Source organism: Trachemys scripta, chromosome 23, assembly GCF_013100865.1.
Source record: "Trachemys scripta elegans isolate TJP31775 chromosome 23, CAS_Tse_1.0, whole genome shotgun sequence".
Taxonomy (NCBI): Eukaryota; Metazoa; Chordata; order Testudines; family Emydidae; genus Trachemys; species Trachemys scripta.
In genome coordinates this window covers 7,648,168-7,886,332 of record NC_048320.1, presented here as the reverse complement: position 1 = coordinate 7,886,332, position 238,165 = coordinate 7,648,168, and the positions used below count along the sequence as shown (strand labels likewise).

Genomic DNA, 238,165 nt, shown 5'->3' with positions numbered 1-238,165 from the left:
CTTCAGCTGCCCTCCTGCAGCCCATGCACCTACTTGGGTTAGATTCTTTAGCTAACCTCTATGAATTGTGGGTCATCTGCACTTGCTAGATCATTAAATGCTGGGCCTAGGACACCTCTCTGTTATAGGGTTGTCAGGTGCCTGCCTTCAAGGACAGTTAGGTTCCCAACAGCTGTGGGTGTAGCTTCAAAAAACTGGTTGTTGTTGAGCTCTTAGAATTCACATTTTCTGAACCACCAAGGCCAAAAACACTTCATTTAAAAAAAATACAATAAACAAAGACTAAGATTCTCACATGACTCCAAGAGTCGGGGCTTCAAGAACCACCTCAAGGGTTCGCAACCTTACAGTTAATTTTTTGCCAGGATCAAAATAGACCATTTATTCCTAATGTGGTTTCAGTCTTAGGCAATGGCACTCCTTTATCACTCCCCTCCTGACTGTGTTTCCTTAACAACTTCAGGCGAAAGACTCTGAAATGCTTTTGAAAATCCAAATAAATTATGCCAGCCTGTTCCCTTTTATCCGCTACTTTGTTGAGATGCTCAAAGAATTCTAGCAGAGGCAGGATTTTCCTTTACACAAGCCAGGTAGCTGCTGGTTCCCTTCACCTCTAGAGCAGATTATCAATATCTCTGCAGTGTTAAGGATGCAAATTTTTTCACAGCCCTGAGCTCTGAAGCCAGATCAATCTAAATTTTAAGTGTAGAACAGGCCTAATACAAACAAATAATTTAGTATTTCTGCAATGTCCCTACCCTCTCAGGCACTGTTGACCCCTATAGTTAACCAGCAGACCTAAGACTTCCTGCTTCTGCTATACTGAAACAATTTCTTGCTCTTTGACGAGTAATTAGCCAAAGGAAAGAAAAATCCTTAGCCCTCCTGAGTTATGTATATTATGCTCCTATTGGCTTCAGAAGGGTTTTCATAAATGTCAAGGCAAGAAAGGACCATTATGGTCATCGAGCCTCTCCTCCTGCATACCACAAGCCATTTAATTTCACCCAATAATTCTGGGATCAAGCTCCATAAACTGTAACTGAGCTAGAGCATCTTTTAAAAAGACATGTATTCTTGATCTAAAGACTGCAGGTGGGTAGAATCCCCTCAACCCTCATTGTTAGACATTTAATCCTCGTTTCCAGTTTGCATTATTCTAACTTCCACCTCCAGCCATTGGATTCTTTTTTATGCCTTTTCAAGATTAAAAGAGGTTCAAATAGCTTCTTCCTGGGTACTTAACCAAGTTACCCCTAAAGCCCCCTTTTTGGTAAATTAAAAAAGATTGAGCTCCTTCAAAATTCTCGTTGCAAAGTGTGTTTTCTACACCTCAGGTCATCCGTGTAGCTCTTCGGAATCCTCTCCAGTATTTACAACATGCTGGTTGAAGTGTGGACTGTTGTATTAATTTTGATGGAAAAATGGACCCAGAGAGTCAAAGAAGTTACCGTTCACTGTCTGCCACTAAAGTTGAGTACAGAGACCTCACACTGCTTAGACTTATGGCAATCACCACCGCTAAACATTTTTATAGCCTTTTATTAAAGATACAGAAAAAGGGGGAAAAAAACAGTTAAAGCATTTCAAATGCAAAGTATCAAGTAAACCTTTCATTTTAAACAATATCTGTTATTCCCTTTAGCTGTAGGGAGTTTTTATAAGGAAACACCTCTGCCGGTCTTTTAGCTGGTATGAAAGATGACTGATATTTTTGGGAAAGAGAGAAAAAGTTAGTTGAGATGAACTGAAGCTGCTGTTATTTTTTTTTTAAAGTCCAAATCCCCTTCCTTTGAGGCAAACACACGCACAAGGGAACAGAAAAGAACAGCAAAGGTAAGAAATGCAGCTTCTGTCGCTGGTGCTGACTTTTCCAGCAACATGGTCTTAGCAGTGACAGGGCTAATAGGGTGAGCAGGAGGGGTAACCTCCACCTGGCAGCCTTTAGGTACATGTTTGGTGCCTTTTCAAGCATATTATGAAATTGACAAAGAGAGGTGTCTGACACGAATTTCACACAGGGCTGGAGAGCAAGCCCATCCCCACACTCACTGGGCAGTGGTGGCTCCTGTCCCGTGTGGGCCCAGCTCCCGACTCCAAGTGTTGTGACCTGGCAGATGGGGTCACGTGGCGCTGCGCTCCCATGAGTCACATCGCACCACCACTGACTCCAATTTGGCATGGCTGCTTCTCCATCATGAGAAGAAATAAGGTGAAAAGGAAAAACACCACAAGGGAGGGAGGGCAAGAACCCAGTCTCACAACCCAGATGTTATTTAGGATTTAAGCAAAGCCTGTGGAGGCAGTGATGTCATTGGTTCCTTTCCCTGGCCTGGTCTAGTCAGGACATCTTTCAGCATTAGCACAACAAATGCCCAACAGTGCCATGGTGGATTCCAGGTTTCCCAGAAGATGGTGGCCGCGGCAGCCATGACAATGAAGCTTGCTCCTTCTGTCAAGGCTGTATCCCCACTTTGAACTTTAGGGTACAAATGTAGGGGCCTGCATGAAAACTTTTAAGCTTAACTACCAGCTTAGCTCTGGTTCCGCTGCCACCATTTCAATGGATTCCCTTCCTGGGAAGCCTTGAAAAACCTTCACCAATTCCCTGGTGAATACAGATCCAAACCCCTTGGATTTTAAAACAAGGAGAAATTAACCATTCCCCCTCCTTCCTCCCACCAACTCCTGGTGAATACTGTTCCACCCCCCCTGGGATCTTAAAACAAGGAAAAATCAATCAGGTTCTTAAAAAGAAGGCTTTTAATTAAAGACAAAAGTAAAAATCATCTCTGTAAAATCAGTATGGAAATTAACCTTACAGGGTAATCAAACTTAAAGAGCTCAGAGGACTCCCCTCTAGTCTTAGGTTCAAAGTACAGCAAACAAAGATAAACACTCTAGTAAAAGGTACATTTACAAGTTGAGAAAAACAAAGGAAAACTAACACACCTTGCCTGGCTATTTACTTACAAGTTTGAAATAGGAGAGACTTGTTTAGAAAGATGTGGAGAACCTGGATTGATGTCTGGTCCCTCTCAGTCCCGAGAACGAACACACTCCCAAACAAAGAACACAAACAAAAGCCTCCCCCCCCCAAGATTTGAAAGTATCTTGTCCCCTTATTGGTCCTTTAGGTCAGATGCCAGCCAGGTTACCTGAGCTTCTTAACCCTTTACAGGGAAAAGGATTTTGGAGTCTCTGGCCAGGAGGGATTTTATAGTACTGTACACAGGACAGCTGTTACCCTTCCCTTTATAGTTATGACACCTTCCAGTCCACATGTCCTCAGACATTTTGATCTCTTCTCCCACAGCTGAACTCTCTCTTCTAAGGACCCCAAAAGGCAGTGATGAGCAGAATAGCCCATCCCCTCATTATTTTGTTCACCAATTAGGTCTAGTTTCCAACACACCAACTTTGGCCCATTAATTTCCAGTTCCGTTCTCCTCTTGTTTTCCAGACGTGGTCTCAGCATAGTCCTTCAGCTGCACCTGTGGATCCTTTTCTTGTTTGGACTAATCCAATCTGTTCCCCTTTTGTACCTTTGTCTACATTTTGAGTTATCTCCTTAGCTATTCACATTTGGTTCTGAAGGTCACAAGTTCAAGTCCTGCTGAAGGCCAAGATTGATGCTAAAAATGAAATGACTCGGTATCTGGTGCAAATATTTAAGTTTAGGGGGGGAGGAATAGCTCAGTGGTTTGAGCATTGGCCTGCTAAACCCAGGGTTGTGGGCTCAATCCTTGAGGGGGCCATTTAGAGATCTGGAGCAAAAATCTGTCTGGGGATTGGTCCTGCTTTGAGCAGGGAGTTGGACTAGATGACCTCCTGAGGTCCCTTCCAACCCTGATATTCTATGATTTCATATAACAGTCAGAACTGGATTTTTGTTACCTTGGATAGCTCAAGAGTACAGGGCTCTGCCCAACAAGACACCAGAACTGGACACATTATTCCAGTAGCGGCCTCACTGACACTGCATAGAGAAGCAACATCTCCCTACTTTTACTCAATATTACCCTGTGTCATGACCTGCCCTGTTCCTGGCACCAACACTGGTGTCTCTGGGTTGCTAGTACAGCCTTTTTATCCCCCCCAAAGCTTCCTCTTGGGAACATTCTCCTGTGGATATTGTGCAACTCTAGCTGCTTTTCCTAATTCTATTTCGAGGGCCCTACCTCTCTTCAAAATCCCACTGATTGTCACTGCCTCCAAATTCTGGGTTTGAAAACACACTCTATATTTAGCTAGATTAAATCTAGCAAACCTAACAGTAGCTCTTCTCCCGCTTACTCCCAGAGGGGAAGCCTAATCTGACTGGAGTGCAGCAGCCCTTCTCTTCCTGATCATGGTCTAGCTCCCCAGCCCGCTCTGTGATCTTGTTCCCTCTCCCCTCTGGAACAATCTGATGCGCCTCCAAATTCAACCCCCAAAAGATCCAACCGGACAGGCTGAGTGGAGTGTCCATCCAGGAATCTAAGCCTCTTTGTCCCTGTGCATCCAGCAACAGATGTCCTTTTTTGTCTTCGTCCCACAACGTATCTCAGCATATAATTTCAAGTTAACATAGTTCCTTCTCCACACCATTTATACCTCCAAGGATCAAGTTAGCTCTCTTTGCCACAGCATGAAGATGAGAACTCACATTCAGGCGGTTATCCACCATGGCCCCCAATCTTTGTGTCACCTGCAAACTTTACTGGCACCAATTTGGTACTTTCTTCCAGATTATTGATAAAAATATTGGGCTCAGAACCAAGCCACACAAGAACACTGACATACCTCTACTCTCTGGTTCCCCATCAACAGTTCTGTTTAGAGACCTGTCAGTTAGCCTGTTCGTCATTTACTATCTATCATCGATTTTGTATGTTTTATTTCTTTAAATTATGCAGTTACACAGTACTAAATCAAGAAGGAAGTGTTATCCCCAATTCACAGATTAGGGAATCAAGCACAGAGAGAATAAGGGACTTGTCAAAGGTCCCACAGGAAGTCTGTGGCAGGCAACCTGGGTTCAATTCCCTGGTCCTGCGTCCCAGCCCAGTGTCTTAATCATCATCCCTGCGTTTTGGCTGGATTTCCATTTTCTGAAGGATACCTGTTTGACTCAAATACCTCTTGAGCCTTGCAATTACACATACTGTTTCTTTTCTTTCCTTCCTGCTTCCTTGTTTCAGGACATGCATCCTTCCTGTGGCTCTTAGTTGCCTCCATGCTGACTCCTTTATTGAGCTAAAAACGTCCTCAGTTACCCTCTCAACAGCCCCATATTCACACAAATTGAACAGGAGACGCGACGAGATAGAATCCGGTGGAAGCCCACCTGAGCCCTTGCAGCAAATATTTACTCACCTGATAGTGTCCTGCTGGGATTTCCCAAAGAAAGGAGTGAAGTTACTTAAGAGAGACGATCTACTCATAGGTTCTGGAAGTGCCATCATCTCATGGTCAACGTCAGCAAAAGCACTTGAGAGATCCAAGTATCAGCATGGATACCTGATACAGAGCACGATTCAAGTCACTTCTCTGCATTTCTTCTGCTACTCTTCATTTATCTTGCCTACCTGGACTGTCAGCTCTTCAGGGAAGGGGCTGTCTTACTATGTGTACGTACAGCACCTAGCACAATGGAGCCCTGATCTTAGCTGGGGCCTTACAGGTACAACTGTACTACAGATAATAATTGTCCAGCCTCTCTCCAGGATGAGATCAGCTACCAGAGTTGTCTGTGCCATCCCTAGGCCTAAACGGAAAGTGAAGGAGACCTAGATAAAATGGGTATAAAACTGATTGAAAACTGGCAGCAGGACCATGCAGGAATGATGGATAGCTAAGAATCCAATTGCAGGACAGTGTCTAGTGTGGCAGGATGGGTGTAGCCTGGCCTCATTCCTACCTAAAGGCACCAGACATTCCTCTGAAGCAAAAGAGAATCACCCCCACACCCACCCACCCTTAGAGACACACTCGGGGCTGCCTCCTTCCCCAGGGAGCCATTAGGACACCTGCCCTATTCTCTGCTGATTCCATAAGGGGCCAAGCTCTGCTCTGACAGCACCTATCAGTAATGATGTTGACCAATATCAAAAATACCGGACCTGCTCAATGGGTGAAAGAGGGATCATCTGCGAACATGATTAGCAGTTCTCTATCAGCCCAGCAGAGGGGGCTCTTAGCCAGTTTATTTAAAGAATTAGGAGCTGTACCCTCCTCTTTAGGAAGGATCAAGTAGGCAAAAGGGATGGCATTGTCAAAAATGGCCTTACCTGTTTCAGAGACACTGACAACTCAGAAGCAAATGATCTAGAATATTTATGGATCACCCCGATAGATATAGATGGGGTACTAGTTGGTATCTGCTATAGATGACCAAATCACATTACAGAACACTTGTGTAGGTGTAGAATATAATAACTGAACATTGGAGACTTCAGTCTGGATGCCATACGGTGGAGGTCTCATGCTGCCAGTAGGAAAACCTCCAACACAGAATTCTGGCTCAGGCCTCATCTTGACAGATAGACAAACTGATCTTTGAACTGAAAATTAGTGATTGCTTAAACACAAGTGATCATGACTTGATTGCATGTATTAGATGTGAAGAGAACTGAGGCCCCAACCAGTAATAAATATATGTGTATATATACATATATATACACACATACATACATACACACACACACACACACACACTCTTGGGGCTTTAAAAGGGCCAGTTTCACAAAGCTGAAAATAATTAGTTAAATCAGCTGGGAGGAAAAATTGAAACAAAAAATATGAATGATAATTGGAAACTGTTTAAGGATATTTTAGTAGATGCCCAAAACCCACATTCCCACAGTTGAGAAAGTCAGCTACTTTGGTTAAAAACAGCCTGACAGAGGGGAAGTGAAAGCAGCAATATAAAACTCAATATATAACAAATGGAAAAAAAGGGGAAGTTGATAGCTTCTCATTTATATTTATTAGTAGAAATTGTCTTTTTGCTTCCTTTATCAATTTTCTACAAGGAGACATCTCTATCCAGCAGAGTTAAGGATGATAAGGAGGTGGTTGTTACTAGTAATGCAGAAAAGGCAGAAATGTTCAATAAATATTTGTTTTGTATTTGGGAAAAAGCCAGATGATATACACCTCTACCTCGATATAACACTGTCCTCGGGAGCCATCTTACCGTGTTATAGGTGAAACCGCATTATAGCAAACTTGCTTTGATCCACCGGAGTGCACAGCCTGCCCCCCAGAGCACTGCTTTACCGCGTTATATCCGAATTTGTGTTATATCGGGTTGCATTATATCAAGGTAGAGGTGTATTTCACATCATATGATTAAATGGTTTCCATTCCAATAGTGACGAAGGATGTTGTTAAACAGAAGCTGCCAAGCTCCACACAGAAGACACTGGGGAAAAGGAGGAGGGCACACAACTTTTAGCCCAGTGGTTAGGTACTTAGCTGGGATGTAGAAGGCCCCTGGTTCAAGTCCCCCTCTGCCTGCTGAAAAGAAGGGATTGAACGTGGATTTGCCACTTCTCAGATGAGTGCCTTAACCACTGGACTATGGGATACTCTGATATGGGGCTCCCTCAGTCTCTCCTATTAAAGCTATTCTACCTTGGCTAAACAAATAGTCATCAGCACAGGGGGGCCAGATCCTGTATCTTGTACCTCCTAGGTGAGTGCCCTACCTCCCAGTCTATAGAGTCCTTCTCACTGTCTCTGGCCCAATAACCAATCATTTATCCACAGCTTAAATGGTCAAGATTCAGGGCACCCCACATCCCATAGCCCAGAAATTAGGGCACTTATGGCAGATCCACGTTCAAATCCCTTCTCCTCAGGCAAAGGGGGGGATTTCAACTGGGGGTTTTCCACATTCCAGAGCCAGTGGGCTACAAGGCTGAGGAGTGTCCTCTTTTCTTCCCTTGCAAGAACTGCCTTAGACAGCTGACTCCACCCGAGGGTTCACAGCCAAGAATCCAATGTAGAGAGAGCACCAAACTCTGGGATTGGACTTCAGACACACTCCTCTCTTCAGCATCTCCCATTGGCTAGCTTAAGCCAGCATCCTGGGTGGGGAGCTGCCTTTGAGAATCGCATTCTCATGTGCTACTCTCTCCTCATTCATTGGATAGGGAGCCTGAGCACCTAAACACAGGTTTTGTGAAACTCCTAGAATATCACTAGGATTAAGAGTTAGGCACAATGACTAAGTCCCTTTGTGAACCTAGCCTAACGCGACCAGCCAGCTCTCCACAGTTGGGATTCAGTGTGCTAGCCAACACCCCTTCTCCGTCATGTTCCAACAGGCTATTGGCCTACATAAGGGGAAGGAAGGCGAGTCACATTCAAAGTTTCCAATCAACAGATCAATTTGAATGAGAAAAGGATGATATTTCACCTGGATGGATTTCTATAGCATCGCTCACTTGAGTACATGTGTGCCAAGTAGTGAATTCTGCCCATGGTAAGCAAAGGCAGCAGTGGGAGTTGTGTGCGGATACCAAGTGTGGAAATAGGCCCATAACGAGTGCTCACTGAAATGCAATGTTGGGGCTCACAGGGAACGGGAAAGGTGATCGAGATGACAAATACTTCTCTCACCGGGTGTCTGGATGCACAAGCCAGTCCTCTAAGAACAGCCATTTGTCCAGACTGCTGGATTTCACATACCCCAGAACATGAAGCTATACAAAGCAAGTCAGGAGGAGTTAAAAATGTCAGACAAGTGTATTTATCCTAAGCGGGAAGTGGCTTACTTGCTACACCCTGGTATACCGACCAATTGTTGGCAGGGTACTCCACCAGAGATAGCAGCAGGGAGAAGTCAGTGGAGACAGCAATAACTAAGTGGATGACAATTGGGAAAGGTTTCCGTGGAGAACAGTGAAGTTTAGATCCTGGAAGCAGCCCCATGGGGATCTAAAAAACTTTTCTAGGGTAAAACACATTTCAGACTGATATGACAAATAAAAGCAAAAGGCCAATGTCACTATTTTCCACTAAACCTTGATTACTGGAACAAGAAGTCTGCGTTTTGCTACGAGTATGCTAAGTGTCTTCAGAGGTAATTCCTTTCTTCAGGGCCATAAAGTTTAGTAAGCATTTCCTTTGAAACCAAAATTCTAAGAATGAGAGGCAGACAGATCCAGAAACAAGATTATTTTCATGGACAATAGATTGCATTTGCTGCAATTCCATAAGCTATCACATTCATTTGTATATGAGAGCTAACTGTTTAATGTCAGTACATACCTATTTTACTTAGCTCTTATGAAGTAAAGTGGCATTTCCAATTCAGGCATCAACTGACCTCTCCATCAGGATTACAGAAAACAAATGGTTCCATCTGAGAAGGCAGGGTGCCTCTTCAGAAGCCAATAAAACTGGAGGGACTGAGTAGTTAATGAACAGTGCTTTCCACAATTAAGATTGTAGGATGATTTTGTCCTAAATTTACAACTGATTAAAACTTCAGGGATCATGTCATCATTTGAACTAAAAATAATCCAACTGCCACCCTTTATTTTGATCACTAGAGACAGATTCAATGCACAATAATAATTTGCCAGTAAGTGCCATTTAATGGAGACCAGAATTGTGAATGAAAAGAGAATCCAAAGAACCGGGGTAATAAGTGTTCGTGTTTTGGGGTTTTTTTAAGTTTATTTTAAAAATAATTACCTGAAAAGCACTGAAATGATCAGTTAAGGTAACCTAGATAAAGGTTTAAGTGCTTTTCAAATGTAGTTCTATGAACTGATCTGTTTGTATGTAGTTTTTGTAACGTGTTACTAGCAAACTTAACTTTGAGTTGGTAAAGTTCTGTCTGGGACTAGACACATGAGAACAAAGATGATCATTGAATTTTATTAGCCTAGGAAGTCCGTGGAAAATATAAACCAATAACCCCTTTGTCTGCACATCAGTGAACCTGCAACAAGGCACAAAACAAAATCAACATGTTTTAAGCAGTTTTCCTGCTCACCTGCAATCAGTTTTAACTCACCACACAGCAAACTGCATTCAATCTATAAATGTTCAATTTTTATTACAAAGTATGAAAGGCAGAAAATACTGTACCTAATACACAGGAGGCTGAAACTTAAAAAGGTTAAAAAATTGAATAAAACTACATAGGAAGCAGGAAATAGCATAAAAGGATGCAACAGTCCACTTTCAAGCGGTTTCATAAAAGACTGACTTAATTTACAGAGTTTCAATAATATGGTTCCAGGGTTCAGGTGTTAAAATCCACTGTAACAAAACCTTTTATATGGTTTCTCCATAAAAATAATTAAAAAAGGAATACCAGGACACTGCAGTTACTTGTGGCAACAACATGTCTGAATCTGCCCGATAATGGGATGCTAGGATTCCTCTAGTAAAGCATAGTAGCAAAGTTGCAAATCTCAAGCAATATGAAAGAGGGAGGAAAAAAGTGTGCAAACACCTTAGGCTACGCATGACAGCAGTAAAATCGCTATTGCTTTAACATATTTTAGTGAGAACAAGAAATCTGGGATTTCATATGTATGTTTGTACAATCATGCTACAAAGATCACACCTTCAGGAAGTTATCACAATGGGACTTTAAAGGGGAACAGCAGAAGGGAATACACATAACAAAATGAACATCTATTTAATTACTAGTAGTAAAAAAAAAAAAAGCTTCATCTCGACAGATTTATTCATTACATTGTACACTGCTGGCAACCCAAGTAAAAAAAGTTCCTTTTAAATAGCAGATACCACAAATTCATATTCACCAGGTTGTCGAAATAACATTGCTTCACAGCAGTACTATTTACTGCCAGAGTCCTTCCCCCTTTGTTTAGCAAGTTGTGTGCGCCTTCATTTGGATTTGCCTGACCAATTACTCTCTCTCGCATAGAAGGAAACTTGCATATTTTACAAACAGGAAAATGGACATTCTAAGACGCTGTGTATGAATGAGAGATGGAACCAGGGCCTGTCGTTTGTTGTGGCTGCAGAACCTTGCAAAAATAAAAATAAAAATAAAAAAAAACCTCAGCATTGTCCTTTATTAGCTTATCTGAAAAGGAAGCCAAGCAGGTCATTTTCCTCACCAGCAAGGAAATTCTAGATTGATGGTATCTATGCGCCAGAAGAGGCAGTTGGAGATACTGGGCAGACTAAAGGCTGTCCAGAAGTCTAGCGCAATAGTGTGCAACTTCCTCTTAGAACTGCTCTTGCCTCTATGCTCTGTCTCCAATTGCCAGACAAGCACCCCGGTAAGCTGGTGTCTAGTCACACGTTTGTTACTATTTCAGTGCTGGTGAAAGGTGCTGGATCAAAAACCTTAGAGAGTGAGACCCTCTGGCTACAGCACGGGCAGTGCAAGTCTCTTCACTCCCCCTACCTTTGCCAATGTACCTCACCTATGACTTAGAGCGACCTTTCCTAGGGAAATTTGGTTGCCAAGCAAACATGGAAAAGTGCTGTTTAAGTGCCACCTAGCATTAAATCCATAGGCTTCCCTGCAGACATTAATAAGGGGGCCCATCTAGAGCCAAATGTACTCCTGCCCATTAGGAACCAGATCTGGAAACAACCTCATTTCATACAGACCACGGATCAGAACAATGCCTGGACTGGGATTTGAACCAGTGGCCTTGGAGTGAAAAGCAACTGAAGTCATTCAGAGATACCTTAACTGTCCACTGACTGGATAATGCTTCCCTTGGGTTTGAAGTGGCAGAACCATTTTGTGTGGCAGTAGTGGGATGACTAACTCTTTCAATACTTTGAGGGAGGTATAAACAATTGTACAGCCCTACTGTGCACGGAGCTGCACCTTGTGATTTATCCGTTTCTGCCTGTGCTGCGTATACGGAAAGGGTTAAGATAGTCAGTACCAAGGAATTTTGATAGTCAAAGATCTTTGAATTCTGCATCTTAAGTCACAGAAAGCTGCATCAATTTTCCTGACATTATGGAACTGACAAAGACTGCAGAATTCACCTACATCCCAAGATAACTATCTACCCAAACCACCTATCATTACTGCCATATGTTTGAAAGGGCACCTAATTCCAGGGTCTCCCAAACACAACTAGGCAATAATAAAAGTACCCAAAAGAAGCAAAACAAAGTTGTGTTTGGGCAAGAGGCAAAGTCAAGTGCTTGAGAGATCCCTACGGGATCATGCCGTCATCGGCATATAAAGCCTCACAGTTTGTAGTGTTAACAGCATTTTCAAGTGCTCGCATTTTTGGTGTTGCTTTTCAGGTGGTTCTGGCGTGAAAAAGGTCCCCATGTGCTGCCAACCAGAGCCAGTTTGGAACTGCAACAGTCAGGAAACTCTCACGCTGTATTTAAGATTTTATTAATCAGACACAGGGTTCAGAGTCAAACGCCAGCCTTAAAGGACTGAGGTAGGAAGGTTATTCCATTCCTAACCCTAACAAAAATACACCTGCTAAAGTTCCATCTAGAGCGCGTAAACCGGCGTGCTCAGCTTCCAGAACTTATATTTTAAAACAAAAGTCCAAAAAAATGTAGGTATATGCCAATACATTAGCACAGACATACATTTCTCCAATCGAATCCCAATTAAGAAACGATCTACAGATCACACGGCTGTGGATTTATCATCTCATCAATGAATCTATTCTGGTTGCTGACCTTTGTTATCCAGTGTTCAAAAAAAGTAATTAGAAGCAATGCAGATGTGTGATCACAACTATATTTTGAAGGGATCATGAATTTTGATTCTGATGGGAAGCAAGGCCTTGCTTCCCGTAAGTACCCAGGGGGCCTTAAAGTAAGGAACAATCTGCAGTATCAACTTCTTCTCTTTCTGTACTTTGAGACCACTGAATTTCTTACTCAAGAGATTGTCAAGGCAACCTTGACTATTAAATCCTAGCACATAGCAGGGCAAGTTTAGTTGCAGCAACCTACCACAGACTGATTTAATTCAGTGCTATACAGATTTAACATACAAATGCACTGGCTCATCCTCCAGCTAGCTTTGAGAGTCTCACCTCATCTTTGGGCTGGGAGCCAAAACATATTAGCTGCCCATGGGATAGTTGGTATCCCGGGCAACTGGGTTTTTAAAATGCAGCCCAATGGCTGGAATTAGTTAGCCAGAGAAAAGATACAAAACTACTGAAGTTGGAGGAGAAATGGCACTTCAGTCCCGTTACGAAATTCACTTCTGTGCCAAGCTCACTGATGCTTCGGGAAAGGTCTAAGGCCGTGGTTCTCAACCCATTTACCATTGGGGGCCACACATGCAGTTCTCTCTGTGTTATGTGCTCTGCACCCACACAATATATATACACACTACCTGTATGGCTCTGAGGATGTCACATGGGCCTCAGCTGTGTGCTGATTGGGCCACAAGCGGTCCACAGGTTATGAACCACTGGTCTAAGGTCTCCCTCTCTATTCTCCCACCCCGACACAAAATGTAAAGGCAGTTTCTCTGTATAGTCTCGCAATCATTTAAGAAGCCACCAACAAAATGAGTCACTGAACCAGTTATTTCCACTAACTCTGGAAGAAATAATGCTTATGGAGATTGGCAAGAGGTAAATGTAAGGGGGGTTGAGGTATTTAAATTCATCAGCACAAAGGAACGTGCAAGGTTTCCACGTCTAATTGGACTATTCAGCGGGTGGAATCTGCTGCTAAGTAGTTTTTTGGTCATTAACCCTCAGCCTCAAATACCTCTCGGGGAAGGGGGTTAATTTGCCATGCAAACAAATGAGCTGATGGACAGTTCAACTCCTCCCTCATTGCCCCTTTTGTGAGAGCAGGAAGGCGGGGGCACTGAAGCCTCATTTCCTTACCTAGATGGACATGCCATTTGGATTACTGAACTCCTTATCTAGAAAGGTTTGGGGTAATTTTCAGTAATGCTCATTAAGCTACCAAATGACTTCTGAAAACAAATCATGTCTGTGCCCTCAATGTCCCCTGGCTTCCACCTATGGAATGACAGCATGACATGACCCAAAGCAAGTAAAGAAGCCAAAAGCAGTCCAGCTGGCCAAGCGAGCAGGTGCTTCCATTGCAAGGACCTTTGGATCAGAAGCCTAATCGCTATAGACAAAGCCACAAACGTTCTGCAAGAAATCTTAGGGAGGAAGGCCCCCAAGCGGAGGTCTCCTCCGTACACATAACAGAACCACTTCTGCTGGTAACGGAAGCTATGAAGTTGTGTGTACTCATTTAGTCTCATGTTCACATGCTCTTAATGCTCAATTCTCATTGGTCTAAAACTCTGTTCTTAGTCAAGGTGGGATTATATTTTTGGAAAGTTTGAGGAAAATCCCTTTGGCTGTTTCAGCTGGATGTTTATTCCCTTTCCTTAATGCAAAAAAAGAGTTCTCTCTCACTATATCAACTAAAACGTCTCCAAGTGACTTGTCCTCCATGACCACCGCTCAGCTGGGTGGGAGGAAGAGTGTGGTTTAAAAGGTGTTTAGATATCACAGTAATGGGCATAGTACAAGATGTGAGAGAAATAAAGCATCTGACTTGCTGTACCCAAACAAAAAGTGAGAACTGTGTTTTTCTCCGACAATCTACAGAGAAGAGTCAATACCATTCTGCCTAATACAGCTTGTAGTGGGCAGAGAAGCCACATAGCTCAGTGTCTGGCCTGACCATAAACAGTTTGCAGGAAACTAAGTTTCTCATTGAAACATGAACCTGTCAAGATCAGACTGGAGAAAATGGTGGACAAGAAAGAAACCGTTATTAAGATCATGGGATCCACCTTTTTTGATACATTCTTTGTAGTTCTGCAAAAAGCGTTCAGCTTAAAGAACATTACGTTGCTATCATTTTTTCCTTCTGAAGACCGCAGCTAGAAACAGATGTTCAGCTACACTGTTAACTCAGCCTTGCGGAAATCTGTCTGCAGCCAAGCAGCAGCAACGCAACCTTTACCCACACAATTTACATCAACAGAATAAAACTTCAAAGCCTAACTGGGACTATTTAAATACTAACATTATGAAAGTAGTCCTCCCCCCATCTCCCCCAAAACCCTACTTCCCCAAAACATGAAATGCAAAACTTATTGCAATGTTATATAAACACATTTAGTTTGCACAGTCAGGAAGCAAAAGGTTTACGCTTCTCTCACTGGCATTAGCTTGTTTACGTTGTGCCTAGTACTTGTATTTAGATACACATGCAAGAATTTTTCATGTACTATTGTTACAAGTATATCTAAATGAAAGCAGCCTACACCATATAAATGAATGTTGCTATGAGAAACGCAACTTTCATTTTCTAACATGCTTGCATATTTAAGTTTAACTTTAAAGGCGCAGCTCTACTTTGAAGAGTGCCCAAGTTTAATGGGTGATTCCACACTTGTGGATCAATGATTTCTGGAGCAAATTCGCTTGGCAGACCAGAGATGCATGTGTAAGCTATCTGGCAACCATGCCAGAATCGGAACATGCAACCATGCTAGGAATCTGAACACCAGACAGTTCTTTATGGCTCACCCATCAATAAAAATTCTGCAATTGGAACTTAATGAATTTTATTGACAATGTGTGAGACTGAACAGAATGTGCCTCATTCTCCCAGAGACGCGTTTGCTCTGCACTGTTAACGGGAGTAAATATCTGTCACGAATGAGAGGTGATCAGATGAATAAGATGCTTTCGCATACTCTGTTTTCTATTTTTTAAAAAGTCACCCGTAGGATAATTTTTGCTTGTTGTTACCAGAAACATCTAAGATTCTAATTGAAAAAGCAGACATCTCTATTTTTCAATTTTAATCTGCACTTGACAGCAGGCTGAACATTTAGTTTCATTGACTCATTCCGGTCTTCCCTGTTTGTCTGGGTCTCAGAACAAGAGGGACAGAGCATTTAAAATAAAAACCTGTGGTTGCAAGAGAGTTGGCCAGGGACTTGGGAGAGAAGGTGTATGTAACTGAAGCTACTTCAAATTGGAAACCTAATATTCTTAGAAAAAAAATTAAATTTTGCCTTTTTATGTATAATGCTACCTTTGGTTTTCACTCAATATCAAGATTGTCTCTCAAAGTAATGAGTCAGGGTCAGCTGATCTGGATCTTGACCTCATCAGCTCAGTCTATTGTTACAGAACAAGGTGATGGTTAGACCTCACCAGTGGGGTGTTCAGTGTGTCACCTTCTCATTTGAAGGGTATTGCAGTTAGCTGATCAAAACAAGAAAACGACATCATTCGAACTACCCGCCATGTTAAGACAATGAAAGAATTTTGCTATCCCTCCGCATAAAGCATCATGGTGACAGAGGGTCGGCCTCGCTCTCCTTCACCTTTCCACTTCAGAAAGGGAACTTGGATGAAACTAGAAGGCTCCCCGCACAGCATACCTATCCTGCTCCTCTTACAAGAGTTGCAGTACCTAAGAATGACAACTAGAGCCAAAACAAGGTCTCCATTTGAGACACACATTGGGCAACTTCTTTTAATTTAGACCCAACCCTGTATGTTACTTTAGGAAACTTTCCTTTACAGGGGCATGACTTGCCTTTGGACAGCAGACCAGCTGTTCTAACTGCTTCTATCACAGTCATCCAACAAGATCTGACAGTACAATGCTAATGCTTCTCTCCTTGCTCTTAGGAACAAAAGCTAGCTCTTCACTCGTTCACTTTCTAGAACTCCCAGGAAGACGAGCCAAATGCAAAAAGAAACTCCAAGGGATAGGTTAGATACAGAATTTTGCTTATAATTACAGTTGCCAATCAAGTAAGCTAGAAGGTGTGAAACCATTTTATTTTGGTTCAGATAGGAAGCTTTCTAGAGGAACCATTTGACTGGAAGTGTCTATCCAAAATGCATTACAAGTCACATTTTTTACTAAATGTTTTCAAAAATAGCTCTAGTCATGCCAGTATCTTCTCTGTGAATCTTGTCACCATTCAGTTAAGTAATACAGCAGTGGGAGACTCAATAATTCAGTGATGATCTGACAGCCCACCACAGTAACAACTGCCTCTAGCATCAGTTCAAATGAAAGACCTGTGCGACAAGTAATGGTACTTCACCACACCAAGCGATTCTCACCAAATGGTCAGGGGCACATAGCCAAGGCAACAGCAACAGTTTTACTGCTAGGAAGCCTACAATGATGCTCATGACCCATCATCATCATCATCATCAACAGATCCTGCTTGGGGCTTATGGAAGTGGATCACATGTCAAAAATAAGAACTGGGGTGAAGAGCCTACTTAATAGAAACTAGTCCAATATATAAAAACGTTCAAACGGTTTAGGGACAGTAACAGGAATGATTAAAAATTCCTGCAAAGGCGGTGGTTAATATTAATGTCTTTTCTTTCCACCTAGTTTTGCACTTACATCTATCAAACTAATTGGATGTGCTGCCTCTGCTGGCTGACAAACACATGGACGTATGCAGCAACTTAAAACAGTCATTTAAAGCCTGTAATGCTCATTAACACAGTCAACAAACAGATATACAGAACTTTTTAATTGAGAAAAATATTAAAATCAAAACCCAGAAGGTCCAAGAGGCTGGGTGCGTCCCTTCGTTTTCTGAGTCTTGTAGGGACAGCCGACACCTGCCATTAACTCCTGCAACAGTTTCTTGGAACAGTAGATGCAAAGCAACAAAAGATACTGGCCACTTGAAACATGTTTGTTCTTACTTTAGAGGGGAGGGGAAGTTATAAAGCCCTGCCTCAGTTTGCCACAGACCAATAGTGTTACACTCTCAAGATCTCCAGACAGTTGTTGTAGCAGATAGCTATCCAGTCCGGTTGAGTCGATGCCCACTGTACATTGTTGATTTCCCCTTCTGCTGTGTAGGCCAAGATTGGGTCCTCAATGGCACGAGGCATTTGCTGGATATCCCAGATGAGAGCCTGATGATCATCCGCTACAAACCGGTAAGAAAGAATTCGAATCAATCATCTCGGAAATAGGTAGAGGCATATTTACATGGCTAGTTGGAGGGATATTGTATTTTAGCTTGCCTTTAAGACTGAGTGAGAAGTCCAAATGAAACAAACAAACAAAAAAAAAAGTAAAGTTGGGCAATTCCCCCAAATATGGAGGAAACGAAGATCACATAAAATGAAAACTCCACTCCACCATAACCCCGCTCGAATAGCTCTTTAGATCACTACACATCTTTGATACACTCTCAAGGGAAATGGTGGCAGCACCATCGATAGGCACATTTAAGAACCAGCACTTGGAGAAAGCACTGAATATACACTGGCAGGAACAATCTTGCATTGGCCAAGGGGATGGACTAGATGGAACCTAAGAGACCTTTCCTGTCTTTAACTTGCATGGTTTTAAGCTTTGTGTCCAAGGAGATCTGCCCAATTTTCTTAGAAAATTCATACAGTTTTCTGACCACAGACATGGGTGCACAGCTCCCAGTGACTTACATGAGAGCCCACACACTTAGCCAAAACCAAAAGCATGGTCTAATGGATGTTAAGAAGCCATATACTGAATCTCTCTACTGTGTGTGCAAATATATTACACCTTCAGCAAAAAAAAAAAAAAAAGGGCCCTCCACAAAATATTCAGCCAATAGCAACACTAAATGCATCACAAACTAAAAATGCAGAATTTGAGCACTGTTAGCAACTATAGTTTTATTACACGGAGAGAAAACAGCCCTTTGAATAAAGTGGTTAGCTGTTAGGGAATGCACCTAAAGCTAATGAATGACTCCAACATTCATGACGTAAGAAAGGTGTTGCCTCTTTCACAGTTCAGACATTGGGACACAGTCCCTCATTTTCAAGGCGAGACAGCCCAATATTCAAACTGCTTAAGAGGCAGCAGCTTCTCAGTTTCCCTGGAGAATTCTGGGAAATGGTGGAGGTAATAAAATGAGCACCTATGACAGCTGGATAGATCTACGGCCCTAGTCTTATTTTTTTTTGCTCAAAGAGCTGGAGAGATTAGAGGTAGTGGAAATTATTGCAGGAGTCCCAGGATAGAGGTTCATACATTCAGAAAGCTCCTGGGGGACAAGACCAAAGAGGGAGGAGCTGAGAAGGAGAACAGATCTCTCCCCATGCTCACCTGCCGTACAGATATGACAGGAAGAGTGAGGCGCCCAGGCAATGCCATTCACACATGCTCTGTGGTTGTTTAACCTGGCAACAGGTGTGCAGGGAACTCTGACGTCTAGAATCACCACCTTCAGAAGCAAAAGTAAAAATGTTTATTCATTTGTTTCCTGCAGAAAAAAACACCAAAAGAAAATGAGACACTTTGGCAGAATGTTATAAATACAGCACTGTCTCTAAAGACACACATGACTGACCAAAAGCTGTTTTGAAAGCAGCTAGAGAATCACTGTACACCTTGTGTAATATGTAACACAGGCAGAGTGAATTATGAAGTTACAATTCCATGGAGGAGTACTGGTGATGTCGAACTAAAGAAAAATCTACAGTGCCTTTTGGCGTCACTGAAGCAAGATGGAACTTAAGAGTATCAGCTCAGAGGCATAAGGACCAGTCTCAAAATCAGCTACAGGTTAAAGGAGCCTTTCAACTCCTCAAGTTTGTAGCATCCCAACACCTACAGCTGCAAATAAGTATACAGCCCTATGAAATCAAGTCGGCTTTTATAAAGAAGTGTTAATAGTGAAATTCAGCAAGTATGAGAACTTCAATACATTTGGAAAATGAACAATGCAGTGAACAACTCCATAGAATAACTCATTCCAATACTTTTCTCAGAAGCTGGGCTTCTTGCAATCCGTATCTACAGCCCTGTCCCAGATACCCAATATTAAGCACATATGTAGTCCTCTTCTCCTCCAACATGCTTTACAAACATTGACTAATCAGTAAGCCCATCTAAAAAGTCCAACAGCCTATAGGGCAAATGCTCAGTGCCTCACCTCCATACCATCCATGGCCATTGTTGCAAGATAGTTGGGATCCTGCTTGTTCCAGCAGAGACGCAGCAACGGATGGTGTTGTGGATCCTCATAGATAATGGTGCTGTGCTCCAGATGACGAAGGTCAAACATCCGCACTGAGCCATCTGCGCCAACTGACGCAAACATGTCTCTCCCGCCACCCGCGCGGCTAAATGCAATGTCATACACCTGCTCAGTGATAGGGGAGATAAGAACATGGCATTATTTTAACATTCATTTTGGCTCCCATTTCTCCATTTTCAAGGAACGTGCCCTATTAATTCCTCCTCCTCCTCCCACCAGTTAGTGTTTGCAAACACAAGAACAGCACACAGGCATGTCAAAGTAATGACAGCACTGCTCTCTAGGCAGTTTGAGATGGGAGCATGCTAGGAGTGTTAACCACACAGCTGTGCCAGCTTCTTCATTATCTACATCTGGGCCTTTTCCTCTCCAATAAAAATATCACCATTACATAGCTGGACTGCATGTGCTACATATACTTACAGAGAAAAATACAAAAGTCTTAAGATCCATTGTGGCACCAGTTTATTACCAGATATGTTCTCTGTCTGAGGAATGCACTAAGAGGGCTTTTCCATCTAAATAGTGTGTCATCACTAACTATTTACTATGTCAGGCATTTGATTTTACTAGGGAATTGCAATGAGTTATAGCAAATACCACAGGTATCTTGGTGTAGAACAGGGATCTCAAACTCAAATCACCACGAGGGCCACATGAGGACTAGTACATTGGCCCGAGGGCCGCATCACTGACACCTTTTCATATAAAGGTACAAAAGCCCCCCGCACCCATTCCATCCCCTCCATTGGGCCCCACCCCTGCCTCGCCAAAACTACTAAAGACTCTAGTAATGCTCCCTGAAGTAAAGGGGCAGAAAGTCTCAGGGAAATGAAGAACCCTTTCCTTTCTCCCCCACCCCCATCAAAATGCTCACAGAGGCTTCCTTCGAAAGGCATAGGCAGCAAAGAACCCTGCTCCACTCCCTCATAAATGCAGCCAGAGAGCAAAAAAAATTTGTTTAAAAAACAGGCAGTTAGAATAAGTCTTAGAAAAATGCTTATACTATACAGGCCTGATCCTACAAACCCGTAATTGCATGAGAAAGTCTGATATGATGTCCCAAGTATAAAAGGAACAAAGAAGGAAAGTCTAGAGGGTTCTGTCACTACAGGGTGATTTGGGTGCCTTAACTGTATGTTTCCATGTTTTGCTATCTTTAGGTTTCTTTTAACTTTAAACTTTAAAAAAAAATTAAAAATGAAGAAAACATTAAAAAGTTTTGCCACCCTTAAATTACGAATATGGCTCTCAACTTTAAACTGGAGTTAAGTTTTGTCTGGCAACATTTTATCAATTTAATACAAACTAGAACAAAACAGCAAGCATATTCCGCAGGTCACCGTCTAACATGAGTAAAAGCGAGTATGTAGAATTTTCAGGCTACAAGCAACTGAATTTTAGACAGATATGTAATGTAGAATCCAAAGTCTTTTTTCTAAATCCTCAGATTTTCCTGGAGAAAAATGGGAGTTAGGTTCATTCGATAGACCTTTAACAGGTTTAATGCAGACAACTGTATGAACGAGAAAAAAGAAGAGTAATATCATCACCTCTTTGTCATGTGCAATAAGCTGGGTCTTGACATGGCCCGATACCAGATTTACTCTTCCCAATACCTGCCCAGTCTCCAGACCCCAGATAGTACAGGTGGTGTCAATACTAGAGGTACCTGAAACAAAAAAAGTGTCTGTTAATGGTGGTACTAACATAGAGCTGCAGAAATGTCATCTTATCACTTACGGGATTAGTCTCAGATGTGCTTTGAGATCTCTGGGTGAAGAGAACTCTGCGTGAGCCAAGTATTATGGTTAAAATGTTTGACATGCCTGAATTAAACTATGGATCGCAGGCTGGATCTGGCCTGCACAACATGTGTGTGGCCCACATGACTCAGGTTGTGCAGAAATTTTGTAGTTAATTCTCTAGCCCTCACAGCTGTAGAGAAAGCCTTACAAAGATGAACCAAGCATAAAGCGAGATCATGTCTGCCTGAGTGTACAGACAGCCTAAGATAAAGACTCAGTGGGGTGAACTCCCCTGCCCGATACAAAACTGACTGGAACAGCAGCTCTAAAGTCCAACAAGGGTGGTAGTGAAGCCCTTCGGGGTGGGACTTGCTGCAAAAGAGGAAACAGTGGAATAAATGTTACTACTGAAAGGAAGTATTGCCCCCTTGATCTCTGTTCAAACTTCCCCCTGATGCTAGTGGAGGTCCTGACTATGAATCAAGGGGCGTATACACCATCCTGTATTCATACCCCATCCCACAGATTATAATTAAACAATGAATTTAGCTCTCTGCTCCAAATGAGAGTGACACCTGGTTTTACTCCCGTTGTTGCAGAGGCATTTCACTGTAACCAACATGGTGCAGTGGCACCAGTGGGGCAACGTTCTGTCCAACATCATCTGGCACAGTTCAGCCATTTGATTGTAGCTGAAGAGTCTGTGTATAAATTTAACACTAACAAAAGGTGCCAATCTGACAGCCTTGAAGACTGAAACCCTCTATTCAACATATAGGCTGAGCACAAGCGACAGCCAGGGAACACTCCCAAACCATGTGCACAACCCTGAACTGGAGATGCCTCCTGGGGGGTGGGGGGAGGAGAGAGAGAGTGTTCAGTCTCCACCATAGGCTGCTCTTTTGTGACATTTAAGCAAGCAGGTTTTTTGCGATGTAGAAACAGGGCCACTGAACACCCATGAGCTGGTAGTAAGTTCTAGTCACTACTCACCTGGGCTAGATTCAAAATGGTCCATTTTATATTGAGTATTTAATGGGTCAGCAGTCTTACCTAGAAGATAAGGATCCACTTCATTCCAATCAAACGACGTTAACGGGGCACAAAAATCAGAGTTCTTATTATTGTTCAGCAAGCACTCCAGTCGGGTCTCAGTTTCACCCACCTTCAGGAAGAAGTTAAAGACACAATGACTGCCTTATTGAATGGCCTGGATGCAAAATCCAAGAGGTGCCCCATAGAGCATAGGCCTTCAGAACTTCAAGTCTTAACTGTGTTTGACATTGGTTTCTTCCATAAATATCTATCTATTGTGAAGAGCTTTCAGAGTGTTTGAAGTAAAACTGAGAAAGGTACATATGCTCTCCCCTAACAAGTAACTATTGAGACTTGCCATCACATTTAATAAGCTACTTTCATAATTCTGACATTGCTAGAATACTCAAGATACCTCGCAGCCATTGTATTGTTATTCAGAGAGGGTTCTACGTTACTTTGAGACTGTAGGTAAAAGAACAAATTATCCACTATGTTGGCTTCCCCTCCGGCAATACTGGTGAGCATAATGCTAGAGATAATGTGCCTCAAAAGAAATGGGACTGGGAGAGAAGGGGATCAAAATGCAATGCAGTTAATGGCACATACGTGGTGCTTTTCAAGAGGCTATTTACTTACTCTCCACACACGCAGGTAATCACCGCTGGTTGCCAACAGGTCTGGATATACTCCCTTGGTGTCAGGAATCCACATGAGCTTTGTAGTAGGATATGGGTGATCAAAGGTGTTCCTGCAAATGAACTCTGAGCTCTCCTCATCTAAACCAACAAGCTGGACCTGTAAGAAAACGTCTATCAATTAAAAACTCACTTTTCTGCTTGGCAAAATAACCATGTATATAACAGTATTAAGACAATGTGTATAAGTGCTGCATTTTAAATGCTATATTAGCAATTAAGAGTCTATTAATGATATGCCAAAATAAATGCCAATGTTCATCTTGACAAGCTGCAAGATACCTTCCTCTCTTCCACCTTCTCAAATTTTAAGGAATACAGTCTATGGTAGGACACGAAAGATCTACTGCTAAATACAAGTCATTGATCTACCACTACCATTATATTTTGCACTTCTCTAGTACTTGCCAACCAAGTAACTCCTCTAAAAGCATTTTGAGATAACAAAACCAAACCACTCAGCTCCTTCTGAGGTACAAAAGTATTAACTAATTTCATTTTATAGAAGGAGAAATTGGGGCACTGAGAGATGAAGTGAGTTGCAAAGTCATAACCAGACCACAGATCTGTCCCCCAAAGATTAATGCTATTTCTTCTCTTCCACCTATGCTGCTTTCAGATTGACAAAAAAATTTATATATTTAAAAAAGGAAACATGCCCAGTCTTCCTACATATAAACCTCAGAGTGCTTCCTGGTTTCAGTAGATGCATATGCATTACAGAAGCCTCTTTTCTAAGAATATGGGTTTAGCAAGGTAAGTGAATGAAAGTGACATGCTAGGGTGCCATATTTATTCTCTTTACATGACTTTAAATCAGTTTCCAATTCATAAGATTCACCCCAGGTCTCCAACAGCAAAGTGCTTAAAAATCATAGCAGATGGTACAACACAAGTGACGCAGTCAGAGTGACAGTATTACAAATAGTCTAAGACCTGGAAAAAGAAATCAAACTTAAATTTTTCTGCTCCTTTATATCAAAGATTTTTAGCAGGGTGGTCTGTGAAATTTAGTATTGACAAGCACAAATTAAGGCACAAAGTGGGGAATAATTTGAACTTCTCAAACACTTCACTGCATTCTAAATTGGACTATGTCTACACTGCGCACCTTGCAGCCGCGCTGTTGTAAGGTGCACTGTGTAGCCATTCTATCACCGGGAAAGCTCTCTCCTGGCGACAAAATAAAACCACCTCCAAGGAGGGGCAGTACTTTGTCACCAGAAGGTGGCTCCTACTGACGAAGTGCTGTCCACACCGGCGCTTTTTGTTGTTAGAACTTTTGTCGTTCGGGGGGCAGGGGTGTTTCACACAAAAGCGACAAAAGCTTTAACAACGGAAGTGCCAGGGTAGACAAAGCCTTAGATTTAACACGGGGGGGAAAAATCCTGGGTATTTTTGTGGCCTGCTCAATGAAAGTCTCTGCCTCGTCCTCCATGGGCTAAAGGTGAATGCTACAGCTAATCAGGGCCCTGCTGGCTTAGATCAAAGGAGCTGCCTGGCCTTAGCTATTCAGTTCCTGGCTGGGACCAGAGGGGGCAAGGAAGGGTGCTGCTCTCTGGAAAAAGGAACTTGGGGGTATATCCAGAGTTTGTTTTCTGGCTGCACTTTGCACAGCTCAGTTTGCAAAGAGAGAATCCAAGAACCTTAACCCTGAGATTAGGGTGAACCTAAAGGGGCCAGATAGCAAGAGGCCCAAGGAAGAGATAGCAATTAATTGAAACAAGCCATATATGGGTGTTTATAGGGTCCATCAGCTGGAACCTGGAGTAGTGAGTGGGCCCAAGTTCCCCTACTGGCCACAGGTAAAGTGGTATAAACCCCAAGAAGTGATGGAGCTTATTTGGGAACCTGACCAAAGGGCCGAATTTAAAGGCCGCAGAGCCCTCTGAGGGCAAACAGACTGTTTATTGGACTCTAATACCGTAAAAGAGGTTTGTGGTGGGGCATCTGCCCCACACTAGCCCATAAAGGGTTAACAGAACCCTAGGGAGGCTGTGCAGGAGACAGCCAATTGGAGTGGAGCAGCCCCTCAATACCAGGCAGGCTCATATAAGAAGAGCAGCAGGGCAGAGCAGGTCAGTCACTCCCTGGAGCTTGGAGGACTGGCTGCCTTACAGGCAGAGGGCAGATAGCACCTTGGACAGAGCAGTGCTGGGCAGGATCAGGGGAGCGAGTGTGAGTGACTACTGGCGTGCTGAGACCCTGAGACAAGGGTGGAGAAGATGCTGGGGCTGCGGGAAAGTGGCCCAGGGAAGTAGACAGGGGTGGGAGGGGACGCAGCACGTGGCTGCCATCCACAGGGTCCCTGAGCCGAGACCCGGAGTAGTGGGTGGGCCTGAGTCCTCCTCTTACACCAGTAACCACTGAGGAAGTGCCTGGACTGCCATTCCCCTGGAAGGGGGGAGAACTGAGTGTGACACAGCCAGAGGGCTGTGTCCTGAAGAGGACGCTGCGGTCCTTGTGGTGACATGGGTCCAGGAGCTGAGGTGACAGTGGGTGAGACACCACCAGAAGACGGTGCACTGCATAGCTGATCCCCGGGACATCCAGCAGGAGGCGCTGCAGTGGTGAGTCGCACCCCGTTGCAGGGTTCATTTGGACTTTGTGGCTTGGCTGGAGTGCCAAGCCACAGAAGACCCACCAAGGTCAGTCAGCAACCTGCTGAAGGCATCAGGGGCGAGAGGACTGCAACACCATACTCAGCCCCAAACAGGCACTCAAACAGGAGCATGCCCCTTCAGTTCCTCTCAGTTCTTTCCCACTTTCTTCCAGCTCTCAGGTGGAGAGAAGGCTTATTACAATAACTTTTCTAAGCAATAGTTTATTCCTGAGGGCATTCTGCACCAAACACGTAAAAATTCTGCACCAAAAATAAAAATTCTGCACACAATATTTTAAAATTCTGCAAATTTTATTTGTCAAATAAATGTGGAGGCTCCAGCATGGCATGGGGGAGCACAGGCCACTGGCTGCACAGAGGTGGGAGATCACTCTACAGCTTCCCCAGGGACATGGACTCAGCATCCAACCCTGACGCAGCACAAGGACCAGGCCTGCCCCTCTGCATTAGGTGCACCAGGTGTGGGCAGGCAGGCTCAGCCCAGCAAGGGTGGAGGGGCTTAGTGGGGGGGCGGGGGAGGAGCCAGGTGTGTGTGTGTGTGTGTGGGGGGGGGTGTTTCTGCATGGGACCATCTAGGTTTGGGCGGCTCAGCGGGGGATCTGGGTGCAGGGGAGATCTGGATGCAAAGGGGCTTGCTAGGGGGTTCTGGATGCAACGGTAATGGAACGCTGCAGGGGGTTCCAGGTGAAGGTACGGTAGGATGCTGGGGGACTGGCAATCCAGGTGCAGCTGGTTGGGGTACAGTGGGGTGGAGATCCGGGTGTGGGTGGCTCATTGGGGTGGTCCAGGGTGAATGGGGCTTGTCAGGGGGTGGGTGGGTGGATGAAGCTCTGCAGGAGGGTCCTGGGTATGAGGGGTCTGGATGGATGACAGATGGGAGAGCAGCTCCCCGTACGGTGCAGCTCCCCTGCAGCTGAGGAGCGATGGGTGCAGGAGGTGGGGGGACAGAGGGGAGTTTGCAGAGCTTCCTGCAGCTGGGGGAGAAATCTGCGGGTTGGTCTGACCTACCCCTGGATGCCGTGCAGACGAAGAGGAAGGCCCGTCCTCCCCAGCCCAGCCGGGACTAGTGCTGAGCCCAGCACAGGGTAGGAGCCACCAGCCAGGTCTTCCCCATTCCCACCCCCTACCCTACAGTGATTTACCTCTCTGCCAGCTGCCATGGGCACCCAAAACATACTGCTGGGGAAGGTCGCATGACTGCTCTTATGGCTTCCCTTTGCTTCCCCATCAGTCATTTTTCTGGCACCTAATGCCATCAGCAAAGAAATCTACGGGGGACATAAATTCTGCACATGCGCAGTGGCGCAGAATTCCCCCAGGAGTAATAGTTGTATATTTGCCATGGCAGCCTATGTTGTCAAACACAGTTACTGAACACAAAAAGCTTTCTTAATGCAACATTAAGCTTGCACTGCTAAAAATCAAGTAATCAAGAAATAAGAGCTTAGATTCTTACAGCACTGCTAGCTTGGCCACACTGCGCCTACGCGCTATAACGACACTGACAGACTCTAAATACGTTCTATGGGTGCAATACCCGAGATCACTTATTCACTGATGCTTCAAAAACTCCCACATCCCAATCTGGGTCTATGCTGGTTATGTCCTATGTATGTATCTTGTGAACCTTGTACTTGTAACCTCTCATAACTTAAGCCTGACCCCAGATGTACAGTACCTTCCTTCTTAAATTGTATAAATTTGATTTTAAAGAATAGCTATAAAATTTTTATGTGAAATATATTTAATAAAGTTTCACATGCTCTGGACAAGTCAATATTCCTGTTCATTTCTGAAGCTGATTTTAGATTAGAAACTGATTTAACATTAAAATTTTCCTCCTTCTTTACTTTTTCTCCATCCCTGGAGTCTAAATGTCCCCCNTCGGGGAGGAGTACAGAAGTCGAATTAAAGAGACCTCTATGTCGAACTAAATAGCATCGCAGTGTGGACGGGTGCAGGGTTAATTCGATGTAATGGCGCTAACTTCGACATAAACGCCTAGTGTAGACCAGGCCTAAATGTCCCCCCTCTAAGCTGGTTTAAGACCTTCAAGTCAGTTAAGTGCTTGAACTACTTATATCAGTGAGCACTTTAGATGCAATGCATGGATATACAGTGCAAAGTTTTCTATTGCATACAAGCAAAAAAGCCAACTTCTATTTGTAAATTAATATCCACTTTCTTTCAAACTTGATTATGGACAGTTCTCAATGAGTACTATTTACCTGCCAAAGGTAACTATTCAGCTATTTGAGTTGTGTGTAAAAAAGTGTCTTTTTTTAAAAAGACTTTTGTTTTTCCACTGTTTAATTAAGAAACTGTAAGGATTTTACAGCTCCCGCATCTTAACCCTCCTGACCCCCAGACACCACACACTGAAAAACTTCTGCCTCAAAATATGAATTTTCCAAAGAAAGTTATGAGTAAAGGAAGGTAAGATTGCAAGACAACTTGTCCCTAACTGAATGAATCATTGCCAAATTAATTCAACGGGATTTACGCAGCCATATGACAAAGTTATTTCTAGCTTAGAACTAATCTGCAACAGACAAACATTGTTACAATAAAAAGAGCATCTTGCTACTCCGGAAGGCAGACTCCTATCAGAGTATTCAGACCTTCCCTCCTTTGAACCCTCCCAGGTCTCTCACCTGATTAGTTATACCAAGGTCTTGTTTGCCAGACACATGATGGTCTCAACAGAACAGAAAGATTACAAACACCTTGGGAAAGGAGGTTGTATGTTACCCTGAAATGTTCGTAACTCTGAACAAACCGTTACGGTTGTTTTCAAAAGTTTACAACTGAACAATGACGTAATACAGGTTAGAAACTTTACTATGAAAAAAAATGCTGCTTTCCTTTTTTTAGTAGTTTACATTTAACACCGTACTGTGCTTTTTTTGGGGTCTGCTGCTGCTGCCTGATTGTGTACATCTGGTTCCAAATGACGCATGCGGTGAACTGCTAAGTTCGTAACTGTGGTGATCGTAACTCCGAGGTTCATGCTGCAGGGAGAGTATGAATTGATGCGGACAATCTGGCTAGGTTACTGACCAGTATCTCAGCTTTAGTTTTTAGTTTAGATTGCAAAGAAGATTGTGATAAGAAAACTTGGCAGATCTATTGCTTCAAATCAGCATTTCCTAGATGTGAAAACTGAGCCTCCCCTTCAAGAAAATGAAAACAATCCATCCCTCTTTAACCCTGCCAAGTGTTGGTAAAGGCTTAGCCTCAGATGACTGGAGACAGATTGTGCCATTTTCACAGCAGTACTTCCTTTCTTGTAGGCAGTGTTTGTCTAGTGGCTAGATCACTAGACTAACTCAGGAGACTGGAGTTCTATTCCTGGCTCAGCCACCTTGGGCAAGCCACTTCACCTATGCCTCAGTTTTCCTATCTGTAAAATGGGGATGATTATATTAACTGCTTTGAGATCTACTGATGAAAAGTGCTCTAAAATCTAGGTATTATATGCTTTGAGTAATGAAAGTTTACAGTGGTGACATCTGAGTTTGTACCCACTGAAACAAATGGGGCAATTCATAATCTGATTATTGTATCAAACCCCCTGCAAACTCAGATGGCTAGGACTACAGTTAACCTTGAAAGTGTGACTGAAATGTCTCTTTACAACTTTGACAGCTAAAAATCTTGCTTTAAAAAAAAGAGTGAAAGCTGAAACCGTGGAGAAAAATTAAGAGTCCTATCTATATCCCTGGCTAATCATTCATGCCTCTCACTTGTAAACAGTGCCTTAAACGAATCCAGAAACGTATTGGGTGCAGAATGTGGCAGTCTACCGGTGTGGAGGACCACCACTGAGTAACACCAAGTGACAGCTCACACCACTGCTTCCTATTGAGTTCCAGTCTGAACCTACAAAGACCTAAATGATTTGGGATGTTGCAATCAGCTAAGCTCCCTGGGTCCAAAATAACTCATGTCTGTTGGCCTTCACGGCATGCTGCAAGAAGTGCACTTATTCCTATGGACTGCTACAGATGGTGGGGCCTGAACTGCCTCAGGCAGGGAGATGATAAATTAGGTTTTATAGGGGGTTATATTATGTTGTCTGTCAAGGTTGGGGGGTAAACTGCTGTTGTATTATTCATTTTGTATCTTGCATCAGGAATGCCCTTTTAGAAGAAATCCAATCCAATACAAATCAGATAAGAATCTGTCCTGCTTTCATCCACTGTAAGCAGTTCTGCTGTAGTGAATATGAGGAGCATTGAATCTTTTAAAAAGCACCAGGCTTATTTTTCTTGTAAATAAGGAAGAGAGGACTATTGGCATGCTTTCAGCAAATCTACCTTCCTAAATAGTAACAAAATGGATGATATTCATTACAACGTTGACTTGTAATGCATTAGAAACACAGGGGAAGCAGAGAAGTCAATGTTCCCCAAAGCAAGGGGAATAAAATTAAGAAAAAGATTGTTTTGCAGCTTAAGAAGCTTTAAAATTTACGAATATGAAAAGTCACGTTAGTTTTAATTTTTCCTTTAAATGCTGCTGACTGTACCTCAATTTTTTGTAGGTCATTAGGCTCCCTTATGTGATTGGCAAGTAAATTTGCCAGCGGAGATAAGGCACATGTAGTGTGACAGTTTTCAGACCTGCCCTATAAAGCTATCCTCCTCCTGTCCCTGAAACTAATCAGTTATCAAACCAAGAGTGGTCATGTACTTTACAGTCCCAAATTACAAAGCTCCATTTAACTGAAACTTAAATAAGTTCTTTCATGATCCCTGAGGTTATATCATACCCATGAATAGATATGGACTAGATCTGAAAGAGCCACTTTCCAACTAGCATGGCCCCCATAGAGTTAGCTTGCATCTGCACCCCTGGAGGACAAACTTCCCTCCATTTTCCTAAATGTTTCCTTGCAACATTCAGCAAACTGGATTATATCATTATCACAAGAGTCTCAGTGGGGTAACCACCACCACATCCCAGTGCTCGGAGGTTTTGTTTGCAATCAAGAGTGAAGAGGTGTCGGAGACCATGCAGAGCAAAGACACAAAGTACTGGAGACACTACCATTACTCTAAGGCCTTGGCTACACTTACCCGCTAGTTCGACGGCTGGAAATCGAACTTCTGGGTTCGACTTATCGCGTCTAGTCTGGACGCGATAAGTCGAACCCGGAAGTGCTCGCCGTCGACTGCGGTACTCCAGCTCGCCGAGAGGAGTACCGCGGAGTCGACGGGGGAGCCTGCCTGCCGCGTGTGGACCAAGGTAAGTTCGAACTAATTCGAACTAAGGTACTTCGAACTTCAGCTACGTTATTCACGTAGCTGAAGTTGCGTACCTTAGTTCGAATTAGGGGGGTAGTGTAGACCTGGCCTAAGAAATAGCTCTACCAATACTCTAAGCAACAGCTACAGTTTTATTTAATGAAGACTGCAATCTCCCTGCCAACATTAGGTATCTTTTTACATGGGTAACTACTGATATTTGTTAGCACCATGAAACTGAAAACCTATACATGATGTCAACAAGTCTGGCAGCGTTTGATCAAGATCCCTTTTGAGGAACAGCCAAATGTGAAGTTTGAAGGTCTTGTTTCAATTTTTAAAAGACTGAAGAAAATATGTACCTTCATTTATTTCTACAGCAATATCAGGCAAACAGATTTTCAACCCACCCATCATGCCCTCTATTTTCAATTCTACAATGCAAGTCTCCCACTCTTCAGTACTCAGAGGGAATGGAAAACAATGGGACAGATGCAGGGCAGTAGTAGCCCAATTGGGAATATCCCCAGGACACAGGTAAGGCTACCACATGTTAGAGCCGCTTTAGAAATGGCCCAGTCTTAGGGAAGTGCAAAGATGGCAAAGACACCTTCTTATCCCCCAACCCCCTTCACATAAGCTGCACATTCGGTTACCTGTCAAGAGTCACAGCACAGAACCTTGCCCATGTGCTTTTAATCAATCCTACCACTTCTAGTCCAATCCCCATTTGAGTTTATTTTAGGTCCTTTGCAAACGCAGTGCTAGAGCATCGTATTTACAATAGATTGTTACCTGACATCATGCATATAGCTACAGAGTGCAGCTGCCTTTTTTAATCAAATGCTTTGGATTTAATTATGAGACCATTGTTCTTTTAGCCTCTCAGATTTTGGTCAGTTTGATGGTATTGACAGGGTAGTGTCAGATCACGGACAGAGTATCAGAAGATAAGCGTATTGAGACAGTTCTGGTACAGCAGAAGCCATTGAAAACTCACCCTTTGCCAACCACAAATACAAAATTACCATAGAAACATACTAAAGTACTGGGTTAACACTGGTATCTCAGATACCAAACCATGAAAAATTGTTGACAAATGCTCACAATGGCTGTCATTGCATTTTTCAGGGAGTGTTTCCCCTTTGTCCTATAAAGGTTTAACTTTCAGATGTTTTGGAATTAGCCACTGTAAGGGGCTTCCAAAAATGTTCGTGTTTTCCCTCCCACCTCCCAAAGAACTCAAACCAGATAACTGGATTTAATTAGCATTTTAAAAAAAAAAAAAGTCTTTGGGTTGAAACCAAGCTGGAAAGTTTCAGGTCAAGAGACTTTTTGGAGGAAGCTGCAATTGTCATTACATTCATTCATTATCTGCCACTATGACAAAGACCAAATCTCTCTCTCGACCCAAAAATGAGCATTAACCCAACACAACTTGGTTTATTTTCCTCCCTACTACCACCCCACACTCTTAGAAGAGAAACCTGCATTTCTCTCTGCAAGTTTACCGCCTGCTATTACAACATCTAATATTATTGTAACTGAAACACACTTTTTTCAGTCCATTCAACAGCCCTCTGTATAGTCAGTTTCCTCCTGTTTGTATGGGTCTTTCACACAGAAATGGGAGATTTAAAGGGGAAAATGCAATTGTAAAATGACAAAAGTTGGCATGGGAATGTAAGGGAGAGAATAGTGTCATAAGATATTTTAAACTAATTTTTTAACGAATGAATGGTTTTCAAGTTGACAGTCTCAGTGCCATTTGTGCTCCCATGGCCCCAACATAACTCACCAACTGTGAGTGTGACACACATACAGCCTGCTGGTTAAAACAACTACACATCACACTTAGTGCTCTGGTCATCTACAGTGCTATCCACGTGGGCAACAATTTAGCCATTGTAGAGGATGCCTCCCCAGCCCCCAAATTGCCCCCACCTTGTTATATTTCTCCACAAAGTTGTAAGCCATCCCACTCCCCTACACCAACTCTGTTGTACTCTTCCCTGCTTGGAGGCTTCCCATTATACAGATCCACAAAAGGACTATGCATCCTGACCCCCAGCCTGGCTTATCTAAGAGGGATATTCATATAAAACAGCTGAAGTTATAGCACTTATGAGCTTGCTGCCTAGTAATAAAATACATTGCCTGTAAGAGGGATTACATGGGCTGCTCCTGGAATATGATGCTCTTATTTAAATCTGGAAAGAGCATACAGAAGCCATAGAACACCTTGTGAGAACAGAGAGGAGATTCCTCTCCTAGAGGGCCATCGGAGAAAGAGCTTGCATGGGGGAAAACTTCCTGTGTCCTACAAAACCTTTCCCACAACAATGAAGCCTTCAGAAGCAAGGTCCTGCATTTTTAACATGAAGCCATCAGTATTCCATACCACTGAAAACTGACCCCAGCCCAAACTTTCTAGTGCTGGGAAAAGAAGAGGGATTGCCACCGAATATCCTAGGAAACGCCGCACAAAACACTCTGTGAGGAGACTGTAATGGCCAGCCAGGGGCAGAGCGAGCTCTACCCTTAACTCTGCCCCCCATGCCCCACGATCCCACCGCCCTACCCTTAACTCTGTCCCCACGATCCCACCGCCCTATCCTTAACTCTGCCCTCCCCCCCAGCCCCGCGATCCCACCGCCCTATCCTTAACTCTGCCCTCCCCCTAGCCCCGCGATCCCACCGCCCTATCCTTAACTCTGCCCTTTGTCCTCCCTCCCCCGGCCCCGCGATCCCACCCCCCTACCCTTAACTCTGCCCCACCCGGCCCCGCGATCCCACCCCCTACCCTTAACTCTGCCCCACCCGGCCCCGCGATCCCACCACCTACCCTTAACTCTGCCCCCGGGGCCCCGCGATCGCACTAGCCTTCTGCGCCCCCCACGCACCTTGTTGTTGTACTCCTCCACGAAGCTGCCGAGCGCCAGGCGGAAGCGCTTGTCGGGCCGGACGCTCCAGTTCATGGCGTACACGGTCCAGGGCGCCTCGTACTTGTAGATCTCCTTCCGCTTCCCGTGCAGCGACATGGCGGGGCCGGGGGGCGCGGGCAGGGGCCACGGGCAGCCGGCGAGGGGCCGAGGGCCCGGGTGAGGCGCGCGCGGGGCGGGGGGGGGTCTCGGTCCGAGCGAGGCCTGAGAGACGCCGAGCGGGGCCTACGGAAGCCGGGCGCAGACGGGCCGAGCGGGGGACGCGGGTGGAGGGCGCCGCCGGCTCCTGGCCCCGAGTCCCGGCTCCCAAACCCGGAGACACTGCGAGCCGCGGCGGAGGCCGTTTGGGATTCGGCCCCTCACACAACAGGAGCGGAAACCACGCGGGCTGCCCCGCCCGCTGCGCGTCCATTGGCTGAGTCGACCGCCATTCAGGGCATCCCGTACAGCCGTTGGGTGGGAAACCTGCCAGTCAGAAGCGTTCCGGTCTCTTATTGGCCACGGTACCGCTCATTCTAAGCAGGCGCGCGCCGCGTTAGTAGAATCATCTGCCACTCCGCTCGTTCCCGCCCCAGAAGGATGGGATGCTCTTTCTCAACATCTCATTGGCTGCGATGGGTCGCAGTGGCTTCGCCCCTTCATGAGGCGGGACCGTCTAGCTCCCTGTCCTTCTATTGGCTGGACAAAAGTGTCAGTCAGGGGTGAGCTGTTGGGCAGCAGGCGGGGCTTGGGGCCCAGCAGGGGTTAACAGAGCAATTTGAGCCTTCGCTTTAGACATATCCTGCAGTGAGAGAGGTTCGAATCCCAGCTCCGGCAACTAGCGGGGCTGTAAACACCCTGGGCCAGATCAGGCTCCTCTAAGGAGCTCAGCTCCCATTTAAGCAGTAATATAAGGGCAAGATTTTCAGCTGTGCCAAGCAGCCCATATGCTGAGCAATTTTGAAAACCATGCCCCAGGTCAACCCTTGTAGGTTTATTCAAAGGGCGGGTGAGGCAGCAGGTCGCTGCTGGGCTGTGGGAGGAAAGAGTCCATGCTGCTTAGACTCAATGAGTGTATCCCAACATGGATGGAAACATATTTCCTTATGCTAGGGACATTTTTCAAAACCTTTGCCCCATTGCTGACAACTCTCCTAAGGCATGGGAGGAGAAGCAGAGAAAAGTCTAATTTGTATGGGGCCAGATTCTCAAAAGATTGCCGCACCTGTTTAGCCAGGTACCAATGTCAGTGGCCAGATTTTTGCATAGGAAATAACCTCAGTGTCCTTGGCCAACATTTCTCATTCTCCCACTGTTGTGGTGTGGAAGGTAGCTACTGCCCTCTGCATCACAAAGGCCAAGAGAGAGGTCTGAATAGTTGTCATAGGCCAGCTGGCTAGGGGACGATATAACATCAGTAGTGAGATTTGTTGCAATCTTTGTTAGCCAAAAAGGAGTGATTTGGATGAGAGAGGGAGAATGGCACTGCTGATATGCAGTGGCGGCAAACAGAAGCCCCTTTCAAAGTTCTTCTGAAAAGTGGCTAAAATGGCCCCTCATGTTCTGATCAAGCCCGTTCACTCTTGTTACATCCAAGAGAAGGTTGGATATTAGGAAACACTATTTCACTAGGAGGGTGGTGAAGCACTGGAATGCTTTACCTAAGGAGGTGGTGGAATCTCCTTCCTTGGAGGTTTTTAAGGCCCAGCTTAACAAAGCCCTGGCTGGGATGATTTAGTTGGGAATTGGTCCTGCTTTGAGCAGGGGGTTGGACTAGATGACCTCCTGAGGTCCCTTCCAACCCTAATCTTCTATGATTCTAAGGGACTCGGGCTTCCGCAGCTACCTTCATTCAAGTGCCAGGTTAACCGTTATTCTCATGACTTTTCTAAATAATAGGATTGGGAGTTGGCACACCTGCGCTCTGCTCCCACCTTTGCTACCAGATCCCTGTGTGACCCTGGGAAAGTCACTTCCCCATTCTGTGCCTCAGTTTCCCATCTGTAAAATGGGGATAATCTAGCATGGAATAAGATAGTGGTGTCCTGTCTGTCATGTAGAGCTTCTGGGCAGGGAACATCTTTGTTTCTTGTCTGTACGGTGCTAAGAACAAAGCAGCCATGAGTCTTGACTTGGGTTCCTAGGTGCATAATAATAATCATTAATAATTAAAGAATTTGCCATTCACATAAGGCTTTTCCTGTTATAAGTGCTTTACAAGCTGCTCATTACTGTAGTTCTCACAACTGCCCATGAGGTGGGGGTAGCACCATTTTCCTCATCTTGCAGATAAGGAAACCGAGGCACAGATCGAGGTAAGTGACTGGGAAGATCTTGCAGCAGGCCTGTGACAGAGTTGGCATTCCTGATTCCACCTACGTGACTTCCCTGTGGGTTTCTGGGGCGGCACACAGAGGAAGGATTTGGGCATGTCGCTTGACAAGAGGCTGGAGCCATTTACAGGCACTATGAATTCACAGGAGTGGGGCTCTGGGACCCATAGGCTGTATCTAGTAGCCTGCATTCCATAACCCTCCATGGAGTAGGTGCCTCTGGTGCAGTTCTGTCCTGAGCAGCACAGCTCTTCCTCAGGCTTTGGTCACTTTTCCTGGCCTGGGACTAAAATTCACTTCAGTTCTGTGAGATCTACCACGGACAGGTGCTGAACGGACAAAGCAGGAATTTCTGTGGGTACGTCAGGGTCATTGAAATACAAGCATCCCGTTGTAGGCATTTCTCATCCCTTCAAAGAAACACTGAGGAACAGAGGAATTGTCAAGTCCATCTTGTCCAGCGTCCTGTCCCTGACAGTGCCCCGAACCCGCTGCTTCAGAGGAAGGTGCAAGGAACTCTAAAGTGGCTTATGATGGGAGAACCTGCCCATAGGGGCAGTTTCTTCCTAAACTCATCGGTGGTTGGTTAGCTCGCTGTCTGTGGGGAGGACTGGTAGCACGTTACCGCTGCTGTGTGGATGAAAGACCCGGCCATGTGCCAGCCCCCAGAGATCCTAGGGGAGCTCAGTTGCCTTTTGCCTCTCCAGGCAGAGGCAGGAGCCTTGTGGGAGAAAAAATGCCTGCGGATGGAATGTCCCTGCTGCTGCAGAAAGATGAAACCGACGTTGTCCTGAAATAGAACTAGCTGTGTGGTTGGAGAGAGAGAGAGAGAGAGTGTGTGTGTGTGCGCGCGCACCCAGCCCAGTGTTGGCAGGTTGAAGGGTACGTTCACACTGCAAAGGAAGCTGGGATTGCAGCGTGGGCAGGCGTCCTGCCACTGGTTTTCATGAGGGTGGCAGTGGTGGCGGGGAAGTGGCAGTGTGGGCCCCTGTTTAGGCTAGTCACCCCAGCACAAGCCTGCCCCACTCAGGTTGCTGCCCTGTGCCAGGATCCATGCCACAGCATCTTCACTGCTCTCTTCAAACACGCCTAGCCTATAGATCCCCCCTGCCCTGCCGTGGCCCAGCTCAGAACCCTCCCCTGTACACACACCTCGACCACAGAACCTCCCAGGTACACTCCCCCGCAGCACATACCCCCTGCCCAGCCCCTTCTCCCCACAGTGCTTTATGGCGTTGAGATGGCGCCATCCCCTTCACAGCTCAAGCCCATCTCAAGCAGCAGCAGTGCGAGCTTCCCAGTCGGAAGGGCTCTCCCCCTTCCTCCCCCGAACGGCTGTGGAGAAACCAGACTGCGGGCAGGGGATGCTGCCACAAACTCCCCTTCCCTTTTGCACGGCTGCATCTGCCTTCTCCTGCTACGGGAGAGCCCTGGGCCCCTGCTGAATCCTGCGGTGCAGTTTCCATAGCGACGTTGCTCAGGTATAGCAAGGACATCAGTCATTGGGGTGCTGGCTGTGAGGGCACAGGCCAGACGCCTCCTGGCTGCAGCTTAGCGAATTCTCTTCTCTGAGCCCCACCATGCTCTTTAATGCAAGAGCTGCCTTGGCTCCAGCTAAGCAGTTCACTGGCACACTCTCTCCGCCCTGAGTGACTAGGGTGGCTATGAATGAATAGGCAGCATGGAGTCAGTGTTGAACCAATGCCCCAGCATGGGGCTGCTGGAGGAGCTGCAGAACCCAAAGTGTTGCTATGGGTAAGAGGAGGGCGGATCGGCTCGTGTTTCTGGCCAAATTCCCATCTCAGCAGCTGTCTCTTCACTGCCCTGCACCTGGTCTGGTCATTGATGCCTGCACAAACAGGTGCGTGCATACTGCAGGATCAGACTGGTACCACGTGACACCCAGGCAGCACACATGTGGATGCCGACAAATGGCACAAGGAAGGGAGAATCAGAGCATGTTTTCGCACCACATTCCTCCCCATTCTATCTGACCCGCCATGGTGCCAATTCCAGTAATATCCTGCCCAGCTGCAGTTCAACCTGCCATTTCAGTCGGAGATGAGGTTTTTCACTTCCTGTCCTAAACTCTTGAGGAGTATTAAACAGCTGCCATGTTCCACCCAAGTGGTGGCTGCATTTCATTGGTGGGTGAAATAATTCTGGTGCATATATGCAGTGTGTAAAGTGCGTGGGATGAAAGGGGGTATATCTCGTTGCCCAGTTCCATAGGGTAGCTCATGGACTGTACCATGTTACTGTACACACATTTTCTCCTACTTACTGATACCCATGGCTGGCTCATCCACAGGGATTGAACCGGGGAACCTTTCGATCTAGAAGCATTAGTCTCTCTTGCGTGAGCTAAAGGAGAAAACGTCTTGGTACGAAGGCCATAGCAAATTCACTCTCCTCTGTATGTTATCCAGCCTCTATGGAGTGACAAAGCCCCAACTACCTGTGCTGAGATGTGTCACCGCGTCACCGCTTCACACACACACACACACACACACACACACACACACATTAGGAATAGCATTGGGCTGGTGTTCAGCACATTTTGCTGTGCATTACGAGTGCAGCTATTACAAGCATTTGCTTTGGAAATGTCCTGCCGTTAGCCCCCATTACTGAAAGAAATGAAAACCATCTTTCACTACGAATCCTTTGTGCCTGTGGGTTGTTTCGGCCTCTCTGGAAATGGCCATTGTGCATCTTAAAGTCTCCCTGCCGCATCTGCTTCCAACGCAGGTGTTTTTCAGCCGCGGCAATTTAATAGGACGCTTAGTTTTTACAACCCTTTAAACGCTGCAGCCTCTGGAGCCGTGAGCTCCGAGGTCTTGAAGAGGCAACAGTGTTCAGGCAGCTGCACTTCTAATCAGAGGCCGCAGGGTCCTAGACGAAAGCATCCAACTCATTGCTTTCCCCTGAGCTGTCCTTCCTGAGGGGGTCGCCTGGGTAGCCCATCCTTGGAATGGCTGTTGAGACCATCAGTGTTAAGGTCAGCCAGGTAAACGGCCCACATGAGGAGATTCATCCAAAAGTGCAAAGAAGACCAATTAAAGGCATGGAGCATCGAAGCTGGGCATTTTCAAAGGGAGGTGTTGGGTGCTTAATCCCCTTAGGCCCTCTGGGAGTCCAAGCTATAAAGCCGGCTCTGAATACAGAGCCAACATCTCCTGAGCCCACTGCTACACAGAGGTGGAGAAAGCCTGCCCCGTGCATGCGTAAGGGAAGCGCTGTGCCCTGGTGTCTCACACCTTTCCGAGGGTTCACAGCACCGCTTCCATGTGGCTGCTCCCCAGTGGCGGCAGGGTGGGAAGACTGAGGCACAAGGCAGGGGAAAGCAGGGGGTCCCCACATCAGAACTTAGTTAGGTGAGTGCCCCCAAAGCTCGTTTTCTCTCTGGACAAAGGGGAGAACAAGCAGATCAGGTGCCTCTGTCATGGTCAGAGGTGGCTGTTCAAATCTCCACCCTCTCAGATTTCTGCTCGGCTGCGAGCGCGTGTTGGATTATTTCGGGGGCAGGCCAGGCTGTCCTTACAGAACGGCCTTTGCAAAGAGCTGGGCCGGACAAAGTGCTGAGATCCAGCCGTGTTCTCATTTCTGCCGAAGGGGAATTCCACAGACGAAGGCCCCGTCTGGGCTCTGCGAGAGCTGCGCTCTGAGCACCACTGGAGTCCCCGACAAGGGCAGCTGACAGGAAGCGTCCTGGAGATCTTGGTAGATTAGGAGCAGGGCTCTGTATTGGACAGGGTCAGGGTAGCGCTCAGAGCTTCACAGCCATGGGCTCGCTCCAGCCACTCTCCTGGCCCCTCGACAAAACACAGCCTTGAGCCACGTTAGGTGCCAAAAAACATTTATTAGCAAAGTGGACACTAAGAAACGCTCACAGTCTTGCTATTCTCACAGGGAGCTCAACATGGTGTGAGCCGGCGGCCGAGACTACCTCTACAGCATCTAACCGAGTGGAAGGCAGCATTGCTAGGCGGGTTTTCTCCTGCAGGGGAGCAACAGGGTCCCTCGGTGTGTGTGTGTAGGGGAGCATCTATGAAACCATTATCAAAGGAGACAATCTCCGGGCGAGAGCTGAAAACAACGCGTCTGGGGGTTGGTTTTGCTTTTCTGCTTTCCGGAATTGTGCTTATGGGTTTTGTGCTTTCCACTCACGCCGGGTCACAGTTGAGTTTGTCTGGGACGCTACGGGGGCTTTGCAAGAGTCGGATGCGGGCTGGAGGAAAGCGTCTCACGCCTGGCTGAAGCTTACGGTCAGCCTTGCTCTACGGGCTGCTGGCCAGGGACCTGTGCTGAAGCGTGCTAGAGGGGAAACCACCACCCTCGTTTCTTAATGACAGCCAGGTAGGACAGGGATTACTCCTCTCCTCTGCCCATCCTCTGGACCTTACACCTCCAGCTCCTTCATTCTCCCACTATCTGATGCCATTTATCCCTCTTTCCCTCTCCTCCTCCAGACAACATCGTCTCCAGGATGAACAGCCCCAGTATGGTGGTGCACAAAGGTCCCGTGGTGCTAGGCGCGGTATGAACACAGATGTCGCGGTGGTCCCCGCCCCATAGACCTGCCAGCAAGGTGGCCTCCCAGCCGTGCATTCACTCTCCTCCTGCAGTTGTGGCCCATTTTGGTGGCACCAACACAGGGAGGAAGCCTTGGCGAGGAAGAGGAGGCTGGTGCCATCTGGCTCCTCCAGCCCGTTGGCTTCTTGGTGGCCATCAAAAAGAGCCGCGTTGGGTGCACTCTATAATGTGCAATTTGAATCTACTCTACATAAGCCTTTGGAGAACAATGATCTCTGAACTCTCTCCACTCCCCTCCACCGGGGCAGAAGACAGCTACAAAGTGTACCCCTGAGCCAATAACATTGTCCTCCCCGTCTTGCCCCCACAGTCAAAACTGAAATCAGCGAAACCAGTTCTCAGTTGCGGTTCCTCTTGGCTTGGTTTGGCGCATGTGCGTCTCTAACTGCCGGGAAGCACCGGGTCGGAGAGATGTCTCTGAATGTCTAGGTGCTCGGAAGAGGCTTCAAGATGCTCGGGGAGAGAAGGGAAACGAGAGCCACGGAAGAGTCCCCGTGTGTTTATTGCCCTCTGGTGGGGCTCTGGGTTGGGGAAGGTCTGGGAATGGAGTTCTGGCTGGGAGTAGATGGTTTTCTCTGAGGCTGCCAACAGGTGTACCCCGCTTGACAAGGAGTCCCTGGATTTCATCTGGAACTTTTCTATCTCTGTGTAGCTTGGGCTCTGGTGGAGAATGGGAAGAAAAGGAGAAATGAGGGTGCGTTGTTATGAGATTAAAGTTCAGCAACTAGGGTCTTCTGGCCAAGAGGCCATAGCGTCCCCTACAGAGAGAGAAGTCCATTGAGCAGGTGGTGCCAGCCCATACAGTGGGGCGGCTTCTTGCCTTTTCATGGGGACACCTTGGAGAAGAGAAGCCCCCGCACCATCATTGGGAAACCCCTTACAGCTCACGCACACTCCCATTGGTCAAATCCTGCTGCTCTAGTGACGGTGCAACCCCCAGTGCTGGAGCCACATCTCAACAGATTCAGAGGCCTGGTCTACACCAGAAAATTAAGTTGGCTTGAGCAGTGTAGTTAAGCCGACCTGAGTCCCTGTGCAGCTGATTCATGCCAGAAAGGGGACTCTACTCTCTTTTCTTCCAGCACCCCAAAAGAACGGCTTTGGGGTGCTGGGTGTTCTCATTCCAGGCTTCTGCTGGGCTTCATCCCCTCTCCAGCCCCAAGGGCTTAGGCCAGAGGGGATGACCTGGGGGATGATGGGTTTTGAAACGGCCCTGGGTTAGTTGGAGAGGGAGAGGAGAAACAGGAGCAGGGGGACCTCGCCTAGAGAGAAGCAGTGGGTGAGGTGGCAACATCTCCCCAGTCTCTCCATCCCCCACATTGGTGAGAGGAAGCTGCCTCCCTCATGGCCAGATGCTTCCCCACACTGTGAGGAGAAATGGGAGGGGAGCAGCCCCTATTCTGGACCCTCAGCCCAGCCCTCTCTGCATCTGGAAGGCCGGGGCAGCCTTGGAGAGCCAAGTCGCCTTCCTTCACCCCAGGGTCACGTGCGCAATGACATGCCAGGGGACCCCCTTGGTCTGTTCCTCTGGAGGAGGAAGCTGCTCTCCGCTGTGAGGAGACGGAAACATCTCCCCTGGAGCCCCCTCAGCCTCGGTTTGGGCTCCGCACTTGTACTGGTCTTTGCTGTGAAGCGGGATGAGGTCGGGAAGTACTGGGACTAGATCTGCTGGGCTGCCTGAGGCGGAAGGACACCGCTCCCAGCCAAAGCGCTCAGTCTCAGTGTTTAGCCAGCACAGGAGTCTGTGAGTTACCTCCCCGGGAGGAGTCAGGTCCTTCTCCTGCAGCGGCGTGCACGGTGGAGCAGGCTCCATGCCCCTCGGGCCCATGCTGTACATGGCCAGGCTGTGGGAGGACGGCGAGATGGGGCTGTAAGCGGGCGGCACTTGGGACAGCTGGCGCTGCAGGAGCTGGAGGATTATATTAATATCCGAAGACATCCTGGACTCCAGCCTGTGGGACAGATCAACCAGCGTTAGCACGGTGCATCCCAGGGCCACCCTCTTTCATCTGGGGCTTTGCCTGGGCAGTGGCTTTGTTTGGGCTGCACGGAGCAGGCAAAGTGTCTGGAACCCCAGTGTGGCCAAGCCAGTGCGGCCCACTGAGGGTGGCATGGGAACCAGCAAATCCAGGGAGTGGCCAGAGCACGGGGAGTGGGGTTCGTCAACGCGCCTTTTGATTTTCCAAGGTTGCGGCAGATCCTCCCAGCTCAGGCTGGCGAGGGCAGGGTCAGACAGCCGGCTCCATCAACGGACAGAAGATGCTGCAGTCACCACCCACCAGAGCCAGCCCAGGAGAAAAGGCTTATCCCAAACAGCCTGGCCAAGGCGTTTTCCAGCCCTTCCCTTCTAAGGCAGGAGCTTCGTTTGCATCTTCTTGTCGTGTAGATGGGTCACAAGGACACTCAGTGTTAGGATGGCCAGTGCTAACCGAGAGTCTTGGAAGAGAGACAGACTCAGATCTTAAACCAATCGCTATTGGGATCACGCTGGACTGGCTATAGCAGGTTTTCTTCCACATTCCCCTGAAGCGTCTGCAGCTGGCCACTGTCAGAGCCAGGCCGCTGGGTTAGATGGAACCCTGAGCTGATTGGATCCAGTCTGGCGATTCCCACGGTCTGTGGATTTACACTATTATTTACATTACAGTAGCAATTAGAGGCAACTAGAGCGGCGACCAGGCCCCATTCTGCTAGGCGTTGTGCAGTCACAGAGTCAGAGACCGTCCCTGCCCCCAAAAGCTACAGTCTAAACAGACATTACAAAAGGTGGGAGGGGAAACAGAGGCACGAGGGAGGTCAAGAAACTGCCTCAAGGAAGAGAACCCACGTCTCCTGATCCTAATCCACTGGGCCATGCTGTCTCTTCAACAGCCAGGCCCAAACCAAGAAGCCAAACTCCCAGGAGTGCTGGGGAAGGCTGGCTGCAGAATTGACTCTGGACTTCGGGGCTGTCCCTGTCTCCACGTGGGTCTGGCAGGGTGGAGTTCTGGGACCCCTCTCTGGAGAAGAATGACTGAGAATATTCCTGCGTTTACATCACAACCCAAAGGGACCATTTTTTTGAGAGAAGTAAAAGACAGGCTAGGGCCCTTTCTCCGATCTCAGCAGAGCCTGCTGCTGTCACTACATGGCCACCAGGGGGTGCATCATACCTAGTCGGCAGAGCACATGGGAGTTTTTATTAAGTCAGTGAAAAAACGGCTGAGTGACGCAGAGCAAATACTTCTTGGGCCTAAAGTGAGACACCGAAATCTTCACTTAGGCACCTAGATAAAAGTGGCCTGATTCCTAGAGGCACTGAGCGCACACAACTGCCACTGCACTGAATGAGGGCTGCAGGCAGCCGCTGAAAATCACATCTTTATCGAGTTGCTTCCACATGGGTGTAACTTTCGGTCGCCAGCGGTGGAAATTCCAGCTGCACTATTGAAGTGGCAGATTCACCAATCTGAGCTCCTTTCCCTTCTCATTCAAATGCTGGTCCCTTCCTTACTATTTACACGGCAACTGTCACGGCTTCGTGAACAATTCACCTGCCTAGGATGGTCGAGCAGGAGGAAGGCGGCCGCTCTTCATATAAGCGAACAGCGGCAAATGTAAATGCAAAGCCTTCACTTCCTGTCCCCATGACTGAATTCTGGGGGAGCCACTGTAACTAAAGCCAGTCTGGGCCCTGCTGAGGAAATACGTTAGCAGCTGCTTCCAGATGTCACCACTAATCACAGTAGGGCAGGATGCTCCATGAACATGCAATACCGAAAGTAGCCAGCAGGGAGAGCCCACGTCACATCACAGAGCTTTGTTAAACAGCCCTGTTCGATGTGGGTCTTTTAAGGGCGGGGCGGCAGATGCCATTCACGGGGTTGGCCCAGAAGGGGCAGCACCCTGAGCCACTCAAGCGCTGCAGGAACCCAGGCTCTGGCCTCGGAGGTGTTGCACTCACCTGCTGAGCTGAGCCTGCAGGAGCTCCAGTCGGGATTCGATCTGACCCTGCCCGTAGTCCAAGCGCAGAGGGTTGGCCCGGGAGTTGTGGACCAAGGACGCGTGCGGCAGGGGCTCTGGGTGGAGATTTGGCTGTCTGTCCTCCCAGAAGGCGAACATGTTTGGAACGTCCCCGGGGGTGGCTGCAAAGAGGAGAGTTCACAGCTGCTGTTGGAGCAGACCCGAGATAACCCCACCCACCCCTGCACCAGGAATTCCCGGTCAGAAAATCCCGACCCTGCAGTCCCAAACAAGCTCTCCCTGTAGCCCCAATGGTAGTTTGCCCACCTCTGGCCTAGGCTGAGGTTTGTATTGTGATACCATCACTGTCTGGATTCCCCAAAGAGCCAGATCCTAGGCAGGGCATGTTGCTCCTCCCAAGGGTCTGGACTTGCCTCCATCTCCCGAAGACGGGACACTCTCCCTTCTCCCTCCCACAGCGCCCCGCAGTGGTCACACTCGAACCCTGGACACTGGTCAGCCCTTGAGGGGCCCAATTGGATCTCAGCCCATCTCCCCTCGCTGATAGCCAGCGCTGGGCCCCCCGGCTCCCGGCAGCGCCCCAAGACACAATCACCGCTACCCGCGTAGGACTGGCTGTCGTCCGCCGCCTGCTTGCTGACATCGGTGCCACTGGCGCTGGGGGTGACCAGGCTGAGCACGGCTGGGGCAAAGTCGTCCTTGTCGGAGTCAGGAGAGGGCTCGGCCTCGGTGGGGCTGAGGGGCTTGGCCTCCTCATCGCTGGTCTGCGAGCAAGGCGTGGTGCTGCTGCACAGGTCATCCCACTGGTCCTTGCTGAGGGGGCCCTGCAGGTTGGTGAGCTCCGAGTAGGTGTGGTACGGCTCGGCATCCGAGATGCCCGTGTCCAGCCCGTCCGGGTCTGTGGGGCAGGGGGTGCAGACAGGTTAGTACAGACACCCCAGGGCAGCCCCTTCAGACCCCATCCCCACCGTGATGCCAAGGGGCTTCAGGAGCCCACGAGAGAACCATGGGGAGCTTTGCCCAGCATCACGGGCATGAGGGGGAGGAAAGGGCTGGCGGGCATCTGCCTTGTGCGGGCTGGATGGTGCCCAGCACTGCTTAATAGACGGTGAACAGGAGAGGCCGGCTGGTGCTCACGGAGGGGGCCAGGCCAACCAATACCATGTCTCAGGGTGGGCACGATGTGATCCAGTCAGTGCCCTACTTTGCCTCTTGGGCAGTGGCCTGGGCCCTGCTGTGCCAGCAGCAGATAAGCTGGTAAAAGGCCCGCCCCCCAGGCACTGGTCAGCCGAGGCTCTCAAACCCCCACCCTCCCACCAGTGCCCAGGGTGGAGAGCGGGCTGCCCCAGGGCGCTCAGCTGTCAGGACACTGCCCTGGCAGGGCGCAGGCCAGCTACCTCCCCTCCCCACAGCCCTTCACAAGCGCCAGGCACCCAGACCCACCCTGCGCCATGGCACACAGAGCCGCCCCAGGCCCTGGCAGGGGAGTTGGGGCGGGGGGAGACCGTCGCTCTCTGAGTCAGGGGCCCAGATTGGCTTGAACCAGCTCTGGCGTAGCTGAGGCCAGTCCCTCCTGTAGTGCTGGTACCACAGTGACAGGGGGCATTGGGGAGACGGGGGACGGGAGAAAAGCAGCTGGAGGGAGAAGGCGCTGGGGGGCAGAGACGGCTGTTCACACCCTCCCCGTCCTGCCCAGCAGCTGCCACCGATCCGAGGAGACCGAGCCTGGCCGGCTACGACTCACCGGTCTTGGGGGGCCGGCAGAGGGAATGCTTGCGCCGGCGCACGCGGCGGTAGGAGCAGTCGTAGTCCTCGCTGAGCGGCGAGCGGGGGATGCTGTCTGCCTGAGAGGGAAGAGGGCGCCGAATGCGAGAGGGGACTGTTAGCGCTACGGAAAGAAACCCTGGGGCGCCTCTCCGCAAGCCATGCTCCCGGTCCCCTCTCCCCAAGCCCGCCGGCAGGAGATACTGAACCGGACCCTCCTGAGGTGTGATGAGAGACCCCCGAGGCTCGGTGCCCTGTGGGGCATGGTACAGTGTGAAGGAGGGCGGATGGGGGGTGCCCCATTAGTGGAGTTAGGGGGTGTCTCTCACACACTCATCAGCCAGTGTCTCTGGAAAAAACAAACAAACGGTGGCAGCCAATCAGATCGCCGAGCAGGATTTAACGATAATGTTTACAGGGAAAAAATGACTCCAGAGCCTTCAGCCAATCACAGCCTTGATTGTTCATAAAAGCGGGGACTTCTCTGAATAAGCTTATTTGTGATTGGCTGAAGGCTTTGGAAACCCTCTTTTTTCCCTTAGCAATCTGACCCACCGTCTGATACCTGAAGTCAATCGGACTTAAGCATGTGGTTAAAAGTTCAGCATACTCTTCTGGATTGGTGCCAAAGTCATGACGTTTACATAGTGATGTCATCACATGACATCATCAGTATGCAATGACATCATCATGACAATGCCATCTCTATGGGACAGTGCCTTTAGTCCCAGTGTTGTAAATGTGACCCAAATCACATCACGTTAAGACCAGAGAAGCACGTCATGACAAGACCATCACCGCACACTGCAGTAATGTGACGTGCTTCATCATGACAATGAAATCATGCCCTCACTCAAACCATTGTGTCATATCAGTGTTACATTGTGACACAATGACATGGTGTCATGTTGAAACAATGCCCTCACGTTGTGAGAACAGCATCATGTCAAAACACGGGACAACAGCACCATGTCACGAGGCAACATGTCACAGCAAAACATCGTCATGTGACACAACACGACACCACCATGTTGACATGTGGCCACATTGCACCAAGCCATCATGACACCACACTGTCATGGCATAACACTGTCTTGTCACAACAAAACGGCACTGTTTCATGACTCTGCATGACCCCATGCTGGGCACTGTCACGTCTCCCATACTCACTCCCATCACAACCTAACGTCAACATGTCTTGCTGGCATAGTATTGCAACATGATGACCTTACATCAGCCTGAAATAACCTTTGAGATATTTTAATAGTGCTGTGGTCCTGCAAAACTGGGGGGAAGGGGGTTTAGCTGCAGGACTCATGGATCCACATTTCCAGAAGAGCTCAGGGCCAGATTTCCAAGCTCTCAGCACCTACAATCACGGCTCCTAACATGCCCCCATGGGCTGGGCTCTTGTGAAAATTTAGGGCCAAAATCATGATGTTCACAATCCCCGGGGGGGTGCTGAGCTCTTCTGAAAACCTGGCTCTTATTGACTCGAAAGCAATTAAAAGCTCAGACAAGGCTTTGAAAACGTAGCCCTTGGTGCCTAGCAAACATGCGAATGACCTGAGCTAGGAGCACAGAGCGCTTGTCAGTCTATGCTCCCCAGCACCGTTCCCTCCGGCGTCCCTCGGCCCCATTCCTCCCCAGCGATTTGGATGGGGACAATTTGCAGCAGCTGCCTCTGTTCTCCTAACTCTCCACACCTACGCCTGAGACTCACATCTCTCAGGTTGAAGGTTATCTCTAAGTTGCTCCAGAAGTTGTCGGAAAAGGCCGGGTACATATCCAAGACCTCCAGGAGGTCCTCCCGCTGGATCTTATGCAAGTCGCAGTAGGTCAGTGCCCGGACATCTGCGTTGGATTTCCCAGGCCGGGCATAGAGGCTGATGGGCTCCCCAAAGATGTCGTTCTTCCCTGTGCAATGGAGAGAGGCTCATGAGGGCATGGGTGGTGGAGTTGTCCCCAGCGGCTCTAAGGCTTAGAGAGATTGCTCTGCTGAAGTCCTGATTCACTCAGCAGTCTACGTCTGTGTCCTCCTCTCCTCCAGCTCCCCACCTTCCTCTGTGTCCTCTCCCCTGACCCACCCACTAGACTCCTGCTCGCCGCTTTGCCCCTTCTGCCACGCCTCCCTTCTCCAGATCCACCCCACCCCAAGGCCTCCTCTGCCAATCCCTTTGCTACTTGCGCTGTGGCAGATCTTTGTAAGCTCTGTAGGGCAGGGGCCTTGTCCCTTTAGCTGCTCTGTAACATGCCATGCGTGGGCCTCTCGAGGGCTCTAACACTGAATTAAAAGACTGTCCCCCGTTAGGCCAGGAGTGCTGAAATTCACCAGCCCTCGCTGAGGTCACAACATGTGAACCTCACAAAACTGTGAGAGTCAAGTCAGCTTTATAGCGTAGTCAGCACTCCCTTCCACAGCTGCTGAGTCCAGGCCAGGACGCTGGGTAGACCCTCTGTGGAGACATGGGGCCACATGGGCTGGGAGCTAGAGAGAACCCAAAGGGTCTGTCTGTGTCCGGCAGCCTCAATAAAAATCCCCTTGGAATTCGTGACAGGTGAGTCTTGGCTTTCCCCTGCCCACAGGGACACGACAGGATGAAACATCGGCAGATGTAAGTGCTCCTCCCAACTCTCAGAACCTCTTGGGTTTGGAGGGCTGGGAGAACAGGCCTCCTCTTTCATGATCTCCGATGCTTCTTGCTTTAGGCTGTGACAGAGATGTCACAAGATCAGCCGTCTTGCGTGGGATTACAGTGATTCTGGCCCTTGCCTGCAGGGGGCAGCATTCTGGGAAAGAACAGGGTAGGGGGGTGGAGGAGTTGGGACCCGCCAGTTTCTTCCCAAACCTAGAAACAGGCAGAGTCCAGGGGTCTGAGCTGGGTTTGCTTCGACTCTGATTTGATCTGAGCTGGTTCCTCCACTCCTAGTCACAGCCAGGGGTGGATTGAGACCAAACCGGGCACGGATCCACCCGGCTGCTGGCATCTTCCAAACACACCCTCCCAGCCTCCTGCCCCCTCCCAGCCCTGGTGGATGCTTCTTCCCAGCCCCACTACAGCAGAGAGAGGATCTGTGAGGCAGCACTGGATGCTAGTGGAAGCCTAGAGTTGGGGAATGGGAACCAGCTCCCTCCTCTCCGTCCGCAGGCTGGGTGATCTTTTGGGGGGGAGGGGGGTCTCACACCACCAGCTGAGACTCATGGCCCGAAGCAGGGAGTTATCAGGGGAGTGGGACGGTTCTCTGCTTTCTTCTGGCAGAGCCCCTTCTCTCTCCCCCACCTCCCACCCCCACATCGCGCGCCGGAAGGAAGGACTCTTCCACCTAGGATGGCCACCACAATGTCCTCCCGGAGAATCTCGATGGAGCCGCGGGAGATGAAGTAGAGGGTGGTCAGGACATCCCCGTAATGCACCAGGGTGTCTCCGGGAGGCGCGTGAGTCGTCTTGAACTTCATGGCCAGGGCTCGGAGGCAGCCCTTGCTGGCCCCCCGGAAGGCCTTGCAGTTCTGGAGCAGGGTGCGATTCAGGTGGAGGCAGATGTCAGCCTGCAGGCATTCGGGGAAGCCTTTCAGCACCTGCATGGGGAGGAGGGGGCAGCCGGTCACACAGCAGTCCCATAGGATGAACCCCACCTCCCCCGTCCCCGGCCGTCCTATAGGCAAGCACAGACTGGGCTTCCCGTGTCGCAGTTAGATTGAGAAAGGGATCCAAGCCATAGCCTCCGCGCTGGACGCAGCCAACAACTACGGGCTCTGTCTGTAATAGGACAATCCAACCCATCCGCTCGCGGCACAATCCCCAAGCACAGGGGAAGGGGGGACGGACTTCAGCTCTCTCCAGCTCTCTTGGACGCAGGCTCCAATGGGATGTGCTGAGAGGTGGGGGGCTGGGAGTCTGTTCCCAGCTGTGGAAGGGGGTGGGAACCAGAGGGGTGGAGTGTGTGTGTGTGCGGAGGAGGGCGCTGAATGGCCTGTGGCAGCCCCAGGATAATAATAAATAATAATAATAAAATAATTAATGGAAATATCCCATCTCCTAGAACTGGAAGGGACCCTGAAAGGTCATCGAGTCCAGCCCCCTGCCTTCACTAGCAGGACCAAATACTGATTTTGCCCCAGATCCCCAAGTGGTCCCCTCAAGGATTGAACTCACAACCCTGGGTTTAGCAGGCCAATGCGCAAACCACTGAACTATCCCTCCCCCCTAAAGGAGAAGCCCCCCCTCCTCTTCAGTCCCTATGCTGGGCCCTGCACTGCGAATCCAGCCCTCTAGGAGCAAGTCAGCATGGTGCCTTCAGTAGAACCAGCACAAAGGGAACTGGCCTGGTTTTAGGTGAGGTCACTTTATAATAATCTAGTGACTCATCCGCTGGTGCCTTCCTGATTTTAGAAGCTGTCTCCTCACTGACCCCCCAAAAACAAATGAAAACACTTGGGAAATTCCAAACCCCAAAAACTGTTGTTTAAAAAAAAATAATTAAAAGTGATGGTTGCTTGCAGTTACCCCTTCCTTCTTTTACAGAACCCACGCCCTGAAAAGCAAGGAAATGAATAGCGAGGGCATCCGAGATATCACCAACCACATGACAGCCCCCTTCTTATCGCGTATAACTAATCACCAACTGAAGAGGAGTCAACACTGTGATGCAGATGCGAAAAAGACTAATATCGTTCTGGGCTGTAGTAACAGGAGGGTCGTATGTAAGACACGGGAGGTCATTGTCCCGGTCTACTCGGCACTGGGGAGGCCTCAGCTGGAGCACTGCGTCCAGTTCTGGGCACCGCACGTTAGGAAAGATGTGGACAAACTGGAGAGAGTCCAGAGGAGAGCAACAAAAATGATCAAAGGTTTAGAAAACCTGACCTGTGAGGAAAGGGTAAAAAACAGGGCATGTTCAGTCTGGAAAAAAGAAGACTGAGGGGGACCCGATAACAGTCTGTGAACACGTTAAGGGTTGTTAGAAAGAGGACGGGGCTCAATTGTTCCCCTTGTCCACAGAAGGTAGGACAAGAAGTGATGGGCTTGATCTGCTGCCAGGGAGATTTAGGTTAGACATTAGGGAAAGCTTTCGAACTGGGAGGTAAGCTCTGGACTAGGCTTCCACCGGAGGTTTGGGAATCCCCATCTCCGGAGGTCTGTTGGACAAACCTCTCTCAGGGCTGGTCTAGGTTTACTTGGTCCTGCCTCAGGGCAGGGGACTGGACTTGATGACTTCTCGAGATCTCTCCCAGCCACAGGCACTGACTCCGTGGGTGCTTCAGGGCTCAAGCACCCATGGGAAAAAAAAAAGTGGGTGCTCAACACCCACCAGCCACAGTTGTTTGGCGGCGTTGACAATCAGCTGTTGGGGAGGTGCCACGATCAGCTGTTTGGTGGCTGTGGGAGGTGCGTGGGGGAGGGCAGAGAGCAACAAGCGGGGGGCAGGCGCCTTGGGGGAGGGGTTAGAGCAAGGGTAGGGCCTTGGGGGAGGGGTGGAGTGGGGGTGGGGCTCGGGCAGAGCAGGGGTGGAGCAAACCCAGGGAAAAATAAAAGCCATTTTAAATTCTCCTTTGCCAGGATGCCAGCCAAAAAAACTTGACAATGATGAGGCAGCTGGTGTGGTGAGACCAGTGCCAGTCATGCCAACCAGTATGGCCTCACGATTTCCCTTGTGCTCCTGTCTGGCTGCATCCACCAGTGGTCTCTTGTCCCGTGCTTCGATTGGAAGCTTTGGGGGGAGGGAACCATCTTTTTGTTCTGCGTTTCTACAGCCCATAGGGCCACGGGGTTGTGGTTCATGACGGGGGCTGCGCGCGGCTGCTGCAGTACGAAGCAGTAATAAAATATAGGTGCACATTAGCGATGAGATTCATCACCCCAAAAGCCAGCCCCCAGATCTATACCGAATGATGCCATCTGCTGGTGAGGAGACACGCTATCCTAATTAAACTCTGTACTCTTCTTCTCACGCTGTCAAATGACGAGGGGTTTGCCATTATGGTCAACTGCCAATTGATCAGTAGAGCAGATAATATTTCCCATTTAATGGTATTTCTTACAAATAAATATAGAGGAACTGGACTCGGGATAACAAAGAGCAGTAACACAAAAACTCCTCCAGCAATTGCTGGGTCAGTTAGACCCACATTTATGGAACTGTGCGGCTGTGTCTACGCCGCCCGCGGCAGCAACCTAGGGAGAGGTGGGCTTCACAGCCCATGTCCAGCCCACGCCACAACTTCAGAGCGCTGCTGTAGCGTAAGCCTTGCTAACCCGTCTCTCTGCCGTGGGCTGCTGCTGGCCATGTAGCCGCGGTAGGGCCGGCTCCAGGCACCAGCTCAGCAAGCAGGGGAAGGGGCGGCCCGTTGGGCTCTTCGGCAGCAATTCGGCGGCGGGTCCCTCGGTCCCTCTCGGAGGGAAGGACCTGCCCCCGAAGTGCTGCCAAAGAAGAAAGCGGCGCGGTGGAGCTGCCGCCAAAGTGCCGCCCATCGCGATCACGGCTTTTTTTTTTTTCCCGCCCCGCCGCTTGGGGCGGCAAAAACCCTGGAGCCGGCCCTGAGCCATGGCCTGTAAGAGCCACGGGGTTTTGTGTTATGTGGGTGGTGGGAGAGTTAGCACGGCCTTAGCTTGTCTTGACTCTGCCCTTGAATGAGTGGGTTGTGTATGTCAGGTGGAAGCTGAGTACGTTGCTGTCCCTTAGCAGGCGCTGAAGCGCTTCCCAGGCCCAGTGTAGGGGTTGGGCTCCCTTGGGGTTAGGGGTTGGAGCGGGGACTGGGTTAGGGGTTGGAGGCGGGGCTGGGAGAAAACAGCTCCTTCCCTCCCATGGCTCCAGCTAATCCTAGCAATTGTGGGACTCCGCCCATTTCTTCTCAGCCAGTGGGCGTGGTGCGACCTAGGGCGCTCCCCTTAGTACCTGTCCTGAGGGTCCCCTGGTCTTGGGCTAATGACTGAACACCAGGCTAGGAGTCAGGAACTCCTGGGTTCTGTTCTTGGCTTTGACACTAACCTCATTGTGTAGCCTTGGGCTGGTCACCCGCCCCTGGCTCTGTGCCTTAGTTTCCCCCTGTTTAAAATGGGGGTAGGGATACTGACCTATCTCACAGAGCAGCAGGGTGAGTAATTAGTTAATATTTGTATAGCACCTTGAAAATATAAAGCACTCAGGATTACGATGAGAAACAGACCCCAGCCACAAAGTTTGAGGTGCTTGGACTTGTGGTTTGGTTTGGCTCATTATAATGCAAATGGACCAGAAGCAAATTTTGAATCAGGATCTGAATTCTTCCAAAGCTTGGGGGGGAGGGGTGTCCATACCTAGCATTCTGGCTTGGGCCCATCCCTAATTATTAGTATTAATGTCTAATCTAAACTATTTTCTTCAGTAATATCATGTGGCTGTGAGTTCCTCAGGTTAATTACACATTTTGTTGCTTGGCTTCCATTTCACCTTGACCTGGTGCTTGTCAAGCACATGGAGCAGGGTGAAAATCTGCAAGCTGACCCGATGATGTCCCCAGCGAGGGGAATACATTCCTCGCCCGAGAGGCGAGATGGACTCTTTTTTATAATTGACTGTCCTCTCTTCTCCTCAGGTTCACAGCACCCCGTTCTGGATGGCTAGTGTCTAAGGAGGAGGGCTTCTCCCGATGGCGAAGGCTCAAAGGGGTCTGAGCGAAGGCCTTTCTCTCATAATGCTGCTCTCCCATTGATCCCCTTCGCTCCCTCATCGCGGCCTTTCCAGATGCTAATTAAACTGGACTGAAGTTTATTTAAATGCCGTCCTTTCCCTGTCACCCACAGCACAACCTGCTTTGCTTAGCAACCAGCGGCGCAGAGAGGAAGTTGGATCGATACGCGCTCCAGAGCCTTTCCCCAGTACCCAACGGAAACTGACGCTGGACCATAGCAGTGGGCTTTCAGTTCAGCTTCAAACCACCGGCAGCTCAGCCCGCAGCCAGGGAAAGCCTAGGAGAGCACACCCTCGCCTCCTCCCTTCTCCTGACCTCCCCAGCCACCAAGCTAAGTAGTGGGTATCTAGCTAGCTAAGTAATGGGTCTGCGTGGAGACAGACGGACCCACTGTTCATTCACACGGCTCCAATCACGCACCCATGTGATACTGACGCGATCTCATCTTGTCCGGCTTTCTTCCAGCCCGAACTAAAAGCACTGAGAGTGGGACAGGAGGCAGTGGAGATCGGTTCAGGATTCTGCAGGGTGCCCACCACGGAGCTAGGAGCCTTCCCAAAGCAAGCAGCACCATAAATTGCCTTCCTATTTCCCTCAGGGTTATTGGCAGCGGCTCTGCAGGACCCGGGACCCAGATCCCTGCCTGGCAGCGGCTCAGCCCCGTGGGGGTGGCGGTTCCCCTCTCATCAGCCAGGCACTCACCGCGTTCATGTCGATACCGTTGGTGTAGGACCAGGCGTGCTGGAAGTACTCCTCCAGGCGCTGGCGCAGGGGGTTGGGGATCTGGTGGAAGCGGATGAACTCCTTCACCCTCAGCATCTGGGTGTGGTAGCGGGCCGTGCCCGAGTACAGGCGCTGGATGATGGCAGAGACGTTGCCGAAGATGCTGGCGTACATCAGAGCTGCAAGGAGAGGGCTGGGGTCAGGATCCCGCAGAAGGGATCCACCTTTGGTGAAGCGAGGGTTGGAACTGCTCCTGGACACGCCCCACGGACAGCAGCTCCAACCCCCTCCTGGCTGCCTTCTCACCAAGACACCTGATCCCCTCCCGCGGCCCCCATGTGTCACGGCTGCTTCCCTTGCTGATCCAGGGGGATGTGAGCTGCTCCAGGTTCCCAGCCACGGGGGGTCATGGATGGCTAGGGGGACTCATGCTGGGGATTGGGGGCATGTCTGGCAGCGGGATGAGGGGCTATAGGGCCAAAGCACACTGGGGATTGGAGTTGTCTCTTGGGTCAAGCTGGGGGGGGGGGATCAATCCATGCAAAAGTCCCTTACCCTGTTTCTTAGCTGCCAGAAACCCTCTCTCTCTCTGGTCTAGTGCCCCCTGCCTAACCCCTCCAAATGCTTAGTACAAGCAGTCTCTGGTTGTCATGGATCTGGGAGCTGGCCAGTTTCCTACACTTGACTCTCAGGAGCCTCCCCAAGCCAAGCTGGGTTCTCAGTGCAGAGAATACCTCTACAGGCAGCTGTCTGCACCCAGGTGCTGGGCCGGACAAGCACTCCCCACCCTTCTCAATATGAGCTAACCCACTCCTCTCCCCAGAGCAGCCCCTGTGGCCTCTGGCCACCACTGCATCCCAGGAGGGCGCGTGGGAACAGGCAGGAGTGGGGAGGTCCCTCAGGTGAGGGTCATGTGGCCCAGGAGGGCGAGTGGGCAGCAGATGAGAAGTCCCCCAACTGAGGGTCATGTGGCCCAGGAGGGTGAGTGGGCAGCAGATGAGAGGTCCCCCAGCTGAGGGTCATGTGGCCCAGGAAGGTGAGTGGGCAGCAGATGGGAGGTCCCCCAGCTGAGGGTCATGTGGCCCAGGAGGGCGAGTGGGGACCAGACTGGAAGGCCCGGCCAGGTACTCACAGCCAATCAGCATGACACAGATGGAGAAGATCTTCTCAGAGTTGGTGTTGGGGGAGACGTTGCCGAAGCCCACGCTGGTGAGGCTGCTGAAGGTGAAGTAGAGCGCCGTGACGTACTTGTCCTTGATGGAGGGGCCAGACGAGAGGTCGCTGTCATTGTAGCGCTTGCCGATCTGGTCGCCCAGGTTGTCCAGCCAGCCAATCTTGTGCTCCATGTAGGGCCGCTCCACGTTGCCGATGGCGTACCAGATACAGGCCAGCCAGTGGGCGATGAGGGCGAAGGTGCACATGAGAAGGAAGAGCACGGCCGCCCCGTACTCGGAGTAGCGGTCCAGCTTGCGGGCCACACGCACCAGGCGTAGCAGCCGGGCTGTCTTCAGCAGCCCGATCAGCGTGGTGGTCTGCAGATGGGACAAGTGGGGAAAGGAAATCAGCCAGCAACCAAATGGAATCCTCAGTGGAGGTGACAATTAGAACTGGGGACGAGGAGCCAGGACGCCTGGGTTCCATTCATGCCGCTGGGATACAGTGTGGTCTAGTGGTTAGAACAGAGGACTGGGAGTCAGGATTCCTGGGTCCTCGTCCCAGCTCGGGACAGGAAGGACCATTTAGTGGTTTAGGAAAGAATCCAAGACTCTTTGGTTGTAGTCCTGGCTCTGAGAAGGGAGGTCTCTATTAGTGAGAGCAGACGACTGGGCGTCAGGACTCCTGGGTCCTTTCCCAGCCTTGCCACTCGTTTGGCCAAGTCCCTCATCTCTCTGTGCTCAGTTCAAAGGGGATAATACCCCTGAGGGAGGGAAGCATAATTAATGAGTGTTGGTAACTCGCTTTTGAGATCCTTGGGGCTAAGGATGGGCGAAATATCAGGACCTGGTGTTCCCGATTGAAAAGAACAATCCCCAGCTGTGAACTGAAACGCCAATCAATGCCCGCTGAGCGGCTCCCTGGCTGATGGGGCAGGCGACAGCCAGAGTAACAGGGCTCCTGGCCACAAAGGCCACCGTAACGAACAAGCTACAAAACTCCAATCGGAATCACAGAGGCACAACCACGCGGTCCGCACCATCCCCAGCACCTTTCACGTGGGGAAATGGAGGCAGGGGGGCAGAGACTTGGCTGAGGCGACACCAGGATTCAGGGGCCGAGCCAGGGGACAATGCCAGCCCATGGAGAGGCTTAGGGAACCCCCCAAATACCTGAGACTGGAGACTGACTTATCAGCCCCCACCAGCAGTAAGCCATCCTGTCCTTCAGGAGCGGCTATTTCTGGCACTATCTCTGGCTGCTGTATAACCTAGAGCAGCGTTTCTCAAACTGGGGTCCATGAACACCTGGGGGTCTGTGAGAGTACTCCAGGGGGCCCGCCAGCCCCACTGATCAACTCCTCCCCCTCCCTCCCAGTGCTGCCTGCACGCCAGGGAACAGCTGTTCCCTGGCGTGCAGGTGGCACTGGGAGGGAGGGGGAGGATTTGAGGGAGGGAGGGGGAGGAATTAATCAGTGGGGCCGACGGACCCCCTGGAATACCCTCAGCTCCCCGGCGTGCAGGTGGCACTGGGGGGAGGAGTTGAGGGAGGGAGAGGAGTTAATCAGTGGGGCCGACAGACCCCCTGGAGTACCCTCAGCTCCCCGGTGTGCAGGAGGCACTGGGGAGAGCGGGGGGAGTGGGGGACGGGGTGGAAAGAGGTGGGGAAGAGGAGGGGTGGGAAGAAGTGGGGCAGGGGTGGGGCCTTGGGGGAAGGCGTGGTGTGGGGGCAGGGCCTGGCGATGAGTGGGAGGCTTGGAGGTCCTCCAAATTTTTTAAATCAAAATGGGGGTCCTCAGGTTGCTAAAGTTTGAGAACCGCTGACCTAGAGCAAGTCACTTCCCCTCCTGCCCATTGTCAGTTTCGACCGGGACAGGGACTGTCTCTTGCTATGTGTCCGTCCAGCGCTGAGGCCTGATCTCTGTTAGTGCCTCTGGGTGCTACCCAAACACGAGTTAACAACAGTGAAATCGTCCCCAGGCGTTCCCTAAAACATCTTTCTAGGCTTAGAACGGCCACAGCAGACCCAGCTAGTCCAGCGGCCTCCTCGATATCTGGGGCAGATCACTGGTCTAACCCAGCATCCTGCCGTACTAAATCACAATCCCTGGTCTATCTACCCCAGTCTCCTTCCTCCTCCAGGGGGCAGGGGCCACTCCTCAATGGGGAAGCCCCCACAGTCGAACCACGCTGTGTGGACAGTGGCTTGTTCCTGGGGGCTCAGTCAGAAGCACTAGGCAGCACCCCCTGGCTATTCTGAAGTGCAGCTATATTGTCGTTGGGTTATTCACCAACAGCAATGTCAGCTCACAGCTGTAGGTGTATACCAGGAAAAAGATGTTTCTCTGCTGCCCTTTTATCAATCTTCCCCCTCTCTCTTTATCTCTTCCCCCCTCTATCCCATCTCTTCCTATATACAGCCTTTTCTCCCTGTCTGTCCATGGAGGACAGCCCGCTCAGAGTAAGACGGCTCCTGCAGTGTCTCTGTGCCAGTCCTCTAAGGCGGGACTCAGACTATCTGCTATTTTAACATTGCAAATAAACCCAAAACAAAGTAACCCCTTGGCCACAACAATTCCTGGACCCAGCTCCTCTCCTATCCCAGCTTCACCTAACATTCCCCAGGAGATGGTGCAGACAAGCCTTCTTAACTTGCCTGCTGGCTCCTGATTGGTTTTTGTCTCTTCCCAGCCCTTCTAGGCCCTTGGAGGACTAAGTCTTGTTGGTACCTTCTCTTGAGTGGGTTTCTCCTATGTAGGAGCTTGTCATGGTGCCTCCAGCAGCGGGTAGAGCAGGCCAGATAGAATTATAAAATATCAGGGTTGGAAGGGACCTCTGGAGGTCATCTAGTTCAACTCCCTGCTCAATCCCCAGACAGATTTTTGCCCCAGAACCCTCAGTGGCTCCCTCAAGGATTGAACTTCAACCCTAGGTTTAGCAGGCCAATGCTCAAACCACTATCCATCTATCCACCCACCCCTCTATCCATGTCTCTCCCTCCTCCATCTGTAATTCCATCGTCAATATGGTGTTTGGGCACCAGACACCCCAGGCAGACTGGTCTCTACTCTACCCTCTAAGGGCTCAGCCCAGGTCTCTGGGTTCTGCGTTGTACCACTGCTCACCTCATCAGAGCCGGAGCGGAAGATGAGCAGGTCAAAGGGGATGGCAGCCACCATGTCGATAAGGAACCAGCCCTTGAAGTAATGGATGGCGATCTTGCCAGGGTGACTCACCACCTCGTCGTTGATGTTGACATAGGTGGTGCGGAAGTTGATGATGATGTCCACAATGAACATGATGTCCACAATGAGGTCGATGATGTTGAGTGGGTTGCAGGAGTAGCCGCAGTTCCAGCGCTTCTCCTCCTGCTCCTCGTTGAGCAGGAAGGCGGCCGAGTAGGGCGTGAAGACGGCCGTGTAGATGACCAGCAGCAGGATCAGCCAGTCCCACACCGCCTTGAAGGGGCTGTAGTGCAGGATGGTCCATCGGTGGATCCGCGGCGCCTGCAGCTTGTACTCCGGGAGGACATCCGCGCCCAGCGACAGGACCTGCCAGGGAGATGGGCATGGGAGGGGCACAGGGGATGCAAGAACCAGGGGGAAGGTGGGCTTAGAAGGTCCTGGAGCCCAACTTTGCCTGATGGCACCAAGTGTCCTCAACATCTCTTTGTTCTGCCCTTCCCCAATCAACCCTCCCAACTGCTCTGCCCTCCCCCAGGCACCCACAGGTGTTCTTCCAATGTCACCCCCCCAAAATAAGGTGAGCTCGCTCTCTCTCCTGCCTCCAGCGTGCTGTTGCTTGTAAGAGGCCTAGGATCATTGGTCACCATTCAACAGCGGGGCAGGGGTGGGCAAGATGGGACATTACGAAACAGACTGTCACTCCATTTATCCAAGAGCTCCTGGTCCCCATTTCAAGGCAGGCAGCAATGACTGGGTAGAGGCCAGCTGGGGGCCTAAAGAGAAGCTATAAATCTGGCCTGAATTTCAGAGCAACTGCAGTAAGCACTTAATGGAATTCAGGTCAGTGATTCTCCTTTAGTTGAGTTATCGGCACCAAGTTTCTAATCTGCCAGGGGGTGCTCACCCTGACTCCACCCTGGCCCCGCCCCGCTGCACCCCTTCCACCAAGCCCCCACCCCTGCCCCGCCTCTTCCCGCCCCTGCTCCATCCCCACCCCGCCTCTTCCCGCTCCACCTCTTCCTGCCCCCGCTCCATCCCCACCCCCGCCCCGCCTCTTCCCGCTCCACCTCTTCCTGCCCCCGCTCCATCCCCACCCCGCCTCTTCCCGCTCCACCTCTTCCCGCCCCTGCTCCGTCCCGCCTCTTCCCGCTCCACCTCTTCCCGCCCCCACTCCGTCCCTGCCCCGCCTCTTCCCGCCCCTGCTCCGTCCCCGCCCCACCTCTTCCCACCCCATTTCACCCCCCTCTCCTGAGCGCCTCCTGCACACTGCTGAACAGCTGATTGCGGTGGGCGGGAGGAGCTGGGAGGGAGGGAGAAAGGGGGGAAGCTGATCCATGGTGTCAAAATGACCACGGCAAGACACTGTGTGACAAGATGGGTGTGATGAGGTAGTGGCAGCAGTAAGGTCCGAGCATGGGGCTGGGGAGGGAAGGAACCATCAAGGAAGGGCCAAGGGGACATATAGCGAAGTATCATGCACTGGAGCCCTGCCTTGCTCCAGAGCCCAGGAGAAAACTTCCTCTCCCTTGCTGTAGTTTCATTGAGTTTCCGGCCAGACGGGACCATTAGCTCATCTCGTCTAACTCTGGCCACTGCATGTCACCCTATGGTGAGCTTACTGGCTGCAGCCCCTCTCAGGTCCATCTGACCAGGACACAGTGGGGAGATGCCAGGGGAGGTCTCGGATTCCTCAGTGGCCTGACAGAGGAGGGAGTTCATCTCCACGAAATGGAGGGATCATTCGGGGTCTTTCCAAATCCAAGGGGAGCCGGAACCCATCTGGTTGGCACCTGCTGCCCGGAGGGCAGGGGAGGGATGTTCAGCCCTCAGGGTCCCAAACACTACGTGAACCAGCAGCTCTAGACTTCCTGGACCCCGAAGGGAGAGGCCAGACGCCTGCTCTGCTCCAGTATCTTCTGCACCGCACCCCAGCAGGATGGAGGAGGGAGCCACCGAAAAGTACCGCGGAGAAAAGCCAGCCCAGCGGGGTGGCCCTTGCTCACAGGCAGAGCCAGGCAGCAGCGCTGCACAGCGAGAGCCCTGGCCCGGCCTCCCATGAATAACACGGGGTGTCCATTTGCCTACACCCGTGGCTGAGCCAGGAGGTTGCCCACCATCCAGGGTTGAGCGTAAGGCCCCGGCCTGGTTGGTGCCGGCTCTTTGCTGGCTCATTGGCTGGAAAGTAAAGGTCCCATAGCCCAGCGAGAGGAGTCTGAGAGGACCTTCCTTTCCTCCCCCCCCCACTAGGCTCCCCCTGCCATTGCTGTGTTTGGGATTCGCTGCCCTCTGAGCCACCAACCCATAATGCTTAGACACCATGATGACGGCCGCTATGGAAACTCCCACGATAGACCATCAGGGCCCAATTTTCCTCCCACTGACACCAGGTTTACACCACTGGTGTCCACGGAGTTACTCCCGATTTGTGCCAGTGAGCGACGAGGACAAGGCCCTTAATCCTGCCAGCGCTTTGGGCCTGATGCTCCATTGCCAAGAGGGGTAACGCGCTCCCAGGGCAGGATGGGCGTGTTTCACACTCGCTTGGCACTGGGGTCACTGGTGACGTGACGGCAGCAGGCGGCCTGGTCCTAGGGGCGTGGCAGGAACCGAGCAACCCCAGCTGTGCCTTTGCCTCTTGAGCCTCCTACTCCCCCCCACCCCCCGCGTACTTCTGGGGGTGAGCTTTACCGGAGCATCCACTGGGTTCACTGGGTTTCCTTTTACCTGGCTGGTGTCCCTCCAGATACTGTCCACAGTCCCCTCCGTGTGCTCTCCCCTCATCGGCCCCAGCATTAACAAACCCAGCTGTCTAGGGCGAGTCCAGATCAGCGCCGCCCCATTCAGATTGACCCCCCCAACCACCATATGTGTGTGTCAGCCCCACCCTGCTACCCAGTAGCCAGCCCTGCAAACCAGAGCCTCTCCACTGACCAATGGTCCTGCCCTGCATCCGCCTCCTCCAGCCAATGCCTCTCGACTGCCAGCCCCTTGCCCGCTGCCCCACTGTTAGGGTAATTCCTGCCTGTCCACGTCCCGTCCTGAAACTTAACAGCTGCTGGACCATGGCGTGGTTTGGGTTTCCTGCACCCAGGCCCGGCTCCCCCCACAGGCAGCAAGATGGTGTCTCTCACACACACGGGTACATGCATGCCCAGACCCACATGCACACACGCCGGCAAAGGGCATTCAGGAGCCTGCCGCAGATTAATCAAAATCAATCAATGGCCAGGCCCCGGGTGGGGAGGAAGCCACCAATCAAGAGCCGGGAAGGCCAAAGACGTGGCTGGCAAGGGAGGGAGAGGGAGTGGAAAAAGTGACCGAAATCCAATCGTTCCGAAGGGGGATGTGCTGCGCTGGCGGGGTCAGGGAACCGACCGCCTCGTCCCGACAGGAGCAAATCGGGGCAAGGGGAGGGGAACTGGGACCCCCCCCCCCCGAGCAATGCAAAGGATGCAGGGGGCAGGATCAAGCTGCCTTTAAGCCTGGCAGCAATGCCAGGGCATGATCCGAAGTCCTTTGGAGCCAACAAGAAGCACTCCCATGGATTGTACAAGGCTTCGGATCAGAGCCCGAGTAACAATCACAGCAGAGCAGGAAGCCCGTATGATACATCCCAATGGGGGCCTGATCCTGATGGATTCCTCATGGCAGAAGGAGTCAGGTGGTCTCAGCCCCTCGGCGGGTCTAACCTTTGGGGGGTGGCTAACACAGCTCCCGTGCCCTGCTCTGAGAGCTGCGTATACCAGAGTGCCAAGTTCCGCGTTATCTTTCTCGGACGGCTTCTGGCACACGCCACCTGCCCGAGCTCCGGCCTTTTGGTTTCAAGGCTGAAACGAACCGTTTCAACATGAATCGTCGGAGCCGGGGAAGGAGCAAGGGAGGTTGGCTTGTGGAATTAAAAAAGCTTCTCGCTCAGCTGACCCTGCCCAAAGTGGAGGGATTTGGGGACCCTTCGAACTGAGAACAAAACGTGAGAGAGAAAAAACATCTCCCGGAATTACAGCCCAGAGCCAAGCCCCAAGTTCCAGCTAGTCTGTGTATCCATCCAGCCTCTCCAGCGATCCTACCCAGCCAATGCATCCATCTAGGGAAGGAATCCGGATCATCTACCACCTCCAGTCATCGTAGCCGAGGCACCCGTTCACCCTTGCCATTGCTCTATGGGATTTCTAAGGCATCTGCTGCCTTCATATCCAAGAACCACTGGGTGTGACTCATAAATCTGGAGTAACTTCTCTGACTTTAGCGGGCTCACTCCAGATTCACTCTGGAGTAACCAAGAGCAGGATTTAGTCAGTGTCTCCTGGTTGCCGGCGGGGGGAGGGAGGGTTGTTTGCTTTTAGTAGCTGTGAGACCCAAACTCCCAGAACCCACAGAACGTCGGGGGGCAGAACAGGAGGGGAGAAGGAGCACGTCTTTCCCCTTCGTCCCCTCAATCCTGCCTCACTGCATCAACCCAAACCCAGCAGGTCTCTGACTAGCCCGATGCCCCCAGGGCAGGAGGGGATGCTGAGGCTGCAGTAAGGGGGCCCAGGCAGGGTCATGAGCTCAAGGCTGGTTCCCAGGCAGAGATTTGTACGTTCATCGCAGACGTGTGCGGCCGACCCCTCTGTGGCTTTAAAAGTCCAGGGCACAAAGGAGGCTGGGCCGCTCCACGCCAGCTCCCCACCCTCCCACCCCCGGCTGGAGTTTCTGCCTCCCCAGAGAGCAGGGCTGGCTAGGTCAAGTGGGAGTTGTTTCCTGGGGAAAGGACGGCTTCCCCCGCCCCCCTTCCCCGCAAAGAAAAGAGCCAATGTGTCCTGGCTCCCCTCTGGGGTTTAATTCACTCGAGGGACAAACGCCCCCTGGAGCCGCTCTCCCCATGGCAATAGCAGCCTCCCCCTATCTCAGCCTTGCCCGTCCCCCCCATCCCGTCCCCCCATCTCACTGCTTACCGGCTTCAGCTTCAGTTTCAGACTCATGGTGTGCTGGAAGTAAGGCTGTGTGTGAGCAGGGAGCGAGGCACAGGCGGGGAGAGGATCCGTGTTCCCCAGCACAGACCTCTGGTGCTTACATCACTGCCCTGGGCAGAGCTGTGACCACACGCGACCCAGCCTCCGCCCCACCCCGGCCCCACTACCAGTGTCTGCTGCCTGCCAGACAGTGCGGCTTCAACCTGCTAGACAGGGCACTTACCACCCTGCCTGGCGCCTCTGCGCGGGAACTCAGACCCTCCCCTGCACACACGGCGGCTGCCTGGGGCTCGGGGTCAACGCTGCCCTGGTCTCCCTCCGGCCCCTTCGGGGCAGACTCCTGTCTGCCGCGCTCAGTGCGCTGAAAGGGAGCGGGGGGAACTGACATGCTGCGGTGCCACTCAGAGCCCCCACAGTTTAGCTGATGGTCCTCAGGCCTGGCTGGCAGCCCCCCTTGCCCTCCACTAGCCCAGGATTGGGGAGCAGACAGTGTGGATCCCAACACCTGACGATGCACCTCAGCCCTGACCAAGCTCCCCACACCAAGCTCTGCCTCTGAACCCTGGTCCTGACACGCCTGCTATCCCAGCTCTGGGCTCCCCACACCCAGCTCTGCCTCTGAACCCCAGTCCAGACCCACAGCCCCCTGCTATCCCAGACCTGGGTTCCCCACACCCAGCTCTGCCAGTGCCTCTCAATCCCGACCCACAGCCCCCTGCTACCCCGGCCCTGAGCTCCCCACACAGCTCTGCCAGTGCCTCTCAATCCCGATCCACAGCCCCCTGATATCCCAGCCCTGAGCTCCCCACACCCAGCTCTGCAAGTGCCCTATAATCCCAACCCACAGCCCCCTGCTACCCCGGCCCTGGGCTCCCCACACCCAGCTCTGCCAGTGCCCCTCAATCCCGACCCGCAGCCCCCTGCTACCCCGGCCCTGGGCTCCCCACACCCAGCTCTGCCAGTGCCCCTCAATCCCGACCCGCAGTCCCCTGCTATTCCAGCCCTGAGCTCCCCACACCCAGCTCTGCCAGTGCCCCTCAATCCCGACCCACAGCCCCCTGCTATTCCAGCCCTGAGCTCCGCACACCCAGCTCTGCCAGCGCCCCTCAATCCCGACCCACAGCCCCCTGCTACCCCAACCCTGGGCTCCCCACACCCAGCTCTGCCAGTGCCCCATAATCCGGACCCACAGCCCCCTGCTACCCCAACCCTGGGCTCCCCAACACAGCTCTGCCAGTGCCCCATAATCCTGACCCACAGCCCCCTGCTATTCCAGCTCTGGGCTCCCCACACCCAGCTCTGCCGCTGCACCTCAGCCCTGACTCGGTGGTGGCTTGGTGATGGGGATCAGTGTCTGCTGAAAGCTGGTATGAGGGTGCCCAGAATTCCTGTTTCCCTGTTCAGTGAGCCAGTCTTTGGACTCAGGTCTCCCGTGGTGAAGGCCAGACCAGGGCACCGAAAACCAGCAGGGCACCTTGTGCGAGGAAGAGGCATTTGGGGCACACAACATGCCCCAGGGGACTGACGATGCTGTAATGCTCTCGGCCTGCACACGAGCTGGTGCTGGCCAGACCTCGGCGGAGCTGGGGCCCCAGTCTGAGCTCTGTCACTTTGCACCCACAAGGCCCACAAGCCACCACAGCTCACAAGAACGGCCAGACTGGGTCAGACCAGAGGTCCATCTAGCTCTGGATCCGGTCTTCCGACAGTGGCCGGTGCCAGATGCTTCAGCTCATGGTCCTAAAGCGTGGCCCCTGGATACCCGGCTCTCCTGAAACTGGGCTCTGCGGGATGGGGGCTTTTGTTACCCCAGGTGTCCATATAGCACCCAGCATCCTGACTGGGGCCTCCACTATACACAGAGCTTGATAAGGACCAGCTCCTCCAATGCCTAGAACTCCTCCTCCCTGCCTGCCTTGGCCAGGGGACTTTGTGGCTTCATCTCAGCCAATGTCTCCCAGGAGGAACCTCCTTCAGCACAACTCCCGCATCCACTCCGTCTTCTGAGCTCCCATTACCACCTCTGCCACATCATCCCGCCACTCCCCTGCCTTCAGCCTCTCGCCTGGACTCCTGCAGCTCCCTTCCCTGAGGCCACCCATTGCCACCCTGCCAGTCTCCTGCTGCTGCCAGGCTGGGCCCGGGGGCTCTGGTTTGGTTGGGAGCAATCAGGGGGATCAGTTGTGTAAGGACCCCAGTACTGGCGTCAGTACAGATGAATGGCTCCTACTGTCCCAGGCCACAGGAGCGACCGCGGGATGAGGCCAACGTTCTCCGTGCACTTGTAGTCGAATCAAGCAGTGACCCCAGACGGGGCGAGGCCGCGGCTGTCAATCATACGCTCTGCAGGAGTCAGCCTCTGGTTCTCCCAGTTGCTGAGTCGTTACTTACACGAAGCACTAATGGGATTTCACCACCCGCTTTGCCTTGCCCGTGAATTATTTATCGTCACGGGGACTCGGCCAGGGGCATCTCTCCTGGACCTGAGCGGATGCTCGGACCCCCGGCTGGCCCACGGGAGGCCCACGGGGCCCGATTCCCTCTTGCCTTGCCCTCGGTGTCGTCACTTGCAGCAGTGCCACGCGGGGGGACGTTGCCACCGTTGTGGTTTAGCAGCACTTTGTGCTCCCTTTGCACGGGGAGTGGGGGACAAAGCAATGCGCAGGGATGTTCTCAGCACACTTGCTTGTGAGCAGCTGCTGCGAGCGTTTGTGGGTCTGGGCCCGGGTCTAAGGGACACCCTGGGGCTTGATCCAATGGCAGATCCAGCCAGCAGCAGGTGTTAGAGCAGGGCTTGTCCGAGCAGGGTCCAGCGGCTCTGAGGGCTCCCGCGGGACCCCACCCGCATCTTCCAAAGGAGCTGCCACCAAAACAACTACCCCGGAGCCCAGCCCAGGCTGGGGGAGGGGGTTAGCCCTGGACGGCTCAGCTCTGCTCCCTTTGTATCGCTCTGAGCTCATTTTCCTGACGGACCTCTGCCTTCCCTCCCCCACCCACTTTCCTTCTCCTGGCTTGTCAATCTCTCCCCCACCCCCTGGAACCCACCCCCAGCTATTTCTCGCCCCTCCAGCCCCTAGCAGGCAGGATCCGGGCACCCCGACTCCCTGATGACTGAGTCACTCCTCGCGCTGACCCAGCCAGGGCTGCAGGAGCTGGGCTGACATTTCAGCACCTGCAAGCCCAAGGGGTGTGAAGAGCTGCTCCAGAGAAAACAGGAGCTGGTAACCAGGCCTCCTGCAGCCTCTCACCTGGGCCAGGGGCCCGCAGTGCCAGGCTGGACATGGGGAGTGACCGCCCCTGGTCTACCTGGGCCTGACCCCCGTGAAATGGGACGGAGAAAGGGCTGCACCTCAGTGGGCACAAGGCCCCCCCAAGCTCTGCTGAACCTCCTCACTGCTGACCTGCTGCTCCCCTGGGCTCCCCCCGCCAGCTCTGCCCATGTCCCTCTACCCTCCTCTGCCACTTCCCATTATTCCAGCCCCAGGAAACCACCATGAACCTTGCCCCCGTGCCTAATTCGATGACAGCTCCTTGATGTGAATACCCGACCCGAGAGGACTCAGGCAGAGGGGGGGAGGCTCATCTCACCTGGGATCCAGGCTTGCACTAGAACCCGGGGGGGGGCGGGGGGAAGAGGGGTTTAGCCCCATGGATGATGGGTGTGTGTCGCTGGCGCTAGCCTGAGTGCGCACAGCCAAACCAGGGCCCGAGTACGGCCTAGTGCAGGGCTGGGCAAACTTTTTGGCCTGAGGGCCACATCGGGTTTTGTAAATTGTATGGAGGGCCGGTTAGGGGAGGGGGTCGTGGCCTGGCCCCCATCTCCTGTCTGCCTCCCCCGGGACTCCTGCCCCGTCCAACCCACCTGTTCCCTGACAGCCCCTCTGGGAACCCTGCCCCATCCACACCCCCCCGCCGCTCCCTGTCCCTTGACTGGCCCCGGACGCCCGCCGCCCCATCCAACCCCTCCTCTCATTCCTGATGGCCCCCCCAGGACCCCTGCCCCTGTTCCCCTCCAACCCCTATCCACACACCCCGCCCCCTGACCACCACCCCTGAACTCCCCTGCCCTCTATCCAACCCCCCCTGCTCCCTGCCCCCTTACCGCGCTGCCTGGAGCACCGGTGGCTGGTGGTGCTACAGCGGTGCCAGCCGGGTGAAGCCGGGCCACGCTGCCGCCGCTGCCACCACCACACAGCACAGAGCACGGGATCAGGCCGGGCTCTGCAGCTGCGCTGCCCCAGGAGCTCACAGCCCCACCGCCCAGAGCATTGTGCTGGCGGCGGAGTGAGTGAGCTGAGGCTGTGGGGGAGGCGGGACAGCAGGGGAGGGGCCGGGGGCGAGCCTCGCAGGCCAGGAGCTCAGGGGCAGGATGGTCCCGTGGGCCGGACATGGCCCACGGGCTGTAGTTTGCCCCGCAGGCCGTAGTTTGCCCACCTCTGGCCTAGTGGTTAGAACGGGGGGCTGGAAGTCAGGACTCCGGCGTTCTGTTCTCCCTTCTGGAGGAAAGTGGGATTTCGAGGTTGCAGCAGGGGCTGGGGGACAGGATTCCTGGGTCCCTTGCCCAGCTCTGGGGGAAACGGCGTCTAGTGGTTGAATACAGTGTGCAGGGGGGTCGAGATCCAGCAGAGACCACCCAGAACCCAGCCGGCATGGAGATTTAAAGGGAGAGGGGAACGGATATTTCCCAGAACACTTGCTGTGGATCCACGCCAGGGCCGGTGGGGAGCACACAGGCTCGATGCTGGCCCTCCCGCCCGCAGCAGGGACCTGTCAGCTTCAATCCCGTCACCTCCCAGCCACCTAATGACCCAGTATTGACAGGCTGGTGTGGCCGAGCCAGCGTCAGCCCCGTCGCCTAGCAGCGGGTCCCTGTGCATCGCGGCTGGCTGCCTCTGCCAGGCACGCTGGGCCCTCCGGCCCTGGGGCACATGGCATCCAAAGTCAATGTGCGCCTTGGGGTGGAGGCTTTTAGGGGGAAGCAGGAGAGGGGAGAAGTGTGCCCCTTGAGCCATTCCTAGGGGCTTGGCGGGGGAAGTGGGTGCTGGAGGAGGCTCCTCTCCCAAGTGCCAGCATTTGCCAGCTAGTTTAAGGGCACATTACCAACCCCTCTGGGGCCTAGTGGATTGAACACCAGGCTGGGAATCAGGATGCTGGTTGGTTTTTTTTCACCCAACTCTGGGAGGGGAGTGGGGTCTAGTGGTTACAACATGGGACTAGAAGGAAGGACTCCTGGGCTCCGTTCCTGCTTCTGGGAGTGGGAATGGGATTGAATGGTTAAAGCAGGAGTCTGCAAGTCTGGATTCCTTTCCCAGCTCGGGGAGAGAATGTTATCTAGTGGTTAAAGCAGGCGACCTGGGGGCCTTGACTGCTGGTGTCCTTTTCTAGGTCTGGGAGGCAGGTTGACATAGTAGATGGAGCATTGGGCCATGGAGCCGAGATTCCTGGATGTTATTCCTGGCTCTGCCCAAGATGTCCTGCATTACTTTTGGACAAGTCACTTGTGCGCCCTGTGCCTCAGTTTCCCCATCTGTAAAAGGGAGACAAAGAGACTGATCCCTTGGGAGCACCTTCCAGACACTTAAGAAGAGACAAGCCCTAACGCAAGGAGCTCACAGGAGCCTTGCAAGATCCTTGGATAAAATGTGCTCTCTATGTGCAAAGGATAAACAGTAATGCTGCTATATGGTTATTAATAAAAATAATAATAATTACTCCCACACTACCCCCTGGGTAATATCTGCTTTCACTCCTACCGTCCCGTCTGCACTCCACATCAGAGCTATTCTTAACGACTTTTAATTCATTCAGTTAAACTCAAACAACATCCTGTGTGATTCTTTAAAACCCTTGTCTTTTATTTGCTTATGAGGTGGAACGCAGCCTGGCAGCCAGTCCTGCACTCCCTGCCCCCCCAGCTCTCTGTCTCTCTTAGGGTGGGTCCCAAATCCTGGGGATTGACAGCCCTTGTATAATTTGCACCCCAGTTAATGACTCTGCGATGGTTATTCCCCAGTGTCTAATCCCTTCTTGGCACCTACTGAGCTATTAGCCTCAATCACATCCTGCAGCAGAGAGTTCCACAGGTGACCCAAAGACCTTCCAGAATAAAAAATTGGGGGCAAAATCCTAACTTGCTTTGCACAGGTGAGCTGGGGGGGGTGGGGAAAGGGTGCAGGGAGCCCCTCTGCATGAGTAGAGCACAAGTGGGAGCTACAGCAACATTCAGGGGCTCTGGCTGACGCCCAGGAGTTCCACACATCCAGAGACGCGGCTTCCTTTGTGTGTTCTGCCATGAGGTGGCACTGTGCCTGGGCTCATCCCTCCCAAGCCATCCAGGAACATAAGAACAGCCACACTGGGTCAGACTAAAGGTCCATCTAGCCCCGTATCCTGTCTTCTGACAATGGCCAATGCCAGGTACCGCAGAGAGAATGAACAGAACAGGTACCATCAAGTGATCCATCCCCTGTCGCCCATTCCCAGCTTCTGGCAAACAGAGGCTAGGGACACCATTCCTGCTCATCCTGGCTAATAGCCACTGATGGACCTATCCTCCATGAATGTATCTAGTTCTTTTTTGAACCCTGTTATAGTCTTGGCCTTCACAATATCCTCTGGCAAAGAGTTCCACAGGTTGACTGTGCTGTGTGAGGAAATACTTTTGTTTGTTTTAAACCTGCTGCCTATTAATTTCATTTGATGCCCCCTGGTTTTTGTGTTACGAGGAGTAAATAACACTTCCTTATTTACTTTCTCCACACCAGTCATGATTTTATAAACCTCAATCATATCCCCCCTTCGTTGTCTCTTTTCCAAGCTGAAAAGTCCCAGTCTTACTAATCTTTCCTCATATGGCAGCCACTCCATACCCCTAATAATTTTTGACAGGTTTCAGAGTAGCAGCCGTGTTAGTTCTAATAATTTTTGTTGCTCTTTTCTGAACCTTTTCCAATTCCAATATAACTTTTTTTTGAGATGGGGTGACCACAGCTGCAAGCAGTATTCAAGATGTGGGCGTATCATGAATTTATATAGAGGCCATATGATGTTTTCAGTCTTATTATCTATCCCTTTCCTAACGATTCCCAACATTCTGTTTGCTTTTTTGATTGCCGTTGCACATTGAGTGGATGTTTTCAGAGAACTATCCACAATGACTCCAAGATTCTTTCTTGAGTGGTAACAGTTAATTTAGACCCCATCATTTAATATGTATAGTTGGGATTATGCTTTCCAATGTGCATTACTTTGCATTTATCAACATTAAATTTCATCTGTCATTTTGTTGCCCAGTCACCTAGTTTTGAGAGGTCCTTTTGTAGCTCTTCGCAGTCTGCTTGGACTTAACTATCTTGAGTAGTTTTGTATCATCTGCACATTTTGCCACCTCCCTGTTTACCCCTTTTTCCAGCTCATTGATGACTATGTTGAACAGGACTGGGCCCAGTACAGACCCCTGGGGGACACCACCGTTTACCTCTCTCCATTCGGCTCTTTCACTAGTGCCTCTCTGCGGGTCTCACTCCCTGAGCTCAATGGGCCATTCATTGCTGAGCCATTCACGTCTGCGGGTGGAAGCGGGAATACCTGCGGTTGGGCGTGTAAGGCCACGGACACCAGGGATGTGGAGTCTCAGTCTATGCACTAGAGGAACCGGGCTCTCTGCTCTCTGACAGACCTACCCGTAGGCGGGAAGGAGGTGGCCGGGTGGTTCCCAGTTAATGTAACCCCCCCATGTCCCCTTCCCTTCCAAGGAGCCTGGAAAATGGAAATACCATCACCGTGCGCAGCCTCCCATATGGTGAAGGGACACTGCCACCTGGTGGCTGCTGGAGGAACTATCAGTAGCTCTGCTCGCTGGTGTCACCTCCACCAATTCCTACACTCAAAGCACAGAAAGGAGACCTCCGCAGCGCGCGCGCGCGCACACACACACACACACACACACACACACACACACACACACACAGCCCAGCCATGCGGTTGGCTGGGGGGGGAGGGAATCTCTTGAAGAGTGGGGGGCCAGGAAAAGCCATGCCAACGGCAGGTACATCCAAGGCTGCCCGGGGGAGTGGGGGGGAAGGGGGCAAGAGAGGCAATTTCCCCCAGGCCCCGCAGGGGCCCCCACGAGAATATAGTATTGCAACTTTTCTTTATGGAAGGGGCTCCCAAAATTGCTTTGCCCCAGGCCCCCTGAATCCTCTGGGCAGCCCGGGGTACATCCTCTTCCCCCCGCAGCTCGGCAGAAAAACATGCCAGGCCTGTGGCCTATTCAAGAGTAAGAAAAAAGAAAGTCAATCTGACTTATTTCAGGGGTGCATGACTGAAGGTGCAGATTTCACACACACACACACACACACACACACACACACACACACACACACACACACACACACACACCATGCGGCTCTCCCTGCCCGCTCCCACTGCTGCAGAGACACAAACAAGAGTTTTCACCCAGGAAAAACGACACTCTTGTCGTGGAGGGTTGCTGCCAAGATGAACAGCTTGTTGGCGCCAGGAAAGAACGACGGTGTCGTGCCAGCCAACAGCCAGGGAGAGCCTCGCAGCTGGCACCAATCCGCGAAGGTTTCCACGGAGCACCGCCACTTTATGCCAGCTGAGACCCACTCCCTTCGCCAAAGCTCCACTGATCACCAGCGGAGGGCCGGGCCCACAGGCCGGGGCTGAGCTGTTCTGTCCCTGGCCTGAGCCCAAACACCTCCCAGCAAGCAACCGAGCAGATGAGAGAGAGAGGGAGGAGATGGTGATTATTATGGGCTAGATCGTAACTGTGCCATCTGCCCCATTGTATCCTTGCTCCCCCCTTGCTCTGGGGGAGGAGGAATTACTTCAACCCTTTGCTCAAGCCGCTCCCGTCTTAAATATGCCCACCAGCTACTCTGGCTAATAAATAAGGGGGTGGAACCAAGGGCCAGGGCTCCACCTAGTCCCCACCCCTCTCTGCCATACGGCCCCACCCCTCAGAGGCTTGTAGTGGAGGGTGAAAGGCAAGTAGTAGCCACAATTCGAGCAGAGGAGTAAGGGAGAATGGACCTCCCGGTCATTCTCCTGCATGGCTGAGGAGGGCAATGACAATGCAGCCCTACTGACTGTACCCCCAAACAGTGACAGCAACCCCACAGCGCGACCTCCCCCGCATTGTGGGGTTTGCCCTAGAGCGGCCCCCCCTGGGTTGGACAGACAGACAGCGTCATGGCCAGCATCCAGCAGACGCTGGTTTTCTGGGGTTAAAAACATGTCAGAACGTGTCTGGAGCCCATCTTGGCCACGATCTCTTGTTCTCTGCCATGAGTGAGGGAAGCCCTCTGGAGAGCCACGCGCATGCACTGAGCCCACATGGGCGCTGGGAACAGCTTTCAGTGGGGCAGCCATGGGGGAGCCCAGGTGCAAAGAGAAAAAGCATGGACAGAAAGAGTGAAACACTGCCAGGTGGGTGTGTACGTCCCCAGCCCCGGCCGTGCCGGAGAGGAGACATGGAACTGAATACCAAGCACACAGGGACCCTTCCCTGTCCCCGCTCAGCCACTCCATGAAATGCATGAATCTCCCTCTGCCCTGCGGCTGTTCCACAAACGATCACAAATGTCCCCACTATGGTATGGACGATGGGGAACGGCCTCACTCGGCCCCCAGGATCCCGACTTCTCCCCACGGGACACGTAGTCTGGCCAGGGAGGCCAGCCCACAAGGGAGAATGGGGACCTGAGCCACACCTCCCAGGAGGCAGTGTGGCCCTTGTAGGGAAATGCCCTTTAACGTTGACTTGACCCCAACGTGACATTTGGCCATTTCCAACTCAACACTTTTCGGAACTTTTCGTTCCGTGAAAAATCTCAAGACTTCAACAGTTTGACCCACAAAAGAAAAAAAAAAAGTTGTCAAAATATTGCAATTTCTTGTGGGACAGAAATTCCAATTTTCGCTCAGCTCCACGAACTAATGTGATCTGCCCCTCCCCTCCAAATCTGCTCCACAAATTAGTACGCACGCCCCCCACCCTGCCCCATGCCTACTCCATGAATTAGCATGATCATTCCCTCTACCTCCCAGGAGTGCCCCTGGCCTGGGGAGAACTCCCCCACACCTCCCGTACCTGTGTGACTTTCTCGGTGACGTTCTGCGTACGCTCCGTCACCTTGTGGGGCGCGATGATCTCGATCTCAGTGGTGGAGCCCGAGCGGTGCTTCTCCAGGTTGAACTCCACAAAGTTGAGGGTGAACTGCGGAATCTGGCTGATGGTGCGGTACCTCGTGAGGTCTGAGTCCGAGGTGGAGTTCTGGGGGTTGGGCTTGACTTGGGAGGCCTCTGGAACAAACCCAGGAAGGAGAGAAACACTCAGGAGGGCGTCAAAAACAACGATTAACCATCAGCGTCCTAGTCTCTGTGGACAAGGGAGCCCAGGATAAGCCGTCTGAGAGAACCTCTCTGGAGGCACAACGCTATTGTGACGGGCCCATTTTGCATTGGTTCCCAAACACAAAGGCCAAAATTCTCCAAAGCCACTCGTGATCTTGGGTGCCCAACTTAAGGTGCCTGAAAGGGGCTTGGTTTTCAGAAAGAGCTGGAGCACCCACCCCCTAAAAACCAAGCCCCTCTCAGGCGTCTCAAGCTTGGTGCTGAAAAACGGCAGCACCTAAATCCCTAGTCACTGCCGAAGCATAGGCCAATTGGCCTTGATTCTGATAGCCACCATTGGTGGTGGCCGACGCGGCGGTGGCAGGAGATGAATGTAAACAGAATCCAGAAAACTGTCAGAGCCCTAAAATTATAGACAGGGCCCATCAGGCAAGACTCTTGAGTCTGTTTTGCCTCAGCTCCTCCTGCCCTCCGAGCTGGGTGGGCTGTTCGTCCTGGCTCCTCAAACTAACATCTGCTGGAGGGACGGGGAGTGGAGTGCTGCTTTGGTAGGGCAAAGAGAGCCCAGCTGGAGTCCTACGATCTGCCTCCAAAGCCGTACTGCATCCCATCCAATCCATTCTTATGGGCCAGGGCAGGATGGTTCCCTATGGGGGATTTTCTAGCGTTCTTCTGGTCTAGTTTAATGTTCCAGGCATTAAGGCTTCTTCTACCCTTTCCCTGGGACATGATTCTCCAGCCCAGTGGATCTCACCAGCAGGACATTCTCCCTAAAACACCCTCAATTTTTCCAATATAAACAGCTTACATGTCAACCTTCCTTCATTCCACCCCCTGTTCTCCCCAGCTAATCTCATTCCCCAGCTCCTTGGGGTTTACAACCTTTCAATAGCTGTGGACTCTCATGTTCCCCTGCCTGACGGCGGCTTAGCCAAGCGGCACATATTCAGCTCATTACAGTTTTCCTCCTCAATCAATCCCTCCAGCCTGCTGACTGTTTTAGTTTCTTTTCTCTGGTCCCCAACCTACTGGACAGTATCTTTCTTATGAGAACGAGGAGCCCAGAAATGCATTTGTCCCAGAGTCTTACAGAAGAGGACTACTTCCTTCCCTGCCTCAATGCATGATATCTCTGCTGCCGCCCCAAAGTGCACTGGCCTTCTTTGAGACATTGCAAACTCCGGTCTATTTTATTGTCCACTCTCACCTCAAGGGACCAGAGGGCCAAAAGAACAAAACAAGGGTGGGACTGCCCTACCCTTAGTCCCTATCAAGTCAATGGTAAAGCTCCCACTGATGTCAATGGGAACAGGGCAAGGCCAATGCTGACGGCTTAGGAAAATCCCACCTTTAGTGGGGAAATTTTCACACATGCTCAGCACATGTTCTTCTGAAAGTCTAGATGCAGGGGTCACGCTGGGGGCTGTGGAGCAAATCTGGCCCTCATTTAGGGGCCTAAATGGAAACTGAGCTCTTCAGAAACTCCAGCTCCAATTGTGGGTGCTGAGCACTTGAAAATGTGTCTGAGCTATTGAAAACGTAGGCCCGAGGCCTTTCTCAGCTTTACTGCTCCCCAGCTCTCCATCTCCCATCGCGGGACTGTCTGATGAATGATTTCCGCCCCAGTGTATTCACTTTGCTTTTTTTTTTTTCTGAATTCAGTCTCTTTCACCCACCTTTCTAGGTCTCTCCGGATTATTTCTCTGTCCTCTCTGCATGTCTGCAGTAGAGCCCGTTGGACGTTTTTCAGTTAAACGTCTTTTTTTTCTTAAGTCAGAAAATGCCGATTTGCCAAACCCAAAACTCACGGCAGAAATGTGCCAGCTTCAATGCCAGTTTGGTGCAGGATGGCATTTCTGGTGCGATAGAGAGAGACCCATAGCAGTGGTCAGGGCACACGCCTGGCAGGTGGGGGATCCAGTATCAAGGTCCTGCTCCGAATCAGCTGCCAAGTGAGTGCCCAAACCACTGAGCTATTGGTTCTGCCGGCCTGACTCTCTCATGTTTGGTTCCAATGCAGAACAAAATAAATTTCAAAACTTCGACATTTTTCATGAACTCTGCCACGCCTCCCGATTCAGTATCCTCTGCAAAGGTCAATGACATGCCGTGACCATGGGGCTGGGGTTTCCGGATTAAATACTTGGTCTCTCATCCTTAGAACATGTATTATAGCTACTGTATTCACTCATCTAAACTCACCCTTCCACCAGTGAGACCGGAGTCAGGAGAGAGCCTGGAGGGGCTTGGACATGGCGGATTTACAGCGCAGACCAGTTCACCCAGAGACTTTCATACACAGACCCAGATCAAAGGCACACCGGTGCCTAACTCCCCTTGGTTTCAAGGATTTCAACTCCCATTGGTGTCAGTGGGAGTTCGGCACCTACATTCATTTCAGGAACTGGGCCGTAGAGACACTGCTGGATCTACAGGCCAAGACACATCCAGAGATCCCCGCACTTGGAAACATACTGGAGTCAGTTTATGCTCCGGGAGACACACTCCTTATCGCTGCATCTTTAAGGCAACGTAGGGTGAAAAATTCCCCAGGGACCCTCAGAGCGGAGGGCCCATCTGCTGGAAGAGCTCTGCACCACCTCCCCATTGGTAGCGACACACCTGCTTGTGCTTTTCCCCTACCTGAGTTCGCCCTCCTCTCCCTGAATTTTCTCTGGAACTCAGACCTGGTGACCTCAAAGTTGTCCAAGGAGGAGACCCTGCGGAGGTTGCCCTCGGGGCGAGGCCGAACCAAGCCCCAAGCAGCGTCAGACCCCGGTGGGCCCAAGAAGGGAGGCTCTCGTTTCGGGGATGAGTGATGCACGGTGGGGACGGCCTCCAGGCTCGACCTCCTCTCCTTTTCCAGGAGGGACTCGGTCTCTGACTGGACACAGTTCTCCTTGGGAGGAGTCTTCAAGTCCCTCAGAATCAGGGAGTCGCCCCTGGGCTTGAAGACAGCCAGGAGAAAGCGTTTGGTTAGGAGGAGTCCTGGAATGCTGAGGCAGGAGGGGAGGAGGGTCAGGAAAGAGGAAAGACAGAGGGCCGGGTAGTGCTGCCGTGTCGTGGGTTAAACTCCCACTGATACCAGAACTGAGCACACCTTGTTACATGGCTAATGGAATCCCACCAGCCTCAAAAGCCTGCGAGCCCCGACTCCATGTCCGACTGCGGGGCCCCACCAACAACGTCCTGTTCCGTTAAGCCTGGCTGAGCATGGGGTAGCTTGCAAGGTATTGCTGAGCCACTAGCAGAGAGTAAACGGGCCGGAGCAGTAGGAAAAGAGGAAACCCCAGAAGTGGATTTACCTGGCACGAGGTGGCTTCTATTCACAGTGTTTCTAGGACCTAAGGCATGAGAGTGAAAAGCTGAACATGCCCTTTCCTCTCCCCACGGCCTGCTGAGGGAGTTTAAAGAACCAATGTACTAAGTCCTTCACTTGCGGTTGACAGATGCCGCCTAATCCACACCAGAGAGCAAGATCACTGGGGAAACTGCCAGACGTGCAGATTCAGTTATTCACAGGTTTTCCTCTCCCACCCTCTCCTCGGTGCCTGCTAAACTCAGGGTTTTGGAGCGTGAGACGAGGTCTCCTGACTTAAGAGACTTGTATAATGACAAGCCTGAAAAAACAACCAACCCCTAGCCCGGAACGTACGCTGCATGAAATCTCGGCGCCTCAGCAGTGTCACGTTTCTGCCTCTGGGCCCAACAGAGACCAGGCCCCAACGATTTAAGGAGTTTCCCCGCTGTCAGCCAGGGTAAAAAGCCCAAATTGCACATTTCAGGCTCTCGCAGGGTTTGGCGACCAGAAATACGGTGCTGTCCGTGCCTCTTCTGAGGGAAACCAACCCAACCCCACCTCACCCCAAACACCCTGCCAAAGTACTGGCACTAGCTCAACTCTGCTTTGTCCGCCGAGATTCTGCACAGCCCCCGCCAGGCCATTCTCCAGGCTGCTGGCCTCCATCACCTCTTTTGGTCCTCAAAAACCTTCGCAGCTCCATCAGAAGCGGAGTGCTTTTATTCTGCGGCTCACAGCCTTTTCTGGCTAAGCAAAATGGATCACGGAGATCGGAATTTTATTACCTCCAACTCTGTTGCTGATGGCCCCTTTGCTCTCGCTAGGCAGCTATCACTCAGGGAAGACTCCACTCAAGGCAATAGAAAGTCAGCTTGTCCCAAAGGCACTTAGCAACACTCCAGATGTCTTCTATGTGGACATACTTAGAGCCTTTGACAGCCCAACAGGTGCCTTCTACCTATATGTCCCTAGAGCTTTTGACAGGCTAGCAGGTACATTCTACCTGTATGTACCTACAACCTTTGACAGCCCAACAGGTGCCTTTTACCCAAAACGTACCTACAATGTCAGGCCATACAGCAGCTGTATTCTCTCTTGACATACCAAGTACACTTGACAGCACACCAAGCACATTGTACCTGGACATACGTAAAACATTTGGCAGCACAGCAGATGCCCTCTACCTGGCTGTACTTAATGCTTGGCAGCATTGTATCTGGACACACCTAGAACATTCGAAAGCACAACAAGTGCCTTGTGCCTGGATGTGCCTAGAACCTTTGGTAGCACAGCAGGTGCCTTCTCCCTAGACGTACCTAGAACATTTGGCCGCACAGCATGTGTTTGCTACTTGTCCATACCTGGAACATTTGCAGTAGCCAAGAGGATAATGAGAACAGCAACCTCTTAAAAAGTTCTAATACTAACAGGTCAAGAATCTTTTCCCTGCCCCATTAAGTTGATGCAGTCATGACTGTTGCTGTCCCTAATGCATAGGGACAATGTAATCTTTGCTTGTACTATAGTGGGGAAGAGCTGGACAAGATGACTCGTTAGAATGTATTTGAAACCCAGGGCTTATGATAATGCATGGGGTGACATAAGAATTGGCAAGGCAATTTTAAGAAATGTGTAATTTCAAGGAATATTTGCACCAAAATTTTGGAGTTTTGCCCACTGATTTCTACCAGATCCACGCAGCTCCCAGTGCCACCATCTCAACCCCCCGCTATGTCCTTTCTTAAGAGCCATGCATTTGTGCAATGTTTCCAGGCTCTCTTCCTACCCAAATGGTTCTAGAATCTGTTAACACTTCGACAAAGAAAGTCCTAACGAGCTCACCCCTAACCCTAATCCAAACCCCTGGGGGTTCCAAAAGGCATTTCTCACCGCTGCACTAAACTGTGCTGTCACCCGAGAGCAGTGGTAGGAAGGCCTGTGTGTGAATGCACATATGTAGTTGTATGTATATATGTACCACTTCTTCCTCCTGGTTGGAAACAGAGCAGTTCAGCTGTGCACCACAGCCTACGTACTGCCAGCAGCTAATGGGATTCTCCTTCACTTCTAGGGGTAAGGGCTGGAGCTCTTAACGCAGGAGGTTCTAGGGTCTGTCCCCACTGAAGTTCCGAGCAACAAAGGCAACAACCACAAAGTCCCTACCTAGCCACAGCTTTGGCTCAGGGTTTAACCATTAAGAGAAAGACACTAAATTCAGACACCACAGCCGCTACTGAAGGGGGCAGGGAAGGGAGAGCCAAGGAAGCGCGCTGGGTCCTGTCCTAATGTATCAGCTTATATTGTACAAAGTCTACGGTTACCTTTCCATAGTCAATGGCTACTCCATCAAACTCACTGGTGGGCAGAGATTTCCGCTGGATTTTGAGTCGCCGCAGGGACGGGAGACTAAACTTCAACCTCTTACCTTGACCTTGTTAAAAAGAAAAAAAACACAAACAAAACACAAGAGACACAAATGTAACCTAGCTGCAGGTGAAGCCAGGTGCCCTGGGCAAAGCGGGTAGGGGGGGGAAATGGGGGGACAGGGACACAGCCGAGCTGTGCCCAGCCACGGGGAGGCACCCATGTGGGTGGCCTGATCGGACGGCTGCCGATGGCTGCGATGAACATTCAACGGTTCTGGATTCCGCTGTCAGTTCTAGAGTCTGGCTAGCAGGGGCAGAATCGACGGGCAGCGAGGCTGGGCCGTCCCAGAGCCCGCCAATGGTAACATTAGGTCACTACCAGTCCAGGACTGCCTGGGATGGGTGTCCTAGAGAGGAACGGTTCTGTATCCCAGCCCCCTGTCTGCCTGGACTCAGCCGTCACCCAGTCCAGTGCTTAATTTGTGCCAGGGTTTAGCTCCGGCACCTCTGGTGGCAGTTCATAGCCCCGGCACCTGCCACATCAGTTATGAAAGTAAATCATTGCTTGAGCCTCGACGCCTCTTTCGTTACAAACTAAGCACGGACACAGTCCCTGCACTATGCCACAGAGACCAACTCCTGGACATTCGCAATGACCAGCTGGGATCCCACAGTGAAATCCAAGTTTCCTAGCGCCGTGCAAGGCCACGCGGAGAATTTCACTGGTGACAGGACCCGGAGCTCTGAGCACTGGCTCCATCCCACCTCTGTGTCCAGTTTATAAGCCCAAATGCCTCTCCTTAGCGGGGTGGACACATTAGGTCATCCTTTCTCCTGGTGCAGTCAGATGTCATTAGCTCATGGGACCTTCTCCCAACCCCTGCCCGTGAGAGGAGAATCCTGGTGTGGATTCTCTCCCCCAGGGAAACGCTAGCACTTGCCCCGATTTATTTGTCCCACCCAAGCTGGGAAATATACAGCTGAGATTTCCAAAGCCATCTAAGGGATTCGGACAGAATGGGAGCACAGCGTCTAAATCTCCTAGGTGGGCTTTGGAAATCAGCCTCTAAACCTACCACGCACCAAAACGATGCGAGAAGAACATCCGTCGGGTTGCGAAGCCAAGCGCTCCAAAGCTGGGGATTGCTAGAGTTAAGGTTGCCTGTGCCCACACCTGCGCTCCCCGCTATGAATGCCCCGGCAACGAGGAGGAGGAAGCTGCTGGATCTGAGTGCAGAGGGGATACAAGCCATATCTGGGAAAGGGGCAGGGGGAGTAGATTGGGGAAGGGGTGTGGGAAGGCGGGAGGACTGGCAGTGGGGAGAGGGAAACTGGGACTAGGATTTGGGATGGGTGTAAACTGGGATTGGCTGGGCGAAGAGATTGGGGAAAGGACCTGGCGGGGACACTGAGATTGGAGGAGCTCAGGGAGGGCAACTGGGAGCCAGTAGGGCTGGGGGGATGTGCATAGGGGGTGGAGAGGGTGACTAGAGACCAGCGGGGAAAGACAGAAATAGCTCAGACGAGGAGCTGGGAGAGGGAAAATGGGACTGGCTCAGCAAGGAGACTGGGAAGCAGGAGGGGAAGAAGGGGACTGGGAATCTGGAGCAGGACACTGGGCCTGGCTAGATAAGAAGAATGGGGCTGGGATAAAGATCCCAGGGTGGGGGAAGAGACTAGACTGGGATAGGTTGGGAGGTGGGGAGGGGCAGAAGGGATCAAGCTTGCATAGAAGAGGCAGAAGGCTGAAGCCACTAGAGCCCACTCCCCTCCAGAGGCTGGAACGGAATCCAAGATTTCCGAGTCACACCATTGCTCTGCTGTCAGCAAATAAACTGTGATACCCACTGGCAAAGTGTCCCATCCTCCTCTAGTGCTGGCCCACACAACCTACTATTGCTATCAGTTACTCCCTAAACTCATATGACAGAAATCCGTGCAGTGAATCTAGAGGTTCCAACCCTGCTGATGAGCCATGTCGGTGCCATTATGTCGTCACAGGATGGAATTTGTTTTTTTCAGTTTGCTCTTTTAAAAACCTGGGAAATTACCCACAAAAAATATGTTAATAGAGCTTTATTATGGTTGCAAAGCCCTCAAAAGTTAAGAAATGCCAGAGTTAAGGTTGTCCGTGTAACCTTAATTCAGCCCCATTGTGCATATGCATTATGATACAGCCTCTAATTACATGATCACACACTATTTCTTCCAGTGGACCCCTGCCTCATTCAACGCACAGTATGGCCCTGCTCAGGGGATGAATCAGGGTTGTGTAATAAAGAAGGCAGTTGGCTGTAGGACCTTTGCCTCATTTGTTGCTGAAGTTGGAAGGTGGGGTGGATAGGATAGGGGATTGCAGGCACAGAAAGGATGGCTTCCTGGTTAATAAGGCAATTGAATGGTGTTCTGGAGACCTGGAGTCTACCTCTGCCCAGGTCACAAAGTTCCTGTATGATGCTAAGCAAGTTATGTAAACCAAACTTTTCACAGGTGGTCACTAAAGGCATGTTCTTCATTTCCTGGCTATCTGATTTGAGACTCTGGATTTGCCAAAGTGCTGAACACTCCCAGCTGCAAGTGAAGGCAACGGGAGCTGTGCTTTGACCATATAAAGGTGCTATATAATGTTAAGTACTCTGAAAAATCCGGTCCCACATACCTCAATGTGAGCACCCAAAATCAGTGGCAGTTTTGACTTCAATATCTCAGTTTCTCAGTTCCTGTCTGTAAAATGGAGCTAATACTGCTTCTCTGCACAGGGGTGTTGTGAAAATACATTGACTAATGTTTGTGAAGCACTCAGGCCTAGACTTAAATGGGAGTTAGATGCCCAAATAGCTTGTAGGATCTGGGCCTCACAGTATTGTGTTAAGCGCCATAGAAAAGCCAAAGAGGAAATGAATAGGTCTGTTTTGAAAGCCGGCTTTGAACAGTGTGCAGTACATAAGGCCCAGAGCCACACACCGAACAGGGAGAAAAGAAAACATTGAATAGCTGCTCCCTAGAGGAGCATCATCCATCTGAATGAGACAGGGGTCCTGTGGAAAAAATAACGCGTGAGCATGTCATTAAAGACTGTAACATAATGCATACACACCGGGGGGGGCCGAATTAAGGTTGTAAAAACAGCCTTAACTCTGGCATTTCCTAACTTTTGAGTGCTTGACTTTGCCACCTCAATCATTCTTTTATCATAGTTTGTGTGTGTAATACAATACATAATGTGCATAATGTCTATATATATATACACACACACACACACACACACGCCATACAGATGTAATAGAGTATTTTAAATAAGTAATAGATCAATATATACAGCAGAACCTCAGAGTTACAAACCCCTCAGGAATGGAGGTTGTTCATAACGCTGAAATGTTCATAACTCTGAACAAAACGTTCTGCTTGTTCTTTCAAAAGTTTACAACTGAACATTGACTTAGTACAGCTTTGAAATTTTACTATGCAGAAGAAAAATGCTGCTTTCCACTTATTTTGTTAGTAGTTTATGGTTAACACAGTATTGTACTGCATATATATATATTTTTTTATCTCTGCTGCTGCCAGATTGTGTACTTCCGGTTCCAAATGACGTGTGTGGTTGACCGGTCTGTTTGTAACTGTGGTGTTGTAACTCTAAGGTTCTACTGTATTATTTAAAATACTGTACAATTAATTGCTATATTTACAATATACTTACTATCTATGTTTTAACATAAGTATTAAATGTACTATTAATAATTTTGTATATTTATACACAAAACTATGTATACACATATATAAATCTACATTACTTCATATATAAACTAGTAATATATTCTACACGTGTAGAATTGTTATATAAATCTAAACAATTATTAATTATTCACCTAGACATGACAGATTACCATTTATACATATATCAACATATGTATGGATAGTTTTTGTGTATAATTATGAACGATTATTATTAGTACATTTAAAACTTGCATTAAAGCACAGATAGTAAGTGTATTATAAAAATTTCCAGTGTAGTGGAATTGCACGTCATTTAAAACCTATGGTTGGTCACTATATTTTAAATAAGTCATACTCACACATGCAAATACATATGTACAAGTATGGATATATTTCATACCCACACTCACTGTATATTAAATATATTTTTTTTAAATAGTGGCTCAAAATCGGCCTGTTATCATTGCATCTAAAATCAGTATATTTCATACTTTTAAAGTATATCATGTTTTTAATATATACACACCTCTACCCCGATAGAACGCGACCCGATATAACACGAATGTGGATATAACGCGGTAAAGCAGCGCTCCGGGGGGGCGGGGCTGCATACTCCGGTGGATCAAAGTAAGTTTGATATAACATGGTTTACCTATAACGCAGTAAGATTTTTTGGCTCCCTAGGACAGCATTATATTGGGGTAGAGGTGTACACACACACACACACACACCCCTCCTAATGCATCCATATATACATGTATAATACTTTTATTAAGATCGGTGTAAGCTTATTTAGCTGTATGGATAGATACAGAGTATTATATAACATAGCACACTATAGCAATTGAAATGTATTACCATACCGTGTTTAGAAAACAGCATTTGATTTTTAAAAGGTTATGCCGCCTTTGGAGATACTACGCACCTATCTCACCTTTAGGTGCCTAAATTCCTTTGAAAATCTGACCCTTCATCTCTCCTTGCCTCACTTTCCCATCTGTACAATGGGAGTTATAATTCTGCCCCTGCTAATACTTATTACGTTCTAGCTATGCTACTCAATTTCCCCACGTAGCCAATCAGTAAGGTCTCCAGGGCAGCAGCTGTTTCTTACTAGGTATTTGTGCTGTGCCTACACAGTGGGTGGAGGTTCTACGCGGAAGAGTGCTACAAACAATATAATCAATACTAATAGAGGTCTGTGTCTCTATAATAGAGAGTTCCGGCGAACATCTCTGAAATACCACGACACGTGGCATCGAGCCTCGTTTCAACACAGGGACAGCTCGAAGCTTTGGGAAACCCAATCCGACACAGGAAGAAAACACTACAATCCCTGTATTGTTTGTGCACTACATCCAGGGTGGACTATGTATTGTGACAACCTACAAAACTCGTGACTTCACCGCTCCTAATAAGTCAAGCTGAGACGTGTCGATACGGTCATGGGACAATGGGAAAGAATCTTGGAAAAAGAATCGCTTTCTTCCAACACTGAACAAGGAACTTTACTGGAATCAGGAAACTGCTCTCGCAACTTCACTGGAGAGCTTCTGTCAAGACCGGTGGCTCTGAACCTTTTCAGATTACTGTACCTCTTTCAGAATCTGATTTGTCTTGTGTACCCCCAAGTTTCACCTCACTTAAAAACTACTTGCTTCTAAAAATCAGACATAAAAATACAAGTGTCACAGTGCACTGCTACTGAAAAATGGCTGACTTTCTCATTGTTACCATATAATTATAAAATAAATCAACTGGAATATAAATATTGTCCTTACATTTCAGTGTATAGTCTATAGAGCAGTATAAACAAGTCATGGTCTGGATGAAATTGTAGTTTGCACTGACTTCACTAGTGCTTTTTATGTAGCCTGTTGCAAAGCTAAGCAAATATTTATCTGAGTTAATGTACCCCCTGAAAGACCTCTGCGTACCTCCAGGGGTACACATACCGTTGGTTGAGAATCACGGGTCTAGAAGCTTTCTTTAAATGGGGAGCTGGAAGCAGGCAAGAGGGGGTAGAGAAACGGGGCACATATCCTTCCCGAAAACACTGCACAGCAATCCGGAATATCGAGGTGACACTGGGCTGGATTCTCCACTGTCCTGCCTGGGGTCTTGCCATTTGCACCAGTGACAAGTGCGTGTAAATGCTTCCACCCTGGCATGGTAGCGTTGTACACCCATTTTGCACTTGGGTAAATAACTACCCAAGGCGCAGGGCCGTGGAGAAGCAGGCCCTCTAAGGGCAGCACCCAGCCTTTCCCAGTATGCCATGATCTAAATCCCCTTCCTGATGGGACTCCAATGTCCCCCATGGAGTGGCTCCCGCTCGCATCAGCTGGAATCCTGGCCCGTTGTCGCTGGCTCACGCTGCGACCAGCAGAGAGGAACCACGGACATCGCGGGTACTCCCCTGGCTTCTGGGTAGCTGCTGCAACTTTGCACACAGGCACAGCTCTCACATGCCAAAGGCCAAGAGCCAAACTAGTCTCCTAACAACAGCAAGCACCGCATATTTACGTATGCATGTGCCTTGCTCCAGCTGGCCAGATCTACCCTGCCTGCCCCATAAACATCTGCAGTGCTGTGGGCACAAGCTTCCACTTGCCCGTTGTTTTTTAAACTCCACATTGCTACAGTGACCTTGAGTCTGAGGCACTCACTGTAGGCAAGGGCTCACAGCACCCACTCACTGCAATGCAGCCACCTCTGGGGTGGAACACAGCTCACAGCAACCTCGGCCAACCTCTTAAGGCAGGAAATGGAGAAGAATCCCATCCCCCAGAGAGGCTAGGGGAGGGACTGCAATTACCCAGGCTGGAATCTTTGAGGGATGCCAGACTCACGTGGAAAGCACCATAGGATCTTGAACAACCGTGACAGGCCAGGTGTATTTCTCGGCTGGAAAACAGCCCCTTGGTGGCTCCTAACCCCCTGCTGGAAGCGTTCGTTCAGCACTGGCTCAGAGGGCCGGTACGTATAAAGCAGCCCCATGGCACTCCCAGGGTGTCTCCCATCCTAGCACTGAATGTGTTTAGTTGGTGAGACAGGCGTGATCGCTGTGCAGAGCGGCAGGGCTGCACTAGAACGAGACAGACCGTTTATGCGAGGGAAGGGGGAGATACATGCAAAACGTGCTGGGCTGTCAGTTTCTTAGGAAACTAACATGCTCTGAAAACCGATCCCTGATCTTGGCTTTCCAAAGGGCAGCTGTGGCAACATGAGCTCTGGAGTACAGGGGACGATGGCTGTGCCGGGGAGAGCAGCGTTAGAGTGTCTAGCCAGGAGCCAGCCGAACGGAGTTTGTGACGTGTCCCTGGGGTCTCATGCTGTGGGTCCAAGACTACATTACACTGTCCCCTCTGAATTACAAGATCTGCGCATACGATCTCCACCTGCCGGGGTAGCCCCGTATTACATTGTATTGGACAAAAAATGTTTCTAGCTCGCACCTTCTGAGGATGGGTTTTAGAGACTCACTTAAGCCAATCCTATTGAGATGAAAACAAATCCAGAACCCCGCTCACCACCTGCTGCCACACGGATTCACACTGATTCCACGTACATGTGAGCATATGCAACAATCCAGCAAACCCGCCTGCAGAACTGGCTGGATGTTTAATACACACGGCAAGAGCACACGACACAATGAAATACCTCCAGTCCAAACGTATTTAAAGGGCAGCATCCCGCCTCCTGATCCCAGGGGAACTTGACCGGATCTGCTGGATTTTACATATATATTCTCTCCAAGGGGTGACGGAATTCACAGAGATGGACAATCCACCAGATTGGAAACATTTTAGACTAGAGAGAAGATGGAAACTACTTTGGAGAGCCAGTGGGCTGCTGTGTAATCTCTGGCAAATCACTTCATCTCTCCAGGCCCTTACTGACCTTCCCACTCTTTGGGACAAGTGTGGGCTGTTATTCTGTGTCTGTACGGTGCCAAGCCCCAGGGGGCCCTCCTCCCGCTCCCCAGAGTTGAGAGAAGGACAAACACCCCCGCAATGTGAAATGCACAGCGGTGCTGTCCCTGCTCTTGCTTCCAGACTCCCAACCCCAGCATGGAAGCAACGGGAATGCAGTGACCCGTGAGATGACATCGGACCTCACACATCAGCGCCAAGGGAAACAGGGCAAGGAAGGGACATTATCCACGGTCGCTCCAGCCAAGCCAGGGGTGAGCTGGGGAAACAGGACCCAGCTTCCAAAAATCTTCCTTGCCCCCTAACGCTGAGGTCTCAGATCAGCCTGCTGCTCTGAGTTCCCCGAACACCCCTAGAGCTCAGTGACAGAACAGACTGACAGCGGCCACTGCCTGACACGTCCAACCCCCTTTCCCCAGCTCCCCATCAGGCACCTGGCTGGCTGGGCCACGCTGCAGCACGAGGGGAAGGGATTCCTTCCTGAGCCCTCAGGAGATCAGCTGATAGTCTGAAGCATGAGAGCCGCTTCCCCCCCCTCCGATAGCATCAAGACTAGTGTCATTACAGGTCATTGACAGTAGTGTCTGTCTCCTGAGGCTGGCATGCCGGGGTGCATCTCTCCAAACCAGACAACATTAAACCCAAGAGAGCGTTAGGATGATGGCCTTGCCAGTTGGGGGGGGCGGGGGGAGAGCACGGACTCAGCTTTCACTCGAAATCCTGACCTCGGTGGGACCTCCCTCCAAGCTCCCAAGCCCCATGTATGAACACGAGCCGGCAGCAGGGGCGGGGCTGCAAAGGGACCCGACAGGGCCGGCAGCAGATGTGCCAATTAGTGGAAGAGCAACAGCGATCCCAGTCATGAGGCTGTCTCCAGGCAGCGTGCCGGAAGGAAAGGGCTGGGCCGGGCCCTGAGCACCAGGCAATCCATGGAGGGCAAGAGGACAGGGGGATAGATACTGTACTTTAATGGCGGTACCTCGCTAGAAGCCGAGTATGTACAGAGTGTGTATATAGGGTCTGTACAGAGGCAGAGGACGGAGGGGAGTATAGATAGGAAAATACAGCTATAAGCAATGTACGGGCAAGTTATACAGAAAGCTAGCTCGAGAGGAGGCGCGGCTGTATGTGAGGCAGTTACAGATGTGCTGCTGGATGGGAGGGACAGGGGTACCTGCTAGCAGTACAGGCTCAGTTTGGTTAGGTGGGAGGGGTGGGGGCGGATGAGCTATTGGGGAGGGGAGGGTTGGGTGACAGGCAAGGCGGGGATCAGGTACTGTGTGGGGAGGTCCAGTCCCCTCTGAGGGGAGTTGGGGCATTAGGACACATCTAGGCGAGGTGTAACCATGTGTGCGCGGGGCGGATGCGGATGCAAAGGGACAGGGAGGTCCGAGGGCAGGGCTTCCCCCGGAAGATTGGTTCTGCCTCAGGATCCCCAGGACTCAGTTTCCTCTCGGCCAGGGAGATTAGGCTCCATCTGCCTCCCTTTGCAGAGCTGCTTCCTTGTCTCGCTGTATCACTGCTGGGGAGTCGCTCTCCACGGCTCCAGAGTCTTCAAGATCGTCCTTTGGCAACACGCCGCCTCCCAGAGCCAATCGGCAACGAGGCCACCGCTTGGTCAGGAGCTCAGGCCACCAGCCCCACAGCTCAGGCACCTCTGAGTTCCAGAGAAAATTCCAGGATCGGCTTCACCAAGCGGAACCTACACAATCCCCCCCGCCCTCCCTCCTCGTCCCCGCCTGGGGACCCCGGCTCTTGCTCACCTTGGCGCCAGCCCTGGGACAGTCGCTGGTGGAGACTCCGGCTGGCGCTCTTGGCGATGAGCTCGGCCAGGTCCTCAAAGTTCAGGATGAACATGATGACGGCTGCTTCCTCGTTCTTCACCGGGACCACGTCCACCAGGCACCGGAGGCACGACGCTGCCGTGGGAAAGGGAGCAGGGGTCAGATCGTAGCAGGGGGAGGAGGACCTAGAGCATCTACCACCACTGCAACCCACCCCCCACTGAGTACAGCTCATGCCCTAAAACCTGGGAGGAGAGATCACCAGGGCAGGGTCCCCTCTGGGTACTAACAGGGTCGCCCCATGCTACCACTGGGCATTCCCATTCGACAGCTAAGTCCAGCAAGCTGAGCTCTGACAAATTCCCAGAGCCCCCGGCAGACAGCGCGCTCTCAGCCTGTAACAAGCCAGACCCACCTCCCCGCAGGTTGCTGCAGGTGTCAGCTTGATGCTGCCCCACGGCCAGAAGGGGCAGCAGATTTTCTGGGGGTGCAGCGGGAAGCTCTGTGGCAGAGCAGTGGCTGGGTCAGATAAACGGCAAGACAGGAGGGTGGGGGCTGCTGGAGGCATTTGCCAGTGCAGCAGCCCTGCGTGTGATGGCCGCCACCTTGGCCGACAGTGGGGCAGATACCAGGGACCTCCGGAGCCACGACGCATGGCTCCCTGGCCAGCGCTCTAAGAGTTAGAGGCCCATATCACGTCAGGCTATCGATAAAGAGTTAAAGGATGGGAAATTAATCCATACCAATCAGCATGGATTCATGGAGGGGAGGGATAGCTCAGTGGTTTGAGCGTTGGCCTGCTTAAACCCAGGGTTGTGAGTTCAATCCTTGAGTGGGCCATTTAGGGATCTGGGGCAAAAAATCTGTCAGGGACAGTACTTGGTCCTGCTAGTGAAGGCAGGGGACTGGACTCGATGACCTTTCAAGGTCCCTTCCAGCTCTATGGGATAGTTATATCGCCATATATGACAACTGGGCCTAGCCAGACAAATTTGGCATTGTACAATGAGATTACAAGCTGGTTTGATAAAAGTAATTGCACTGATGTAATACACTTAGACTTCTGGCAGGAGTTTGAGTTAGTCCTGCCTGACATTTGGCTTCAAAAGTTAGCACTATACAAAATCAAAATGGTGTGCATTAAATAGATGCAAAACTGGCTAACTGATGGATCTTGAAATGTAATTGTTCATGGGGAATCATTATCAAATAGGAGCGTGTCTAGTAGGATCCCACAGGGATCAGTTCTCAGCTTGTAGAACTGATGAATTAAATTGTTTTTAATTGTTCACTTTATTAATGTAACTTCATAAGTAAAGTTTTATGAATGAAACAATATTCATTCATAAAACCGGTTACCCCAATAACTGGCTAATTAACAATTAAGATGCTTGTTAAGAGCCATAGCTGTTCAATCAGCTGCCTTTGTAAGTTTCACTATCAATCCAATTCCTGCTTAAATCACTGAGACTTGCACTGTTTCAGTATTCTGTCAAGTATCAGAGGGGTAGCCGTGTTAGTCTGAATCTGTAAAAAGCAACACAGAGGGTCCCGTGGCACCTTTAAGACTAACAGAAGTATTGGGAGCATAAGCTTTCGTGGGTAAGAACCTCACTTGCATCTGAAGAAGTGAGGTTCTTACCCACGAAAGCGTATGCTCCCAATACTTCTGTTAGTCTCAAAGGTGCCACAGGACCCTCTGTTGCTTGTTTCAGTATTGTAACTTCTGTTCACCATTTACCTATAATAAATATAGGCAAATGGTGAAGTGTTTTGCCTACAGTGTAACTTCTGTTCACTGTTTGCCATCCATTATACTTGTCTATATTGTAACTTCTGTTCACTGTCCCCATTTTACAACGCTTACTCCATTTTGTAAGGGCTTGCTGCAACCTTCATTTTTGCAAACCCTGCTGTAATCTTATTAGTTTAGTTTAGATGTGTGAATGAGGTATGTATGGATGATGGAATCAACCTCCAGCCCCAGCCTGTCCTGATTAAATAGAGTTCAAACACCAAGGGCTGAAGATGCAGACAAGAGCCCTAACAAAGTAAGAAGAATCCACCCTAAAAAGAAAAGGTACAATAGAAGGAAGATCAAAGCCCGGTCCCAGGCTGAAAGTCATGTCTGCAATTGACAGGTGATCAATCACCAAACCCGGAGGCAGCGTGACACAGCAAGACCTATAGACTCTGGATTCAAACTAAAGCCTACAGAAAGGATGGGTGAGATGGAAAACTTTGGAGGAGGGTAACATTCTGCTGCCAACATGGAAGGGCATCGGTGCATGCCCAACAGAGACCCAGCTCGTCCTTGTGCCCGGCTTTCCTGGCCAGTTAGCTGCCACAAGCTACGAACCCAAGCTGCAAACTCAAGCCACAGACTGAAGCAGGACTGGTAACTATGCAGCAGCTGCAGAACATCTGATAGATGTGTGTGTAAATGTGTGTGGGTGTGGGTGTGGGTATTAGGTATAATGTGTGTGTATAAAGATTAAGATATTAGTTATTGGTCATAAATCAAATTGTTATCATAATAAATGTGGCATCTTTATCTCGTCCCCTTTAATAAGATCCTGCTAGTTTTTATTGGTATAACAAGCTCCGGGCTATTTTTATCAGTGATCTGGGAGGAAAAAAGTGTTTTCTAAGGAGCTCAAAGTGCTGAGTGCACACTGGGAACTGAGCTCTTGAATATCTAGCTCCAACTGTTGGTACTGAGGACTTGGGACTCTGGCCCTGAGTTTTTTGAAAAATGTGGGCCTACGTGGCGTGTCTTAGCCAGTGCCGATTTGTCGTATACGGGTTTTTTCCAGGACAGTTATTTATGTTCATTAGTTTTTAATTGGCACTTAAAGCATTGGTAATTAAAAATTCAGAACAAAATCTGAAGCTTATCTGTGCTCATTTAGCCTCCTGAGACTTGCGGTTCATAATCAATAAATAGCTAATTGCCATGCAGTAACGGTGGCAACTCTAAGGATCGGTTTAAATTAAACAGCGTAATTAAAAACAACCCGTTTCTAAGCCTTGCGCATCATGTATCTACTTGTTCACTCCTCTCCCAGGGCTCAGGTGTGAGCTGCCTCACACACCTGTGCAGGGCAGCAACGGGGGGCGGGGGGAGAAATATCCTGGCCAATCTGGGCTACCCACATCCCCAGTCTGGGGTGTGCCGATGGGGGAGGAGTGGGCACAGCCTGGCTCCACCCCCTCTAACACAGTGGCCATGCAGTTGAACAGAGCAGAAGAGGAAAGAAGATGTGCCAGGCATAGGGCTGGCTGGCGCAGACTTCTTCCTGCCTGGAGCAAGCGGGGACCAAACGGTGGCTCTTGAGGGTCAGTTGGGTCCCCGGTCCGTTGCTGGGGCAGTGCAGTGACAGTGTCCCCCCTACTGACGAACATCAGAACAGAAGCAGGGATAGATTAGAACTTCTGCAGAAAAGGACCTAGGGGTTACAGTGGACGAGAAGCTGGATATGAGTCAACAGTGTGCCCTTGTTGCCAAGAGGGCTAACGACATTTTGGGCTGTATAAATAGGGACATTGCTAGCAGATCGAGGGAAGTGATCATTCCCCTCTATTTGGCATTGGTGAGGCCTCATCTGGAGTACGGTGTCCAGTTTTGGGCCCAACACTACAAGAAGGATGTGGAAAAATTGGAGAGAGTCCAGCGGAGGACAACAAAAATGATTAGGGGTCTGGAGCACATGACTTATGAGGAGAGACTGAAGGAACCGGGATTGTTTAGTCTGCAGAAGAGAAGAGTGAGGGGGGATTTGATAGCTGCTTTCAACTACCTGAAAGGGGGTTCCAAAGAGGATGGATCTAGACTGTTCTCAGCAGTACCAGATGACAGAACAAGGAGTAATGGTCTCAAGTGGCAGTGAGGGAGGTTTAGGTTGGATATTAGGAAAAACTATTTCACTAGGAGGGTGGTGAAGCACTGGAATGGGTTACCTAGGGCGGTGGTCTCCAAAGTGGGGTGCACAAGAGGATCGTTGGAGGTGTGCGGCAGGAGGAGCGCTTTTTTCCCCCCCTGCTTCATCTGAGCGGCTTTTTTTTGTTGTTGTTGCGCTTCGGCAAAAATGGTAGAGCCGGCGCAGCAGGGGGTACGTGCTCAATTTTTTTTTTTTTACTGATAGGGGTGCGATTGGAGACCACTGACCTAGGGAGGTGGTGGAATCTCCTTCCTTAGAGATTTTTAGGGTCAGGCTTGACAAAGCCCTGGCTGGGATGATTTAGTTGGGATTGGTCTTGCTTTGAGCAGGGGGTTGGACTAGATGACCTCCTGAGGTCCCTTCCATTCTATGATATTCTATGAACTCGGATCCTCCTGAAGCCCAGGTCCTTGCCTGCTGTCCAGTTGTCAGCCCATGAGCTGTTCAGACTCCATCCGGGAGCGGGTCTCTCTCTCTCTCACACACACGCCAGTTCATTACACTGCCACATTACAAACGGCGGCACAGAACCGATTCACTTACTGTCTCAAGAGACTCTGTGTCAGAGCCTGGCTTGAGCCACTAGATAAGACTAATAACTGTTCTCCTGCATCTGAGTTTAATGAGCATTTAAACACTTTTATCCTGAAGGGTCACAAATATTTGAATCTGTAACTCAGCAGGCAGCTTTTCAAACACAGGCTAATAAAGATCTGTGTGGTGCACCTGGCTCCCTCTTTGTCTAACCAAGCGGGGGCTGCCTTGTCAGCATTTAATAAGCCAGTGGCTCCGGGGAGAGAAGTTTCCTTCGGTGAGGCAAGATGTATGGCTTTAATAACAATGGCATTTGACGAGCTGTATTCATCTGGCACGGAGATTGGATAACTACATCTTGGGAGAGCAGAACGCAGACAAATGGAATGCTGGAGTCAAACATCATCCGTGTAACGAGGTGACCCAGATCTGTATGATTTCAGCATACCATCCTTCGCGGTCTGCTATTTAGCCAACCGTCCCTGATCACAGATGGAAGCAGGGCCTGGAGTCGGGTCAGGTCATTAACTCCACTACTAAGCAGCCGGCAGCCTCACAAAAATGCACTGGAAAGGATTTTGGTATCACAGCATGAAGATGCAAGTATGTCATGCCGTGATATAGAGAGACAGCCAGAGAAATAATGAGCGAGGACAGCCATACACGCTGAGTATCATGTTCAGTACCATTCTAGTTACTTCCTACTTTCCCATTAAAATACATACTAATCCCATGCTAAGGCCCCATGAAGTGGCATGGTCATTGCTTGCCAATCCCTTAGATGCTAAACACCCTCGTAATAACATGCCAAGACGTCATAAAGCTGCGTTGTATAGACCTGCTAACCATCATTGCAATAACATGCCCACTTCCTGGATCCCAACAGGACACCATGAAACTACGCTTTGATTCCATGCCAGGGCATCATGAATGCCCACTGCAGTTCCATGCTAGGCCACTATGAAATGGCACCGCAAGGACACAGTTCTCCTGCCGATCATACCCGATGCACTTAAAGCAACTACAAGACTAATTGCAATTGACCTAGACTAGAGTCTACAATTAAAATCTTATGGCAGCCCTTTCCTAGAGCAGTATGCAATCATCCCTGGTACTGGGTGACCTTTGAAAGGTTTCATGTTTAGTAGGTTTCATCTGGCAATGGGCAAGAACGGGCTCTCTCGGAAGATTCCCAGCCTGGAAGGAAATGTTGGGAGATGGAGCTCAGTTCTTCTTCACTTCCTGGGTGTCCTATCGCAGCGGTGTTAAACAACTGCCCTGCCCTAGAAGCAGCTGCATTTCTACTTGTGCGCTGGAGGTGCGCAAAACCATAAAATGCCTTGGGATCCTCTGGGTCGAAAGCTGCTGTGTTAGCGTACGCTATTATTATCCTAAGAGGGGGATGCACCAACACAATGCAGCACCGCACTGGCATTGCCAATCCTCATGTGCCTGGACACATTTGGGCAACAGGAAACCCCAGTGGCACACTAGCCCCGAGGGGACGGCTTTCCTCCTTGGATTGCTTGGGGGTTTTAAGCTCTTGCACTTGCTAGTGGAGTCTGAGAAAAACTGCAGCAATCGCTCCTTGTGCTCGAGATAGGACCGTGGAGGTGGGCAAGTGAGAGAGAGAGAGAGAATATACTCCTGTTCTTCAAACCCTCGCCTAGGCAGGGCTCTGCAGAAAGCAGCCCAACCTCTCTCAGTGGCAATTCGTTTCTGTTTTGTACAGCACTGATTCCTTATCTCCCTCATTCTGCTCGGTGATTAACAGGCGAGCAGTTCACAAGCAAGGGGGATTAGCACATCAACAAGCACCATGTTGCGCTGATGGTCCTATCGGGAGCTTCATTCCCTGGCATCGCCAGCATCCCCCTAGCCCTTTCTCTCAGCCATGGGGGGAAAGGGGAGGGAACAATCTCCTTGCTGCACGCAATTTTAAAGAGCTCAGGCTTCTGTAATCAGGAGCAGATGGCCGGCATCTCAGAACTTTAAAATCTGCCCTGACGTCAGTTACGCACACACACAAAAGAACGGGAAAGCAATGGTCACAGTAAATCCCTTTAAAGGGCCAGACAGCGGGGATTATTTTTTCAATCGATATCGGATAAATCCATTTAGAGAGTGAGGTGGGCGGGGAGACAGGGCTGGTATTGTCAAGAGAAAAATCCACTTCGAGGGACGGGCTGGTCACGTAAGAATCAGAGCTGATGAAATAGTCAATAAAAAATCCCAAACCGGCGACTCCACCCTAATTTGCAAATATTCGTATGAGTTAAAAAGCAGCGCTGGGCGCGCTGGGCTGTCAAATCACACTCAAAAGTTAAGTTGACCCGGCTACAATGTTCCGGGGTGTGAAAAATCTACACCCCTAAACAACATAGTTAAGCCAACCTAACCCCCGGTGTAGACAGTGCCAGGGGTTCTCCTGTCAGCCAAGGTAATCCACTTCCCTGAGCGGCGGTACCCACATCAACGGAGGAATTCTCCTGTCTCTCTAGCGCTGTCTACAGTCGGTATAGCTATGCCTGGCTGTTTCACACCCTTGAGAGATAGACAAGCCCTTAGTTACCACCTCTTGGGGAAGTGGATTAAATACAAGGATGGGAGAACCTCCCCTTCCATCGCTGTAGCGTGTCTACACTGAAGCACTACAGTGCTGAAGTGGTTTAAGTGCAGACAGAGCCAGAATCCAGGAGTACAGCCGCCAGGTATGCATGATAATGTCTGTGAAATCCCAAAGATTTGCCTGACTGCAGACGCATGGGAAGATTCCAACCCAGAAGGGACCCTATTCATTAGCCACTTTAGTTCTTTTAAAAAATTTTCTAGCCATCCAATGAGAACCAAAGCCACCTGACAGAGCCGCTAATCACGTGCCATGAAAAACAAACCAACAGTGTTCACTAGTGCCCCATACGTGAAAATGACCAGCCCGTGGTGAATGCTAATGAATAACGAACACTGACCAAGAGAACTGGGATCAGGTATCACTCATAATGAAGGTTATTCCTCCCAAAAACGTCAACCAGCGGTGACAACAACACTTTGCAATCAAACAGCATCTTTCGCCCGGAGGGGCTCGACGCACTTTACAAAGTGAGGGAAATATTAGTATCCCCATTTTATATCAAGAGAGAGTGAGACAGGGTCCGTGGTCACAAGAGAATTAGGGGCAGAGTCAGGCACAGATCCCAGGAGACCTGATTCCATCCCCTCCCTCCACTCTGATCACTAGACCGTGCTCTCCCCAAGCTGGGAACAGAACCCAGGAGTCCTGACGCCCGGTCCCCTGTGCATCGTTTTGTAGGTGGTGGTGTAATTTAGGCCACACTATGCTACCTCCTGTAAATGATGCACTGGGATCCAGCTGCATCCCATGGCACCAGAGACCTCACACCAGGCTGCTGCCTGATTAGGTGAGGACGAGAGGCAGGCGGGGGAACTCCTCTGCTCTATGGCGCTGGAGCAATGTCCCCTGCGCCAGCCCCCTCTGAGTCTGTTGCCTGGGTTGCAGCACCTTTGCAGAGGGTGTCAGACTGAGCTGAGCCAAGAGGGAGGGTGGGTGTCATTTCAGACCGAGGTGGACCAGCTGTTTGCTGGGTGTCCAGTGGGGAGTCGGATGCTGCCCCTGGAAGCGACTCGGGGATCTCAGGAGAAGAGAGAAGAACAGACTAGTGAGTGGAAAGCAGCTTTCAGGGGGAACAACTGCTAAGCAGGGACAGATGCAGGGTCCCTCCGTTTCGCCTCCTCTCTTTTTCTCCCCTCCCGCCCCATAACAAGCCATTTAGAGTAGGGCGGAGCTTTCCAAAGGCACCTAGACCTGCACCTTCATTAATCCAAGGCCCAGATCCTCAAGAGTATTTTGGCACCTATCTCCCCGTGCCAGATTTTCTTAGGTAGCTTTGAAAGTCCCAGCTTGGACACTAACCCTGGTGGCCTTTGCTCCTCCAGTATTTGCCTTGGTGAAGCAGGCCAGAGTCTGGGCCCCAACCCTTGTGAGCTGGACTAGGGTGACCAGATGTCCCGATTTTATAGGGACAGTCCCGATTTTTGGATCTTTTTCTTATATAGGCTCCTATTGCCCCCCACCCCCGTCCCGATTTTTCACATTTGCTCTCTGGTCACCTTAGGCTGGACAGACCAGACTGCAGGGGACTGTGCTTTCCGCAAACACTCCAGTCTCCGTCCCCACCCGTGACGCTCAGCTGATCCGACCCCCCTTGCCCAGGGACACCCGGCTCTCCGCTGAATTGCCTGGTTGTCCCCATCCCCACCGCCTCTGGCTCTGGGCGCTCACTGGTTAAGAGCCAGACGCTACAACTGCACACGGCAGGCGCTGGCTGCTCCTCGCAGGTTCTCTCTGCCAGACGAGCTGGTACTGCACCATCTGGGCCCCAGGCTGGCAGGGACTTCCTGAGAAAGTCTCTCTTGGCTCCCAGCAGCGAGGGGGAAGGGAAATGGCAGAGGAGACGAGACAGTGGGGGAGGCAGCGTCCAGCCCTTGGAGCCAGGACTCGCCTTCTCCTCCCAGCCCAGAGGGCTGGTTGGGTGGGGATGCTGCAAGCCACCTTCATGCTGCCCAGATTCTGCCTGTGCTGGGGGCCAGGGTAAGTTAGGTCAGACTCCCCCCAGCTACCTCCAGGCTGCTGCGCCAGCTGGAATTCCTGGGGAGCCAAGTGCCACCCCCCCCTTTTGACACAACCTGCCCCGGCTCTCCTCCGATGCCAGGGCCCGCGCGGACAGCAGCACAGAGCCGCTTACGCCAGCGCAACCGTTTCCACGCTGGGGAAGTCCTCCCCCAGGCCGCTGTAGCCCACTGTATGTAGCTGGTGCAGCCTACGAGATCCAGGGGAGAATTCTGAATCCATCCAGTCCCCCGTCTTCGGTGCCTGTCCCGATCCCAATCCTCCCGCCTGGGTGGAGATCGCCGTGCACAGGTTGGACCAGGCCTCCAGGCTAGACTAGCCGCTGTATTGTTACCCTGCTGCATGTCTAGAGGGGCTCCAGAGGAGGATGGTCACTGTAATTAACCCCTTGCTCACTCAGGGGGCTTCCCCCATCACAGTGAGTTTGAGGGCGCATGTGGACCAGTCCCAGGAAGCAAGTCTCCTGGTTTCTGGGCTAGACGCAGCCGCCTGGGCAGTGCATGATTTCAACCCCCCCTGGTGCCCCAGCCCAGATCAAAGATTAGAGGCCTGGGGACAGGATGTGTTGCGCTGGGTCAGAGAGTAGCTGCAGTATCCCCCTGGTTACAGGCCTCAGCTTGTCCTTGCAAAATGCAGTAGTGTGACCAGACAGCAAATGTGAAAAATCTGGACAGGGGTGTGTGTGTGTGTGTGTGGGGGGGGTGGTAATAGGAGCCTATATAAGAAAAAGATGCAAAAATTGGGACATCTGGTCACCCTAAACTGCAGAGCCCCTTAGAGTCAAAGCCAGCCCTGCTGTAAAGCAACGGGAGTTGCATCTGCTCACATCAAGCCTGAATTTGGCATAACGGCTCAGATCTGGGCATTGGGCTAAAATTCATCCCAGCCGTACCACCACTGACTTCAGAAGCCTTTGGCCCAGTGTCCCCTTTCCCGGGCAAGGCACAGAGGTTTCCCGGGATTCTCTCAATCTCACAGGCAGGCCGCTGGAGAGGAACCATCTGTGTGAGCAGAGCTACTGCTTGGCCCCTGAATATTCTGGTAGACACAGAGTAATTCCTCCCGGCAGGGCCGTCCGCAGCTAGCGAGAACGACCGAGCAGGACCCTCCCCTCCCAGGGTCCCAGCTTCACTTCGGCTGAGAAACAGCTGCCTCGGTCAGACCCCGACTCAGGCCTCCCCCATCAGCCTCTGTTCCAGAGCCAGGAATATAGCGCTCTCTGCAGGGGAGGGGGGGATGGCAGGGCTGCTGGGCTCTCCTCTCAGCACTCACAGTAGGGCCTGGTTTGGCACCCAGGGGTCAGATTTTGCAAAGCACTTAATATTGCACACACACCCTCCCCCGGTCCTGAGTTCTGGGGAAAAGCCAGTCACTTGGGGGCTGGCACATGGGTGCTGGAGCACTTGGAAAGTTGGCCTTAGGGCCCCAGCAGGGCTGAGTGCACCAAGCTCCTTGATGTCAATGAGACACTGACCACTGAAAACCAGGCTCTTAATCTCAGCCTGTGCCTCACTTTCCCTGTCTGTAAAACAGATGATTCTTCCTCTCCCCCCGCCCCCGCCACATGACACGTGAGCCTCATGGATATTTGTAAAGAGCTTGGAGACCCGTGGATCAGAGGTGCAGGCAAACCGCAGATCGGGCAGGGGGAGGGCTTTACGGTGCTGCAGGAAGCCAAGGGACCTGTAACAGAATAATCAATACAGGCTTTCAAAAGGTCACACTCACTTCTGGGCTCATTTTAATGAGTCGATTCCTTTGCTGGAGCGCCCTGTTTGCTGCATGCTCTTTTCTCAGCATTACCAGGGTTGGGATCAGGGGCTTTTGTGCCAAACACCTATCAACGAACTCCCCCTCCCTCCCCCCAAAGAAATCCCCCCATCCTAAGCAGCGTTTTGACCCTCAAAAAGGGAGAAGGGGCCGGAGATTCCACGAGACGCATTAGGGACTCTGTGTTCTTGCTAGTGATTGGATGTGGAAGGTGCTCTGAGACCACGGTGATGGACGGCAGGAGAAAACCCGAAGACGGCCAGCCATTTTTCACGCCCCCAAAACGTCGCCACTGTGGCCAACCTCACAAAAATGCAAGCTGTCCACAGACCCCGAGGCACGTCTTTGCCTCGCCCCCGCTGCCAGGAAGGTGCCGGCATGATTGGGGTGGTTCTGAATTTCCCAGCTGGCAGGGGACCGGTGCAGCTGCCCAGCGCGTGGCCAGCCTTTTGCTGCTCCTTATGCCCGGCCTCAATGGGGTGGAGGGGAAAGGCAAACGGGAGTTTTCAAAAAGCTTTGCCTGAAACATCGTGAGCCGGCTTTGAGCCCGACTGAGGCTCCAAGTCCCGCAGCGCAATAAGATACTAATGGGCTTTGGCAGAGAACTGCGGACGGAAGCTTGGACGTGCCCAGTTCCTCTCTGCCTGCGGTGGAGTCACAGCAGGGAGGGACCTGGCCCAGGCCAGAGCCCGTGCTGCTATCCCCAAGCACGAGCAGACTGGGAAACGCACCGCACCCGCATGGGTGGATGTGCTTGTTCCACCCCCTGCCATCCAAGGGTCTGAAGCAGCACCCTGCTGAAAGCAGCTGCCCCAGCCTGAGCGGGGCACACCTGCTCAGGCACCACTGGGTGTGCCGGAGGGGTCACGCAGGGAACCTGGCAACGTATAAACGGTCCCGGCTCTCCCTCACACGCGTCTCTATCCCAAATCAGCAGCAAACGTAGTGGAAGCTCGCCCAGCCATTACCCGCCCTCGATGGGCTTGAGGGGAGATGGTAAGAGTCCCCGGCTCCCAGAATGCACAGTGCCGGAACGGGCTGCCTTGTGCTTCTGCTGGCCTTTCCAGCATCAGTGATGGTGGGGACAATTAGACTTTGCCCCCTCAGCCGGATCCATTTTGGGGCCCAGTGAGCCAGACACCCACGTCTGCCCTCACTTCCCATCCCCAGCCAGCTCCAAACTGAAACCCCCTCCAGCCCCTCCTTCTCTGCTGAGTTCCTTTCCCGGGCCAGGAGGTCACCTGACCGGTTTGTTCTCCCACACCTTTAGCATCCCCTTGCGGGGTGATATGGGGGAGAAAGAGAAGGGCCTGGGCCATTAGTTGCCAGGAGACAGAGTGTCGGCTAGAAACTGAGGCACCCACACAGTATTCAGAGGAAACATTAAGAACAGTCCCACTTCATCACACCAGGCCAACTCCACCCGGCTACAGTTCGATCCATTAATAACTAGCTGGCCGCTTGCTGCTTTCCTCAGCGTGGCTGTGCTGCCTTGGTGGTAGCAGCTGGGGTGGGAGCTCTCCTCCCATCGAGTCGCACCCCAGGATTTAGGCCTAGGGAGTAGTTCTAGGGAGGTGTGGCATTGTCAGAGGAGAGGCTAACTAAGGCCAGCTCCTTTCGCTCTGCCCCTGGGGCCTTCTTTCCCCAAGGGGTGCTCGGGCTGAGAGAATACTCAGACCAGCTGATATGTAAATCAGCCTCGCTCATCATCCTGAGAATCCGCCCCCTGGGCTTGTCAGCTGAGCTGGTAGAACCATTTTTAAGTTGTGGCCAGCCGGGCAAAGCTGCAGTTGGGACGCTGCTGGCTGAGATCAGCTCAGGATGGAGGTGTGCAGCACTGTCTAACCCACTGGTGAGTGGGTGCTCCAGGCCCCCAGGCCCGCTCTGCAGAGGATCAGAATCTGTTACGGCCCCAGCAGGGGCCCCAAGTCACGCCCTGCTGTGTCCGCCAAGATAGCAGCTGTCACAATAGCAGCCCCTGTATTGCAGCAAGTAAGGGCCTACGTGGAGACCCTGGGAGCACCGCTCCTAAGCTAGCACGGGTGGCGGCTGGCCAGCGGCATGGGGAGCAGGCGCTGAGCTGCTGTGGGAATACGCTGAATGGAAAAATCCACTGTCACGTCTACAGAATGTCAATGACTCTATATCTGGGCCTGGATCGGCGTGACTCTAGATAGCGCGGCATAATCCGTGCAAGAGGGGGGTGCCCGCAGGTGATTGATGGTGGTACAGGCAGATGTCCCGTAGATTAATCTGTGTGTTTAAGAATTCAGTTCTTGGAGACTTAATGGAGCAGGGCGCAGAGAGAGCGGAGGCGCAGAGAGATTTCCAGTCAGGGGAGAAGAACAGGAGTACTTGTGGCACCTTAGAGACTAACAAGTACTCCTGTTCTTCTTTTTGCGGATACAGACTAACACGGCTGCTACTCTGAAACCAGTCAGGGGAGAGTTAACTCTGAGCAGGGGCTGGGGGCGGTGGGAGAGAGACAGGCAAGGATAGAGAAGGAATGAGGAGGGCGGGAAGCAGGGTGCAGGGGAATGAAACAAAGGGGTAATGGAGGAGAGAAGGGGGGGAATGAATCAGGACGCAAGGAGAGGGAAAGCACAGCACTGGCTTTTGAAGAGGAGGAAGGAGCGGTGGAAAAAAAAAAAGGGGCAACACCCCCCATGTTTACCAGTTTATTCAAATCTGATCCAAAAGGTGCTACCAGAGGGGTCCGTGAGCCCAGGGACCTGGGTATTCAGGCAGCCACAGACTCTGACACCTCCTGCTTCCCCCGGGCTTGAAATAACCCAAGAGAAGACGCCCCTGAGGTATTTGACATCTGCCCTGCCAGGTGGAGCCCGGCTCTTGTTTTCTCTGAGCTAACACTCCCATCCCTGTCTCCCCAAGGCCCAGCCAGGGATGCTGCCGCAGAGGAGACCACAGGGTTCTGCTCCTTTCCTGGGGAGAGGTTTTCCTATAACTAACATCCCTCTCTGGAAAGTGAGCGGATACCAAGCTAGGGGTTATGGGGACAGAGGCCTTTGGCTTTGAGATCACTGGCTTAAATCCAGTCCCGGCTGGGATGAACCAAGCATCTTCCCTATGCGCTGGCTCTTCCAGGAGGTGGGTCCAAGTCCACTTCCTAGGTTACAAACCACCGTGCATGAACGGCAGCATTGGTAGCAGGCTCAGTGGAGTGGCCAAGGACTGACCGGGGCCTGAATTTTCTTTTCAGCCTTAGCCTGGCTTCCCTTCCTCGCCAGGTTGGTGGAGCAGCATGTGTGAGAAAATCTTGCACAGCACTGCCTCTTCTCTACCTGTTCTGGGGCCAGAGGGCTACAGGAGCTACTGGTTGGTGTGGGATGGAAATAACAAGGAAGTGGTGGTCCCTTCCCCCTTGGAAGGAGAGAGGCCTGTGGAGAGCTATGGCATGAGGCCAGACTCCTCGCTCCACCACCCAACTCTTGGAATAAGTTGCTCAGCCCTTATTTTAACTTTTATCCTCCACCAAGTCTGACTGTTTCCCTGCTAGGCCTGCCCACCTCCTGCTGGGCTCCGTCTGCTCGATGTAATGTCTCATTAGCACTTCAGAGCAATCTACCAGCTGCAGTTAGCATCCCCTTCACCTCTGGTGCTCTGGGGAGCCTGTGTTTGGGGGCTGTGGGTGACAAAAGACTGACTAATGAAGGGAACCATCAGCAAGTTCAGTCTTCTTTATCTGCCAACCAGCGCGCTCCTTTCACTTACCCCTTTATTGTCTGTCTATCCAGCTATAGCTCTTCTCTATCCACCCAATCTCTGTCAAGCCAATCTACTCGGTCTAAGCATTTATGAGCTGCCTCTACCTGGTCCTCATTTAGGTGCCTACCTGGGATCAGAGCTCCCTTGAAAATCTGGTCCCAAGCAGTGCCATAACAAGGGCGAGGCGTGTGAGGCACTTGCCTTGGGCTCGCAAAGCAGAGGGGTGCAACTCTACCGCGATTGGCGGCAGCTCTACCACCGCCGCTTCTTCGGCAGCGGGTCCCTGGCAGAGGGAAGGACCTGCCGCCAAATTGCCGCCGCCGCTTCATTCATTCTTCAGCGGTGATAATTCAGCACCGAGAGGGAAAATGGATAAGAACCAGAAGCAAACTAGGGAAACATGAGTAGCAGCGAGAGGTGCAATGTTTCTGTTCCACAGGGTTAAAGCAGTTGATATTTCCCTTAAGCTTAGCCCCATGATTTAGAAACCAAGCTGCAAACATGCCATTCTCAGGAGAGCCCCAAGTGCTTCCTGATTCAGGTCACGTTAGAAACACCACAGTGCTTCAGTTCTGCCATTTCCCGTCCCAATGGAAAGCAGGATGTAGAAGGGCAGTGGGAAGATGGAACACACATGGATAATTAGATCCATGCCAGCCTGACATCAATCCCAGGCAAGATAATGAAGCAGCTGATACAAGATTCAATTAAAAATAAGGATTAATGTAATTAATGCAAATCAACATGGATTTATGGAAAATAGATCCTGTCTAACTTGATTTTTTTTTTAAATGAGATTACATGTTTGGTTGACTCAATATACTTAGTCTTCTCTAAGGTGTTTGATTCAGTACCACACCACATCTTGATTAAAACACGACAATGATCTAAAATTAACACGGCACACATTAAATGGAATAAAAACTGGGTAAGTGATAGGTCTCAAAAAAAATATCAGAGGGGTAGCCATGTTAGTCTGGATCTGTAAAAAGCAACAGAGAGTCCTGGGGCACCTTTAAGACTAACAGATGTATTAGAGCATAAGTGAATACCCACTTTGTCAGATGCATGCGTCTGACGAAGTAGGTATTCACCCACAAAAGCTTATGCTCTAATACATCTGTTAGTCTTAAAGGTGCCACAGGACGGACAGACTCCGTCGCGCTCGGGGTGTGTGTGTGTGTGTATAAACCTGTATATGGAGAATCCTCCAGCAGGTATGTTTCCAGTGGGGTCCTGCAGGGATTGGTACTTGGCCCTATGCTATTAACATTTGTATCAACGACCTGGAAGAAAAAACAAACAATCACCAATACAGTTTGCAGATAACAATTGGGGGAGTGGTAAATAGGGAAGAGGACAGCTCATTCATTCAGAGCTATTGGGATTGCTTGGTAAACGGGGCACAAGCAAAAAATATGCATTTTAATATGGCTAAATGTAAATGCATACATCTAGGAGCAAAGAATGTAGGCCCTACTTTTACGATGCAGCACTCTATCCTGGGAAGCAGGGGCTCTGAAAGATTTGCGGGTCCGGGTGGATAATCACAGCTGAACATGAGCTCCCAGTGCGACACAGCGGCCAAGAGCTAATGCAATCCTGGGATGCGTGAACAGCAAAATCTTGTAGCAAGAGTAGTGCGGTTATTTTACTTCTGTACTGGCTCTGGTACGACCCTGGCTAGAAAACTGTCCAATTCTGGTGCCCACAACTCAAAAAGGATGTTGATACATTAGAGAGGGCTCAAAAGAGAGCCACAAGAATGATTAAAGGATTAGAAAACCTGCCTTAGAGTGACAGACTGAAGGAGCACTATCTATTTAGCTTAACAAAGAGAAGATTAAGGGATGACTTGATTACAGTCTAAGTATCCACATGGGGAACAAATATTTAATAATGCGCTCAATCTAGCAGAGAAAGGTAGAACGTGATCCAATGGCTGGAAGTTGATGCTAGACAAATTCAGCCTGGAAATAAGGCGTAAATATTTAATGATGCGCGTAATGAACCACTGGAACAATTTACCAAGGGTTGTGGTGGATTCTCCATCACTGACAATTTTTAAATCAAGATTGGCTGCTTTTCCGAAAGATTGAACTTCCCCAAAGTTATTTCCAGAGTCTAGGATCTAGTCTGACTTCCTGAACAATACAGATGACCACAGTGGTCCTTTCAGGCCTTTGAATCTGTGCATCCACCCAGTTTCTTCTCAGAGATGAAAGGCTGCACAGTCTAGGAGGTGGTTTGGATCAGTCCTTGTTTTCCATCCCAAACAAGTTGGCTCATTCCTTGGACAAAACCCATCAGAAAGCAGATTTGCTCCTGCTGGCACATGTTGTAAATGCATTTCCACAGCTTTTCTAACAGTAATGTAATCACAGCTTCCCATGCAACACCCACCCCGCTGTCTAACACATATGGTGTGTGTAAAAGTGTTACATTTCTCCTTGATTGTGACTTTTCGTTCCTGTTTTGATCATGGAGAAGCGTGAGCAGCTACAACGTAGAATTATAACGTGGGCCTGACAGACACACACACGGGGAATTGCAAAACAAAGGCCGATTCTGCTCTCGCATTTTGGAGGGGGCTACTCCAGATTTACACCAGACTGGGGGAGTCAGAATCAGCCCCAGAGACTTTGGTGTTGGCAGCAAACAATTCACCATGTTTTGTCATTCCCTCTCCACATAGACCCAGAGTCCCCACTCCTGCTTCATGCAACCTCCACCTGCAACATCCTCTATAAGCCGGTTACACCATAGTTGTCTATTACATGGATTCTTGCACCTTCCTCTAAAACATCTCGACTTTTCCCAGTGTGGAAATCCCTCTGAGCAGTATAGTCCAACAGGCATTTCCTGTACTAAGAAATACTGTACTTTTAATGACCACTAGAGGGCATCCTACACACTGTGCCTTTACCAAGCCCAAAGAAACTGGTCTGACTCATGGACTGGGTTGGATTGTGCTAACCCTACAGGAAAACACGTCCCTCTCCCAGGAGCGTTTCTGCCATAGCAAACACTCAAGACATTGGATTAGATCCCAGTGTCCACCTCTTGGAAACACACAGCACCACAATTCACGGGCGAACAAGTGCCGAGGCCTCCCTGTGCTTCACCTCTCTCAGCTAAAGAGAAGCCAACCTGCTGCCGTGCGGTCAGCGGCAGGGTAGTTCCACAGCAGCTCCGTGGGAACGAGCTGGGGTGGCAGGAGGGGCGTGAGAAGTGGGTGAGAGCTGGCAGGGAGCAGAAGGCCCATGGGAGCAGAAGGAAAGTTGCGCAGAGCAGGTTCAGCCACCTCAACTCCATTGTCAAAACCACCACATGGAACCTTCTCCCTCCTCAGGCCGGGTCACGGCTGGCGGGCGGTCTTGCCCCAGGCTGCCGCCCTGCTGTTTATTTAACGTTTATTTCTCTGACATTGTGATCACAAAGGAGGCTGAGAAAGGTTCTGGCTCAACTGCCCGAGAGACCAGAGCCCTGATTTTATCTATAGGGTGGGCACAACAGCAGCACAAGCTCCCCCACATGCAGCGTCCCTTCCTAACCCGCCTTGGCCCCAACCTGATGGGGCCACACCAGGGCCACGGGAGGGGTTCAGTCCCCATGGCTCACTGTGTCTCTGGCCAAGGACAGAGGCCGCATTGCAATGGGAAGGGCTTGGATGTGGTCTCCCGTCCATTAGGAACTGCACGGAGATCCACCAGCTTCTTTCACAGAGGCCACCAAATGGCTGAGAGGTAAGAGCCCCTTTCAATTGCTATTGACCTGGGCAGGCTTTGAACCACTGACCTAGAGCCAAAGGCCCCCAGATCACAGTTAACTCCACCCCCAGCCAGCCAGCAGCCTGTCCTTGCCTGCTACTGTGGATAAATAGGGGCCTTGAGTTTCCCAGCCCCTCCTGTCCCTTGACCTTGATAAAGGCAAACATTTAATAACATAAAAATATCATAATAGGAGCTGTCCTCCCCCTGCTAGCTTATCCCCTGCAGCAGCTAGAGTGGTTAATGTATTTGGCCGTATCATTAGTATTAAACTAATCAACAGGACATGGGGTTTTCCAGGAGTTGGAGACAAAAGCAGCATTGTTATGAATATTAAAAAAAACCCGCAAGCCATTAATCTGCCCCCGGGAGTTATCACCCAGTCCCCCCTCCCCAGCCTGGTTTTAATCCGCAGGGTCTCATGGCAGAGTAGCTAAATCTACATCGGGGTTATATAACAGAGCCCAGGAGATGGGAGCTGGCAAGGGCATGGAGGTGAAAGAGATCCCAACCTGCACTGTGGGACCAAACTGGCAGAAAGATTCAGGACCAGTCATTCTAGTGCTCAGCGCCCACCAGCAGGGCTAGGTTTTCCCAACTGCCCAGCACCTGCCATGCGGAGAGCGTCTGAAAACCGGGCCTCCCATTTCAGTGCCCTTGTGTCCCACTGTAGTGGGCCCACCCCGAGGCCTCTCCCAACGAGAGAGCATTTGTAGATGGTGAAGGCTGGACTGGGTGGGTTGAGTCTTTCACTGTTACTTCTTGCCTCCTTGTTTTTCCAACTCATCGTGGTATTCACGTTAAATGCCAGCCGAGCGCCCTGTCCAATGATCAGGTATCTTCAGCATAAGCGTGTTCAGACTGAGAAATGAGTTTAGCTTAGCACCTAAATAGCCTTCTAGCAATTTTACAGAAACGATGGTTCGTGTGCTTACTCCCCGATGGAGATAAATAACCATTAGTGGCCACCAATCTCTCATTGAATAAGCATAAACAGCCACTGAGGTAATAAATCAGGTCCATGCTATTAGTGCATCATACAATACATAATTATATATTCTACACATATGGATCCACAGATCTCCAAGTGCTTTCCCAATGTAGGTATCATTGTCCCCTTGGTACAGATGTGGAAAGAAAGGCACAGAGAAGTGAAGTGAATTAGCCAAGCTCACCTACCAGAGCCAGGAATGGAACCCAGGAATCCGGATTTCCAGGCTGTTCACTCAATCCATATGTTTGGACAGCCTAGGGCGTAATCTTGGACTCCTAATAGTCTAGGAGGCATTCAGTGCCAACCCTTTGAGAGCACACGTCAAAGAGGTCAAAGCTGAGACCTTAATGTGAATCTAGTGGCAATGACCTTTCCGCTGACACATGGCACAACCTCAAAGTCCTAACAGGCTCGGAGGAGTTTGGATGGGACTGTTTGTACGTTCAAACGCCCTCCGTTACACCACAGAGATGAAGAGACTTCGTTCTTGCGAAGCAAGTGGGATTCATCTAATCAATAAACCTCAACACGCACAGCGCCATGGGCAGATGACATGGTAAAGAACCCTGGCCAATAACCCTAGACAAAGTGTCCCTGGGATGGGCTGGGGCAGGATGAGGGGAATTCGGATTCTCAATCCCCCACCCCAGCCCCGTTCTCTTCCCTCAGTCATGAGCTGTTCTCCAGGGTGCACCTGAGTCTGGGGTTCCTGAGGCAACACAAGCATCTCTCCCCTGAGGTTGCCCCCTCCCAGTGATCGCACCCAGCGCACTTGCCAGGGGTCTGCCCTGAACAGAGCAGTGGAGCAGCAGGGGATTGAGATGAGGAGAGAAAGGGCAGAGACTGAGTGACCCCCCAGTTTGGCAACACGAGGGAGGGGCTCAGAAAGGGTGAAAATAGAAACAGCCTCCCCCAGCGGCCATGTGCAGTGCGCACACACACACTTTTCCCAACATGCAGTGCATAAAGTGGTTTGAAAAAAGCAGTGTGGGGGGGTCTCAACCCCCACATCTGCCCATCCCCCTGCCCAATAATTAATTCTGCCTCACCACCCCCACCAAATCAGTCCTGTCCCCCTTTGCCCCCCACAATCAAATCAATTCTGCCTCTGCTCTCAGCTGTTCTGCCTCCACATCGGTTCTGCCACTCTGGCCCCTCCGCAATCCAGCCCCCCCGATCCCCACCTCTGCGCCTCCTGTAGCGCTCAGGGCTCTTCACCCCTCTCCCCCTTCCCAGGCCAGGCCTTGCAGTGAGGGGAGGAGCAGAGGCACCCTCCTGTCCTTGCTGCTCACATTAGGGGAGGGGGAGGATGGAGCAGAGCCACCCTGAGCTGCGGGGCTCTTCCCGCTGCCTGCCCTCCTGTGACAATAGCTTCAGGTTGGGGCGGGGGCCTGCCTGTGTCCTGTAGCAGCTTTGATTTGTTGCTCTTCCCCAGGAGGTGGGCGCATGGGGTGGGCAGCCAATCAAGGGCTCAGATTCACTAGGGAGCTGAAGTTTCCTCACCATGATGAAACAGGCTCCAGCCCATCCAAAGTGAAAAAAAGTCAGGAGAGGTGGCAAAGCTGACTAGCCACTGCCTCCTCCCTCCCCTCCATGGTCAGCTACTCTGTGCTTGAGGGCGCAGCCAGTGTAGCCCTCAGGCCAGTTAATGTAGGGTTACCATACGTCCGGATTTTCCCGGACATGTCCGGCTTTTTGGGCTCCAAATCCCCGTCTGGGGGGAAATCCCAAAAAGCTGGACATGTCCGGGAAAAATCGGGACATGCGGGGCCGAGCCGGGGGCCAGGTCGGCGGTGCGGTGCCGAGCTGGGGACCGGGCCGGCGACCGGCAGTGCTGGGCGGGCCGGGGGTGCTCGGCCGGGGGCCCGGGCCGGCGGTGCTGAGCCGGGGGCCGGCAGTGCTGGGGGGGCCGGGGGTGCTCGGCCGGGGGCCGGGCCCGGCACCCCAGGGCCCGAGCTGACCCAGGCTGGAGACGCCGGGGGGGCCAGACTGGGCCACGCCTCCTCCCCCCACACCTCCCTTACCTGCTTCAGGCTTCCCGCGAATCAAATGTTTGTGGGAAGCAGGGGAGGGGGCGGAGTTGGGGCCCTGTGGAGCGTCCTCCTTTTGGAGGCTCGAAATATGGTAACCCTAGTTAATGAGCCCAGCTGGGCTGCAGCAGAACTGCCCAAACGGCTGCAAGGAGCCAACAGGTCTGCAGAGAAACTCAGCAATAGGTCACCGGCTGCTCGATGCTTACACAGGTCTCTCCTGTCCCAGCCCGGCTCCTGTCTCACTCCAGTCTGCTCCGATTCTTTGCTTGCCTGCTGGGCCCTGCTTTAACTACTAGGTCAGACTGCCCGATCTCTGACATCTATCCCCCTCCCTGATAGTGTGTGTGTGTGTGTGTGTTTGTTTGTGTGTAAGGGGGGGGTAAGAGGGTGAATAAATTTGCCTAGATCTGCATCTGGTTATGAACTTAACAGCTCCCCCTACTAGAAATGAGGAGGGGGGGGTGTCTTGTTCTCCCCAAGTCCCCATCCAGGACCAGGCTACAGTTGACTGAACCTCCATTCCACAGGGTCGTCTGACATTCCCATAGCGGCCTTTCACAGCCCGAATTGGAGCCAAGAGTGAAAGTGTTGACATTTCCTGCCACACATGAATTCGGAAAGGTTTGTTTCAGAAACACCAAAAGGTTTCATTTCAACTCGATTGATAGATCGGATTAATAAAAGTTGAAGCAATCAAGTTGAAATGAAAAACTGGGGTAATTCCCCATTGAAATGTTGAAGAAGTCAATACGTTCCCATGAAACATTTCAACTTCATCCAATCATTTTCCGATGGAAAAAAACTCTTCAGTCACAAAATGTTTGACCAGCCCAAGAACAGGTCGTGGGTACCAGCACCACCCTTGCCCACCGAAGCATCTGCCAGCAGTTAAAGCCGGGAACCATTTGAAACACTTGCAAGTCTCCTCTTGCCTTTCTCTCCCGAGACAGCAACGCAGTCAGTTGGCTTTGGACGCGAGAGCCTGGCGGTTTTACACAGCTCTGGGTAATGAGCATCAGGCTTCTGGAGCACAGGTGCCATTGCAGCTTCACACCATTTAAAAATATCCCAGTAACGTGAAACCAGCGAGAAAGCTGGAACTGTTCTCCCCCTACTCAGCACAGACGCCCCATCAGATCCCACACCTACTGCTCACCAAGAGCTGGGCTGGAGCACAGGTTTTCCTCGCAATGAGATGGATGTCACGTGGACTCAGGGGGGGGACCTTAAAGGGTGAGGAGGAAGCACCCCCCCACACACACACACACCCCTATGGAAATGTTTGTGCAACACCTTCCCACGGAATGTCTTGCCTAGAGTGACTCAAAGGAGCACGGGCAATGGGATGAAATTAAGCAGAGGAAAACGGACCCAATCAAGGAAACATCTGACAGGCTGGAATCTGGAAGTGCCAGAGATCTATTGGGGGTGGAAGTCATTTAAGATCAGGCTTCTCCAGACTATTGAGGAATCCTGAGGGGACAGATCGATGTTGGCCAGGGAGTGGGAGCAGAAGGACTAGGTCCTGGATGCACAAAAGGAATTAGGTGCCTACGTCCCTGTTTTAGGCTCCACTGCAATGCACAAAATGAATCTGGTAGTTGCCTAAAAACTCACTTGACACTTAAGTTTTTGCAGTAAAAATTTCCTAGGTGCTGATTTTTCTGCCTCTGAGCATGTGCACGGCTACCTCCCCCCTCTAGGTGCCCTGACACTCACCTCCCAACTAAGCCCCAGCCCAAGTCACAAACCAGGGAAGATATGTGCACAGATGCTTAAGTCACATACAGGGCTTGATCCAGTAGGTGTGCTCAGAGGCCACCTATCAAATCGGACCCTTCAAGTGAGTTCACACAAGAGCCAGGGGAGAGGAAGAGGAGGAGAAAAATCCCTCATAACTTTTAACCCAGTGGTTATGGTACCTACTGGGGATGGGAGACCCCTGGTTTGAGTGTCCCAGTGCTGCCCCCTCCCCCTAAGAAGGAGAAGGGATTGGAGCCGTTAGTTAAGTCCAAGGCAGACGGCAAAGAGTTACAAAGGATTTCATGGAGCTGGGTGACCGGGCAACAAAGTGGCAGATGAAATTCTGTGTTGATAAATGCAAAGTAATGCACCTTGGGAAAACAAGGCCAGCTATACATATACAATGATGGGATCTAAATTAGCTGGTACCACTCAAGACAGATCTTGGAGTCATTATTTATAGTCCTCTGAAAACCATCAGCTCACTGTGCAGTGACAGTCCAAAAAGCGAAGAGAAAGTTAGGAACCACTAGGAAAGAGATCGATAAGACGACAGAAAAATATCATAATGACACTATATAAATCCAAGGTACGCCCACACCTTGCGTACTGCATGAAGTTCTGCTCTCCCCATCTCAAAAAAGATAAATTAGAATTGGAAAAAGTACAGAGGACTGCAAAAATGATTAAGGGCATGGAACAGCTCCCATATGAGGAGAGATTAAAAAGACGGACTGTTCAACTTGGAGAAAAGACTCATATTTCCTCTTAGAGAGGTCTATTCTATCTTGACTGGTGTGGAGAAAGTGAATAAGGAAATGTTATTTACTCCTTCACATAACACTAGAACCAGAGGTCACCCAATGAAATTAATAGGAAACAGCTTTAAAAAACAAACAAAAGGCAGTACTTCCTTACACAATGCACAGTCAACCTGTGGAACTCCTTGCCAAAGGAAGTTGTGAAGGCCAAAAGTATAACAGGGTTCAAAAAAGAATTAGGTAAGTTCCTGGAGGATAGCTCCATCAATGGTTATTAGCCAAGATGGTCAGAGCACAACCTCATGCTCTGGGTGTCCATAGCCAATGATCCCCAGAAGCTGGGAGTGGATGATGGGATGGATCACTCCATGGTTGCCTGGTCTGTTCATTCCCTCTGGAGCACCTGGCATTGGTCACTGTTGGAAGACAGCAGACTGGGCTAGATGGACCATTGGTCTGACCCAGTGTGGCCGTTAGTGTTCTAACAGGGATCTGCCACCTCTCAGGTGAGTCCTCTAACTGTTCTGACATGGGGTTCCCCCAATCTCACCTCTTGAAGCTGTTGCACTCTGGCTAACTAATTAAAGAGTCATTAGAGCAGAGGACTGGCTCCTAATGTGGGCGCCTGGGTTTCCCACATTAGGGGCAAGTGCTGTAACCACCAGGCTGTAGGGTCATTTTCCTGCTTCTCTAACCTAGAAGACTGAGGGAGAAGAATTGGGGAGGGGGGGGGGGAAGACTGAGCACAAGCATGACAAGGACTATCACCTGGTGGTTAGAGCACTCACCCAGGATGCAGTCTCCCTGCTCCAAAGGCTTGCACCCTGCTAATGAGAATCTGCCCACCTGTCACGGAGTCCCCAGGCGATGCTCTGGAACTGCTCCCCACAAAGCCAGTCAGGACTTTGGGGAGCCTCCTCTCCCTCAGAGCAGACCGTCTTCAGGGCAAGAAGCTCACATGGCTTCACCTCCTGGGAGCATTCAGCATATGCCCCTCCGTGCGCTTCCCACAGCGAGTCCGCCCAGGCGGGGTCCTGGGGAAGCCAAAGGGTTCTGCACCCCCCACTTTGCAGTCAGATGTGACTCTCAGCCAGCCAGTAAAACAGAGGTTTATTAGATGACAGGAACATGGTCTAAAACAGAGCTTGTAGGTACAGTGGTGAACGGGACCCCTTGGCCGGGTCCATTATGGGGTTCAGAGAGCCAGACACCCACGTCTGCCCTCACTCCTAGTCCCCAGGTAGCTCCAACTCTGAAACCCCCTCCAGCCCCTCCTTCTCCTGGCTTTGTCTCTTTCCTGGGCCAGGAAGTCACCTAATCTCTTTGCTCACCTTTAGCTATTTCCTTGCGGGGGGGGGGGGAAGAGGGACAGAGTGTCAGTGATTTATGCACACTGGCCTTTCCCCACCACCTAGAGACTTAAGAAATGCATAGGGGAAACTGAGGCACCCACACAGTATTCAGAAGAAACATTAAGAACAGTCCCACTTCGTCACACCGCCTGCTCAGGAAGGCATGCTCCCAGCTACTGTGCAGCCACACCCAATAGCACCTCTGTCTCCACATTCATGGTAGAGGAGCATCAGCACCTAACAGGAGTGATTTCCATGGTGCCTAACCATCTGGCATGGTGCTGGTCAGCATCACAACACCTGCCTGCTTTTGGGTACCCAGGCCTTGGTAATCTAGTCTGGGAGTTTTCCTCATCCCCCAATAGCTATGGTCCTGCTCCCTTCCCATTGATCTCACTTCAGCCCTAAGGGCAGGGCCCCCCTCAGCCTGGCAGTCGTATCCCTCCGAGGCTGCTCAGGTCCCTTCGACGCTGCGTATTGCCGGGGCAGCCGAGTGGTTTTGGCTGCAGGGAGAAGGGCGAGGGAACCGATCCCCCCCATCAACTGCTAGGATCCCAGCCAACTTCCAGCCAGACCCAAGGGGCTGGCAAAAGGCAGCCTGATGTGTGGCTCCAAGGCAGTGAACGACACTGGATAACACGGGGCCTTTTGGCCTTTCCATGCTAAACCTCTGCAGCCCTCAGGCATTAGCGCAGCTTAGCTGAACGCCGGGCACCGAAATCAGCAGCAATTAAACCGAGTGTCGTGACGCCACGGCACTCCTGAGAGCCCAGCCAGGCCCAGCCGACGCACCGCTCTCCCGTGCCCCAAAGGGGATGGGGTCCTTTCATTGGAAAGACCCTTAGCGTGCACACCACATGGCCAGCTTCACACGCCCCTGCACAGAGCTTGGGGGCCCAAGCCAGGAATTCCCAGGGCCAAGCGCCACTGAGAAGCCTTGAGTCAGCGAGTGATTTGGGGAGGGGCTGGGGTGCCAAGCTGGTTTCATGAAACAGAGGCTCTTCGGGCCAAATCCAGGGATCCTCTCTCAGCCAAAGCTCCCACTGATCTTTGCAAGCATTTGGGGGCGCGCGGCCCCAGTCAGGATCAGGGGAAATGGAGCGAGGCCCCGAGGATGTGTCCCGCAGAGACTAGAGATGGGCAAAGACTGCACCCTCTTCCAGTGCTTTCCACTCCTAGGTCCCAAAGGAAGCAAGTACCACAATCCCCATCTTACAGCAGCAAACTGAGATGGAAGGAAAAATGACTTGCCCGAGGTCACCCAGCAAAGCAGACTTAAGGCTGAAATGCTGCTGCCGAAAGTCTGAGAGGCAGATTAGTACCGCAATGAACCAGCTATTGTATATGTGCAGTGCCCTGTATTGGAACAGCTCACCTGTGTGTCAGACACCCTACACTGCTAACAGAGAATGGATATTCTCCTTTAGTTCAAGTGATAGGAGCCAGGGGCGTTTGAACCAGTAGGATCAGAGTTCTCGCCCAGTGAAGTTCCTAGTGGCCACTGTGTGTAGCACAGCAACAAATATCACTGCTAGATAGCCTTAGAACGCCTTTGGTAACCTGATCCTTGTTTCACAAAAGGGAAACTGAGGCACAGAGTGAGGACATGGTGCCATGTTAAGGTGAGAGTCAGTGACAGAGCCAAGAACAGAACCCTGCTCTCCCAACACTGCTAGACCTGATCCATATCTCACAGCACGCCTGCCTCTCCCGTTAATAAGGAAAGAGGAACTTCACTGCATTTATATTGCATTAACCGAGCCCCATATGGCTGGAGCTGAGGGGGTTTTTACTCAGCAGGTATGAGGGACAGATTCTGCTCCCAGCAACATGTCATTCTTTGAGTCCTGTTTTGCGTCGGATGCTGGAGTCAGACACTGCATCAGTGTACGTGCAGCATGGGAAGAGAGATGAAGACAGCCGCAGCCCTGAGTGAAGTCACTTCGGGGGGGGACCAGCCCCAGGGACATAAGTGAGTGTTTCTCCGTGACAGAATCTGCCTCTGGAAGTGTTAATAGGATAAAGATGCTGAGTATGGAATTCATCCCACGTTGATGGACGGGTCAATGCAGGGACTGCTCCCATGGGCTGCCGCCCCTTGAAGGTCAGAGCCGTCTCTCTACTTAATGACTATTCTGCCAGGCAGGGAAAGCAAAACAGCAAAATGCATGGGGGCCCCTTTACACAGGCCCCTGGCAATGCCGGGGCCTCCCAAATTTTGCACAACCAAGGGCCACAAAAAAGGCAATGCACCAGCTGCACTCAGCATACAAGCAGAGTGCAGCCTCCCAGGAGAGGAGCAATTCTCAGACGCCAAGCTTCAGTATGCTGGGAGCTGTAGTGTCCACAAGGTTTATATACTGGAGAAGGGAGCTAAGCAAACAGGCTGCCTCAGAGCTAGTAAAGTAGTAAGTACAATTGACACTGCCCCTGTTCCACCCTACAGTGATCAGGAGCGATGTGATTGACCGGCTACAATGATTTAGATTGCAGTGGCACCTAGGAGACCCGGTCACAGACCAGGACCTCACTGTGCTTGGTGCTGTACAAACAGCACAAAGAGACCCACCTGCCCCAGGGAGCTCACAGTATTCCCAAACCTTAAGAGATCATGAGTCAGACCACCCCAAAACAAAACAAGATTGGCTTAACAATCCTGAGATTACAAACAAAAAACTGCCCAGTAAATGCTGGGTTCTGTTTATTTGCCTTCTGAGGTTGTACTCAGGCCAAGTTTTCCAGTTTTTCTCTGCAGCTAGAAATGTTATTTTTTAAAATGAAAGCCAAGATGCTCTCATTCACATGACTCCAGGTACTGGGGCTTTAAGGAAAGCACCCAATATCACAAGACTTGTAATAAAATTGAGAGCATTCAGCTGGCAACACTGAGATATCCCAGCTCTGTGGGCACAGCAGCTCGCCCTAGAACTTGCTTGGAGCAATGCACCCATGCCGGCGACCGCTACAAAGCTTTGTAGAAGAGACGGGACCAAGGCACTCGAATTGGCCCTGCCTTGGGCTCCGTGCTGTCACTTACACTTGTGCCAGGTGGGTGTGAAATGCTCCCCAGTGGTGGGAGCGACCGGGGAAGGCAGAATTTTAACTCCTTTTGTATGTTGTCAATGACACCACATGGTGCCAGGCAGAGGAGACGCAGGCCCCGGGGAGGAGTTAGAGATGGAAGCATTCAGGCTGGGTACCCAGGTACAGCTGCTTCCAGGAGCTCTGGGAGCGGTCGGATGTGCTCAGCTCCCGCGTCAGAGACACATTGTAAACACCAGGAGCCTTAGATCAAGCATCACAACGGTCTCCCCTCACCGATTCTGCCTGGATCTCCACTGCCTGTCACATGGTCATTTGCACCTGTGCCACCCAGCTGTAAAATGCTACCAAACCAGAGTCACCTGGTGCAGATAAAACCAGCTGCCCGGAGTGCTGGGCAATGGAGACTCAGGTCTCTTTTCTCTCCCAGAGTAAGTTCAATCCCCCTGCTGGAATCGAACGTCCCCTGCCTGCTCAGGGGCTCTAGCAACATGTTGAAAAGGTGTCTGTTCAACAGGGAAGTCACCAGCACAGCTCCACCTGGGGATAGCCAGGAGAGCAGTGCCAGCAGGAAGGATGTACAATGACGAGAAATCCTATCTCTGGGCTCAGTGCAAGGGACCTGGGCAGGAGTGCTCCTTGCTGTGGTCTTGTGCCGTGGATTACCCCAGTGCAAAGTGGGTGTGAAATACTGCCACCCACTGGATGCGCTGGTTAGGTGGGATTTTGCATTGGGGCAAGTTACAACACAAGGGTGCAGGGCAACCTTCCGGCCCCTACTGCAACAGTGTGGCCGGGTAGCATTTTACACGTGCTTTGCACTAATGCAGATGATTGCACAAGGTGCACGACAGCAGAGAAGCAGGGCCCAGTGCATCCAAAGCAGTTAGATGCCTAACTCGGCACTTAAATACCTTTGAGAATTCAAGCCTAGCTGTTCAACTCCAGCATCATTTGAGAAGCCAACACAGAGCTCGGAAAAGCAGTAGAGCAAGGCAGACGCTTCTCTGCGGTTGGGCCTCCCGCAGGGAAGAGATGCCGTGGAGTTCCCATCACTCATTTCCCCCCCTTCCCTCCTGAGACAGGTTGGGGGGTGGGTCCCAAACGAAGTGAGTTTGCTGTGCTCACTGCAATCTCTAATTCACAACCCCATTTAGCCCCACCACTGATTGTCTCTGGTCAGGGAGGACCAGACCTGGGATAGCAGAAGGTGCTGCAGGTCAAGGTTGAGGAAGATCCCTAGAGCTGGGGTAGGGTGAAGGGCCAGGACCGGAATAGCCGGCTGCGCTGCAAATTATAACTGCTTTAATAGAACTGCACGAAGGAGGCTGACACACCAGCTGCCAGCGGGCTTTAGCTGGTGTCGCCAGTTTCATATTCATAAGCATCAGATGCCTGCAGATTACAAAGAAAACCACTCCACGCTAATAGAGGCTGCCAGCTGCTGCTGCTCCCTGGGCTACGGCAATATTTCATCCATGCCCTGCATCCCCCACGAGCAAAGGGAAAATAATCCCATTCAGGGGCCTCCCCATTCCCGGCCTTTGGGCCCAATTCTCCATTGGCCCAGCCCTTGTGCATCAGTGCGAGCTGGGTGCCCAATGCGGATTGCCACCCACTTTGCCCGGCTGCAAGAGACAATGCAACGTTCAGGGCAATGGAAAACCAGGCCCTGTTTTGTCAATGCAGAGCCGGCCCCACATAGCCTAGAGCTGCATCCGAGTGCCCCTCAGCAGACATCTCCACCAGGGTCTGCCAGATTCCACTCTCATGACCCCTGGATTCCCTCCCTCCAGCTTGCAGACCAAAGCCAGCAGCGCGGCATCTCTGCTCAGCACGGCCCCATGATGCGTTTCAGGAAGCCCAGCATGAGGGCTGCCTTGATAGAGGGGGATAGGTCTGGGCAGCGGCAGGGGGTTTGGGCCCCTCCAAGGTGCAAGAGGGAAAGCAAATGCCAGTCTGCAGCCAAGAGCATGAATGGTAGCAACAGCTGCTCCTTTTTGCATTAAAGCAAAGTGTCAGGCTGCCTCCAGCGTCTCCTTAGACTCTCCTGGTGGGGGCACATTAGAGCAGAGTTACTCCCCACGGTCCAGGAAGGGAAGAGCCCAGGAAACAACACGGCGTGAGCAGGGATGGATGGATGGGACTGTCACCCTTGGCAGCTCCCTCCCTGCCCGGGGAGCTGGCTGAAGCAAATGAGCTTGTAATTAACCTCCTGGCTCTCCTGCTCGGTCACTGTCAGTCATCTTGTAAGGAAATTAACTTTGGACGGATTGCTTGGCTTTGAACAGGGTGATTAGGGATGCTGAATCAGCCACGTCCCGGCTTCTGCTGCTTTCCACAGTGGCCCCTGGACCCAGTGCGGGGCAGATTGGGAAGGACCCGCCCCCCACATACGCACACTTATCCTTCTACCCCACCATGTGCTGCCTGTCAAAGGACAGACGGTAGCACTGGCCAGCTCACGTCTCTGGCTGCCGCATCCCCCCTCCACCCGAGTGGTCACAATAGCCAGCAACAGGTCTACATGAGCTCACTGGCTCCTGGGGGCAGAGATCCCTTTTAAAGCCCCATGCACAAATGAAACTCAGGTCTGAGGAAAGCCACTCAAGCCACCCTAGCCTCAAGAGCGGCGTGGACTCCCCCACCCCCACCCATCCCAGTAGGGCATCAACTCCAAAGCCCAATGACAATGGACTTGCCAACACCCCTCATTTATTTCCCTGCTGACCCATTCAGTTACCCTCTGCCATTCCATCTAGAGGAGCCTCTCCATTAACAGACACTAGAATCAGTATTGTAGTAGCATCCTAAATGCCCCAGTTCCGGGCCCCGTGGTGCTAGGGGCTGGACAGTCAGTGAGAGAGTCCTTGCCCTGAAGAATTTACACTCTAAATAGACAAGCAGAGGGAAAGGTGAAGTATCTTGTCCAGAGGCACCTGCAGGGTGGGGAAATAGTCCCATGGCTCCTGGACCAATGCCTTTACCCACTGGACCACACTGCCTCTCGAGCAGCAGAGCTTGTATCTGGTGTAGGCCTCTAGGTACCAGCAGTCAGGGATGCATGTAACCACTAGGATTCCACACCGCTTTGACCGTGGAAGGGCAGACCCGTTACAAGAGCCAAAGTGACAGATGCTAAAGTCAGCAACGTCAAGTCCTCCCAAAGCGAGAATGCAGAGGGAAGAGGTTACAAGCATTGTCTCTTCACATTGTCCCCTTGCCCTCCGATAGCACCTTTCACCTGAGGACATCAAAAGGTTTTGCCCAGCAACCAATCCTGAAGCACACCCTCCCCCCCCACCCTGTGATGCGATGAAGAGCAGCAGGAGGAGGAAATTGTGACACAGCAGGTCAGGGGTGAAGCTGGGAAGAGAACCCTTGTCTACACAGGGACACTCAGGAACATGAATCCAAATTAACTAAAGGTGTGAATTTAACTCCAAATGTGAGCATCCACACCTGGGTTTAATGTAGTTTAACTAATCCACTTTAAATTCATACCTTTCGTTAATTCGGATTAACGTTCAAGTGTCCCACGTAGACAAGCCCCTTGTCTAACCAACGTGCCCTTCCCGATGTTCTCTGCCTCACTCAATGATGTTGAAAGTGATGGAAAAGTAGCCCCTTATCTGCTGACTTTAGGGACTGAAATAAGGGGCTAGTGCTTTTTACTCCCATCAGCCCTGCGGAGTCAGCATAGTGAGAATGGGAGTTGGGGTTTATTCTCTCTAGCACAACACAATTGCTTATTAAGTCCCAATCAGCGACACCATTGCAAATGCCTTGGAATCCATCGAGGGTATCGCTGAAGACAGCGGAGTCGGCACTGCTGTGACCGAGAGCGTAAAACGGTCCGCGGGAAGGGAAGAACCCAGTTTGACTCTCAGATCCCAGGCAGATTGGGCAGGGCTGGCAGCTAGAAAACATTTTAACCTGTAACTGGGCAGGTTTGATCTGGCCAAAAGGCAGGTAAGTAGGAGGCCCTGCTATTTTTGCTGTGCAGAGCAGACCCGCACTTTTAAGAACTCATGGTCCACCGACTTACAAAGATGGTGCCACCTATGAGAACTCGGTAAACAGTTGAGAAGGGTGTCAACAGGTAGAGGTCCCAGTGGAATGGGAACAATGGCTTGGTCAGCAGTTCCTGCAACAGCTGCCAAGATCAGTCACCATCCTGCAGTGGTAGAGCCCGGAATAGGGAGTCATGGGAAGGGTCCAGAGGGGAGAGGAATTTGGTGGGCCTGCCTTCCCATGTTCTTGGCAGGGGAAGCAACCAGCCCTCAAGCCCTTAGCCGGAGAACCGCTCCAGGATGAAGAGCCCTGCTTTTCAGAGCACCGGGGAGCAGGTGAGGTGGCTTTTCTTGCCACACCCATCCTAATCAGCTCCCCTCTTGCAGCACAGTCTGGAGCCAGCTGTAAGGAGTGCAAGCGGGAGGAAGCAGAGCTTGGGACAAGGGATCATTTTTGTCTGTATAGAGGATGCAATGCAAGACTACGTGGCAGGAGGCGTTACTGAGCGTCGGAGATAGAAGCAACAGACTTGGATGAGAAGTTCTGACTTCTCGGTCACAAAGCCCACGTGTGGATCTGAATTCACCAAGTCAGGGACGGTGGGGCGCAGGGGTGCCGTTTGGACCAGCCCCTGCTTTCCTCTGATGCAGCCTGTGTTAGGAGGGGGATCTCTCACCCTTTCAGGAAGTTGCATCGAGTGAACCAACAGAGCTGGGAAAGACCTATTAGATTACATGTCCCTGAGATGACTAAGCAACCAGCCTCCTGTCCATGGCATCCTTCCTCTGATGGGCCATTACCCTCTGAGCCACCTCGTCCAAGGGACATCTGAGTCACACACATGTATGTGTCAACGTGCACATACACACACATGTGCGCACACAAATATTTATTGCTGCTGGACCCAGTGCAAGTGCCACACCCCTCCCTCGCAGTTCTGATGCTCAGTGCTGTTTCCTTGGGGGGTAAATGCCAGCAAGCGGCATAGCCCCTAGCAGTGGCTTCTTTCTAGTCAAAGGAGCGGACATGTCTCCACTAGGTATAATTGTCTCTCTGGCAGGCCGTAAAAAGCAACGCAACAAGCAGGGGAACTGCCGGGCCGGCTGCACTGCAGTCAGAAACGGCAGAGCCTGGAGATTGGTGGCGACGTTATAAAAAAAATTAAAAAAAAAAAAAAAGAGGATCATCAGGTTTGGAGCCTCCGCTGTGTAATTAAGCGGCAGGTCCCTCGCACGCAGGCCCCTTTCTTTGCCGATAAGCCCCATCTATAATGGGCTGAATGCTCACAGGCGGAGCGCTGTGGGGAGACAATGCTCCCCTTGAAAAGCCTAGTGCCGCGGGGCAGGGTTTTAAAAATAGACATGAACGGCTTTCTTCAAGGCATTAAAAAAAAAAGCGGCAGCCGCTCTTCCAGGTTAAGTGCTGAACTGGTTGAGCTTCTCCTGTGGCCAGCAGAACACGGCACAGGGGAGAGGGGGGAGGTTAAGGGAGGCTCAGGGCACCCTGGGGCAGGGAAAACCACTGGGGAGAATTTCCAACATTCTTGTTGTACACCGGGGAGCCCTGCTCACGGACCGCAGCCCCGCGGTGTTAGGTGCTGTACAAACCCTGCCCGAAAAGGCTAAGCTCTTTGGGGAACAAACTAAACGCTCCCGTTTAGGCACTGGAATCAGGGCCAGATTTCCCCCTCCCCAAGACTTCTCCAGTTGGATGCTGAGCTCCTGGGAGAACATGGTCTCCGATGGGGGGTGCTGGGCACTTGAAAATCCGGCCCTCTTCGCTTCTAGCTCGCAGGGCCCATGCAGGTGGTTGCTGAAGACCCATCTCTTCTGAGGCCTGGTCTATACTACCCGCCTGAATCGGCGGGTAGAAATCGACCTCTCGGGGATCGATTTATCGCGTCCCGTTGGGACGCGACAATCGATCCCCGAATCGGCGCTCTAACTCCACCAGCGGAGGTGGTAGTAAGTGCCGCCGACAAAAAGCGGCAGAAGTCGATTTTGCCGCCGTCCTCACAACGGGGTAAGTCGGCTGTAATACGTCGAATTCAGCTACGCTATTCACGTAGCTGAATTTGCGTATCTTAAATCGACTCCCCGCTGTAGTGTAGATGTACCCTGAGAGCGCTTTGGTGGTGCCTCTGAAGTGAGTCAGCACAGAGGGTTCCCAGCCACTTCCTAGTGGACGGCGTCCCTATTCCCCAGAACCAGCCGGACTGACCCAAGCCAAGGGGCCGGTTAGTGCAACTCAGCAGATGCCACAAGGACTGAACAGCCCATGGAGGTGGAGCTGAGGGTCAGCCTGATAACACAGCACAGAATAGGGGGGAGCTTGTCTGGGGGGCACCATTCACCAGGGCTGTCAATCCAGCACCTTCCCCCAGTATAAAGCACAGGCGGGAGGGGCATGCTGGGACCCATGAACATCAGGGGCCAGAGTTTCAGTGCTGGACTCTTTGAGACCCCCCCGCCCCCGCACTTAACTGGGAATGCAAATCTGACTGCCTGGACATTCGAGCAGCCAGCTGTGCCTACAGAAACAGGGTCAGGTCTCCCTTCCAACTCAAGCCCTGTGGCCCAGCCAATGCAGTGGCTCGGCTGGCCATCCTGCACCAGTCCAGCCTCGCCCGTGTATCTGGGCTGCCTGCAGTCGGAACGTCACCATAGCTGTGGTTTGTCAGTTTAATCGTCACCCCAGGATTCTCTCCCGTCCCGGCGGTTGCAACAATCAGTCTCTGAGCAGGGCTGGCGGAGTCGCCTTTCCCTCTTTAAGGAGCCCTGGCAAATACCGAAGGCAGCAGGAAAAAAAAAATCTCTATCTGCAGCCTCTGAGCAACTCCTGCCCCCCATCCTGTAACGTCAGCGCTCTGGCTCTCCTCCTGCCGCCCCTAGATCACACTGCGCTTGCACAGGTTGTCCCCCCTAGGGAGGCACATTGCCTGTCTAGCAGAGATGCTGAAGGAGCTCTGCACTTGGCAGGATCAGGCCCTTAAGACACACCCATGCTTGGCTCCTCATAGGCAGAATGCACTGTCTCTAATGTGAAGACCTCCCCACCCCCCTATGACAGAAGGACACAGTAGACCCTTCTGAGAAGACAAGTCCCCTGTGCCCTGGCTCTTAAAGGGAAAGTGCAGGGCGATACAGACGCTACCCTGGTCACTACAGCTGCTTAGCGAGAGGGGCAAATCACCAAACCCCAGATTTTAAAGTTGCTCCACTAGAATAAAAGCAATTAACCACCCTGCAAGAAAGACTCTGATGAGGTCTTTGTTACTGATGCGTGCGGCCAGTCATTTGTAATGGGAGGACTCCAGGAATGCAGGGGGAGCAGAAGCCAAAGCTGCAGGAAGGGAAGTGTTATTTTCCCTCAATAGGAGCGTGGTGAAAGTCACCCTCATTGAAACGGGGACAGCATTCACTGAGTCCTAATCTGGGCCATCAGCCTCCTGGCGCATAGCAGCTCTCTCAGCACCACGCCGGGTCACCCAGGCAGTGAAACAGGGACAGGTGAGATGAGAGGTGCTGTGGACAACAGATGGGGCACTGGGCTGGCAGGCAGGACACCTGGGTCCTAGTCTAGGTATCTAAAGCACTTATACATGTCCCCCTCACTTCTGTCTTTAAGGCATTTATCTTCACACACTCCGGGGAGGCAGGGTAGTGCAATTATCCCCATTTTACAGATGGGAAACTGAGGCACAGAGGCAGAATGTCTTGCCCAATGTCACACAGGTCAATGCCCTTCCTGTCTATTCTGAGCTTCCCCTGCTGCATGACTTTAGGCAAGTCACTTAAGGTCTGTTTTCCTCTCTTTCCCCCCTCCACATCCTTCATCTGGCTAGTCTATTTAAGTTGTAAGGTCTTCAGGTAGGGTGACCAGATGTCCTGATTTTATAGGGACAGTCCCAATTTTTGGATCTTTTTCTTATATAGGCTCCTATTACCCCCACCCCCATCCCGATTTTTCACATTTGCAGTCTGGTGAGGTCACACGATCTTCAGGGCAGAGACTGTCTCTGGCCTGGTGTTCATACCTAGAACACTATTCCCACCCCCACATCTCCATTGGGGTTTCAAGGATAAAACACTAATAAGGTGCCTCGGGCTGTTTACAAAACAATATTTGCATATCTAGCGAGTACCTAATGTTCTAAGCCGTCTCCCAGGGGAGCACCTATTGGCTGCCGTTGGGGCTCCATATGCTTCCTGTTTGCAGCATCAAGCCCTCAATGTTTAACTAACTCCCCGCAGCATTAGAATTAATCACCGGCATTTCCCAGCAAAGCTTCATTTTCATCTTAATGTAATTCCATCTGCGCCCACACTAGCCACCTTCTGCTGGAGGGAAGCAGAACTTGGATCCCGCCAGCAGAACACCGCCTGGGTACGGCGGGACCGCGCTGGCCAAGGGGAAGCAGAGCCTTGAATTAACAGTCGAGTTTCTGCTCGGTCGGCGCTTGCAGGGCTCGATCCAAAGCCCGCAGACGTCAGTGGGTGTCTGCCCATTGATTTCCAGGGGCTTTGCGTCAGGAGGAAGTTCAAATGGTATCACATTCTCCTGCTTACGTAACACACACACCTGCTGGGTGGGGTGTTCTGGCCCATCTGGTGGCACCGAGACCACTTAGCGAGAGAGAAAATGAATCCGCTCTACTGCCTTAGTTAACAGCCAGTTGGATTTCAGCTCATGCAGTAGATGCTCATGCACTAAGCTCTAGAGGCCGCAGGTTTGATCCTGCCTGCTGACAACCAGGGTCTGTTGGCGTTACACTTATACCCTAACCAATCAGATTACAGGGCAGAGCCATGGCCCATCCTGTAATGTGCATCGAAAGTCTTGTTTTTGCTTTAACAAGCCCCCCACCCCCAAAGCTGCTTGGGTGGAAGGAGGAAGCCTTGTTTGCCACAGCTGGCAGCAGAAGACTGGCAGTGCAGCAAATCCAAGCCCCATCTGCCCCACCAGCAGCAGCGGCCTCAGAGTTGCCATTCCAGCGGCAGTAGGATACAGTCAGAGCCCTCCTGACCCCAAGGAGCCCAACTTTGGGCACTGCACCCATGGGTGTATTCTAAGGGAGGAAGGATGGTGCGAGTCTATGACCCAGCCTATGACCTCGGTATCGCTGTGCCTGTGGACGAGCAGACGTCCCCTCAGCGCACGCCCTCGAGGCGGTTGCATGGTGTAGCAGACGCCTCTCGTCTAGGGCTGACAACCGCTCTGGCCCTGTAGCGGGCTCCTTCTTGGGACTCGGCCACCTGGCCAGGTCGCTTTTAGCCCCACCCCTTCTGGGGTAACAAAGTCCGACCCACAAGAGTCCAGTGTCCTTTACCTCAGGTTTCAGCCCCTGCCGCTGGGCCCCATGGGCCTTCAACCCTCAGGGCTTCAAAGGTTCTTATCCCCTTCTGTCAGGGGGCTTTGCACCACCTTCCCCCTGGGCTGGTGGGGTAACCCCATCCCTCCCTCTCCTCTGGGTTCCAGCCCAGAGACCCCATAGTGAGCAGGCAAGGTCTGTCTAGTCAGAGCCACCCCTGCAACCACCCTGGGCTTCTTCCTCCCTCAGCCTGTCAGCTGGCCTTTCCCAGAGCCCCTTCCTGGACCTACTGCGTACTTGCATTCTCCTCAGGTGCCAGGATGTCTCGGCCTTCTCAGGCCCCACGGCCTCGCTAGGTTCTCTCAGAGCTGGATTTGCAGGGCTCTCCCCTGGAGTCCTCCAACAAGTCCCCAATGAGAATACAGACTTCAGCCACTTCTGGCCTCCTTAGGCTTAAGCTTTTATCCCTCTCAGGCGCCCCTTTGTGTCCCTCCTCACCCAAACACCTCCCTGGGCTGCCTCTTTGGAGGTCTAAACGCTGCCAGAACAAGCCACGAGCTTAGTAGCTTTACCCCATTTCCTGGCCCCCTAGAGAGAAAGTTCTCTATTCTAGATACCATGCATCCTCATCAACTGTCTGCTACCCAGAGAGGAACTGAGCATTCCCTACTCCAGGGTGGGCCTCCTCTTTTTGTACTAACCACTTGGCTCCTCCCCCAGCTAGGACTCATCTTTAATTGGGCCTGGCCCAACCACCAGGTGCCACTGCTAATTAAGCTCCCCAGCTCCCCTTAACCCTTTCAGAGCCAGGGTGAGGCATATACCCCATCACAGCGCCTCAGCCCCCCGCCCCCAGGAACATGGCAATAATTGCTCTACCCTGCCTCCTGGAGGGTTATGAGTTTCTGCTCAGCCGTGACTGTGCGGTGCTCAGATACTATGGGATGGGGTCCAGACAAGTACCTAAGGGAGATAGGTTGGGAAGTTTGAGGGCTGGACTTTGAGGTTTGAATCATTGGCGAAAGGTTCTGGGTCAGGACCTGGGATCTCAAGCACGAGGGAAGTTCAATCCAGAAGACTGATCAAGACCTTCTGTCGCTTTAGAAATAGACAACACTTCAGGGGACCTTTCCACAGCCCAGACTGAAGTGGGGCAGCCAGACTAAGGATCCCGTCCACAGACTCACTTGGGGAGGCCTCTTTAAAATGGGCCCATCGGGTCTGATCCTGCCACTTGTGCAGTATGGGTCTGATCCTGCCGGAGGGGGAAATGCTCCACATTGGAATGGTGACACGCGCTTTGCATCGACGTAAATAACACCACAAGGCGCCGGAGGACCAGGCCCATTGGATTTGCTTGTGTTTGCTGGATGCTCAGAATGGGTGTAACCTGCCCTCCCCTGCAAACTTGGGCTGCGCTCAGATCCGTGCATCTGCACTGAAACCCAAGCTGCCATGAAGGCAGAACTGGGGCTGGCTGGTTACAAGGTGTCACTTTTGGAGAAAGCAGAAGACAGGGCCCTTATCGCAATGAACGGGAAAAATCAAGACTGAGCAAAGGAGCCCCATAAGGATGTTCTCTGTGCTCCCCATGACAGTGGCTGTCGCCTCCCCCCCATACTGCTCCCCTTCGCCACCCCCAGTCCTGAGATCTGTAGGCAGTTCTGTCGTGTTTTCAGTCCAGTTCAAGGCCAGATCCTGTGCGGCCTGCTCCCCTTGACACCCCGTTGGTGAGGGCAGAAGGTAGCCCTCCACATTTTAAGCCTCTCAAGGCCGGGTCCTGGGGGCTGATTCTGCTCTTGTTCACCCTGGGGTAAATCAGGAGTAGCTTAGGGGAAATCCGTAGAAGTACATCAGTAGGAAAGGAGAATCAGGCTCGTCTGTACAGAGGGAGACCAGTCCATAGTGCTGTATAAATAGCAATCATCTCCCACTAGCAAAGAACTCCTAGGATGGCTACCCCTGTGTGCATCCCCCACCTAGCTACCCATGTTGCTATTTCAATGAGGGGCTCTTACTGTCTTTCCTGTAGTAGAGGATCTCTAGCTTGCACTCCTCGGATCCCAGCAAGGCCTGCGTCAGCTGCGCGATGGAGTTTTTGGTGGTCTCAGGCCCGGTGAGGAAGTCGCAGGTGCAGGGGCGCTGCATGACCTCCACCCGGGAGTAGCCGAACATCTCACAGAAGCCATCGTTGCAGTAGATGATGGCGCAATTCTCCATCTGGGCGTTGGCGATGAGGAACTTGCGGTCTGCAAAGACGCATGGGAAGCAAAGGGTTAAAATAAAGGTGACTGCTCCCAAGTGAACTTCCTAGCGGAGGATGTGCGGGTGGGAGTGACAGGAGGTTCTCCACCTGCAGAGCTGGGTGCAAAGATTTGCCAGGGCACCGTCCTTGTAGTCTTCATGCAAATAGGGTGTCTGAGGGCAAGATGCTTAGAGAGGCAGCCTGGGGCAGTGGCCAAATCACAGAATTACTCAGAAAAGGTGAGTTCTGATCCTGCCTCCACCAGTGACCTCTGATAAGTCAGTTCCTGCTCTTGCCTCACCGGTTTAGATTGTAAGCTCCTTGGGGCAGAGACCGTCTCTCCCTACTTGTTTGTATAGTGCCTAGTACTGTGGGACCCTGATCTCAGCTGGTGCCTATGGGTGCTACTGGAATATAAACCATTGGGTTTCCCCAGCACCACGTGGGATGTTTCCTTAGCTGGAACAGGGCTTCAAGGGGCTTTTTAAAACCATCTCCCATCTGGGGGATGTCAAAGCACTTGACAGATATTAAACATGGCAGAATCCCTATGTATATGATCTCCATTTTATAGAAGGGGAAACTGAGGCACTGACAGGCCCGGTGACTTGCCCAGTGTAGCAGCAGCAGGACTGGGACTAGAAGCCAAAGCAGCCTGACTCCCAGTCCGCTGGGCCACTGCCACCACTAGCAATATCCCAAACCGCCTCCTGCTTTCGCTGTATTTCCCTCCCCATCACTGCAGACGAGCGAGACAGCTGTGAGTAAAGGGGCGCTGTGACGGGATGCGCCAGCCCTGTGACAGGCGCTTTCGCCTTTCCTTGCTGGTGCAGACAGTGAGACGCAATTCTGGAGCTAGGGAGCCTGGTCTACCCCGGTGTCCCTGCCAAGTGGTGTTTGTGTGCATGGGAAAAGTGGCTTTTGTTTCTACCACGGCTGCTGTACGTGGGCACCGTTCTACTGAGCCGGGGGAGCTGCGCGCCATTACACCACATGAGGATCTAACGCTGAGACAGTAGAGATGAGACAAACCCTCAGGTTCTCTATTCATTAACATATTATTTATTGAATAGTGCCTAGAGGCCCCAGCCGGGATCAGGGCCCCAGTGCAAGGTGCTGTACAAATATATAGTAAGAGGTTGTCCCAGCTTTTACAGTCCAAATGAACAAGACAAAGTATGGGAGGGGAAACTGGTGCCTGGAGGGGTGACGTAATTTGCTCAAGGTCATACAGCAGGTCAGTGGCATAGCTGGGCGCGGACTGCCAGCTAAGGCCCTCACCACTAGACCACACTGTCTCCTAGGATTATTGCCTACAGCCCATTGTCTGGCATGTTGCCCACTTTACACGTCCTATATGATGTTCAGTCTAAGGAGATTTCGGTGGAAAAGCAGCAGGTGCTTCCTGGCTGTGAGATCGGCTCGCCCGTGGGATTGTTTCCCGGGGGGAGCAGCAGCAGCCCCATCAGCTGTGACCTTTGAAGCTAGACGGGACCAAACGCAAGCACACGTACAACAGGGAATAATCTGGCATTTGCCGGGGGAAGGACTAAATGAGCTGATGGGTCTTTACCATCCTCAGTCCGATTCTCCCGACGCTGGTGTAACTCAGGAGTGTCTCTTTGAAGCCAATGTGTACAACGGGCATAAGTGAGTCAATAATTCATTGATACATTTCCCTTCTCTCAATGTCATCCCTTTGCTCTTTTTTTCCCTTCCATGACCTTCATAGCACCCTCTGTAATCCCTCCTCCTCCTCGGGGATCTACCCTGCACACACCGGTGGGTGGCTAGTTCAACCCCTCCCACCCCACCTTACAGCGATCACCTCTCCCCGCCCGATTTGCTCTTTTCAAAGTTTGCCCAAGCGCAGCACTGCCTCTTGGCTAGTTTGTGGGCCAGATTATCCATCTGGGGGGGCCCAGCTGGGCCAAGGTGACTCACGCACTGAGGTTGCTGCAGGCTCGGTGAAGGTAACTGCACTGCGTACGCCTGTTAACTTCCCTCTGAAGGGGTATGAACGAGGTGTGCAGCCAGATGTGGGCAGCGGAAGCATGTGCCTGTGCTGAGTAACTGGAGCAGGGAATTGAGAAACAGAATCCTAGAAGTGTAGGACTGGAAGGGACCTCGATAGGCCATCTAGCCCCGTCCCCGGCAGTGAGGCAGGACTCAGTATTAGCTAGACCAGGGATCGGCAACCTTTGGCACACGGCCCATCAGGGAAATCTGCTGGCAGGCCAGGACGGTTTGTTTACCTACAGCCTCCCTGGGTTCGACCGATCACAGCTCCCACTGGCTGCGGTTCGTCGTTCCAGGCCAATGGGGACTCCGGGAAGCGGAGTGGGCCGAGGGATCTGCTGGCCGTCGCTTCCTGCAGCCCCCATTGGCCTGGGACAGCAAACCGCAGCCAATGGGACCTGCGATTGGCCGAACCTGCGGATGCCAGGTTTGGGGGGGAGGGATAGCTCAGTGGTTTGAGCATTGGCCTGCTAAACCCAGGGTTGTGAGTTCAATCCTTGAGGGGGCCAGTTGGGAATCTGGGGCAAAATCAGTACTTGGTCCTGCTAGTGAAGGCAGGGGGCCGGACTCGATGACCTTTCAAGGTCCCTTCCAGTTCTAGGAGATGAGATGGGATGGGATGGGATGGGATGCTGCAGGTAAACAAACCATCCCAGCCCGCCAGCAGATTTCCCTGACAGGCCGCGTGCCAAAGGCTGCCGATCCCTGAGCTAGACCAGAGGTTTTCAAACTTTTTTCCTGGTGACCCAGATGAAGAAAACTGTTGATGCCCATGACCCAGCGGAGCTGGGGAGGAGGGGTTTGGGATATAGGAGGGGCTCAGGGTTGGGGCAGAGGGTTGAGGTGCGGGGGTGAGGGCTGTGGGGTGGGGCCGGGAATGAGAGGTTCAGGGTGGGGGAGGGGGTTCTGGGCTGAGGCAGGGGGTTGGTGTGCAGAAGGGGGTCAGGGTTCTGGGCTGGCAGTGCAGGCTCCAGGGTTGGGCTGGGGAAGCGGGGTTTGGGGTGCAGGAAGGGGCTCTGGGTTTGCGTGGGCTCAGGGCTGGGGCAAGGGCTTACTTCAGGCGGCTCACGGTCAGCAGCGCAACAGGGGTGCAGAGGCAGGCTTCCTGCCTGTCCTGGCACCGTGGACTGCGCTGCACCCCAGAAGTGGCCAGCGGCACATCCAGCTCCTAGGCGGATGCGCGCAAGTGGCTCCATGCAGCTTTCGCCCGCAGGCACCCCAGCTCCCATTGGCCAGAAACTGGCCAATGGGAGTCTGGAGCCAGTGCTCAGGGCGGGGGCAGTGCACACAGTCCCATGGCCCCCAGCCTAGGAGCCGGACCTGCTGCTGGCCACTTCCGGGGTGCAGCGCGGTGTCAGAACAGGTAGGGACTAGCCTGCCTTAGCCAGACAGCACTACCAACAGGACTTTTAACGGCCCGGTCAGCGGTTAGCTGCCACTACCCAATGCCTTACATTCCACAACCCAGTACTGGGTCACAACCCGCAGTTTGAAAACCATTGAGCTCGGCTGCCCCTGACCAGTGTTTGTCTAACCTCTCCTTAAAAACCTCCAACGATGGAGATTCCACAAGGTCCCTAGGCAATTCGTTCCACAGCTCAACTACCCAGACATCCGGACAACAGACATGGACGTCGTGGGCTCGGGGAAGCCTTTGGATGACTCCACAGAAGGCAGCGGGGAAGGGAAGGGGTTGGCCTGCTCCATCAATGAAGGTTCCTCTGCCTGTTGCCGTTGCTTTAGCTCTCTTGGGAGGCTGTCCTGTAAAGCTGAGGCCGATGATATGAGGGGATTAGAGCACGTATCTCATCTCCTGTCCTTAATGTAATCTAGCAACATAGAGGCCACGGCTGCTCAGACCGGCAGCGAGCGGGAAGTTCATGGCCACATTCAGCTCCTGATTCCGCCCCACTGAAATCAGTGGGGACCTAGGGGCCGGGGTGTACCCAAGTGGGATGTGCCCTTAGCAGGTGTGTGAGAACATGGCTCTCCCGAACGTCGGCGTCTCTTTTGGCTGGAGCCGAAGCCAGTTCTTAAACACGGAGGGCGCATTTGGGGGCTAGCTATTAATCTCGCTGATTACACAGGAGTGGCATCTGCAATGTGTTGATTCCAGTTCTGCTGTTTGCCTGCTTTCCCACCTGACCTGGGGAATGTGCATTGGCAAAGGGCCACGCTCACTACGGAGCTGGAGAAGCCTCCTGCAATCCGCAATGGACCCACAAGCAACTCCTGGGCCCCTATTTGCAGTCCTGTCATGGCAGAGAGCTGGAGAAGAGCCGTTCTCACTTCCCTGGTGCCTTTCAGCAGAGGAGGAGAAAGCGCCTTGCAAACATTCCCGAATGGCGCTCCAGCACCTGCAGTGAGCTGGTGAAGTGTCACCATTGTTACCCATTTGAAAGCTGGCTAAACTGAGGAGAAGTGGCATGAATAAGTGAGTGCGCAGCAATGCCAGACACAGAACCCAGGATCCAGGTGGAGTTCCCTGCTCAACTCACTAAATGACTCTGACCCCACTGGCAGATGGATCTAGACGCTTACTCAGTGGATGCCATCACTCCGTATCGCCCAGTGCGCCGGCCTGCCACTCTCTGGCACCGGGAGAGGATTAGTTTCAGTGAGTCGGGGCTTAGAGCAGAGCTTGGGAGGGGAGTGGGCAGCCAGGTGGGTGGGCAGAGGGAAAAGAGGCTGTTGATTTTAACTAGGCAGCGCAACTCTGCTTACAGGGAAATGGAATTAAACTCCTGGATTGTTTCATTGAGTCAGTCAGGCAAATACAAGCCGGATCAGAGGGGCACGCAACTGGCCTTCACTAAAGGAGAATCTGGTACAGTGTGTGTGTGTAGGAGGGCAGAATCCATGGAGGAGACCTCAGCTAGGGAGAAGAGGGGGGATGTTATTAGCTGGTAGCTTTCAGGCCTGCTCCTGCTCTCACTCACCCCAGCGGTTATCGGGGCAGCTGGTGTCAAACTGGGATGCGTGAGCAGTAACCCGCATGGGTTACAGGTTAAACCACATGCCCAAGGCGTCGCAGAGCGAGGCATTAGCTGCCCAGCAGCTCCTGGCTCTCAGCCCCCTGCTCTGCTCAATCCATCACACTGGGCTACCTCAGGTTAGAATGAGATGAAATCCTGCCTCCAAAATGGGGATCGGGGATGGGCTCCTACAGCTGGAAGGAGCCGTGTGTGTGTATGCGAGAGAGCGAACGAGCAGGCCTTTATTTTTTGTGCAGCTGTCCCTTTAAGAGGTAGCCCCAGCTAAAGACTATGGGGCACTGTTTCAAAAGTGGCAGCAGGGAGGTTTACAGCAGCAGCAGCAAGTTATCAAGTTCAGGCCCGCCTGGCCGCGGCTTTGGCAGCTGGCAGAGGGCGAGGGAGGCTTGTCTGTTTGTTGATGAGCTAGTTCCCCAGCGCCCCCCTCCCCACCACTCGGCTGGCACGAGGGATGCAGCTTGCCAATTTAGATGGATAGACAAGGCAAGTTACATGAACTTCCCATTCACAGGATCACGTCCCTCCCCACAGGGGCCCTTCTCTTCTTTTGGCAACTACGGATCAATTGGGTAGGGAGGAAAGGCAGCAAGTTTGTCTCCCCAGCAAACTCTGCAATGGGAGACAGGCTGAATTATGCTGCTGGAGGGACCCAGAGGTCCTAATTCTCTGGCGCCTTGCAGCTGGTGAGCAAAGTGATCTCTGTATCTTCTGCTCTGGTAGCATTGGGCACCCACTGTGCACTCCCTTGGCATTGGGGTAAGTTACCCCACGGGGGTATCAGACCTCACACGTCTAAAAAAGACAGCTCCCCTTGCATCGGTTACCGCCAGGGAACTGCCCTCCCCCAAACGATGCCAAACGCTTTAGAAGCAGAGCTCTCCACTGTCCATTCATTGTGTTAGAGGTGAAAAAAATAAACCCACTAAAATTCATGTAAAGAGATTATTTCTAGCAACAGCAAATGGCAGCGTTTCGTCAGGGGAGGCTGCCTGGGAGCATCCTATAATTTAAGGCAAATGGCACCAGACAGCCCATTTTGCACTAAAATAAGCACTTCTACCTGGCCATTTTCTAGCTGAACATTCTGTCCCCTACATAAAAAAAGGTTTTATCCTCTCTCCCCCCCCCCCCCGAGTAGTTACATTTTAATCAGCTCCTGATCTCGGGTATGTTAGTAAATCCAAGGTTACTCTGTTGACTTCAGTGGAATTACTCCAGAGTTATGCTGGTGTAACTAAGACCAGAGTCCACCCCATTTTTACAGTCTTGGTTGATGGTATCTGGCCAGCAATATCTAATCTATCTATCCCCATACACCCCCGTCTACCTAATCAATCTATCTATCCCCACACACCCCAATATCTATCTATCCACATACTCCCCCAATATCTATCCATCCTCACACCCCCCTCTACCTAATCAATCTATCTATCCCCACACACACCCATCTACCTAATCAATCTATCTATTCCCATACACCCCCGTCTACCTAATCAATCTATCTATCCCCATACACCCCCAATATCTATCTATCTTCATACACACCCATCTACCTAATCAATCTATCTATCCCCACACACCCCTGTCTACCTAATCAATCTATCTCCCCATAATTCTATCTATCTATCTATCTATCTATCCCACATACCCCCTATTTAGCTATCAATCTAGCTATCCCCATACACTCTATCTATCTATCCCCATACACATCCATCTATCTAATCAATCTATCTCTATCCCCATACTTTCTCCCCATATAGTGTACCTACCTACCTATCTATCCCCATACACCCCCAATATCTATCTATCCATCCCATATACCCCCTATCAAGCTATCAATCTATCTATCCCCATACACACCCACTTATCTAATCAATATATCTCTACCCCTACTCTAACCCCATACACTCTACCTACCTATCTATCCCCATACACCTCCAATATCTATCTATCCCCATACACACCCACATATATAATCTATCTATCTATATCTATCCCCATACACTCTATCTATCCCCATACACACCCATCTATCTAATCAATCTATCTCTACCCCCATACACTCTATCTATCTATCTATCTATCTCCCCCACCCACACCATCTATCCCTCGATCTACCCGCCTCTCTCTGGGACTGGCGCACAGGTGCCTCGCTGTTCCCAGCCTGGCCATGGCTGGCTCTCCGCGAGTCTTTAACGCGGCTGACGACTCGGCAGGAAGTTTTGCAAGTCCCCCGAAATCCCCCCGCGGGGAAGGGAGCCCGCCTCTCCCCGGCAGCGGCTGCGGGCAGGGTGGGATGGAGCGGCCCTGGCCCCTGCCCGTGCCCGGGGAGCGCGGTGCCCGGGGAGCGCCGTGCCCGGCAGGGCAGGGCAGGGCAGGGGCCGGCCCGCGGCGGTACTCACTCTGCCCTTCGAATTTGCGGATGATGGTGTCCAGGTAGGTGTTCTGCGGGGCCACGTGGCCCCTCCGCACGGGCATGCTGGAGTCCGGCCCAGGCTGCCCACCGCCGGGGAGTTGCGCCCCGCTCTCCGCGGGAGCTGCCGGTCGCTCCTGGGCTTACCCCCGGGCCGCCCCGAGGGCTCGCTCCGGCGTCCCAGGGGAGCCCATGCTCCGCTAGCCTGCACCGGGGAAGCCCCTTCCCCGCCCTCTGCTCGGCTTCCCGGCCGGGTGGGCAATGCGCGTCCGGGCAGGGGCTGGGTTTCTCGGGGGGCGGAGGAAGAGGCCGGGGGGCGGGGAGGGGAAGGCCCCGGTGGGAAGAAGGAAATACAAGCCCCGGGGATTCTCGATGTGCTTAGTCACCGCGGCCCCGCCAGCGGAGCTGTCAGCAGCAACAGCTGTGAGCCTGACAGTCTCCAGCCGCCTGCCTCCCTCCCTGCCAGCCCGGCTCCGGGAGCCGGCCCGAGACGGAGCCCCGCCCGGAGCGGCTCTGCGGGGAGGCGGCAGCCGCCGGATGCTGCTGGGAAGCGCTGGGGGGGGGGGGGGGGGGCGCGGGGGGGGTCTCTCCCCCCCGCCCAGCCACCACCTTTCCCCGGCTGTTCCGGCGCCCCGGCCCCGGGGAGGTGCCCAGGAGGGCTGGGGCGCTGTCCGCCGGCCGTGGTGCTGAAGCGCCGCCCGGGGCTCGCCGCTAATCCGGGGGCGGAAGAAACCAGAGGGCGCCGGCCGAGGCGGGGGATGGGAGGAGGGAGCCCCGGATTGTCCAATTTGGGGGCTCCTGCCCTGTCCCCACTTTTTCCCTGCGCCCGCGAGGGGGCTGCAGGCTGAGCTGTGGGGGAATAAGCCATGTACAGCGCCGGATCCCCCCACCCCACTGTCCGCTACTCCCAGGGTCTCAATGGGACTGAGGGTCCCTTCTGAGCTCGCCCCCCAGCCCCCCTCCCATTTCTCTTCTCCCCCAGCACCTCTGCACCGTGCCCTGCGGCTGGGGGTCAGTGTCCCTCCCGCTCGGCGCCTCCTTCCCCATAGACAGTCATTGAGGGCGATCCTTTCCTTCGATGGCAGTAGCCCCCTAGGGCACCGATCAAGGAGCCCCGGTGCTAGTCCGGGGCTGCTTAAGCCGGAGGTTACAGGGCCAGAAGTCAGGGGGGTGGGTGGTGACCACCGCGCCCTTCCCCGATTGCTAAATGGGAGAGGGGCCTGGCTAGATGGGTCCCTGGAGGGCGGGTTGGATCCTGGCAGGGAAAAGGGGCCCCTGTATGGGAAAGATGGAAAACCGCTGTGCTAGCACCATCCAACTGTGACCCTCTTTACCTGCCCTCCCCCCATCACCACAGTCCCTGCTCCCCACCAGTGCTTTTCTAGGAGTGGGGAAGGGGCGGCTGGCTGGACATGGCACAGGGATGCTTTCCCTGCAGACCAGCCAGTCTCAGCACAGAAATATCCCCCCACCCCCAAGGATTTCCAAGTAACTCCAGGGCTCAGGGCTCCCAGGTCCCTGACTTAATCACTGATCTCCTTCACAATGACCTCCCCCGGCCTATGATCAGCCCCCCTCCTCCCATGAGCGGAGGACCATGGCCGTGTAGGGTATTTTGATTTTAATTATGCACAACTTTCCATGCATGAAATTGGTCGAAGAGGATTGCAGGCTGGTGTCTTGCAGGGGAGTTCCCATGAATATTCCAGCAGCACCTCACCCAGAGGGAAATACACAAAGCCCTTCTCTTGCCAGCCTCGGATGACAGCTCGTGATACAAAGCAGTGACCAGGGAGCGGGGCCTGCTCATTGTACCGTGGGAACCTGAGCCCGAGGAAAGGAAGGAGATTTCAAAGCCCTTTGCAGAGTGTGGCCGCTGCTTTCATCTGTGGCGCTCGTGAAATCTGACCTTCCCCCCGCAGAGAAAACTTGTTCCATTGTTGAAAACTCATTTTCTCCAGTCCAATTTCCATAGCCGTCTGGGTCATAATTCACTGTGATTTATTGAGGAGACATTCTTCTGTAGCACAGGGCTCCAGTTTCAGAGTCTGGGCAGAACTGGGGAGGCGGCTGGGAGTCAGGGCTTCTGGGGTCTGTTTTCTCACTGATGAGCTGAGACAATTTAGGGGAAAATTTCTCCGTGCCTCAGTTTCCCCATCTGTAAAATAGGGATAATACTCACCACGGTTTTCAAAGGCACTTTGAGATTCTTGGATGAAAGTTGCTGTATGACAAGACGAAGTATTATGATGTATTAATAGGATCCCTGGACAATAGAATGAAGACAGACTGAGTTTGTTGTTTCCCAGATTTTTCTTTTAGGTCTTTCTTCTTTTTTTGCAAGCTAATGCTGGATGTTTAAAAAATGATCCCAATTAACACATTTATTAATAATAAATAATAATAAAATTATTATGTTAGCACCTAGTGGCCACAATCAAATGTCACGGCCCCATTAGATTCTTAGATTCCAATTCCAGAAGGGACCATTGTGATTCCCTAGTCCAGGGGTCGGCAACCTTTCAGAAGTGGTGTGCCGAGTCTTCATTTATTCACTCTAATGTAAGGTTTCGCGGGCCAGTCATACATCTTAACATTTTTAGAAGGTCTCTTTCTATAAGTCTATAATATATAACTAAACTATTGTTGTATGTAAAGTAAATAAGGTTTTTAAAATGTTTAAGAAGCTTCATTTAAAATTAAATTAAAATGCCGAGCCCCCCCGGACCAGTGGCCAGGACCCCAGCAGCATGAGTGCCACTGAAAATCAGCTCGCGTGCCGCCTTCGGCACCCGTGTCATAGGTTGCCTACCCCTGCCCTAGTCTAACTGCCTGTATAACACAGGCCAGAGGATTTCCCTTAGTTAATTCCCGCGTCAAGTCAAATAGTTAGTGGTTGAACAAGAATGGAACTTTTAGAAAAACTTCCAGACACGATTTAAAGATTTCCAGGGATGGAGAATCCATCACAACTCTGGTCAATTTTTCCATGGTTAATGACCCTTCACATTCAGAATACATGCCTTATTTCTAATGTGAATTTAGCTACCTTCAACTTGCAGCCATTGGCTTTTGTTCTGCCTCTGCTAGACTAAAAAGTCCTCTCTCAAATTTATGTTCCCCATGGAGGTACTTACAGACAGATCAAGTCATCCCTTAACTTTCTCTGTGATAAGCTAACGATTCAGCTCCTCGAGCCTCTCATGGTAAGGCAGGCTTTCCAATCCTTTCATTATTCTTGTGGCTCTTCTCTGAGCCCTCTCCAGTTCTCCAACATCCTTCTTGAGGTGTGAACACCAGAACTGGACCCGCGATCCCGGTCGCAAACACTAGAAAATGTACACACATTAAATGAATTCAATAGTCCCTGTCCCATCTAAGGCTCTGAGTCAGGAAAGCAATCAAACCCATGTTTAATTCCATCCCTAGTCAGGACAGCTCTTAAACACGCGCTTAAATAAGGTCCATGGACTTCAATGGGACTTAAGCATGTACGTAAAATTAAACTGGTGCTTAAGAGTTGTCCAAAATAGGGATGCTTACTTGGATTGGAGCTAAAGGGCTTGGTCCTGCTCCCATTCAAGTCAAAGGAAAAAATCCCATTAACTTTCATTGGGCAGGATCATAGATTCATAGATTCTAGGACTGGAAGGGACCTCGAGAGGTCATCGAGTCCAGTCCCCTGCCCGCATGGCAGGACCAAATACTGTCTAGACCATCCCTGATAGACATTTATCTAACCTACTCTTAAATATCTCCAGAGACGGAGATTCCACAACCTCCCTAGGCAATTTATTCCAGTGTTTAACCACCCTGACAGTTAGGAACTTTTTCCTAATGTCCAACCTAGACCTCCCTTGCTGCAGTTTAAACCCATTGCTTCTTGCTCTATCCTTAGAGGCTAAGGTGAACAAGTTTTCTCCCTCCTCCTTATGACACCCTTATGACATCAGACTGTGTAAGTAACTTTTTTCCCTGCTATCTGTTCTCTTTCTTTCTCTCTCGGACTTCTTTCTTCTCTTGAAAAAAGAACAGGAGGACTTGTGGCACCTTAGAGACTAACAAATTTATTAGAGCATAAGCTTTCGTGGACTACAGCCCACCTCTTCGGGCTGTAGAACTCCTGTCCTTTTTGCGGCTACAGACTAACACGGCTGCTACTCTGAAACCTTTCTTCTCTTGCTGTCTTCTCCGCTCCCTTCTCCACATCTTTCTGGAGAGGGAAAGCATAAGTAGGAACCAGTCTGATTTCCGGTGTAAACAAAATCCTCCAGCTTATCAGTGATCTCTTCCTATCTCCCTAAAGTAAATGAATAAAAAGCCATGCGTGGGGCTGTGAAAGCCAGTGCAAGCCAAGCACTGTTTCGTTTGGGAGGGAAGATAACAAAGAGGGTTGTAGGGTTCCAAATAATACAGGCAGGATGTAAAATATTTGCACATTGCAGGGAGCGATCGTCCATACTGAATATGGAATACGCGTTGCCATATTTACGGTAGCGGAGACAGTCACGGAACAAGGAAATGTGGGGGAGGCGTATTTAGCTGTGATTACACGTATTTAAATAATAAGACCTAGATTTTTAAAGGCATTTAGGTGTTGCTCTGCTCAGCCGTGCAGCAGCTGACTGATTTAGGAGCCTAAGACCCATTTTCAAAAGTGACATGACAATGTATTCGCTGTGGCCCAGATCCTCAAAGGTATTTAGGCACCTAACTCCCCTTGGTTTCAATAGATGTCAGGAGCCTGAATATCTTTGAGGGTCTGAGCCTATGTCCCTTTTAACCCTTGGCCACTAAGGCTGGGTCACACCCAGGATAACTATGTTGATTGGGGTGGGATTTTTTTACTGACAGTTATAAAGGTACAACCACAAGGGTGGATGTAGTTGTACTGGTATAAAGGGGCCTTGTACTCGTATAGCCTATTGCCCTTCCTGGTATAACCAGTATAAGTGAGTCCACACTGAGCGGATTGTACCACGTTAACTATATGGGGCTAGTTAATGCCACACAGCTTTTAGAAACCCTAAGGGTGTCCCCCAGATTCTCAGTCATTTCGCAGCGGGGTGCTGCTTTGAGATGTGCACGCTGATCCAACGGGAACTAGCCTTCCCTTCCCCCAAACTCTCTCCAGGATCTGGGACACGCTGTTTCCATGATCGCTCAGCACACACGTGGGGGAATCAGTCAAGTGGTTGATGCCAACCTTGATTTCACACCCTCACCTCCCCCAGTCTTGGAGCTGACAAGTTTCCAGTGCGGGTGTTGCTCCAGCGGGCTGGGGCCTTTGATATGAAGGCAGCTCCACAGAGGCAGTCAGCAGGAAAAAACATCCCCTCATCGTTTTTTTTTACAAATCAGTCGTCTCTCCATTAGAGTCGAGTTTGGATGCTCGCCTGGCTCCCAGACCCGACTGGCTAACATGGTTTTTCCAGCCTTTCCCCACCATCGGCTGTATTTTGTAAACTGGGTGCACGTGAATTCAGCTGTGGATTGACAGGCCCCGCACCTCCCACAGAACATGCTCTCCCCGTGTAGCTTCCCGTCACAGTTCCCCACACTGTCCCCAGCCAACAGACCTCACTCCTGTGCTGGAGAAGCGAGTTCAGGTTCCAGGGCCCATCCAGTCACTGGCCTCTCTGCTGAAGTTTCTCGTGAGGGCACCGTCAGTAACACGCCTGGGGTTACTTGGGCTGTGAACCTACGCGATAGTCACAAGCACCTAATGGAGGAAGGCGACCAACTCCCACTGAAAGTCAGCGGGAACTGGACACTTAGTGAAGTGTTTTTGAATGCTCATCCCCTTCCTCAGTCTAGAGGGATGTGCAGGGCCTGCTTGCCCTCTGACAGTCCTCTGCTCCAACCCCAGGTGAATAAACTCCCAGCCTTGGCCGGTCCCCATTTATACCCCTCACCTGTGAATCATCAGCCCCCCCATCACTTGATGTCGTTCAGCTGCGGCCGATAATCCCCAGCACCTGTCTGCCAGGCTGTTCCCCAGAACAGGGCTGCCTGCAGCTCAGCCTCCCTAGGCCACGAAAGGGCAGACTGCCCTGTTACATTCTCCAGCGCTTTTGAAGTCTACTAAGAGTTAGGTTGAGACCTACCCACTCATTTCACTTTAGCCACCAACCCGCTGCCAGAAGGCCGTGGCTTTTGGTCACCGCTCACCTAGACCTAGGTTTGAAGTGGCATGTTATTTTCTTCACGCTGGTAAGGAAATTCAGCTTTCTCAGACCAAAGAGAATTTTGCCTTCAAAGGGCTTTTTAAAAATTGGGTCCTTGACCCTTTAAAAAAAGCCTCCTTTATGACTAAGTCATGACAGTTGATACGTCATGGGTTTTTTTTTCTTAGCTTTAAAACATCAGGCATATTAACCTTGGTCTCCCCTGACTTTGCTGGAGCACTGGTGGGAGGTCTCACAGATGTTTATGATAGGCACTTGCTCTCAGCTGGTGCTGAGCTCGCAACAAAGATACCCTTTCTCCAAAATGTTCAGGAGGTGTAGTGGTTAAAAAAGGCTGGCTGGAGGGATAGCTCAGTGGTTTGAGCATTGGTCTCCTAAACCCACAGCTATGAGTTCAATCCTTGAGAGGGCCATTTAGGGATCTGGGGCAAAAATATGTCTGGGGATTGGCCCTGCTTTAAGCAGGGGGTTGGACTAAATGACCTCCTGAGGTCCCTTCCAACCCTGATAGTCTATGGTTTTTCTGTCACAGGCTTTTGGGGCTGAAACATTGTTCTTGTTTTTTAACAATACAACATTTTTCATATTTTCTATATTGTTTTTATCAAAGTGAAATGAGAGAAAACATTCATTTCAATTTGATATGAAACAAAAATACCTTTTTTTATTACTTTGTCCCCTTTTCTCCTCCCTTTTCACTGGCAAAAACCAATAATAATGAATGCCTTGCTCTCATACAGAGCTTTTTATTAGTAGATCTCAAATCACTTTACAAAGAGGCCAGTATAATTATCCTTGTTTTACAGGTGGGGAAACTGAGGCACAAAGAGGCCAAGTGACTTGCCTAAGGTCGCTGAGCTAGCCTGTGGCAGAGCCTGGAGCCGAACCAAGTCCAGCCAGCCCCAAGATTAACAAATAAACAAAAGCCACTACCCTTCTCCTTCTCCTCCTCTTCCTCTCAGTTGCTCAACTTTCACGCTCTTGACTCTTACGAGATTGTTGTTTCATTAGCTCTCCAGTCACTATAGAATTCTCCAGGGCAGATAAAACCTGAAATTGCTAATGTAAAAAATAAGCAGGAAAGAAAACCTTTCTTAAAAAAAGAAACCACCCCCTTCTCGGGGCTTCTGTCTCCACCCTAGAGATGTGAAAAAAAGCACAAGCCTCTTTCTTTCCAAGCTGCCTTTAAATGAACCCTCTAATTTTCTGGGGTGCTTTTAAATGATTCAGGAGGCTAAACCCAGTGGATTGCACTCTAAGCCTGATTCTCCTGTCACCTACCCCTGTACCAGGCAAGAGTAACTCCATCCAAGTCAAGAGTCAATCTGGTAGAACGGGGCGTGGGGGATTAAAGAGAAGCCAGAGATTTAGGCAAGCCCCTCACTATTTCTGCTTGAGTCTCTTCCATGGCTGAAGCAGGCTCTTGTGAGTCCAGTGACAGCACAGGCGGGCGACTGCTTCTGCCCGGTGACTTATTGGTGTCACTGGCCTGTCAGTGGCACTTGGTAGCAGCCTGTCAGGCTGCGTGATGGAGGATGTCATCTCCCCGGAATAGTCTCCCAGCAGATTAACTCATCCGTCGAAGACAGGAGCCCGTTCATCAGAGAGGACCGTGGGGGTGGGGATGACATTGGACTGGAGTGCTGAAGATGAGAGCAAGAAAACCGCACTTGTTCACACTCCAGGTTGTGTAAGTCAAATGCTCTTGTGGTACTTTATTTATTAACTCCTTGGCCTCTCTGTGTCAAACCCTTCCTCTCCCTGGCTCAGGGCCCCCCCAGCCTCCTTCCTGGGGCCAGGGCTGCAACTGGGGAACAGCTTCCCCCCGACCCATCAGCAGTCATTCTCCAGCCCTCTTTCCCAGGACACCTCTTCCTCGGTTCAGGAGACCCACCAGCCTCCTTCAGCAGGCCACCTCTCTGAGGGGCCGGGGGGCCGGACCCACCCCAACCCCTCTCTTCTCCTCCCCACCCCAGCCCAGGGGGAAGCTTCTCTTTTATCTCCCCCTCTAGCCGGATTGAGCCACATGGCCTGCATGTGACCAGGCTCATTCTCCCTACCTGGGGAAGAGAGTGGAGTGCATGGAGCCATTACACCTCAAAGGGTCCAACCACCCTGTGACCCCCCCCCGTTGCTGCTGGGGGCCATGGAAGGCAGCCCCCCCTTTCCTGGAGCTGTCTCTTGCTGCCTATAAGGGAGGCCACAGCCCTCACGTAAGTCCCCTGTAGTCTGATCCAGAATCACAGGTCCCAATGCCTTGCGTGGCTTAGGCAGCCGCTTTGTCCCTCAGCACTGGGTCCTCAAGCCCTTCGTAGGCTAGTACTCACGTCTCAGGGAGATCGGCTGCCGCTTAGGCCACGTTTCTGCCCTGGGGCCGTGGCCGTCTGCCTCCTGCTCCTGACGCTCAGCAGGACCTGGCCCGAGGCAGGCATTTCTTGGGCACGGGACCTCAGCTGTGGCCCTCACTGGTGGAGTCTCGTTCCAATCAGCTGGCCTGTGTGGGGCCCTTTCCCCATCTGGAATGCTGTTCCTACAGGGCAGTTTGGCTTGTGCCATATGGGACTAAACGACTGAGCGATCCCAGCTGGGGGTAGATGGCTTTTAACCCAAGCCATGCTGGTATTTTCCAGCTCTCTCAGTGCCTAGGAGGAGGTGTCGCCGATCTTTTCATTTTGCAGGAGTCAGAGACCCCCTCATAAACCCCATCACCTGGCCCAGTTCCCCGCGGCGCGGGTCACGAATATCTCAGTCTCCGCACGCCCAGGAAAAGCTTGGTGGAGAAGGGAATCCATAGAGCCCAGCCGCTGCACGTCTTAGCCTCCTGGTGGCTGACGCTGGACCAGTCGAGTGACATGAAGATCCGCCGGAGGGTGTGAGTTCCGGATCCAGGTCAGGTCCTGGTTCTCTGAGGCGGAGGAGGACACGCCCAGCCTTGCAGGGAGGGGGAGTCATTTGAAATGGTCCCAGAGCTAATGGCCACCTGCTGCTTCCACGCGGAGCCTTCCGTGGTTGGACAAATAGGCTAGTAAGCAGCCGATTCTCGAAAGGGGAAATATGCCTGAAGAATAGGACCGAACCATGAATATAACTCTACAGTGACTCCTCACTTAAAGTCGTCCCGGTTAACGTTACGTCGCTGATCAATTAGGGAACATGCTCGTTTAAAGTTGCGCAATGCTCCCTTATAACGTCGTTTGGCAACCGCCTGCTTTGTCCACTGCTTGCAGGAAGAGCAGCCTGTTGGAGCTAGCTGGTGGGAGCTTGGAACCAGGATGGACCGACAGCCCCCCTATCAGCTCCCCGCTCCCCTAACTTCCCTGTGCAGCAGCTGCCCAGCAGGCCATCAATTGCAGCTGTCCCTCCCCACAACTGGCATGTGCTGCTCCTGCCCTCTGCCTTGGAGCTGCTCCCGGGAGCCTCCTGCTTGCTGAGCAAGGGGGGGAGGGGTGCTAATGTCAGGGTGCCCCCCTCCCCCTCACTCCTACTCCCCATCCGGTCACCTCCACAGAGCAGCGGGGGACAAGATAGTGCTCAGGACGGAGGGAGCTTGCTGGCAGCAGCTGCTGTCTCAACTTGCTGATCACCTTAAAAAGGCAATGTACTTAGAGTGGGGTCAGCGTACTTCAAGGGGCAATGCAGCCTCTCTCTCACACACACACACACACTGTGTGTCTCTGCCTCTGTCTGCCATGCTGTCTCCCCTCCCTCCATTCCTGCTGCCTTGTAGAATGTGAGAGTTAACCCTTGAGGGCTCAGCCGAGTGCTAGTTCATCATTTAGCAGTAAGGCATTCCCTGGGAAATATCCCACCCTCTGACTCCACCACCTCAACCAAGCTACACAATCATCATTGCTGTGTGCAGCATTAAATTGTTTAAAACTTATACTGTGTGTGTGTGTGTGTGTGTATATGTATATATATATACACACATAAAATATAGTCTTTTGTCTGGCAAAAAAAAATTCCCTGGAACTTAACCCCTGCTACTTACATGAATTCTTATGGGGAAATTGGATTCGCTTAACATAGTTTCACTTAAAGTAGCATTTTTCAGGAACATAACTACAACATTAAGCAAGGAGTTATTGTACTTTGAACCCTCTGGCTCCTTCCATCAGAGGCCCTCAGGCTTCAAAGCACTTTACAATCACCCATGAATTAAGCTGCCCAACACCCCTGTGAAGCATAATTATCCCCATTTTGCTGGTGGAGAAACTGAGGCACAGCTAAGTGCTATGGCATCCCAAGGTCACACGGCGAGTCTGTGTCAGGGCTGGGAATAGAGGCCACAAGTCCTGCCTCCTGCTCTGACCATCTTCCTGCAAAATCCCACGAAACGCTCCAGTCTGTTGAATAAAACACAAGCACCCTTATTGTCTTTAATTAGCGGTGGTGTTACTGCCCATCTATACTGCAGTAACGCCTAGCGGCCAAGCAGGTCGTTGTCAAAGAATGCGGCATTCTGCCTCCCACAGGGAGGGTCCTTTCCAAGTGACAGCGCGGGAGGGGGAGTTTGTATGTTGCGGGGCATCCCATCTCAGTCCACAAATTAATCCTGGGTGAAAACCCATCTCCCATGCTGCGCAGGGCTGGGGAGAAGTAGCATCAAGTGCTTCCATTACACGCTCCATTGTCAAGCAGTAAAAACTGAATTGCTTTTAAAGCCAAAGCAATTTTCTTTCTTCCTCTGCCACTTACAAGGCCATGGAACAGCCAGTTCTTATCAGTACAAATGAGAGTGCGGCATGCTGGAGTTCAAGGATCCACGCGCCGATCGCTACGCTGGGACTGCAAACCTCTTCCCGAGCCGGCTCATCATACGTTCCCATATTGTGCTGTGCTGCGTGAGCTAGGCAGGGTCAAGGCCGGATGAATATTTTGCTGACTAGTGGCTCTCGAGGCCCGAGCAGGCTCCAGCATCTTCAATGCCCCCAGATGTTGTGTTTGTAGCAAGGACAATAGCCCAGATGCTGATCTCATGTTGCGTCAGTGTGAATTCATGTTGTTAATAATGATGGTCCTCTGGATTTACAGTGGTGGAACCGAGATCAGAATCTGGTTGGTTTTAGACACACACACACACACACACACACACACTCTCTCTCTCTCTCTCTCTCTCTCTCTCTCTCTCTCTCTCTCCTGGTTGTTCAGTCAAATGTCTGCTAATAAGCAGCATTATCCCTCAAATAGCGAGTGCACATCCTGGGAGTCCCTTGCAAGTGATACTTTCTTGTTGTCCGCCCCGATCCCCCTTTCCACTCAAGCTCCGCTCTGCACAGGAATGACAGTGTGGGAAGCACATGGGGTCACTGGGCTCCCTGTACCCCAAGGCTGGTGGGGGGAGGGGGATTAGCCCCCACCGTGTGCTAGTGCAGCACATCAACATTGAAGGGGTGCACTAGTGCAAATGTCCTAATGTAGAAAAGACCTAAGATCGTCCGCCCCCTGTCTTCTCTACAACCCCCCAACTTCCACATGGCAACCTCAGCATTTGGTCACATGACAGAGTCAGTAACAAGAAACCAGCTTGAAAGCAATGCACTAGGGGCCTTTGCTACCTGGCCTGTTTAGCTCCTCTTGCTGGGTGCAGGTTTCTAAAGTCATTAGGATCAAATCTGCCCACACTGCTCTGAGCTCTCCAGTTCGCTTTGCACTTGGCTTCCGGCCTCCCGTGTTTGCTGTCAGTCAGGATATCAGTGTCGATCAGGAATTTGATCACAGACGAACTTACACCAGGGAAAGGGTTGATGAGAAAGGACATGAAGCAGCCACTCAGGGCAGCTAAGGAGTTGCCTGGAGAAGCTGCAAGGCATGCAGCGTGGCATTTCTCCCTGCACTGTGCTGTCGCATTTCATGCTGCATGGTGTTGCACGATTGTTTTGCACTATACTGTTGCAGCATTGCACGTGGTGCAGAGTTGCATTGCATGTCACTTTGCACTGAAATACTGCCCTGTGATGTAACACTGATGGTGCTTGGTTTAGACCCCAGCTTCCCTTCTGTTCCTCTGCTAAATGAAATCAGGGGGTCCGCGGTCCCAGCCTCCAGCCACCTCCATGATGCTCTGGGTCCAAGCATTCCAGGCAAATACAGCCCAGGCCCCTGGAAGAGATGAGTGGGGACATCTGCTGGCCATGCAGAGAGTTACACCCCATAGCACACCTGACCACTCCTAAACAGCTGTGAGCCCTGCACCCCCACTTCCCCCCCCCCCCGTTGCCACATACCTGAGCTTTCCCTGTGGCAAGGCACTTTGCACAGCGCCATGGGGGTGGATCCTGCTTCTGACATAGCACATGGCCCCCACACTGGGACCTGAATCTCCTCTCGCTCCTAGCGGTTGGCCAGGAGCGTAATTCCCCTGGGGCAGGTCCCACCCCTCTGCAGGGCTCTGAGACAGAAAAAGACCTCACAAGGGGTTGAAAGAGCCCCAGAGAATAGCCCAGCTCAGGGCCCTATGCCTCCCACTCCTGGCTCCCAGCACGGGGTGATGCCTGGGGTGCCAGGCGACCCGCGCTGGGGCTATGCTGGGCTGAGGACCAGCCTCCCCCTCCTCTCTGTTGAGAGCCGCTGGACTCCTCCCATGAGGCAGTCGCCCCTCCTGGGTCCCTGTGTGACTAACCCTGAAGAGCGACTGTTTCTGCCCGTGCCAGCAGTATTTTTCCATGAGCTCCTTGTCCCTGTGGGTGAGAGAATGTGAGGAATGTGGCACCACTCCTCCCTGTGCCCCCTCCCATCCCTGCCTTAGCCGGGAGGGCCTGAGCCAGCATCTCACCACAGCCTAATAATAGAACATCCAAACTGGGGCAATAGACCGGGCCCTCTGGCCCCTGGGGCAGGGAGGGCAATGGACTCAGCAGGGCCTTTGCTCACGTGAAGGGCAGATGGGCCTGGATTAGGGGTAGCAGGTCTGGGGGGAGGATTTCTGTAGCTCCCCCCCAGCCTAAACCTTCTCTTCCGTAGCCAGTGGCTGCACCGTGGTGGCCTGTGGCCATGGCCAGCCCCAGGAACACAGGAGAAGGGAAATCTCTCCTGCAGCATTCGAGCTTCTGCACTACGTTCTCCTCTGGGTGCAGAGGCCAAAGTAATAGAAATCAGAGAAACGTCAGGCTGGAAGGGACTTCAAGGAGTCATCCTACTCCAGGCCCTGCACTGAGGCAGGACCCAGTAAACCTAGACCAGCCCCGATGGGGCATTTGTCCAACCGGCTCTTCAAATCCTCCAGGGCTGTGGACACCACGACCTCCCTGGGAAGCCCTTTCCAGAGCTCAGCTACCCCGAGAGTTCGAAAGCTTTTCCTAATATCTAACTGAAATCTCCCTTGCTGGAGATTAAGCCCATTACTTTCAGCGGACATGAAGATTAATTGATCACAGTCCTTTTTCTAACAGCCCTTAACAGATTATCAGCCCCCCCCAATCTTCTTGTCTCCACAAGTCAGGTTCTCTAAACCTTTGATCATTTTCGTTGCTCTCCTCCGGCCTCTGTCCAAATCTTTGCTAACGTGCAGTGCCCAGAAGTGGATGCAACACTCCAGCTGAGGCCTCCCCAGTGCCCAGCAGCGCGGGACAATGACCTCCCGTGTCTTACATCCACCACGCCGGTCCAGGCCAGAATGATATTAACCTGTTTTGCACCTGCCCCACAGTGTTGACTCATATTCAATTTGTGATCTACTATAAGCCCCGGATCCTTTTCAGCAGCACGACCTCCTCCCTGGCCAGTCCCCACGTCAGAGTGGCGCCTTTGATTTTTCCTTCCTAAGTGAAGGACTTTGAACGTGTCTGTATTGATTTTCCCCTTGGGCTTTCCGAAGGAGCCGTCACACTGGGGTTGAGTAGGACAAATCCCTCCCCACCCACATGGAGCAGCTCTGCAGCCCGAGGGCTTGGAGTAGTGGCTTTTCTCACCGAAACCTCCCCAGAACCTGGCGATGGCACCATGCTCCGGTCATTGCCTGTGTGAACAGGGCCACGCTCAGTGGAGCTCCGCAGGTCCTATGAAGTCTCTTTGCAGTCAGCTGGAGTGTGCCCTAAGCCAGCCATAACAACAGGCCCATGGGTGCCGCTTGATGGGCCCCGTTCTTGGGAAGCAACATCAGGGTGCCCCGTAAACACCCAGCCTTTCCTACCCCTTCTTCTTTTAATCTTGCCAGCGAATTCCTCCCCCCGCAAGAGACAACACCCCAGAGGATATTGGGGAGAGGAGATATCACCCCACCCCATCCCGCCAACAGAGAAGGAGACATGAGCCACACCCATGATCCCTTAGGGGCATCATTTCAGCTTGACCCAGAGCCAGCACCCCCATTGATCCAGGCCGTGCTCCAAGCAAAGTCTGTCCCCAGCTCAGCCAGATGAAGGACCTTCTGCATCAAAGCTCTTTTCCAAGCTGCGTGCTCTGCAAGTCTAACTAGGGTGACCAGATGTCCCAATTTTATAGGCTCCTATTACCCCCCAACCCCCTGTCCCGATTTTTCACACTTGCTGTCTGGTCATCCTAAATCTAATGGTGGACACCGCTGCTTTCCCCGCTCCCTCAGTGGGGATTCGGGCTGTTAGCTGCATCCTCTTTATCCAGGCAGCTGACCTTGTCCTCCCAGAGATTGTGGATTTCGTGGGGGAACGTAGCTGCCGTACAGAGCTGACTGACGCTGCAAGCTTCCCAGGCACCGTTCCTCCACTGGCCCCCCTCTCACTCGTGCTCTGCCACCTCCAGCCCTGGGCCTGCGTCAATACCAGTCGTACTGGTGATGTGCACAACTTGGACGCCTGGCTTTGGCCACGAGACCCATCCTCGCGGAGATGGATTCTGCCCTCCCCAGCTGAGAGGTGGATTTAACCAGCTGTGGAGAGTCGCCGTCCTTCCCAAAAATTCTGCTTCGGCTCCACAGGCACCTGCCAGCAGCAAACCCGCCACATCCCAGCTGTCGTTCAGCTGGCAGTAAAATGAAAAATGTGGCTCCGGGCAGCCTGCGCGCCCCAAACCGGCATTGCACGGGACATGCTGGAGAGCTGGCTGGAGAAGCTGCAGGGCATGCAGCGTGGCGTCGCTCCGTGCACTGTGCTGTCGCATTGCACGGTGATCTCGCACTACACTGTTGTACCTTTGCACGTGGTGCATGGCTGCATTGCACGGCATGTGACTTTGCACTGGAATGCTGTCCTGTGATGTAACACCGAGGCATCTCCGTGCTGCACTCATCAGTCTTGCATTAAAATGGCCATATGGTGGCACCCCTGTGGCACTGTTAATCAGCAGACTCCTGAAAATAATTGTCTGCTTAATCCCCAGGCTTCCCAGCCATTTCAGCAGCTGGGTCGTCAGACTCACTTTCTTACAGGAGACGAGACACAGAGGCCTGGAGGTCTGTGCCGTGTCCCCCTCAGAAAAGGGCTTGGAGTTGTTGGGGAGCAGTAATCTGGATGGGTAGGACATAACAAGGCAGGAAATTACCCACAACCCTGTTGTCAGCTTCTCTGCTTCCATTTCCCCCCTGAGATTGTGGGCCACAGCCTGTCTCCTGACGAGATCAGGCAGGAGGCTGAAATTTACAAGAGCAAGGGCTTCAATCCAGCTGTGTGATTAATAATGGCTTTTTGGTTCACTGGCACTTTACGAGGGCAAAAAAATTGGTTCGGGTTGAACCAAAATCTAAATTTTTAGCAAATCAAATAATCATCATGGTAGGTCAAACAAAATGGTTTGTTTTGATTTCAAGCTTTTTTCTTTTATAAACACCTTTTTGGTTTTCATTTTTAAATAAAAAAACGGAAGGAAATTTTTAAACAAAATGTCATTTTGAAAAAAAACAACAACAATCCACACCCCAAACTATTTAGACTTACAGATTTTTTTGTTTTTCTTTGGTGGGGGGGAGGGAAGAAGGAGCAGAGGGTTTGACATGAGCAATACAGTGAAACCAACACCATTTTTTTTTTTTTTGGCAAAAGAAGGTTTGTCCAAAATCCACCTCCTCCAGTTGCCAACTCTTGTGATTTTATCGTGAATCTTCCTCTATTTGGTGTTTTCCCTAAAGCCCCAGTGCCCGGAGTCCTGTGATTTCATGAAAAGCTCAGCTTTCATTTAAAAGAAAAGGAAGATTCTAGCCCCCCTGGTTGCCAAGAAAAACTCGCAAATGTGACCCAAGTGCTCAAAGACCAGAAAGCAAATAAAAACAACCCACAGTTTATTCTTCAATTCCTGATTTTTAAACCAAACTTGTAATGTTTGGAGGTTTTGGGTTAGCCATTCAGCAAACATCCTGCTCGCAAGCTAAATACAGCGGAAGGACAGAACAAGACCACACAGCCCACTCTGCAACATTGCCAGCTCTCATGATTTTATTACAAGTCTTGTGGTATTTGGTGGTCCTCTTAAAGTCCCAGTTCCCGGAGTCCTGGGATTATGGGAGAAACTGAGCTTTCCTTAAAAAAAAAAATAAGATTTTCTACTGCCCCTTGGTTGCAGAGAAAGCTACAGCAGGGATTGTACAGAAAGACCCGGTGGGGATCAAATCTCTGAAAACCACAGGTCAAATTGGGCCAGCGCACAGCAGCTAGGAACACCAATATCTGGCTACATCTTGTGCCGCAGAGCTTTCATGAAGCAGAGCGAGCCCTCCCTCCCCTTACACATAAAACCGTCCGCATGTGACTGGAGTGTAACTGATGAAGTGACATCTGCTCAAGGCTGCAGCTGTGAGCAGGGCCAGCTGCCCTGGCTTGTTTCACTGGTGTGATGGGTTCGTTTTTAAAGCTCCCTCTCCCCCCACCGCCTTCAACTTTTATCGACTTAAATTGTCACAGTGGCAGGAAATGATGCGGGGGGGGGGGGCACGAGACATTAACAATGCAATGACAGTAAAGGTTGAGATTCAACGAGTTAAAGTTTTATAGCTGTTAAAATGCAAGTTGGCGACATCACATGTTAAAATACAGCGTCAACATCCTTAGCTCAAACTACCTGATTCTCAAGCAGCACTTCTCTTCCTTTGCCTGGCTGTAAATTCGGAGGGTCAGTGTTTGAGTCTGTGCAGCGAGACTGATGTTTCTCCAACAGTAACCAATAAAAAGCAAAGGTTTATAAGCCTCATACCACTTCTCTAGCGCCTCCTTGTGGCAAGGATGGGCACCTCTCTCATCTCGGCGATCCGCCTCTGGCCAGCAGCATTACTTTAGATGGGTTTCGGAGTCCAGGGCACAGCCCTCCAGCTGTGTCTCTTAGTGAGTTTGCCCCCTTCCAGGGGTTCACAGTAGTCAAAATGAATCATTAAAAAAAGCAAAATACGTCTACAGTCCACAAGAGGCGGGGTCCCTGCAGGCCCACAGAGTGTGAGGAAGAAGCAGCCCTTGGAGGAGAGTCAGATGCCTACCCCCTGGGCATCCAAATAACCAGGGTTCCAGGGCTCCAAAGCCAGCCACTCCCCTTACTGACAGGGCTTCGGAGGCCAGAGCGCTCTCCCAAGTTAGTAAGGGGAACGGGGAAGCCCTGTGTTCCAATCCTGCTTGCTTCAGAGTGCCATCTCTCACTGAGCTGGGACCCTCCCTTTTAAAGGGCCACCTTCCCCAGGCTTGACAAGCCTCACAGGGGTGGCAGGCTGGGGCTAAATGTTATCAGAGGAGCTCTTTAACCCCTTCTTGGCCAGTGTGGGGAACAAGTTGGGGTTGTTAACTCTGAACCCTAATGATGACCGATCCTTTTATACCCAGCTACAGTCACCCAGCAAGCTGTTTAGATCCCACTGTGACATCCCATTGTGACATCCCATTGTGACAGTTTTTCCTATTTTTGTAAGAAATAGAAGAAAGAAATCGTAGAAGGGGAGCAAGGGGCACTTATGCATGTTTTGATTTCCATACAATGGGTTACTCTTGCTTTGGCTAATGCCACATGTTCCCTTTAAATCCCCTCATTTAAGGCCTGAGATCTCATGAACTCCCCAGGCTACCAACAAGTGCTGCGCCTCTTGGGATGGGGAAAATTCCAAACTCCGCAACAGGAGGAAGCAAACGCTTCTAGCACTTGAGGGTTCAAGCCCTTAAACTTGTCCCCCGCCTAAGGGGAAATGGCGTCATCCTGCACTTCGCTTGGGAGACTGGGGGAGGAACATTCCTGGTGGCAATGTGGTTGGGATGTCAGAAGTCGTTCCGGTGGAGCGGATCAGTGGGCAGAGTGGAGTGGAGTGTATGATAAAAGCAGCTTGTCAGACAGTCCGTCCCACATCCTATCACAGAGCTAGCAGTGTTACATGAAGTATATAGCGCTGTGTCTGGCAGAGAGGCAGGATTCAATGCAAGTTTGGGAGCCAGGATTCCTCAGTTCTATTCCCGCCTCTGCCAGAGACTTGCTGTGGGTGAATTGTGGCATGTCCGTGCCTCAGTTTCCCCATCTGGAAGGGGCTTGGAGATCCTCGGAAGGAAGATGGTATGGAAACTCCAGCTCTCCATCCCCTGACACTGGGGGCTGTTTGAGGTCTTGGCTGTTTAAGGCTGCAATAAATCCCTGGCCTGGGATTAGTTTTGTACCTAATCACCACAGAGTAAATACTGGTCTTGTTTATAGGAGAAGAAAGAGAAGGGAGGGGGAGCCCCAGTGTGGCTGATGCAGAGATAATGGGGGAGGCGGAGAGATCAGGAGGCACGCAGCTGACTGCTGACTCCAGTGCCCTCCCTGCTCTTACATAAACACATGGCAGCTGGTCTGCTGCGAACCTCGGGCAGAGCGCAGGGCACTGATCAGCTAACCGGGGTACCACTCCCCACAGCCTGCCCCAAGCCTGGCAAGTGGAATTTTCCACTGGCTTCATCTGACTAATGAGCCCAGGCCCTCACTGCAGCCCATCCCCCCATAACTAGAGCTGGTCAGGTCATTTCCGACAGAGCAGACGTCCATTGGTCAACTCAGCTGAGTTGAAGTTGAATCATTTCGCAAGAATGGGTCAGTTTCTCTGACATTTTCTTCAGAAAAGTGTCGGAACGAATCACGCTGATTTTCTTGCCTTGATAAGGAAAAATGTTCTATTGCTTTATTTTGTATCTAGTCTATCTGAATTATTCAAAATCAAATAAAGCAAGGAAACGATTTTCCTTATCGAGACAAGAAAATCAATGCAATTCGTTCGGACACTTTTCTGAAGCAAACGTCAGTGAAATCAACATTATATATTATTACAGGGGTCTTCAACCTGTGATCCCTGGGGTATGCAGACTATTTCTAAGGGGGCCACAAAAGGTTGTTGTTACCATAGAACAGCGGTTTTCAATCTGTGGTCCACAGGGCCCTGGGAGTCCGCAGAATATGTCTAAGATTTCGAAAGGGGTCTGCACCTCCATTTGAAATGTTCTAAGAGTCCACAAATGAAAAATGCTGAAAACCACTGGATTATTCTATTATCCATTTAATATTATATATACACCAGTGTTTCTCAAACGGGGTCGCCGTTTGTGTAGGGAAAGCCCCGGTGGGCCGGGCCGGTGTGTTTACCTGCCCCATCCACAGGTCCGGCTGATCGCGGCTCCCACTGGCCACGGTTCACCGCTGCAGGCCAATGGGAGCTGCTGGAAGTGGCGGCCAGTACGTCCCTCGGCCCGCGCCGCTTCCAGCAGCTCCCATTGGCCTGCAGCGGCAATCCGCGGCCAGTGGGAGTTGCGATCGGCCGGATCTGCGGACGGGGCAGGTAATCACACCGGCCCGGCCAGCCAGGGGCTTTCCCTACACAAGCGGCATCTCAAGTTTGAGAAACACTGATATATACTTAGGGCTTTTGATATTAGGTTTTAACCAATAAACACCATTAAAACACTCCTGATACAACTAAACTAAAATAAAAAAAAAAAAATCAGTGTTTCTTGGCTAAGCACCAGAACTGGTTACTTGTATCTAAGGGCTTGTCTGCACTGAGCAGCCGTGCCCACTACGGGGTTGTGATTTCTAAAGGACATGCATGCATTGCACACTCATTGGTCTGTGTAAACCCTGCTGGTGCACACTAAAGTTTCCCTACTGAGTTTTAACGCAGTGCTGTTTGAGACAGAACTATGTTAGTGCACTTTAGGGAACAGTACAAAGAGATTAATTATTATAATGGAAAGCGAGAAATTCCCTCCCCACCATTCTTGGATATCTACATAAAACTCAAAAATTGCTAAAAATAACCCCCACAACATAAACCCCCCAGAACAGAAGCCCTACATAGATTCAACGATTTATATTATATTGTAATGTTCTGACATTATCAAAATGAAACGTTGCAATGGTTCCAAACGGACCTTTTTCGGCATTTCTATTCTGCGGGAAATTCCGACAGTTTGACCTTTGGTTTTGTTCCAAATCAAAACGAAGTGTCAACATTTCCCACCGAGTGGAAAGTCCAAAACAGTCGGAAACGTCTACGTCTCTTTCAAATGCAGAATAAAACCAAATTTCAAATGGTCAGAATTTCCCCCAGACTGGAAATCCCATTTCCTGACCAGCTCGTACCTAAATAAGTTCTAAGTTCCACCTGCAGGAGCAGGTCCATGTCTATCTAGCGAGTGTCTCAGAGGTAACGGAGGTCAAACGGGCTCTTCGAAACATCACTGCTAGGTTGATCATGCTGCCTTTTCAGTCTCCTACTGTATGGGCCTAGGATCTCTTCAGGGCAGGTTCAACAGGCCCGATACACGGTTGCCTAATAACTTGTGGCGTCACTGACATCAGCACAAAATGGGTTTAAGGACTCCTGTGACTGCTAGAGTTGGCCACCCGCCTGCCCAGGGCAGTGGGAACGGGGCCCTAGTCATTCTGTGTAAGCAGAACACTAGCAAAGCAGAATTTTCCCTCGTTTACATTTGGTGGAAGCCTTCTGCACACCCTCCCAAGGGGCAACGCAGGAGGGGGGGAGGAATCAGGCCCAGGTCTTTTCTATGCTCTGTAAAGCACCATGTGAACTTGACAATGGTTTATAAATACCCACTAAGCGGCATGAACCATGGGGATGGAAGCAGATTCTGGGGCCACACACCAAGGTTATGCAGCTGTCCAGCCAGCCAGCCCATCTCAAGCCACTGAGCAACTGTAACACACGTTTCAAACAAAGGTTTTTGTTTTGTTTCTGGAATTTCCAAGGCGGTGCTCTCAGACAACGGAATCGGGCGTGTGACTGTGCAGTCCCCAGGGGTCTGAGTTCACAGCTGTGGTGTTTAAGTACGGAGAATCGGATACACGTGTATGCTTGGGAGAAGCTACACAGTCTGAAGGCACAGCGCTGGAGCGCAAGCAAGCAACAATCCAAGGCTCCAATTCAGCAACCTTCCAGTAAGGGGATTTCTATTGTTATCTGTATGTGTACATGCTGTGAGTGTAACAGAAGGCTGCCCCTTGCCACTCCCTGAACAAACAACAGGGACATTTCACAGGGGGAAAAACATGACACTTTATTTTTCATCCATGCATGTAAACAGCCTGGCGGGTGGACACGCCCGAGGGAGGGACTCTGTTGGGAAGCAAACTGCCCCTTTCCCGCACAACGCTTCCTACTGCTAACATGAGCCCTTTCGGTGTTCCCGACCGCACAGCGGAGCTGCGGAAATGACTTCCAGGCACAAACCGACTCCCCTGCCCAATTAATAAAACCATTTCCAATCACTAGGGAATTCATCCATGTGATGTTGATTCAAACTGGCCCATCAGCCCCAGGGGGCATAAGAAACAAGCCACGCGATCCCACTCCTCGTCTTGGGGTTCTTTTTTCCGGGAATCCAAACAGTGACAAATAAATAATTCTCTGCTGCTTTGGCTCTTGCATCGTCAACAAGTTTTGACCTGATTGGAAGGAAGAGTCCTGTGCATCTGATTGCACCCCTGCCTCAGTGCCACACGCGGCTCACACACATGCCCCCGACACACACAGGCCCATGTGTGCGCACACACACCCACACATTAGGCCCAGGTGGGCATACGTGGCAAAGGAAAGGAGTGAGGTTCGGCATTACTTCAGTTCCATTTGCGAGCTGGATTTGTGGGCCCTTCTCCTTGAGGAGCGGAATTTGACGCCCAGGACGATGGTGGCAATGAAGAGGAGGAGTCCGAGGACAAGCAGGATCCACTGGCCTGCGGCGGCTTGGTTCCTATCCAGCGACATCCCCAGGAAATTGACTTTGGCACTGGCACTAGACTGCGCTTGACCTGATTGAGAAGCAAGAAGAAAAGGGGGGGTGGGGTTGGAGCGATTTGCTGGGCGGGCGCACGGCAAACAGGTGGATCTGCCGAAGGCCCCATTCCTCTGCGCAAGTGGAGCCATGTAACCCAAGGGGATTCTCGGCAGAAAAACGCCCCGGACTCGCGGGTGGGTCCTTGCCCAGGGAGCGTTTGAAAACAGGCACCTGGCTCGGGGGGAAGCGTCTGTTGCTACCGGTTTGCCAGGGCCGGGTCTACCGGTGAAGGAGCCTAAGCACCAGGCTGTCTTGACAGCGACTGAGCTAAGCGCCTTGTGACGCGTTGTGCGGGGTGTGACTGTGACAGCGAGCTGCCTGCACTCCCCCACTCCAGTCCAATGGACATTTCCAGCCCCCCACTTCCCAAACAGAACAGCCTCATTTAGATCCCTTCCAACCCCACCTGTGAATGGACCTGGTCCTCGGGTGTGAACACCGATGACTGACAGCCCTGGAGGGTGAATCCCAAAGAGCAGCAGGGCACGCTCCTCCCCCAGCCCGGCAGCCCCTCCCTGCTGTGTGCTGGAGGGGGGAGAGGGAGGAGTCCAGTCTCAATGACCCCTTCACTCCGTGGTCTCGCCCCAGAGCCTGCCAGCAAGCGGGGCCGGCGGGAACGACGGTGGTGTGGGACTCAGCGTGCCAAGCCAGGCCTCCCACGTAACATGCCGCGTTTGCAGCTGGGCAGAACTCTCACCTCCTCCGCTGGAGTTGGAAGTACCCGCATATGGCGTCCAGTTGTACTCAGGCCAGCCCAGGGTCTCCCTGGTCCTCGTGTTCTCCTGGATCAGCCAGTCCGTCAGCGGCTTGAAGTAGGCCATCAGGGCGTCGGCCGACATGTTGGGCTGCCCCGTGATGAGTTGCATGGCCTCCGGCCAGGGCTTGCTGAAGCCCAGCTTCATGGCGTTCCTGCGGACGAGAGCGAGCTCCTCCAGGCACTGCTGCGGCCGACGTGGGTGCCCCAGCAAACAGCCCCGGCCTCCCACCCTGGCCCGCTTAGACGATCAGGCGGGTGACTGCAGCACATGGAGGCACACCCCAGCTGGCTAGCATGGGTACCAAAAGCAGCGAAGCCACGGCGTCATGGACGAGCCGCCCAAGTACGTACCCAGGGTCCAGGGGCTCTGCTGTCCGTGTCCAACCTAGCTTGGGTGCATCACCACACCCCTCCGACCGCTGGCAGCCAGACCCTTAGGCAGCACCGGTGGGTTGTGCCAAAGGCCTCCTCTAGGGGGCGCCACGATCGCATGCAGGCAAGGCCAGCCCGTTACTAATGCAGAGGGCGGAGGCTGAGCCATGGGCTTTAATGGGGCGCGAGGCAGGAGGCAGACGCGCTGGAGGGTGTGGAGAGGGAGGCCGTTTAACCGGCAGGACCGGGCCGTGCTGACACAGGGCACCGTAGCTCAGAGGAAGACCCGGTGCTCCGGCGTAGAGCAGTCTCGCTGCAGACCCATGCAGCAGTGAAAGGGTTAAGTCTAGTATTGCTTTTCTTGGGGGAAATCTTCCCTAAAACCAGCCTTAATCCTTGCAGAAACCAAGGCGCCACCTAGTGGTGTCTTCTAATATTGCACCATATCTCCCTAGTGCAGTGGTCCCCCAACTTTTTCTGTCAAGCCCCCCCGCTTACCAGTAATGGAATCTATCCACCCCCCCAGGAGCCAAGCCAGGGCTGGGAGCAGGGGCTGCAGTCGGAAGCCAGGGTGGGAGCTGGGGGCTGAGGTGCACCTCCCACCTCCACCACCTTGAGCCAGCCACGTCACTGGCAGGGTGGGGCAGAGGCGAATGCAGAGGTACTGGGACCAGCCTGTCCACAAGTCTTTGGACTGGTGAGGCACAAGGATCCCAAAGCACCCGACCAACCGTCACTACTGCAGCCCTCTGGGAAACTGCTGGGGCTGCAGATGGGGAACAGGAGGCTTAAGTGACTTTCCTGTTGAGTCAGATGGGGAGCTGGGAATAGAACCCAGGAGTCCTGGCCCTCAGTCACTTGCCCTACATGTTCGCTCCCATCACAGAGGCGAAAGTCCCTGGGGTTAAAGGAGGGATTTAAAACTGGAGCCCGGGAACTGGAAAAGGCCATCAGGAGACATCTGAGAGGGCAGACTCTGTACCGGCCCCCTGGCGTTCTCACTCCCGCCACGCGGGCTCTGGATGACCCCCTAGGTCTCTTCCCGCCGCCATACTCACGCCAGCAGGGTTCCGGCTTCCTTGGACTGGTAGATGTCACATTTGTGCAGGGGCCCTGTGTCACCGGCGGCTTTGCAGAGGGCTTGGTGGAACTGGAACTGGATCACAAAACTGACAAAGTACCTGGATTGGGGGATTGGAGGGAACGTGAGCAGCAACTCTGGGGCCTCGACAGGCCACGTCAAGTATTTCCAGGCCAGGTGGAACCTGGCCGTGCATGCGCTTTGTCTGAGAGTCCGGGGTGCAGCAGGCCTCAGATCCAGCCCCGCGCTATACAGCATGGAGCTAGGGTGACCACCTTTTCCAAATGCAAAAACGGGACACGTGCAGGAGCCCCGCCCCGCTCCATGGCCCCGCCCCATGCTCCTCCTCTTCTCCCAGAGGCTCCACCCCCTGGCCAGGCCGGAAGCCGGAGCTGGACAGTGGCAAGAGGCACCCAGGGAGTCTGGGCTGCTGTGGTGACCAAACAGCAAGTGTGAAAAATCAGGACGGGGGTGGGGGGTAATAGGCGCCTATATAAGAAAAAGCCCCTATAAAATCGGGACATCTGGTCACCCTAGCTCGTGGGGAGCCCCGGACCCTCCACCAGCCCTGGGTGTGGGGCCGAGGTGCCCGAGTGCAGCCCCTGGCACATGTCCCCACTCCCCGGGGCATGCCTCCCAGGGCAGATGGAGGGTCTGGAGCTCCTCACAGCAGCCCAGTCTCCCTGGGTGGCTTTTCCTACTGCCCAGCTCCGGCTTCCAGCCTGGCCAGGTTCAGGGCCTTGGAGGGGAAGAGGAGCAGGGGGGGCCTCATGGTAAGGGGGAATTAAGGCCCACCTCAGCCCCCCATCCCACCCCTGAGCCTCGGGCAGGCACGGAGCGGTGCCACGGGGAATCCGGGACAAATGCTGTCCTGGAGTCATTCAGCCCAGAACCGGGCCTTGAAATGTACATTTCGGGACTGTCCTGCCCAGTCAGGTCACCCTCCACGGGGCTATATTCAAGTGCTTGTTTGGACATACCGATGTCAATCGTCAGAGGTGCTGCTATGTTCCCAATCGACTGCAGGGGGGAGCTTAGGGCCCAGGACATTGGGGTTAGCCCCCCCAGTCTGACAAAAAGCACCACGGGCCCTTTAATCATTCAAAGAGCGACGGCAGATTAGCTCCAACATGGATGACAGCACTGCTCGCATCACCACTGCTTCCCCCAGCCCCCCAGCCTTTCCAGAGGGCTCGCCCCCAAGCCGTGATCACGTCCGGCCCTGCTCCCGGAGACACCCTGGCACAGCTGCGCATGCTCCCTGTGCACATGGCGGACAGACAGATAACCCCCGGGCTGTAGTTCTTGGCATTGCTGGACAGGTCTAGTAGCAATGCCCATCCATGGCCCACCCCGTCAGTCCCTCCTCTCGTTGCAGCCCTTCCGCCCAGGCCAGATGAGTGGCTACGGGCTGAGCCGGCTCGTTGCCAAGCAAAGGCGAAGGGAGTCAGTAGGGGAGGGCCGGGGCACACGCGTGTAACCCTGGCCCGGCCTGCGTACCTGACATAGGGAACGTTGGCCGGGATGTGAAACTTCGCACCAGGATCAAAGTCATCCTCCGACCTGGGCACAGGTGGGCACAGCCCCTGGTACTTCAACCTGCAGGGGGCATGAGGAGAAAGCAGCGGTTAGGGACCTCCAGCCAGCACAGCTCCCCGGGATGGGAGGGAGATGCCCTGTGAGCAGCCAGAGAGGGACTGGTGAGAGCAGCGATGACCAGAGACCTCATCAAGGTCGACGAGGGGAGACGCAGTGGGAAGCTGTGGGACCCGACGGGACCTCCAAGGGGAGCATTCTCCATTGAAAAGAGATGGGTCGATTCCCCAGATTGGACCTTACGCGGCAGAGAACTGCTCCGAGCCCTTTGCTGCCCAGGGGCGCGATCTGATGTGTCCCCAACGCCAGGCAGGAGCCTCCGACTGACCTGAGGTTCCACCACTGCTGGTTATATTCGTCATCCCGAATGCGCCCGTCAAACACCTTCCAGCGCCACTGGTCCATCAGGTACCCGAAGGGCAGGAAGGCGATTTTATCCAGGGCAATGCTCATCAGGTAGTTAATGTCACTCTCTGCAAAGGAGGGGGAGCGGACAGGAGGTCAGCGAGGCAGCGCGTGTAGCCACCCAGCAGATCCATCGTCACCCCCATGGCCAGCAGCCCATCGACATCATCCGCCTCTGATGGGCCTTGGAAAGTTCTAAGCCGACCGCTGGATGAGCAGCCAACGGCACTCAGTACCAACCGCTGACAACCTGCCCCCAGCCCCTCCCAGGCTCGCTGACTTCCGGGAAGCCCTGGTGAGCGGCCCCCGGGCAGCTCACCGTTGTTATCCTCCACGCGATCCAGCAGACTGATGCTGTGCAGGTGCTTGGGCGTGGAGACCGACAGGGCCATGACGTCGCCGATGGCCTCGTGGAAGCCGGGGTTGGCCCCGTCGCGGAAGGAGATGGGCTGGTCCTTGTACTGCAGGAAGTACTGGACGTGCCCCATCTCGTGGTGGACGGTGATCAGGTCGTCCATGTTCACCACCGTGCACTGCTTAATCCTGGAACGCGGGGGGGAAGAGAGAGAGTGAGAGAGAGCGCGCACGGGTTAATGGGGGCGGGGGAGGGAGAGAGAAGGGGAGAAAGTAAGCAAGCAACTATTATGTTGGCACCTATAGAAATACCTGATGCACTCAGACAAACAGACCCAGTCACGCACCCAGACAGACAGACATGCACCCAGACGGACAGACCCAGTCACGCACTCAGACGGACACCCAGACAGACAGACCCAGACGCACCCAGAGAGACAGACATGCACCCAGACGGACAGACACAGTCACGCACCCAGACAGACATGCACCCAGACAGACAGACATGCACCCAGACGGACAGACACAGTCACGCACCCAGACAGCGAGTGAGTCTCAGAGCCCTGGTCAACTGACGCAGGCTCGCACTGCCAGGCTGAAAACATCCGTGTAGATGCTGGGGCTCGGGCTGGAGCCTGGGCTCTGAAACCCGGCAAGGCAGGAGGGTCTTGGAGCCTCGACTACTATTTTCAGCCCCGCAGCACAAGTCCCTGGATCTGGGCTCCGAGATTCCCTGCCGCGGGCTGTTTTAGCTGCATGGACGTACCCCCCACATGCAGTTCCCAGGGCTGAAGCACGCTTCCTGCAGGGACGCAGGCCTGAAGTGGTGCTGGACTGACACCCCGGTGCAGAGTGTGGCTCTGTGTTGTTATACCCAGCCAGGGACGGAGTCAATCTGCCTGCAGGCCTGGGCCAGGCCTCAAAATCCTGCTCCAGATAGGGGCGGGAACAGCCTGCCCTGCCACTGGGTTTGGCAAACAGACAAAACATCAAAGCCGTGGGCAGGGCATCCCGGGGGCAGGGGGCAGCCTGGGGCCTGTTGGGCCGGGCGTCCCGGGGGGCAGCCAGGATTGGCTATCACTCTGCCAGGACCCCTCTGCCCTGTTCCAGTGCCTGCCTGGGGCACTGCCCAACCCTGTCCCTGGAGGCACCTGAAGTCCTTGCGGTTGTAGAAGTCCCAGGCAGAGGCGTGGCACACCACCTCCCGGCCGGCTGGCTTCTCAATCATGGACTTGGCCCAGAACTCCGGCGGCATGGGGATCAGGCCCAGGGAGGTAAAGAACTTATCCGATTCTTGAAACATCCTCTCCGGGGTCCAGCCCTGTGCAGCCAGCAGAGAGAGCACATGGGAGCCGGGGGCGAGGCTGCTCCAGGACGGACGGGGCAGGAAGCCGGGGACGGTAACACAGCAGCACTTCTCGCCTCTGAAACTCTGGGCATGAGCCTGCTCCCATCAGGGTCAAGGGCCAAATTCTCATTGGTTGCAGTGGGAGCAGGAGCAGGCCCTTGGAGTACTTAGCAGAGGGGGAGAAGGAGGATTCCTGCAGCACCAGGGCTGGCTCTGATGCTGTCCCTGACAGAGCAACGACAGACACAGGCCATCGGGAAGGAGGGACTCCGAGTGTGTCCACACTGGGAACCAGCAGAGCTACGTCCCTCAGAGGGGTGAAAATCCACACACACCTCTCCCCAAACCATTTAGTTTAGCTGACCGAACTCCTAGTGTAGACAGCGCTAGGCTGAAGATTCAGGGATTATCTCCTGGGGCAGGGGACTGCAGTGAGTGGGATACTCTGCTGTAAAACTGGAGAGAATCAAGACAGCACCTTGCAGAGACAATCAGAGTTCTGCTGCTGGTGCCACCTGATAACCAGACCAGGTGGGTCCTATTAGCTCCACCCTGGGTGGAAAAGGGGTTGAATCTCCTTTGCCTTGCACCTTGTTCCATCATTCCCAGCTATGCTAAGTGGGTGAAAATCACTCCCAGCTCAGAATGTCAGCACCCCGCACCTTTGCACGGGTGTAAAATAACTATATAAGAGCAACAAAATCAGGGCACAAGCACAGCGGGGTCCTGCAGGGACCTGCCAAGCTCAGGAATAAACAGATGGAGGTTTATATTTCGTGTTGCTAACGGCAAGGGGGCTGTATGGGCCAGGGAGTCAGTGCTATGTTAAGTATCCTCTGAAGAAGTGGGCTTTTTACCCACCAAAGCTTATGCCCAAATAAATCTGTTAGTCTTTAAGGTGCCACCGGACTCCTCGTTGTTTTAGTGCTCTGTTAGGCGCAAACTGGAGCTGCTCCTTAGAGCTGTCCCAGAACCTCCTGTTACTGAGTGCGGAGAATCAGGCCCAGTGGCTGCTGGTTATTCTGAGACCTGGACTGTTTCCCGGGGGAAGGGAAGTCAGCATCACCTAGAGAGGAAAAGGGGTTCCCAAGAGCAGAGTCTCAAAGGGTTCGAGCGCACTGACCTGTTTTTGCATGGCCGGGGTGGCATCCACTTTAGTGGCACTAGGGTAGGGCACCACCAGGTCAAAAATGTTGGACCACGACTGGGCCCACATATTCCCTAGAGACCCGCAAGGGAGTTTGGGGGCAGGAAGGGGAGGAGAAAGGGAGAGAAGAACAAAGGCAAAGTTACTCCCAGCCCCGGAGCCAGAAGGGACGTCACTACCTTAGGCTATTTTCAAAGATGACAAAGGGCTTTGGACGCCTGTAAAGGGAATCCCAGGGGTGGCTCTGAAAGCCTCAGCCCTGGTTAAGGTTAAGGTCCCGGCTAAGACCTGGCAAAAGCCAGTGTAACTCCACTGCTGTCAGTGAGAGGCAGGATGGTCCAGTGGTTAGAGCACGAAACTAGGATTTAGCAGACCTGGGTTCAATTCTCTGTTCTGCCACAGACCTCCTGGGTGACCTTGGGCAAGTCTCTTAGGCTCAGGTACTTAGGCTCCTGCCTTCTCTTGAGTTCTATGGAAGTTAGGAATTTTCATACCTTCGAGGATCTGGGCCTTAGCCACTCCGTGCCTCAGTTTCCCATCTGTACAATGAGGATAATGCCCTGCCTTTCCCTCACATATAAGCTTGTGAGGTGCTCAGATAGTGCAGGGATGGGGCCAGAGAGACAGAAATGGAGCTGCCCTGGCTTTGACACCCAGCTTCAGCTTGGGGGCAAGAGCCCAGAGAGGGGGGGAAAACATCACCCAGCCTGTAGAGCAGCGGACTGCAAAGCAGAACTCTTGCCTTGGGACTCGCTGGGACTCGGGGTAGATCAGACAGTTCACACGGTTGGATGCCCAGACTTTGCAAAGAGCTCCGGGCGATTTCAACATGTGCAGCACCTAATGTGCTGGGCTCTTTGCAAAGCCAGGCCTCACCGGCGCTGGGAAGTCCGGTCCCTAACCACAGGCCCTGTTTTTCAGAGGACGGGGGCCCTTTCGTTCATAGAATATCAGGGTTAGAAGAGATCTCAGGAGGTCATCTCGTCCAACCTGCTCAAAGCAGGACCCATCCCCAGACAGATTTTTACCCCAGTTCCCTAAATGGCCCCCTCAAGTATTGAACTCATAACCCTGGGTTTAGCAGGCCAATGCTCAAACCACTGAGCTATCGCTCCCCTTACGCACCATCACCCCCACATTAACAGGCTGATTCACAGCCCCATGGAAGACTTGCCACAGGAGCCAGCTAGGAGGATGGGGCGATAGGTCTCTGGGGTGGGGGGCAAAGGAGAAGAAGGCCCATCTCAGCTGTCAATGGCCCCAGGCCATTCCAGCACCCAGACAATAATGTCCCAAGAGAAATGCAATAGACCCGGCTGTGCCCAGCGGGGGCCTTACCGAGCAGGTGAGCTGGGATGGGGCCCTTCAGGTTGATGCGCTCCTGCCCGTATTTGTTGTAGAGGGCGCGGCGCACGTAGGCATGCAGGTTGAGGTACAGGGGCTGCAGCTGCTGGTAGAGCTGCTCCAGGTCCGCTTCGAAGGTGGGCGTTTCGTAGAGGGATCTCCAGAAGGCCCCGTTGTCCGGGTGACCTGCCCAGATGTAGAAGGAGAGCGGGGATTGTGAGCCCTGCCGCTGATCTCCATGGGCTGCACCAGCCCTGGCCTGGGGACGGCCCTGCCCCCTCGCTCCGGGGCTGGAAGTGTGGGGTGAGGGCGGCCGACTGAGCCATTGTGGTTGGCTCCAGGTGACCTTCCTCGTCTCCCTCATCTAGCTCCTGTCACGCTGGGCTCTCAGAGATCCCCTGACCCCTTTCCAGGCCACAGCCAGGACCTTGCTGAGGGCTGCGGCTTTTTACTCCACTTCCCTTCAGCCAAGCCCGTGAACCCTGCGAGGCGTTCGCCTGGGGCTGTGGTGAGATGGCCACAGGAGCCTAAGGAAAGCAGAGGCCTGGGGAGAACTGGGCACTGAGGAAAAGGAGGATTGTGTCTGAGTGAGGAGCTCAGGGTTGGGCGCAGGGAGCTGGAGGCCTACGATAAATCTTCTACAGTGGGGTAGGGATGGGAGCGGAGTGGGGCAGGGATGGGGGCGCATTGGGGGGCAGGGATAGCAGTGTGGTGGGATGGGCACAGGGGTGGGGACGGGAGCACAGTGGGGCGGGGACGGGGAAGGGGAGCACAGCTGGGAGAGGGTCTGCCAGCGGGCAGGCTGTGTCTTTAGGGAGCGGTGGGCCCTCTCCCTTTTGGGAAGGCAGTTCCATAGCTCACCATTGAGCCTGGCTGCCTTGTTGCTTAGCTCCACGTATCTCTTGTATTTGCTTTTGATTTCCTTCCCGGAGGCGTCCCGCCAGCCCTTCCAGGAGAAGAGGAGCTCGTCGTAATCCCGCGACTTGGCTAGGATGTCGGTGAGGTCTGCAAAGAGAGGAAACAACCATGGACTCCCTGCTGTGCCGCGTAACGTCCCGGGATCTGGGCACCCCTGGAGTTCCCTGCTGAACCCACGTCCCCAGCCACAGCCTCTTCTACCCGTAGATCAGCCACCCCAGAACGGTTCCGATTGCCCGGTCCTCCTTCACCTGGCCAGGCTCTCCTCCTAGGCCTCTACTGCAAACGTCCCCACGAGCTCACCTGGCGGGACCGTCTTCCGCTCCCCGCGAGCTCACCCCATGGGACCGCTGCTCCCTGCCATCGTTCTAACTCCGCTTTTCCCTCTAAGTCACCTTCTCCCAAAGCCCTCCTGGGGGAGCCCTTGTTGGTCACAGTTTGCTCTATGGTCCATGTGAATGTAACCCGTCCTCTATATTTCACGTGCTCTGTGGTGGAACCTCATTCGGCTGGGGAAATCCTATTTGCTCCAGAGCAATCCACTAGGGTTGGCTAACACATTGATACTAGGAACCATTGGGTGGTAGCCCTCACAGCTGAGATCAAATGAGATCGGAATCACCCGGGCATTTGGGAACTGTCCCACTCTTTTCTCCTAGTTTGCTGCACACACATATGGAGATCCCAGCCTTAATTTCTGGGGCATCTTCAGAGAACTTCAGGTGCTGGGTGGTGGTGGTGGTGGGCACCTACCATTCCCGGGAGGACTTGCTACATCTTACCAGGATCCAATGGATAGCACTTGCCCTGTCCCTTGCAGACCTTGGCTACACTGTATGTGGTCTCCATATCCGAGAGGATGTTGTTGTACTGAAAAAGAAATTGTATCCACTTAGATGCCTGCTTATTGCGCTGCGCTTGGAGACAATCATAAAATATCAGGGTTGGAAGGGACCTCAGGAGGTCATCTAGTCCAACCCCGTGCTCAAAGCAGGACCAATCCCCAATCCGACGCCTTAGCCTGTCTCCAGCCACCCTTCTCTGGCCCTTCCATCCAGAGATCTCAAAGCACTTTACAGGCATGAATGAATTCAGCCTCACCACTGCCGGGAAGGTAGGGAACGAACATCCACGTTTCACAGGGTGTGTATATGGGGGCAGGATGTATAGCACAGAGAGACGAGACCTGCCCAAGCTCAATCTGTGAGCCAGTGGCAGCCCCAGGGGCCCGAATCTCCAACCCACAGGATGCAAATCTCCCTCATGTACTCAATGGGAGTTCTGTCTCTCCTTTAAGGGAGGCTGGAGCCTGGGAATCCTGAGTCCCACTACCGTGCTCTGGGCATTAGCCGATACTCCTCCCTGCCCTCCCACACAAACACTCTCTGTCTCTTTCAACAAGAGAACATGGAAAACCAAGTGGTTTAATGGTGTCAGTCCACGCCTGGCATAACGACTAATAGAGCCATTGAAAAATGAGCCATAGGTCAGTCGCCTCATGCCCCCGTACTCTGTATAGGCAGAGCTCCTGTGTCAGACTATCTCTCCCATGATGCACCAGAGTCTCCCCTTTTGGGGATGGGAGGCAGTGCATCATGGGACATTGAGTCCAATTGGGAAACCCAAATAACAAACGAGAATGGGGGCACGAGGAAACCAAACTACAACTCCAACAAGGCACCATGGCAGCATGTCCAAATTGAAATATTTTGACTTTCAGGCATTCAGTTTTTAGATAAAAGAAATCAGTTTTTTTCCCATGGAAAGCAGATCCTTTTTGCAAAACAATGAAGTTGAAAAAAAAAAACATTCTGTCAAAAAAACAGTTTTGATTGAAAAATGATGACCAGCCCTAATCACTAATCAGCCAGCCAGCTCAAACACGGTACCAAATTCATGGCCTCAGACCTTCCTGGCTGGCCCTATGTGGCTTCCAAGGGTCAGAACTCAGCTTCCCCCTACAACACAGACGCCACCACGTGGAACTAAAGGAGAATCTCCAGGAGGTGTTCGGAGGAGCAGGGCCCATGACAAGCGCTTCTGCTTTTGGGGGTTTATTAATTTCATTGGGGGGGGGTATTTTTAGCAATTTGAGTTTTATGCAGATGTCCAAAAATCAGGGGAGTTTCAGGACTTTCTCTTTGTATGTACGGGAATGAATCATGATCTACAGGACCCATTCCAGCATCTCTCTTTGTAATGTTCCCTCGTGTGCTCTAATATAGTATTTTTTCAAACAGCACGATGTGTTAAAGAGCACTAAGGAACCTTCAGGGCGCACTAGCAGGGTCTACATCAGTGGTCTCCGACCTTTTTACGCCCAAGATCACTTTTTGAATTTAAGGGCAACCCAGGATCTACCCTGCCCCGCTCACTCCATCCCCCCCACTTGCTCTCCCCCACCCTCACTCACTTTCACCGGGCTGGGGCAGGGGGTTGTGGTTCGGGAGGGGATGCGGGCTCTGGGCTGGGGCCGAGGGGTTCGCAGTGTGGGAGGGGGCTCCAGGATGAGCCTGGTGCAGGGGGTTGGGGTGTAGGAGGGGGTACGAGGTGCTGGCTCCTGGAGCAGGGGCAGGGGTGCAGGAAGGGGTAGAGGATGCTGGCTCTGGGAGGGGGGTCAGGGCTGGGGCTTGGGGTGCAGGAGGGAGTTCAGGGTGCAGGAGGAGGCTTGGGATGCTGGATCTGGGAGGGGGCTCAGGGCTGGGGCTTGGGTGCAGGAGGGAGTTCGGGGTGCAGGAGGGGGCTGGGGTCTGGCTTCCCGCCGGGCGGCACTTACCACAGGCAGCTCCTGGTTGGCGGCACAGCGAAGCTAAGGCAGGCTTCCTGCCTGCCCTGGCCCTACGCTGCTCCTGGAAGGGGCCAACATGCCCCTGTGGCCCCTGGGAGAGGGGGCGAGGGGCACATGGCTCTGCACGCTGCCCCTCTCTGCTGGCACTGCCCCCTCAGCTCCCATTGGCCACAGTTCCCCGTTCCCGGCCAATGGGAGCTGCGGGGGGTGGTGCTTGCAGGCAGGAGCAGCATGCGGAGACCCCTGCCTCCCCCCCCCACCCCACGGGGGGCCACTTCTGGAAGTGGAGTGGGAGCTTGCTTAGCGGTAGCCCCCCTGCATCACCGGAGATAGCAATCGACTGGGAGAGTCGTCAGGTTCGACCTGTCGATCGCGATCAACCGGTTGGTGACACGGGTCTACATGGACCAATCAATGTACAACACATTAGTGCGCTTTAGAATTCACACACACACCCTCCCCATGGTGTGCATTACAGCTCCGTGTAGACAAACCCTTCGATACATGTAACCATTTGCAGTGTTAATGGGATAACACCTATTTCATTTGTCGTGTATCAGGAGGGGGTTTAATCAGTGTCCTACCTAGGACACACACAGTTGAGCAGTACTGATCCCATCCAGGAGAGGGCAGTGGTGTGCGCGCGCGCGCACACACACCCCTCCCTTGGTCTGCCCCAATAGCACAGAACCCAAAGGGCCTCTTTTAAAATGGGCCTGTCACACTGGAGTATCTGGGAGTCGGGGGAAGCATTTCTCTAGGGGCGAACTGACCTGCCCAGTAAAGTCTCTTTATTGTGACTGGGAATAATCGGTGTTTTAATGGGGACGTTGTACCTCCTGCCCAAGCCTGCTGGGAACCCACCCCCCCATCCTAATGTGATGTTGTGGCTACGGCGGGGGCTGCGCTCGGACTGTGCGGCTGGAGGAGGCGGACGGGCAGGGAAGGAGGGCACGTGCAGACACACGTTGGCGTACTCCGGCTGGATCATGAAAAACACATTTCCAGGTAGGGTGACCAGACAGCAAGTGTGAAAAATCAGGACAGGGGGTGGAGGGTAACAGGCGCCTAGAGAAGAAAAAGCCCCAAATATCGGGATTGTCCCTATCTGGTCACCGTATTTCCAGGATCAGAGCTAGCCCAGGTGCAGCCCTCCAGCCAACGGCAACACAGAGTTATGCAAAGCAGCCCACAGCTGCCCCTGCTTTTCCTAGGAGATTACAGGCCCCAGCATGCAATGCTCCAGTTGCATTTCAAGAGCCAAGCCACACTGCATGCTGGGACATGTAGTCTTTGGTTGGTGAACCCCGTGGGGCAGGGATTGTGCCTTCTCTGCTCGGGAAGCTCCCAGCGTGCTGGCTCAGCTCCGCGTGGAAGACGTGGGAGGCCACAATCTGCTCCATGTTCAGCAGGGCCTTCTGGGTGCTGTCCCAGGACACCCTGCCTCCCCCTCATCTCACCTCCTTCAGCTCTAGTTCTGGCAGGGCGGCTCTCTCAATGTCGCTCAGTTTCTTCAGGACGCGCCTGATGCTCTGGTCCTGGAAGTCAGAGTAGTCGAACTGCCGGGCCTGCATGCCGTGCTTCAGGGTGTGGGCTGACATCTCCAGGTTCTTCTCCAGCTGCAGGACCAAGGGGGGACAGGAAAGGAATCACTCGATTGGGGGTGATCAGACGCAGCCCCCGCTAAGAATACTGGCGCATGTGATGGGCAGCTATGGCATGCTCTCACCGCGGGCTGGCCAGAGACCTAGGTCTAGGTCTAATCTACAAATGAGGCCCAACTCATTTAGGGGTGCTGGGAGAAAGGCACCTCCCAGCGTATGAATGCTACTCTCTGGCTACTAGTATGTGGATGCCTCCCACCTGGCAGCAGCAGGAGCTGCCCTGGTTTTCTGGGCTTGTCGGCAATGGACTTTGGGTACAACCTGCCTGACTTTGCTGTCAGCGTCACACTGTGTGGCCTGCAGCCCGGTCTCATACCATGATCTGCTTGTTGTGGTCCGTGATGTTGGTGTTGTACGCCCAGGACGCCTCGCTGTAGGCGTTCCACACCACTTCGGCCGTGCTGTTGTATTCCGCCAAGAAGGCTTTGGCTTGTGCTTCATCCGCTATTTTATCTAGAAGGGGGAAAAACCCAATGGATAAAGCCGCCAAATGAGCTCTTCCCCTTGTGTGAGCAGAACCTCCTTGGAGAATCCATGACTGAGCCCTCACCAGTGCCACAGGCTCTCCATGCACCTGAGTGGGCTCCACTTCCTGCCCCGGTGCCCCCCTTAGAGGGACATGACAGGAGAAGCCAACAGATGAGTGGCAGGTGGATGCTAGTGGAGCATCTGCCTTTGTTCATCTGGACAGGAGTAACCCGGCATTCTAGACTGTACTAGTCAGCCAATCAGAATGCAGCACAGAATGCTACCTCATGGATTATCTGTTACATCAGGAGAGCAGGAATTACTATAACGAAGGAGACCATTGGTCCATCTAGTTGTGGATCAGGTGTCCAGCCAATGACGCGTGTTTCAAAGGAAGGTGCAGTGCCCCACGAAGCACGTGTGATTGTGCTATGCTCTCCAGAGCCCAGCTGGAGAACGGTGCTATTTCTGACTAGCCCATCTCACCGCGCTCTAGCAGAGACATCCTCCACCTTCCACGGGTATTCTGAGCAATGCCACGCTGTGTCCATCTGGGGACACCTCCCAACACCCCTGAACCCAGCTCTGGGGCAAAGGGACAGCGCTGAGGCTTTACCGATGCCGTCAGGGTAGCCCTCAGGGACAGGCGGGCGCCACTCGAAGTCCGGCCAGCCCAGAGTTTCATTCCTTTCGTTGTTCTGTTTCTGAAGCCACGTTGTCACAGGGCTGAAGTACTCCAGTAGGGCCCCAGCGTCCATCTTCTCCTTGCCAGTCAGATTGAAGAGGATCTCTTGCCACGGCTTGGAAGAGCCAGCTTTCAACACCTCACTGCACAGAACCGGGAAAGCAAATGCCAGCAAGAGACAATGAGATGGACAGCCCCAAGCACAGCATGGGTGGTTTTGCACATCAAGATACGGGTGTGATACTGGCAGAGCAGGTGCCAGCTCATGCCAAAATCCCCAGGGCTCCATTGAACGCTGACACACACATAACTGGAATCAGTCTGGCACCCCTGTGTGTTAGTATTATTAAAACAGGTATTAGAATGATAAAAATGTGTCTAGACTTTATTGAATGCTTGTGAGTTGCTGCATGCATTAATCTCACTGATAGCATCTGTACCCCATAGTGTAATATTTGAGCAGTTGTATTGTGACCTTCTGTGACTCTCCAGACAGGAGAGAGACATTAATTACTGTTAAGTGCTGATCATCAACAGAATGTGTTATGTCCTCCCCAACGGGAAAGGTCCATCGACACCAGACAGACTATTGTGGGACGTTAAAGAGCAGAGCCGTCCTTACCAATACGCAAACTACGCAGCTGCGCAGGGCACCAGGAAATTTGGGGCACCAAATTGCCCCAAATTTCCTGGTGCCCTATGCAGCTGCGTGCTGCTCCAGCGGCCAACCCGATCCCCCGGCCGGCTGAGCCAGCCAGGAAACCTGTCCCCACTGCTGCTCCACTCCTGCCCTGCCTCTTCCCACCCCTGCTCCACCCCAGCCGCACCCACATTCCACCCCTTTCCCAAAGCCCCTGCCCCTGCTCTGCCCCCACCCTGCCTCTTCCCACCCCTGCTCCACCTCAGACCCGCCCGCACTCCAGCCCTTCCCCTGAACTACGTGCCGGGGGACTGCAGCAGGGGTCAGAAGCGCCCCGCACTCACCGGGCAGCGGGAAGTGGAGCAACCCAGCCCCAGCCCACTCCGCTCTGCCGGCTCCCAGCTCCGCCGCCAGTGAGTGTTGGGGGGTGGTTCCCCCCGTGACCCCCAAGTCCCAAGGCTGGGAGCCAGGGGAGCAGAGCGGAGTGGGCTGGGGCTGGGTCGCTCCACTTCCTGCCGCCCGGTGAGTGCAGGGGCATGCGCACCCTGCAATCACCGGTCGGCAGAAAGTGGAGCGACCCAGCCCCAACCCGCTCCACCAGCTCGTGCTGGGGGGCGGTCTCCCCCCTGTCCCCCAAGCCTGCTCCTGCCCCCCACAGACCTTGGGTGCAGCCCCCCTTTCCCCCCGCGGAGGCCTGGGAATGCCTCCCCTCCTCCCGCAGAGGCCTGGGGCCAGTCCCCCCCATGGGGGGGCTGCATGGGACACCACAATGTCTAGGGATGGCCCTGTTAAAGAGGATAAAAGACTTTGTTGTTCTGCCCTCCTTCCCATGAAGAGGAGTCATGTAAGTGGATTCCTCTGATCAGCTGAGTTTGCAGCTCAGAGCACATGGCAGGAAGGGAATAAAAACCCCAAACAAAAGGAACCTGGTATCTCTACGCTGCTTGGATGCTGCGGGGGGTGGGGGGCAGGGTTTTCTAGATATAAACGAGGGATCCCCAGCTGCTTACCCTGGGCTAGCCCTAAAGGACATATACAGCTTGCGGATTATAGAACTCCTATTCCCTTTTGAAACTGGATTGTAATTGATTTGTGTATATATATTGACCTGCTTTAACCTTGGAAATAACTCTCTAATTTCCTTTTCCAACGTACGCAATCTTTATATAGTTTATGATAACATTGGCTACAAGTGTTGGCTTTGGCGTGAGAGCTCTGGTGTGGCCTGGGGTCAGTGACTGGTCCGTTGAGACTGGGACTAACCTGAATATTGCTGTGATTCTTGGCATAAGGGACCATCTGTCACAAAAGTATCTTCACCGGGGTGGTGAGGTAGATGGGGGTATCCAAGGGGACTCCATGCATAGGCTGTTATAGGGCCTGAGGAGTTCCCACTTGGTAACTGTTTGATGAGCTTTAAGTGTAGAACTCACAGTCAGTTTGGGGTTTGTGTCCTGCTTCCCAACAGTCTGCCCCGAGTCACTGCAGCCAGCGTTATGGGCAATCGATTCCCAGGCTTCAGGGGATCAACTGGCCACCCTGGGCTCAGGGGAGCATCTCTTCTCACCATGTGCTTAGGTCACTTGGGAAAATGACACCCAGGCCCCTAAATCACTTAGGTGTCTTTAAAAATTTGACAGCTGGACTTTCTGTTTTGGGGCTTCGCTCTGGCCTGGAGTTGCACCGACTTACACGAGTGCTGGATTTGCAGAAAGCGGAGTCTTTACATACATCGCCTGTATGCAGAACCTGTCCTTAGCTGGGACTTGAACAGGGATTCAGGCGTTTAAAACAGCCACTTGAGCTAAAGGGTAATCTTCAGCTAGCCCTAGTGGAGAGACTGACAGCCTCCTGGACTCCGGCCTGTAGGGAGCAAGGCCATCACATATCCCCCAAATGAACGGATGCACTGATCCCATACGTACAGCCAGACTGGCTCAGACCAACAGTCCCTCTAGCCCAATCTCATGTCTTCTGACAGTGGCCAATGCCCGATGCGTCAGAGGGAACTGATGAGAGAGAGGCTAGTGGGGAATGAAGACATACACACACCTCTGCCTTTTGTGATCGCTCGTGGTCCTTTCTAACTGCCCTGCTAGGGCTGGGGCACTGGGCTGAGCAGCTCACCCCCTTCTTTCCCAAATCCACCCTTGGCTCTCACCTGAGTTTCGCTCCCGCCTCTTTGGACATGTAGATGTCACAGGTGTGCAGGGGGCCGGTGTGATTGGCAGCTTGGCACAGGGCCTTGTGAAACTGGAACTGCAGGATAAAACTCACAAAGTACCTGCGAAGAAAGCAAGTGCCATAAGAACATGAGAACGGCCAGACTGGGTCAGATTAAAGGTCCATCTAGCCCAATATCCTGTCCTCTGACAGTGGCCAGTGCCAGGTGCCCCAGAGGGACTGAACAGAACAGGTCATCATCAAGTGATCCATCCCCTGTCACCCATTCCCAGCTTCTGGCAAACAGAGGCTAGGGACACCATCCCTGCCCATCCTGCTAATAGCCATTGATGGACCTATCCTCCATGAACTTATCTAGTTCTTTTTTGAACCCTGTTATAGTTGTGGCCTTCACAACATCCTCTGGCAAGGAGTTCCACAGGTTGACTGTGTTGTGTGAAGAAATACTTCCTTTTGTTTGTTTTAAACCTGCTGCCTATTCATTTCATTTGGTGCCACAGCAGAGTCCTCAGGGCTAAGCAATGGGAACAGGGGAGAGACCAGCTGATCTCCGCTGCGGGGAGGAGGTCCCATCCATCTATCCACATATACACCCACTCATCCATCCACCCACCCTCCTGCATTTACATTCTTCACCTCTTTGGAATCATTCTAGGCCCTGAGCAATAAAGTGCCCAGATGTTGACTGGTGCGATTAGGCTGTTTCAGAGTCCGACCAGGGGTTTTTGTGCTGACAAAGGGGAGGAGATGAGAGAGCACACTAGGGTCAGACAGAAGCACTGTGTACATTTCACCGGCTCTGCCCTGTACTCTGGTCTCCTGACGCTGCAGAGCTGGGCTCCCCACACTGTACTGTGCTGTACCCCAATCCTGACCCACAGCACCCCCTGTCATTGCAGACCTGGGTTCCCTGTACTGTGCTGTACCCCAATCCTGACCCACAGCACCCCATCATTGCAGACCTGGGCTCCCCTCACAGCTCTGCCGATGGTGATTCTGTGTTGTGCCATTACAAACATTGTGAGAATCAGGGGCGATGGCATCAAATATCTTTAGGTTACCCAGGCTCTATAGGAGAGTCTCCAGGAGCTGTCACTAATTTTAAGGTTCACTGGGGCCCAGCCACATACCAACTTAGCTAGTACACGGCATAGTTCACCCCTTATTATTCCAGTGCAGGGCCCCACGCAGCTTTGCCTCCTGGCCTGCAGGACTCCCCGCCGGCGAGACAGATAGGTACGGCCGAGAGCTCTGCGGGTGCTCCTCGCTGCGGATCTGGAGGGCCCTGCCTGATCCAGACAACAAGCTGCAGCCACTTCCTGTGGCTTTTGTGATACAGATAAACGTGCCCCAAAGGACTAGAGTGGAGGCTCGTCAAATTCAGGCCGGTGGATTGGCCCAGTGCACCCCCCCACGCGAGTGGTCCGAAGCAAGTCGCATGCAGGTCCAGTACCTGATGTAGGGGGTGTTGCCGGGGATGTGATACTTTGCACCAGGGTCGAAGTTGGTTTCGTTCCTTGAAATGGGAGGACAGATGCCCTGATATTTAGTTCTGTAAAACAAAGGGGTGCGGTGGGGGGACAAAATGAACAGCATTAGCAGGGGCCTGAAGGAATCGGGCAGATGAGCCAACCCTCAGTGTGTGAGGAGCAAACAGGAAACAAGAAGAAGGAAGAGGGGAAGCTATAGTGATGAACAACCCTGAACGTGTCTGGGGCTTAATTTCAGATATTTCTATCAACCCACCCCCGAAACATACCCATCCATCTATCCACATATACAGCCACCCGTCTACCCACCCACCCGCCCCAAACATACCCATCCATCTATCCACCCACCCGCATACCCACCCATCCATCTATCCACATATACACCCATCCATCCATCTATCCACCTACTCACCCACATACATACCTATCCATTCACCCACCTACCCACATACATACCCATCCATCCATCCATCTTTGCACAAAGATCCCATCCAACTATCCACATATACACCCATCCATCCATCCACCTACCCACCCACCCGAGTACTGGCCTGCTCCCAAAGCTAAGAACATGCTCTCTTGTTAGATTTCTGGTATTCCCCATTCCCAGAAATATTACAGGAGCGGCCTTGGTCACAAGGTTCCTCCACTTCCGATCCCAACCAGGATACACGAGTGCAGAGACGGCCACAATGGCTGCCCAAAGGTATCTGATCTACCCACATCAGTGAAAGGTTCGGGTCTGATGTTTGGGTCAGTTTCTTCTTTTCTCCAGCCACATTTGTCCCAGCCCATTCTCAAGGGTAAAATGCCAACTACACTGTTTCTATTCATTTCAGCCCACTCTGGTGCTGAGGGTGAAGTAATCCGGGCACCTCACAAGCAATCACCATCTGTTTGCCTGGTGCATCTTTCAAGCCAGAAATAGCACAAAACTATTCACACTTCACACACGCATGTTCACTTATGCACACACCCATGCACATACGCACATGTGCACACACCCATGGGCGCACAGGTGCACACCCACACACACCTGTGCGGGAAGAAACACACATGCACAGGCATATTCATCGACCACACACATATGTGCATTCACACCAACGTGCCCTTTACCTCAGATACCACCAGTCGTAGTTGTAGCGGCTAGGCGGGGTGCGGCCACTGAAGACATTCCAGCGCCACTGGTCGATGAGGTAACCGAAGGGGAGGAAGGCAATCTTCTCCAAGGCCATTTTCAGCAGGTAGTTGATGTCACTCTCTGCAAGAAACAGAGCCGGAGTGAAGCAAGGAAAGGACCTGGGGGGATGCAGACGTTAGCCCAGGCTTCCTGGAAAGAGCCCCCGGATCCCTGCAGGTGGGAGTTGTGCACCGGCAGCTTCCTTAGTTGGCCAGAGGAGCAGGAAGGTCTGCGGAGGGTATGGCGGGAGCTGAAACAGCATCATGACACAGGCGCAGGGCTCGATGAGTCCCTTTCCTTCAGCGATGGCATCGCGAGGCGCTCCTCCCTGGCTCTCCTGACTAGAGCGGGGGGACATTTTTTTGACAAAACTTTTATTTTTTCCCCACCAAAAAAACCCCCCTGCATCTTCGGCTCCCCCAAAGCATCGTGGCGATTCACGCCAAATTCGCCAAATCGGTTCAGCCGGAAAATCGAAAAAAGCTGCTTTTTCCATTCGAAACGACTTTGGGTTTCAAATTTTACGTCCATTTGATTGGATTTTTTCCCGAAGCCCCTTCAAAACCAAAGTTTGTTGGACCCGAAACGATTTTTGTCCCGACGTTTCAGGTCGGCCACTGAACCGAAAAATCGGTTCTCCCGCAGCTGGACTCCGGAGCTGGCTCTCGGAGAGCCGCGGCGGCAGCGGAATAGCAGCTGGCGTTCGTCTCCATTGGCGCCAGGCCGCGGGGAAGGATTTCCAAAGGCTCGGCGTCCACCCTCAGGGCCAGGTTTGGGGCTGGATGGGACCACAAGGGGCTCTTCCGTCTCTAACCTGCGCTCAGGAGGAGAATCACCTTTTTACTACCGAGGACGAGAAAAGTCCCAGGCCCAGCTCTCCACTGCTCTGCACCTTGGGCCCGCCTCTCACTCCCACTCCGGCCCCGCTCTGGCAGTGTAAATGGGCCCAGAGGCGAGTGGAACTGTAATTTGACTCCCCTGTTGTCTGGGTGTTGTAACGGGGAGCAGGCCCCTGGTGCTGTGGCCAGTGCAAAGTGAGTGTGAATTGGTGCGTTCTGACCTGGGAGCATTTCACGCCCGCTGAGCGGGAACCAGATCCCATGTGCATATTGCAGGTCTTGTGTGTTTCCACAGCGGTTGCTGCTGCTCCCAGTGAAGTCACTAGGGTGACCAGACAGCAAAAGTGAAAAATCGGGATGGGGGGGGTGGGGGTGGTAATAGGAGCCTATATAAGAAAAAGACCCAAAAATCAGGACTGTCCCTATAAAATCGGGACATCTGGTCACCCTGGAAGTCACTGGCAAGACTCCTAGGGGTTCAATGGGAACGAACTAGACAGGAAACCACCTGGAAATCAGCACAGGTCACTGCTGTACAAGCCCCCGGGAGAGATCACTTTTCCCCTCTGGGTGGTGAGTAGGCAGCATTCCAACCCCACTCTGGTGGCACCAGGACCCAGGTGGTACCTCCCCTCCACCCTTCCCATCGCTCTAGTAAATCCATCCCCTCGAGAGGCAGTAGCGTGGTGGTTGTATCCACCAGGCAAGGTATTAACAAACTTCAACAGAACTTTATTTACAGTGGAAATCTCTTTACCAAGCTGTAGCTGCACACTCTGTAACTCTCCCAGCCTCCTCAACTCCTCCCCCATCCTTCCTATTTCCTGTCCTTTCAGACTCCCAACAGCCAGTGCTCCCAGTTCTAATAATCACATGCAGCATCTAAACACCACAGTGGTGGACAGAAGAATCCTTCTGTCAGCCTAGCGGTGTCTACACCAGGGCACCGGTCGGCTTTGCTCTGACGCTCAGGGGCATGAAGTTGGCACGTCCCTGAGCAAGGTGGCTAGACCGACCTAAGTTTCTGGTGTATGCCAGGCCAGAGTCTCAGGCTGGTCGTGCAGAAGCAGTCAAAGCAGGGAGCTGAGAACTTCTGGAGAACTTTCTACTGTTTTGATTGGACTCTCTCAGCCCTGCAATTGGCTGATTGCGCCAACCCTCCCCCTCATCCTCTCTCAATCTTTTCACTCCACCCCTAGCCTCTGATCCCTGCCCTATCCCCCTCCCCATCCCCTTTCCAGTTAGCTGATCCCCTCCTACCTAAACCCACCCAAGAAGTACAGAAATCATGCCGTTTGCTGCCATCTGCTGGTATGTCCTACCCCTTCCTCTCCAGGTCTGCCTGGCCCATTTGGGTTGTTAGCTCTTCCAAGCTGCGGCTCTCTGCTACTCTTTATTCAGCGCCTAGTTCCGTTCTTGGCTGGTCCCAAGGCACAATCCAGCTGTGCAGGCCAGGACGGAGGTGCACTGGCAGACCTCCAGACCGTAATCATAATCATCAGCATCAATACGATCCCAAGAATGTTCCTTCCCCTGCAAAGCCGCCGCTGGCTTGCAGCAGCAGTTTGCAAAATGCCTTTGGCTCGTCCTGGTGCTGTCTGGCTCAACTTGTGGCCCGGTTAAAGCCCAGCTCCAGGACAGATCCTTTCCAGCAGGCACTAGTCGCTTTCACTCAGACAGCTGGCCCGGGCCTAAGATGGATGTCTTTTCAGAATTCACTGATCATGAAACCCAGCCCAGAGAGCTGACTTCTCCTTGGAAATAGGCTTGCTTGCGGCAAGGAGCTTTCGGTCCAGATTCCAGGAAGAAACCAGGGACGCTTCTGCCAGGAAAGTTCTGTTCTGCTGGCAGAGAGAAAGGTTTGCTTCAAAGCAAACGAGGCACAGAGCCCCGGTTCCCAAGCCGGCCTGCGATTTTAGCACCCAGAGGTGTTCCTGTGGGAGTCCTTCAGGGGTGCAGACAATGGCATCTCGGTGTCCGGGCACCAGCCCACTCCTGCAATCGGATCCGTGCAATTACACTCCAAAGCTGGAGGCCCCTTTCCAAACCTGGGCCCCAGCTCTGCACTAGCACTGGTTGCTTTGCATCCGGATAAGTAAGACCAGACTCGGACCCGTGGTCATTCAGATCTTAAGGACAAATAATCCACAAGTCCTTATGCTGGTTTTGCTCGGGCAAAATGTCCGTTGACGTTCACGGGCCTGAACCAGAGAGGTGCCGAGCATTCCAGGGAGCCAGCGGGCTGGGCCCAGGGACAGTTTTCCCTGCGTAAGAGCGGCCTGGGTCCCAGCCTTTGCTCCCCAGGCTGACCCAGCGCGCGCAGGGTGACTGATCAGCAATAGGGTCAGCCGCAGCAGCTGCCAGTAAAGCCCCGGCTGCCCTCCCCCTGAGCGGCAAATCGTCCGCTCTCATCAGAAGAAACGAATTGCTGGCGATCTTTGCTGCGCCGTCCCGTCATCCCACTAGCTCGCGCGTTCCGCCTCCTCCTCACAAAGACGCTCGCTCCACGGAAACGCCTGGACCTGCCTGGGGCAGCCTTTGGCTGGGTTATTTAAATGAGCTGTTTCTCCTTCCTGCCCCTCAGCGAGCAGTTCCCAGGGCAGCAGGGCAGGCAAGTGCCCGTGGCTTCAGAACGAGGCGAGCCCCGAAGCTCAGCCCAAACAGGTCTTTGGCTGGAGCAAGATTGAGGAAGGGGGGAAGGTTCATTCTTTGGAAGGGGAAGTGAACAACTGCCCTGTTGTTGGTCAGGAGGATGCTAGCTGGGTTCCTTAGACTCATGCTGTTCACGTCTCTGGACACCCAGGCCCAGAGCCTCATCTGGTGTAAGCTGGTGTAGCTCCGTTGAAGTCAGTGGAGTTAGGCCAATTTACACCAACTGAGGATCTAGGCCATTACTTTCAGGTGCTACTTTGGGAGGCAGCATGGGCTCATTGTTAGCACGAGTGGCCTGTAAGCCACAACTGCTAGGGTCTTGTCCAATCTCTGCCACCGACGTACCATATAGCCCTGGTCACATCACTTAACCTTAGTTTCTCCCTTTGTCAAACAGTGATAATGATACTCACGCACTTTGGGAAGTGCTCTGAGATCTCTCGATTTAAGAATGCCACACAAGTGCTAGGTGTGAGTGAAAATAAATGCACCAGCCAGGGACGTATGACCTGCACCAGCACGGAAAGCAGTCCCCAGGCAAGGAGCAACGACAGCTAGAAGCACTCAGAAAATCCCCTCAGAGCTCACTCTGGACTCAGATGCTCTCCCGGACCAGCCAGCGTGCGACACAAGAGCTGGAGGGACAGGGCAGCCGGGGGGGTGATGACAGCTGGGAGCCCAAACCCCTCCAGCCTAAAGACACGCTTGGGCATGAACGGCAGAGTTAGCAACTTGCACGCCGGAGGCAGGGGAGAGTGTGTGGAAGGTGCCCCGGCTCAGAGCCAGGGCCCTGGCGCCGTAGGGCATCTTTCCTCCCCGCAGATCTCAGCTCATGCAGCAGCCCCCTACCTGCCCTCCCCTCTCCCTGCCTCCTGTCCAGAGGAGGTATCCGGTTCCCAGTGCCTCGGGGGCACGTCCCCGCTGGTACCTGCGTCCTGGGTGACTTGGCTGAGGAGCCCAATCTTCTTGAGATGGCCGGGAGTGGAGACCGACAGGCTCATGACGTCACCGATGGCCTCGTGGAAGCCGGGGTTGGCCCCGCTGCGGAAGGTGACCGGCTGGTCCTTGTACTGCAGGTAGTACTCGACGTGGCCCATCTCGTGGTGCACCGTGAAGAGCTGCTCCATGGTGACCGTAGTGCACTGCTTGATCCTGCAGGGCGGGGGGCAGAGTCCTGTCCACACGCGCCCTTTGACCCGCCCGCTCCCCCCTGCTGGGATACACTCAGCCCCGGGAGGGAGCCTGCCAGCCCCTGGCAGGTGGGAAGCAACATACTCGGTGGGGCAGGGAGAGTCAGCAGCCCACACAGCCCCCCGCCCCCGCTGGGAACACCCTCCTATTGCTCTCTCCTAGCTCCCCCCTGGGAACAGATGCTCACAGCAGCACAGAAGGGACCCTAGGGTGCTGGGGAGGGTCAGTGCAAAGCGGGACTCCGGCAGGTGGTGTTGGCGGACAGGGGAGAACACGGGCTGCCAAGCCAGATGGGAACGTCACCTTCATTCCCAGCTGCAGCTAAGGCAATGGCTACAGGCTGCCAAGCCGGATGGGAACGTCGCCTTCATTCCCAGCTGCAGCTAAGGCAATGGCTACGCTACAGCCCCCGAGCGTGGACACAGCATATCCCGGCGGGAGGAGGAGTTCTGCCGGGATGGGAACACGTTAGCTATGCAGGCAGAAGCCCCCCATAGCTGCATCTCTGCTGTGGGGGGTTGCTGGCATGGTTACATGGCTAGGAGGTGCGGGGTGTGTGTGTCACCCTCGGGGGGTTGCTGGCATGGTTACATGGCTAGGCGGTGCGTGAGGGGTCACATTGGGGGTTGAGAGCATGGTTATGTAGCTAGGAGATGTGTGTGTGTGGGGGGGGTCACATTGGGGGTTGCCGGCATGGTTATGTGGCTAGGAGGTGCAGAGGGGGGTCACATTGGGGGTTGAGCGCATGGTTATGTGGCTAAGAGGTGTGGGGGGATCACACGGGGGATTGCCGGCATGGTTATGTGGCTTGGAGGTGCAGGGGGGGTCACCTTTGGGGGGTTGCCGGCATGGTTACGTGGCTAGAAGGTGCGGGGAGGGGTCACACTCCTGACCGACTTAGCTATGCCAGTATGTGTTGACCAGGCCTAACTCCTATCTCAGAAGCTGCTAGGAAGAAAGCAGACGTGGGGCTGGGCTGGGAAACTGAGGCAACCGGACGTATCCCCTGGCAGGTGGCGCACTCAGCTCCCCCCCACCCACCCGATTCCTTGCAGCACTAACGTGGCCCTTGTCCCCTTCCCCAGCCCACCCTCCCCAGGCTGTGCGTGGAGTCAAGCGGCTCCCCAGCCTCTCTATCCAGTCGGGCCTGGCCTCCCGCCCCCACACACCTGAAGTCCTTGCGGTTGTAGAAGTCCCAGGCGGAGGCGTGACACACCACCTCCCGACCGTCCGCCGGCTTCTCCAGCATGGACTTCTCCCAGAACTCCGGCGGCATCGCCAGCAGCCCCAGCGAGGTGAAGAACTCCTCGGAGACCCGGAACATGTGCGTCGCGTTCCAGTTCTGGGCAAGCAGAGCCGAGGGAAGCCATCGTTACACGGGCCGGGAGGAGGCTGCCTGGGGCCAGGCCGCTCCCAGGCCAGTCAGGCAGCGCAAGCCTCAGCAGTGGGAGGGTCACGTCCTTTTCCAAGGAGTGGCGAAGGGGGCCGGGTTCACAGCCCTGGAGAACGGGGCTCTCTGCTGAACCCCAGGATAGATACAGTGGGGCAGAGATGGCTCCTATGGGATGCGCGGTACCTGCCTAAGGCTGCTGAGATACACCACGGCAGGGCAGCCCGAGAGATGCTGGTAGCTGAGAAGATGCCAGCAGCAGGAAACTAAACAAGTCGGGCTCCTCTCCCTGCAGCCCGGAGCCTCGTGCCGCCATTTGCATTAGCGCAAACCGGACTGGTGGTTTTCCCCCCCGCACTGGTGCAGATGACGACACGACGTGCAGGGCCCTGACAAATCCGGCCTGCTGGGTTGGATCGTTAACCCTCTACCCCCTCCCCACACCACCGCGCTCAGAGGGCACGGCCCAGGCTCTGTCACCACTCAATCAGCTGGTGGTCCCTCCCTTGCTTGTCTCCTGCCCAGCCCACCGAGGGCCTGTTCCCAGCCCTGCTCCCAAGCCAGGGAGCCGGAGACACCATCGCCCATTAACAGCTCGCGACTGTGCTGAGAGCATGTGAGTGGCCCACAGTGATGCAAGGGGGACCCCGGAGCTTTCCTTTGGCTGCAGGAGCACCCGCAAGGCTCATGGCGTCCAACTGCCTGGAGTCTCTCTGTCTGCCCAAGAAGAAATCTCTCACTCACCCCCTGCTGCTTATCTCCCCCCCCCCTTCCCTCCCTTCTCCATTTCCTCCCAGCCCTTCTCTCGCTTTTTTCTCTTCCTTGGGCCAAATTCCGCCCTGGGTCCAGTCCCCTTGCACCAGCGAGGAATTGGACCCATTCTATTCCCGCGCTGTACACACCGAGTAACGGTCCTTCGCCCGGATCTTGCCGAAGAGATTCTGGGAGGGCGGCCAAAGCAGATTGGCCCAAGTTGGCAGCCTTTTTATCAGCCCTTCCCCAGAAAATTAGATTCAGACCTGGAGGCTGCTGCCACCGAAAATGGTTCGTTGTCGTGAGTTTCCCCTGGAGGCAGTGACCGCAGAAGGGAAGCCCCCCCCCTCTCTTTCTCCCTCTGCTGTTGGTCGTGGGCTGGTGGTGCTACGATCACTCCCGTCAGCCCTGCAGTGTGGCACTGCATTCTCCATCACTGGGAGTTTGAATATCCAAACCGGATGTTTTACTAAAAGATCTGCTCTCGTTCAACCAGGAATCAATGCAGGGAAGTCCTCTGGCGTGCAGGGCCGCTCAGAGGATTCAGGGGGCCTGGGGCGAAGCAATTTTGGGGGCCCCTTCCATAAAAAAAGTTGCAATACTATAGAATACTATATTCTCGTGAGGGCCCCTGCAGGGCCCGGGGCCAATTGCCCCACTTGCCCCCCGCCCCCCCCTCTGGGCGGCCCTGCTGGTGTGTGCTATGCAGGTCGGAAGACCAGGTGACCATCATGGTGCCTTCCGGCCTCGGAGTGTCTCCGTCTATGCCTCCGGCCAGGCGCTGGGGGGATGCAGTTTGCATGAGAGACGTTCTATGGGGTGAAACACGCTCGGCTCAGCACAGCCCTCCAGGAGCGACGTGGCCCATTGCCATGGGCAGCGCTCTGCAAACCGCCCCATGGGCAGCCGGTGGGCATCCTCATCTCTTGTGGGTTGATTTACCTGCCTCTACCCACAATCCCTGGCACTCAAGCCCCATGCCAGGCTTCGGGGCAAGAGGCTAAACAAGGGCAGCGAATGGCTGCCGGGTTCTTACTTGCTGCACCATGGTGCTGGTGACGTCCAGGTTGGGTTTGCCCGGGAAGGGGACCATCATATCGTAGATGTTGTTCCACTGCTGGGCCCACATATTGCCTGGAGAGAGAACAGCACAGCTCAGGGGTTTGCTACAGCGGGCAGCTGTTCCTCTGAACCAACTTTGGCTGCCTCTAGACGAGGCAGAGCGCTCCGGGCCCATCAGCACCCTTTCCTCCAGGGAGAGAGCTTGGCCTGGCTGCAGGCAACTGAACAGAACCGATGGCCGCCTACTGGACCATCCCTGGAGAAAGGGAGCTTTGGAGAGCAGCAAGGGCTCGTCGGGGAGAAGGTATGTGACGGCTCCTTCACTTTCCTCCCTCGTTTCAGCGCCTTTTGGAGCTGGAGAAGGAGAGTTTCCTTCCCTTGTCTCTAGCTGCAATAAGAGGAAGCGCGGTCCAATGGTCAGAGCACGGCATAGGGCCTCCCAGGCTCTGTTGCCCGCCCTGCCATTGACTCATTGGGCAAATCGCTGCCCGGCTCCGTGACTCCGTTTCACACCTCGGTACAACAGGGAGGACGCCGGGAAAAGTGCGGGAAGCTCTTCGGACGACGGGCACTACGGAAGAGCGGGTTACTGACGCCAGCAGGTGAGGGAGGAGATGGGGCAAGGGCGGCGGGGTGGGATCATATGCCCTCTGCCGGGATCTTTGCAATCGTCTGATTTCCTAACCCTGCCTCAGCCCTTGGGAAGGCGCTGCGGTGCCCTGCCATAACTACTGCATGGAGGGTGGTTCACGACAGTCTGTGCAACCTCGTGCACAGAGCTTGGCTTCAAGCGTTTCCCATTTCCTCGTGCTCCCCCCCACCCCTGCCGCCCAATCGCCTGGCATAAATTCGACTTCAAAGCCGCGTAATTAGCACGCACGTGGGGGGTGGAGGAATCTGGGAATTCCTTCCCCGGGCTGTGCAGCCCCAGCGGTGACTGGTCAGACCCGGTGCTGGGGTTTGATTGGGTTCTTCCCTCTGCTGTTTTCCTCTCTTTGGGGAGATCTGGAACTGCCTTGAGCAGCTGCTCTGCGCTGATAAAAAACTGAGAACAACATGCTCCCAGCTCGAGCAGCTGTGCCGCTCACACGGCCTGATTGTCGGGGGCCACCAGCATGGGTGCGTGTCACGCAGTGACGGGCTGATCTAAGACACTGTTACAGCTCAAAGCACTCTGCGAACTCTGGGTCGGCAGCACCGTTGAAAGGCAGACACCGCTGGAGTTGAGGATGGTCGCTCCAGAATATGCAGAAGTGGCAGGTGCTGGGAAATCTCCTTTCTTAGAGAAAGTGCCCTGGAGATCTTTAATGCCAAGGCAGAACCTCAGTGTGTAGGATCTCCCAGAGCCATCCTGTGTGATGGGGGCCCATCAACGCCACGGGAGCCCTTGGGCCTCATTCAGCGTTGCTGGGGGAGCTGAGTGCGGAGCAGCCCCTGCTACACCCAGTGGCTCCCGAGCTGCGCTGGGGCAGGGAAGGAGCAGAGGAACATGTGCAGGGCGTGTATGGAACCCACTCGGCGGCGTGCTCTGTCCTGCTCTGGGGATGGCTGAGACACCGGCAGAGCGTGATCGTTTAGCTCAGGCGGGGGAGGCTGGTGCCTTTAGATCCAGAGGTCTTGGGTTCGATCCCGGCTGCCAACAACTCCCCACAGGGTACGGCGTTCCTTGCACATGTAATATCCAGAGCTGGGCCTGTAGGGCTGCAGCTGCCTTCCCCGAATCTCGCCTCCCACTGCTACCCAAACGCTCCACAGTTCCCCCTCCCTGTTGCTGACCTCATGTCCACCCTCCTCCCAATTCCCTTAGCACAACCTCAGCCTGCACTGCCCCCAGCCCAGCCCAGATCTGCATGGGCACACCTCCATCCTCCTGAGGCAGCTATTGTCTTTGCACCCAGGAGTGGGAGAGGCGGGCGTTCCTCCCCAGCGGGCACAGGGCCTGTCTTGTGCCCACTTACCCAATAAATGAGCAGGGATGGGGCCCTGGAGGTTGATGTACTTGGGGCCGTAGCGTTCATACAGCTTCCTCCTGACAAAGGCGTGGAGGTTCAGGTAGAGGGGCTCCAGCTGGTGGTAGAGTTCCTCCAGATCGTCCTCAAACGTGGGCGAGTCGTACCAGGAGCGCCAGTAAGCGCCGGTATCCTTGAAACCTGGCAACGGAGAGCACAGGGCCAACAGCAATGAACTCCAGCGTCTTGCCTGGGGACAGCATTTCGGGGACCGCCCCTCCTTGCCTTTCTGCACAAAATCATCCCTGGGGGAGCAAGGATGCCTGCTGGAGGGCTGTATGAAAGGCAGAGAGAGGCCCTGTCCCCGGTGGGTAGGGACACCTGCCCCTGCAGGTGAGCTGCCAGCCGGGGACAGGCGGGGAATCCCCAGCTGGTACATCCCTGCTCATTCCCCCGGCTTTACTGAGCAGGGGCGTGGCCAGATGAAAGGGGGCGTGGCCAGGGGAAAGGGGGCGTGGTCAGAACTCTGCTAGGCCCAGATTAGAACAGCCCTGAGGTTCCCTTTGCTACAGAGCAGTGCTTGGCTAGAGCCAGGGGTCTCGCGCAGTGGGCCAGTGTCTGATCTCACTTATATTTCACTGGGGGGGTGTAGCTGAGCACGAATGCACCTGCAATGGGGAAACTGAGCCCCAGCTACTGCCCCAGCGCACAGGAGCTGATGTGCTGAAATGGAGCCACGGCCATCGAGGCCGGCATCCTGCGTTGCCCAGCGTCAGATGTGGCATGAAACGTCCTGGGCTTGACTCTCCCCTCGCTTCCACCAGCGGGGTTCCCTGGGCTCCTGAGTTACACCCGGGCGAGAGGCGAGTCTGACGCCTCGAATGCACTCCTCACGCAGTGCCGTGCGGTGGGCATGGGGCGATGCAGGGAGGAGAGGTGCCTCCTGACCCCAGGAGGAGCGATTGCCCTTCATCAGGTGTTGCTGAGTTTGGGGCTGGTTTGTGAGACTCCCCCAATCCCCCGCCCCCCGCTTGGGGACAGAGATGCCTGCAATAGCCGCTGTCCTAGGTCCCTCTCACCGTCCATCCTGTAGGCCTCATTGCTCAGCGTCACAAACTCCTCATACTTGGGCCTCAGGGGGTTTCCAGCTGAGCTGTGCCAGCCCTCCCAGGCGTAGAGCAACTTCTTGTAGCTGCGGGAGTTGGCCATGATGTCGGTTATCTCTGAGGCACGAAAGAGAAAAAGATGACAGAGAGTCACGCCAGCTTTCGTCACGCGCGGGGGGAGTTTCTTTCCACCCTCAACAGGTCTCCCCAACTTCCTAGGGCTGCGCAGATCCCCAGCTGCACGGACACAGGCTGGGGCAGAGGGGGGGTGTGTGTGAACCCCCGTCTGGTTCTCTACGGCTCGCGGCTCAAGCAGAGACGGAGCCAAACGCTCACAAACATCGGGGTGCCAGACAGTGCCCTGGCTTCACAAGGGGCCAGAGCCCCGGGAATGGTGGGGTGTCTGCAGACCAAACCCCGGTGGCCCCTGTGCCTGTAACATGCTGAACAAACACCCCAGATCCAACCAGCTCCCCCACCCGGGGCGCTGGACATCTGAAACTGGAGCAGATCCTGCGGCTGCGGAGGGAGCGAAGGTTGTGATGCAGGAAGGCTTGTCGGCTCTAACGCCCGCCAGGAGCAGCCCGACACCCCCTTTCTCCTCCCCTCGCCCCATCTCCGTTCAATGGCAGCCGTCCAGTCCCCCCATAGCAGCTCCTCTAGCGTAGGAGCTCTCATGCCATTGGACCCCCTCATCCTGTTACCTGCCTGTGGTGAGCGGCCAGTGCCTGAGACTTCAGAGAAAGTGTCTGAAGGCCCATCGCGTACCCGGCCGTCTGTGATTCCTCCCTGCCCAGATGAACCGGGGAGTCTGATTTCCTTCCCCTCAACTACCAACCCTGGCTTAGAGCTTCCAAATTCCCCTGAAGTCAGTGACCAAACTCCCACTAACCGGTAGGATCGGGACCACTGAGCAAGCAGGAGGCTTTGCGCTGCTTTCTTGCCTCCTCGAGAAGGGGCCCAAATCTGGAAGGTGCTGATCGCGCCCGGCTCCCATTGGCTCCGGCAGAGGCTGAGGGCGCTCAGCACCTTTCAGACTCAGGCCCACCTCCCGAGCAAGGCGCTTCCAAGTTCAGAAAGCGACGAAATATGGGTCAGCTGGGACGGGAAGGCACCGTACCTGGCTCCAGAGCCCAGCAGTTGGAGGTCTGGTTTGGAGGACACACCTTGGCGGTGGAATAGATATTGTCCATCTCGCTCAGGAGGGTGTTGTACTGGGGGAGGAGGCAAAAGCAGATGTTAGGGGTCGAAGGACATGGACTCAAGGCTTCCTTCAACACATGGGCAATCCAGTCCGAGTTCAGGCACGGGGATACCCCGCCTATGTATTGACAGCGCCTCTGAGGCGCTTTTCACTTTGGTACGTGGTTCTCGGTGCATGTAGTTTTTCCAGGGAGGGTGTGAATGCGTGTAGTTTGGTGCATGTGTAGACTGGAGGGATGCACACCTGCATGCGGGAGTATGTTGTGGTGGGAAAAAATTGTCCGTGCCTGTACTTTTGTGGGTGAGTTTGTGAGGGTGAATGGGAATGCAGGTGGGGGTGGCTGTGTGTGCGGTTTGGCTGGTGTCGTTTAATGTGTGTAGAGGAAGAAGGCTGGGCATGCGTGTGGTTTGGGGGGTTGTATGGGTGGGTGATTTGGCAGAAGGGGGCTGTGCATGCATAAAGGTGGAGTGTGCTCTTCTGTGGGCGTGCGTTCTTAGTGCTCGTTAAAATAAGGGGCAAACGGGGAGCCGATCCAACTGGTTAGAAGGAGCCAGGCCATGCATCTCCCAGCCTGCCCTGGGCCCAGATGGCTCAGCGACCCACAGTGAGGAGTGGTGATGGGGTGTAACGAACAGTGTCAGTGACCCTGGGTTCCTGAGTCAGCCCGCCTGCCACCGACAATCTGCAGGGGACCATGTCAGGCTTATGTGGGATCCACTGAAAACGAGGGACGCCCATCCCGAGGGCCAGATGAATGCTGTAGCTGGCAGAGGGCTGACAGATGCTGTGCAAAGAGTCCCTTCCCTGCCCCACTATCTACCAACACAATTCGATCCTGACCTAGAGCGACCCTGCTACTCATCGCTCTGCCAGTACACCCCCGGCTCGACCTGCAGCCCCCACCGCTATTCCTGTCCTGCTCCACCCCCCCGCACACAGCTCTTCGCTAAGGCACCCGAGTCCTCTGCAACAACCTCTCCGCCGCCAGTTTTCACACCCACTCCCCATCTTTACCAGCCTGATCTGCACCACCCTGCCAATCCACCCCTGCTCTGCCAAGGCATCTACATCCCAGCATGGCCACCTCGCCTTATGCCAAGAAAAGCAGCCTCATCGACGGTCTATGTCCCTTTCTGTAGATGGGGAGCTTCCTAATATAGCCCACGTAGCCAGCTGCCAGTGAACGCTGGGGCTGTGGGCTGTGCCCACCTACCCTCCCACCGCATAGGACTGACTTCGGCAGCGCTCAGATCTCCAGGGAATACAGTTCCTTGGATTGACCAGGAAGCCAGCAAAGTGCTGCTGGAATTGTATTCAGCAAGCAGGGGGTCCGGGTGGATAGGATGCTGAGTTAGGAGAGTTGGTCTCTATTCCTGGTTCTGCCACTGGCTGGCTGTGTGACCGCCGGCAAGTTGTTTCCCTTCCTGTCTATTTAGATGGTTGGCTTTTTCCAGCAGGGACTGTCTCTCATTCTGCGGGTGTGCAACCCCCAGCACGAGGATGGGACCCTGATCCCGGTTGAGGCCTCTAGGTTCTGCTCGTGCTTTTCCCGTGAAGCCAGGGGGGCATTCTTGTTGCTGCTGAAAGTGTGGCTTGGATGATGAGATGGAGGCCTGAGGCCCTGACCACTTGTGACCACTAAAGATCCCACGACGGTTTTCAGATAAGTAGAATGGTTAGCCCCATTGTTCCGGCCAAATTCCAGTTTGGGAAATCACATCCTGCTCCCTAAAATTCCCCTTAAGCTTTCAATGGTGTTGGGGTCACTAGGCCTGCCTGAGCCAGAGTTCTGTTTTTGTTGGTGTGCTTGATTTGAGACTTGCCTGTCTCCTTGCACCACTTTGACATCTCAAATAAACTTTGATTGTTTCTCCACCCCGGTATGTTTATTGGCGCGAAGCACTCCGGGCAACGAACCCCACTGTTGCTGTCCTCGGGCCTCTGTGCCGGCAACAATGGAATGGCCATTAGCGTTTCTTGTCCTAAATTGCTGTGTGGCATCCTGTATTAAACAGCTGCCACATTGCACCCCAGAGGGGGCTGCATTGCAGTGGTGGGTAAAATGATTCTCACTGCTATAGCTGCGAAGCACTTTGGGAGGAAAGGCTATCCGGGAGTGCAGCTATTTATAATGTCCTTTCCCTCTACTGCTGCAGCTGGCTCAGTTTAGGGAACGAGCGAAGATCAAAGTTTGGGAAGACAATTGCATTGGTTATTATGGTCACTGCCAGCAACGAGACAATAGCAACTGGGCATTCTCTGCATCCTGCACGCAACTACAATCTCCAGGAGAGGAAACGGCACGGCTTTGTCCCTTCCTCAGGCTGAACTCGCTGCTGGAGGCGGGAGGGGGCCGGGCGGGAAGCCTTTCCTCTGGAGAAGGAAGGTATTTGCAATCACTACAAGCCTTATGGCTGGGAAGGACTAAATACAGCTTATCAGCAGGAAGGAGATTTCAACACGTGCTGCTTCTGTTCTGCCTGCGAAGAATGGCTGAGGCGTCTCTCGGCGGGAGAGAGACGCTGCTGACGCTGCTCTCGGGAAGCCTGGCCTATCGAAGGAGTACGGCTGTGAATCTAGCACCAGCACGTGGGGTGAGGTCCCGGTGTCACAACTTACACTGCTACGCGGTAGTTCATCCTGGAGCTTCCCAATGCCCTTCACAACCCGGACCCAGGTTCCTTGGGAGAGCTCAGCTCCCAGTTAGGCCCTTAACCAAGTGGGCAGATTTCCCAAAGAATCCAGTTCACCGGGCACACATTGAGCTCTCCCATTAGCCTGTCCCCCATTGTGGGCACGGAGCCCTGGAGGAGCAGGCCCTGAGCTTTTTGGAAAATGTTGCCCTGCTTGCAGAGAAAAACAGCTTTGGCCATCACCCAACTGCGACTGTCTCTGGGGAGGAGGCACAGCACGGCATTAGAGCAGCAGCACCAGCACACCGCAGAGTGGGACATTTTGGAGGTGTGAAATGCTCTCACCAGTGCAAATGATTTCACTATGCCCAGCGTGAGTGTGTAATGTTCTCACCAGTCCCAGTGGGTGCAGACTTCAGCTCGGGTCGCACTTTGCACCCGATTAAACGACAACACAAGCTGTTGGGCAGCGGGCAGCCCAGGCCCTCCCAATTCCTACCTGACAAGCCCCATACGCCCCCCTCCCCCTTCCCGTCTGCCTCCTATTCATCTGCATGGAGCTTTGCTGGCGCTAGTGCAGGGCCAGGCTATGCTCCATGGTGAGGTTGCTTTGCTGGGAGGAAGGGGTGCTGGTGGGCACTGGCTGGCACAGGCAGAATGAGTCTGGTTAAACCTGCACAGGGTTAGGAGGAGGGTTGGAGCAGCAGAGCTCGGGGTCTCTAGAGTCACCCCTTTCTTTTAAATCAGACTCCACTTGCCCGCCAGGGAGCCAGGCAAAAGGATTTCTTGCCTAGTCTCCAGCGTTCAGAGTGGGGCCTGCCTGACACCCCGGAGCAACCCGCTGCCCACATTCCCAGAGTCACGCCAGCACCGTTAACCCCATGGGCTCTGCAGATGTGGGCAGGGTCTGCACATGGATGGGAGGCAGACACGGAGTGCCCAGGGGCTGTGGTCAGTCACGAGGCGGTGCTCTTCGCGCTGACTCATTCCTGACTAATTGCCCGCCCTTCCCCTCAGCATGCTGACTTCTGGAGTGGGTAACAACCATGACCCGCTCGCTGGTGAGCATCACAGATCCCGTGGGGCTTCTCCTGACCACAGGAGCGGCCTGGAAAAATTCTAGCCTGGACAGTGATTTCCTGCCAAAGCTGCTGCTGTTTTCATTTCTGCTCTCTCTCCTTTGGCCTCGGTGCCTTTCCTTTCCCGCCTGGATTTTCCTTAGCACCCTGTCCTGCTGCATTGTGCATTTTTTTGACACTGTGTCAACTGACCTAGGAGCAGCGCCTGCCCTCCCCCATTCCCTTCACACCTCTCTGATGTGTCCTCCCCCGATCAAAGAAAAAATGTGCTGTCTTTGCTTCTCTGACCTATTAATCTGAGGCCACTACCCCAGTGCTTGCCCCCAGCTGCCCTTGTGTGCCCCCCTTGGCATGGTGTAGCAGATGTGAGACCAGTCTGTGCCTCCAGGACACCTGCCCTTTGTACCCACACTGCTCCGGAGGGCCTGATTCCCCATTGCCCCGCGCAGTTGTTTACACCAGTGCAAGGTGCTATCAGATCCTCATTGCAGCCTTTTACCGCTGCGGGTTGAGCTTTCGTGCAAACGCATTGCCCAAGCTGCAGGGCAAATTGGCCCCACACTTTGCTGGCCGCACACCTGGCCAGCAAGGTACAGAAAAAGTCATTTCGATCGAAGCCCTGAGGCTTGGAGACATTGATGCCCTGGGAACCAGGCCGTCGTAGGAAAGGCGAAAGCCGTGGTAGGGGCCCCTTTTGATTCGGCAGCAGGGGCGTCATTTCAGAAAAAATCTTGGGGGTTGGGGGGAGTTGTATCCGCATCTAGACTAGACCATTAGATGTGAACATATGATACCCTGCAAAGTCGGGGACGGGGGCCAAAAGGGGTGCGCATGAAAAGTCTGGGAGGGCGGAACTGCCCTCCTTGTCCCATAGCAAATTACAGCCTGTCCAGCGTCCTGACACAGTGACTTTGTAAGACAGGCAGAATGGTCCTGACAGCCCCTGCTCTGCCACAGCCCTGGGTGACCTCAGGCAAGTCACTTAACCTCTCTGGGCCTCGGTTCCCCACCTGTACAATGGAGAGAAGAGCCCTGCCCTGCCTCCCAGGGGTGTTGGGAGGCTGCACTCACTAAGCATTGTGATTGGCTCAGATGCTGTGGGGATGGGGAGGCAGAGAAGTACCTACATAGACAGGAGGGCTTGGGACCGGTTCTCAGAATGGGGTAGCCTCTCCATGCCTCTCCGCAGCATCTGCTCTCGGGCCCAACAGGCCGCCCTGGGCAGGTGCCATGAATGAGGCTGCTGGCTGAGCGGATTTTAGAGCGGGGCCCACGCTGACCTCTGTGGCAGCCCAGGGTGAGAAGGTGACTGAAAGCCGCCTTTGCCCTCCAGCGCCGTGGGCCGGGAGGTTGGGCCTGCACCTTCTGGAGCGCAGAATTTCAGACTCTAAATCAAGCTGCTAGGAACCGTTCCCCGTTTTACTCCTCAAGCTGAAGCCTGGGGCAGAGCCCCTCTGCCACTGGGGCTACATGTACTTTATTTTTTTGGGGGTGCCCAATTTGAGAGGCCTTAAAGGGGCCTGATTCCCAGACTGTGCCAAGCATCTGCCCTCTGCAAACCAGGCCCCCTTCAGACCGATCTCGGCTTGGGCCCCGGAATCACTAGGGACTTTGAAAAACATAGGCCCTGGAGTCCGGCCTCCCTCTGGTCTTCCTACAGCATCTCACGCCTCCGCGGGACTGGGGCCCGCTGGTTTATTTCTGGCTCCCCTGGTTCTTCTCCTTCCCACGGGAAGCACTCTGGCACCCACTGGGTTTCCATTTGTTTGCAATGTTTACTTCTTCCAAGAGAAACCCGCTCAATCCGCTTCCCAGTCACATACCCTCCCCTTAGGCACTCAACACTCCTTCCGCTCTCTACCTTCGCTGATCCGCTCACGCTTCTCCTGGCCCGAGAGTTGGTGGGTCAGTTCCCATCCATTTCAACGTCAGCCTCCCTTGGGCCGCTGTGAAAACTCTGCCTGCTACCTCGCACTCCTATCTGATGGCCCTGATTGCTTTCCGATCTTCACTCCACCTCTGCCTTGGCCTTATTCCAATTGCATGGGGGTTCCTTGGGGCGTCACACAGTACAGAAGCATGCACTGACTTACCTTTAAAGGACAACCATGGTGACTAACTAACAGGGGGTCTGCTCTTTTAAGGGTCAGGGGCCTGAGCGGGCCAGCCAGCCCTGTTTGATTATCCCACCCGTCTGGAACCGAAGCTGCGAGAGGGAAGTTGGCTGACTCCTGGGACTGGCCCTGGAGCAGAGAGAAAGACCTCTGACCCCGCCGGCCAGGGGACCGGCTTTGTTCTGGGTCACTTTGCTAGTTCGTTCTTGGAATGAACAAACCATACACTGAGGAAAGGGCCTGCCCATGACCTGGGCATAGTATTTAATCCTTCCTGGGCTGGGGAAACAGCCCTACTGCTGGTTATAAATAGGGACTCTATATTTACTAAACCCACGTAGGCCATGTGCGGAAGTTGATAGCTGGATACGAGACCTAGTCGGAACGCTCAAACTGCCATGGGGATGAACATGGAATCAGAGACCTGGCTCTCCTACCTGCCACTGCCTGGCTGATCTGTGCCTACGGGGCCATGCGGGGACGCAGAATTACTGGAGCACAAGTCCAGCACAACCATGCCTCCTTCCACCGCAGCTTTGCCGCGGAACAGCCCGACACTGGGAGCTCTTGTGCAGGCAGCGCAGATCTGGCAGATCTGGAGCCACGCATGGCAGGGCCCCCTGCTGCACGGAGTTATTATCGGGGGGAGACGGGGAAGCAGACCCAGGATGTCTGGGTTGGGGTTTCCCACCTTTCACCTGCAATCGCTGGACTCTGCTACTGCCGCTGTGTTGCTCTTTGCCAGGTTTCGCCCTGCCTGTTCGTGCTAGAGTGAATGGAGCTGGCATTCCACCCCAGGCAGGCTCTGGCAGGCGGGAGGAGCTGCACCCGCTCACAGCAGGCCTGCAGTGGGGCCAACGGGCAGAAAAGCAGCTGGGAAAATCCGAGCTCCATATTTTAGCCGGAGCTGGTGACTCCCCATCAACGCGGCTCCATTCGCAAACCAAAAGATGGAGTTTCTGATGACCTCCTATGTCCCAAGAACCTAACCGAGACCCCCCCCAAGAACCTCCCGAGACCCCTGCAAAACCTACCCGAGACCCCCCCCAAGAACCTCCCAAGACCCCCTGAAGTGCCTACCCAAGACCCAGCTGAGCCCTGAAGACTCCTCCCCACGCGTGCATGCGCCCCCGATCATTCTCTTGCTCTCTTCCCCAACCCCTCAGGGACTTGGGGGTATGTCTACATGCAGTTAGACACCCATGGCTGGCCCGTGCCAACTGACTTGAGTTCGCGGGGCTCAGGCTGCGGGGCTGTTTAATTGCAGTGTAGACTTCGGGCTTAGGCTGCAGCCCGAGCTCTGAGACCCTCCCACCTCGCAGGGCCCTAGAGCCCAGGCTCCAGCCCAAACATCTACACTGCAATTAAAAAAAACCCCATTGCCCAAGCCCAAGTCAGCTGCCCCGGGCCAGCCACGGGTGTCTAACTGCAGTGTAGACGTGCCCTTTGCTTCACTGGGTGTCGCTTCCCCACCCGCGCTCAGAGCAACCCAGCATGACGCCTACCTGCTGACGCTTGTCCAGGGGCAGGTTGGAAGGCCCCAGGGTCTGGATGGAGCCAATGATACTCTTCAGCTGAGTGTCTGTGAAATTCTTCCAGATGGAGCCATAGAGTTCCTTCGCTTTCTTCCCCCAGGCCTCTGTGAAGTTCTGCTCCTCCAGGGAGGCCAAGATCTGGAAGGCAGGAGGAAAGACTCTTCTGTGAGAGATATTCCCCTTCCCTGGGAGAACCCTTTAGCCATCGCTCCCGGGGACCGTCTGCCCTGCAGAGCGTGTGACCCGCTCTGTGTGGGGCTCTAGGGAGCGGGAACCAGCCCCAGCTTGGGCCACAGACTGGCAGACCTACGCAACTCCAACCAGCAGGGACAACGAGCCCAGCAAAGAGGGAGGCACAACATGGTCCCCTGCCTCGCTGCCACACCTGTAAAATGGAGACAATGAGAACCACCTTTGTAACAGATGCATGAGCAGTAGTACAGCACCATGGTCTAGTGGATAGGACGCCGGGCTGGGACTCAGGAGATACAGGTTCTGTTCCTGCCACCCACCTGCTGTGTGACCACTGGGGTTCTACTTCACCTGCCATTGTCTGTTTCCTCTACTGAGTTTTGTCTATAGAGACAGTCAGCTCTTTGGGGCAGGGACTGTCACTCACTAGGGGTGTGTCTATACTGTAGCTGGGAGGGTGCTTTCCAGCATAGGTAGACAGATGCTCTAGCTCATAGGCGCCGACTCTGTGGGTGCTCTGGGGCTGGAGCACCCACGGGGAAAAATTAGTGGGTGCTCCGCACCCACTGGCAGCCAAGCTCCCCCCTCCTCGCCTATTTCTCCCTTCCCCAAGCATGCTGCATCCCCGCTCCTTTCCCACTGCTTCCTGCCCCCTCCCCGCCGCCTAACAGCTGTATGGTGGCACTTACGACTTTCTGGGAGGGAGAAGGAAGAGCAGGGATGCAGCGCGCTAAGGGGAGGAGGCAGAGAAGAGGGGTGGAATGGGGGCGGGGCTGAGGTGGGAAAAGGCGGGGTGGGGTGGGGACTTTGGGGAGGGGTGGAATGAGGGCGGTGCAGGGGCGGGGTCGAGCACCCACCGGGCAGAGGGGAAGTCAGCACCTATGCTCTATGAAGGGTTAAAATCCATGTGCGTTTTATATAACAACCTGGTATATGGATTGTGCCAGCTCTTTTCCAGACCCAAAGTCCAGAGTATGATCAAGAGACCAGAGGCCTAGCAAATAGTGATCAGCTAAGAGAAAGCTGGAATAAACAAGATAACACTGCCTTTGCTAAGATAGGCTTGGTCGGTAGAAATGCCAGATGTTGAAGCAATAACTGAATAATTATGTTTCAAATTGAACAAAGAATCCCTGTTCCTATTGCGTTCGTCTCTTCTGCAGGGAAACATTCTTCCCACAGATCCAACCTTGAGTTTATGAAAAGTTGACACGTCAGTATAAGATATGGCACCCTTCCACCTCCCTTCCCAGGGACCCATGCTTGCCTTAAGATATAAAGAAGACAATCTTTATTGCCCTATACTTTCACTGTGTCTTTGCTTTAACCCCTAGGAATGTACCTGTTGGACAATCAAAGGAGTTGCTCCATTCCTATGGACCCCAAATCAGAATTCAACATATATATTTTATACTAATAACGTTTTATCAAAGTATTAATTAAATGTTAACTTGCTAACTTGAGACCACGGGCGGAGACATTATGTAACCTGTTAACCATTGGCTAATGTGCTATCTTGTCTTGCTGCAAAACCTATCCCGGGGTGTGGAACTGCCTACCCCGTCACTTCCCCCCGCCCATGGAAAATCCATATATTCTATTGTAATCAATTGATTGGCAGTGTCTCTGAGCCTAATAAGCAAGGTGACACTCCGCCAGTGCTGTGTTTAATAAACTCCTATGCTTGACCTCTACACGATGTGGATTTATGTCCTTCACTCTAGCTTGCTAAAAATAGCAGTGTGGCTGGCACGTGACTGTCCACCCGTGCTGGGAAGCCCCCTCTCCGCTGCAGTGTAAACTTACCCTAGGTGCACGTACAGCGCCCAGCACAACCAGGGCCCGAATTCAGTTGAGGCCTCTAGATGCTACTGTCACTTAAATAATAACCAAGTGCTAATGGGAGTCCTAGGTATTCATATGAAACAACATGGCTGGGGGGAAGGAGCGCCCACTGGAGCGCGGGTGGCGGGGCTGGAGAGGGACTGTCCCAGCTTTGAGGCCGTGGCTCGTTTGTCGGTATTTTTGTCATTCCTTTTCCTAAATCTGGTGCAGCCACAAAACAAGGCTGGATGGGAAGCTAGCCCGCACAGCATAGGCAGGGCCGGCGCAACCCACTAGGCGACTTAGGCGGTCGCCTAAGGTGCTAAGATTTGGTGGGCGGTGACCAGATCTTCGGCCGGCCCAGTCGTCAGCGGTATTTTGGGGGCGGGACCTTCTGCTGCCTCTGTCAGGGGTGGCATTTCGGGGGGCGGGATCTCTGCCACCTAGGGTGGCAAAAAAGCTGGCGGCGCTCCTGAGTATAGGACCCGCTTCCCTATTGCCCTGCACCGTGGTCATTCCAGTTCTATGAGATGGGTATATCTCCATATATTATTTACACCCTGCTAGAGCTGTGTAAAAGGGCCTTAGTATGAGAATCGGGCCCACTTTGCACTGGTGTATATGGGTACGTCTACACTGGGGAGAGGGGGAGGCAGCAGCGACTCTTAGAACTCAGGTCAACGGACTCGGGCTCAGTTAGCAACGTAGACGTTCTTGCTCAGGCTGCCCGCCAGGCCCTGAGGCCCTCCCCGCTGGCCTGCATTTGGGATGGGCCAGATCTGAACTCCCCACCATTAAGTTCGGGAATGTCTGAATGCAGGATTTTGGTCTGTCCTGTTCTATAGACAGATAAAGGGGGAACCCTAATGTTCGGATCCAGGTTCAGATTGCCGATTCCCCTGGTATTAAGATCCAGTGTTTGTTCAGACGACGGGTGTAACCATTCACGCCCAGCAAGGCCATCGGTCCATCGGGCAGCAGGACTCCTTTCAGTCATGATTGCTCTGATCCCCATCAGCAGCAATTCCCCCAGCTGTTGAAATGACCTCCCTCATTATCCTGGGTTCCTGCGGCTTGCCCCATTCATTCACTTGCCGCCCTCCGCTCGCTTCTGGCAACTGACACCAATGGCTCATTGCCCAGGTATGCTAGGCAAGCCCAGCACTGCAGCTGTGCAGATGAAAACCTCACGTGGAAGTCGCTGTGTAAGGACTGCACTTTACAAGAGATCTGGCCAGGAAGGGGGAAATAATCAGAGGTGAGTCGCAGGGTTGCGCTGATCTCTGACATTTCTAAGAGGAGACACCGGTTTCCAGCTAACGTAGAAATCGCTCCAAGTCCCACTCCCTGCCTGGAGCTTCTCCAGCTGGCAAACGAGCTCCAGAAAGGGTGTCATGTAAGGTCCCACTTTCGAACTGAACAGGAGCAGCAGGTGGATTATAAGTGGCTTGCGGGTAAATGTGCATCTTTTGCAGCCTTGCTGGCAGCTGCAACAGGCAAGGTTGAATAAACTGCACTGTTTGCAGGGGAAAAACCTGCTCCATTTATAAGTGGGCTATAGATGATTAACAGGAAATTATGAGATGTTTTCACACATGGTTAGAGAGTCCAGCAAGTCAATCATTTGCTGATAACTATCTCTGGCAGCTTCTACGCATGTGCTTAAAATCAACAGGACACATACAGCTCATGTCTGCAATGTGCTTAAACCTTTTATACATGGAACCTTAGGAGAAAGTGGAACCAACCTATTCCTTACATAATCCTGCTCTGCTAACCACAAGGACATGCCATGCACCTTCCAGGAGGGATCTTTCAAAGCGCCGAGTCTCAGCCCTGTTCCCATTGACCCTGACGGGAGGCAAGTTAGAGCAAGGCTGAGCACTTTGGAAAAATCCCGTCTTTGGTTCAAAGATGGCTCAGCATTGCTCACTCTCATGATCCAATCACAAATCTTGCAATATTTGGTGTTTTTCTTAAAGAACCAACTCCTGGAGTCACGTGATGAGGGTAGAATCTTGGTTTCCATTTAATTTTTTTTTTAAAGAAAATTTCTAGCTCTTGTGGGTGCAGAGAAAAGCTTGAAAACATAAGGCAAGTGAACCCGAAAAGCTAAAGACAATAGAAGGCAAAGAAAAAAGAATCCTACAATTGTTAAAACTCTTGCTTTTTAACCCAATCTCATGATGTTTGGAGCCTATTCTGGAATGGCTGGAATTGCCAATATGGAGGCTTTTACTTTAAACTAAGGAAACAAACCAACTAACAAAAACCAGTCTCCAGCGGAGAGAGTGTAGTGTGTGCATTTCACTTGGGAACAGACTGCAGCAAACGTCTCCACACAAGCAGAATTCTGGGAGGTTTAAAGGCACAGTGCACTGAAAACAAAAAGCAGCGGCATTTCATAGTTACATACACATCACTCTAGCCATTTGTCTACCCAAAGTATTGCTAACGTGCCCCTCACTCTTGAGTCTAGGGACCAGCAGCATCTAGATGCATCAGACAAAAATGTATTGCATATAAAGAGAGCTGAATTCAAACACACATTCCAGCCAACCAACTCCCATTTGCATTCAGGAGCCAGCATGGGCTAGTCACTAGCCCATGGGCCTGGGAGACCTAAGCTCTAGTCCCATCTCTACCACTGACCTGCTAGAGGGCTTTGCGCAAGTCTCTTTGCCATCTTGTGCCTCAGTTTCCCCATCTGTAAAATGGGAACAATGACACTGATCTCCTTGGTAAAGCCTGATAGAAAGTGCTAACTAAGAGCTAGGTATTAATTATAACATTACGAATACGTCAGGGGGCTGGAGGGTTATTAAGTGATGTGGGCACCCGGCTGCTGGGCAGACCCACTACCTGATGTCACATAGCACCTCTTCAGGTGGCAATGGCCTCAGGGTAGCTGGCTTTGAATTGGGAAGAGACCCGTAGATTCAGATTTTTTCAGGGCACAAAGCTAGATGACCCCAGGAGTATTTGCGATTCCGGTAAATGCTACTGTCGTATTCATTTTATACAGATGCAGGGCTCCCGCCAATGAGCAAAGCGAGCCTGTTTGCCTTCATGAGCCTGGCTGCCAATGCAGGTGCATCAAACCCAAGCAAGGCAGCCACCAGCCCCTCCCCTTGTCACTTGGCTGGCTGCGGGCATGTGCAGCTGACACTTGAGTAGCTGTCAGGTGCAATGTTAAACCCCCACTTTGCAGGGGTGGAGGATAGAAAAGTGGCTCCCGAAGGGGCCGATTCCCACCCTAAGAGCCCAGGGAAAGGGCTGAGTCAGCTCTTTTGCTTTGGAGCGTCTGGTGGGCAGATATGATGATGAGCCTGGAAACTCTCCATCACCCACTGCCCACTCTGCACTCTCGTTAACACTCCAGGAAGTTCAGGGGCAGCGCCACATCCCTTCCGTTTCTCACTCTCCCCCTGGTGCAGAGGGGGTCACACCAGGCTCCCCCTGCCAACCAAGCCCAGCAGCAAGGGGCAGGAAAGGCAGGCACACAGGGAGGTCTCCACACCCCTCCATGCCACACAGGAGGTCTTCCTCACTGGCATGGAGGGAGGAGAATCCAGGTATTAGTCCCCAATCCCCTGTGGCAGGGTCAGCCTCCATGATGCCCCCTTGTGGCCTGCTGTGGCACTACTCACCCTACCTCAGTTTCCCTGGAGGCAAAACTTTGCTCCGGGGATCTGCACCTTGCATCAGGGCTTCCCGCTCTGCACCTGCTGGCTCCCCCCACTGCTGGTTGGGCTTGAGACCCAGCTCAGTTCTGGTCCTCAGCTGGCCACAACCTTTCTACTCAGTGTGTGTTCTCTCAAGTTAATCCTTCTCAGCAGCCCGGCCTACCTGCCCCCGGGAAACTCTTTCAGGCAGCTGCTTCTCCCAGCACCCCCAGGCGTGGTGCCGATCACCAGTGTTGCCAACAGGCTAGTTTTTGCTGTGCCTTGCCTGTTGCAGTGCAAAGAGCTGGGGGAGGGAGGGTTGCCATGCGCACATGCAGCCGTGCGAGCAGCGATCTTGTAACTACCAGCCATGCACATCACAGCTGGAAGCACACCGGCACCCAGCTCCCACTCTGCATCCTGGGCCCTCCCCTGCCAAAACCACGGTTGCGCCTCCTGGGGCTGGGGACCTGAAAGCGGGAGAGAGCCGAGGCTCGTCAGCAGAGAGGGGTAAGGAGACCCCTGCCTCCCTCACCCTGCTCCTTACCCATCCCTGCTGGCGAGGCTTAGGTCTGTCCTGCTTTCCTGAGCTCTTGTGGGAGCACCCCCAACACCATCATCCCCTCAGGGGGCTCCAGGAAGTGGGACAGACCCACTGGTTCACCACCAGGGATCCTTTCTGTTGGCAGCGGGGTTGGCCAGTGCCCAGTTTTTCCCGCATCTCAGAAGTGGCCACCCTACGGATCACAAACCAACAACAGTCCCAAAAGAAACCCAAAAAGGCCCTCCACCCTCCTGGGCTCCCGCTCCATCCTGCTTGCACGTACACTGCTGACCTTCCCAACTCTCCCTCCCTGGAGCTCCAGCTTCTCCTCAGAGCTCCCCCGGCAGGGCTGCTGCACCCCCTGGCTTGATGCGGTTTCCATCACATACAGGCTTTGCGGTTTGGTTCAACGGCTCTCAGCCCCCTCCACTATACAAATTGTTCTCACGCCACAGGTCCCCGGAGTCCTTCCCACAGGCTGGGATCCTTGTTCCCAGTCTACCTTCCCCCACAAGCCTGCCCCAGGAGCCTCTTTCTCCCCTCTCAGCCCATCACAGGAGAGAACTTTCCTTTGGCAGCTCTGCTCCCTCACTGGGCTCCACCAGGCCTTTATGGAAGCCACCTGTCTCTTTCCCAGCTACAGCTGATAAGTGACTGAAGCCATCTGATTCCCAGCCAGCCAGGATCACCTGGGGGTGTGCATGTAATGGAGCAGGACTCACTCATGCCTCCTACTGGAGGTCTTCGGGAATTAGCTCTTTTCCAGCCTGGGCGCCCTCTGCAGGCTGGCGTCCTGCTTGTAGCTGGCCCCCTGTCCCTCCCAGACCCTGGTGCCCCTTTACCCTGGGGCTACCCCCTGGCAATACCCCCACCGGTCTCTATGGGTCTCCCCTCTCTGGGAAACCCCCCCACCCTCTAATCCCCACCTTGCCTCAGTCTGGGCTACTGCCAGTCATCACCAAGCCCCGCTCCCTGGGGCAGACTGCAGTGTAAAAGCCACTCATCATAGACAAGGGGGTTCAGACCTGCTGCCTTTGCTTGCCTCCCAGTACCTCTATGGGCCTTGGCCCAGGGAGTTGCCAGCCTGGAACTTCCCTGCTCCTTCCCCAGCCCTGCTTCGCTCTAGTGCCCTTTCTGCAGGCAGCCAGGCCCTGCTCTATCCCAGCCTGGAGAGACAGTCCTGGACTGCTGGCTCCCAGCCTTTTTATACAGACCAGCTGTGGCCTGATTGGGGCGTGGCCCAGCTGCAGCTGCTTCCCCAATCCGCCCAGTTTAGCAGCTCTCAGCCACAGCCTTCTCCCAGGGCTGACTTTAATCCCTTTTCCGCTGGAGTGGGGGAGCCGCCCCACTACGGCTAAGCCTGACTCCCCTTAAAGGGCCAGTCAGACAGGGACACCCCCACATGGGCATGTGGAGGGGCCGGTTTGCAGCTCTACTGGCCTTCCCGTGGAGGGCTCATTTCTTCTTCTTCTAGGAGCGCTAGTCATGGTTCATTTCACCCTCCCCCATCCTTGCCCAAAGCCCCCCGAGGCAGAGTTTCGGCAGGGAGAGATGAATGCCGTCCTAAAGAACCCAAGCCCTGAAAAGCCTGGAGTAGTTCTGGACCCCGGGTATGGGATTCAGAGCCTTTCGCCTTGGGGACCGCAGAGCACATCCAGCCAACGGTACTAGCCCCAGTGACGGAGAGTTATTGCCACATCTCCGTCAGCTGTTTGGTGGCCTCAGGCACCGGCAGGCAGGTGTCCATTGCTGTCACACCAGGCATTAGGTGGTCCCTGTGTGGGCAATCTCAGGGGACAGATTGGCCTCGGAGACAGACTTCGTCCACCCCAGGGTAGAGGAGGTGAGCCAGGGACGGGCAGCTCGCACTGTTAGTGTATTCACTGCCGGAGAAAGAGAGGACCTTTGAAGTCCAAGGCTGCCAGTCTGACACCTTTCCCCAGTGCTCTGCCCGCCTCAACACCTCCCGCCCCTGCCCCCGTTTTTCAGCCTGAACTAGGTTTCACGTTCCAGGCACAGCAGATTCACCCTGCTTTCGTTTCTGGGGAGAGCCCCGTTCCGATCCCATCAGACTGCTCAGTCATTCGCAAAGGCCTCTCCTGTGTGCACTGTGGCAGGGAGGCAAGTCACTCGCTCTGATTTCTTGGCAAGATTCCTCCTCTTCTCCCAGTGACCGGATGCTGCCCATTGTCCTAGGGAAGGTGCGTTGTGGACAGGGCCGGCTCCAGGCACCAGACGAGAAAGCACGTGCCTGGGGCGGCACATTGTAAAGGGTGGCATTCCAGCCAATCTTGGGGCAGCCAGCCCAGCCCTGCCGGGGCACGAACTAGTGATCCCCGCTGCTCACCGTGCCGCCAAGCTCCCTGGGACGCACCACTCCCCACCGCCTGCACCGGCCTCCGCCTCCCGCGCCGCTCTGAGCCCGGCCCGGCCGAGCCACCTTTAAAGGAGCGGCTGAGCCAGCACCTCCTGCAGCCTCTGGGGGCTCCGCCTGCCCAGCCGGGAGAGGCGCCCCAAGGCCAGAGGGGGGAGCCCCTCTCGCCCGGCTGCGAGCAGGCTGCAGTGCCTGGCTGCCCATGGGTGGAGGGAGTGGGCGGGTGCCGCCCTTCAGCCCCCTGCGAGCCACCTTGACCGCCCTCCACCTGCTCCCTGCGGCACCCGGTTTTTTTTTTTTTTTCTTCCGCAGGGCCCGCCCCCCTTTTTTTTTTTTTTTGCCTGGGGCGGCAAAAAAGCTAGAGCCAGCCCTGGTTGTGGAGAACAATCAAGGCTGTGTTACTCACAGGCTTGAGCTGCTCAGCAACTCTGGGAACGGCTGCAACCTGGAGAGTTCGCTGCAAAAAAAACCAAGATCCCCAAAACAAATTGCAATGACGCAGGGTCATTTGTAGGGACTGAACCTGGCACCTCATATGCTAAAAATCCTGGGCTGGCTAATGCCAAGCCTGTAATAGACTCATAAAACCTCTCCTGGAGCCCTGCCACTCGACAAAGAGCAACAAAGGGGTGCTTGGGAGTTGTTCAAAAACGGGTGGAGAATTTGGGATAACTTATTTTTCTTCAAAAAGAAGAACAGGAGTACTTGTGGCACCTTAGAGACTAACAAATTTATTAGAGCATAAGCTTTCGTGGACTACAGCCCACTTCTTCAGATGCATATAGAATGTATTTTTCTTCATCGATTCCAAGACCCGAAGGGACCCCTGCGATCATCTCGTCTGGCCTCCTGTACGACACTGGCCTAGAACTGCCCCCCAAGAATTCATGTTTGAACTAGAGCAGATCTTTTAAACAACATCCAGTCTCGATTTTAAAATGGCCAGTGATGGAGAATCCGCCGTGACCCGGGGTCAATTGTTCCAATGGTTAATGGCTAGGAATTCGCCATCAACTCCAGCAGGCCTCATCATTACACAGGGTCTGGGTGAGGGCCTCAGGGCCTGATCCGTTGACTTCAACGAGAGTTTTGTCTGAGTCAGGAGCCCAAGGTTTGGCTCAGTCCAAGCCCGATGAGCTTCACCCACAAACGTAGCGGAGCAGAACGCATGTGGCCGCGGGGACCGGTTCTCAATCTGCAGGGTCGAAAGGCGAAGCGGCTTCCTGGTAGCTGTTCTTGCTTGTGGTGTGTGTTAATAGTTTGTTGGCTGGAAATGCTGACTTCACAAGACGGGCCTGGTGCAGATCTGACAACATAGCAGCAGGGAAGGAAAACATGCTAAGTGCGTGTTCTTGGGGCAGTCTCTTAGAGTTTATTTGATAGCTCATTAGCTGCTATTTAAGCCTTTTCAGCCAGTCTCCAAGTAGGCTGGGTTGTTTCATTTCATTCTCCTCTTCATTACTCAGGCCTCATTTTCTGGGCAGCAGATGTGGGTGGATACAGCTAAACGGTGCATGCGGCCATGCCTGGGTGTAGGGTGCCCAGCTAGCAAATGTAAAAAAATCAGGATAGGGAGTGGGGCGGGTAATAGGCGCCTATATAAGACAAAGCTCCCAATATTGGGACTATCCCTATAAAATAGGGACAGCTGGTCACCCTACCTGGGTGTGTGTGGAACAGCTGTTTGCTTCCACCCCCTTTGGAGTCGCACAAATCAGGTTTTGATCACACAGCCATTTGAAGAAACCTTCACACGGGGGAACCCAGATTTGCTCTTTTCCTTCCAGATGGCCAATCGCCGAACAGAAAGGAGACCAGGTGGCTCAGGAGACCCGCCCACATAGCAAGTAGTTGGCGGCCAGATCCTGAGGCTGAAAACTGGTTGCCTCAAGCTGTTGGGCAGATGCTCAGGAGAGGCATTGTGCAGGTGGGACTCGAGTCAGTGCACGAGCCATTCACCAGGAGACATAAGCCATTCACCCCAACACATGCTCCTTCAGCATGGGATTCTTGGTCTTTTTCAGCCTGTCAGTCACACTCCCCTAATCACCAGAGGAGAGGGCTAGTGCCCTCCCCCATCCCTCCATGCAGTTCCCCAGGGCCTGCATTCCCAGTGCTCTGGCCTCCCCTCCCTTTATAACAGCCGCCTTTTAAAACAGACAGTTACCAAGCTTTGATCCGGTTCAAAAGTCCACTGTCCCAGCCCCACACCTCACAGTTCTGCCTGCCTGCTGCCTCTCTTATGGCGAATGAGACAAGGAGGGTAAAGGGGAGAACGCCCAGACAGGGCACCTAGCTTTGCAGGTCAGTGAGGCGAGCCGCCTCTATTGACGGTCTGTAATTTTCAAAGCTGAGTTTCAGATCTGCAGGCCGAGGGGGAACGGCCTCTGCTCCTGAGACGTAACCCGTCCTTCCCCCTGCTCTTCTCAAAACACACTCACACCCCAACACAAGCCATGCTCCTTCAGCATGGGATTCTTGGGCTTTTTCAGCCTGTCAGACACACTCCCCTAATCACCAGAGGAGAGGGCTAGGGCCCTCCCCCATCCCTCCATGCTGATCCCACTGTCTCTCCAGGACTTTCTGCCCAGGAAGTTAACCAGGAGATGACTGCACTGCCTCAAGCCCATTGGGGTGTCTCTTCTGTGGGGTTCTGGTATTGCTAGGGATTGGCTTCTACAGCTGTGAGTTTCCAAGAGTCTCTTACACGGCACCCAAGCAGGTCTAACACTAACACACGTCTTGCACGGATGAGCAATGACAAGATCCCCATGCAACTCCAAAGATTTTCTGATAGTTGTTTTTCCCGGGGGAATGAGGGGCAAATGCAGTATCTGAGGAAACACTGGAGAAGAGATGTCAGTCAGCCAGAGTCCACAGACACGCCATTTAGATAGACAGATAGATATGTATGGGGATGGAATGATCATCAGATAGATCGATCGATAGATAGATATGCTTAACACTGCTTTGTTATTATAGAGTTGCTAATCGGTGCGGAACTACCGACTGACTTTCTTGTAAAAAATTGATGGTATGATTTATTTTGGAAAAAAAAAAAAATATATATATATATATATATATATACACACACACACACACACACAGAGAGGGAGAGAGAGATTTGTGGCCCTGGATCTAGCAAATATACTATATGAAATAAAATGTTTGTCAGGTTAGATCTTATCAGCCTTCTCACGGTCTTCCCTTTAGAGAGCTGATTGTTTAGGTACATGTCACTGATTTGCTAATTACCAGGAAGAAAGATAGGAGAACATTCTAAAGCTCTCTCTGCCCCAGGCCTAGACAACTGTCAGCAATACCAATGCAACACAAGGTTGCCAGTGGACTCAGATTCTCCGCTGCCCTGTTGTCATCTACACCTTTGCAAGGTGGGTGTCAAGTGCTCACAAAGGACGGCAGCATTCCACACCTACCAGGCACTCACTTTGCACTGATGCAAACGATGACTCCGGGTGCAGAACAACAGGGAATCAGGCCCATGATTCCTATATCAAAGCAGAAGGCACCATCCTCTCCCTAGGGCTTTATTTCCATCCTGCCCCATATGGTGAAACACTCCTCTATCCAAAAGTTACTGAAGGGGTTTCTCTGGTGTATTAGCTCTCTGCACTGGGAGAGCCGGGCCCCTGGGTCTAAGCATGTCTTTGTGAGGGGAGGGACATGAAAAATCCAACCAATATACATTTGTGAAGCTCTCTCAGCTCTAGATCAGTATTTCTGTGGTCTGATGCTGGTTTGGGGCAGCACACAGGTTTTAGGCACCTTCACCTGGGATGACCTGCATAACTCACTCATGGATTTGGGCTAGAGGATGGGGCACGAGACTGACACTCCGGAAACTTTGCTTCCATTTCCAGCTCTGCCACTGCCTGCTGGGTGGCCTTGGGCAAAGCACTTACCCTCCCAGCCTTTGTCTCTGTTAGACTGTAAGCTCTTTGGGGCAGGGGCTGCCTCTTGCTTTTAGCACAGCGCCATGGGGCCCTGGCCGCAGCCATGGCCTATAGGTGATACTGTAATAGCAGTGACGAATAGTCCCCATAGCTAATGGGGCCATCTCACACTCAGGCCAGTAACTTTCACGCCGCAGCAGTCTCTCTCAGTCTCATCCTTCCCCACTGGAGATTCTGCATCCTCCCCCGTGGCCCCATTACACTCCTCTTCGGTGCACACCTAGCTCCCCCTCCCCCATGCCCGCTACAAGCTCCTCCTGCCCACCCCCATACTGCATGAGGAGGCAGATTCCCTCCCCACACCCGCGGTGCTGCCAGTGGGGAGAGCAGCTGTTGAGTCTGAACTTTTGATGAGCTTAAACTTAACCCAGACTTGATGTCTCTGTCTGAACTTTTAATCAAAGCTCTGACCTGCGAACTACTCATGACACCCCCCTCCCCTTAAGTAGTCATCTCCCCTTTTCTCTTTCTGAATTTACATTTTAACCTGTTTTATCCTGTAGAATCTTGATTGATTATACATGACCATTATGATCTGTTAATCACTTTGTTTACTTCTGTGTATAAATATTGATGCTCACCCCTAATAAACTTGCCACACTTACTCTGAAGCTTTTCAAGCTAAGGATAGTGTGAGCCCGTTGATCAACGAATTGGTGTCTGGTCTCTGACAGATTGTGAGCCCCATACCAACTCCGCATGAACTCGGGTGCTGGAGAGGTGAGTGAGGACTTGCTTTTTACCTAACACAGCTTTAAACCCCAAGCCACAGCAGCCCACATTTTAGGCTATATTAGGTGTGTCTCCTCCCCCCGCACCCTCAGGGCCCTTCCAGTCTCAGGGGCTCCCCCCCCGCAGGGTTAGACCTGAGGACAAAATCAGTCTCCTCTGGACCTTTGGAGCATCGGCCGCTGGGCACAGGAAGGGGTTTGCCCAGGACACTCCATGGGCCCTACGCTTCTCTGCTGACGCTTCGACAAGCTAAAGTTTACCAGGCCTGATCCCCGGTTGGTGTAAATCAACAGCTCCACTGAAGTTAACGGCGCTCCGGCAATTGACGCCGCGAAGGACCCGGCCTGTTCTCTTTATTTCTGTTGAGCTGTAGGCAAGCGCCAGTCATGCGGAAACCCGACGGGCGGGTGCCAACGCCGCTCGCTGCGGGCTGGGATAATGGAAGAGACATGTCATTCTGGCGCTTTCCCGCCAACTAGGCAATTCAGACCCCCTGGAAGGGACACGCAGGCTGGGGAGAGCCCCACTAGATTCACCCCTCCCTTCTGCCTGGCTTGGCTGATAAGAAAAGTCACCCGAGGAGGCCTGCTAGACTCAGCCTTGCTTCATGGCTCTAGGGCTTTGGGGAGGAGCCCAGCTGCGCTAGGAGAGAGCTGTCACCCTTCCCCACCGTGCTGACTGCCAGTCCCCTGTGCTAACCACTAGCCCACACTCCCTTCCTAAGCCGAACATGACATTGGTAGCACAGTTCCTGTTTTCTGTCCCTGTTCCTGTTTTCCTTTTAAAATGTCAGAACCTCCAGAGTCATACGGTGCCTGTTGTTAAACGTCTGTTACAAAACACAAAGGCTTAGCTCTCACACTGGGGTGGATCAGCAGAGGTCAGGCGGCTGAAGTTCCGACCCACAGTGCATGAAATAACACTGAAATCTTGGGCCAGCGCCTCGGCTTTGAGTCTTGTCCCCTTGTGCCATAGACTCAAAAAGGGCCTTGCATTCCAGGGAGCCTGAGACACCAAGACAGCTGGCAACTGGCATAGGTTAGAGCAGCCCTAAGGCTGTTCTAATATACGCTGGGGGGAACAACAAGTGCTCAGCTGCCTCCAGGAGTGGGGGAGAGATAAAGATAACGTAGGGCCACCTTTGACCTCCCAGCTGGTCCAGGCTGGGCATGATTTGGCTGGACCCAAGGTTTCTGACCTCTTTCCTTTCGTCAGCTTGATTTCGCCACCTTAATTGTGCACTAACATAGGTGTTCATCGGTGAGCGTGACATTTTGCCTGCAGAAGTGATGGTGTCCAGTGGTTAGAGCAGGGGCCTGGGGTTCCCCGCTGCTTGCTCTTGAGTAAGTCACTTTCCCTTCCCTGGGCCATTAAAAGGGGCACAAGACTCTCGTTGGGCACGGTGAGACTTAATCCCGGGGGCAGAGTTGTTTGTGAGCCTGCCATTACAGGTGCCATAGCTGCCCAGGGGATCTTATTGTAAGGACTGAAGTGAGATCATTTCATAGCTGCAGCTCGTCAGCCATCACGCAGCAGGATGTTGCCCCTGTATCGTCCCCAGCCCTGCCAGACTAGGAGAATGCAAACAGAGCGCAGATGCCTCTGAGTGAAGAACTCCCTGCGGTTTCTTGATTGCCCTGGCAGGGCTGTGAATGGCCAAGCAACACCCCCTTTAGGGGGCTGCTCTGTTGAATGAGTTGAATCTGGACAATCCCCTCTGCAGAAGAGACAGCTGGCCCTCCAGACATGCATGAGGGGCCATGGTGGAGTCTCCTCCATGCATGGAGAGGAGACATTAACCACACATTGGAGACGGACGCTCAGCGCGCACATACCCACACACACACATTTTAAATGCACAGATCACACACACATTCTTATAAATACAGACACATACGAATACGCAGGTAGTAGTAGGTATCATTCAGTCTTGAGAGACCCTGGGTATGCACACCCTTGAGGGGTAAAGAATTTACTCCGTTGGTTTTATGGCAGCCGCGAAGCTGGCTGAAGAGACCCACTCGAGAGAGACATTCGCTGCCGCGTCTGTCACATTGAAAGGTGATATTTCGACCCTTTGGGCTATGCCTTCTGCGAGCTCCTTTCTCCTCTGCGAAGCTGGACAGCTTCCTCTCGGCACTCTGGAGACCTTTGTTAAGCTCTTGTTTCTAAAGGCTGCGGTCTTGAACGTGATCTTCCCAGTTGTCCACGTCCATTTCTTTGAGGTCTTGCTTGCACACATCCTTGAAACGCAATGTAGGGCATCCTTTGGGTCTTTTTCCAGCTGCCAGTTCACCACAGAGGATGAACTTTGGGGTGCACCCATCATTCCTTCAGCACGTATGCCCAAGCCAGCGGAGGCGTGTTTGCATGCCGGGTATGCTGGCCCATTTGAGCACCTCAGTGTTGGTGACTCCATCCCTCCAGGAGATTCCAAAGATTCGACAAAGGCAACGCATATGAAAGCTGTTGAGTCTCTTTTCCTGATGAGAGTACAAGGTCCATGTCTTGTGTAATGCTGACAGACCCCGGTCGTCGGCGGGCAGGATCAAACCGGGGACCTTTGGAGCTTAGTGCATGAGCCTCTACCACATGAGCTAAAAGGCAATTGGCTGTTAGCTAAGGCTGTAGAGCAAATTCATTAATCTCTCTCTCTAAGTGGTCTTGGTGCCACTAGATGGGGCAGAACACCACACCCAGCAGGTGTGTGGGTTACACTTGCTCCCATACAAAAGTGTGCTGCTAACACATTCAGGATGCACACAGTTCTGTGTGTGTTCTGTCTGTTTGTTGTTTTGCCAGACCGTCTTGTTCAGTCTAGGCAGTGTTGTGGCAGCTTTGCCAATGCGGATGTTGAGTTCCGTTTCAAGTGAAAGGTTGACTGCAATAGTGGAGCCCAGGTATGTGAACTCAGTCACCACTTCATGTTCATAGTTGTTGATCTTGATGGACGGTGCTTCCTCAACTCCTTGGCTCATTATGTTTGTCTTTTCTAGGCTTATAGTAAGCCTGAAGTCTTGGCAGCCTTTGGAAAAACTGTTCATTCAGTTTTGAAGATAAGCTTCTGTGTGGGTTGTCACTGCTGCATCATCAGCAAAGGGGAAGTGTTGGATAAGGGCTTCCCGGGTCTTGGTTTTAGATCTGAATCTTGCATGTGTACATACACATCCACCCTCCCCCCCCAAGCATAGAATCGTAGGACTGGAAGGGACCTCGAGCGGTATCTAGTCCAGTCTCCTGCGCTCATGGCAGGACTAAATATTATCTAGACCAATGTTCCCTCTAATTTTTTACGTCCATGTACGGAATGGATTTTGTTATGTGCACCAATATGGAGGTGATGTGTGGCGTGGATGGGGCCGAGGGGTTCGGAGTGTGGGAGGGGGCTCAGAGATGGGGCAGAGGGTTGGGGTGTGGGGGGGTAAGGGCTCTGGCTGGGGGTGCAGGTTCTGGGGTGGGACTGGGGATGAGGGGCTTGGGGTGCAGGCTGCCCTGGGGCTGCAGCGGGGAGAGAGGACTCCCCATGGGCACCTCTCCCTGGCCACGGCAGCTCCAGGGCTGGGGCTGGGGAAAAGGCACCTCTCTCCTCTTCAGTCCAGGCCCTTGATAGCCTGCTGCACAGCCACGCAGCTTAGAGGGAACTTAGACCTAGACCATCCCTAACAGGTGTTTGTCTAACCTGCCCTTAAAAATCTCCAGTGATGGAGATTCCACAACCTCCCTAGGCAATTTATTCCAGTGCTTAACCACCCTGACAGTTAGAAAGATTTTCCTAATGTCCAACCTAAGTTGCAGCCAGGATGGTTTAAGCCCATTGCTACTTATCCTATCCTCAGAGGTTAAATAATTTTTCTCCCTCCACCTTGTAACAACCTTTTATGTATTGAAAACTGTTCTCATGTCCCCTCTCAGTCTTCTCTTCTCCAGACTAAACAAACCCAGTTTTTTCAATCTTCCCCCATAGGTCATGTTTTCTAGACCTTTAATCATTTTTGTTGCTCTTCTCTGGACTTTCTCCAGTTTGTCCACATCTTTCCTGAAATGTGGCACCCAAAACTGGACACAATACTCCAGTTGAGGGCTAATTAGCGTGGAGTAGAGAGGAAGAATTACTTCTCGTGTCTTGGTTACAACACATCTGATAATACAGCCCAGAAGGATGTTTGCTTTTTTTGCAACAGTGTTACACTGTTAACTCATATTAAGCTTGTGATCCGCTATGACCCCCCAGATCTCTTTCTGCACTACTCCTTCCTAGGCAGTCATTTGCCATTTTGTATGTGTGCAGTTGATTCTTCCTTCCTAAGTGGAGTACTTTGCATTTGTCCTTATTGAATTTCATCCTATTTACTTCAGACCATTTCTCCAGTTTGTCCAGATCATTTCGAATTTTAATCCTACCCTCCAAACCACTTGCAATCCCTCCCTGCTTGGTATTGTCTGCAAACTTTATAAGTGTACTCTCTATGCCATTATCTAAATCACTGATGACGATAATGAACAGAACCGGACCCAGAACATCCCTGCAGAACCACACTCGTTACGCCCTTCCAGCCTGACTGTGAACCACTGATGATTACTCTCTGGGAACAGTTTTCCAACCAGTTATGCACCCACCTTATAGTAGCTCCATCTAGATTGCATTTCCCTAGTTTTCTTATGAGAAGGTCTTGCGAGATAGTATCAAAAGTCCAGATATACCACGTCCACCACTTCCCCCCATCCACAAGGCTTGTTACCCTGTCCAAGAATATACATATATATGGATATGTATACGTATGTATATTATTTGACAGAGTAACAGAGTAATGTATATATACACGTCTAGCCACATGCACACATACACTTCGTTACTCCCCTGTGGCCAGATCTATACACTGTACACGCACTTCCACATATACATGCATATTTGCACACACATATGTATATAGACATTTATAACACCCACACGCACTTACAAACACATCTAGCGTTAGCCTCTTCACTGAGATGCCTGGTACAACCCAACAGAAGTCAGTGGGGTTACCAAAGGGTTGGCATCATGGCCCTAGACCAAAGTTGGACACATACAGATACGTCCGGACACACAAACACATTCAGCCAAGTCCATGGTACGCATGTCGACACATGCCCACTATACAAAATCACCTATGGGCCAGACCCTCGGCTGCCCAACACAACCCTGCCCCGATCCTGGCAGCTCTGGGCAACGGGCTGCCCTCTGGCGCAGCGAGGGTCTTGGCACACAGGGGCACTGGCACGAAACTTTAGTTCAGGGCCTGGGTCCGAAGGTGGGTGCCAGGGGCTGTATCCATTCACTCCGTTGCCCCCGGCTCAGGCTAGTGCAGCCTGTGGCTACCGTACCCCAGAGCTCCCAGGGCTGTTATGGCAGCCGGGAGTCCCCAGCCCAGGGGACCCCATCCTCCCTCCCTGCTCTCCCCCGCATGGGCAGGCAGGGGGAGCCGGGATCCCACTGCAGGAAGGAGACGCCCCGGAGCTAGGACAAGTCTCCAGAGCGGAGCCACGCAGGGACACGCGTCCGCCCCAGCGTCTCCAGCCAGCAGCCAGGGCACCGACTCGCGGCATCCCAGCGCTGCGCGGAGCTCCGGGCACCAGCCTCGCCGCCGCCCCGGGGAAAGGGCTGCACCGGGGAGCCGCGCTCCAGCCCATCCCCGCGGCTTCCCGGCCAGCCGCTCGCCCCGTCTAGTTTGCAGGGTCCCGAGCGATGACCGCGTCCGCTCCCCGCAGCTCGCAGCCGGTCCGACATGCCCCTTCTTCCCCGGCAGCCCCCCGGGGGGCTCCTCCCCGTGCCAGCCCCCAGGCAGGAGCGCACAGAGTCCGCCGGAGCCAGGCAGCGGGTGGGGGCCCGGCTCTGCTTTCCCCAGTGCCCGATGCCCCTAGGCAGGGGCGGGGGGGGCACCGACCCTGAATGGCACCTGGTCCCCCCGGAGGGGCTGGGCCGCCCGGGGGGGGCTGCCCCCCCTCCCCCGCCAGCCCGCGGCGTGGCCCCAAAGACACCCCCCGGAGACCCCGCCCGGGCTCCTACCTGGCGCTCGGCGTTGGGCTTGGTGAGGTTGGTGTTGTAATCCCAGCTGGCGGACACGCTCCGGAACAGGACCCCCTCGGCGGAGCTGTTGTAGTCCTGCGCGAAGAGGGCAGCCCCGGGCTCGCTGGCGTCGGTGTCGGGGGGCAGGAGCCCGGCTTCCAAGGCAGCCGCCCCGCCGAGACAGAGCAGCAGCAGCCGCAGAGCTGGGGGCATCCTGGCACCCGCGTCGGCCCCGAGCGCCTGGCCAGGGAGCCGCCCGCAGCGGCCGGCGGCTTATAAGCGCTGCCCAGACCCTGCCCACCGAGCCGGCCTCTCCCCGCAGATAAGAGGGAACATTTTACTCTCCCTTCGGCGGCTCGTAGCGGGAGCCCGATGAAAGAGCCACTCGCGGTGCCAAAGTCCTTCCATGCAGCACAGGGAGGGGAGAGGAGAGGGAATTGGGGAGAGGGGGGAATGGGGAGGGAGAGAAAAGAGAAGGGGGGACAGAAGGGGAGAGAGGGGGAAGGAAGACAGAGAAGGAGGAGGGAGAGAAAAGAGAAGTGGGGACAGAAGGGAGGAGAGAGGGGGAAGGAGGAGGGAGAGAAAAGAGAAGGGGGGACAGAAGGGGAGAGGGGGGAAGGAAGACAGAGAAGGAGGAGGGAGAGAAAAGGGGGGACAGAAGGGGATGGGGAAGGGGGAAGATGGAGAGAGGAAGGACCAGGTGGGAAGGAAAAGAGCAGAAGGAGGGAGAAGGAAAGACGAGGGGAAGCTGGGATCTGGCTCCTGGGCACTGGGCCCCTTGCTCTCCAACTCCATCTCCAGGGGAATGCCAGCCCCCCCCCTCACCCCCCGGGCAGACAGCTGCCTCCCCATGCAGCCCCCTCTGCCCACCCAGACTCCAGCTTCTCCCCTGCACCGTCCGCCAGCTGAAGGTGCACAAAGGCCTGGGCTGTGCTGAGCTGGATGGATGGCGGGGAGCCACATCGGCCCGGGCTGAGCTGGCATAGGCTCATGCTCGCTTCGGGGTTTCTTTCCCGGCCCAGCCGCTCTCGCTCCCCCTCCCCCAGTCTCCTAGCTGAGCTCAGGCAGACCCTCAGGGTGGCTTTGGCGAGTCCCCGGCTGCAGGCTGCGCCCAGAGCCTGCTGGCGCTTGGAGAGGTGCAAACCGGGGTCCGGGGAATTCCACTGCAAGGGGAGCAACAGGCCCCAGGAAGAGCCTTCGCTGAGCCCTTGATCCCCCCCAGGCCAGGGGTGGGTGGACTTGTTCTGCCCTTTTCCTGTGGATAGGATCCTCGAGGGGGTCACTAACCCCCTTTCCCTTCTCCTAGCACTAAATGGGAGGGGGGTCCTGGCTGGATCCCACCGAGATGTGAGGAGAATCTGGGGGAATCTGGAAAAGGCTGAGAAGCACTGGCCTATTCTGTATCTGGTCAGGTGGAGATCAGGGCTTGGGTGAGTTGCACAAGCCAGGTAAGGCGGGGGTGGTGCTGGCAGGGTGGGGCTCACATGCAGGAGACGGGTAGTTTCTATCAGTGGCTGGGCCGTTTCCTTTCCCCTGCAACGCTCGCTTCAGCGTAGACAGATCGCGGCGCCATTCCACTCTGGCTGCTCTTTTGTTCCTGAGCTCCATGAGCTGACAGCTGGCCGAGGTCACCTTGGCCATGGCTTGCACTGGGCTACTGACCACCGGTCACATCCCACGTCCCGAAGTCGTCACTTTCCTTCCTCCCTGGAACCGAAGCTGTAAAGCTTGGGACGATGCGCACATACCTCCCCACCCAGGAGCAGGCCCGTGGCCAGCTCACCCCGTCCTGCTGCAGCACCCATCTACACAGCCACCTCCTTCCATCCTGAAATGGGAGGTACCTGCACAGGGTGGCTGGCCCCTTTAATAGGAGAGGGCCCAGTTTTCTCCTCCCCGCCTCCCAACACAATTAGCTGACCTCCCAGAGGGGGAAGTTGCAGAGGGTCATCATGGCACTCACGGGGTCGGATGTTAGCCTGATGAATAGCTGGGCCAGAACTCAGTTAGGGAGGACTTCCAGGGAGCAGGCCCCAAAGTAGGGTCTTCAGGGAGATCCCTAGAAGGGGCAGCAGTGCTGAGCTGAAAGAGACTCCAAGAGCAGACCATGAGAAGGATTCTGGGGAAAGCAGCCTGGGTTGTACTAGGTTTAATGGCGCCAGTGGCACCAGGCCCACACTCGGAAGGGGCCCATAACAACTACATGGGGGCCCACAAAAGGTCAATCCGACCCAGAGCCTGGGAGTCAGCACCTTCTAACAGATCCGGAAGGACTTAAAGGTAGCCCAGAAGCGACTGAGATCTGAGCTGGGAGGTGGGTGGAAGAGTAGCCCGGGAGGGGCAGAAGCATCTTTGTGGGTTTGGACTTTTGTTGTCGTGCCAGGGGTTGAATTTGTTTAGTGACGAGTCCGAGTGGTTGCTCTGAATCAGCAACACTGTCCCATGTGGAAAAGCTCGGGGGGGAGGAGGAAACTGAGGCAGAGATGCTTCAGGGCCACCCCATTCCCAGAGAGGGCGCTTAGTGCCCCTGTACAGTGCTGTCCTCCCCCCATGGGGTCCAGAATGTAGCTGCCCCATCACTTTCTATTCATTTTGTTTTGCCGGGGTTTCCCCACCCAGCAGCCCTGGCACGGAGGTCAGCTGTCCCCGCCTCCCAGGGAATGCCTCCCTGCTGGGCCTGGGAGGACTCTCCCAGGACAAGAAAGCCAAATAAAATCACATCTGGTTGCCTGTGAAAGGAGGAAGAATCCAGGCAGCAAGGGGGTTCCTGCTGAGCTGACGTAAAGAAGAGAGGCCACCCCTGTGAGGGCTGGCCAGCAACACGTAGCAGAGGATCCGCTGTGTCAAGAGCCTGTCGGAGCACAGGGCTGGGAGCCAGGAGACATGGGTTTTATTCCTGGCTCTGCCACTGTTTCACTCAGTGACCCTGAGCAGCCCACTTCCCTGTTCCCTGCCTCAGTTTCCCCATCTGACAAATGGAGGTCATAATGCTGACCTGCCTTTGTAAAGATCTAGGGAAGAAAAGCACGAGGACTAAGAATTACAACCTTCTGGATAGAAGGATCTTTGTAAAGAGAATCCCATGTCCCTGGGTCCCCCTGCGAAATAAACCATCCGGTTAGGGAGGACTCCGTAATAGAGCATCTAGTTAAAAGACACCTCTCCCCCACACCCGAAAGAAACATCATCTGATTGGAAGATGTCCTGTGAAAACAACAATCCTTGGATATTTAGGTTGTCAGCTCCTTGGGGCGGGGACTGTCTGTGCTGTTTGTACAGCGCCTTGCACAATGGGGTCCTGCTCCAGGATAGGGGCTGCTAGACACTTCTGCAATACAAGTAAAAGTCAGACTAATTGTGGGTTAAAGCTGGTTAATTCTCATCTGCTCTACGTGCAGGGGATCTGTGCTCTCAGCGGCCTTGCTGACAGCAGCAAAACCCCACAGCCTGCCTTCAAAGGGCTGCGCCCAGATGTTCTTGCTGAAATTCTGTGTGGCTCTTGTGCAGGCACCAGCCTGCAGGCTGCAGGGATCCAAAAACCCAACCCATGGGGCCTGATCTGCAGACAGCCGAGCACCTGCAGCTCCCACTGACTTTAATTGGAAGTTCGACTTGTGCTCGCCCTAGGGGGTGTAGCTATGGGGAGGGGGTGGGATGGAGCCGCGCTGCTCCAATGGGAGCTCAAGCAGCGCACTCCCCAGGGTGCAGGGGGAGAAGGGACAAGATGCACCATGGTGCAGCCTGCTCTCCTCCCTCACTGGGATGCTGACCCAGCCTTGGGGTACCCCTGAGCACAGCGGTTGTGCTCTCCTAGCACCCCAGGGGGCACAAACCACCTCAGAGGAGGCAGGGCCTTGGCTCACCACTGCTTGGCCATCCACACTGACTAGACATGCAAGGGCAGCAGGAGGTGCCCTCCTTAGGGATGGCACAGCAGACTTGCCTGGGTTCTCAAGGAGGGGTGTGCACCTCCTGAAACCCAATCCCTTCTGCCACCTGCAACATGGGCTGGTGCTCATCTGGCACAAGTGAGCCCTGAGCAGGCACGCTGTGAACCCCTGCCTCCCCCCCCCACACACCCTTTAGCAACATGAGGATGGTCTCAATCTTGTAACCGAATTAGACAGGAGACCCCGGCCCCAAACACAGCCCCGAGTCCTTCTCCTGCAAGGACAGCTGTCATAAATCCATTCTCTTCCCTTCGATGTACTGGAATAGTGCCTGGCGTTCCTGCACCACTGAGCACCCTCAGCGCCCATCGGCATCGGCTGGAGATGTGGGGTGACTGACCCCTTGGAAGATGAGCCCCATAGCCCCTTTGATCCAAAGGGAAATGTTTCCCAGCCCCAGGCTGAGATTCAGGGCTGCGCCTCCTGGAAGCCCAGGACAGAACATACAGTCTGGTTGGAAGGAGGAGTGGGGCAAAGGTGGCTGAGGGAGGGGCTCAAAGGTGAAGCCTCCGAATTCAGATCTGCTCTAGGGGCAGAATAGTACCTGCTGCAAATTAGAGCAGCCCCAAGGGCTCTAGGTTGCTCTGCATTCCGGAATCTCTGAAGCCGCATATGCTAAGGAGACAACCTCTCCCACTCCGACACAACCCCACCTGACCCTGACATCCCCTCAAATGGCCCCTGGGCCCAGCGTTGCTGTGTGCTGTGCTTACTGAATGATTCTTTCCTAGCCCCCTGCCGCACAGCTCCAGCTCCCGTTCCCTGCCCAGCAGCATACAGGGGCCAGGGCTGGAGACAGAATCAGCCCGTAACACAATAGGGGCCCCGTCCTGCCTCCCAGCAACACCCGTCCAGTCCTACAGACTGCAGTGAGGGGCTGCATGGAGAACAGAAGGTAGTTGCAAACGAGTGAGTTTTGCACATTAGTGAGTTAGGAGAAGAATAAACAATGAAAAGAGCAAATATATCTCCTCACAGGATCCTTTCCATCCTGCGGAGAACTGGTTCCGTGCTGGGATCCCGGTAATTCCTGGCAGGCTAGTAAATACACGGGCCTGTGTTTCCCGGACACTGGGAAGTGTCAGGCATGTAGAATCTGACTCCATTCCTTAGGTCTGAGATCTCTGCTAATGGAGTGGGAGAGAGGGTCAGTTCTGGGGGCAGATTAGCAGATTATTGCCCTATACAGAGAATTCACAATCAATCAAATCTGACCAGTTGCCTCAGTCTCGGGCAGTCTAGTAGGCAGCATGCAGAGCCGCCGAGACCTCCTCTAGGGCGACCAGACAGCAAATGTGAAAAATCAAGACAGGGGGTGGGGGTAATAGGAGCCTATATAAGAAAAAGACCCAAAAATCAGGACTGTCCCAATAAAATCAGGACATTTGGTCACCCTAACCTCCTCTGCAATGCCACCCGTGACAAACCTCCTGCTGCTTGCTCCCATGTGACAGAGGTCACCTCCTGCATAGCGTAGGCCAGAGAACGTCACCCACTGCTCCCTGCACCAAGCCCGTAACTTCTCTTTGAGCTCTTGGACCTAAAGACTGCAAGTGATGGAGAATCCACCAGGCCCCTCTGTAGCATCACATCCCTAGAGTTAGGTCTTCAGCTTGCATAGGGACTTGTGCTTACCTTGTCAATCAGCAGGGGGTTATTGTTTATCTATAACCGAGGACTTGGCTTGGGAGAGAGCGTGCCGTTGTAGTTAGAATCGGAGAGAGGGACCTTCGCTGAACCACGCTGGGCCTCTGTGAAATGGGGACTGTCTTTTCCCTGCCTCATGGGGATTATTGTGAATGACACGGGGTAACGTTTGTAAAATGCCTTGAACTCCTCGAATAACGGGTGCTAAAGAAGTTCAGTGCAGCTCCTGCTGCAGCCTCTGGATGGCATTAGTACTTAGCCATGCTCTTGACATTGCTGGCACTCCTGGGGAAAGAACCACGCAGATCTCTGGGGCAGCTCTGAAGTCCTGCTCTACCAGGCCTCACACGGCTGGTCCATTCAGTTAAATCAGGGCCAAGGGGAATCTTGCCTGCAAGGCTGTCACATCTGATCAACTTCTCCTCACTGCCTGTGGCTCCCTTCAGACCTGTGGGTGCTGCTCGTAGGCTGGCTGGCGGAGGTGACATAGTCATGCAAAGTGCTCCCGTGTTTTGGAGGGGCTGAAGGTGTTGTCCCAACCCCAGGATGGTGCTAGAGGAGATGGCAGCAGAAAGCAGAGCCGGCAATTCAGTAGGGGGCGCTCTTCCTTCAGAGTTAGACCAAAACCCATGTCAATGCTGTGCTTCCGGAGATGCCACCTTTGGCATGAGACTCGCAACTGAAGTCCAGACCATTTGTGGGCAATAAAGTTCCTGTGAAGCCGTTCCTGAGAGAGGAGGTGTTAACTGTGGTATCCTAGCCAAATTCTATCCCAGGCAGTTATACTCTGCCTCCCTGAACTCCCACTGCAGTTTCAGCTGGGGCGGGGGGGAATATTCTATGCTGCCACTCCTAAACTGTTGTGAAGGGTTGCTGTGCGCTGTTAAAAAGTGGCCCGGTTCTATCCCAGAGGCAGTTGCATTGCAGCAGTGGTTGCAGCCATATATTTGGTTCTCATGGGAGAACCATATATCCATGGTTCTCATGGGAGACTTTAATCACCCTGATATCTGCTGGGAGAGCAATACAGCGGTGCACAGGCAATCCAGGAAATTTTTGGAAAGTGTAGGGGACAATTTCCTGGTGCAAGTGCTGGAGGAACCAACTAGGGGCAAAGCTTTTCTTGACCTGCTGCTCACAAACAGGGAAGAACTAGTAGGGGAAGCAAAAGTGGATGGGAACCTGGGAGGCAGTGACCATGAGATGGTCGAGTTCAGGATCCTGACACAAGGAAGAAAGGAGAGCAGCAGAATACGGACCCTGGACTTCAGAAAAGCAGACTTTGACTCCCTCAGGGAACAGATGGGCAGGATCCCCTGGGAGAATAACATGAAGGGCAAAGGGGTCCAGGAGAGCTGGCTGTATTTTAAAGAATCCTTATTGAGGTTGCAGGAACAAACCATCCCGATGTGTAGAAAGAATATGGCAGGCGACCAGCTTGGCTAAACAGTGAAATCCTTGCTGATCTTAAATGCAAAAAAGAGGCTTATAAGAAGTGGAAGATTGGACAAATGACCAGGGAGGAGTATAAAAATATTGCTCAGGCGTGCAGGAGTGAAATCAGGAAGGCCAAATCACACTTGGAGTTGCAGTTAGCAAGAGATGTTAAGAGTAACAAGAAGGGTTTCTTCAGGTATGTTAGCAACAAGAAGAAAATCAAGGAAAGTGTGGGCCCCTTACTGAATGAGGGAGGCAACCTAGTGACAGAGGATGTGGAAAAAGCTAATGTACTCAATGATTTTTTTGCCTCTGTCTTCACGCACAAGGTCAGCTCCCAGATTGCTGCACTGGGCAGTACAGCATGGGAAGAAGGTGACCAACCCTCTGTGGAGAAAGAAGTGGTTCAGGACTATTTAGAAAAACTGGACGTGCAAAAGTCCATGGGGCCGGATGCGCTGCATCCGAGGGTGCTAAAAGAGTTGGCGGGTGAGATTGCAGAGCCATTAGCCATTATTTTTGAAAACTCATGGCGATCGGGGGAGGTCCCAGATGACTGGAAAAAGGCTAATGTAGTGCCCATCTTTAAAAAAGGGAAGAAGGAGGATCCGGGGAACTACAGGCCAGTCAGCCTCACCTCAGTCCCTGGAAAAATCATGGAGCAGGTCCTCAAGGAATCAATTATGAAACATTTAGAGGAGAGGAAAGTGATTAGGAACAGTCAGCATGGATTCACGAAGGGGAAGTCGTGCCTGACTAACCTAATTGCCTTCTATGATGAGATAACTGGCTCTGTGGATGAGGGGAAAGCAGTGGATGTGTTATTTCTTGACTTTAGCAAAGCTTTTGATACGGTCTCCCACAGTATTCTTGCCACCAAGTTAAAGAAGTATGGGCTGGATGAATGGACTGTAAGGTGGATAGAAAGCTGGCTAGATCGTCGGGCTCAACGGGTAGTGATCAATGTCTCCATGTCTAGTTGGCAGCCGGTTTCAAGTGGAGTGCCCCAAGGGTCGGTCCTGGGGCCGGTTTTGTTTAATATCTTTATTAATGATCTGGAGGATGGTGTGGACTGCACTCTCAGCAAGTTTGCAGATGACACTAAACTAGGAGGCGTGGTAGATACACTAGAGGGTAGGGATCGGATACAGAGGGACCTAGACAAATTAGAGGATTGGGCAGAAAAAAACCTGATGAGGTTCAACAAGGACAAGTGCAGAGTCCTGCACTTAGGACGGAAGAATCCCATGCACTGCTACAGACTAGGGACCGAATGGCTAGGTAGCAGTTCTGCTGAAAAGGACCTAGGGGTCACAGTGGATGAGAAGCTGGATATGAGTCAACAGTGTGCTCTTGTTGCCAAGAAGGCTAACGGCATTTTGGGCTGTATAAGTAGGGGCATTGCCAGCAGATCGAGGAACGTGATTGTTCCCCTTTATTCGACATTGGTGAGGCCTCATCTGGAATACTGTGTCCAGTTTTGGGCCCCACACTACAAGAAGGATGTGGAAAAATTGGAAAGAGTCCAGCGGAGGGCAACAAAAATGATTAGGGGTCTGGAGCACATGACTTATGAGGAGAGGCTGAGAGAACTGGGATTGTTTAGTCTCCAGAAGAGAAGAATGAGGGGGGATTTGATAGCAGCCTTCAACTACCTGAAGGGGGGTTCCAAAGAGGATGGAGCTCGGCTGTTCTCAGTGGTGGCAGATGACAGAACAAGGAGCAATGGTCTCAAGTTGCAGTGGGGGAGGTCCAGGTTGGATATCAGGAAAAACTATTTCACTAGGAGGGTGGTGAAACACTGGAATGCGTTACCTAGGGAGGTGGTGGAGTCTCCTTCCTTGGAGGTTTTTAAGGCCCGGCTTGACAAAGCCCTGGCTGGGATGATTTAGCTGGGAATTGGTCCTGCTTTGAGCAGGGGGTTGGACTAGATGACCTCTTGAGGTCCCTTCCAACTCTGATATTCTATGATTCTATGATTTGGAGATCATGGGACCTGAAATATGCTCAAGAAATGTATGAGTTTCATTAAGATCTTAAGGAAGGATGCAAAACCCTTTCCTCCGGAGCCACAGGAGTGACTGTGGTACCAGTGGAGGCAGAAGGCAGAAAGGGAAGGGAGCTTCATGAGTCACTGTCTGGTCTAGGGAGTTTGTAGATTTGCTATTAGGAATCAAGCTCCGAGACCCTGCCATGCCCAGCAGATTGCAACACTGAAAGCAGGCTCCGAAATCCCAGCTGGGACGCTGTAAACAGTTGGGAAAGCGGAAGCTCTCAGAGAAATTCTGTTCCCAAACGGGTTCAATGGTGGGAGACGCAGGAAACGCCTTTGGAAGCTGTAATTAATGAGGTAGGATTTGGGAGAGCTTGGGAGTGTTATGGAAGAAGAATTCACTTAGGAAACCTTGGGGCCTTGAAAGCCGGCTTGAGAAGGGCCAGCTGATTGATGAACCACACAAATCATTGTTTCCATCCATGTCATGCTGCGGAAAGACGGAAGGACAGGCCTGAATTCAGCTTCTGTTCTCAGCTACACTGGGATAAACACAGAGTAATTCCACGGATCCCCGTGATGATATTCCAGATGAGCGCGGTCTGAATACATCCATGGATGGTTAAATTTCTTGTGGGCTGAGAGCCCAGTATAGCCCCTGGAGAAATCAATGGGAGTTAGACACCTAAACCCTTGTGTGGATCTGGGCCCAAAGCCCTCTCTCATTCAATACAACAATAGCTTTCCCACAATGCATTGCCAATGAAGTGACAGAGCCGCTTCCAGGGGTGAAAAGACAATCTGAGCTGCAGTCGTCTCTCTGCTAGCAAGGCACCAGTCAGCGTGGAGATTTCGGGGGTGGGGACCACTCTGCTTTTCACAGCTCCAGCTGGGATCAGAAAGAGACACACCGAAATGCCATGAAAAAATGTTGGGTTCCCACCCTAGTCAGAAACAAGAAGCAGGCGAAATCTCTGGAGGAAGCTAGTTCTCGTGAGGTGTCCAGCCCAACTAAAACAGGAGGATAGGTCCATCAGTGACTATTAGCCAGGATGGGCAGGGAGGCAAAACCATGCTCTGAAGTTTCCTAGCTCCTGTTTGCCAGAAACTGGGGGAATGGGCAACAGGGGATGGATCACTTGATGTTTCCCTGTTCTGTTCATTCCCTCTGAAGCACCTGGCATGGGCCACTGTCAGAAGACAGGATACTGGGCTAGATGGACCTTTGGTCTGACCCGGTCTGGCCGTTCTTGTGTTCTTAAGACATCAGAGATACATTTGGAGAAACTTACAAGGATGCAGATATTTATCCAACCCCCTGAACAGTCTGAGGTTTGCCTATCGCTGGTCTTAATGCTCAGACCGATACTGAAGGCCTCTACGCTTATTTTAATTGCTTGTTGCTCTTTTAAAATGTCTATTTATGCAGCATGGAAAAGTAAAGCCAGGCAGAGTGTGACACACATCCGAGTATAATGAATCCACATGGGGCAGACAACAGACTAGATACAACCCATTTCCACAGCTGGGATACTAGGGCTTGAAGTGCTGGCTGACGAGTTCTAAGCAAGCAGCAGTAGCCCGTGAGCTGAAGGGAACTGCACCTTAGCAGGACTGATAATGGATCTTCTATGCTCTGTCGCCAGTTGGGAAATCAGGAATTACTTATTCATTCACGCCAAGCCAGGAGATTATAATAGGTTGGCTGGTTCTTATGCCCGTGCTGAATGTATCCCAAGGAGAGAAGAAGGTGAGACTCTGTTCTGGAATTCCACTGCTCCCAAGCCGACCTGGTTGCCAATTTAGGTTGGACATATTCCTTGGGGGTTTCATCACATGACATAATCTTTAATTAAATATTAATCTTTAATTCCTGGAGACTCCAGGACAATTCTGGAGACTTGGCAACCCAGCTGAGATTCTCAAAGCGCTTTGCAGACACTAATGATTTACTCCTCAATAGAAGACGATCCTGGCTTGTGACTGGCCGAAAACAGTCACGTGACTGGGCGGGCTGTATCTGATGTTCAGCTCCACAATAATTCCAAGATCTGGGGCAATGTCATGCAAGATTACGTGTGTGAAGGGCTGGTGGCATCTGAGCTCTACTGGAGAACAAAGGATGGTCCAGTGGTTAGGACGTGAGGCAGGGACTTAGGAGAGCCTAGTTCAATTACCTCTTTGTTATAGGCTTCCCGTAGTAAGTCCCTTAAGGTGCATCTACACTGCATTATAAACCCAGGCCTGGTTCCAAGCCTGTGCTTAAGCTTCCACACTGCATTGTAAACCTGGCTTGACAACTGCCGGACCCGAGTTTCACAGCTGTGCCTGTAACTGCACCACGCAGACCTTCTGACTCAAGTCTGCCGCTTGACCTGCGTCCACACTGCAAAATGACCTGGGGTGGACACGAGCCACGGCTGGACTCGAACTCTGACCCACCCCACTAGCAGGATCCTAGGACCTGGGTGCTTGCTAACCTGAATCACACTGATTTGTGTGTGGCTGGAAGGGGGCCTGGGGAATCACACCTGAGTCAGAGCTTGAGTTTCCTGTACAGTGTAGACAGACGCTCCGGACATAGCTACACAGCAGCTGAAAGGTTAAGCCCCAGTGTGGGTAGACATATCTACGCTAGCTCGCCTTGCTCTAACACCTAAAAACAGCCATGTGGCCACGCCAGCTCTAGCTGGCTGGCCGAGTACAGATCTGGAGGTCGAGGTGGGATTGTACTTGGGCAGCTAGCCTGAGCCCCTGCCGTGCTGCTATTTCTAGGGGTCTGCCCGCCCTGGGAATTACACCTCCCCTCTGTGCAGACAAACCCTTCGCTTCCGTGAATCAGTTCTCCACCCACAAAACAGAGACAGTCGAACTTCGCTTGCCCGTATCATAAAGATAAATGCATTAAAGATTGTCAGATGCTGTGAGAATAGGGGCCATCTCAGTGCCTTTGATCTCTGCTTCCCACTGAGCTATCCGAGATAAATTGCAGCGTTCTCTGGACTTTTCATTTCATGAGCTAAAAAACGCCTGTTCCACTAAAGAAACATCGGGCTCTAATGAAAGAGAATTCCCAGGATGACCGCTAGGCATGTTTGGATGTAATGGTGATTGATTTAAGATGCTGGGGTGAGAGATGGTCCAGATCTGTTGGATCACTGAATTAATCCCTTCCCTGTAAGAGAGGCATTGAACTGCTACTGCAAAAGGACACAAAGAAGCTGCTTCATATTACAGGGAACGTCAGATCAAGACCTATTGAGATAAAGGCACAGGTGATGCCAGTGAAGGGCCAGATTTTTAAGGGTATTTATACCCTCAGTGTCCCCCATTACGCTAAACGAGCAGGTGAGCACAGCCCAGAGGCAGAAATAGAATCCAGGAGTCCTGACCCCTAGTGCCACACTCTAACCACTAGACACCGCTGCCTTCAATATCAGGTTAAAGAACATACATGGGTTCCCCCTAATGGCAGGCTCAGTAGCTGCACAGACATTTCCTTGCAAGGACCTGTGCAGAGCAGTTTATCCAGAGGGGGGCTATTGACATTGTATTCTTCTCTCCTTTACTCTTCGCTGTTACCGGAAACCCCAACCAGGACGCCTCACTCCAGCTGCCTGGCACCAGAGGAGGCTGTGGGTGGGGCGAGCTAAGCGTGTCATCTCCCACACCAGCCGGAGCAGCAGGGCCGAGGCCGCCTGTGTTCTGCTTAATTGGAACTCCAGGCAAAACAGACAAGTGGGGCTGGAGGTATTAAAGGATGTGAAAAATGTGTTGCCACGGAGACGGATGCTAAGCCGCCCCTTGGAGAGTGTGAGAGAGCCAGCGAGCAAGACAGAGCGAGGGAGCTCCGAGGTCAGTCTGTGCACCCGCACTCAGGCGTGCTTACACGCCATACACGTGGTCGCGTGGCACACGCAGAGCTTCGCACATGTGCAAACAGCTCCACATGCAGACACCCACAGAGATTTACACAGATGTGTAAGTACACACCCCCCACAGCTTCACCTGTATGCCTATAGACACACATCTACACACCCAGGTGTGCGACACACGCAACTTCACACTCCAGCCCCTCCACTGACACATGACCACGCAGACCGAAACTCAGCTCACACACACGGATTTCACACGCACTCAGCACAGCGTGTGGCACATTTGCTGGCTAGGGTAGCCATTGACTGGGTCAGGCGGCATTTTCAGCCTGCTACTGTGCTGTGATGGAGCAGGAATACGTTATTTCACGCCATTATTATTATTATTTTGCTTTTGATTAATATAAAAAGGCATCCCGGGTGCAGCCAATTTAGCCTGGCCACCTGGGGAGAGGGATACGGTCTCTCACTCCCAAACATAATGGAAAACATAAAGGAATAACACACACATCCTCACACACACATATACCCTCCCTCTCTCTTTCTCTCTCTCACACACACAAACTCATTCCGAGACCTTCTCTTGAAATACACAAACAGTCTAGGCCCAGATCATGCCTGGCCTCTGAGCTGTTCATCATCATCATCATCTAGGGTGGCCAGGTGCCCTGTTTCAACCGGAAAGTCCAGTCAAAAAGGGGACTGGAGAGATCTGGACACCCAATGTCCAGTTACTGCGGGCGGGGGAGGCATGGAGGCACAGGGTCTCTAACCCTACCAGCCTCCTACCAGCCTCCTACCTGGGCTGAAGATCCCAGCTCCGGCTCTGCAGGTGAGTCCCTCCTGACCCAGGCGGGAATAGGGAGTGGGAGGGGAAAAGCAGTGAGCGATGAGGGGAGGGGGGAAGAGGAGTGGATGGGGGCAGGGCCTTGGGGGGAAGAGGCGGGGCAGAGGCAGGCCTTTGGGGGAATAGCAGGGGTGGAGCCTCGGGGGCAGGAGGGGTTCCGGCACGCCTGCTGGAGTGTCCGGTTTTTAAATATTACCCAGTTGGTCATTATCATGTTTATTACGGTAGCGCCTAAGAACCAGTTAAGCACAGTGTAGCTCCATGCGACAGGCGCAGTACAAACATAGCATACCCGATGGTACCTGCCCCAAAGGAGGGTGGGCTGATACATCCACAGCCTCGGTGGGAGGGGAGAGGGGCGAGTTCTGGGGCAGGACGATGGGGTTTGTGTCTCGGTGTGCCTAGGGCGTACTCCCTCTCTGCTCATAGCCGCGCTCCTAAATCCATGGGACATCAGGGGTGGACACAAACCACAGGTGGCTGTTGCCGTGTTTGAGATGCGCCAAAGCCGGAGTGTGGAGAAGGCTCACGGGCCAGGGTGTCCGGCGAGGAGACTTGGTGGCTCCTAGCTCCTGATACTTGGGTGTTGTTTACATGAAGCTGTGTTTAGATCACAACAAGCCTCAGTCAAACACCAGGCCCTGGAAAAAAGGTGTGTGTATGTGTGTGTGTGTGTGTGTTGTTCTGCCAGGGAATTATTACAGCAACCTCAGGAAACGTGACGCTCTGCACACCCTGAGGCCCATTGTTTTCCAGAGGGAACGGTTTGTGCCGGAGTGGGGAGGAGGCTGCCAGGAAGAACATTTCACTCTCTCTCCAACTTGAAATCTTTGGGCCCAGCGAAGTGACGGGGAGTTTGGCCATTAACACCAATAAGGCCAGGATTTCACCCTTGGTATTTGTTCCCTTTGGGGGGTTCCCCCTCCCCCGGTTCCCATAACCTGAAGCAATAGTCACTGAGACTGGGAAATCCATTATTGCTTTTTGTGTCTGTGAAAAATCTGGTGACCAGGAAGGGGACTGGAAAACAACCAGACCTGGCGCGGAACATACATCACAGGGCTGAACGTGGGCCAGGTCACCGAGCTGGGGAATACAACCTCCAAACTGCCAGCTGAGTTGTTGAGGGGGCACATTTTTAGTACCGCCAGGGGGACAACCCTCTCTGATTGGCTGCTTTCCCCACTGGCTTGCCCACCCCCTAGGGAACAGCTGCCAATCACAGCTGCTGCCAGAAGCCAGCAGGGCTCTCTCCCCTCCCGTCAGGAGCTGGTACCATTTTTGCGGGAGGGGAAAGGAGGGGGGAGAAGAAAGGGCCCAGCTGCTCAGCGGGGCTCAGCTCCATCCTCCCCTGTGATGTGAACACTGGGGTGGCTTCTTTTTGCTCCCCTTTTCCTTCCCTCCATGCAACAGCTGGCCTGGGAAGAAGGGGAGGGGACCATGCTGCAGCCCCACCTCCCAAGCCTGGGAAGCACCCACGGAATCAGCGCCTATGCACCCTGGGGCACAAGGGGGCACTTGGGAGGTTTCTTTATGATTTCTTTATGAAGAAGTTTATGGCTAGAGGCAAATAATTTGCAAATATGCAAATCAGTCCATTAACTAACTGTCATAAAATATCACACACAGCTACACAACTTTCGCCAGCTCTGAACAACAAAGAAAGAACGAATATCAAGTCCATGGGGTGTGTGTGCGCGAGAGAGAATGTCTCATTCTGTAACATTCTGCACCCCAGTGGAAACACAAATGCAGCAGGTGGGGAATATCCCCTGCATTTAAAGGAACACAACACAAAAAGAACCCAGAATGACACCCTTCCCCCCATCTCTTTTCGGTTACCTATGTCGCAATACCAGTATAAATGTAAGCCCTGAAGCCCCAGGGAGCTCACTATTGACACCTGTTGGTGATTAGGAAGAAGAGCAGCCCAGAACTGCAGGAGAGCTCCAGACGGACAGGGGCTGCATTGGGGAGGGAGCTCTCTGCTGACATCTGTTGGTGAACATGGGGAAGTGACTGAATGGGCCAGGCCTCATTTACATTTCAGGTATGTGACAGTTTGGGTCATTTTGGTTAAAATACAGTTAGGTTTTGAGTTGGGGAGCAGTAAAGTTCTGTTATCCCTGGTGGGAAATGAAAGGACAAGGGAACTGCACCAAATGTGCCTGGGGCAGGGAGGTCATCCTGACCAAGCTCACAGTCAAGCACAATTGTGTAAGGGAGCCTGGAGCAAGCTAGAGGAGAGAGGAAAGCACTCCTGTTTTATTGCTGTGAGTTCCTTTCTGGCAGTAAGGATTCTGATGCAGGTCCCTATCATGGATCCCTTTCTGAAGACGCAGCACCGAGGCAGCTTCAAGACAGTAGGTGGCTTTGAGGTGTCAGACAGCACTGAGACAGTCGATGGTGCTAAGGTTGGAATAGCATGGGGTGCAGTGACATGCATGGGTAGAGCTGATGGGGAAGAAAGGCAGGTTTGGAACAGTAAGCAGGCCACAGCTGAGGAGAGAGGTGCATTGGCACAGCAGAAGTTTGCAATATGTGTTCTGGGCTCCAGCCAGCATTTTGTTCCTCTGTGACCAGGGTCCTAGTGGGGAGCCAACTGTGGTCACTCAATTAGGGCGAATTGCAAAGAATGGGGCAGACAATCCCATAAAGCTGGTGGATATTCCAATCCTTAGATTTACCAAGCCAGCATAAAACAGCTCCTTTATTACCTTACTGGTTACTCAGACATCCAAACAACACAGTTCCCGTAAAGCGATCCAGCCTCAGGCCTCCATCCAGGTACCCACGTCAAATATGATGAGAATTTCTGTAAATCTTATTTCATCATATAAAAGAAAAGGTTCTACCAATCCCAAAGGATTGGACACATCACCTTCCAGGTTAATGAATGTTTCCGATCTTATCCAAATACACGTTACAGCCAATTCTTATTAACTAAACTAAAATTTATTAAAAAACAAAAGAGAGAGACTATGGTTAAAAGATCAATGTACATACAGACATAGAGTTCAATTCATTGAGGTCCACATTCATAGCAGATATGGTGAGCTTTGTAGTTGCAAAGAGTTATTTCAGAAATAGCTCATAGGTTATAGTCCAATGTCCAAATCTCATATTCAGGGCGTATCAGCATAACTGGGACCTCAGTCTTGCGACTCAAACTTCCCCTGATGAAGCCTAAGCAGATCTGAGATGACAGACTCAGGACCCAAAGATCTTTTATACAATTTCATGTCTTTTGACAAGTTGGGATTTCCTCAGGGAACAAAGGGTAATTAGGATGACTTAGAAGGAGGCCCATCACTGGTACATAGCTATACGAATTAACATACGGCAATTTGCTTGTTCCTCCACCATTCACAGTACATTTCAAAGAGAGATGAATACCATATCCCGTGTTTACAATTCGTTTAAATGCTAGGATGTTCTTTTGACCTCTGAATGATCAGAATACAACATAAGCAGAGACTGTTGATTACATCGGTGGACCGTACTCACACATATGTAAATACACAAAACCACAAACATTATCTCCCCACATGCCTTAGGAGGGTTATTTATTTTGCAGGATGTTTAACCTTTTCTAGCCATGCATCACATCCTCTCACTTTCCTCTTGCACTTTGTATTCATTGTTTTGCAAAAAACTCCCTGGGCTGGATTCTCCACTGCCCTGCGCCGTGCCTTTGTGTACCCCAAGCAAAGTGAGCGTAAAGCACGAGCAGGCTGACTTTGCACTGGTGTAAGTGACGACACCAGCTGCAGGAGAATGGAGAAGCAGCCCCCCCCCCCACACACACACACTCCCGCATTTACACCCATCTGCCTCCCTGCTCCAGTCGTGACTCACGGCACCAACTCTTCCCTGCGTCAGAATCCCGGGCTTTGCTCTCCTTTCCCTGCAAAGGCACCTCGTGGGAATGTGCTAGTATCTGCTGCTCCCTGACATGACGTTAATTGGGTTCAGCGACCAGAAAACAGAGGACAAGTAAGAGCTGCTCCACGCAAGTCCAGGAGGCTGCCCAGTCTCCTTCCATCACCCGACAGACAGGGCTAAGCACAGCAGGCGGCCGCGCTGCCTGTGGCTCCATCCCCCTCACCATGGAGAGCCCCTGCAAAAGGAGGATTACAAGAAAGGGGCCGGGGGCAGGCGGGAGAGAGCATGTCAGAAGGAACTGAGTTGATGCCTCTTATCAACTCGCCCCTAGCGAGGCAAAAGAACTGGGGCGGAGGGGAGGGGGGAGAGCTCGGGGCTGGCTGAGCGCTGGGCAAGGAGGTGACTTAAGTGGCAGGATGTGCCGCCATGTGCAGTCTCTAAACTGCACCTCGCAGGGTAAATCTGGTAGCCTGGCTTGGAATGTTACAGCCATGGCAACCGCAAGAGGTCCAAGGCGATGCCCTATCACAAAGACCCCCACTGCCCCCCACTCCTTGGCACACTCAGTACAGTGGCTCAAGACAAGATGGGCCACGCAGACTGACCTCCCCTCGTCCTCCTGGGGGCAAGCCAGGCCGGGGCCAGCATGGGCAGAGCTGGCCTTGCCACTATCCCATGCAGTACTTGTGCTGCGGATAACAAGCATTCAGGATCCCGGGTTCTGCTCTGGGACCCTCCAGCAGCTCCAGGGCCACTGAGCGATTAAACGAGGAGAAGAAAACCTGTTTCTGGAGGGGAATGGTCACCACAGTAGCGAATGGCTGTGTGGGCGTGGCGGGGGAGTGTTTGCAAAAGGGTAGCCTGGGGGTTGGATTGCTAGTGAGGGACTGAGGAGACCCACATTCAGTTCTTTGGTCTGCCACAGGCTGCCTCTGTGACCTTGGCCATGTCACTTCATGGCAGACCTTTCACGGTATTTAAGTGCATGGTAGTATTTTCAAAAGTGCCTAAACCAGACACCTGCCTAACCCCCACAATGGGAGTTAGGAGCTCAGACACCTTTGCAAATCCCACTAGGTGCCTATCTGTATCTCTTAGTGCCTAAATACCTTTAACAATCTGCCCCTTAGGCTCTCTGGCCCGGATCCTCAAAGGTCACAAGGTTCCTAACTTCCACTAGTTTTAATGGACGTGGCAATCAATAGAAGTGAGGGGTCTAGGCCTCAGTAAATGAGGCTAATGGCACTTCCCTGCTTCACGGGGGTGTTGGGAGAGATGGCGTTCAGCTCCAGTGGGGACTGGGACCCATATTAGCACCTGTGATAGAACGGGCTTCGTGCAAACCAAAGTGCCCAGGCACAAGGGCCCTGCTGGCTGGAACAGCACATTGACGCTGAGCCCGGGGCTGAGTCACTTCCCCCTCGGCGCCTCTGTTTTCCCCACCTGTAAAATGGGGAGATG

At 52.7% G+C, this 238,165-nt stretch overlaps 3 protein-coding genes across 5 annotated transcripts; all 3 read right to left on the bottom strand.

Annotated features, from left to right (window-relative positions):
- Positions 1-10,031: 10,031 nt before the first annotated feature.
- DCAF7 (DDB1 and CUL4 associated factor 7) lies at positions 10,032-34,680 on the bottom strand. Its single transcript, XM_034755649.1, has 7 exons — positions 34,262-34,680; positions 23,428-23,586; positions 22,807-22,918; positions 21,559-21,677; positions 19,901-20,110; positions 19,072-19,189; positions 10,032-17,902 (listed from the first exon to the last, which is right to left on the bottom strand). The coding sequence occupies exons 1-7, from the start codon at positions 34,397-34,399 to the stop codon at positions 17,730-17,732; spliced, it is 1,029 nt and encodes a 342-aa protein (XP_034611540.1). The 5' UTR covers positions 34,400-34,680; the 3' UTR covers positions 10,032-17,729.
- Positions 34,681-40,454: 5,774 nt separating this feature from the next.
- KCNH6 (potassium voltage-gated channel subfamily H member 6) lies at positions 40,455-137,778 on the bottom strand. 2 transcript variants are annotated; one of them, XM_034756129.1, is made up of 16 exons: positions 137,400-137,778; positions 129,759-129,989; positions 90,081-90,236; positions 80,621-80,730; positions 77,642-77,945; positions 74,736-74,947; positions 59,607-60,032; positions 56,460-56,859; positions 55,307-55,506; positions 50,260-50,512; positions 48,659-48,852; positions 46,916-47,015; positions 45,773-46,069; positions 45,152-45,332; positions 42,962-43,160; positions 40,455-41,868 (listed from the first exon to the last, which is right to left on the bottom strand). In XM_034756129.1, exons 1-16 carry the CDS (start codon positions 137,473-137,475, stop codon positions 41,590-41,592), a joined length of 3,618 nt encoding a protein of 1,205 aa, XP_034612020.1. In that variant the 5' UTR covers positions 137,476-137,778; the 3' UTR covers positions 40,455-41,589. The 2 variants fall into 2 exon arrangements, with proteins under 2 accessions (XP_034612020.1, XP_034612021.1); XM_034756130.1 differs by lacking the exons at positions 77,642-77,945; positions 80,621-80,730 and having other exon boundaries at positions 137,400-137,765.
- Positions 137,779-158,993: 21,215 nt separating this feature from the next.
- On the bottom strand, positions 158,994-219,283 carry ACE (angiotensin I converting enzyme). 2 transcript variants are annotated; one of them, XM_034755873.1, is made up of 25 exons: positions 219,071-219,283; positions 199,690-199,857; positions 192,275-192,368; positions 191,128-191,271; positions 190,058-190,249; positions 188,074-188,171; positions 186,064-186,236; positions 184,632-184,855; positions 180,149-180,293; positions 178,996-179,094; positions 177,520-177,642; positions 174,650-174,861; positions 173,882-174,018; positions 173,362-173,520; positions 169,896-169,983; positions 169,057-169,200; positions 168,190-168,381; positions 166,828-166,925; positions 165,508-165,677; positions 164,322-164,545; positions 163,926-164,070; positions 163,502-163,600; positions 161,979-162,101; positions 160,489-160,700; positions 158,994-159,765 (listed from the first exon to the last, which is right to left on the bottom strand). In XM_034755873.1, exons 1-25 carry the CDS (start codon positions 219,281-219,283, stop codon positions 159,569-159,571), a joined length of 3,873 nt encoding a protein of 1,290 aa, XP_034611764.1. In that variant the 3' UTR covers positions 158,994-159,568. The 2 variants fall into 2 exon arrangements, with proteins under 2 accessions (XP_034611764.1, XP_034611765.1); XM_034755874.1 differs by having other exon boundaries at positions 159,569-159,765; positions 160,513-160,700.
- Positions 219,284-238,165: the final 18,882 nt, after the last annotated feature.

Excerpts from the sequence above, each read along its gene's own strand:
- DCAF7 (XM_034755649.1), bottom strand. The coding sequence starts at position 34,399 with ATGTCGCTGCACGGGAAGCGGAAGGAGATCTACAAGTACGAGGCGCCC. Across the intron at positions 21,678-22,806 it reads AGTGGATCCTTATCTTCTAG|GTACCTCTAGTATTGACACC; the intron begins GTAAGACTGCTG and ends TTTTTGTTTCAG. Across the intron at positions 20,111-21,558 it reads TTATTGCACATGACAAAGAG|GTGTATGACATTGCATTTAG; the intron begins GTGATGATATTA and ends ATCACTGAGCAG.
- KCNH6 (XM_034756129.1), bottom strand. The coding sequence starts at position 137,475 with ATGCCCGTGCGGAGGGGCCACGTGGCCCCGCAGAACACCTACCTGGAC. Across the intron at positions 74,948-77,641 it reads GGAGAGGAGGGCGAACTCAG|AGGCCTCCCAAGTCAAGCCC; the intron begins GTAGGGGAAAAG and ends GGTTTGTTCCAG. Across the intron at positions 47,016-48,658 it reads TAACCTTCAACCTGAGAGAT|GCAGACAGCATCCCCCGCTC; the intron begins GTGAGTCTCAGG and ends CTTCCCTCTCAG.
- ACE (XM_034755873.1), bottom strand. The coding sequence starts at position 219,283 with ATGCCCCCAGCTCTGCGGCTGCTGCTGCTCTGTCTCGGCGGGGCGGCT. Across the intron at positions 166,926-168,189 it reads CATCCCAGCTCACCTGCTCG|GGAATATGTGGGCCCAGTCG; the intron begins GTAAGGCCCCCG and ends GCGGGTCTCTAG. Across the intron at positions 159,766-160,488 it reads TTCCAACTCCAGCGGAGGAG|GTCAAGCGCAGTCTAGTGCC; the intron begins GTGAGAGTTCTG and ends CTTCTCAATCAG.